This window comes from Rhinatrema bivittatum, chromosome 8, assembly GCF_901001135.1.
Source record: "Rhinatrema bivittatum chromosome 8, aRhiBiv1.1, whole genome shotgun sequence".
Taxonomy (NCBI): Eukaryota; Metazoa; Chordata; class Amphibia; order Gymnophiona; family Rhinatrematidae; genus Rhinatrema; species Rhinatrema bivittatum.
In genome coordinates this window covers 79,681,415-79,917,907 of record NC_042622.1, presented here as the reverse complement: position 1 = coordinate 79,917,907, position 236,493 = coordinate 79,681,415, and the positions used below count along the sequence as shown (strand labels likewise).

The window sequence follows — 236,493 nt, the reverse complement described above, 5'->3', positions numbered from 1 at the left end:
GTTGTGAACACCACTATGAGGAGTGTCTCGGGGTGGAGAGAGACAGTAGTGTCTAGTACTGGCTGGTGCAGGCAGGAATGAGAAAACCCTATGGTAATACTGAAGGTGGAATAGACAGATGGAGTATAACAAAGGCTGGCAATATCTGATACTAGATGCATGGAAGTATGGGTGAGCTTAGTACTGGATCAGCATGAAGGTATGTATGAGAGTGACTGCAAGTAAAAGTGAACAGGAACTGGAACTGGGTGCTGGTAAGGCTGAATACTGAAAGCATGCAGGTAAGGGTGAAACTGACTGGAGGTATATGTGATTAGACTGAGGGAACCTAAGGAGACAAGACAGACAGACAACCCAGGACAACCCTACACTGGACATGAAACACATAAGCCTGAAGACAACAAGGCAAGAAGGGGACCCGAAGGTCTAACACAAGGCCAGACAAGGCAGAGACCCTAAGGCCACACATACACACAGCGAGGAATGGCAGAAGGCCCGAAGGCCACACACACACACCGCAAAGCAGAAGGCCCGTAGGCCACACGCACACAGTAATGCTGAGGGCCCGAAGGCCACACACACACGGCAGGACTGAGGGCCCGAAGGCCACACACACACACGGCAGGACTGAGGGCCCGAAGGCCACACACAAACGGCAGGACTGAGGGCCCGAAGGCCACACACGCACGGCAGGACTGAGGGCCCGAAGGCCACACACGCACGGCAGAACTGAGGGCCCGAAGGCCACACACACACGGCAGGCCTGACGGCCCGAAGGCCACACACACACAGCTGGACTGAGGGCCCGAAGGCCACACACACACGGCAGGACTGAGGGCCCGAAGGCCAACATACACGGCGGGGCTGAGGGCCCGAAAGCCACACACACACAGTGCAAGGCAGAGGACTCGTAGGCCACACAGAGAAAGCAAAGGGCCTGTAGGCCACAGACAGCAGGCAGAAAGCCCGTAGGCCACACACAGCAGGTAGAGGGCCCGTAGGCCACACACAGCAGGCAGAAGGCCCGAAGGCCAAACACAGAGTAAGCAAGGAAAGGCAAGGCAACGCAGGGTAGAAGGCCCGAAGGCCAAACACAGAGTAAGCAAGGAAAGGCAAGGCAAGGCAACGCAGGGTAGAAGGCCCGAAGGCCATACACAGAGTAGGCAAGGCAACGCAGGGTAGAAGGCTTGAAGGCCACATGCAACAAAGCAAGGAAGGCTAGAGCAGGGAGCCCAGGCGAGCTCGATGCTGAAGCACTGATGGAACTGCTAGACAGGGTTATAAAGGAAAGTCTGGGGTATAGAGTAGACAGGAAGGAAGGAGTGGGCCAGCCAGAAGAACATGCTCGTGGGGGACCTCTGGTGGTGAGGCGGCTGTATAGCAGCCATAGCCGTAGCAGTACCCCCCCTTCAAGGCCTCCCCCTCCTCCTGGGTCCCAACTTAGCAGGGGGTACTGAATAATGAAGGCAGACCCCTCCTGAGGTGATGCGGTAAGTTCAACTCCTTCTTGGGGTGATGAGGCAGACACCAACCCCAGCTGGGGCAGCAAAATAGTCCATAACCCCTCCTGATGCAAGGCGGCCGGCTTGGATCCCTCCGGGGATGGGAGCAGGACTGGTTTGGACCCCTCCGGGGACGGCAGCAGGACCGGTACGGACCCCTCCGGGGGCGGCAGCAGGACCGGTACGGACCCCTCCGGGAGCGGCAGCTGGACCGGCTCGGGCCCCTCCGGGGCAGGCTCAAGCCCCTCTTGAGGCACACTGGTAACTATAAGCCCCTCCTGGGGCACAGTGGTGAGTCCAAACCCTTCCTGGGGTGGTAGAGCAGGTTCCAGCCCCTCCGGGGGCAGCAGCAGCTGGACCGGTACGGACCCCTCCGGGGGGGGCAGCTGGACCGGCTCGGGCCCCTCCGGGGGCGGCTCGGCAGGCTCAAGCCCCTCTTGAGGCACACTGGTAACTATAAGCCCCTCCTGGGGCACAGTGGTGAGTCCAAACCCTTCCTGGGGTGGTAGAGCAGGTTCCAGCCCCTCCGGGGGCAGCAGGGCAGGCTTAAGCCCCTTCTGAGACACGATAGTAAATCCAAACCCCTCCTGGGGCATAGTGGTGAGTCCAAACCCCACCTGGGGTGGTAGAGCAGATTCCAGCCCCTCCGGGGGCAGCAGGGCAGGCTTAAGCCCTTTCTGATGCACAGCGGTGAGTCCAACCCCCAAATCATGGTTCCTTGAATCTGCAGTGGAAACTTGCAGCTTTGTGAAGACACAGGCAGGTTTGGGCTGTCTTGGAAAGGTGCTCGTTAAAGGCTGATCAACAGCTGTGGGAAGCTGAGCCCTGCTAGGGTTAATTAGTTCCATCTGCTTTTGTTCTTGAGATTCTAGAATGGAAGTCCTAGAAGTCTTCTTGACCAGGTGAGTTTTAGGTTTTCCTGAGATATAACTTGCTTTTTGGGGAGAAGTCTTGTGAAAAGTTGTGCTGAAATTTTCTGTTTGCAAACTGCCCAGGGTGAAAACATTCTTAGTTGGGCCAGAAGCAGGGCAGAGTGTAATAACGCTGGCTGAATCTTTTTGAGGAATAGATGGCCCTTTAGCTGTGCAGCAGGGGCAGGGTTTGCCTGGAGGCAAAAGACAAGGGAGACAGAGACACTTCCACCAGCCTGGTCTGGGAGCATTACAGTTTAGACATTCATGATAGAAGGAAACATTCTTTTTATGACAATTGCTGCATGCCCAATGTTCCAGGTCAGAAAACTGACAAGCTAAACAGGTCTGGTACGTGGGGTAATTCAGGGTTTGACAAAAGATACAGGTAACAAACCGTGGAGACTCACCCTCAGAATATAGAGTCCTCTCTGTCTCTCCAAAAGTGAATGGCTTCAGCATACTGTTACGACTGGGCACAGGTCTCATGTTGTGAACACCACTATGAGGAGTGTCTCGGGGTGGAGAGAGACAGTAGTGTCTAGTACTGGCTGGTGCAGGCAGGAATGAGAAAACCCTATGGTAATACTGAAGGTGGAATAGACAGATGGAGTATAACACAGGCTGGCAATATCTGATACTGTACGGTTACAATACTAGATGCATGGAAGTATGGGTGAGCTTAGTACTGGATCAGCATGAAGGTATGAATGAGAGTGACTGCAAGTAAAAGTGAACAGGAACTGGAACTGGGTGCTGGTAAGGCTGAATACTGAAAGCATGCAGGTAAGGGTGAAACTGACTGGAGGTGTATGTGATTAGACTTAGGGAACCTAAGGAGACAAGACAGACAGACAACCCAGGACAACCCTACACTGGACATGAAACACATAAGCCTGAAGACAACCAGGCAAGAAGGGGACCCGAAGGTCTAACACAAGGCCAGACAAGGCAGAGACCCTAAGGCCACACATACACACAGCGAGGAATGGCAGAAGGCCCGAAGGCCACACACACACACCGCAAAGCAGAAGGCCCGTAGGCCACACGCACACAGTAATGCTGAGGGCCCGAAGGCCACATACACATGGCAGGCCTGAGGGCCCGAAGGCCACACACGCACGGCAGGCCTGAGGGCCTGAAGGCCACACACGCACGGCTGGACTGAGGGCACGGCTGGACTGAGGGCCCGAAGGCCACACACGCACGGCAGGACTGAGGGCCCGAAGGCCAACATACATGGCGGGGCTGAGGGCCCGAAAGCCACACACACACAGTGCAAGGCAGAGGACTCGTAGGCCACACACAGAAAGCAAAGGGCCTGTAGGCCACAGACAGCAGGCAAAAAGCCCGTAGGCCACACACAGCAGGCAGAGGGCCCGTAGGCCACACACAGCAGGCAGAAGGCCCGTAGGCCACACACAGAGTAAGCAAGGCAAGGCAACGCAGGGTAGAAGGCCCGAAGGCCATACACAGAGTAGGCAAGGCAACGCAGGGTAGAAGGCTCGAAGGCCACACGCAACAAAGCAAGGAAGGCTAGAGCAGGCAGCCCAGGCGAGCTCGATGCTGAAGCACCGATGGAACTGCTAGACAGGGTTATAAAGGAAAGTCTGGGGTATAGAGTAGACAGGAAGGAAGGAGTGGGCCAGCCAGAAGAACATGCTCGTGGGGGACCTCTGGTGGTGAGGCGGCTGTATAGCAGCCATAGCCGTAACAGTTGGTACCTATTCAAACCAAGTCACACTACCTCAACACCTTTCCAAGGTGAGTAACTGGACTGAACTTTTCAACCTTTTTACTTAGGTATACACTGCTCCTAGCTTATTTCTAGCTTCTGGCTATTTTTTTTTTTTTTTAGTTTTTTTGTTGTTTTTTTTAAATACAAACACTCAGTTCTGCTTACTAGCTGCCTTACAGACTTTTAAAAATAAACACACCACCTACTGCTTATTAGCTGCCTTATTGACTGACTATTTAAAAATACAAACAGTCTAATTTGTTTGTTCACTGTCTTACTGACTATTAAAAGCACAAACTCACAAACACACTAAATAATATTCCCAAATAGTTAACTTTGCCCCAAAACTTATAAGAAAGACAATGTCCCAAGCAAAAACTTACTGATTCCTTTCAGCCACCAGCAAGGTGATCATCTCTCAGTGTTCCCAAGTCCTATTGTTCTGTGTAAAGTTCCTTTTTACATAGTTATTGTTCTCTGTAAAGGCATTGCCGAAAAGTTCCAAGTTATTTGTAAACCGATACGATGTGCAAACGGCTGTCGGTATATAAAAAATTTCTAAATAAATAAATAAAATAAAATAAATAAGTCACACTAGCTCAACACCTTTCCAAGGTGAGTAACTGGACTGAACTTTTTAACCTTTTTACTTAGGTATACACTGCTCCTAGCTTATTTCTAGCTTCTGGCTACTTTTTTTTTTTTTTTTTTAAATACAAACACTCAAACTCTGTCGTTCCCTAATGGCGGGCGCTTGTTGATTCTAGGGCTAGGGTGCGGGGCTACCTGAGTACTTGAGCATCTGTCTTGGGATAACTGACTTAAATGGGACTTTCTATCAGTTTGAGGCTGCTGTTCTACTATGGAGCTCCGCATTACCCATGTCTCTTTCTTGCTTGCTGTTTATTGGCATGTTTATTGCTTACCATGTGTCTCACAGTTTTACATTTGCTACCTCTATGGGGAAGGGGGGGGGGGACTTCACAGGGGGATATATGATTGAAATGGCTGTTAGTTATGCAGTGCATTCACATTCTTTGCTCAATTATGGTTGCATTTTATTACATACTGGATGCATTTCTGTTTTGTTCTTTGCCAATAAAAGTTATAAATGGAAAAAAAAAATAAATACAAACACTCAGTTCTGCTTACTAGCTGCCTTACAGACTTTTAAAAATAAACACACTACCTACTGCTTACTAGCTGCCTTATTGACTGACTATTTAAAACTTGTTTATTCACTGCCTTACTGACTATTAAAAGCACAAACACATAAACACATTAAATAATATTCCCAAATAGTTAACTTTGCCCCAATACTTATAAGAAAGACAATGTCCCAGAGCAGAGGGAGCCCTTCTCTCCTTTGATGATGTCAGGAGGTTCCGCAGCAGGTCTCCCAGCGAGGAGATAGTGTGGATGAGATTAGACTGAGAGTTAAGATTACTCACTAGGTGTTAGCTGTTGGTATGCGATTCCACCAAGTATGTTGTAGCAGGTACAGGCCCCGAGGCAGGGAGAGCAGGCCCTCGAGGAGTGAGTACCTGTTCCCTGTAAGGCACCTGAAATAAAGCAGAGGGCCCCTGAGGAGCGGGTACCCAGGTTAGCATATACCCTGAAGGGCAGAGAGAGAGAGCTTCCTGCGGCAGCATGGAAGCAGCAGAGCAGCATAGACAGGAACGGATTCGAGTCGTTGCTAACTCAGGGAGCTAGCAAATGAGTAAAGGTAATATACCCGGATGGCGTAAAGTCAGCATGAGGGAACGCCATCGAGGTTCGTGCCAAGGGTGGTACAAAGACATGGATTGCGCGCAAGTGCGCACCCTAGTAGATACCTGGGAGGAGCAATGACGGGAGGCTGCACCATAGCCGTTCTGGAGATGCCAGAGAGGTCGGCTTGACAACGCTGTGGTAGCCATCTTTCCCAGGTAAGCGGGAGGAGCCGTGAATAAGGTGAGTCAAATGGGGCAAAGCTGTTGAGGACCAACGGACGCAACTCTTATCTGCAACAATGCTCCGTAAGTGGCAGGAACTGCGTGTGGTGACAGGCCTCCTCAGGCAGCACTATGTGTGATACAGATGGATTTACCCTTTTGGACTGCTTTTCTCTATTAAGGGCACATCCTACTGCATAACAAGTCTAACAGAAGCAATGGCAGCATTATTGGAAGTAGGCTATTCGGACCCAAACCTGGGGAAAGGTCCTTTAAACTCATCTTAACAGAAACATGAAGCCCCCAGATGGCAATGGGTAGAAAGAGGAGGCAGACAGTTAAGAAGGAATTCGGAGAGCTCCACCGATTCCAAAGATAATACCTGAGACTAAAATGACGTCTGCTGGAAGTCTTTATTAACTTCAGAAATTTCTGACAGGATATTTCCTTTTCTTATATTTGTATTACAGTTATTCCTAGTTATGACTGGGATATTGTAAGCCCCATGTTTGCGTTAGCTGATATGTTTAACAAATATGTGAGACAAAATTGTTCGCACTGACTCGCCGGGAGGGGGAGACCCGTGGGCCTTGATGGCTCGTCCTCCTAAGGGTGTTAAGGGACAGCCTTGTAGTGAAGGCTGCAACAAACGGGATGGGGAGGGATTATAGGGGGGATTGGGGATTCTGGGGAGCAGGGGAAAAGGGAAGCAGTTGTTGCTGTGGATAGGGGGTGTTCTAATAATATTTATTTATTTATTTATTTATTTAACAACTTTTCTATACCGACATTAAAATACACATCATATCGGTTTACATTGTAACAAAAGGTAGAAAATACAAATAACAGGGGGTGGGGTGGGGGGAAAAACTAAGAACGTGGGGTCAGAGGGGAGACCCCAAACTAAGATAGGGAAGGGGAGAAGGCGATAGGAACAGTAACATGTTAATTAAATGCAAAGGAGCAAAAGATATACTATAAATAATATACATAATATACAAATGGAGCCAGGATATAACACTAGTATGAGTGTTAATAACACTAGTATGAGTGCAGGTACCCCGGAGGGTTTACGTATTAGGAGTCAACTGGAAATAGTCTATACGAACAATATATGGGCTTTTCTATATGCTGGGGATGATGATTTAAGCTATACAGGATCCTCACTGGTATTGGGAAATGGCTGAATTTAAGGTACTATCATTGAATGTTAAAGGGGTTAACTACCACTGAAAATGAAGGTTACTTTTTACAGAACTACAGCAGATGCAGATAACTATTGCTCTAGTGCAAGAAACACATTTAAAAAGTAGGCATGAATACTTCCTACGGACCGCTTTGTATCCTGTTCAATTTTGGGCAGCATGTACTAAAGGTTTGAAATATACGGGTGTGGGTAGCCTTATCCATAAGGATTATTTTTTGACCTGGTCAATTGCATGAAAGATCCAACTGTGATGTATATAGTCCTAGTGATAAAATATATGATTGTAAATTTGTATGCGCGCAATGTACAACAAGCATATTTTTTTAAGAGTCTGGACGCATAGCTTATAATGGGGGGTGATTTTAACTTAACTCTCAATCCATCTCTGGATAATTCTTCAGGGGCAGGGATAGCTTTGGGGGAAAATCTTAAGTGCCTAAAGGCGTACCTGGAGATCTCGATACCCTAAATCTAGAAATTATAGTTTCTATTCTTGATCTCACTATTCATACCCGGCCCCCGAAGATGACATCATCACACCGGGCTATTTAAGGCTGGCTCAGTTCCCTGCTCCTTGCCTTGGCAACAGGTCCAGCTCGTGAGAGTGAGTTGTTTCTGCATTCCAGTGTTCCGGATCTTGAATTCTTGCCTGTTCCTGATCCTGAGTTCCTGATCCAGTGGTTCCGCTTATCCCTGTTCCTGGTACCCTGCTCCTCGGATTGCCTTCTTGGTCTTGACTTTGGCTTGGTATCCTGATTCTGCTCGTCTGCTTCCCATCCTGACCTTTGACTTGCTTCCTGGTTCCTGTGTGTCTGCCGCCTGCCCTGATCTCCGTCCTGGTTCATTGTACTGCCTGTTCACTGCCTGCCCCGACTTCTGGACTGTCCATTTTTTCCCTTGATCTCCGCCAGCCTCGACCCGGACTCCCTGATGCTGCTTCTTCTCCTGGACCCCGCATCGCCAGGAGACCCTCGCCTAAGTCCTGCCGGCCCCGGGACCCAAGGGCTCAACCTGAGGGGAACGAAGACTGGTATAGGTGAAACTCCAGCTGGGTCTTCGGCAGCCCCACCTCCCGGTGACGAGATCCACTGGAGGCCTTCCCCCAGTGGTGGGTCCAATCCTTGTCCCGGCTCAAGGGTCCACATCGCTAACAGTTTGCCAAGGCTATGGACCCGGCGGACCTGTCCGGCCTCCAGGCCATTCTGGGCCTGGCTCAACGCCACCAACAACAGCAGCAGTGCCTGGATGTGTTAGCGGCCACAGTCGAGCATCTGGCCAATCGATTGGACACCGCGCCCATGCTGGTGATCCCATCAACGCCACCTGCAGCCGCACCAGTTCCTTCCGCCTCTTTGCACCTCCCGGCTCCTCCCTGCTACTCCGGGGACCTAAAGCAGTGCCGTGGATTCCTCAACTACTGCTTTATGCGCTTCTCCCTCCAACCGGTGCAGTTCCCTTCTGATCAGGTTAAGACGACCTTCATCCTATCTCTACTTGATGGTAAAGCCTTGGCATGGGCCTTCCCCCTTTGGGAGCATGGCGACTCCTTGGGGTCCTCCCACATTTTGTCCAAACCTTTAAACAAGTCTTTGATGAACCGGCTCAACAATCAATGGCCGCCTCAGAACTCCTCTACCTCTGCCAGGGGTCTCGCCCCTTGGTGGATTACGCAGTAGAGTTTTGTACCTTGGCGTCGGAACTAGGCTGGCGGGAGGACAGTCTCCGAAGTATTTTTCTAGAGGGTGTGGCCTCTAGAATTAAAGACGAGCTAGCCACTCAGTCGGTCCTCAATGGCTTCGCCCCGTTTGCCTCACCCTATTCACGGCTCCTCCCGCTTACCTGGGAAAGATGGCTACCGCAGCGTCATCAAGCCGACCTCTCTGGCGTCCCCAGAACAGCTATGGTGCAGCCTCCTGCCATTGCTCCTCCCAGGTACCTACTAGGGTGCGCGCACGCAACCCACATCTTTGTAACACCCTTGGCGCGAACCTCGAGGGCGTTCCCTCATGCTGTCGTCACACCATCCAGGTATATTACTTTTATTCATTTGCTAGCTCCCCAAGTTAGCAAGGATTCGAATCCATTCCTGTCTACGCTACTCTGCCGCTTCCGTGCTGCTGCAGGAAGCTCTCTCTCTGCCCTTCGGGGTAATCACCAACCTGGGTACCCGCTCCTCGGGGGCCCTCTTCTTTATTTCAGGTGCCTTACAAGGAACAGGTACTCGCTCCTCGAGGGCCTGCTCTCCCTGCCTCGGTGCCTGTACATTCTACAACATACCTGGTAGAATCGCATACCGACAGCTACATCTAGTGAGTACTCTAATTCTCAGTCTATCTCATCCACAGTATCTCCTCGCTGGGAGACCTGCTGCGGAACCTCCTAATGTCATCAAGGAGAGAAGGGCTCCCTCTGCCGAGGTCCCTGAGAATACAACCACAGACTGCCTCACTAATGCCACCTCTGGTGGAGATCTTCAAGCTTTACAATAAGAACTATCCTGTGTTTTGTGTGTACGAGTCTAGCCCAGTGCTGTGGCTCCTCACGGGGCTCCTCCCCGTGAGTGTGGTCATCTCCACAGCACCCAAGGATCCACAAAACACACGTTATCATAACAGATTGCTAATTCCATGGATCCGGCTCAGCTCACTGCGTTACAGGCCATTCCAGGTCTGGCTCAGCGGATCTCCGAACAGCAGACTGTGCTGAAAGGACTGACCACTGCATTTAATCTACTGCACACACAGATGAACTTGCCCTCCACCTCAGGTAAAGAAGCTAAACCGTCTGAAGTGACGGTCAAGACTACCATGCCTCTAGCAGCTCCCACCTGCTTCTCGGGAGAAGTATGGACATGCCGAGACTTCTTTAACCAGTGCTGCATGCACTTTGCATTACAACCTGGACAATTTCCCACAGCCTATGCCAAGACTACCTACATCCTGTCATATCTAGATGGACGAGCATTGTCTTGGGCCTCTTCTCTGTGGGAGCGTGAGGATCCAAACCTTCATGACCTTGAAGGATTTCTCGAACTGTTTAAGTCAGTTTTCGATGATCCTGTCTGGTATACCATTGCAGGATCTTCTTTGGTTCACCTGAAGCAAGGGAACAAACCGCTTGCTGACTTCGCTATCAAATTCAAGTCACTGGCGTCTGAATTATCCTGGGATCCGAGATGCCTGAAGACCTTCTTCTTTGAAGGACTGAACCCTCATCTGAAAGACAAACTCGCCACTCGTGAGATGCCTGAACTAATGAAATTGGCAACAAGGATCGATCGCCGACTTTGCGATAAGGTTCAAGAGACCAAGACTCCCAGAAAACCCTTCCTGAGCGAAGCTCGAGTTAAGTCCTCACCCAGGCCTGCTCCTCTGGTCCCAGCAGCTGGCAAAGAAGAACCTATGCAGTTAGGCCGCAGCCATCTGACTTCAAAAGAGAGAAGAACACGGAAGAAATTGGAGCTGTGTATGTACTATGGACAAGACGGTCATGCTGTCCAAAAGGTGTTGGATTGGATTCTTGGGTACTGCGGTGATGGCCACTCCCAGGGGGAGGAGCCTCATGAGGAACCGCAGTACTAGGCTAGACTCTATACACACAGACACAGAGAAGTTGTATTTATTGTACAGCTCGATGGTACTGCCCAGGGAGTGGGCAGCAGTGAAGGTAACCCAAAGAAGTAGTCCAGGGGTCCTCAGCAGAGGAGACCAGTCTCACACTCGAGTAGATGATAGGTAGTGCAGCGTAGCAGGGACAGGTCCCAGATGTAGACACAGAGCGCTGAAGCTGAAGGTGAGACTTACTGAAAGGGTTAGTACTCACTGAAGCAGACAGCTGTATATTTGAAGGTCTTGGCAGGCAGAAGTTGTTCAGTGGCAGGCACCAGATTAGAGAGAGCAGGCCCTCGAGGAGCGAGTACCCGCTATCCCAAGATAGGTACCTGAAATAGAGCAGAAGGGCCCCCAAGGAGCGGGTACCCATGTTAGTGAAGAAATACCCCAAAGGACAGAGAGAGCTTCCTGCGGCAGCTGGGAAGTGGCAGAGCAGCTTAGACCGGAGGCAATCCAATCCTTTCTAACTCAGTTTGTTAGCAAACGAAGGGCAGGCTAAATACCAGGATGTGATGACGTCACTTGGAGGGGACGCCCCCGAGGTTCCCGCCATGATGTGGATAAAGATGTGGGTGGCGTGCGCGCGCGCACCCTAGGAAGCCTCTGGAAAATCATGGCGAACATGTCACCATTGCCGATCCAGGGACACTGGAGAGAGTGGCATGAAGACGCAGTAGCAGCCATCTTCCAAAGGCTTGAGGAGAGAGAAGGAAGAAAGGTGAGGCACAGAGATCGAAGCTGTCTGAGACCGACGGACGCAACAGAGACCCTCCTTGTTACGATCCTGCCCGCGAGGAGCGTGGGCAGGCTCTTACCTTCTCACAGCCAGTCGGGCTGCTGACGCTGCTGCTTCTCTTTCTCCCTGGATCAGCTGGGGCTGTCCCCGCAGCTGTTGCCATGCGGCCGGCTCCTCTGCTCCTGTTTCTGCCTTCCCCCGGCGTGCTGCTGCGGTCCCGGGACCTTTCGGCCGGCGGGGAGGCCGTCCTTGCCGGTGCCTGCTTCGGCCCGGGTCCTTGCCTGGCGGGGGGGCCGTCCCTGCCGGTGCCTGCGGCCTGCTGCGGCTCTCTACTCTGCCTGCAGTTTTACCTCTCCTCCTGGGGCTGTCTTCACGGCATGGAGCCGTTCCTGCAGTCAGCCCTTCTCCTGCTTCCTGCTTCAGTCTTTGCAGCTCTCTGTTCTCCCTGCCGGTGCCTGCAGCCAGCCTTACCTCTCTCTGCTTCTTCCTGCTTCAGTCCTTGCGGCTGGGAGCTGCTCCAGTCCAGGGCTGCTCCGCGGCTTCCTTGGGCCCTCCACGTGGCTGAGGACGCCACCAGCTTCCAGCTCTTCTCTCCAGCCTCCTAGGGCGCGAGCACGCGCCTCTCTGCTCTTCTTCAAGGGCCAGCCAGGTGTGGCCCCCTGGTGACCCCTCCCTGGGCGTTGTCCACCTCAGCTCTACTAAAGGGCTCAGCGTTCAGTCTGTCTTTGCCTTCGCAAGGAGTTGGTCACTCCTGAGATCCTTCGCTCCAGGAAGTCGTCCGTGTTCCAGCACTTCTGCAAGGTCCTATGTTTCTTGTTCTCTGTCGGAGCTCCTCGTCCAGTCCTGATGTCTGCCTGCCGTTCCAGTCCCAAGGTCTGTCTCTCGATCCAGTACTTGTGTTCCAGTCCTGATGTTCCTGCTGTTCCAGATGTCCATGTTCCAGCCCTGAGGTGTGTCTCCTGTTCCAGTATCTGTGTTCCAGTCCTGATGTTCCTGCTGTTCCAGATGTCCTTGTGCCAGCCCTGAGGTCTGTCTTAATCCTTGTTCCTGATCCTGATGCTTTAACCTGCCTTGAGCTGCCAGGAGTGCAGCGTATCCTTGCCTTGAGCTGCCAGGAGTGCAGCAAACCTGCTTCCTCTTTCCTGTGTTCTCCCGCTCTCAGCGTGGTCCGCGACCAGCCTTCCAGGGCTGAGTAGGGCGCGCATGAGGCAGGGTGGTCCGCGACTCAGTCCCGCAGGTGGTCTGAGTAGGGCGCCCTGAGGGACAGTGCCCATGTCTTCCTTCAGCTCTCGTTCCTGAGTCCACCTCCGTGCATCCAGTACCTCGTCCTGAGTCCACGTCTGTTCCTGAGTCCACCTCTGTGCATCCAGTACCTCGTCCTGAGTCCACGTCTGTGCCTGAGTCCACGTCTATGCATCCTGCACCTCGTTCCTGAGTCCACGTCTGTGCCTAAGTCCACGTCTATGCATCCTGCACCTCGTTCCTGAGTCCACGTCTAAGCCTGAGTCCACGTCATTCCTGAGTCTCGTCTGAATCCATGTTCCAGTCTTCGCTGCCCTGGCCTCCATCTGGCCTGCCGTTTCGTGCCGTACCCTGCGGCAGGTCCGAAAGGGCTGGGAACGGTCGGAGGACTGTTCACAAGACCAACATTGCGTTGTTGGGTCTTCCGAAGCATGCAGGTCCGGAAGAGGGCCTGTCTTCCAGTCTTCACTCCAGCTTGCCTCCGTCCAGCCCATGCTCGGGCATGCCACGCCTCCCGCGGCACCTCTCCAGACCCCTCTGGCGTCGAGCCGCAGCCCAAGGGCACACTCATCTCCCAGGAGTGGGATCGCTCTCCTAGCGCTCCCCAACACTCCTAGCAACGCAAATTCCCTTGTGGAAACCTTTCCCTGGCTGTGGTGCACTTATGGCACAATTGCAGAAGATTGCCTGATTGTACAGACCTCATTTTGCAAGCAGAACACAGCACAAGTCTTTTCCCGTACTGACTACCTGGTGCCATCTTTCCACACGGTCTTTCCTGAGCAATGCTAAAATGCCAGCAGTACTCCTGGACAGAGTATCTTTTGCTCAGATGCACTAAAATCACTAGCACAGCTAAGCTCACTTCCCAGCAGAGCTTTGATAGGTCGCAGCCATGCAGTCAGGCCTCTTTCTTTTTTTTTTAATTGCTCAACCAGCAAGCACAACAAACTTAAAGAGACAGGGGCCCAAAGCAGAAATTCTTCTGACTTACCCGATATCTGGGGAAGTGCAGGGAAAGGAAAGCAAAAATGAGGAAGGAAGAAGGGAAGCAGACACAAAGAATCACAAATGATACCTTACCCTTCTGGATACTTTCGTAGTTCTCTTCAGAGGGACAGGGCTCCTGTCTTCACCTCTTGAATTTCCTCCTGCAATCTGACCTCTACTACTCAATTTAGCTCAACTGGGCAAGATGGCATCCTGATGGGAGTCATTAACAGCCCTGCTCTGCCTGTTTCTTTTTTTTGTTTGTTTCTTTTCTTGCAATGCTGCCAAAGAGAAAGGACAAGGTGAGGGTTTTCCCCTCCATTCCTACTCACTTTGCTGAGCAGGAGCTTATTTCATCATTTATGACTCTTGCTTCTGAAATTCTTGAGGGGGGTGAACGCTGCTGTGACTGTCAATGGAGGAGCGTCATGGTCACCTGGGGACGAGGTTTCCTTCAGCCTTCCCCGATCCCCGGCTGCCACCTGCGAGGAGAGATTCTGCTCTAAACGCACTCCTGGTGTCCCTGATTGATGACCTCAGGTTTCAGTCACCAGAGAAGGGCACTCACCGAGCGGAGAAGCAAAGTTGTTGAATATCTCAACTTGGGATGGTGGTAAAGGAGCCACTCCAAATCAAACAACTCCCCCGGTTTATTCTGGGGCTTCTGGTGGGTCAGCTGAAGGTGGTTTCCTGACATCTTCCCCCTGTGGAGACTCTCAACTCAGGGGGAATTATTCATCTCTCCTATTAAGCTGGCGATAGTGACCCTGTCGGAAATGATAGCTAGGCTTTCACAGGCTGTAAAGGTTTCTTTTTTTTTTTCAATTTATATTTTATTGGATTTACAAAAGAGGAGTCAACAGATGTAATACAAGAACATTAACAATGAGCCTATACAGTATAGAATAGTAACAAAGATATCATTGTGAATCAGGAAAAATATAGCTTGTAGCTCCTCTAGTTCCTTCCCTTCTCCCCTCCCCAGACTATCCATGAGTCTATCCAGGATCTGATCAAAATATAACAGCAGATTTGCGGTGAAATGCACAACCAGTAATAAAGGAACTGTTGAATGTCTATAGTGTCTATTAAGTTGTTGAATAGAGAGGTCCCGACCAAATGGGTGCAGATGATTTACTTTGTTGTGGAAAGAGTCTGCAGTCCGGATTGTCCTGCTTCCCAATGTAAATATGGTGACCACGTCTCTCGAAACTTTGAAGAAGAGTCACGTACGTCCGCCGTTATGGCAGGCATTTTACAGAAATAATGTACCTTCTGTTGTACCATTGCTAGAGATGGTGTTGTAGCTTGTTTCCAGAACCTGGCAATAATAAGCCTTGTAGTAATAAAGACTTGTTGACAAAAAGCTTTGTGTGATTTCTCCAAAGGAATATGGGAATGGTGAAGCAACATGAAGCCAGGGTCCAGCAAGCTGTGTAAGCCTAAAATTCACTCCATCCATTGCGCCACCTGCTGCCAAAGTGGCTTAATTTTATCACAAAGCCACCACTTGTGCAGAAATGTTCCTGAGTGGCCACACGCTCTCCAGCATTTATCACTCACATGAGTGTATCTGAGATGTAGAGTGTGTGGTGTGAGATACCACCTGGTAATAAGCTTGTAACAGTTCTCCTGTATGGTAGCCGACACAGAACAGCTACGGGCAGCAGTGTATATTAGTGTCCAATCATCAAGACTGATAGCCTGGCAGGGGGCGTGACCAAGATGGCGGCATAAGCAGGACGCTGTAAGATCGTCGTGAAAATTTCTTTAAACATTTCAGATTCAAGCAGTTATGCCTGCTAAGAGGAAGGGCAAAGTGAGGGTATATCCCTCCGACACTTTGCCCTTTCAGACGCAATTAGAAATCACGAAATTTATGTCCCTACCTGGGAAAAATCCGGCATCCGAGGATTCTGATGTGGCAAATGGACTGGGAGAACCACTTGACCCGGCAGAGGAGGTATCGCTGAGTCCCGAGCTAAGGTGGCCACCGGCGCAGAGAGAGAACGGGGAAAGTTTCGTGGAGGGACCAGGAAGTGACCTCACTTCCGTGCCCAAATGCGAAGCAGAAGGAGGAACAGCAGGGGAGACGCCGCAAAATTCTGAATACCCTGAGGGTCAACAACCCGGGAGTACTGCTGCGGTATTGGTGGAGAGTGGAGAGGAGGCAGCGAGCGTGAGCCGTTCAGCTCAAGGAAACATCGAGGAGCCGGGTGCTCAAACCGCAGCAAGTACAAACAGGGATACTGGGAGTACTCAGTTTGTGGGCCCCCCTCCCCGACCATCTGTCGTGACCCTTGACAATCTGTGGGATATGATGGCTGGGTTATCATCTGAAGTGAGGACTTTAAATTTGAAATTAGATCAGACCACCTTCAAACAACAACAGGAGTTGGATGAGACTCAACGGAAAATAGGAAATATATTGGACAGAGTTTCTGATCTGGAAAAAAAAGATAAGAAGACTCAGGAATTTAAAGCGGTGGTTGCTAAAGACAGAGAGATGCTTGCTCGACGTCTAGAACAGCTAGAAAATAATGCAAAAAATATGAATATACGAATATTGAATTTTCCCAGAGTCATAGGGGAAATCCCCTTTGTGACTCTTAAAAGATTTCTTCAGGAAGGCCTGAGATTTACAGATGAGGAAATGCTTGGAATTAACACATGTTATTTTTTGCCTAGATCTAGGAATTTGAATAGAGAGCCAAATGAGCAGTTGCAATCTAATTTGACTAATTTCCTTGAAAATTCAGATATGGTAGTGCTTGATAAGGGTACGCTCTTGGTTTCTTTACTATCTTCCTATGATGTTAATAAAATTATGAAAACTTATTTTAGAAATCTTTCCTGATTTGGCTTTAGTTACTCAGGTGAGACGGAAGAATTTTCTTTCATTTCGACAAGAAGTGATTGATTTGGGTTTCACGTTTTTGTTACGTTTTCCATGTAAATGTCTGGTAAAAAAGAGAGATGAATGTTATATATTCTTTTCTCCAGATCAATTGAAGATATTTATAGATTCAAAGAAACCCAGCACATCTACCCCAGTATTGTAATAAATTATAGAAAACCAGGTATTGCTATGCCAGCCATCTAGTTTTTCTTTTGTTTTTGAATCATATTTACCTAAATAATAACTCCTAACAATCTGCCTCTCATTTTGAATAATTGATAGTAAAAGATAAGGTAAATGTTTATGGATATAAGTTTATTATTACTTATCTTTATCTAAAGAATATGCTAAGATTATTTAGATTTCTAAATAACTGGAAGTTTTCATGTAAGACCTGATATTTCTGCCACAAACGTTTTGTTTGATTTGTAAAATTGAAAAGCTGATAAAGAAATAAAGCCATTTCAATACATGATTAAATGGCTGATTTTCAGTGCCCAGTAACAAGTCATACAGTTTAGAAATCATCCCTTTCTTTCTGTCAGCATCCTCACAGAGAAGTTCTAAAAGTGTTTTGCCCAGCGCTAGGGAGTTAGAGATGGAGGGTGTCCTCAAAAGATGAATAATCTGGCAACTTGCTAGAAAGTCCTGTTGTGGTAGCTGATACATAAGCTGTAGGTCTGGCCAGGGCATAAGGGAACCCCCTCTGAGTAAGTGTTCCACCCAGCATATACCTTTCTGATGCCAACTGCGGAAAGATCTATTGCTCTGACCCGCTGGAAAGTGAGTGTTATGATAAAGATTTGTGGAGTGATAATAAGCTCTAGCTCCCATGAGCTGCACTTTCCATTTGGCCCAAATTTTCAGGGTGGTTTCTAAGGCCAGGGTCTGTTTCCCTAGTGAGGGCCAGGTGTCTCGCGGTTGCCAAAAGATCACTGTCAAAGGAATCCTTCCCAATATATATTCCTCAAATTGCACCCATTGCTTCACATAGTTTCCAATGTATATCAGGAATGGCAGTTATTTGAGCGGCTGCGTAGTAGTGCTCCAAATTAGGCACACCCAGTCCCCCCCCTGTTCTTAGGTTGATGAAGGACCCTTCAGGCAATCCGTGGTGGTCGTCTCTGCCATATAAAGTCAAATAAAATTTTTTGCCAGGAACGTAATATGGTGTTGCTTATATATATGGGTAAGGTGTTGAATAAATATAAAAAACGGGATAAAACATTCATTTTTACTATGGCCACTCAGCCTAGCCAGGAGAAATTCTCCCAATCCCATTTTTGTATGTCATGTTTCACTGTTTCTACAAGAGGAGTATAATTAAGGTGAAAGAACTGCCGAACATCTGGTCCGATATGTACACCAAGGTATTTAAAGGATTTATGTGCTATTTTAAATGGATAAAGCTGTTGAACGGCCTGAATTATTGACGGATCCGCGGATATGTTCAACAACTCAGTTTTATCAAGGTTAATTTTAAAACCTGATACGCTGCTAAAAGCTCGTATTTCTTCCATAACTCCTTGTAAGGAGCTAAGGGGGTTTGTGAGGGTCAGAAGAATATCGTCTGCGAATAGGGACAGTTTAAGACTTAAAGAGCCAAAGTGATTCCCTCTATTTGATCTGATGTATGAATTCTGGCAGTAAATGGCTCCAGAAAAAGAACAAATAGGAGAGGGGACAGAGGACAATCCTGTCGCATCCCTCCGTCCCCATAACCTCCGTTAACTTTAATTCTGGCGACCGGATTGTGGTATAGGCACCTTATCCAACCTAAAAATCTAGACCCAAATTGCATCTTTTCTAATGTGGCGAATAAAAATTCCCAATGAACAAGGTCAAAGGCCTTTTCGGCATCCACAGGTAGGAGAACCAAAGGTATACTTTCATTTTTAGCCCACCAAAGAATGTCAGTTAATTTTCTCACATTGTCTGCCGCCATTCGCTGTGGTATGAAGTCAGCCTGATCTTTATGGACAAGTTGTGGTAGGATGGCATTTAATCTATTAGCTAAAACTTTAGCAAAAAGCTTGAGATCGATATTTAAGAGGGAAATAGGGCGGTATGATCCACACTGAGTTGGATCCTTCCCTGGCTTCGCAATAACAGTAATTCCCGCAACATTAGAGTGAATAGGCAAATGAGCGTTCTCCTTTAAGCTATTAAAAAATTCCACCAATGGCTCTACCAGCTGTGCTTGACAGTGTTTATAATAACCCCCCGGAAACCCGTCAAGCCCAGGGGATTTTCCAGCTTTTAGGTCTTTTATTGCGGTCTGGACTTCCACCGCTGTTATTGGCGTGTCCAAGAATTGTTGTTGGAGGGATGTTAAAGCTGGCAGTGATATTGGCAAAAGGTAATGCTTTATAGCCTCCTGAGAGACCAATATGTCCTTGCTATATAGCGTGGTGTAGAATTGTGTGAAACATTGCCGAATATCCTGACTAGACGTGTGTATATTCCCCTGCTTATCCTTGATTTTGGCAATATTGTTAAGCATCATTCGTTGCTTCAATTTTCTGGCTAAGATCAGGCCCGCTTTGTTATTACCCTCAAAGTATTGTTGTTTAGTTCTATCCAAAGCATTTGCAATTTGTGTCGAGTCTAATATGTTCTGAGCGGGCAGCCCACAACGCTTGTAATATAGAACCCAGCATAGACCTAGAATGTTCGTGTGTTAGAGAATTGATGACATGGAGCAATTCAGTTCGCCTTTTTTCCCGTTGCTTTCTCAGTGCAGCTGAGAGCGCAATGAGACAGCCCCGTATCACCAGCTTAGAACACTCCCAGATTGAACTGGCCGCTGACACAGACCCGTTGTTTAATGTGAAGTAATTTTGTAAAGCGGCTTGGACGAGACTAAGGTTGTCTACGTTTTTCAGGAGGTCTTCCCTGAGGCACCAAAAGTGGATACCTGAATCATGGTCAGAGATATTTATCGTAGCCCAGACCGGCGAGTGGTCAGACCACGTAATAATGCCAATACCTACGTCCTCAACTAAGTTTTGTAGACTTTTATCAAGGAGAAGAAAATCAGTCCTCGAGTAGGTATCGTGGGGATTAGAGTAAAAGGTGTACGTCCTATCAGTGGGATGATGCTGCCTCCAGATATCCACCATACTCCATTTGCTCATAAGGTGAGATAGCTCGGAGGTAGCTTTCCATCCCCCTGCTTTGCGGTAGTTAGAGGTGTCTATCCTAGGGTTCCTCACTAGATTATGATCCCCTCCCCATATGATGTCTCCTTCTGCAAAGTTAGTTAACACCTCATTCACTGATTGCAGAAAAAGATTCTGACCCGAGTTTGGGGCATATAGATTAACTATAGTAATAGGTTTCTTATCAATTTGGATTTTTAAGAGCTGGAAACGGCCCATAGGGTCTGCGAAATGAGATTTAAATGCAAATGTCACCCGTTGAGCTATTAAGATACCAACCCCAGCATACTTAGAATTTTTTGTGCTAGCTGCCAGAAATACAGTAGGGAAACTTCTGAACTGTAAAAGATGCTCGTGGCGTTTACGCACATGAGTTTCTTGTATTAGTGCAATATCTACGTGTTGATGCATTAAGTCTCTATTGAGGGACTGCCTTTTTGCATAAGAGTTAAGGCCTTTCACATTAAGGGACCAAATTTTTAAAGCCATATCTCTTCCCAGTGAGTCCAAAGTAAATGCCTCCCCTTATGTCTGGAAAAATGACAGTCCCCGCATAGGATACTCATAAATCTCGTCTGTTCCCTGGTAAAATGCTCATGGATAGAAATTCCCCCCTCCCCCTCATTCCCCAGATCATATGTATCCCCAACATGGATACCTCCCATCGTAGGGGTCTTAGTCTCCAAACGGGAGAGCTACCTTTTCCATGGCAATTCAATATTCATACCATTGAAAGTTCTCAGTCCCAAATCCAAAAGCTGAGTCCTATAAAGTCGTCGACACTGATGCTGCAGCTATTAGTGATGGTTAAGGATATTCAGTAACCAGAACCGCTGGGTGTCCCGTCTTTAGCGATCAGGTGGAAGTTGAGCAGCTCGGGGTGTTCCCTTTTGGTGCTCCAGACAGCGATTGTTACCCGCTCGCTGCCATCACGGTGTGTCGAAAGCTCTGCTTGTTTTCATCTGATGGCTTGGGGCGGTTTCAGGTAGCGGCAAATTAGCTTTACGAAAAGCTTCCCTTGCTTCCGCCATGTCTTTAACACAGTGTGTGATTCCGTTAACCGTGAACATCATGCTGAAGGGAAAGTTCCACCTGTAGCGTATGTTGTTTTCTATTAATACTGTCGTTGCAGGCCGCAACTCAAAACGCTTTCGCAGTGTAGTTGCTGCAAGATCATTAAAGATATAGATCTTATTGTCGTCCCACAGCCACTCTCTCTTTTTTTCTGGAAGCAGTGTAGATGGGAGATTTTTCTTGAAAAGTTTGTAGACAGGTCAGGATATCCCGAGGCCTCTCAGATGTGCGCGGTCCTTGCACCCTGTGTGCTCTTTCGATGTGAAAGGCTGCTGGGCTTAGCTTGTTATCTGTGTCCACCCTCTCGGGATCTGCCAAAAGAAAATTGAAGATTTTGGTGACCACTTCCGTGCAGTCTTCATATGCAGGTAGTTCTGGGACCCCCCGTATGCGAATATTGTTGCGCCAGGATCTATTTTCAAGATCCTCCACTTTTTCAGATAATAATTGCATGTCTCCTGGGTCTGCATCGTGTTGTCGGCCATTTTGTTAATCACCACTTCGTGTTCAACTCTAATATCTAGGTCATCCACGCAGTGACCTACTGCTGCTAACTCCTTTCGGACCTCTGTGATGGATTGCAGGAGCTCCTGTTTATGCTGTTTAAGGTCCTTCTGTAAGTCGATGAACCACTCCCGCAGTTCAGCGCGGGTAGTAAGGTCCGAGAGTGATGCGGGTGCCACGTGATCTAAATCCGGGTCTGAGGCTTCGGTTGCGGCCTGCTCCATCACCAGGGCTTCGGGGCCCTCGTGTATTTTAGTATATGAGAATTGCGCTAGATCCGGATTTTTTCTTTTAGAAGCCATCACGGCACTTTAGCTTACAAATTGCATGTCTGTGCAGTGTCTCTGCTGACTGGATGAGTATGATTCGGGCTGATTATAAGCAGTGCCATGGGGAGCTCTCACAGTAGGCAGCCATTCTCTTTGGTGATGTCAGCATGCCCCAGGCTGTAAAGGTTTCTAATGCTAAAATTGACTATTTAACAAATCAGCTAGACCCGTTAGTGAAATCTCATGATGAAATTCTCAGGTTTACATTCTTCTGTTGATAAGATAGAATCTTAGATACAAGAGATTCATAACTTTTCTGCCATTTCTATAAAGGAGAAAAAACACTTTGTCCAGGAGAATCGAACTTTTGGAAAATTGGAACAGACACCTGAACCTGAGATTGCTTTCCCCATAACTTTAGGAAGATTTGTCAGAGTTGCTTACCTGTAACAGGTATTTTCCCAGGACAGCAGGATGGTAGTCCTCACATGTGGATGATTAGCAAGCTACAGGCTGACTCATGTTTTGTCAGGTCAATGGCACACAACTCATGCAACAGGCACAAGTGAGGTGCCATTGATTAAGATGAGGCAGCCTGAATCACAGCAGGCGGTTGTGGAAGGAGTTGGGTATTATACTGGAAATAGGTTTTTCAAGACAGATTGTCCAAAGGCAGAGTCTTGTCGTCCTTCCTTATCTAAGCAGTAGTGAGCTGCAAATGTGTGAAGAGAACTCCAAGTCGCAGCTTTGCAGATGTCAGCAATAAGTACTGAACGGTAGTGTGCTATTGATGTTGACATAGCCCTTACTGAGTGCACTTTTACTCGTCCTTGGAGAGGAAGGCCTGCTTTCTCATAGCAGAATTCGATACAGTCTGCTAGCCAGTTGGAAACAGTTTGTTTGCCCACTGCAACTCCCAGTTTGTTTTTGTCAAAAGAAACAAAGAGTTGGGTGGATTTCCTATGGACTGCAGTGCGGTCTAGGTAAAATGCAAGTGCACATTTACAGTCCAAGATGTGTAAAACTCTCTCGCCCTGGTGAGAGTGAGGCCTTGGGAAAAAGGTGGGCAAGAAAAGAGAGCTAGGCCTAAAGTTTGGGTAAACGGGGAAATCATGATGGGGATAAGGGATTTGTAGGTGGGAGGTCGTGAGATCAAAGAGTGTTTTGCTGTGAGAAAGGTTCTGTGCTGGAGTATTGGAATTGGGAGGCCCATGTACATTGTGGTCTGCTGGATGAAGAATGGAGGAGTGATTGCTGGATGAGGATTGGAAGAGTGGCTGCTGGATGAAGATTGGATGAGAGGCTGCTGGATGAGGATCTGGAGGTGCAGATCTGGAGGTGCAGGATTTATATTGACATTCTGTCCTTTCCTATAAATTCCAGACTTCACTCTCATAGCCATATAGAATTAGTTGAATGAGGCTATCAAATAATTTTATAGTGTGAAACTGGCCAGCTTTTTAAAATTATGTATAAGACCCTTTGGACTTTTTTATTAACACCAAATATTCAAAAGCTGTGTCCATCCCATCAAGCTCATATATCTCATTAAAGAGGTAAATTGAATAACACAAAAACTTTGTTTTATTATTGTTACTCATAAATTATAACAATAACATTAATCTTGGAATATTATATATTTTTAATATAAATGAAAGGTTTTCACAAGATAGGTTGTGTCGTGAAAAATTTTATTATGTATATATTTAAGGAAACATACATAAATTGTCAAAATACATTTCGTTCGTTTAACCTTTAACCTCTGGTTTGCTAGTAGACTGAATTACTGTGTCACGAAATTATGTTTGTCTAAAAAGTGTGTCACCAACATGAAAAGTTTGCAAAGCTCTGCTATAGACCCGTATCGCTGATTAACATAGACATCAAGCTATTGGCTAAAATTCTAGCTAACAGACTTAACTGTTTTATAGCTCAACTAGTCCACCCTGATCAGGCGGGTTTCATGCCTGGCCGCATGGCAGCCGACAATGTCCATAAAATTGTAGACACCATGTGGTTCGTTAAAAAACAAGGTATCCCAGCACTTGCTCTGTCAGTGGACTCTGAGAAATCGTTCGACATGGTGCACTGGCCCTATCTGTTTAGGACACTGGAAAGCATGGGATTTAGGGAACATTTTTTGCAATGGGTAGGCCAGTTGTATCACTCTCCAAAGGCATGCATCAAGGTCAATGGAGGTTACTCCCCCGCGTTCACTGTCGAGAGGGCCACATGTCAGGGCTGTCCACTATCCCCGCTTTTATTTGCTTTATTCCTGGAGCCCTTCGCCATTCGAGAGCGACAGAATGCAGACATTCAGGGTTTAACTGTGGGTCGCCTGCATATAAAGTGATCACTATTTGCTGACGACATTCTAATTCTGCTCACTAAATCCCTCACGTCCCTACAGGCTATCTCAAGGGAGATGGAGGACTTCAGCGGGGTGTCTGGGTTCCACATTAACTGGGACACGTCTGAGATATTAAATATTAGCATCAGTCCCCTGGGTGAGGAAAGATTACGAGGTGCATTCCGGTTCAAGGGGGCGAGCAATAAACTGAAATATTTAGGGGTGTATCTCAGCATACGCCAAGATATGTTTTCTCTTAACTACGACACGCTTTGGCAGACGATCTCCAAGGATCTCAAGGAATGGAGTCGCTATCAAATTTCCTGGTGGGGGCGCATGGCAGCTATGAAGATGACAGTATTACCCACATTTTTGTATCTTTTTCAAACTCTGCAAATCAAGGTACCTTCTAAACAGGTAGCGATTTGGCAGAAAAAAATTATGAACTATATATGGTGGTGGGGGGGGGGGGGGGGGGGGGGGGGGGGGTTTAAGCGCCCACGAGTAGCCAGAAAGGTGCTATATCAAGCTAGAGATCAGGGGGGACTCAGCGTTCCTTAACTTGAACGATACTACTTAGCGGCCCAACTTAGTCAGATAATAGACTGGCACTGACGACTATTACCGAAAATATGGGTGCTATTGGGAAAAATACCAATCACATGCTTTACTTGGCAACCTAAGAAAACGTGGATTGTAGACCCTAATTCGGTGCTACCTCCCTCTATAAACCTTGTTTTAGACGTATGGTTACAGGCGGGGGGGGGGGGGGGCATCTTTGAGGAGAAAGGGAAAACTATCCTAGCACTTATCTCTACACCAATAAATTGTTTAGACCTGTGTTTGACAACCAGGCTTTTCAGGTATGGCATGCTAAGGGGATCTAGACCTGGGGTCATTTGTGGGGCCCGGGTAAAATGAAGACATTTCAGGGTCTGCAAGCGGAATTTGAGTTACCCGACAAGGCTATCTTCCCATATAATCAAATACAACATTTTGCAGTCAAGGCCATGTTAGGTGGGCATCTCATGAAAGGGGAGACGGACTTTGAAAAACTGTGTTCAAGGGCTGATCGGGCCACGGGCTACTTACATCTTAGCGTGGGAATGGGATCTTGATCAAGCAAAAAACCCCCAGAGAGTGGAAACTAATATGCATATTAATAGGCAAAAGCTTCATAGCTGCCACCTTACTGGAAAATGCCTTTAAATTGCTCTATCACTGGTACTTGTATCCCACTTAACTTCTTGAAATGGGGGAGCAAGGGGTCATCTCACTCCTAAGCAGGCCTTATTAGGACTGCCGAAGCAGGGGGTATTGACATGTACCAATGTGTTGATAGGCTACATATGTACTGCCACGAGATGTGAAATTGCAAAAAAACTGGACAGCTAAAATTCCACCGAGTCTTAAAGAAATACAACAAAGGGTAGACTCAATATATTTATTGACACAGATATCGGCACATAAACACGATACATTTCTCCGGTTCAGGGAGATCTGGCAGGTATATGAAATTTGGAATGCACAGGGCCCCGGTGCAGGTATTCACTAGGGGAATGCCAAATAGGCACTTACATTCAAACTCAGGGCACAGTCTTGTCAGAAGCAAGGCAAACCTCAACACAAAATATAGCTGGCTGGAAGATTCTCCACTGCATCTCCTTTGTGAAAGTTAGAATAGCAGGGGAGAGGTGAGCCCGGCCCCGAAGCAGCTGGAGGTGAGGCTGCTAGCCCCGATGACGATTCTGACTCCGCCCCCTTTGTGACATCATAGGGGGAGGCACTGAGGCTCATAAAATCGGCCTAGTTGCAGCGCAAGGTCGCCGATGATGATCCTCCAGACAACCCTTAGTCACTTGGACGTAGAAGATTAAAGTCCTACATCCATTCAAACGAAGAACTCTGGCACTTACTGAATAAAGCATCTTTTGCATTAATCCAAATTCCTTTTGGACTATGCTTCTTTAATTATTTTTTTGGCCTTTATCTTCCTTCCAGCTCTTAAGCTTCCCAAGTTTTTACTCCTTGTTAAATGTAACTTTATCTTATTCTCTTTTCTTGTTAATTACTTTTATTTATTGCTTCTGTTATACCCTTGTTTTATGTAAACCGATCCGATATGGTTTATTTACTATGAAGGTCGGTATAAAAAAGTGTTAAATAAATAAATAAATAAGCCGCGCACTCCAAAGGATTCAAAACTTTTATCTTTTTTCACAATTTTGAGTGACAAGTGGGGTCTGTTTTAGTAAATTTTGATCTCAATGCCTCATTCTGTTTGTAAAAGAAGGGCAAAGGAGAGGGAGGAACCCGCTTCTATTTATTTATTTATTTATAACTTTTATATACCGACATTCCTGTATAGCATACAAATCATACCGGTTTACAATGAAATTAACATTGCATAGGAGCGTTACATGGAACGAGAGGGAATACAAATAACTGGGATACAGGGACTTCAAAATTGCCCATTGAGATACTAACCTGGGAGACAACATAACTCAATAAATACTTAATAAAATTGACAAATTTCAGAACCAGAGGACAAAAGTCAGTTCAAGAGGAAAAAGGGTGGAGTAAAACTTCCAGTTAACAGTGGATCTAAAAAGAAGTGCGAATCAGAAAGCGATCTTAGACAGAAGTCAAGATCAGAAGTCCAGCTCTGAACATAGAAATCTCGTGGGAATTACCCTTATAAAGGAGAGCTCGATTAAATTTAGACACTAGGTAGGAACAGTTAAACCCGAAATAGAGGGAAGCAAAATAGTCATGATAAAATGAGTAAATCAGGCAGACGGGAACATGAGCAGATGTCCTCATTCGGGAAATGCTAGTCTGAAAAGCCAGGTTTTGAGTTTTTTTTTTTGAATGACAGACGACACGGTTCTTGTCAGAGGTCCGGGGGGAGTGCGTTCTATTGTTGGGGACCTGCTGTGGATAAGGCTCATTTCCTTAAGTTTGAATTTGCTGGAGGGGCGTACAAAGTGCCTTGATACTCTCTTCTGATCGGTCTGGCGGAAGTATGAGGATGCAGTTGGATGGTAAGATCAAGAGGGGAAAGATTGTGCAAGGCTTTGTGCATTATAGTAAGGACTTTATAAAGGATTCTGAATTTGATAGGAAGCCAATGGAGGTTATGGAGGATGGGAGTGATGTGATCTCTTTTTTTGTGTTAGAATCCTAGCCGCAGAGTTCTGTAGCATCTGTAGGGGTTTGATGGTGTTGGCAGGAAGGCCAAGAAGAAGAGAGTTACAGTAGTTGATTTTTGAGAGGATGATGGATTGGAGTACCATGCGGAAGTCATGAAAGTGTAGGAGGGGTTTCAGCTTTTTTAGGACTTGCAGTTTGAAAAAGCATTCCTTAGTGGTGTTGTTTACAAATTTTTTAAGGTTTAGTTGGTTGTCCAAGAGGACGCCCAGATCTCTCACATGGGTCGAGTGATTAAGGTTGGCGAAATGAGAAGAGATTGGTGCATTAAGAAGAAGGTTGTTATCCTCCTGGGAGATAATGAGGATCTCGGTTTTGTTGGTGTTGAGGGCAAGATTGAGGCTGGAGAGTAGAATGTTGATTGACTGGAGACAGCTGTTCTAGAAGCTTAGGGTTTTATGTAGAGATTCAGTGATTGGGATGAGAATTTGTACATCGTCCGCATAGAGATAATGTGTAATCTTTAGCTTAGTGAGTAGGTGGCAGAGAGGGAGAAGGTAAATGTTGAAAAGGGTTGGCAAGAGGGAAGAACCTTGGGGGACTCCCAGGTTGGAGCTGACCGGATGAGATTCTTTGTTGTTGATTTTGACCTTGAAAGACCTGTTACAAAGGAAGGATTTAAACCAGCTGAGTGCCGTTCCAGAGATGCCTATGTCTGCAAGACTGTCCAAGAGGATTGCATGGTTGACCGTGTCGAAGGCTGCAGATAGATCTAGGAGAGCAAGTAGATGGGGTTGTCTTTTATCCATGTTCAGGATGAGAGTGTCTATGAGAGAGATTAGGAGGGATTCTGTGTTTAGTGATTTGTGGAATCCAAACTGAGATGGGGCTAGAATCTTGTGTTCCTCCAAGTATTCCGAGAGTTGTTTATGGACTATTTTTTCCATAAGCTTAGCAATAAGAGGCAAGTTGGCTATAAGGCGGAAATTCGCTGGGTCCGCTGTCGACAAATTGGGTTTTTTTAATAGAGGTTTTAAGATGGCGAGCTTTAGAGTGTCTGGAACTAGTCCTTGTATTAGGGAGCAATTAATGATCTCAGCGATAGGCTTAGCAATGGCGTTCGGGATGGAGATGAGTAGGTTCGGGGGAATGGTGTCCGAAGGGTGGGAAGAGGGTTTAAGTTTCTTGAGGATGTTTTCTATCTCGAGTGATGACGTGGGCTCGAAAGCTTCGAAAGTTGTGTTTCGTTGAGATGAAGTTGTGAGGGGGGGGGGTGGGGACAGGGGGTTAATTAGTTTGATAATTTTATTCTCAAAGTAGTTAGCAAGTTCTGTGGCTTTGCTAAGTGCTTGGTCATCCAGAATAGTCGTTGGGGTAGGTTTGGTGAGAGCTGAGACGTATGAGAACAGAGCTTTAGAGTCAAAGATGAAATGATGAATTCTTTTAGCGAAAAAATCTTTCTTTGTTCTGAGAATAGAATTCCTATAGGCATTGAGGGTGAATTTATAAACCGCCAGAATCGTAGAGGAGGGGTTTTTACGCCATCTATGTTCTTTGCTTCTAAGGTCTTATTTGAGGGACTTCAGTTCCCTGGATCTCTAATAAAAGGTCCCATGGACACTCATGTTCAGCGCACTTTGAGATCGGATGTGGTGCAGGTGGAAGATGCCCTTAGAGATAATATCGTGGGCTCTCCACCAGACCTTTCTCTATCTTTATCTCCGATCTTTAGGGAACCACCAATTAATCCGGCTATATCCAGGATCCAGGTGGAAGTGGGGGCCAACCATACTGCGGAAGGCGCAGGGAATGGTTCAACCATAGCGGGACCACTTCCTCCAGAAGGGAATGGGTATATCAACTGGATGAATCCCCTTGAGGGACAAACTGTTTCTCTTGAAATGGTGCAAAGAAGGGTTCAACCCAGGTTAGCAAAGGATGAAGATCTTGCCCACCTGTCTAAATTATCTGTACCACTTTTAGTAAAACCTAATGTAGTAACCCTTAGACGTGATAATTGATGCAATTGTTAGTTTGCAAAATGCAATGGTTGCTCAAGTAAACCCAATAGTTGAGAAGGTGAATTTAATACAAGATAAAGTGGTTAATTTGGAGAGGAATATTGAAAAAGAACAAAATGAATTTGATAGTATTAAAAAAGATTTAGAAAATTGGAAAACAGTTCAAGATTTAGCAGTAAAAGAAAATCAATTGTTGCAAGTAAAGATAGAAAATTTAGAAAATGCTAATAGGAAGAGAAATTTGCGATTCATAAATTTTCCAAAGCTACCTCTTGTATCCCCTAAGGAAATGTTTAAAAGATATATGCTGGAAATTTTTAAAATTCCAGAAACATCAATTCCACCTTTGGTTAAGGTTTATTATATTCCAGCTTTTAAAAAACAGGAAAAGGTAGAAGGACAGGAAGAGGCACAAATAGCTGAGGCAGATGTATTGGTGTCTAATTTAAACATCTCCAAGATATTAGAGACCTCAGACAGGGGTAGATTTTCAAAGGGATACGCGCGTACCCCCCGAAAACCTACCCCAAACCCCCCCCTGCACGCGCCGAGCCTATTTTGCATAGGCTCGGCGGTGCGCACGCAAGCCCCGGGGCTTGCATGGAGGGGCGTATCGGGGGGCATGCCGGGAGTGACGTGGCATTTTGGGGGCATGGTTCCGGCCCGGGGGCGTGACAGCAGCCCCTGGACCGGAACATGGAGCGCGGCAGCTGGCCCGGTGCGCGCAAAGTTACGCCTGCTTCGAGCAGGCGTAACGTTCGTGATAGAGGTAGGAGGGAGGTTTAGATAGGGCCGGGGGGGGGGGGGGGGGGTTAGGTAGGGGAAGGTGGGGGGGAGGGCAAAGGAAAGTTCCCTCCGAGGCCACTCCGATTTTGGAGCGGCCTCGGAGGGAACAGAGGCAGGCTGCCGATTTTGGGCAGCCTTGCGTGCGCCGACCCCTGATTTTAGCAGCTACGTGCGTATCTATTGAAATCCCGCGAACAAAATTACGCGTGTGCGCAGATTTATAAAATCTGCCCCACAGTGAATTAGTTCAGGGGGCCACTTTGTTAACCACATTTGCTTTTGAATCTGACAGAGATTGGGTATTTAGATTATTTTTCAAACATAGCAAGGAAAAATTTCTAACTAATTAACTCAGAAAAGAAGGAGACAGTTTTTATTGCTGAAAGCTAAGGTGCTCCAAAGAGGAGCTACCTTCTTTCTAAAACACTCTTGTAAGTGTCTTATCAGTTATTTTTCAAACATAGCAAGGAAAAATTTCTAACTAATTAACTCAGAAAAGAAGGAGACAGTTTTTATTGCTGAAAGCTAAGGTGCTCCAAAGAGGAGCTACCTTCTTTCTAAAACACTCTTGTAAGTGTCTTATCAGTTATTTTTCAAACATAGCAAGGAAAAATTTCTAACTAATTAACTCAGAAAAGAAGGAGACAGTTTTTATTGCTGAAAGCTAAGGTGCTCCAAATAGGAGCTACCTTCTTTCTAAAACACCCTTGTAGGTGTCTTATCAGTTACAAGGGTAATTCTTTTGGGGGTTTTTTTCCTCTCTTCAATTGATTGAATTCTTAAAGGATAAAGTAATAGCAAATTGAATTAAGGAATGAACTCTACTGAGATCTTAAAATAATGAATATCCCAATTAAATTTAATAATGGTGCATTTGGAATTGTGATAACATTCAGTTATTTTAAGTATTTAACTATTATAAGAAATGTTATGAGTATTGGATCCTTTATTGTGGACTATAACGTAAGAAGAGAATTTAATACTGAATTCAGATTTCTTAATTATTGGATCTTTGTATGTAAACTTACTGTTGTCAATCAAGATGTAATTCTTGTGAAAATGTTTTAAAATGGTATAAAAAAAAAAGAATAGCAGGGGATGGGGGAGGGGGGAGGGGAGGGTGGGGGCGGTATCATATGTGGCAGTTACTTTATAAAGGATGAGTGTACTTATGGATGATGGAACGGATTGGATCGCTGTCGGTGGGAATTTGTACAGTGTGATCCTTTACCATTTACCTGTTACGATGTGTAATGTAATAATTGCTCCCTGTACATGTTCGCTTTACTGTTTCTATGATTGCCCACTTATGTAATTGTTGTTACACTCAATAAAAAGTTCTAAATTAAAAAAAAAAAAAGAATGGTAAGATTTATGTGTGGAAGGCTTTCGTGAAGCTACGAGAACATGAGAGACTTGAGTTGAAATATTGAGTGGTTGTAGGATCAAGCTTTCAACATCCAAGCTATTAAGGCAAGGGTTTGTAGGTTTTGGGTGCCGTAATTTGCCATGATTCTGTGTTATGAGATGGGGATCCGTGCCCAGACGAATGAGTTTCTGGGCCGAGAGATCAAGGAGTATGGGAAACCATACTTGTCGAGGCCAGAATGGGGCTATGAGGATCATTGACCCTCTATCCTGTTGTAGCTTTATGAGAGTTTTGGCTATGAGCGGTATCGGAGGATATGCATAAAGGAGGCCTTTGTTCCAGGGGCGAGCAAAGGCGTCCCTGGTGAACATCTGTCGACGGCTGTGGAAGGAGCAGAACCTTAAGAACATAAAAACATAAGAAATTGCCATGCTGGATCAGACCAAGGGTACATCAAGCCCAGCATTCTGTTTCCAACAGAGGCCAAACCAGGCCACAAGAACCTGGGAACTACCCAAACACCAAGAAGATCCCATGCTACTGATGCAATTAATTCTCCAACATCTATTGGTTCAAGGGAAACCTTGTTTGGTGGTATATTTTGTACGGTGGCTCTGTTCAAGGATAACCAATTTTTAGTTATCCTTCTCATTTGTCCCGTAGATTACTCTTTATTGTTCATGCTTCAATATACTTTAATATTTATTATTTTTTTCTTTTTATTTTCTCCTTGTAAAATCCCTTCTCCCTAACTGCTTGTCCAACCCACTTGTTTATTCTTATTGTAAGATACTTATCAAGGCCGCTGCCTCCGTTTCTTCTTGTGGGTTCGGATCTGCCTGCCCGACAATGGCCATGTTTCGGCACCGTGCGCCTGCTTCAGGGGCTGCGGGGAGGAAATCTACTGTGTCCAGACAGGGTTCACAGTATCGACATCTTTAAACACATACAAAGAAATTAAAATGCATCATTCTCGTAACCTACTCTAAGCATGACCTATTGTCTACCACCCCAGAGTTATTGACACTTACTTTTTGTGCTATGAGTGTAACCGTGGACGACGCCTTCCATCTGCATCTCGGGCATCTCTACCTATTCTGCTTACTTTTGTACTCACCGCGAGCTAACACCCCTGTCTCTCCCAAGCCAAGGCTGCCACCGGTGTTCTTAATTTATTTTAATTGCCTGTGCTCTCCACCCTACTTCTCGTTACTCTGTTGCCAAATTTGAGTCCAACTATCAAGCCCTCTTTTTAATGATTTTTGGTTCCTGATCTTTCATGGTAATTTTTATTTTAATTCGTTCATTTCGGAATTTATTTTGGCATTCACGCCGTACTCGCTCTCGCCAAGATCGGACCTAAAGGAGGCCCGTGCTTCCATTCACTCATAATGATTATGAGTGAATGGAACATATAGAGAGTGGATATAAGAAGGCTTTGAAACAAAAGAGATCGGATTTATTGATCAAGAAAGATAAAACACCGATAGATCGTATGGTGTATCCTCTCACATAATATCATTGCCATTCTGAAGAAATTCTGGCCCATCATACAAGTGCTAGCTACATTTAAAGATAAAGAACTCATGATAGCTAACCAATGTGATAGGAATTTAAGAGATATGTTAGCACCGTCAGCTTTACCATCCAGCTCCGCCCGGGCTTGCAGGCCCCCTGGCCACCGCCCATGTGGATCATGTTCCGTCTGTATAGTTAATTTGAAGACAGATCATTTATTGATACCCAAACAGAGAACTTTTAAACTTACTTCTTTCACAAATTGTAAGAGCAAAGGGGTAATATACATAGTTATTTGTCTGTGCAACAAGTTTTATATAGGGAAAACAATTAGAGAATTCAACAAAAGGATAATAGAGCACAAAAGTGCAATTACACGTCGGGTTCCGTCTAAGCCATTAGTTGAGCATTCTATAGAATATAAACACAAATTCATTGATTATAAATTTTGTGTTCTTCATAAACCTGTGTTAAACTGGAGAGGAGGCAATCTAGATCAGTTGTTATTACAACTAGAACAGAAGTACATATATGAATTTGACACTTTGATTCCTAATGGTTTAAATGCGGAAATTGATTACTCTGTGTTTCTATAAGGGATTTCTTGGTATTTATGAAGTATTTAACATATTCTCAAGCCTTGTTTATGAATTTTTATATTTTTTCTTCTTCATGGTTTTATGTTATTTGTTCTTATCATTTTAGTGATTTATTATTTTTTACATATTTATATGATTTAACGTAATTTATGCAGTTTTACAATATTGGTATTTCATATTTTGGGTTCTTAATATTTTTTATTGTAGTTTTTTGCATCCACAACAATTTTCATTCTATTTTTAATTGTGGGGTTTTCTAAATTTGCTAAGGTCTATTCCAAAATTGTCCAACATTCAATTAAAAATTTTTTTTCATATCAATTTAAGTTTGCTACATCACTTTATTCATATTTCACATATTATTTGATTTTATGTATACCTTATGCATGAATGGTACCTTCAAATCTGATTAATTAGTGTTACAATATAACTCAATTTCTCTGTGGTTTCACTTTCATTCACAAATACAACAACACAAGAGTTTACACACTTGACATTTTAAGTGTAAAATTTTTTTTAATGATACAATTGTAATATACATATCATTCTCTACAATTTTGACTTAGCAAGTAAGGGAAATCACGTATTTTGCCGTAACACCCATTTCATACGCGCTGTCACATTATAGACACGCCCCAAGATGATTGACAGTTGACTTCCGTGTTTCCTTTTTACAAATATACATAAAATCCAACAGTTTCATCTTTCATTAGGTTTTTTACGATATTTTTTTTATGAAAACCATTCTTTTTGCATCTTTTCACAATATTTTTGGATATAGTCGGCAATTTGATTGACAGCTCAGTTTTGGAGCGAAAATAGTCTTTAAAGGCATCCAACTGACAGTAGTTCTAATGTTTGGCATTACAAGTGGAGACCCGTGTCCTACAGTGCAGTATAAGGTAAATGAAGTTTTTTGGCTTGTTTATGTGTTATAATTAGACATAGCATGAATTTTGATATTTTTTCACAGTGAGTTAATATTCTTTTTTCTATATGTTAGTCAGATCTTTGAATTATAGCGTATGAATTGACACCCTTTTTTTTGTGAGACAAATATTTCCCGCTTTTCATCAATTGCTATGGAAGCGCATCCTTTTTTAATTATAAGCTGTTCACGCTTAGACGGGTCCCGGCGTTATAACAACGACGACGGGTTATTTAAAAGTACATTGTATGCGATGTTTATAACTTTTTTTGGTACTTGTATTTATATGTTTGAATGTAATAAGTTTTAAATTTAGACGAGTCTCCCCACATTTTCAATGCTTTACAAGTTGCGATAGTAATCAGATTGTTTTTAATTTTTCACTTATATTTCTATTTTTAATTTTTTTGCTCGATGGATCAATTCGATTATTAAAGTTTAGATAAAAATGAACTTAGTTGCAACAGAAATTGTGATAAACAAAAATGTTTTTTGATCCGATGCAAAGAAAACAATTTGAATTAATGTGGCGGCTATATTTTACAGTCTGCCGTGTTTTGGAGATCTATTTAGTTGTCATGTAGATATTCATATTGCATTCTTTTGTTCAAATAATTTTTTTTTACATAAATCGTTTTAGTGAAATATGCAAACAAACACTATTCACAGAGGGGCGAATTTTAAATGCCCTGCGCGCGTAAATCCGGCCGAGCCCCTATTTTGCATAGGCCGCCGGCACGCACAGAGCCCCGGGACGCGCGCAAGTCCCGGGGCGGGGAGGGGGTGTGGTGCCGGCCCGGGAGCGTGGTCGAGGCCTCCGGACCACGCTCCCGTGTCAGGTGTAAATCTGCCAACAAAGATAAGGGGGGGCGGTTTAGATAGGGCCGGGGGAGTGGGTTAGGTAGGGGAAGGGAGGGGAAGGTGGGGGGAGGGTGAAGGAAAGTTCCCTCCGAGGCCGCTCCGAAATCGGAGCAGCCTCGGAGGGAACAGGCAGCGCGCGCTGGGCTCGGCGCATGCAGGTTGCATAAATGTGCACCCCCTTGTGCGCGCCGACCCCGGATTTTATAAGATATGCGAGATCGCGCAAATTTTTAAAATCTACCCCAATGGTCGCAGGCACTTAGTCGTTTCCCGCTACCGTGTTCACAATACAGAACATAATCAAATATAGGTATAGCATTCGACATTTACCTCTTGTCCAATATACAATAGAAGATTTTAGTAAAAAATCAGGATCTTACATTACTTTTAAAACATGTCACAGGTAGCGATGTTGGTCAACAATTCTTTTATTGTTCATTTTTTACATTCATTCACTCATAAGTTAAATTTATTATATAGTTTTTTGCACATTTTAAACATTTGTGAAACAATTAATGTTATGATTTACACTTAGATTAGTTAAAAAGATATCGATCTTTATCAATACAGCGATCACACTAGGGTTTTCAACATCTAGTGGGATTGAATGCTTTTATGCGGATTACACATCACTTTTTTGTCACATTTCTTTTTAACTATATGATAGTAATAGATATGCATATAATTTTAACACGTTCACTTGATTAGTAATATTCTTTAATAACTTTTTAAAAATCGTTTGTTATAAAGGATTCACTATGATTAATTTTTCATATGTGAAATAAATAAACATTCACATAAAACACTTTCCACTTACTTTTACACAACATATCCACTTCATGTAAAAACTACATAAATGATTATGCTTTCAACACATGATCATTGCCTGGCTGTGCAATCATTCAGCATAGTTAATGCAAATTTCAGGTTACAGAATTTTTTAAGGTATACTCATAACAATTGTTTATTTTATTTTATTTTTTTGTTTATTCGGTTCATTAAGATTCAACTTAATAAATTTAAACAGTTTGGTCTTTATAATAAACAACTTTCATTCAGTTCTATTTATGATTTTTTTTATCATATTTATTTACATTTAATGTTGTTCTACACATAGTTTTAACCATTCAGTAATTCATTTATTTAGGTTTATGATAATAGTATTAGTGATATTGGTTGTATCACTTGACCAGTGTATTTGTCGAATTTATAAGCTTAGATACCTCATAATGATTAGATTTAGAATGAATACAACTCAACAGTTCTATATATAGGTTTCATTATCATATATTATATATACTAGATCAACATTGAGCTTATTTGAATATTGTTAATTCCATTTTAATTTCTTCATTTTACATTGTCATAGATTGAATATTGTTGCGGATTATACAGATGCAAATACAATCCACAAATATATACTTTGCTTGAACTAAATTGGAAACTCATGACTGTTCATACAAGGTAATACAGTCCCTCAGTATTTGGATGATTATATTAATACACTATACCAATATTGTTTTATTTGATTAGTACATGTGTATTAACCGTTAAGATCTTATAAGATTTACTGTACTTTTTTCTATATGTCACCATTTCTATAATATTCTTAAAGTTTTTATATACATATTTTAGATTTGTTTATCTATTAATTAATTTATTTATTGTTGTATGATTGGATTCTCTTTAACATTGTTTTATATTATTCATTTTTTAGCCCCTGAGGCAGCCGTCCTAAGCGGCGAAATTCGGCCAGAGTCGGGCTATCTTTTATGTCTCCACTTCAATAAAGGAATTGAAAAAGACTACAGGCATCTATCTCTTTGTATTTCCTAACGGCTTTCATAGATTGCCTTCCTTTGTGCTTTTTGGGTCCTGGTTCCAAGGAGACAGCTCTGAGGAGTGGATGATAGTAGTACTCACTGATGGTGGCTGTAGCGAATTCTTCCAAGAAGAAGAGGAGATAGATGCAGGCAGCGGGTCAGGGAACATAGGCCCTCGAGGAGCGGGTACCCCGTTAGCAGAAAGAGTCCAATAGAAGTTGGAGAGGCAGAGTAGCTGGGTACGGAGAGCGAATCCCATCCGTAAGAATCCCCTTGCTAACTCAACGGCTAGCAATAAACTGTAGGCTTAAATATCCGGGCAGCGTGACGTCATTACAGGGGGACGCCCCTGAGGAACGCGCCAACGAGGAAATAAGAACATGGCGGGAGGCAGCGCCCAAGCCGGTCCGGGGACGCCGGAGAGGACGGCAGCCAGGCGTCCATGAAGCCAGGCATTCGTGAAGAGCAGGAGGAGCCGCAAAAAAAGGAAAGGTAGGCAGAGTGAAGCCATCGGGAAGTGACGGTTGCAACACTGATTGATGTACTTGTGGTTTTTGGAACCCCGGTGTGTGTTGTACAAGGTATGGCGCATCAGTTCTTCTATTAACAGGTGGAACTGTACAGGGATGTTCCCAAAGACGGTGCTGTAGATCTAAGAGCACTTCATGGACCAGTATAGCCATGACTTCTTTGGGGGAATCGACAAATTGGAGGACGTCCAGTGTTTTATGTCTGGTGTCCTCTTCTGTGACCAGGTCAAATGGTATTGTCTCAGACATTTCTTTTATAAAATTTGTGAGATAGTCTCCCCCCAGTAGACCTTTCTTCTTTCCTCCTGTGGAGAAGGCTCTGATATGAGATCATTTGTATCCGTATCCACATCTTCCCATGGATTATACTGGGGTTCTAAATGGGACCCAGGTGGAGGAAGATTATCCTGTATAACAGGACATTTTGGCATCGATGAAATGTTCGATGCCTTTAAAGGAGGATACTTTGGCATCGATGGAGGTAAGTTGGGCATCGATGGTGATTCGGACAGCATCGGCTGGAATAGACGTCCGGTGTCCCCTGATGGACCGGGAAGAGGCATCGAAGGCATCGACGGAAGTCTTGGCCGGTGGGGTTTTGGAGTTCCCAAGGGACCAGGTAAAGGGTCCGATGCCGACGGAATCGGTAGGACTAGAATCCATATCCTCGTCTTCCGATGAACCCGGAATGGGTATTGTCGGTGGAGTCATCAGAGGTTCCATCGGTGTCACTGGCATAGGTTGTGTTGGGAAGACGCCAATCAAGGCATCGACCCTGTTTAACAGTGGTGCAAACACAGATGGTTCCGGTGTTGGTGTCGGTACGGGGACGGGCATTGCTGGAGGTTGTAGATTTCAGAATGCCTCTGACTGCCTGTCTGGCTAGGACATTTAGCTCTTCCCTGGAGACTGGGATAGGATCCACTGTCACAGGAGAAGGCACGATGGGCACTGGCTCATCCACATGAATATGTGGTGGCTCAGTCTCCAACACCGATCCCGGTGGGGAGCGCCTTGGGGCCTCGGGTACAGAGGGGCACAGAGATTCGTGTACCCGAGCCCGCTTTGCTGTCGGATCGATGACCATCGATGCCGATATGGTATCGGTTCCTCCACTTGGCATGGAGTCGGTCCAATGACGGTGACGTCTTTTTCCCCGATGCTCGGTCCGGTCTTTACCTGGCGCCGAGGAAGAAGCCACTGATATCCCAGACAGAGTTTGTGATGGACGGTCAATTTTTCTTCTTTTCCCAGTGACATTTCTCGATGAAAGAGGGTATTAGCATCGTTGATGACTGTATAGATGTTGATGGAGTAACTTTTTTGAAGAAATTCTCCATCTTATCGAGACAGGCACGGACATAGTGACTGGGACCGAGGCAAAGTACGCATATTTCATGCGGATCCATAATAGACATTATTCAGGGGCAGTTTGGACACTTTTTAAACCCCGTGGTCATGATTAAAAATAAGGCCAGGAACGGTCAGTGGCCTGCGGGTACTGATGGTGAAGTGGCAGGAACCGGCTGAAAAATCCCCCAGAAACATAGAAACATAGAAATGACGGCAGAAGAAGACCAAACGGCCCATCCAGTCTGCCCAGCAAGCTTCACACACTTTTTTCTCTCATACTTATCTGTTTCTCTTAGCTCTTGGTTCTATTTCCCTTCCACCCCCACCATTAATGTAGAAAGCAGTGATGGAGCTGCATCCAAGTGAAATATCTAGCTTGATTAGTTAGGGGTAGTAGGGGTAGTAACCGCCGCAATAAGCAAGCTACACCCATGCTTGTTTTACTCAGACTATGTTATACAGCCCTTATTGGTTGTATTTCTTCTCCCCTGCCGTTGAAGCAGGGAGCTATGCTGGATATGCTTGAAGTATCAGTTTATTCTTCTCCCATGCTGTTGAAGCAGAGAGCCATGCTGGATATGCATCGAAAGTGAAGTATCAGGCACATTTGGTTTGGGGTAGTAACCGCCGTAACAAGCCAGCTACTCCCCGCTTTGTGAGTGTGAACCCTTTTTTCTTCTCCCCTGCCGTTGAAGCAGAGAACTATGCTGTATATGCATAGAAATTGAAGTAACAGGCTTATTTGGTTTGGGGTAGTAACCGCCGTAACAAGCCAGCTACTCCCCCCTTTGTGAGTGCAGATCCTTTATTCCACATTTCCTCTTGCTGTTGAAGCTAGAACGATGTTGGAGTCACAGTAAGCATGTATACGTTTATTGAATAAGGGTATTGTCTCCAGGCAGTAGCCATCATTCTGGCGAGTCACCCACTCTTCATTGGCAGCCTCTTGACTTTATGGATCCACAGTGTTTATCCCACGCCCCTTTGAAGTCCTTCACAGTTCTGGTCTTCACCACATCCTCCGGAAGGGCATTCCAGGCATCCACTACCCTCTCCGTGAAGAAATACAGTACTCACCGAACGTTGTTTGAAGGGAGACCCGTGTAGGGAATTTTTTGAAGTGAAAAACTTCGAATTTCCATGAGGAAATATTTGTGAGAGAACTCACAGAGCTCCTTAAACACGAGGCTAACAGCAACGCAGAAAAAGAGAAACTGAAGGGAGACCCCTGTGGCTGCAGGGATCATGGCATGCTGGGTCTGCTTTGTGGGCTCAGGGTGCCAGTCAAAATTTTCTAGAAACTTTGACAGAAAGTTTTCCATGATAGGGCTCCTTCCAGTGACATCACCCATATGTGAGGACTACCATCCTGCTTGTCCTGGGAGAATCTCCTCTCTTTACCTTTAAGAGATACTTATGTGAAGTTCTTCTTATCACTGAAGACCAGATTCCCACAATCAATAAAGTCTATTTTCTTCCGATATCGGCTGGTGAAGGATACTATAGTTGTTTCATCCGGAGCTTCCCTGGACATGGAGAATTTAACTAACTTTCTGGAGAAGTCTGGTTATGAAATTTTTGATTGTTCCTCTTGTTCTTGAGCATATTAGCAGAAATAGGTCTATATATTTTACACATATTAATTCTCCCTTTCATGATCAAAACATGTTTCCAGATGTTTCTAAGGTTACCCAGTAAGGAAGCACCCAGTCCACCCCCCCTTGGAGAGATATCTTTTCATCCACCAGAGCAACTTCTGCTTCACTTATGGTGGAAGAGACAGCCATATCAGACTCCTGAGATTGAGGACTTCACCATTTATTTATGTATTTATTTATTTAACATTTCTTTTATACCGATATCCGTTCGCACATCGTATCGGTTCACAGTGAACAAAAAACCATTGGGCAGTGCCCGTACATATAACAGATAACATAATATAATATGATGAACTAAGCAACATATAAATAATTTTTGGGAGGAGCCCTTACATACAACAGGCATCAATGGGTAGATGCTATGGAATATAACTATAACTATATACATGATAGTGCAAAGTACAAAATCAGCAGACATAAAGGCGTTCATACCAAGATATCAGTATAACATTCATAGGGGGGTTTTATGTAATAGGGGGTGAGATGGAGTAGGCTTGCTGAAAGAGCCAGGTTTTAAGTTTCTTTTTGAAAGTGGGGGTATAGGTCTCTATGCGAATATCATGGGGCAGTGAGTTCCATATGGTGGGGCCGGCAAGAGAAAAGGCTCTGTTAATAGTGGAGGAGAGTTTAAAAGATTTAATAGATTGGGCATGGAGTGTTCCTTGGAGGGCTGGGCGTGTAGGTCTCTTGGAGGTACGAGGTAAGGGGGGGGGGGGGGGGTTAAGCCAGTTGAGGGTGGAATTTACTAGACTCTTATGTATGATCGAGAGTGTTTTATAAAGAATTCATGACTGTATAGGGAGCCAGTGTAGTTCAATAAGTGTGGGGGTGATGTGATCTCTTTTCTTTGTGTTTGACAATATCCGAGCGGCGGCATTTTGTAGGAGTTGAAGTGGCTTAGTGTGTGTTGCAGGAATGCCAAGAGCGAGCGCATTACAATAGTCAATCTTCGATAAAATAATAGCTTGGAGGACTGTACGGAAATCATTGAAGTGTAGTAGGGGTCTGAGTTTCTTTATTGTTTGGAGTTTAAAATAGCAGTCTTTTATGATGGATTCCATGACAGCAACGTCCTTTAAAATGGACGCATGTGTGTCCATAGAACAACCTCCAACATTCCCACCATAGATATCAATGTGCGTACAAAAGCCCATACTATCGGAGTCTGTTACTCTCGGAGCTTGTATTTTCCCCCAAAGCTTCTGGCTATGTTGTTCCAGAAGAAACAACTTGCCTTTTGCAGCATTGAACCGGATTCCAAATATACCAGAACCTAGGCAGACTGTAAGCTGCTCTTGGCTAGATTCACTACCCAATCTAGCTCCTGCAGCAGCTGGACCACCATGCGAAACACAATAAGTCTCCAACTGATCAACCAATTGTTGAAATAGGGACCAAGAAGCCTTCCTTAAGTGCAGCTGCTACCATGACCATTACCTTGGTAAAGGTTCTGGGTGCTGTAGCCAATCTGAATGGAAGGCCTGAAACTGATAATGATGGCCTAGCACTGTAAAAACTAAAACTGCTGTTACTTCCAGACTGGGATATGTAAACAGGCCTCTGTCAAAATAAGCAAAGTTAGAAACTCCCTCTTCTACACCACCATGATTACAGTTTCCATCCTGAAGTGGGTCATTTGTAAAAAAACTGGTGGATTCCCTTCAGATCCAAAATGGGGCAAAAGGAACCCTCCTTTTTGAGAACCACTAAATAAATGGAATACTGACCTGTACCTTCCTGCTCCTTTGGAACCAGAACTACAGCTTTTAATGCAATCAGTTGCTGCAATGTGACTTGCACAGCAGTTCTTTTCTCTATTGAGTTGCATGGGGAAACTATAGAAGTGTTTGCAAGCAGATAGATAACACTGATCTGGAGGAGGGGGATCGTTCTATTTTATTTTGAACAAAAGGCTCGATAACAGGAAAAGGTGCATAATCTCAAACTTCATACTCCCGTACATAAAGAGCATCAAAGCTGGCCCTTCACACTCATGGAAACTGCCCCCAATCCCACAAACAGTAGACCCTTAAAACTATGGGCCATGGATCACAGGTATTCCCAATGCCTAATGTAACAGTATAAACTGCACAGAGCAGCAATTACAACCCTCAATAGAAGGCCTGTGAGCAAACTGCTCTGATACAATAATTATTTCTGTTGGAAAGCATGAGAATAGCCTGCTTGAAGCAGCAGTTCCTACCCTTAAGAAAACACAGGGGAGTAGCCACCACAGAGCAGCAATTACTAGTCAATAGAAGGCCTAGGGGTAATCTGCATGGAGTGGCAGCTACTACCCTAATCGAAGGCATGGGATAATTTGCATGGTATAGAAGGCATGGGAAGCCTAAATAAGCTGCTGGGCAGCATAAAAACTCTGAAACAGAACTGAGTTTAAGGCCATGCAGGAGCTGGATACCACAAAAGGGGAACAAATATCTGGGCTCAGGGTCCAAACGGAACTGCTCTGATACAGAGCAGGAGAGTTTTGTTTTGTTTTTTCACCGTCTGCTAAATATGGCCACTGTTCCCACTCTGAAATTGCTGGCGGGAACAGAAGTGTGGCTGAATCCCCATGAGGATCTGCCTTCCCAGCAAATGCAGGTAGATTCCCTGATTAAGTGCCTCAGCAATGACTTTCAAAATGCTATGGCTGCTTTCTACCATGAATGATCAGGGCTGAACTGGCCTTCCACCGAGAGGCTGGAGCTACATTGTACAGTCACCTCTCCTTCCTCTAGTAAGACAGCACAGATTCACCTGCTGCAACCATACTGTCGCGACCATGGAGGAAATGAGAGCTGCTCCTTCAGCTCACTCGCTGACATGCACTCCCCACTGCTCTGAACAGCCACAGCAACTCATTTCTACCATTCAAACTTTGACATTCCCCTGCTGCTGTGCTCAGGCTTCTGCCTGCATTTACAGTAAAAGCTAGCATGCCACCAGAACTCGCTGCTGTTCACTAATAGCCTCAGGCACCAAATGCACACTCCCTCCAAGTAGTTCACCACCACAGCTCACCATCCCACCTAAACCTCTTAGGTGGACTCTAGGCACACTTGGAAGGATGCCAGCAGAAAGGGGCAGGGGAAGGTCAACAATAAGTCTTATCCTAAATCCCAGGTGGAAGCTCCCAGTCCTGGAACTCCCCACAGAATAAAGTGAAACCTGTCACATCAGGAACTGCTGCCATCCAATCACTTCCATGGAACAGAAGAAAAGGGAACTCTGACCCAGGATCCTGCTCAACTGAGAAGATATTCACCTCAGAAGCCACCCCTTAACTAAACTGGTCTATATAGACCTTACTCCATCGCATGAAATACTGTCATTGGAGAAGCTGCCTTTTGAATCTAATCACATAGGATATACTCCCCCTAAGGGCAGCATAGGAACCACTGTAATGTGATAGATGGAGGTAGAAATTAATAGGCCTGGTGCTATTGGTTGGTGGACGTACTGGCTGTAGTTGGACTGGTCTGGCTAAAGAGTAATGGCTCCATAGATAGTCAAAAGAAGAAATGCTAGTGCAGTGGCTTTTATTTATTTTAAATAGGCAATACCTTTTATCAGACCAACCAAAAATATGTAATACACGAGTTTGACGTCTTACAAACACAAAAGATCTATTTCGAGTGATATGGAACAGGAATTCCCACAAGAGGTTAGCAGAAGTCACTCAATAGAGTGGATTTAGGAGTAAAGGAAACAATAGATCTTAGTAACTAGAACCATTAGAAATCTGATTTATATTATGTAAATGTTATCTTTACATTTGTAAAATTGAAAAAAAGAATTAAAAAAAAAGAAAACTAGTTAAGAGGCTGTTAATGCAACACCTTATCAGAGCACATGATGTTGAGTATCCTTTATAATGTCAAGCATCCAATTTATTTGTTCAAGCTATGACAATAAAGGATATATAAACTACTTGTGTCACCACACACTCCAAACTAATTGATTAGTAAGCCTTTTTATTTTTTTGGCAAAGAATTTAGTTTTTAACCACAAAAAGATCAAAGAGTAATTACAAAAAAAATTGGGGAGAAAGCCAGACCATGACTTACTAATCACTCTTTAATCTTTCTTTGTGGTTAAAAACTAAATACTTCAGTAAGCCATTTTTTTTTTTTTAGCAATTGATTAGTTTGGAGTTTGTGGCAACAGGAGTAGTTTTGACTGATTTGCTACTTTCCCTATAATTCTACTACATTTCACATAGTGGAAAATTGGTTCTTACCTGCTAATTTTCCTTCCTGTAGTACTACAAATCAGTCCAGACTCCTGGGTTTTGCCTCCCTGACACAAGATGGAGACAGTTTCACTGACCCTGTACATAACCCAGTGTGGCACCTGTACCCAAGCCAAGCTAACAGCAACCACCATAAATTTCTAAGCAAGCTTCTAAGCAAACCCGCGCCCTTCTAACGAGCAGGAAGAAGATGAAGTAGCCTAAAAAGACAATGGAAAACTTGTTTCCCAAATTTAACATAAGCAATCAGCACTGAAAATCTCCACTGCTCCGCATTATATATAAAGCAACAGTACGGGTGGACTCTCACCCCCCCCCCCCCAAGTAAATGCGTGAGCCTCTAGCTAGATTAGTGGTACTAGAGGAACAAAAATTGGCAGGTAAGAACCAATTTTATTTTCCCTGTATGTACCCAGATCACTAGACTCCTGGGATGTTCCGCTCCGTGAAGGTGGAACACCAATCACTGTTGGTGGTTGGTGTTCCACCTTCACGGAGCGGAAGGATAGAGGGCTGTCATCTCCAAAAAACACAAAACAAAACAGGGGTGGGTAAGAGTATGGGGCAGAGGTGTGGCCTGCTTATTGCAGCGGTTGCTACCCCTAATTGAGCTGGATGTTCACTTGGATGCAGATCCGGCGCTGCTCTCTACATTGGTGGTGGGGTGGAGGGGAATTAGGGCTGGAGGGTACTGGAAGCCAATAGTAACAGGTGGGAGAGAGTAAAAGATAAAAAAAAAAGAAAATTATTCCTCACCTGCTAATTTTCGTTCCTGTAGTACCAAGGATCAGTCCAGACAGTGGGTTATGTCCCCTGTCCAGCAGATGGAGTCAGAACAAAAACTCTAGGGGGCGGTCCTATATGACCTCATCCCCTGAGCCTCAATCCTCAGTAACTAGACTTACAAAGCCAAGAAGAGAACTGAGTATACACAATAAAACTGCAAATTCATAACTTTGATTAAATTTTAAGGTAACCCAAAAACGGAACTTGCAAACCAAAAACTGTTCAAGCAAGAACCCTGGAGCCCCAAGGTAGCTTGAAATAGACAGACAAGTAGAGGCAACGAGCAGAGGCCTATCCCAACAACCACCCCCAAAGACAGGGAGGATGTCTGGACTGATCCTTGGTACTACAGGAACGAAAATTAGCAGGTGAGGAATAATTTTCTTTTCCCTGTACGTACCAGGATCAGTCCAGACAGTGGGATGTACCAAAGCTTCCCTACACTGGGTGGGCCGATGAAAGCCCTGCTCGTAGAACACTATCCCTGAAGGACCCAAAAACAGGGGCCCGAACATCCAAACGATAGTGTCTAGAGAAAGTATGAAGAGACTTCCAGGTGGCCGCCCGGCAAATCTCCTGTGTCGAAACAGCAGAGTTTTCCGCCCATGAAGCGGCCTGCGCCCGAAGGGAGTGTGCCTTAACCCCCATCGGTGGTTGGCGTCCAACCCCAAGATACGCTGAGGAGATTGCAGTTTTCAGCCATCTGGCAATGGTGGCCTTGGACGCCATGTGACCCTTCCTGGAGCCCGACCAAAGAACGAAGAGATGATCGGAGAGGCGGAACTCATTGGTGACCGTCAAATACTGCAGACGACATCTCCTGACGTCCAGAACTTGGAGGTGTTTGGGCTCCGTCACCGTGAAAGAGGGAAGTTCCACCGATTGATTTAGATGAAAAGAAGATACCACCTTCGGTAGAAAGGAGGGTACCGTTCGCAAGGAAACTCCGCCTTCAGAGAATCGTAGAAAGGGTTCTCGGCAGGAAAGCACCTGAAGTTCTGAGATACGGCAGGCTGAGCTAATTGCCACCAGAAAAATTGACTTAAGTGTGAGATCTTTAAGGGTGGCCGCCCGTAAGGGCTCGAAAGGTGCCCCGCCCAGAGCACGGAGAACCAAGTTAAGACTCCACGACGGACAAGGCGGTCTAGACGGAGGCTTCAGCTGCCTCACACCTTTGAGAAATCGGAGAATATCCAGGTGCGAAGATAGGAGTGGATCCTTACCGTTGTATAGCAAAGCCTCCAACGCAGACACCTGAAGCCTAATGGAGTTGTAGGCTAAACCCATCTACAGACCAGTCTTGTAGGAAGTCCAAGATCTGAACCACAGAGGCTCTTCCCGGGACAATAGAGCGGGTGATACACCAATCTTCAAAAACCTTCCAGACCCTCACATACGTCACGGAGGTAGACGTCTTTCTGGCCCGTAGCAAGGTGGAAATCACCGATTCCGGATATCCCCGACGCCTCAGCTTGCGCCTCTCAAAAGCCAGGCCGCAAGACAAAAGCAATCTGCCTCCTCGAAAAATATGGGGCCCTGTCTGAGAAGTCGAGGTAGGTGACCGAGTCGTAATGGCCCTTCGCATGCTAGATGCAGAAGATCCGCGAACCAGGGGCGCCGCGGCCACTCCGGATCTACCAGAACCACCGGCCCTGGGTGAGACTCTATACGCCTGAGCACCTTCCCCACCAGGGGCCATGGAGGGATGACATATAGGAGGACCTGCCTGGGCCACGAAAAAACCAGGGCATCGACTCCTTCCGCGCCGTGCTCTCGTCTGCGACTGAAGAAGCGAGGAGCTTTTGCGTTTGCCGCTGTGGCCATGAGATCCACGTGAGGTTTCCCCCACCGGCGCTCTATCAGCCCCATCGCGTCCAAGGATAGCTCCCACTCTCCGGGATCCAGACGCTGGCGACTTAGGAAGTCCGCTTGGACGTTGTCCACGCCTGCTATGTGAGAAGCCGCTAGTCGAAGCAAGTGGCGCTCCGCCCACTCCATCAGCTGTTCCGCTTCCCACGCGACCAGCCGACTCCTTGTTCCTCCCTGCCGGTTGATGTACGATTCCGTAGTTGCATTGTCCGACAGTATTCTGACAGCTTTCCGGACTAGCGGCAGAAACCCCTGCAGGGCAAGCCTGACCGCTCTGGTCTCCAGGCGATTGATGGGCCACTGCCTCTGATCCCGCGTCCACGTACCCTGGATGGAGCTCGCTTGACAGACCGATCCCCATCCGATGAAACTGGCATCCGTGGTGACTATCCAGTCCGGTGTCTCTAGGGACACTCCTTTGGCTAGGTTCTGGGGATCTAACCACCAACCGAGACTGAGCCGGGTCGCCGGTGGAACCGGGAGAACCGCATGGTAATCCCGTGAGACTGGCTTCCAACGGGACAGCAATGCCTTCTGCAAGGGGCGGAGATGAGCAAAGGCCCACGGGACTAGGTCGATCGTGGATGCCATGGTCCCCAGTACTTGCAGGTAGTCCCAGGCGGTCGGGTCCGATAAAGAGACATGAAACGCCGCACCTGCGTTCTCAAAGCTTGTGCCCACTCCAGCTGTAGGAACACTTTTCCTTCCCTCGTATCAAAGTGGGCGCCCAGATAGTCCAACGACTGGGAGGGCGTGAGATGACTCTTGTCGTAGTTGACATCCATCCTAGTGACTGTAGCAGAGAAACGACCCGGTTCACGGCTTGAAGCCCCTGACTTCGAGACTTCGCCCGTATGAGCCAATCGTCCAAGTACGGGTGAACCATGATCCCTTCCAGGCGGGGGCCTGCCGCTGACTGAAAACAGCATCATCTGTTTGGTCTCCTGTGCCTTCCCCCTGCGGCGGGCTGAGCTCCCCAGCGGGGAGGCAGCTCGAGCACCTGCCCTCAACCGAAAGGCGGCTTCCTTGACAGCCACAGTCCGCGCAGCTCTGCGCTCGCGGCATGAGGAGAAAATTTACCCCCTCCCGGAGAGGCAGGAAATGGACAGCATGGCAGACAGAGGGAAAACCCTGGCGATTCGCGTCCTCGACGCTCGAGTCGCCTTCCCTCCCTCCGACCCGAAAGAACCCTGGCGGATGACCTTCCAGCAGTTGGCGGCCCCGGGGAATGCGCTTCGCGGGGCCGCGGGTCGATGCCGGCTCGACGCACACGGAGGGAGGGGGTCAGAGGAACAAAGTCAGGAGCCCTGACAAGACCTCGAAAAAGGCAGCGTAGCCCTCCAGTGCCGAAAACGGCAAGAGGGTGAAGTAAATAAATAACCTGTACGTAAATACAAAAACTTACCCACTATAGGAGAAAAGAGAGGAAAAGAAATACTCAGAATACAGCTAGCCGGCAAGTTCCTCTAAACTCCCCTGTTTCAGACCCTAGAGTGTGAAACCTGAGCTCCTAAAGCAGGCTAACAAATTATCTTCAATTTTTTTTTTTTTTTTAATTCTTGATCCCTCAAGTAACAGGAAAGGCCTAAAACCTAAAATCCTGCACTGGGGACTAGCTAGTCCCCTGCTCAATCTGCTGGAGTCAGAAAATACTGAGGATTGAGGCTCAGGGGATGAGGTCATATAGGACCGCCCCCTAGAGTTTTTGTTCTGACTCAATCTGCTGGACAGGGGACATAACCCACTGTCTGGACTGATCCTGGTACATACAGGGAATAAAAAGATAAAGTGCGTAGCTTGCTGGGCAGACTGGATGGGCCGATCGGTCTTCTTCTGCCGTCATTTCTATGTTTCTATCACCATCTTAACTCGGGTGGGACATGGAGAGTTCCACTCGTAGTACACTCACTAAAGCACATGGAAGCTAGAGCCCCATCCAAGTGATAATGTCTACCAAGAGGGCATAGACTTCCCAATAGCTGCCTGGCAAATTTCATGCAGAGAAACCTGCTGTGACTCAGCCCAGGAAGTCACCTGAGAATGCCTCAAGGGCGCCAGAATACCCCGTGGCAGTCGGCACCCTTTAGAAATGCAAGTTGACTATCGCTTCCTTCAGACCCTGCACAGTTGTAGCCTTAGATGACTTATTTTCCTTCTTCATGCCACAGTACAAAGAGGTGATGTGATCTATAGAAATCATAAGTGAACTTAAGATACCTCAATAATGCAAGCCTCCAATCTAAGCGCCCAAGCTCCCCTGCGTGAGGCATAAAGGAATCCAAATCCATAAAAACTGGAAGCTCTACTAAGATGGAATGCCGAGACTGCCTCAGGCAAAAAAGGTACCATGCATAAAGAAATCCCTAAGTCACACATCTGTAGGAATGGATCTTGACACGAGAGCACTTGGAGCTCTGAAATTCTCCTGGCTGAACAAATAGCCACCAAGAAACCCACTTTAAGAGTCAAGTCCTTAACCGTAGCTCTCTTTAGTGGTTCAAACCAAGACACACACAATTCTCTAAGGACTAGATTCAGATTTTACCACACCTGAGGACGCAAGTTTTTAGCTCCCTGAAGGACCACGCCGTGGGAAGTGCTAGACAACGGAGACGTTGTACCTGGGAACTGAGCCTGAGTGCCCAGTCCTGCCACAGGAAGACCTTGCCCAGCCGGGTATCTAAATGTGCTCCCAAGAAATCCAGCGACTGCGATGGCACACACCCTCCTTTTGCAATGCAGCTACCCCCACCACCATCACCTTGCTGAAGTTACATAGAGCTGTCACCAGCTGAAGGGCTTGAAACCAAAAATGTTCCCTTAGGGCCATGAACCTCAGGAATCTCTGGCCTGATGGGTATGTGCAGATGGCACAAGGTACCTCTTGTGCGATGGCACAATGTAGCTCTTGGGAAAGTTCACCACCCAGCCAAGAGAGCTGAGGAGGCTCAACACCCTGTCAACTGACCGGCAGCAGAGATCCTGGGACTTCGCCCAAATGAGCCAGTCATCCAGGTAGGGATGGTCCAAGATTCCCTCCTTCCGTAAAGCCAGCGCTACCACCATCACCTTGGTGAAGGTCTGGGGAGCAGTCGCCAGACCAAAAGGCAGAGCCTAAAACTGGAAATGCTGACCCAGGATCTTGAACCGGAGGAATCGCTGATGATCCCGGTGGATGGGGATATGGAGATAAGCTTCCGTGAGATCCAACGACACCAGAAATTCCCCGAACGACCGCTATGACAGACCACAGGGTTTCCATTTGGAAGTGTAGAACCCCGAGAGCCTTGTTGACTGTTTTGAGGTCCAGGATCGGACGAAAGGCATTGTCCTTTTTGGGAACCATGAAGTAAACAGAATAATGGCCTAACCCATGTTTCGCTGGCGGGACTGGCAGAATGGCCACGAGGTCGAGAATTCTGTTGAGGGTCTGACGCACAATTTGCTGCTTCAACGGGCCGCAAGGAGAGAAGAGGAACCTGTCTCTTAGGGGCCGAGAAAATTCTAAAACATAACTGTTTTAGAATATCCAGAACACATTCATCCGAAGTGATTTTGACCCACTTCTCGTAAAAGAGGGAGAGGTGTCCCCTTACTATGGGAATCTGGGAGTGGCGATCCTTCATTGGGTGGATTTGGAAGCGGGGCTTGGAGACGGGCCATCCCTGGAGGATCTGTGCCCCCGAAAGGAATGGGACCAAGCTTGGGATCTTGATGACTGAGGCATCTGAGATACCGGTTTTGACTGACAAAAACACTACTGTCCGCGAAGTCGGTTCCTTGAAGTGTTGAACGACCAGGTCCTCGGCCGGTCCTCAGGGAGCTTATGCACCTTGTTCTCCCCCAGGGATTTCATGATCTGCTCCAAATCCTCACCAAATAACTTGTCTTTAAATGGGAGAGAACCCAACCAAGACTTGGAAGAAGAGTCTGCCGACCAATTCCGAAGCCAGAGGTGCCTAGCCAAGACCACAGACACCATGGAACGGGGCAGAACTCGCAAGAGATCATACAGCGCATCTGCCCCATAGGCTACCACTGCCTCCAGACGTTCCGCTTGTTGAGCTTCTTCCGGTGGTAGCTCCTGAGCACCGACCAGCTGTTGGACCTCTCTCAAGCCTGCCCTCTGCAGGAGGGAGCTACATAAGCATCACAAAAAACTGTCCCTGGCTCTCTTCCTTAATGGAAGAGGAAGATGAAAAAGTCTTCCAATAACGGATTCCAGAAGGGCCTCCTGCAGCAGCTGCATATGTGCAAACACCCAATACATTAATTCCAATGTTGATACCACAGAATCCAGAGCTGTAAATAGTCTCAGACTCTGGCCACCAAAAGCTCTAGCAGAAGCCTAATCCGAATCTGCAATTTCAGTATTCTCTCCATGAGGAACACTCTCTCTGCCAGTGTGTCTGACTGAGTTCCCAGATACTTATGTTTGTAGGACTAAATGCCTCATTGCTAGGTTTACCACTCATCCTAGAAACTTGTCGACAGAGGTCATTTGATTTCACATGAATAAGCCAGTTAGCCAGATACACTCACACACCCTCCTTTTGCAATGCAGCTACCCCCACCACCTTGCTGAAGTTACATAGAGCTGTCACCAGCTGAAGGGCTTGAAACCAAAAATGTTCCCTTAGGGCCATGAACCTCAGGAATCTCTGGCCTGGAAATGAGGAACCTTGAGAGCTACATATATCACCTTTAAATCCAATACCTCAGAAACACCATAAGCCGAGAGGATGTCCCAACATGGGCAAAAGCTGCAGTAGTCAAATCAGTTTGAGCATCTAAACAGCACTGAGAGAGCGAGGACTGAATTACTATCAGATGGCAAGCTGCACAGATAAAGGAAAATTGGTTCTTACCTGCTAATTTTTGTTCCTGTAGTACCAAGGATCAGTCCAGACCACTGGGTTGTGTCTTCCTTCCAGCAGGGGGAGTCAGAAAAAAAACTGAAAAGGCACCCCTCTTAACCTGGTGTGCCACCTGCGATCCCTCAGTATATACGATATCAAAGCAGAATAATCAATAAAGGAGAACAAATCCCCAAACATAACCAGTGGCTACAACAATACGCGCAGTAAAAACAAACAAACCATACCACCCCATTAACTTATCAAGAAGATTCCTTCCGATGTCTGTAAAGAACTGTCGAGGTAAGAAGGAAGAAAACATACAGAAAAATGGGACTCCAAAAAACCCAAGGGCGGGCATCTGGATTGATCCTTGGTACTACAGGAATGAAAATTAGCAGGTAAGAACCAATTTTCCTTTCCCTGTACGTAACAGGATCAGTCCAGACAGCTGGGATGTACCAGAGCTGCCCTAATTGGGATGGGATCTGGAGAGTCCGGCACGAAGAACATTGCTGCCAAAACAGTTGACCTCCGGATCCCGGACATCCACACGATAATGTTTCGCAAAAGTATGTAATGATTTCTAAGTGGCTGCTCTACAAATCTTCTGCGGCGAGACAGACTGGCTCTCCACCCAAGAGGTTGCTTGAGATCTGGTAGAGTGCGCTTTCAAGCCTTCTGGTATGGCATGCCCAGCGCAAAGATAAGTGGAGGAAATGGCCTCCTTCAACCACCTAGCCACCGTAGCTTTGGATGCCTTGTGTCCCCGTCTAGGACCGCTCAAATAAGACTAATGATCCGATAATCGAAAAGCATTGGTCACCTCTAGATAGCGAAGGAGAACCCGGCACACATCCAACTTATGCAGATCCTTATCTGCAGAAGTCTGATCCAAATTCGGGACGGCCGGTCACTCTACCATCTGATTGACATGAAAAGCCGATACCACCTTGGGCAAGGAGGGAACGGAATGCAGCGAAACTCCGGAATCCGAAATACAAAGATACGGATCCCGACACGACAAAGCTTGAAGCTCTAAAATTCACCTTGTGGAGGTAATGGCTACCAAAAAAAGACAGTCTTGAGTGTCAAATCCTTCAATGTAGCCTGCCAGAGGGGCTCAAAAGGATGACCACATAAGCTCTTGAGAACTAAATTCAAGCTCCAGGCAGGACAAATTTGTCATACTGGCAGGCGCAAATGCTTGGCCCCCTTTAAAAAATGGGACACATCTGGATGAGCTGCCAGTGAAAACCCAATCTTGCCCTGCAGGCAACCCAGTGCCGCGACCTGCACCCGGAGAGAACTGCACACTAGCCCCTTCAGTCCCTCCTGCAGGAAGGATAGGATGTGTGCTACCGAAGCCAGATGCGTGGGGATGTTCAATCCTTGGCACCAAGAGTCGAAAATTCTCCAAACACGAATATAGGCCAATGACTTGGACGATTTCCGTGCTTGCAAGAGGGTAGAAATAACCGAATCTGTATATACCCTCTTCCTCAATTGCCTCCTCTCATAAGCCAGGCCGCTAGACAAAAGCGATCCACTTGATCGAAAAATACTGGACCTTGTCGAAGTATATTCAGAAGGTGGACGAGACGCACCGGACCGATTGTCAACGAGATCAGATCCGCAAACCATGGCCTTCGGGGCCACAAGAATGACAGACCCCATGTGGTTCTCTATCCGATGCACGATCTTGCCCACTAGTGGCCAAGGCGGAAACACATACAGCAGTATGCCACGAGGCCACGGAAGAACGAGAGCATCCACTCCTTCAGACCCGTGGTCTCTCCAAAGACTGAAAAATCGGGGCGCCTTTGCATGTGTCTGAGTTGCCATCAGGTCGAGGTGTGGGACCCCCCCAACGACAAGTGAGCAGCCGGAAATCTGCGGACAACTCCCACTCGCCGGGATCCAGATGCTGGCGGCTGAGAAAGCAGGGGTGGACAATGTGCAGGCAGACTATGTGCGAGGCCACCAGCCGGACAAGATGACGCTCTGCCCACATCATGAGCCTTTCAGCCTCCCAAGCCACTGACCGGCTCCTGGTTCCCCCCTGGCGGTTGATGTAGGCTACCGTCGTCGCGTTGTCTGACAAGACTCGCACCACATGCTGAGCTACCTGAGGGAGAAAAAACACGTACAGTCCTAGTTTCCAATCGGTTGCTTGACCACGTCGCCTGATAACTTGTCCAACAATCCTGAGCGGATTGTGACTGACAAACTGCTCCCCAACCAGTGAGGCTGGCATCCGCCATGACTATTACCCACTGCAACTCCTTCAGGTCCATACCCTGTAACAAGTGGGCCGTTGAAACTGGACCTGGCTGGTTCCATCAGTGGCAAAGGCAGGCGGAACTCCTCCAATTTCGGATCCCACCGAGAAAGCAATGCGCGTTGTAATGGTCTCATATGCGCCCACTTCCAGAGTAGACACCATGGAACCAAGTACCTGCAAATAATCCCATACTATGGGCAGGGGTAAGGACATGAGCCAACGGATTTGCGCCACTAACTTGAGCCTCTTCTCCCGAGTGAGGAAGACCTTGCCTACCAAGGTATCAATGCATGCTCCCAGGAAGTTGAGAACCTGAGATGGTACCAAGTGGCTCTTGGCAAAGTTGACTACCCAACCCAGGGACTGGAGCAGGAGTAGAACCTTGCTCACTGCTACCCGACAGAGGCTCTCCGATTTGGCCCGGATGAGCCAATCGTCCAGGTGTGTGTGAACCAAGATCCCCTCCCGCCGTAGGGCTACCATTACTTTGGTGAAGACCCAAGGCGCTGTCGCTAACCTGAACGGAAGAGCTTGGAACTGATAATGTTCCCCCAGGACCATGAACCGGAGAAGCCGCTGATGGCGCTCATGTATCCCGATGTGAAGATACGCCTCAGTCAGGTCCAAAGAGGCCAAATATTCTCGAGTGGATGGCCGCAATGACCGAATGTAGAGTTTCCATACGAAATCGGGGAACCCGAAGTGCTCGGTTGACTGCCTTGAGATCCAATATCGGCCGGAAGGACCCCTCCTTCGGGACTACGAAATAGATGGAGTACCTGCCGACCCTGCGCTCCTCTGGAGGGACCGGAACAATGGCCCCCAGGGATTTCAAGCGACTCAGGGTTTGCTTGACTACCTCTTGCTTGGCCCGAGAGCCGGTGGGAGAAATCAGAAAAAGATCCCTTAACGGGCGGGCAAAATCCAACTCGTAACTGTGTGCGATGATATTCAGGACCCACTGGACCGATGTGATCCTGACCCACTCCGAGAAACAGGGAGACTACCTCCCACTGCTGAAACCGGGGAGTCTGTACACCTTCATTGGGACTGCTTAACTCCAGTGGCTCCTTGAGAGCCTCCCTCCCGAAATGGCCTCCAACCACGAAAGGAAGTAGGCCACGACTGAGCTCTCAGTCGGTTGTCGGGCAGGAAAAGCGGGCGGCCGTGACTGCCGAAATCTGCACTGTCCTCGGAAACGGTAATGCGTTGCCCCAAAGGGCCTGGAAGACTTAGGCTTGTCTTCTGGCAATTATACACCTTATTCTCCCGAAACGACTTAAGTACCTCAAGTTCCTCCCCAAACAAACAATTTTGGAAGTAACGTCCGCGGACCAGTTCCGGAGCCAGAGAAGCCGCCTAGCCGAAACTGCCGTGGCCATGTTGCGCGAGGATGCCCGCAACAGATCATATAATGCATCCGCTGTGCAAGCCACTGTGGACTCCATTCTTTTCGCCTGATCTACTTCCTCTGGCAGTAACACCTGTGATGTGAGCATTTGCTGGACCCACCCGAGGGTCACTCTCTGCATGAGGCTACTGCAGACCGCCGCCGTAACACAGAGGGGGGGGGTTTCCAAACAGCGTGGTAGGAAAGAAAAAGAAAGGTCTTAAAATACCCTGCCGACTCGCAGCAGGATATGCTGCAGCACCCGAGGAAAACTCGTCTCGGGGCGCCGAGGGGAGGGACTGGCCCACCGGTTATTCCCCCTCCAGAGAGAGCTGGCTCTCCGGGAAAAGAAAATTATTACTTACCTGCTAATTTTCGTTCCTGTAGTACCATGGATCAGTCCAGACAGTGGGTTATGTCCCCAATCCAGCAGATGGAGTCAGTCAAAGCTTCGAGGGGGCGTCACCATGAGTACTACTACCCCCTCTGCAGGAGTTCAGTATCGAGTATATCAAAGCCCGAGTAAACAAAGGACCCCCAATTTGGATCAAGTTTAAAGTAACGGCAACAACAGCCGCAGAACGTAAACAACAAAACCCGTGCCCGTCCCACCAACGGGTGGGAGGTCGGGAGGTCAGCGTGCCAACCCCAAACGTAACTGTGACAAACAGGGAAAACTGAGAAATCGTGAGAGACAGAAAGCACCATCGTCCCATAGAGGAAAACAGTCGAGCAGGAATTAGAACCCAAATGCGGTGGGCGTCTGGACTGATCCATGGTACTACAGGAACGAAAATTAGCAGGTAAGTAATAATTTTCTTTTCCCTGTACGTACCTGGATCAGTCCAGACAGTGGGATGTACCCAAGCTTCCCTAAACCGGGTGGGGTCCTGCGAGACCTGCTCGTAGCACCTGCTCCCCAAAGTGTCCGAAGACCGAAGAAGCGAGGTGTAGACGATAGTGTCTCGAGAACGTGTGTAACGATTTCCAGGTGGCCGCTCTACAAATTTCTTGAGAGGAGACCGAGCGAGTCTCCGCCCAAGAGGCCGCCTGAGCTCGTGTCGAATGCGCCACAATACCGGGTGGGGGAGTCCGTCCCACCCCAATGTAGGAAGCGGCAATGCCGGCCTTCAGCCATCTGGCAATGGTCGTCTTCGAGGCCTGAGACCCCTTCTTAGGACCGGACCAAAGTACGAAGAGATGGTCAGAAGTCCGGAAATCATTCGTAGCCTCCAGATAGAGACGCAGAGTGCGCTTGACATCCAAGAGTCGGAGAGACTTCGGCTCAGAAGAAGAGAAGGACGGCAGTTCCACCGTCTGATTCACATGGAACGCGGACACCACCTTCGGAAGAAAGGAGGGAACAGTGCGAATCGAAACCCCGGAGTCCGAGAAACGGAGATAGGGCTCTCTGCACGACAGGGCCTGCAGTTCCGAGATGCGACGAGCAGAGCAGATAGCCACCAGAAACACCGTCTTAAGCGTGAGATCCTTAAGCGTCGCATTCCGCAGTGGTTCAAACGGAGGTCCCGACATGGCCCGTAGCACGAGGTTGAGACTCCAGGAGGGACAAGGAGTCCGCAACGGCGGTCGCAAGTGCTTGACACCCTTGAGAAAACGATGGATGTCCGGGTGTTGCATCAGAGAACCCCCGTCCCGCAGGAGCGAACCAAGGGCGGCCACCTGGACCCGGAGTGAGTTGTAGGCAAGCCCTTTGTCCACCCCCGCTTGCAGAAACTGAAGGATCTGGGGAACCGAAGCCTCCGTGGGACGCGTGTTCAATCCGGCACACCACAGCTCGAACACTTTCCAGACTCGCACGTAGGCCACCGACGTCGAAGCCTTTCGAGAACGCAGCAGCGTTGACACTACCGCCTCCTGGTAGCCCCAACGCCGAAGGCGGTGCCTCTCAAAAGCCAGACCGCAAGACAGAAGAGTTCTGCCTGGTCGAAAAATACCGGGCCTTGGTGAAGGAGGCGGGGGAGATGTCCCAGACGGATGGGTCCGATCACCAGTTGGAGCAGGTCTGCAAACCAAGGTCGTCTTGGCCACTCCGGAGCGACGAAGATCACAGGTCCCTGGTGGGCCTCCACGCGGCGGAGTAGTCTGCCGACCAGTGGCCACGGCGGGAACGCGTATAGCAGCAGGTTGGTCGGCCACGGGAGCACGAGAGCGTCTACGCCCTCCGCCCCTCGCTCTCTCCGGCGGCTGAAGAACCGGGGCGCCTTGGTGTTCCGTGCGGACGCCATGAGATCCAGGTGGGGGGCTCCCCACCGCCGGACGAGCAGCTGCATTGCCTCGTCGGAGAGGGACCATTCCCCGGGATCCAGAAGTTGACGGCTGAGGAAATCCGCCTGTACGTTGTCCACTCCCGCGATGTGCGAGGCGGCCAGGCGGGCCAGATGCTGCTCCGCCCACTGCATCAGCATCTCTGCCTCGAGCGCGACCTGCGGACTGCGGGTGCCGCCCTGTCGGTTGATATAGGCCACCGTCGTCGCGTTGTCCGATAAGATCCTGACCTCCCGGTTCCGAAGGAGCGGCAGGAAGTGCTGGAGCGCTAGTCTGACCGCTCTGGTCTCCAGGCGATTGATGGACCACTTTGATTCCTCCGCGGACCACGTCCCCTGCGTGGCGCTGCGATCGCAGACCGCTCCCCAGCCTACTAGACTGGGTCGTGGTTACCACCGACGCCAATTTGGCAGATCGAGAGACATGCCGCGGGCCAAGTTCTCCGGATCCATCCACCAGGTTAGACTGTTCCTGGCAAACGGCGGCAGGGGGAGGAGCACCTGATAGTCCTGCGAAAGCGGTTTCCACCGGGATAGAAGCGATCTCTGTAGAGGCCTGAGGTGCGCAAATGCCCAAGGGACCATGTCGATGGTGGAACCCATCACCCCCAGGAGCTGCAGATAGTCCCAGGAGGTAGGGACCGATAACGCAGAGAACCGTTGTATGTGTTCCCGCAGGGCCTGCGCCTTGTCCTGACGCAGGAAAGCCGAGACGGGTGTCGATGGTCGCCCCCAGGAAATCCAAGCGCTGCGAGGGTACCAGGGAGCTCTTGGAGAAGTTCACCACCCATCCCAGGGACTGCAGAAACTATGACCCTGGCCACAGCCTCCTGTCCATGGCGAAAAGACTTCGCTCGGATGAGCCAATCGTCCAGGTAAGGATGAACTAGTATCCCCTCCTTCCGCAAGGCAGCCGCTACCACCACCATGATTTTGGTGAAAGTGCGCGGCGCCGTCGCCAGCCCGAACGGGAGAGCCACAAACTGAAAATGTTGATCCAGGATCTTGAACCGTAGGAGACAATGATGCTCCCGGCGAATGGGGATGTGGAGGTAGGCCTCCGTCAGGTCCAAGGAGGCCAAGAATTCCCCCCGATGCACCGCCGCGATCACTGACCGCAGCGTTTCCATGCGGAACCGAACTACCCGGAGTGATTTGTTGACTTCCTTCAAGTCCAGGATGGGGCGGTAGGAGCCGTCCTTCTTTGGAACCACGAAGTAGATGGAATAATGGCCCGAGCCCACCTCTCCGCAGGGCACGGGCGCAATGGCGCCTATCTCCCAAAGCCTGTCCAGGGTCAACTGCACCGCCCTTCGCTTGTCGTCCGAGCCGCAAGGGGAGAACACGAACCGTCCCTTTGGAGCGCGGACAAACTCCAACGCGTAACCTTGTCCGATGGTATCCAAGACCCACTGGTCCGAGGTGATCCGCGCCCACTCCTGGTAGAAGAACGCCAGCCGCCCCCCGATCCTGGGAATGGCGGAGTGGGCGAGCCGAACATCATTGCGAGGACTTGGGAGAGGGCTGTCCACCTGAGGGAGCGGGACATGCGGGGCGGCGCCCGCGAAAGGAGCGAGACCAGGGTTGAGACCTGGGGGCCGAGGACCTGGCCGCCGCCGGTCTGTAGTTCCGGTAGCGCCGTTGCGCCCTGGCTCTGGTCCGAGAGGACGAAAACGCCCTGGTGGAGCGATATCTGTCTTCCGGCAGGCGATGAACCGCGTTTTCCCCCAGCGACTTGATGATTTGATCCAGATCCTCCCCGAACAGAAACTTGCCCCTGAAAGGCAGGGAGCCCAGACTCGACTTGGAGGACGTGTCCGCCGCCCAGTTGCGGAGCCATAGGAGACGGCGTGCCGCTACCACAGAGGCCATGGTGCGGGCGAGGATTCGAAACAGGTCATAGGAAGCGTCGGCTCCATACGCCACCGCAGCTTCCAGCCTATCCGCCTGGTCGGCCTCCCCGGCCGGTAGGACCTGGGAGGTGAGCAGCTGTTGCACCCAGAGGAGGCTGGCCCGCTGTGCCAGCGAACTACACATCACCGCCCGCAACCCTACCGCGGAGACCTCGAAGACCCGCTTGAGGAAGACTTCCAACTTGCGATCTTGGGTGTCCCTTAAGGCCGCTCCCCCCGTCACAGGGATGGTCGTCCTCTTCGTGACCGCTGTCACCGCGGAGTCCACTTTAGGTACCTTGATGAGATCTAGAAAATCTTCCGGCAGCGGATACAGTTTCTCCATGGCCCGGCTGCCCTTAAGAGCAGCTTCCGGGGCATCCCATTCCCTGGTGAGGAGCTGAATGAAAGACTCATGAATGGGAAAAGCCCGAGCTCTCTGCCTCAGGGATGCCAGGACCGGATCCCCCTTCTTTGAGGAAGTGACCACAGCGGGTGCTACGGGAGCGGGCGGCTCCGGCGGTGGATCGAGGTCCAACTCCTTGATAATTTGAGGGAGCAGGTCATCCAGCTCTTCCCGCTGGAACAGACGCAGCGTGCGCGGATCATCCCCCTCGGAAGTGGAGTCCCCTTGACCCGGGTCCGCTGGGTCCGATCCAGGGGAAGCTGGCCCTGTGCCCGCTGCCCCCGAGCCTACCGGGAGCCGGGCGCGGGGCCCCCACACCCGCCGGAGCAGGGGGGGCCGCGGTATCTTGATTGGAGGAGGTCCCGTGGGAGCATCGAGTCCCTGCAGATATGCAGTGTGCATCAACAGGATGAATTCCGGGGAAAACCCCGGTCTACCCGAGGGGGTCTCCGAGGGGGGGGCCCCCGGGGACCCCTGCCCCTGCGGGCCTGTCTCCGAGTCCGATTCAGGAAGCAAGAGTGGAGGAGAGCCCTCAGCATCCCCTGCCCCCAGCGCTGCCTGTTCCCCTTCAGCGCGCATAGTATGTAAAATGGCCGCCGTTCCCGCCAGGAATGGGGGAGGGGCCGGCCCACGCCGCCCGGGCAAGCCTGCCAGCCGAGGGAAATCATCAAGAGGCCGCGAGGTGCCTTCCCCCCCGGGGAGGGCACCTCGCACAGATGCCCTCCCTCGAAATCCGGGACCCGGGCTCGCCGCAGGCCGAGCAGCGCGCTGGCCGCGGCATCGGAGCCGTCAGGAAGAAGGGAGCCGGCAGGCAAACAGAAAACCACCCGGCACAGCCTCAGGAGGGGGGCCGCGGGAGGGGCCGCCGCTGCGGGGGGGCCCGGACGGCCTGCACAACCCGCCGAAAGCAAGGCGGCACCGCGGGGGGGGCCTTCCTGGCCGCGCGACCCGCCGGCGACGATCTCCCTGCCTGCCTCTGCAGCCCACGAGGAGCCGCGAAAATGGCCACGGGCGAGGGAGGGAGCGCGGAGAGGCCGGTCCTGCTGGCCTCCGCGAGCCCCGATGAAGAAAAGCTGCAAGGCAAAAGCACAAAGACCAAAGACGCTGCACTTACCCCGCTGCAAGGAGAGAAGATGGAGAGAGCAAACAGCTAACAAACACAGAGGGAAGCCACGCCTCCCAATTAGAACCCTCTACCTTTCTTATTTTTTTTTTTTTTTTTTTTTTTTTTAAAACAAACTTGATCCAAAAAACAGTCAGAGAGAAAACAGATTCAGAAGCATACAAGAAGTACAAGAAATGCCTAAGGTAATCGGGAGCAACCCGGAGTTACTACTCGCATCTGCTGGAGTCAGAAGATACTGAACTCCTGCAGAGGGGGTAGTAGTACTCATGGTGACGCCCCCTCGAAGCTTTGACTGACTCCATCTGCTGGATTGGGGACATAACCCACTGTCTGGACTGATCCAGGTACGTTCAGGGAACAAGGCTTTTAGAGCTGCCAGCCCTCGCCTTACTTCTACCGCTGCTGAATGAAAAGGCTGGGAAAATAAAAACCGCACCGAGCTTTTTTTTTTTTACACAAAAAAAACTTGCTGTAGCCAAAGGTGTTAACTAAAGCTTCCAGAGCCTTAGAACTCTGTAAAAAAAAAAAAAAAAAGATTAACTAAATTTAAAGAAATTGAGAGATCAGGACCACAGGTTCTGTCAACCCCTCTGCTGAGAGTCAGAGAAAATACTGAGGGATCACAGGTGGAACACCAGGTTAAGAGGGGTGCCTTTCCAGTTTTTTTCTCTGACTCCCCCTGCTGGAAGGGAGACAACCCAGCGGTCTGGACTGATCCTGGTATGTACAGGGAACAAGGCTTAGACCTGTTTGTCCCTGGCACCTACTTCTGAACTGCAGCTCTCAGCGACCTCCTGTGCACAAACCAATGCCACCTGGGTGTACACGCACAACCCTCCAGGACACGCACAAATACACACTCAAGACTAGGTTGCAGTTGTACATGCACACAAGTTTAAGTCACAATCTTATGCGCACAAGTACCTGCGCAAATATGCACTCAAGTCTAGGTCGGAGACATGCATGCTCAAATCTAGGCTGCTGCCTTATGTGCCCAGGTCCCAGCACATGCAACCACCAGATGAGAATTCATGCACACACCTAAGCACACAAGAACCGCTGCAGTGGTCTACCACACGGCTAAGAAAAGCCTGCCTGCACCTTCAGCATATTTAGGCCTGGATCCATTCAACACCCAGCACTAAAAATCACCCTGCAGAGCTTCTCAACAGTTCAGGCCAACTTGACTGGCTGAGAACCCATGAAGACTGGAAGAGCCAGCATCTCGCTAAACATGTTTTGCATATAAGCAAATTAAAACTGGCAGAAGACCTCTATCAGAACCAGAGACTACTCCTCAGTGCAAGTGCCTCTATGCAGGACAGGGAACCAAAGCTCAGTGGTCATTTTAAATTCCCTAAATTTGCATGTTGATGGGGAAAGCCTCAGCGCTAGACCCCACTCATGAGGCTTGGTCTGCTGGTGTGGTCATGCTTGACGCAGACCCCCGCCCCCCCCCCCCCCAAATGTTTGCTGCATTCATGCGTCATTCCTCCCTGCATCACCAGCAAGCAGGGAACAGGCCCTCAGCACCACGGAGCCAACACTTTGTCTCCACTGCAGGCAGAGAAGCTGCTGAAAACCCCATCACTGAGTTCCCTGAGCTGCTGAGGTTCCTCCCCCCCCCCCCCCACCAAGACCTTGTTGCTGCACAGATTCCTCTATCTAGTTCCTTTTTTTTTCCCACTGAGAACAAATAAAGATACATAGAAACCAATATTCTCTTTTGGTGCAGAGGTTCATATTCCAGCTGCACAGCAAATCAGAAAAGAGCCAGACCACTGGCTGTATCAGTCTCCTTTTGACAAACTTTAGCAAACCAGCCTCAGACAAACTGTATAAAAGGGATACTTCCCTGCAGTACTGGGCTTGCAGTGCAGAACTGCCAGCAGGTTCCACCACTGTCTTGTGGGACATGAGGGATCTGGATCACCAGATGTCCACCCCAAGGACCAAGCTATTAGAAGGACCCCCAACTACCTGCTCGGTTGCCTCAAACCAGGGCCATCAGGACCTCACAACCCCCTGGGACTGATCTGGGTACATACAGGGAAAATATATATATATTCAACACTGCCAACAATGAAATATTAGCAAATCTAACCCAATTCTTTAGCCACCACTAAATTAATTAACCCCCATGAATGCCACAGGTTTACAACTATAAACAAACATTCACATTTTGGCTGACAGCAAATCACAGAACAGCTGTATCAATAGGCCCAAAGGTAGCCCACACTTGCAATTAAAAAACCCCCCTCAAATATATGGGTTTTGCAAGGTTATTTTCCTCAGTTTGTTCAAGGAGAATGGAAAGCCTTTAACTAGTCCACAAAACTGTGAGAAGTGAGCAACTGCTACAAGCTCTTGGTTTTGAACCATGTACTTAGCAACCTATTTATTCAACCGTCAACATTTAAAGTCTGATGCATTAAGGCTTTTCCAAGTCTGTGCCTATGGAAAAAGACCTCAATGGATCAAGCCTTTAGGTGTTTGAGTCAGTTTACTATTGAATCGAACACACTAGTTGTGACTTTCATAAACTGCCAAGGAAAGGAAATCTTACAAGATAATCCATGTGCAAAAAGAGGTGCACAGAAATTAAGGCAGTTCTTCACAAGAAACCTGCCTAGTTGTAAGAGAAATTCTCATTGCGATAACTATACTCAAACTGTGAAAGGAGAAATTACTTCTTGCCTGATAGTTTCCTGAGTCCAGCAAGACACATGGGCAAAGAATTCCCATGCTTGAGAGGTCTTACTCTTTAGCCCTGATGGATGTGCAAAGATGTTAATCTGCTAAATGTACATGCCGTATCCTGACAGGCCTATACCCACAGAACCAAATACTTGTCCATGTGCTGGAGACTGAATCCTGGCAGGCTGGTGCACATATATCAGCAAGCATGTCCATCTGCTGGACAGAGAATGCTAGCAGGCTGATGTACAGACATCAGTGCATCCGTTGATCTGTCTCCATCTGCTGGTTGGTATACATAACCCAGCTGTATGGAATGGCCTCTGCCTGACGAGGCCATAAATCTTTGCCCATGTGTCTGGACTGGTTTGGCTGAAAAGAAGGGAGCCTTTAATACATGCTCACTGTACAGGATGGATTATTCTATTGTTTCTGCATGGAGGGGGACCCCTCTATACCTCTGCACAGCATTAAGATACTATCTCAGCTCACCGTAGTGACAGCTTCTGACTGAAGAGTTATATTTTATTCAGTACCAACAGCACAGGTAGGTTCAACATCTGGCTAGAAATTAACACTCCACTTTTACCAAGCTGGTCTCAAGGTAGATTACTATCAAATTTATTAATAAAATTCCTGCTACATTTGCTTAAGTTTAAAACAAACATAGGGAAATACAAGGGGGAGAGGAAGACGGATTATGTTCTCTAAAGACTCTGCATATCCTAAATCCCCACCACTAAAAGTGGTACATAGCCTAGGGAACTGGCTGTGCCTAACCAGAATGCCACCCTCAACATTACACTAGGCAACCAAGGCAATTATGTCAAAGTTGATGTTATTCCATCCTCAAGCTGCTCTGCCTTTTGCCCCCTTTTTTTGTATGTCTATGATCATTTTATGAATTTTTATCCTGTTACCTGCTTTGAACTAGTGAGTGTGAGAAATTTCTTAAAGCTGCATAAAGCATATCGGGTTATGCTAACTACAGATAATACAATGGACTGGCACCGTAACACAGGTATACCAAATTACATGATAATGAAAAACACTTAGTCCCTTCGTGTACACATTGAGTTTTATTGTAACAAAGCAACTTGTACACTTTTAACGTTTAAAACTGAGCATCTCTTCCAGTGAAACAAAAAAAAAATAAACATCAAAAAAATGACATTAGAGAATGTCTGTTCCAATCAGATCCTAGAGGTTCTGCTGCTGCTCCACTGACTGGTAGGACCTAAAGCCATCAGGAGTTCACGGTACAGTTTTCTCTTTTTTAAATTTTTTTTTATTTTAAAAGTGTCATCTTAAACTGCATGGATGTCTTGTAAAACATCACAATTAAACAACATGCCAAAGGAGAGCAAAGCCATGTTGTCAAAATGCCCACTTACCACCCCTCCCCCATCCCAATCATCTCAAAACCCACCCTGACTTTCTATAACCCCAGGTTGTATTTTTTTGTACTTTTTTTTTTTTTAAACAAGAGAAAATTAGACAGATACATGTTGGTAAATGCTAACTGTCCATATTCACAGGGAGACACAGTGATCTCAGAGCCCAATATACAGAGGGGAAAAAAGGGAAAGCTAGAGTTCTATGCACTACTACACAGGGGCCTAAGCACTTGCCAGCCTCCAGCAAAGTGAAGGAAGCAAAGGATTTCTTCCCCAACCCCCACAGAACACAAGGTGATTTCATAAAGTTTATAGTGTTCGGGCTAAGACAGAGGGATTGAGTGAGACCTGAACAGAAACAGGTAGAGAGATTTCCATTTTGTTAAGGATTTTCCCCCTTACCCACAGAAAATAAATTTGAACCATGATGTAACGAGAAAGAAAATAAAAAAAGACCAAGAGAACAAGGCGACTGAGCACAGGGGGGGTGTGGAAAAAAATAAAATAAGCCAGCAACTTGTTCCCTGGGATTGGAGAATGAATTAAAAAAAGTTAAAAAGGGGGTGGAATCCATCAGTGATCAATTAATCGTCATCTCCTTCATCCTCCTGCAGAGAAAGATGAAAACAAGTAACAGATAAAGGTGGTATATGCACTCCTACCCACTATCAAGCAGTGTCTTTTCAATCAACAAAATTGCTGCAAAAGGCTGACAACTTACTAATTCAGTGATAGCACAAGTTGAGTAAAATGTCTCTAGAGATTTTGTTTTAGATTTAGCTTATGCCTTTTCATTAGTAGCTCAAGTTGAGATATTCAGGTTCAGTAGGAATTTTTTTCACCCCAGAGGGCATACAATCCAAGTTTGTACCAGAGGCAATGCAGGGTGAAATGACTTGCCTGAGGTCACAAGGAGTGTTAGCAGGATTTGAACTCTTGGTTTCCTTTTACAGCCCACTGCTCTAAATTATTAGGCTACTCCTCCTTTGAGGAAAAGAAAGAAAATCCACACATGCTAAGAAACCACACCTGCTGGTGGTATGTTCCATAAGAACATACCAACTCCCCTAACATTGGGCCTCCTTTACAGGCTAAACACTGCATAAAGCTAAGCTCAGAACTGCTCTCCCCATCCCCCTCCAACAGGAATGTATGAGACCAAGGTTTCTTACCTCTCCTTCTCCCTCCTCCTCCTCTTCATCTTCCTCCTCCCCTTCTCCCTCATCTTCATCACCTTCCTCATCAATATCCTCCAATCCTTCTTCCTCTTCATCATCATCATCCTCCTCTTCTCCTTCCCCTTCTTCATCCTCCATATCCGGAACCTGGAAACAAATAAATGGTAATATCTGTACAGACAATACAATCTATTAAGTCATTCTCTTTAGTATTTTATTGGCTGATGAGCACAAAACTGACAAGAGAAAAAACCTCTGGTGAAAGGACAGTGCAAGTAAAGGTTCAATCACATCACTCCCTATTTCACATCAGCCACTGCTTTCCCAGCATGAAAAGCAAGCTTTCAAAATAAAGAGTCACCCCTTCAAACAGCAAATATGTTACAGCAACCTTAAGAGTTCAAATGCTCATGGTGGTCAAAAAATTTCCCATTGTGTCTACGGGACAAAGTACTTTACATATGGTACAAAATTTTCAAAATGCATATTTAGTAATGCCCACCTGTATGAAGTATTTTACTTTTAAGCCTGTGATAATATACAACGGAAATGCTTAAATTATCGTAATGCGCCTTAATTTTGAAGGAAAGGTGGGTGATTAAAATGTAAATTTTTCTTATTTGTAACATTTAAAGGTTGCTTCCTTACCTTCTAGGAGGGGCTAATACTTAGCTTCGTGATAGCAAAGATTCTAAACCACACTGGATCTAGATCAAATATAAATGTGCGGCTAAACAAATGACTAGTCAATATGTATTGACCAGTCATTGTTTAGACGCACAAAGGATTCTAAACCAGATATGACTATGTATAATCATGATTACAGCTAGTTATATGATTTAATTATCACTTTAGTAAATTTGATATAAAATTGATTTTACTATTTACCACCAGGATATATGAAGTAATATACAATGACCGATAGGTACAGCTGGTTTAAATGACAAAGATAATAAAAAAAAAGCTTCTTGGAAAAAGTAGTGCAGTAGTATGCAGCACTCACCAAGTAGTACTGCAGTGGATTTGGCCAGATGTCATCCTTAATGACCTCTCCCAGCTCATCAGCCCCTGCATCAGAGTGGTCAGTGAACCAGGTGAAGAAGCTTTCAGGTTCTTCATGCTGCCTCTTTCTGCTGGCCTTGTTCTGTGTCTGGCTGGAGCGCTTTGTCAAGTCCTAGGAGCCAAACGAAAATTACACATCTAGGTCTACAAATTTCCTCTGAAGGGATGACAAAATCCTCTCAAAGACGACATTCTCTTGTACAAATTTACAGGCCAATACAGTAGCCTGCTCTTGGACGCGTGTTTTCCCTTACCCCTTATTCAGTAAGGAGAGGAAAACGCACGTCCAACCCATGGCACCTAATAGCGCCCATATGCGCGGGGGATACAGTAAGTAAAATGTGCAGCCAAGCCGCACATTTTACTCTAAGAAATTAGCACCTACCCAAAGGCAGGTGCTAGTTTCTGCAGGCACCGGGAAAGTGCACAGAAAAGCGGTAAAAACTGCGTTTTGTGCACCCTCCGACTTAATATCATAGCGATATTAAGTCAGAGGTTCCGAAGGGTGTAAAAAGTTAAAAAAAAAAAAAATGTAAATTATGGGGCAGCTGTCTGGCTGAAAACCGGACACTCAATTTTGCCGGCGTCCGGTTTCAGAGCCTGTTGCTGTCAGCAGGCTCGAGAACAGACGCCGGCAAAATTGAGTGTCGGCTGTCAAACCCGCTGACAGCTGTCGCTCCTTTTGCCCGTTTCTACCGCACCAGCTCATTTAAATACTGCATCACACGCACCGGCAAGTGGCCAGTGCGTGCGCCGGGAGAGCAGGCGTTCGTACTGAATCGGCCCATTAGTAGTTTGCTCTTCAGAGTTGTTTATATTTCCACAGAAAGACAAGTTCAGGATTTCCATACACTGAAGAATGCTAAGCAAAGTCTTAATCGGGCACAGATCAGAATAATGGCTAATGCACCTGCAGTAGCTGTCTGACCATGAAGATCACAGCCTGACAGCACATTCCTGCTGCCACGAGGTAAGCAGAAAAACTCTAGCTTGAAGATGCACTAAATTATGCACGCAAGTCAAAACCTGCATGTTTAAACAATCCAAGTTGCAAATTAGAAAAATATAAAGTTACAAATATAAAAAGCTGCTTTATGTTGAAAAAATGTAGATATAAGCAAACTGAATACCCCTTGTATGCTATTTAAAAAAGTGACAAACACCAAAAAGACCTACCGATGTTCAAAGTTAAATATATAATAAATGTTTACTGTTTTTTGCAAAAAATTCAATGAAACAGATGTGGCAATCTTGCCTGTACAGTAATGGGGAGTAATAAAGATAGCAGTGGGATTGAGATGTGATAAGGGATTGTTTGTAATGACAAACAGACTTGAAAAATCTCTCAATGTTCTGATATTTTTACCAAAAATTTAATAAAAATACATTTAAAAATGCATTTAACAAAAACATTCCCTTCATACAATTCCTGATATTTATGGGCATGGATTTATGCAATTTTTAAAATTCACATACTAAGATAGTATTGACAGCTATCTTGTCACAATCCTGAGCTGTTTTCTACAGAATCAAGTATGCAATTTCTTACCAATTTTAACCACTAATATTAACATAAAAGGTGTTAAGAAAATAAGCAAAAATCTTGTAACAGCATTTTTTTTTTTTTACAGCATATAAAATGACAGCACTGCTCCCAAGCTGTTAACACGGCAAAACTGGCATGTACCTTTCCAGCTTTCCATTTGATCTCTGTTGACTTTGAAGATGGGTCTCCACTCTCATTGAGGTGAAACTCTTTGGAGAGAACTTTGTTGTCAAAGTATGGATTCTCATCAAAATACTGAAATACATCACATGATACATATAAATATCACAATATGCATAAAAAGTGATTAAACATTATGTAGATATGCAGCTCATATAGCCTATGCACAAATGTTGTTCAATAATATTGTCTTTAACAGGTGGTAAAAGTTCTACAATGTGTTGGATGTTACTTACAAAATCTATTCTGTAGCCTGACTTGATGTCTTCAAACTCTGTCACTTCGACCCTAGTCAAATAATGAAGTGCTTCTTCATCTTCTTCCCCCAGCAGTGCAGATACTAGGGCACATACATTACACAGATTACACAATAGCCTAGCAAGAAGGATTCATCAAGTAGGCAAAAATCAATTTCTTGTTCCTTGCTAGTTGAAGGAACATATCTACCCCACAGAGGGCAAGTTAATACTGGTTGACCTGGTAAACTTTTTGTTCTCAATATTATGAGAATTTGGAAAAGTTTTCAAAACTCTTTACTACAGAGGAAATTACTCAAGTTACATTCATGTTAAATTTGTTTTAATGATCTTCAGACATTTTAAATTGACTTAGTAGGGCACCATCCTTTAAGGATTGATACTTTATCCTTAGTACCAAGCAGAAGGTCACTTGTATTGATAATTCAGAATTGAAGCTTTAAACCTTTGAAACTATTGCATTAGAGCAGCAGCCTCTGCACCAATGACCAGCTACTGAATGAAGACATGACAAAAAAAAAATAGTTGGACAAGCTCTTAAAGGAAAAGTCCATAAACAGTTATTAACCATGTAGACTTCAGAAAATCACTTATTGAGGGTAGTGAAAGATCAAATATCTGGGATCTTCTGGGTACTGACCACTGTTGGGGACAGGATGCTAGGCTCGAGGAACCCTGGCCTGACCTAGGATGGCACCTCTTATGTTAACCCAAAAATGCATTCCATAATAAACCTAAATTTCCCCCTGCCATATACACCTCAAAAAAGCACTCCTAAAATTCCTATTATATTAGTTCACCAAACCAGTTTGATACCTGATTTTGCTCTCATTCAAGATCAATTCAAACCTCATGCTCCCCTCTGATCTAAGATCCTGCAAGCTTCTCCTCTCCCTGATACACCAGACTAATGTTGAGAGCTCGCTCGAGACTCCTTGGAGAAGAGAATGTTCTTTGCTATCCAGACTGGCAGCTCTGGCATGGTCCCAATACTGAAGCAGTAAGGAATCAAACATAGCCCTTTCAAAGGATGCATACAGAATGGCATGCAGTCTTCCAAAATAGTTTCCATATCATCCTCATTGGAAAAATACTGACAACTAATCAAATGGTTAAAAAATGTAATAGTACATATTTTTGGCATTTCATACCTTGTGGGTGATTGACAAATGTTGTAACCCAGAAGTTTGGGATTTTGGCGATCAATTCTGACCTCTTCTGGAAGAATGGTTGGCGGAGCTTGTTGTATTTCTGTTCTACTTTCAAAATTTCCTCACTTGCTTGTTCATTCAGTCTGACAAAAAATGGTGAGAAGAAAAATAAATCAGGGCTGGGCTGAAAAAGATACATTACAGGGAATATTTCTAACAAGAGAATCTCATTAGCATCTCAGAACAAAGCCACACATGACTTTGGAAAAAGGAAAGTCTAACCACTATATGGCTTCCTAGAGAGTAAATAGACTGTCAAACTATAGTTTTCTTCTTAAAGTGAAAATACATGGATTCTTCTCAAAACTAGAGAAAGGTACTAACTAGAATCTTCAAAAAATTATATTTCTATCCTACATTGCCTCTCCTCTTTTGGAGTGCAGAAATCCAAGGGAGTAGTAAATGAGGGATTTTAGTGTATTTAGCTCACACCTTTTCACCTTAGCTCAAAGCGAGATACATTCAGGTAGAAAAGATTTTCCCTGTCCCTAAAGATCTCACAATCTAAGTTTGTATCTGCAGCAATAGAGGGTGACGTGACTTGCCCAAGGAGCGATAGTGGGATTTGAACCTTGGCTTCCCTAGTTCTCAGCCTGATGCTCTAACCACCAGACTATTCTTCCAAGAAACATAGATGAGGTAGGGGCACAACACAAATGTGTAAACAAGAGATCTCCTAAAGTGAAATCAGTTATGAATCGTCCACTGATTAAAAATGGCAGAATGTCAAATTAAATTTCAAGGCTGAGAAACAGTGTGTCACGGGCCATGCTACAGTGCATAGGAAGAGAACCATTATATAAGGTGATGCCTCTATAGAAGCACTGTGAAACGTCATCTATCAAGGGAAAATGAAAGGCCGAACTCCCCACCCCTTCCCCCCCCCCCCCGGGGACTAGGAACCCTCAGCAGGCTTGCTCCTCTGAGCATATCAGAGGGCCTGGCCCAATGATTGTCAATGCCTGGAAAAGAAATTCTGCTGTACCACCAGTTCCTATCATCTGCTGGAAATACAGAGTTGTTCCTGCGCTGCACCACTTTTAAGTAATGGCAATACTGACACCAAGGAAAACTGTTCTCTACTTTCACCTGTCTTATTTGACCCTTTGTTTTAGAGATTTGATTTTATATTTTGTGTTCATAGTTTGTTAGTTATAATCCGACACATTGTGAAATATTGTGTATTTTTGTAATATGCCCTGAATATAAGGGCAGAATAGGAATATTTTAAAATAAATGAACAAACAGGTAGGGGCATATAACCCACTTGGCTTGGCTGGACTGGTGTAGCAGAATGAAAATGGAAATACCATTATATAATGTGATGCCTTTGTACTGGTAAGATTTCATTTGGAGTAATGACCAGTTCTATAGCACCAAAAGGGTATGCAGCATCTCCAGAGAAAGGCTACAAAAAGCTCTATAAAACATGAGTTACTTTTTGTTCTGTTCATACTTGTATGCAATTTTTTTCTGAGCAAATCAAAACTATTTCCTTTCCGCTGGAAAATTTGCTTCTGTGGTTTACATATTCATAACTGATTATCTGAAGCTACCTTTTTAGAGCCTTCGAGACAGGGTTGAAATATTTAAACTTAGGACAAAAATTTTGCTCCTACACTTTGGAATAACCTAACCTCTGAAGTGCGCTTAGAAACCAACTACCTTAAGTATAGGAAGAAAGTTAAAATATGGCTATGCCAAGTAGCATGTTACCAGGGACCTGGTTTGTGATGCAAATACTGAGGAAAATTGTGGTTGAGGAAGACTAGTCTTACAGAGGGAAGACACTGTACACAGTTTTAAGGAGTGAGGTTACATTTAATTCATAGATGGGTGTCAGCTTTGTGTTTATGATGGATTGTACTATAAACTGCTTAAGGTGGGAAGGCAGGATATCCAGTTAAATAAAATAGCCTAGGTAAATTTTGTGTTGCTATTTTGCCTTTGTAGTTTGTCCTTTTCTATATTTGTGTCTATTTGGTCTAGTCGTCCCCCCCCCCTTTTTTTTTTTGCTTTTGAAGTTTTGTAACAGTGTGCCAAACTTTAGGTGCCCAGTTGACTTAGCTCCTGGGATTTTTCTAGCCCAGCTCAGTAATAAAAAATTTTCACAGAAGGGTAGCAGACAAATAGAACCACCTCAGTGGAGGTAGGGGCAAAAAACAATAACCAAGTTCAGGCAACCACGTGAAACACTGAAAATCTTTAATTGCTTAATAGTTAGGAGAAAGCTATCAAGTAGAATCTATGGCATTATATGAGAAACGAATCTAATCAGCCTTAAGGGGCCTTACTGAACTTAGCCATCAGATTCTGTTTCTATTTGTTTATCCAAGAATATTTTCTATGACTCACAATATAAGTAATATTTATGATATACATTAACACCCTCCAAATAAAAGTCTTCCTAGTCCATTTCTCAGGTAACCAGATAGACCTCTTGGTTCATCCAGTACCTTAACTTGAGACTCGAGCTCCAAATCATGCTTGGATGCTTGATTCTGTCATTCAGTTGCTATCACCTCCACTGGTATTTTAATTTATATAAAGTTATGCATACACATCAATACAATGATTACAGGGGATTCTAAATACCAAGAACATTTCTTCAGAAGAAAAACAAGCCTTCATCATTTTAAATACAAACTATTGTACAAAAAAAACCCCAAACAAAACTTAATCCTGCTGCTTAAATTGTTTAATTTCCAGGCAGATCTAAAATACTTAAGGACTTGCTTATTAGAGCAGCAACTGCATTTATAGTAAATTCACATACATCCAAAAAGATGCATTTTTAATTTCTATTTCACCACTAGCACACATTGGGCTTATAAGTGAGGGTCATTCATTCCTGTCAAGGTATGCACAAAGTCAACCCATTTACAGACAATATCCCATGAGCTGCAAAATTAACAGTTATAGAAAAACAAGCAAAACCACATTAAACTGTAAAACATTATAAATACACCTAGGGCTAAAATATGAGGGCATGAACCACCATCTACTGAAAAACTAACATACAACAGGGAACTCACCTGTCTATCTCATTCTGAACTTCATCAATATGCTCAATTGCTTCCTGTTGCTCTTTTTCTGCAAGTATAAAAGCAAGTCAAATTCCAGGAAAACAAGGTAAATTGTCTCATTTAGGCATTTTAATAATAGTGAGTTTATTTTCTCTGTAAATCTTATTGCAAAGGCTTTTTGAAACATGAGGTGTAACATGCTTCTTACCCAGTTTGAAGTTGCACTAAGGGGCAGAGAACACGGATTTACATGAAGTAGTGCACACAGCTATGTCCCGCACAACATACTATAGATTTAATAGTATTACCTATTATGCCCCTCCCCCCCAAGACACATGCAGCCAGATGTTTTGGCTTAGCTGTGTTTCTTTCATTTATGGGCAGAAGATAAAAGTAGTTCTGATGCTGGGACCTGTATGCAAGGTTTACGTGTAAATATGCTTTTTGGTCTAAAAATATATGCACGTAAAAATGCTTTCCTCATTTAAAACATGAGTATTTACATTGTATATGCTTAAACCATGTATTAAGTATTTTCTTCACACATTTGGTTTTGTTCATTTGACTTCCAATACTTTGGCACATTAACTTCTTGCTTCCGAGTTTAATATTTTTAGCGTGTGCTTTAAAGAAGTGCGAGTTTAATCTCAGCAGTTTTAACAGTCAGCTAGGAGAGTCGGCTATGAGAAAACCTCAGGAACCTATGAAAGATGTTGCAGGCCCTGTGCTGTCTTCCTAAGCAAAGCCGGCGGAGCAAGAGACCGGGGCAGGCCTCAGGCCGGAAACTCTCCGTTAGGACTGCGCCGCGTTATAGTGGTACACGCGGCGCCTCCAGCTCCATCAATGCAATAAAGTAACTCTAGGACCCGCGTCGCGGGGACCCAGCACGTGCCTAGCCGTCAGGAGCCCAGAGACTGCCGAGCGCGGCCCATTAAAATGGCAGAAAAGATGGCAGCGGCCCTAGAACATAGCGCCAAGGCTAGACCCCCCCCCCATCCCACACCATGCGGCCCAGGCAGGAAACATCATGGCGGAGCACAATGAGTAGGGCGAACCCGGAGCCCAGGCGGGCGGCTATGGACCCCAGAGACGCCAACGAGGCCTCGGCGCGCCGGCCTACTTCTCTTCCTCCGCCTTCTCTCCTCCCTCCCTCCCGCGCGGAAAATGGCGGCGCTGCGTGTGGAGGCCACTACCGTCGCCTGCTCCTTACCTGAGGTTTCGTCTGCTCCATCGTGGTTAGAGTTCAGCTCCTTTTTACTCACTTTGGCCGCCGGAGCCGACATGTTGGGGGCTGCGGTGGGTTGGTTGTGGCTCTCCCGGGAAGTTTCTGGAACGGCGGGGCGCGGGCTCTCCGGCTTCCCCCCTTTTATTGTTGGAGTGTCGGGCGGCGCGTTTAGGCAAAGCCCAAGGAAGGGGGGGCCGCACAAGACTCCGGCAGAGGCGGAAAGAGGACGGGCAGGAGATTCCGCAGAAGCCGAGCCCGGGCCTCGCGCTCCCGAATAATAAAAGAAAAAGCCGCGAGGAACGAACGGCGCTCGCGCTCTCACACACTCACGCTCCTCCGAGCACAAGCACTACCTCCTCAGGGAAGGCTGCGCGCAGGCGCACCAGCAGCACCTCGGCACGCAGAACACGCCCACACGACACTACGTTCCCAATACGCTTACTCGCGCCTTCTTCCTATTGGCTGAGCCTGCTAAGGTTTGGAAAAAAACGAAGGGCGGGCACCAGTGAAAGTAAGAGAAGAAAGAAAAAAAAAGAAAAAAAAAACAGGCACGGGGACGTCAAGTCCAATAGTACGTCAGCGCGTAACCACGGACCAGTTTGCCGGGGGTGGCAGGGACAGGGTAACGACGATTCTAACGGGGTGGGGGTGGTGGGCGGAGCTAAAGCTTGTTTTTCAGTTCGCGCGCTGCGGTTACCCGGGTTGTCTCGCGCCATTTCAAGGGGATCATATGCCCCCCCCCCCCCCAACAGCCTCCTTCGTTTGAGTTGGGCACGCACATGCTTCAGAGGGAAGAGCACGAGGGTTGGGACAGGTGTTGGGGGAAGGGGAAAGATTATGAAGTCCAGCCAGCAGACAGAGCGTTGGCGAGAAAGCAGAGGTCCTGGGACAAGTGGCGTGAGGGAGAGCTCGAGATTTGGGGGAAGGAGGATAGAGCATAAAACTTGGAAGCGGGAAGAGGGGCAGAAAGTATAAGCCCTAAGGACACCGGGGTGGTGGGCATACACGGAGAACTTTGGATTTCCTCCAAGGGGAGCTTATATCAATTGCCGGGTCTCCGGGTAAACATTACAAAGTTGGGGGCCTTTCCACTCACACACCCTTCTGGAAATCTATAGAAAACGAGAAAGGGGTCAGCACAGCACACACTGCAGGAAGCATGTGGGAAGAGAAGCTGTAAAACAAAAGTGTAGTTTACAACTGTGATTCCAGGAATTGGGACTCAACCCAGCTGAGGGTAGAGTGAGGCGCACAAATCAGAGATTTGTGACTTATTTGAGGAGTAGTAGAGTACTGGGGTCAGGGAAGGAAGAATGGGAAAAATGCTGGGGTTTATTCCTGAAGAGGGGAGAGACAGAATGTGAATTAATGGTGATGGAAGAGAGAAAGCTGATGAACATTGTTCTTCCCCTCCCTCAACTAATCAGCAATCACAGGGTCACCACGACTCAAGAGTTTCCAGGTATGAGGGGGGTGGCGAGAGCATGAAGCCCAGGAATGATAGATGCAGAAAGAGTAGAAAAGTAGCTTGCTTAGAACTAGGGAAATTGGGGTTTAAATCCTGCTTCTCCCGGTGATGTTCCTTATGAGTTTGGGCAAATCACTCTCCATTTCCTCAAATACAAACTACTTTGTAAACCCTCTGGGAGTGGGAAAGGCCATTAAGTACATCTTAAAATCCAAATCCAGAACTTGAATTTGAATAACCAAAGAAGCACTAGGCTGGAGCATAGATGGAGGGGGAATGAAAATGAGGCCTGGCGACAAAAGAGGGGAGAGAACATGGAGCTGGATCGGTTTCCTGCTCTTAATTTTCCAGAATTTCATTCTTTTTGTTGCATGGCATCAAGCTGAATCAGGGTGGAGAATTGCTTTATGGAGACTTACATGTTTTTGGATTTTAATTAATTGCCTTGCCTAATTTGAACTCCGTTTAAGTTACATTCAGCTACAGTAGGCATTCCCTGTCCCCAAAGGGCTCACGATCTAAATTGGTATCAAGTCATTGGAGGTTGGGGTGACTTGCCCAAGGTGAGAAGGAGTATCAGTGGGAGAAATATAATTTGAAACCTGGTTTCTCTGGTTCTCTGCTTGCTTCTTTAACCATTGGGCTTCCACCCTATGGTTTCCTACAAGAGTTTAAAAAATCTGAAACATGCAACAAACATATAATAGCTGATTCAACATCAACATTTTAAAGATGAATTTAAATATATACAGTACCTGAATGTAATTCACTTTCAAGTGATTTGAAAAGTGGAATATACATCAAATAAATAATAGCTTTTTGGCCTGAAAACCATTGCATACCAAGTATTTACAGATGCTATTTCATGTTACTAGCTGCAGTGATTAACCTCAACATAGTATGTAGTACACAGACCAAAAGACCCATTTAGTCTGCCCAGCAGCAATGTTATGTGCATTTACCCAAAATAATTCAAATTTCCACATCGAAACCAACCCCCAATCTCATTGTGACCCTTTTAGAGTTGCAACTGTCTGTGCAGGTTTCCTCATGCCATCCAGGAAGCACAATGCTGCTTGCTTGTAAATGTCATTCAGTAAAGGCTGCATAGTTCCCTCATTACCATTCTGTTGCCACACGGATTCTCTGTTTATGCCATGCTGAAAGGGAGACTTCTCCAGGATAGTAATAAACGGCAAACCATGCAAAGTTTAGTGAGGCAGAGCCCTTTGGAAATGTGCATTGATAACTTCGTGGGACATGCAGACCAGATTCGAAAACCTGCGCTTGACCAAAACATTCATTCGAAACTAAAAGTGCTGTCAGTCATTCCGGTTCGCTGAACTGCATTTACTTTGTGGCCCTTCAGAGTAGCACAGATTATCATCGTTAATCTGTGTAAACGTTCAACTTTTAGCGATGACTAACTGATAACTGCTTGTGAATGCTTTGCCTTGCTACTCTTTTTTTTCTCACGTCGCAGTCAGTACTGCTGGGGATGTAGCATGCCACTAGGGACCGCCAAAGAGCGAGGCCGCGACACCTCACTGCAGCTGGTCCGTCCTGTTAGTTTTGCTCTGCTTTCGCTGACGGTAGCCATTTTGAATTTTTAACCTGTTTTGTTTTCAGCAGTTTATCTCACCCGTGGAGTCCCTGGGAGCTATGGGGGCACGGGTTATCTGCTCCGTGTCAGATAGATCGGACCTGAACTGGCACCAGTGGTTTGCAGTGCAGCTTGGTGAGGGGGTGTATCGTGAAGGAAGAGAGTCCCTTTCCCCCTTCCTTAAAAAAATCTGGCATCATGGAAGTGGTGTGCACCTCCAGCAATTGCTAGGTACCTTGTGCCTGGTAGTCATGTATCTCAGATCAGATACCACAACCTTTATCTTGACTAGTGACCAGCTGGCTCCTATTTTTTACAGGATGGTCTAATCCGGTCCTGGTTTTACTCCTTTGCTTGCCTGTATTTGTAGTTTTTGTTTCACTGTTGATGTTACTAAGATAAGCATCACTCGGGCGATGTTATTCTAGGCCAAGATCTTTGTTGATCACCCACAAGATGTGGGGGCCTAATTTGTGGTGTAGCTTAGGCAGCTTCTTACCACGTCTAAGTGTACACATCAAAAGCCATTTAGAAGGCTAACTAAAATGTTATCCTTCTAAATGGCCACCTGGCTATATTGAGAGCAGAATGCGACTAAATGCTAGCCCAATAACGAGTTATGCAGCTAGAATTTAGCTACATAAATTGGGGGCGGGGCTAGGTGTTTCTAGGCAGAACAGTTAGCATAAATTATGCAGCTAACTCTGGTTGGGCTTTAGGGCTGTCCTTTAAGATAGCCGGTATATTCAGCGCCGCAGCTGCGCTGCTGAATTATCTCTGCTAGTTAGTCGGATATAACTAGCCGAGCTGCACAGCTATGTTTAGAGATATTTGAGTTCAGTTTTATTTTTCTTTGGAATTTATCAGTGGTTATTACTACAAGAACAAAAACATATTTTACCTGGAAGAAATTAGAGGGTTTTTTTTTTAATTTTTCTCTTTTTTTTGGGGGGGGGGGGGGGGTAAATAAACAGTGATAAATTCCCAGGAAAAATAAAATAGCTAAAAACCACAGTTCCTCGCAATGTTTCGATTCTGGGTTGACATACCAAAGGAAATTAGGACTATAAATCCATGCAGGCAGTAGAGTAAAACAGGGCTGTAAGAACTAACTCAAATGGTCATCCTTTTAAACTTTTAGTTTAAATCTGTTTTTTATTAAACACATTGCAAGAAAATATAACTAACTCCTTGGGCTGGCATGCTCTTCCCAGCTCATGTGGAATACAACATTTATTAATTACAATCAAACAGCATCGTGCTTTAGATCCTCCCTCTCTCCAATCCCCAAAGCCACGTTTCCCTTATTTATTTATTTATTTATTTATTTATTTAAGGTCTCTTTTATACCGACATCCGTTGACACATCGCATCGGTTTACAAAAAACAAAAACATTTGGGCAGAGCCCTTACATATAACAGCGGAACAAGGTTAACTTTTGGGCGGGGCCCTTACATATAACCAATAGAGTACATTAAACAGGGGGGTGAAAACTAGCTATAAATATAACTCAATATGAGTAAACCAACTATATACACAGATAGGAGAGTTCAAAGTACAAAAAACAGCAGGCAAATTCTTAGTCTTAAATCGGAGGCATTCATAGTCATAGCTCGAAGAGTATATATTATAGAGGAATTCACTAATGGGGGAAATTCTAAGTGGTAGGGGGGGATATGGAGTAGGCTTGCTGGAAAAGCCAGGTTTTCAGTTTTTTTTTTGAATTTGGGTGTATGTGTCTCTAGGCGTATATCATGGGGTAGGGAGTTCCATAAGGTGGGGCCGGCGAGGGAGAAAGCTCTGCTAATAGAAGAGGATAGTTTGAAAGTTTTGATGGGTTGGGCACGAAGGGTTCCTTGAAGGGCTGTGCGGGTGGGTCTGTTGGAGGTGCGGGGGAGGAGGGGGGGGTTGATCCAGTTGAGGTTGGAGTTTACCAGACTTTTATGAATGATGGAGAGTGCTTTATAAAGAATTCGTGATTTTATTGGGAGCCAATGTAGTTCTATGAGTGTGGGGGCAATATGGTCTCTTTTTCTTGTGTTTGACAGAATCCTAGCGGCGGCGTTTTGCAAAAGTTGCAAAGGCTTGGTATGTATTGCAGGGATGCCAAGGAAGAGAGCGTTACAATAGTCTATTTTAGACAAAATGATAGACTGGAGAACTGTGCGGAAGTCGGAGAAATGAAGCAGGGGTCTGAGTTTTTTTATCGTTTGGAGCTTAAAGTAGCATTCCTTTAGGATGGATTTAATGAATGGTTTAAAGGTGAGATGATTGTCAATAAGGACACCTAGGTTGCGAGTGTGCGGGGGGAAAGTGGTAGATGAGTATGCAAAAGGAATGTCTGGGAGAGGATGCCTGTTAGATATGATTAATAGTTCAGTTTTGTTGGGATTTAGAGCTAGCTGCATGTCATTGAGAAGTTGGTTGATAGAGGAGAGACAGGATTCCCAGTTCTGTAGCGCAGTTTGTAGAGAGTCAGAGAATGGGAAAATGAGTTGCACATCGTCAGCATATATGAAATGCTTGATGTGAAGGTTAGTGAGAAGCGTGGTAAGGGGAAGCATGTATATATTAAAGAGGGTAGAAGAGAGAGAGGATCCTTGGGGCACACCTTGAGGGAGACTGATGGGGTCAGATTCATTGTTGTCCACTAAAACAGTAAAGAAGCGATTTTGGAGGTACGATTGAATCCAGGTGAGGGCATTGCCAGTAATCCCGATACTCTTCAAGATATTGAGGAGGACATCGTGATTGACTGTATCAAATGCAGCAGAAATGTCAAGCATTGCAATCAGGTACGAGGATCCTGAGTCGATTCCTCTGATGAGGGTATCATGTAGGGAGAGCAGTAGGGTTTCAGTACTTAAATGCTTCCTGAAACCGTGTTGGGTGGATGGGAGAATATTGTTCTGTTCTAGGTGATCAGATAGGCGTGAATTAACTAGTTTTTCCAGGACTTTAGCTAGGAGGGGTAGATTGGAGACGGGTCTGTAATTATGAAGACTATATAAATTTCCATATATCCAGTTGAATTTAACATTCTGTTCAACAAACTGTTGAGCAATGTTGTTTACAATCAAGCTTCTAGCAGAGTGTTAAGTGTACTTGATACATTTACAGGGTATCTTGGGCATCACTATTAGCCCTTCAGGCTGGAGTGCTTAGGGATTTTGTAGGCTGCATTCATGGGCATTGCCAAGGAGCTCCATTCTTTCTGAAATTTGCACCTTTTTTTTTTTTAAAAGAGGTCATTCACTTCTTGCCTTCCCTCTCAGCAAGACAAGTGATGGGTAGTGCAATCTACAGACTTGTCAACTGGGTGGCTTCCTGGAAGGCTCTAAAAACATCATATCAGAGGTACCATCTTTGCTCTTCACACCCCCACAGCTAAGGATTCTCTGTTCTCATCTCAGATTTTACCCCTCACTGTCCCACAGCTAAGGATCCTCTGTGCCTGTCTCAAGCTTTATCCCACAGCAATGGATGTTCTGTGTCTGTCCCAGGCTTTAACTTTTACTCCTCCACAGCTAAGGATTCTCTTTGCTTATTCCAGGATTTACTCCTCACACCCAGGGTTCTTCTGTGCTTATCCCAAGCTTTATTTACCTCTCACTACCCCACAGCTCAGTATCCTTTGTCCTTATCCCAGGCTTTATTCCTCACTCCTACACAACTGAAGATTCTCTGTGTCTTCTCCAGAGTTTATCCCTCAACTAAGGATCCTCTGTGCTTGTCCCCAGCCTTTATGCCACAGCTCTGAATCCTCTGTCCTTAGCCCAGGCTTTACCTCTCTCTCCCACAGCTACAAATCTGTGCTTATTCAAGGCTTTACCCCTTAGTCCCCCAAAGCTAAGGATTCTCTGCTTTTTCCAAGCTTTACCCCTCACTCCCCTACAGCTAAGACATGGATTTTTATGTTTGCATTGTCTATTGTATGATATTCAATGTTATTTATTATGGATTGCATGTGTTATATATTTCTTTTTGTCAACCACTTTGATTTTGTATAGAAAAGCGGTATATCAAATTCTACTAAACTAAATGCACTTAGGGATCCTTTGTGCTTATCCCAGGCTTTACCCTTCACTCCTGCATAACTAAAGATTCTCTATGCTTGCAACTTGTTTTCTTGAATTCCAGTACTGTTTTTGCCTTACCACTTTCATTAAGAGGTTGTTCCATACAACTACCACCCTTTCTGTGAAAAAAAATAGTGGCCCACATAAGGATCAAAGTTGTGACCGACAGAAAGCAAGTGTTAGCATAGTAGTATTTACACCAAAAACCATCCACATTTGCTTGCAAAAGTACCAGAGCCTGCCTTAAATAGTACCGGACCGATGATATCATCAGGAAGGGCCGGTAGCCCTTTCCTGTTGCAGGCCCTTTAAATAAACTAGGGAGGCACGCGTCTAGGGGGCCAAGATGCAAGGAGCAGACAGTGGCGGTGTCTCTGCTGCATTTCGAAGAGCACCAGCAGCAAGCAGAGCCATGAAATGGAGAGCTGCGTCGGGGGCATTTCTCCTTCCCCCCGTATACTCCTACTCCGATAACTGATGTCCCCAGTAGCATCTGTATATTTCCAACACCACGCTTAAGCCTTGGAACCAAGACTTTTTGTAACATTATCGGGTTGTCTCCCGCCAATTTTCGTACGCCGCCCATATCTTTGTAAACTTAGAAAGTTAATTGTGTTTGCATGCAGTAATTTTGCCCAAAGTGTAAATGGTAGATACCATGCGTTGTACCTCCAGCAACTGCGGAGTATTGGGAGATTTCCAATGTCGTGCCAAAACACAACGTGCAGCTACAAAAATGTAACATTCCATTCGGAAGGCTTGTAAAGGCTCAGTGCCAGTGGTAAGATTCAACAGCACTTGTCTCGCAGTATAGCCTCCATCGTTATGATTGATGGAAGCCAAAATTGTTGGACGTACGAGCATGACCACCACATATGATAATAACTTCCGTCTTGTTGACACCCTTTCCAGCAGTTCCTAGAGAGGGTTGGATATAGTTTGTTCAGAGCGAGAGGACTATGGTGCCAACGGTATAAAAGTTTGTAGCAATTTTCGATTAGGTGCGCTGCAATCAGGCCTTTTCCAGTCTGTTTATATACTTCCATCCATGCATCGCCGTCCAAAGATACACCAAGATCAGTCTCCCAGGCCTTAATAAAATGCGGTTTGGTTTTAGTATCCGAGTTGAAAAAACCGTACACCTTCGAAATAGCTTTCATGATCTTGTTAGCCCCTCTGCATAAGCTTTCAAAGAAGGTGACACCGGCCTTCAGGCTAGTATGCAACTGAGTAATGTGTAGAAAATGGCTGAGCTGCAAGTAATGAAACCTTTCAGAGGCGGGCAACTCAAATTGAGCACACAAGTCCTCAAAAGCCACCATCCCATGTACAGACCACACTTGATCTATAATTACAATGCCTTTCCCTTTCCATTTAAGAAATGCTGTTTGTGGCCTACCCGGAGGAAAGGTTGTATTATGGAAAAGGTAGGTTTGTGTGGAGTATATCCTCTTGCCCACAATAGTGTGCCGCCATTGTTCCCAGGCCCTTAGCGTAGTAGCCAAAGGGGCAGATATCAAATGCAGTGGTGGCCATGTGTTCCTTGGTTGCCAGATTAGCGCTTGTAGGGGAACCACGCCAAGCATAGCCTGTTCCATATGTATCCACCGTTTAACAACAGGTGTTTTGTGCCAATCCAAAATAGCTCGTAGATGAGCCGTGGCATGGTACCACTGCAAGTGGGGCACTCCCAACCCTCCCCGTTCTTTTGGAAGATATAATATTTTCCTAGCTACACGGGGACGTTTACCCCCCCCAGATAAACCTCATAAAACGATGTTGCCACTTGTTTAAATCTACCGAAACATATATGGGCAGTGTTTGAAATAAATATAGAAGGCGGGGTAACACATTCATTTTGATCACTGCAATTTTCCCCAGCCATGAAATGTGGTATCTGTCCCACTCTTCCAGTTCTTTATATATTTTAGTCAGCAGAGGAACATAATTTAAGTGGAACAGGTCAACAATGCCTCCCAAGTATACTCCCAAGTATTTAATTTTCCCTGTCTTCCATTTGAAGCGATGCGCTGCTTGGAGTGTCACTACCTGAACTTTAGGGATCGAAACATTCAGGATCTCCGATTTATCCCAGTTAATTTTGAATCCGGACACTGCACTAAAACTGGACATCTCTTTCTCGATTCCCCTCAAGGACTCTGCAGGCTCAGAGACAGTAAATAAGATGTCATCTGCGAAAAGGGCTAGCTTTGTTGAAAAGTCTCGAACTGTTACCCCCTTAATGATTGGGTTATTCCGAATGTGAATGGTTAGGGGCTCCAGAAACAAGGCAAACAGCAGCGGAGACAATGGGCATCCTTGCCTGGTGCCTCTCTGTACCGAGAAATTATCTGAATAGCCACCATTAATTTTTAAGCATGCCTGCGGGGAGTCATAGAGTTTTGCTATCCAGTTTATGTATAGCGGTCCAAACTGCATCTTTTTTAGCAATTTAAAAAGGTAGGGCCAGTGAACAAGATCGAACGCCTTTTCGGCATCAATCATAAGTAATAAAGCTGGTGTATTTGTTTGTTGCGCCCACCAGATGAAATCAACTGCTTTCCTAACGTTATCTGAGGCCATCCGACCTGGTATAAAACCGGACTGGTCCGAAAACACTAGATCGCCAACCACTCTATCAGCCAGTATCTTGGCTAATATCTTGAGATCTAAGTAAGTAAGTACAGAATTACTGTAAGTAAGTACAGAATTACTTCTTATTTCTTTAATCGATTCCATTAAACGTAGTCTTGATAGTGGACAACAGTTCATTTTGGTTTCATTGGATATAACGTCTGCTTTTGATTCGATTGACCATCAAATCTTATTACTCCGCCTTCGTGAGTGTGGAATTGATGGGTCAGTTTTGGCATGGTTTGAGAGTTATTTGTCCAATCGTTCTCAAATCATCAAATTTAACAACTCATTTTCTGAGTTACAACAGGTAAAGACTGGGGTTCCACAGGGTTCCGCCCTTTCGGCGATGCTGTTTAATGTCTATCTTGCCCCTATTGCTAAACTTTTGGCCATCATTACTGATGGCTATAAAATTTATGCTGATGACATCCAATTCTATATCAAAGTCCAGAAGTCTTGGTCTGAAACAGTTGAGTTGCTTTCCTACTGTATGAATTCCATCGCTCTTTGGTTAAAACATAATAAGCTTCTTCTGAACACAAGCAAAACTTCCATGCTATTGATCCATCGTCTTCATTCTCAACCTATTTCTGACACTATTTCTTTTGAGAATTTCTCTTTTTCTCTCTCTAAACCGATTAAGAGTTTGGGTTTTTTGATAGATCCAATTTTGTCATTTAAAGCACAGATCAGTTCTGTAATTAAAGTAGGCTTCTTTAAGTTGAGACTTTTAGCCGGATTACGACATTTACTGTATGAATCTGATTTTCTCATGGTTGTACGGGCCATTATTTTTCCATATATCGACTATTGTAATAGTATTTATATTGGTCTGCCGCTCCTCGCAGCTTCACCAAGATCATGGTGGTCGTGGCGGCAACCCTACGGAAGGAGGGCATTCTTGTTCATCCCCATCTGGACGACTGGCTCATTCGCGCGAAGTCCTTCAGCCACGGACAATCATCGGTAGCCAGGGTCATTCAGGTTCTTCATTCCCTGGGTTGGGTAGTGAACTTCTCCAAGAGCTCCCTCGTTCCTTCGCAGCGCTTGGAGTTCTTGGGGGCGAGCTTCGACACGAGTCAGGGCAAGGTCTTCTTACGCCCGGACAAGGCCCAATCCTTGCGGGAACACATATGGCGGTTCTCTGCGTTGCCAGAACCCACCTCCTGGGACTATCTGCAGCTCCTGGGCGTGATGGCTTCCACCATCGACCTCGTGCCCTGGGCGTTCGCTCACCTGCGACCTTTACAGGCGGCACTTCTTTCTCGTTGGAAACCAGTCTCACAAGATTATCAGATGATACTTCCCCTTCCGCAGACTGCCAGGGACAGTCTGGGTTGGTGGTTGGACCCGTCGAATCTGGCTCGCGGCGTCTCCCTCGAGATGCCCAATTGGGTGGTGGTGGTGACCACGGATGCCAGCCTCGTCGGCTGGGGAGCCATCTGCGGTCGAAGCGCCACGCAAGGGACGTGGTCAACGGTGGAAGCGACATGGCCAATCAACCGTCTGGAAACCAGAGCGGCCTGTCTAGCGCTACGACATTTCCTCCCGCTTCTGCGGAACCGGGAGGTCAGGATCCTCTCGGACAACGCCATCACCGTGGCCTACATCAATTGGCAGGGAGGTACGCGGAGCCGACACGTCTCGATCGAGTCGGCGCTTTTGATGAAGTGGGCAGAGCGGCATCTCGTCCATCTCGCGGCCTCGCACATTGCCGGAGTAGACAACGTTCAAGGGGATTTTTTGAGTCGTCAACAACTGGATCCCGGAGAGTGGTCCCTCTCAACCGAGGCGATGCAGCTGCTCGTCCGTCGGTGGGGGGCCCCCCACTTGGACCTGATGGCGACCGCCCTCAACGCCAAGGCTCCCCACTTCTTCAGTCACAGAAGAGAGCGAGGCGCGGAGGGAGTGTATGCTCTGGCCCTTCCGTGGCCTCCGCATCTCCTGCTCTACGCCTTTCCACCGTGGCCCCTGGTGGACAGAATTCTTCGCAGAATAGAAAGCCATCAGGGTACCGTGATCTTCGTTGCCCCGGAGTGGCCCCGACGACCCTGGTTTGCGGACCTGCTACAGCTGGTGATAGACGGGCCAATAAGACTAGGACATCTTCCCCGTCTCCTTCATCAGGGCCCGGTATTTTTCGAGCAGGCAGAACTCTTCTGTCTTGCGGCTTGGCTTTTGAGCGGCGTCGCCTCCGGCGCCGGGGCTACCCGGAAGCGGTGGTTTCGACGCTGCTGCGGGCACGGAAGACTTCGACATCGGTGGCCTACGTTCGAGTTTGGAAGATCTTCAAGATGTGATGCACCAGCCAGGGCATGAGGCCCACGCGGGCTTCGGTGTCCTAGATCCTACAGTTTCTCCAGGATGGAGTGGATAAAGGGCTCGCCTATAATTCGTTGCGAGTGCAGGTGGCTGCCCTGGGCTCGCTATTGGAGTATGGCGGCTCTCTCCTACTTCAGCCGGACGTTGCACGTTTCCTCAAGGGTTCAATCATATGCGACCTCCATTACGGGATCCTTGTCCCTCCTGGAGTCTTAATCTCGTTCTTCGCGCCTTGTCAGGACCGCCCTTCGAACTGCTACGCAACGCTTCCATTAAGGATCTCACTCTTAAGGCTGTCTTTCTCGTGGCCATCTGTTCTGCTCGGCGCATCTCGGAACTTCAAGCTTTGTCGTGCAGAGAGCCTTACCTTCGGTTCACGGATTCGGGAGTTTCTCTCCGCACCGTCCCCTTCTTTCTCCCGAAGGTGGTGTCGTCTTTCCACTTGAACCAGACAGTGGAACTTCCGTCCTTCGCCCCCTCCGAGCCGAAGACCCTCCAGCTCTTGGATGTCAAGCACACGTTGCTTCACTATTTGGAGGCTACTAATGACTTCAGGATTTCTGACCATCTGTTCGTACTTTGGTCCGGTCCCAGGAAGGGTTCCCAGGCTTCGAAGACGACGATTGCTAGGTGGTTAAAGGACGGTATTGCCGCGTCTTACATTGGAGTGGGGCGGCCTCCTCCTCGCGGCATCATAGCGCATTCTACGTGCTCGCAGGCAGCCTCCTGGGCGGAGGCCCGCTCTGTTTCCTCCCAGGAGATTTGTCGTGCAGCAACCTGGAAATCACTGCACACGTTCTCGAGGCACTATCGCCTGCATCTCGCCTCTCCAGATTCTGGACATTTTGGTGAGCAGGTTCTCCGAGCAGGCCTCGCAGGACCCCACCCGATTTAGTGAGGCTTGGTACATCCCACTGTCTGGACTGATCCTGGTTCGTACAGGGAAATGAAAATTATTCCTTACCTGCTAATTTTCATTCCTGTAGTACCATGGATCAGTCCAGACGCCCACCGCTTTTGGGTTCTTAGTCCTGCTCCTCTCTGCTCTGTCTTTGCTGCTCAGTTGTCTTGCTGTATAGCAGTCTTCTGTGTGTCGCAGTTTCTCTTGCCTCTACCTTCACAACTCCCTACAAGTTGTTTGGTTACCATCAGTTACCTGTTGGTGTTTCAGTTTTTGTTGAATGCATAATTACATAAACTTGATCCAGAGTGTTCTTGTTCTAGTCAGGCTTTGATATACTCGATACTGAGCTCCTGCAGAGGGGGTACTGGTATATATGGTTACGCCACTTCGAAGTCTGTTCTGACTCCATCTGCTGGACGGGGGACATAACCCACCGTCTGGACTGATCCATGGTACTACAGGAACGAAAATTAGCAGGTAAGGAATAATTTTCATTTTTCTTACTAGTCGACTGCAACATTGGGATCCATACAAAACATAGGAGCGGTGATATCTGGCTCAAATAAGCCCTCAATAAAAAGTGTTACGTTTGGCAGTCCACTGGCTACTTCCATGGGCCTCCACACTCACCTCATCACTGGGGGCACCCTGCTGACTCCCGACACACTATCCATACCTCAAGTAGTGGCCTGCCGCACTCTGACGGAGCAAGACGCTGCTGGCCTCAACTGATGCACTCCTCATTAGGCGCATGCGTGCCGGACCTCTGCCTACTTAAATGGCCAGTGGCGGGAAAAGCCCTGCAGCACCAGATGATGTCACTGCCAAAGTCCTATAAAGGGCTAACTCGCTCTTGCCTTCAACGCCTCAGCAACAGTTCTACCTACTGCTCAGTAGAGAGTGTTGCTACTAGCATCCAGTTCTTCAGTTCCAACTTCCTTGTGTTCAGTTCATCAGCTTCTTCCTCACTGCCCGTCTTCTTTTGTCCTCATCTATCTGTCCTGGCTATCCTTCCCTCCTTTCCTCTCGGATGGATTCCCTGGTTTGACTTCTGCTGATCCCAGATACACCTGACCGCTACCTGCCTCTGACCACTGCCCTTTCACAATATGCCTGACTGCTGCCTGCTTCTGACCTTTGCCCAGACATCACTCGCCTGCCTTCAATCCAAGCAATCCTAGGACCTGCTCTTCTGCCATCAGTAGAGACCCCACCTAAGTCCTGCTGGCCCCAGCACCCAAAGGCTCAACCTGCAGGGAATGAGGGCTGATATAGGCAAAGCTATTGCTGGGTTTCTGCTACGTCTGGGTCTGCCTGCTGACAGTTGGAGCCTGCAGGGCTCCTCCCTACAGGTGGCACCAATCCTGCCTTGGTCCAAGGGTCTAAGAATTCACCAGGTTGCTGACGCCATGGATCTGGTGAATCTGATTTCAATGCAGGCCATTATGGGTCTGACCCACATACTGCATGATCAGCAAAGAACTCTGGAATTTATGGCCACCTCCATGGATCATTTATCCAACTACCTGGACGCCTCGAACACCGCTCTGATGCTGCACCCACCTACATTGGCACCACCATCTCTCGCAGGCTCCAGCCGCCTGATATTCCAATTACCAGCTCCATGCCAGTACACCGGGGACCCAAGCGATATCAGGGGATTTTTAAATTGGTGGCGGATGCACTTTCAACTACAAGCTCCACTCTTTCCAGACGACCAGACAAAGATGATGTACATTCCTTCTCTGCTGGATGGAAAAGGCTTGGCTTGGGCCTTTCCCCTCTGGGAACAAGGGAATCTCCTATTGCTCAATTTGCAACAGTTCACAGAGCAATTTCGAACTGTTTTTGAGGAACCTGGCCATGCAGCAGCTATGGCATCTGACATCCTCCAGCTCCGTCAAGGCTCCAGAACTCTGGCCGAGTGCCCAATAGACTTCCAGACACTGGCATTTGAACTAAATTGGTGGGAGGACAGTTTAGTCGCTATATTTCTTGAAGGTAGCATCAAAAATCAAGGATGAGTTCACTACCCAAGAGCTCCCTACCTCCTTAGAAGAGCTCATTGCCCTAACTGGCAAAATTGACCACCGTCTACAACAGAGGGCCTGAGAGATCCGTCCACCACAAAGGAACATCACATTAGTACCCCAGTTTCAATGCCCACTCTCGCCTCGTGCTCCATTGACCTCTTCTCTTCCCGAGGAGCCCATGCAATTGGGCTGTAATCGTTTAGCCCCAGAAGAGAGACTATGTTGCAGACAGCAGGGTCTTTGCTTATATTGCACTGGCTGGGGTCATCATTTGGCCCAATGCCCATTGAGGTCAGGAAACCTCAATGTCTAGGGTCCTGTGGGGAGATAGTACTGTTCCAGCTCCCCAATTATTACTTCCCATGATCCTGGAGTTTGGTTCCACATGTTTCTCCATGTAGGCTTTTGTGGATTCTGGCTCTGGAGGAAACTTTATCTTGAACAAACTCATTAAACAACTCCTAATTCCCACAGTCCAGATGGCCTCTCACTTGATAAATCTCTTCCATCTACAGAGATCCTGTTCCAGGATTGAGATCCTCCTGACCACAGTGCCCGTAAATTTACGCACAGGTCTCCTGCATCTGGAAAGACTCAGCCTGCATGTGATCTCCAGGACCATCCAACCCATTATCTTGGGATTACCGTGGCTCCAGCAGTATCAACCACACTTCTGGGGTACCCTACATCTTGTCCGATGGGGCCGTGAGTGTACGGATTCCTGTCTGGAGCTTGTAGAACCTCCTTGTCCTATGACAGTGGCTACAGTACTTCCCGGGCTTCCCCTGCAGTACGCGGACCACAAAGATGTCTTTTCAAAGAAAAAGACTGAGATTTTTCCACCTTATTGCATGTACAATTGTGGCATTGAGCTTCTCCCAGGGGCCAGGCCCACACACAAATACCCTCTGTCACTTCCCAAGGCTCAAGCCTTGTCCGACTACATCCAGGAAAAACTGGAACATGGATTTATCCATTCTTCTTCTTCCCCAGCGGGAGCTGAGTTCTTCATCACAAATAAAGACAGTTCCTTTAGGCCATGCATAGACTACCGTGGTCTGAATACCATCACAAAGAAGGACCGTTATCCATTACCTCTAATAATTGAACTTTTTGACAGTACACAAGGTACCAAATTATTCACAAAGCTGGACCTCAGGAGTGCATATAACCTTACATAAGAACATAAGAAATTGCCATGTTGGGTCAGACCAAGGGCCCATCAAGCCCAGCATCCTGTTTCCAACAGAGGCCAAACCAGGCCACAAGAACCTGGCAATTACCCAAACACCAAGAAGATCCTGTGCTACTGATGCAATTAATAGCAGTGGCTATTCCCTAAGTAAACTTGATTAATAGCAGTTATTGGACTTCTCCTCAAAGAACTTATCCAAACCTTTTTTGAACCCAGCTACACTAACTGCACTAACCACATCTTCTGGCAAAAAATTCCAGAGCTTAATTGTGCGTTGAGTGAAGAATAATTTTCACTGATTATTCTTAAATGTGCTACTTGCTAACTTCATGGAATGCCCCCTAGTCCTTCTATTATCCTAAAGTATAAATAACCGATTCACTTCTACTCGTTCAAGACTTCTCATGATTTTAAAGACCTCTATCATATCCCCCCTCAGCCATCTCTTCTCCAAGCTGAACAGTCCTAACCTCTTCAGCCTTTCCTCAAAGGGGAGCTGTTCCATCCCCTTATTTTGGTTGCCCTTCTCTGTACCTTCTCCATCGCAACTATATCTTTTTTGAGATGCGACGACCAGAACTATACAGTATTCAAGGTTCACCATGGAGCAATACAGAGGCATGATGACATTTTCCATTTTATTAACCATTCCCTTCCTAATAATTCCTAATATTATGTTTGCTTTTTTGACTGCTGCAGCACACTGAGCCAGTTTTAAAGTATTATCCACTATGATGCCTAGATCTTTTTCCTGGGTGGTAGCTCCTAATATGGAACCTAACATCGTGTAACTACAGCAAGGGTTATTTTTTCCCTGTATGCAACACCTTGCACTTGTCCACATTAAATTTCATCTGCCATTTAGATGCCCAATCTTCCAGTCTTGCAAGGTCCTCTTGTAATGTATCATAATCCACTTGTGATTTAACTAGTCAATAATTTTGTATCATCCGCAAATTTGATAACCTCACTCGTCGTATTCCTTTCCAGATCATTTATATATATATATATATTGAAAAGCACCAGTCCAAGTACAGATCCCTGAGACTCCACTGTTTACCCTTTTCCACTGAGGCGCAATTTTATTTGTGTGTCTTGGTTGTATGAAATAAGAGGCAACAAACCAAATTCAACTAAACATCTTGGCGTTCCCAAGTGGGATCTGCCATTTTGTAAAATTGCCCCTCAAGCCCCTGAGGAAGGAAATCTTCCGAAACTTGGGTCGTGTCGGGCATATAAAAGTCTAATAGTAAATGGGCAACAGATCCTCAGATAAGTGTTCTTGGTTTTTTCAATAATAGTTTAATATAACATTTTTCTAAAGAAAAGGCAAATTGAAAATAGAAAAATGAGGACCTATGATTATATGGTTTATGGATGCAATATCACGTATTTGGTATCTCACATCCAAAGTTTCACACTAAATGTTTGTTGAGTTTAACCACAATAAGTGAAACGTTAAGAATTGGCAATCCTTCATTTATGAGGTCCTTTCCAGTTCATTAATTTAAGTGTTGGTGTTCCTCGTATGTATGGCTATTTTGTCAAATTGTTAACTTATACCATACAGAAGTCAGTTTTTTGGACACATATTAACCCAGGCAACATCAACTACAACATCTGGGGCTCATTCACCTGTTCTTCTGCCAATGTAATATATGTCATCACCTGCAAGCAATGTCCTTCTGCTGTCTAAATAGGACAAACAAGTCAATCCCTAAGGAAAAGAAAAAAAGGACATAAACCTGACATTAGAAATGGTAACATTTAGAAACCAGAAGGTGAACATTTAACCTTCCAGAACATTCTCTATCTGACCTTAAAGGGCACAGTCCAGTGTGAAACTGCTGAATTAGAACTCAAGAAACATAATACCATCACCTTAGGTCTGAACAAAGACAATGGCTTCATGGCACACTACAAACATCTATGAACTTAACTGTTCTCAGATCATTGTTTTTTCACACTTACCTCAGTTGTCAATAGTCTGGACTATTATCACTTTGTTTCCACATCCTGCCTGCCTATTCAATGCCTTTCCTTTCTTCTGTATCTCCCCCCCATCCACATATAATTTACCCATCTCTGTACTTCACTTCATGCAGCTAATGAAGAATCCTGGAAAGCTCATGTCTCAATAAATTGGTTAGCCTATATGGTGCCACCCGCCTCATGTCATTTTATCTGGCTAAGGGCCAGATTCATTAAGGCTTTTCTCCAATTTTGTGTCTATGAGAAAAACCCTTAGTAAACCAGGTACTAAGTTAGCCAGATAAGAAGCTTTGCCCATCGTATCCAGCTAAGTAGTGGCTGCTGATTGTGGTTAAATATTTAGTTGCCACCACTTAGCCAGATATGTCCAACATATCTGGCTAAGTGGTGCTGAATATTGGGCCTCACTGCATTTCTTGTCTAACATCCTGTTACTGTGATCAACATGATGCAGCCTACGCAGGGCAGTGGAAATTGCATGCTGCTCCACAATGGCCAGAGTCGGCATCTTTGTGATGGGCACAAAGATCATACGCACTTGCGTATTACTTTCAGCATTACAGTTCCTTTTCATGTTATTCACTATAGAAATGAAATGTTTGTCTCCCACATACTTCTAACACATGGGAAAATGAAAAGAGACTGTGAAATCGATGAAAGGTTTTCACCCTTTTAAAATATGGCAGGTCAAGCCAGTATATATTTTAGAACAGTAAGCTTTCATTGCCTCAAAAAAGAAAGTTTGGGAGAAAATGTGAATAAACATCAGAGAGAAAATGCCTTAGTTGTGAAGTTTCAGGTAGTTGTGCCTAAACAGCTTTGATTTTAAATGGGGTTTCTAGTCCAAAAGAAAGGTCCCGAGCCCAAAACTATATCAATCTTCAAAAGACCAAATAAAAGTTAATATAAATGGTACTTTTAATAATTATTTTATTTCTTTCAGTATGTTTTAAAGCATACAAACTTGTAATGTATTTACAGTATAGAAAAATATCCAAACAAAGACATGGAAATATAAAACTGCATCAAACACAAATCAAAAAGAAACGGAACTTTGTAATACAAAATTACCCCCCAATAAGGATTTTTTAAACAGTCCACATAAATTAAAGGCAATTAATTCAAAGGATATTTTTTCATTGTTATTTATTTTCTAGTAGTAAAAGCCCATCCAAGGACAGGAAAATACTGTGAAATATAGGAAGTGTGTAATTCAGATGTGTGGTAGTAGAGTGTGCAGGTTGAGTTCCGGTGTATTCTGTGGTAGAGGCAGAGCTGGAGAGTACAGGGAGTGAGAGGGTTGGAGTTCAATTTCCATACTCGTGATGCAGGTGCAGGGCAACTTTCCTCTTTATTATAGTTAGATTTATAAGTTTTATCATAATTAAGTACCGTATTTTCCAGTATAGGTCTCACCCCTGCATAAACATCAATTTGGATGAAAAAGTCAGTAGATAAGTCACATCGATGGATAAGATGCACCTGTTCCTGCATGCGACTGCCAAATGGATAGTGGATGCGATTGTGAATCATGACTATGGTGCACTGGCAGTATGCTTGGGCAGGTCATCCGGGGGGTGGAGGGTGGGGGTTCAACGTCGCTTGTACTTTTAAACTTGTGGCTCGTGCCACCAGCAGCAGGAGGCTACCTTTGCTCCGGGCCACATACAAACTCCCCCGGGGCACGTCCTGAGCATCGTGGGGAGAGAGAAGCATATAAGTCACCTTGCCGAAATTTGGCACCGGCAGTGCGCATGGTCAGTGGCGTTCGGGAGTCGGCATGGAGGTGCTTATACTCAGACTGTTTGGCAGATAGGATGGGCTACAGAGAGAGAGAGTTGCACTGCCGAAATTCCAGGAAAAAACCATGACTTATACACTGGAAAATACAGTATATACTTGTTGAAGAAACAGAAATTCTAATTATGATGCTCATAAAACAAATAAAGAAAACATCATACAAATCGAATTATCTAAAAGTCCACAATAAGATCTAATCTCAATTTATAGGAAATCTTTAACAGCCAGGGGAAACCCCACAAAGCCTTTTCTATCCGCTAAAAGATGCCAGATAGAAGTGACTACAGGCAAAGACAAGCCTCAAGTTAGCCAATTAGGTCCTTCTGGTGCAGTTCTTGGACAGGATGGACTGACCCATGTAGAACTGTATATGTTGACACCCAGGACTCACTCTGGAGAAAGCCTTGGAAGTGCCAGATGCCTTTCATCAGGCTCAGCTCATGCTGGAAGTAGTTCAGAGACTGGAGAGACAATCTGCACAGGCTTCCTATCGTGGTAGAGAGAGCAAGGGACCCCAATAACAATTCTCAGAGCAGGATAACTCTGCCTCCATATTTAAAGCACAGTTATCGGGCTACTCAATTTGTTTCAATTGTGGGGATATTTGGTTAGTGACTGCCGATACCAAGAATGTGAGGCAATGGCTGTCAACCTGGTGACTTAGCCAGCATCAAAGGCTAATACGTGCATGAATAAGGGTGGAACTTCAAAGCAGAGATGACTGAAAAGTCAGAAGAAAATGGGAATTGTAGAGGACCTACCCTTCTGAATAGCAATGAAGCTTTTTCTTTTTGCTCACTTTGTGCCAAGAATGGACACGAGGAAGAGGCCTGTCTCTATGACAAAGACGAAAATGAAGAACCCTTGGTAAGGAGTAAACTTTAAATGGAACCAGTGTCGCAACCATGCTCCTTCTGTAAGACAGACGACCATACTGATGAGGATTGCCTATAGCTGGAGAATGTAGAATGGGAGCACAAGTTATCACCCCAAGGAAGGGGGTGGCAAACACTTTGTAGGGACTGTTGAAGTCAAAGTGGAACCAATTCAACAGGCATTCTCCCAAGTTTGAAAAAACATTCTTTAAGTATGGAGTTAACGTATTTCTTCATGCTTAATTGTTGATCAAGGAGAACTCCAAGGTCCCTTACGAATGGTTGAGCTGTGGTAATGTTAAGATTGGGGTCATTAGACGGGGGGAGGGGGAGAGTGGGGAGAAATAAGAAGAAGTTCAGTTTTGTTAGTATTGAGTGCAAGGTGGAGATTGGTGAGTAGGGAGTTGATAGCTGCGAGACAGTTTTCCCAGTGCTTTAGAGCATCGGAGATAGAGTTGTGAATAGGTATGATGATCTGGACATCATCAGCATAAAGCCAGAACTTTAGTTTGAGTTCAGAGAGAAGCTGGCAAAGTGGGGTGAGGTAGATGTTGAAAAGGGTGGATGAAAGTGATGAACCTTTTGGGACTCCTTGTTGTAGAGGATGGGGGGAGGATATGGCGTTACCGATTTTAACAGAGAACTTTCTGTTCGAGAGGTAGGATTTGAACAAAGCAAGGGCTAGGCCTGAGATGCCAATGCTTTCTAGGTGGGCAAGGAGGTGATTATGACAGATGGTGTCGAAAGCCGCAGAGATATCAAAGAGGGCGAGGAGGTAACTTTGACCTTGGCCCATACCTCTAAGGAAGTGGTCAGATAGGGTGAGAAGTAGCGATTTGGTGTTGAAATGTTTCCGAAAGCCGAATTGTGAGACGTGGAGGATCGAGTGATTTTCAAGATAGTCCATGAGTTGTGTATTAACAACTCTTTCCATTAGCTTGGCATTAAATGGGAGGTTAGAGATGGGGCGGAAATTGGAGGGGTCTTTCGGATCTAGGGAGGGCTTCTTTAGAAGAGGTTTGACTACCGCATGTTTGAGTGTGTCTGGGACAGTCCCATGGGAGAGTGAACAATTGATGATGTCTGCTATAGCTGGGCTATGGAGTTAGGCACGGCCAGTAGGGCTTTGGGGGGATGGTGTCATTGGGATGGGAGGCAGGTTTGAGTTTTTTTGAGGATGGTTTCGACTTCTTTGGAGGAAGTATAGTCGAAGGCAGCCATTGCTGGCTGGGAGGGTGCAGGATGAGTGGAGGGAGAGGAGGGGGGAGGGTTGGGGGAGAAGGGGAATCTAGAAAGGAGGTTTGTGATTTTGCTCTGGAAATAGGTAGCAAGTTCTTCGCATTTGGAAGCTGCATCAGAGTCAGGTATAGTGGGAGGGATAGATTTAGTGAGACTTGAGACATAAGAGAAGAGCGCTTTGGGGTTGAATCTGTAATCATGGATTTTCATAGCGTAGAAATCTCGTTTGTGTTTTAGAGTTGTGAGTCTGTAGCAGATCTCAATAGGAATGCCGCTGAAGCGGGATTAGAGTACTTACCATCCGACGTGGATCGCCAAAGGACGAGCCGGTGAAGATTAATGGTTCCGTGGATTTCAGGAGTCATCGAGGGGTAGCCTGTCAGACATAACGTCCGTCTCAACTCTGAAACCTGGTATGGTAGCACAGGTATAGAGGAGACAGGCTGAGCATGGCTGGCGCTACCACAGTAATTTGTGGAGGGCCACAATCCTGCAACGATGTTGATGGGGTACGCTTCAGGTACAGGGGAGCCATTGACTCATGAACCCAGCCCTCGTTGCAGCGGCTCAATGTGTCATGACGCCAGTCCAGAATTCTTCGGAATTCGTTCCAGTGTTTCTGGAGCACCAAGGACTGCCAGCACTGTACGGAACAGTGGCGATGGCAGTGGTGATGTTGCTCGGCCCGGGCATTCTCCAGCACAGAGGATAGCACCGATGTGCTGGATGATGTCAGTGGCGGACGGTCACCGTGCCGGTGACAATGAGTGCCACGGTGCTTGGCCCGATCTTTCCCCAGCACCAAGGTGGATGCCCTCGGTGTCTTGGATGGCGAATGTTGACGGACTGTCAGCATGCCTGCACTGCTCCTGGCACTATGTAGTGTCGTAGGCTAATACGGGGCTTTAAGAAGAACCCAAAGCATGGAGCACTGTGTTTAGGTGAGGGCATTACGTGGAGGTACTATGTCGGTATTGACAGTGGCCGAAGCGGCCTCGAGGGCATCATCAAATATATATATATGAAAAACATCAATGATCCGGGCAGAGCAAGGATAACAGTGATGAAAGCACTGATGGCATTGGCGTAGGTATCTATGGAAACGATGTGGCATTGACGCCATCGACCAGGGCATCGACGGAATAGACGATGGAATCGAACCGGGCATCGATGGCATCGATGGAAGTGTCCTGGGCATCAATGGAAGTGCCCTGGGCGATGATGGCATCGACCCAGGTATCGATGACACTAACGACACAAGGGTGTGCATCGATGGCATCCATCCGAGCAATGATGGCATCGATGAAACCCAGGGAAAAATCAGTGCCATGGTTAAAAAACATGAATGGCACTGATAGAATCGATGCAGGGAACGATGGCATCAATGTACCACAGGGGAGAGGTACCGATGGCATTGAAGAATGTAGGATGGTTTGGAAGCGGGTACCAATGGTAGCGATGGGGGCATCGACTGCGCAAGGGTACCAAGGAAATCGAAGGACCTGGATTCGACAGAAGCCCTGGCGGCAACGGAAACCATGGAAGTCCCTGTCCCACTAGCGCTAATAACCAGGCAGAGTGTCAGAAAGGGATACTCGCAGGCTATGTGTGGTTAACTATGAAAACATAGGGAGAGGAAAGGCCGCAGTTGGTTGGCAGGCCAGGGAGGTGACAGGAACCAACCGAAAAACAGGGCAGAGTACTCACCGAGTGTCGAATAAATGTACGCGAAGGGAGACCCGTGCAGGGAAAAAGTGTTTGTGAAGTAAAAGTTTAAGTGTTTCTGTGTGGAAAAAAAGTATTAGAATTTCTCACAGAGCTCCTAACCACTATGCTTACTGCAGAGCGGAAAAAAGAAGACTGAGGGAGACACCTGTGGTCACAGGGAAGATTGCAGGCTGAGCATGCGCAGTGCACTCAGTGTGCCAGCGTCAGTCAAAGCTTTATTTATTTATTTTATTTATTTATTATTTTTATATACCGACATTCATCTCAATTGAGATATCACACCGGTTTACATTCAGGTACTGTAGGTATTTCCCTATCCCCAGAGGGCTTACAATCTAAGTTTTTGTACCTGAGGCAATGTAGGGTAAAGTGACTTGCCCAAGGTCACAAGGAGTGACTGCGGGACTTGAACCTTGGTCTCCTGGTTCATAGTCCACTGCTCTAACCGTTAGGCTATTCCTCCTCTTTATAGAAACTTTGACAGAAAAGTTTTCCCTACAGGGCTCCATCCTGTGATGTCACCCATATGTGAGGACTACCATCCTGCTTGTCCTGTGAGAAAGGGGTAAACAGAATAAAACCCCAGAATAAAATAAATGACTGGCTCTATATATCTGGCCCAATCCAGCTTAAACCTGATTCAGCAGAGAATCCTGGTCCTGGGCAGAGGTCTTTGGGAAAGGAGCTCAGGAGGGGGAAAAGGAGGCCCAATGGACAGAAGGAAACCTAAGGAAAGAGAACACAGCTTAACTGTAAATTGTGTGACTGCACTTGTTTTGTTGAACTGTGAAGATTAGCAGCACTGTTTTGTTTGTTTTGGTCATAAAAAAGTTAGAGAGATTTACCAGAGTCCAGCCTGAAGTCTGTTCTCAGGTTACTCCTAAACGGCTCATGTTGCTACAGGCCCTTTATGATACATTCTACCTTTTATGACTGGTCAGATACTTCAAAGCGGATTACATTCAGGTACTGTAAGTATTTCCCTGTCCTCAGACGGCTTATCATCTAAGGCCTATATTAAAAAAAAAACTGGGCACCTAATTTAGGTACCTATTTTCAGCCGAATTTAGGTGCCTAAGTTTTCAGCTGAAAACTCACATAAATTTAGTCCTGTTATCCATTTGCCTAGATTTAATGTCCTAAATTAGGTGCCTAATTCTGAAAATCAATGCTAAGCTCCTGTTTTCCTGCCCTGTCCCACAGACATCCATTTTATAGGCTCCTAAACCTAGGGGCCTAACTCATCCATAGTTAATTTTCAAAAAGGCCACTGCAGGTGTCTAACTGAAAATGTTAGGAGCCTAAACTCTTTGAAAATGACTCCTAAGTTTGAACCTGAGTCAATACAGGGTGAAGTGATATGCTCAAGGTCACAGGAAACAGCGGGATTTGAACCGTCTTTCCTGATTCTCAGCTTGCTACTCTAATCACTAATCTACTTATCCACAGACTTTTCACCAGTTTTCAAAGGAAAAGTATGCAGTACTCTATTTTTAAAGATTATCCCATGAAAGCTACCCACACATTTACACCTGCTAATATGTGCACATAAGGGCCAATTTTAAAAAGGCCACGTGCGCAAAAAACGGGGGTTACTTGCGTGGCTGGGCCTTCTGCATGCCGTGCGCATTTTAGAACAGGCCCAGCCATGCATAATACCCCTGTTATGTGCCGAAGTGCCGGGCCCAAAGAAAGGGGCAGGCCGGGGGGAGTGGTCTGGGGGGGGGGGAGGGGCCGAGACAGCACCATGCGACGCTGTCCCGGGGAAGCGTGCACTTGGCAGTTGGCCAGTGCATGGAGATTACTTCTCTTCCAGAGGAGAAGTAAGTAATCAAAAAAAAAAAAAAAAAAGTAAGTAGCTAGAAAGGTGTTAGGGGTCGGGGAGAAGGGAAAGGGGAGGAAGGTTAGGTAGGGGTACAGGGAAGCTCCCTTAATTGAAGCGGTCTGGGAGGGAATTGGGGAAGCCCTACTCCTGTCACCGTGCGTGGGCTTTTAATATTCCCCCCCTGTGCGCGGAGGCCATCTGCCGCGCATGTGTGCGCGGATATCATATTTTATAACACGTGCGCGCCAACACGCATGTTATAAAATAGCCGTGTCCATGTGCGCACACCAGGAACTACGAGCTGGTCTTAAAATCAACCCCATAACATTTTTGGAAAAAATTAAGTGCATACTTTCCATATAGAGGTAAACGTATGTGCATATGTCCTGCATGCATATAAGTTGCTTCAGAATAAGCAAAGGTATTCCCAGGTGAGGGGGGGGGGGGGCAGGAAACAAAGAACAAGATGATAGATAAGAGCGTGTGGCCAATCCATTCTGCCCATCCACATTTCCTCCTTGGCTTTACAATCTTTCTCTCCCTCAGTATTTGACCAGGAAAGCACATTTTATCACAATCCCCTGTCTCTTTCTCTCCTATCCCTCCACCCTCTCTCTTTACTCTTTCCATCCTCTGCCCATCACCAATATCACCATCAGATCCCCTCTGTCTTTATTCCATGATGCTCAACACCTTCCCTCTTTTTCCCCCCAACCACTCTCTTCACCTCTTATCTCCCACCTATCACACAGTGCTAAGGGCAGTGGGATGTCTTTTTGATTGGGAGGGGGAATCCAAGCCACCTAAGCTGTGCCCCATCCAGTCTTTCTTTCTCACTCCCTGTCCCCATTCCCTCTCCTCCCACTTTGTCCCACTCTCTTCCACTGTCCCATCTCCTCCTTGCTTTCTCAGTTTCTCTCCCCTACTCTGCCCCCAGGATATATTTTTTCCCTGCTAGGTTGATGAGTGACAGGAAGAGAATGGTTGTGCCTTAACTGAATCCTTCTCCTCTGTCTCCTTTCCTGACTTCTGTTTTGAACCATTTGGCTGTGTAGAGTCCCGTTCAAAGCAGCAGTCAGGCCCAGATTTGCAAAGGTGAAGCATGCAGCTGACCTATGGCTGCTTTCTTAAGAACACAAGAAATTGCCATGCTGGGTCAGACCAAGGGTCCATCAAGCCCAGCATCCTGTTTCCAACAGAGGCCAAAATCAGGCCACAAGAACCTGGCAATTACCCAAACACTAAGAAGAACCCATGCTACTGATGCAATTAATAGCAGTGGCTATTCCCTAAGTATAATTGATTAATAGCCATTAATGGACTTCTCCAAGAACTTATCCAAACCTTTTTTGAACCCAGCTACACTAACTGCACTAACCACCTCCTCTGGCAACAAATTCCAGAGTTTTATTGTGCGTTGAGTGAAAAAGAATTTTCTCCAATTAATCTTAAATGTGTTACTTGCTAACTTCATGGAATGCCCCCTAGTCCTTCTATTATTCGAAAGTGTAAATAACCGAGTCACATCTACTCGTTCAAGACCTCTCATGATCTTAAAGACCTCTATCATATCCCCCCTCAGCCGTCTCTTCTCCAAGCTGAACAGCCCTAACCTCTTCAGCCTTTCCTCATAGGGGAGCTGTTCCATCCCCTTTATCATTTTGGTTGCCCTTCTCTGAACCTTCTCCATCGCAACTATATCTTTTTTGAGATGCGGCGACCAGAATTGTACACAGTATTCAAGGTGCGGTCTCACCATGGAGCGATACAGAGGCATTATGACATTTTCCGTTCTATTAACCATTCCCTTCCTAATAATTCCTAACATTCTATTTGCTTTTTTGACTGCTGCAGCACACTGAGCCAACAATTTTAAAGTTTTATCCACTATGATGCCTAGATCTTTTTCCTGGGTGGTAGCTCCTAATATGGAACCTAGCATCGTGTAACTACAGCAAGGGTTATTTTTCCCTATATGCAACACCTTGCACTTGTCCACATTAAATTTCATCTGCCATTTGGATGCCCAATCTTCCAGTCTTGCAAGGCACATGGGGACTTCGTTTTCTCTGCGAACAGCACGCTGGAGCCTTCATTTTCGCAGCGAGCAGAGCGCGTCCCGACGTGCTGGGGCCTTTATCTTTGCGTGCTCTGTTCACGGCATGCTGGGGTCTCCCCTGCCATTTTCTGTGCAGAAAATGTCAATTCTGCACAGAATTCCCCCAGACATAATAAATGCTAATCCCACTCATAAGAACTCCTCTATTCTGCACAGAGGATGAGCAATTAAAAATAAAAAAAAATGTCCTCTGCCCTAAACTGACTACTCATAGACAAGGCTTGTTTAAATAGGTGAACTAGTAAAGATAACGGTATTTTCATCCACTATTCACTGCCCATACCCCACTCTCTGTTCCTGGTCCTCTACTATCCCCAATCTGTACCCCTACCCCCCGGCATCTATATTCCCCATCTAATACCTTCTGTTTCCCCCCCCCCCCCGTCTCATGATACTCAAAATCCACCTTCCCCCCCCCCAATATCTCCTCTCTTGCCAGTACTACTTTGTTTCTCTTCTCAGGAATGACTATGTGAAAAAAAAAAAGGAAAAGCTCTTCCTAGTCCTTCTATCTGTCTCTGGGGCCGACTTTTCAGCGCTAGCTTTTTTAACGCACCCATGGCGCCCGCAAGGAAATTAGGGGGTTATAAAGACTGACGCCAGTAAACTCAGCCTCGCTTTTCATAACCTGCCTGTCTGCCAGTAATAAAAACGGCCGCCGAGTTTCCCGGTCTCTCCCTTTCCGCTGGGAACTGTGGGTTAGAAAGCTTCAGGAGGTTCACAGCAGGGGGAGTTCAGAACAGGGGCTCCTAAGATGGAACCAAGTGACTGTGGAACCATTACGGATGTTAAGGCAATAGAATAGCTCCCCTTCCTCCATGTGCCTCCCCTGTGAGGCAGCAGGCACGTCTTTTCTGTTGGACGGGAAAATTTTGTTGTGCAGCTTCGGCTACTTTTGGGCCGGGTTCTAACATTCCTCTTGTTGGTAGTGCCTTTTTTTCTTCGTTGCAGCCCGCCAAGTAATCGCAGAGTAGGCAGTAGCCAATCAGAGGCTACAGGACCAAAACAACGCAGGAGTTTGCTGCTGCTGCTGCTGCTGCTGCTGCAGGATACGGGACGTGGAAAGGTCCTAAATTTCTGTTTACTTCCGGAAACAACAAAGAACTATACTACCCTCAAAAAGAGACACATGCCAGCTGCAGGATCAGGATCAGGCGGTATCACGCTGGCGTCGTCGGTGACGTCAAGGCCTCGCGATCTGCCTTATCGCGAGCTGTTTGTTTCCAAGGGAACGGCAGCAATAGTCTTGTGGAGAGAAGATGCTTTTCGTGGACGAGGTGCTGCCGGGAGCGGGCGTGGAATCCCTGTGGAGAAAATCTCGGGAGTCGTGCAGTGAGTCGGTAAGTGAGGGGGCCACAGCATATATATATTTTCTTTCTGCTTGTGAAAGTTTGGCTCTGTGCCTGCATGAGGGAGCGAGGAGAGGAGAGGGGCCACTGCGGCATGTAATAACCTCCTAAGAGGTGAGAACAAGATTAGTTCTGTATGAGGGCGCTTGGCGTTCGTTGGACTTTCTCGGGCATTTGCAGCTTTATGCCCACATTCCTCACGGCGGGACTGCGCCTTATTCCTAAATAATGTTGTATTTTTATTCTAAAGGTTTGGAAAGAAAGGAGCAAGTTACCTGAGGATTCAAATTCTGCCTTATGACAATATGAAACTATACCTTGAACCATTGATGCATGTCCCTACATACACTAATTAACTTGGGACATTACTTACTCAACGTTGACACTCTTTATTTTGATGATGTATTAATGTTTTTACTGTTTTACCTACTTTGTGTGTTAATTGTAATCCGCTGAGATTGGTGAATCAACGAAATATAAATTGTTTAAACTGATTATTATTAATTTCTCTGCCCACTTCATGTATTTGTTGGGGTAACATTCTAACTTCTTTCTGCGGAAGTGGACAAGGAGCTAGCGCAGCAACTTGAGAAGATGAGTTACATGGTCATAGCGACATTGAAGATAAGCCATGCAGCTGAATTTTTAAATAGATTGAAGTGGAGCAAGTTGTAATAGTCTCAGTGGGAGGTGATTAAAAGAGTGGATGAGTGTTTTGGTAGCATGCTGAGAAAGGAAGGGATGGACTTTAACAATGTTATAGAGGAAGAACCGATGCACTTTTAGCAGTGTTTTGAATATGCATAAAAAAGGGGAGAGAGGCATCAAAATGACTCTAAAGGATATTAGCTGAGAGAACTGGAAGGATAAGAGTACCATCCACAGAGACATAAGAGGGGAAGCAAGTTTTTGGGAGGAACACAAGAAGTTCCATCTTGGCCACATTAAGTTTAAGTGGAGGTGAGACATCCAACCTATGTCAGATGAGCAGGCTGAATTTTGGGACTGGATTTGTGATGAAATTTCTGGTGTAGAAGTAGATCTAGGAGGATACAAGTAGTACTGAAAGCAATGGGAAGTGATCAGATCACAGAGGGAAGAACTGGGAAGAGAGAATAGGGCCTTGAGGCACACTGACCGATAGTGGAATAGTGGTGGAGGAAGAACTACCAGAGAATACAATAAAATTATGATGGAAGAGATAAGAAGACAGCCAGGATAGCGTAGAGTCTTAAAATGCAATTGAGTGCAGCATTTCAAGGAGTAGATATTGAGGAGGATGAGAATCGATTAAAAGTCCTTGACCTTGGCTGCAGAAAGGTTACTGGAGACTTTGACAAAGGCAGTTTTTGCAGAATGTAGAGGATGAAAGCCAGACTGCAGCAGATCTAGAATGGCTTGAGACAGAAGAATGTCACAACAGCAAAGATGCATGGCACATTCAATCAGTTTGGATGCAGTAGGGAGGAAGGAGATGGGACGATAGCAGAGCAGGTAGAGTCCAGTGCATTTTTTTTTTTTTTTTTAGGAATGATGCAATCACAGCATATTTGAAGGAAGAAGGGATAGTTGCAATGGCAAATGATTGCTTGAGCTAGACTTGACTTGAGCTAGAACTGTAATCCTCAACTTCTTTTCCCTTAAATTTTCCAGTCTTGAGGAACAATACATAAAAAGCCAGCTTTGAAAGGTGCATTTAGTGTTTTTCTTATTTTCAGAAAAGTTGCCAGACTGCCCCAGTTTTAACTGCAGAGGCTGCCCTCCAGGTATGCTGCATCACGCATGCTGGCATGCAGACAGACCAGAACAGAAGTCGAGCCTTGGATATCCAACAAGCAGCACATCTTCATCACCCAGGCTTGGAAAAATTCCTGAATGGAGTGGAAGGACTTGTCATAAGGGAGTTAAATAAAAACTGGAAGAGCCATGCTTTCGAGGGCTTTGATGTCAATTGGTCAGAGCAGAATCGAACGGTAAATCATTAGAATTATCAACAAGAATGCAACTCTGCTGAGTGGCATATGCTCCACAGAATACAGTTGTTACATTAATGTACCTGTGAGCTTTTTTATTTTATTCACCCTGAGATTAACAAGTGAGTAGGGCACTGGTACTGTTGCCGCCTGCAAGGAATCTTCACTGTTTTATTAACAGTGGCCCACGAAAAGAAGCTGAAGCTTCTTTGTTGTGGCTGAATCTTCAGATATTCTTTTTTCCCATAGTTATGGTGAGCATGTAGCATAGGAGTGCTGATTAAGCTTGCAAGTGCTTAAAGCTTTTCCCATAAGCTGTTAGCTCAGAGTCTTCTTTCTTTCAGGTATCCTGTGTGCACAGACTGCACTACCCAGAAGCATTGGAGCAGAAACTGCAGGTCACCAGTGTCTCCTGGAATTCAACTGGTTCTGTTGTTGCCTGTTCCTATGGCAGGTGAAAGTCTTTATTTCTTAAGGATCTGTTAAAAGTGGACTGTGAGGTGCCTCAAAAATAAACCAACTTCCTTTTCATCCAGTCAGGCCAACCCATACAAATGGGTTATGTACGCCAACTAACAGATGGAGACAGAGATCAAGAAGCTCGCTGATGTCACTCTTCATTTACCGTTGGCTGACACCAGCCTGCCAGTATTTTCTGAGGTCTATTTTCAGACACATTCTGGATAGCAAAGTTAGCCAGATAAACTTATCTAGCTAAATTTGGAGGAATATTCAACAGTGCAACCACACTATTGAATATATTTACTTAATTAATTTAACTTAACTATAGACAGGTAACTTTAGGGCAGCTCTTTGACTTGACAACTTAGCTGGCTAAGTCATCCAGCTAACTCTGAATATTAGCTGGCTAACTCGACTCCTCCCAGTTACACCCCTGGACCGCCCTAACTTATCTGGCTAAATTCTAGCTTACTAACCTATCAGCCAGCTAGAATTTAGCCAGATAAATGGCTTACCTGGCTATATTCAGCCTTTAGGTGGATAACTATTACGTTATCCGTCTAAATGGCTTTTGACTATGGATCTCTCTGTCTTTAGCAAATGGTAACTATAACAGGGGTAATGTACCAGTCCTTAACTTAATAATACCTAACATCAAATAAGGACATAAATATTTGTTGTATAAGACATAATCTATTCCTTGGTTATAATTATTTAATAAGTCAAAAAACTTTCTTAGAACATCATGTAATTAATTATCAGACAATATTAACATATAATTTAAACATCATTCCATCAAGGGCATATATAGTAAGAATAATGTATAGGGTTCTTATGTTCTTATATACTAAATCAGTTTTTTATATTTTCTTTTAATTTTTATTCAATTTTTAACATTGTGTGGATACCCCAAAACTTCCAAATTTTTCCATAAATATATATAACACACTATCCCATAAAATACATGCTATCCATTCACTCACACCATTCACACTACTACTTAAAATTAACCACCATATTGCACTATTCCCATAAACATATTAAACATAAAACAGATACAGTACATGAATTACAGATAAATGAGCCTTCATACAATGTTGGTACACATATCCAGCATGATTATCTCTCTTTAATACATTTCTTGAATTCTTCAACAATTGTTAACGCTCCCACCGTATTCAATATATGTTGTATAATCAGTCCCCGACAAGGACCTTGTTTCGCAATTAAGCTTCCTCAGGGGTTAATCTTGACACAATTTTCTCTTACGATCCCTTTCACATGGGAGCTCTAATTCTCCGTTGTGCTGAACTTTCCACTAACTCATCGGTACCCACACACCCTATGATACAAATGCATGAAAAATAAAAATAAAAACAAATAAGTACTTTAAATATGTTAAATACCTAAACACCAAAATTTTACCCGTATCATATATTTGTCATATTTCTTTAAACAAAATTAATCCATGCCACCAAACTATCTTGAAAATATCCAAAACCACATACTCACAATCTGTAATGGATTCTAGAAATAACAAGGATTATATAATTCCACAATAATCCTCAACGGGAAATATCACAAGATGTTCAAATTTCCTCCGTGAAACGGGTTGCACCAACCTCACATATTCTTTTCTCCTAAACATCAGAGAAATGTATGTAACCCGAAAACCAATATGATATTCATGCTTGTCTGGAAGTCTGGAAGGTGTTCGAGCTGTGGTGTACCAGCCAGGCCACGAGACCCGCAAAGGCTTCTGTACCTCAGATCCTTCAGTTTCTACAAGCGGGGGTGGACAAAGGGCTCGCCTATAATTCATTACGGGTTCAGGTGGCCGCCCTTGGTTCGCTGTTGAGCGATGGGGGCTCTCTTCTACAGCATCCTGACATTGCTCGTTTCCTCAAGGGTGTCAAGCATATACGTCCTCCGCTACGGGACCCTTGTCCCTCCTGGAGTCTTAACCTTGTGCTTCGCTCCCTGGCGGGACCACCGTTCGAGCCACTGCGCAGTGCAACGTTAAAGGATCTCACCCTCAAGACTGTATTTCTTGTTGCCATCTGTTCCGCTCGACGCATTTCGGAGCTGCAGGCTCTGTCGTGTAGAGAGCCTTATCTCCGTTTCTCCGACTCGGGAGTCTCGCTTCGCACCGTTCCCTCCTTCCTCCCGAAGGTGGTTTCTGCATTCCATGTGAACCAGACGGTGGAATTGCCGTCCTTCTCTTCCTCAGAGCCGAAGTCTCTCCGACTCTTGGATGTCAAGCGCACTCTGCGCCTCTATCTGGAGGCTACCAATGAGTTCCGGACCTCTGACCATCTCTTCGTACTTTGGGCCGGTCCTAAGAAGGGGTCTCAGGCTTTGAAGACGACCATTGCCAGATGGCTGAAGGCCGGCATTGCTGCTTCCTACATTGGGGCGGGACGGACTCCTCCACCTGGCATCGTAGCGCATTCTACACGTTCTCAGGCGGCCTCCTGGGTGGAGGCTCGCTCGGTCTCCTCTCAAGAAATCTGTAGAGCAGCTACCTGGAAATCGTTACACATGTTCTTGAGGCACTATCGCCTGCACCTCGCCTCTTCCGTCTCTGGACACTTTGGCGAGCAGGTTCTTCGAGCAGGCCTCGCAGGACCCCACCCGATTTAGGGAAGCTTGGGTACATCCCACTGTCTGGACTGATCCAGGTACGTACGGGGAAAAGAAAATTATTACTTACCTGCTAATTTTCGTTCCTGTAGAACCATGGATCAGTCCAGATGCCCACCGCGTTTGGATTCTCGTCCTGCTCCACTCTTCTCTACGGTACTGTAGTGTTATATGTCTTTCACGACTTTTCAGTTTTCACTGTTTTTCACAGGTCCCTACAAGTTGGCAGGCTGTTTCCGCAGCTCCCTACAAGTTCGTAGGGCGTTTGCAGTTAGTTACTAAAGTTACAAGGCCTATTGTTGCCGGTTCATATAAACTTGATCCAATAAGGGGGTTTTGTTTTCTACTCGGGCTTTGATATACTCGATACTGAACTCCTGCAGAGGGGGTAGTAGTATATATGGTGACGCCCCCTCGAAGCTTGTGCTGACTCCATCTGCTGGATTGGGGACATCTGCTGGATTGGGGACATAACCCAATCAGGAACGAAAATTAGCAGGTAAGTAATAATTTTCTTTTATTGGTAAGTGTGGGGTGTGCTTTTTCCCTATGTTTTGCCACTATTCTATTTCTTGTTTTGCATCTTTGTTCTTCTGGAAGCTTAAAAAAAACAACCCACAAAAAGAAAGTTGTTTTTAGCATTAAAGTTTTCTACAGTTAGGTTTTACAGAATTTACTGGCCTACTGATGTCAGCACAGAAGTATCTGAAGGGTGATGACAGAGAGTTTCTTTTTCACTGCCTCCATCTGCTGGTTGGCCTGCATAACCCATTTGCATGGACTGGCTTGACTTATAGAGGAAAGGAAATTATAAGGTAAGTAGTCATTTCACCTTCTCTCTTACTAATTAACCGTAAATTAAAACAGCATAGAAAAATTTCTGTTTACTTTCAGGATGATTACAATCTAAGACTACAGCTACCACCATGAAAGCATTAGTACTTTTTACTTTTCCCTAAAACATTAAACTTACATAAAGTGCAAAGCTTCATTGAGGAGTCTTTTATGTTCAGGTTTTTGTAAGCTCCAGACTTCCAGTGCCTGTGTTGCTCTTCCCCAAGACTCTTATGAAATCCCTGTGCCTATATTTATTTTTTTATTTATATTCCACTTTTCATTACTTCAAAGCAGATTACATTCAGGCACTGTGGTCTATGCCTATTAAACGAGCTCATGGAATATCTTTTCCTGGTTGTTGCCCTGAATATTTGCCATCCACTCATGCATCCATTATGATTGGGTTATACACACTTACCAGCAGATGGAGACTGAGATCAGGCTCGCTGATGTCACTCCTCATATGCATCTGTGCTGACACCAGCCTGCCAGTATTCTCTATCTTTAGCAGATGGTGGATGGCCTTTTTTTTTTTTTTCAGATTTGACAATGGAGACTGGAGCATAGAGAAGTCTTTTGTCTGCACCTGGAACTTGGATCGAAGAGGGTTAAATCCACAGTGTCCAGATGTGGTGCTGGATGTTCCCAGCTCGGTTATGTGTCTGGCATTTCACCCATCCCAACCTTCACTGCTCGCTGGTATCCTACTTTTGTTATCTCTTATTCTCTTAACTGTTAATATTTGCCTTCATTAATTTATTTGTTACAGAGCAGACTAATACAGTAGGTGCACAGCACTCTAATTCAGTCCTACAACGATCAAAAGTGAAGTATATTTAAAGCTTTCATAATGCCCAAATTGTCAGGCTCATGGTTATAGTGCAGCAAACTCTATTTAGTCAAATCCATTAATGCATCAATAAGCCAGGCATAGCAATCAAAATAACAGAAAGTAGGACACTTCCTTAAATCCAGTGTTTAGAGGGGCTCTGCATGGAGAAGGTCTTGGAGTATGATTAGTGTGGCAAGTGCCCCTCTATTGGCAACCTCCTGCCTGCCAACTGGGTTCTCGCCTTTGGGAAAATACTCTGTCCCCCAAGAGCTATTCCCTGGTGGTGTCAAGGAATGGTGTGCCCTCCCCCCCCCCCCCCAAAAAAAAGGACCAAGGAGGTCACAAGTTCCCAGAAATGACACTTCCCAGACCAAACACTAAGAAACACGATTGCGATCACCCAGTGATTCATTTCTGTGTTTCACTGATGAGGCATAAGGCTAACAAACTAATAGGCCGATTCAGTAAAAACGCGGGAGAGCGGACGAACTTCCGCTCTCCTGGCGTGCGCACCGGCCACTCGCTGGTGCGTGCGATACAGTATGCAAATGAGGTGGTGTGGTAGAATCGGGCAAAAGGAGGCGCTAGGGACACTAGCGCGTCCATAGTGCCTCCTTTTAGCCCGGAGCGGCGGCTATCAGCGGGTTTGACAGCCGATGCTCAATTTTGCTAGCGTCGGTTTTCGAGCCCACTGACAGCCACGGGCTCAGAAACCGGATGCCGGCAAAATTGAGCGTCCGGTTTTTGGCCAGACAGCCGCGGGCCGAATTCAAAATTTTTTTTTTTTAACTTATTTTACTCTTTGGGACCTCCGACTTAATATCGCCATGATATTAAGTCGGAGGGTGCACAGAAAAGCAATTTTTACTGCTTTTCTGTGCGCTTTCCCGGTGCCGGAAGAAATTAGCGCCTACCTTTGGGTCGGTACTAATTTCTGAAAGTAAAATGTGCGGCTTGGCTGCACATTTTACTTTCTTTATTCCGCGCGCATACCTAATAGGGCCCTCAACATGCATTTGCATGTTGAGGGCCCTATTAGGTGCTGCGGGTTGGACGCGCATTTTCCTCCCCTTACTGAATAAGGGTAAGGGAAAACGCGCGTCCAAGAGCAGGCTAACCGTGCGCTCCGTCGGAGCGCACTGTACTGTATCGGCCTGTAAGAAACTTAGGAAAAGGAGGTACCATGCACATAAAAAGATTCAACTTACAAACAGGCAGGGAAAAGAAGGATAATTTGTATAATTAACATTTAATTAATATTTTGTAATTAGCTAGTGCCAAGAGAAGTTTGGTAGGTCTCTCTCCAGAGGATGCTGTGTGGAGCTGGGACAGGATCTTGGCTACAGATTGCTTTGTTGTACTCCCCAGCCAAGACTAGAGAGTTCTAGAAAATTCCCATTCCCTGTACGTACCCGGATCAGTCCAGACCGTGGGTTGAGCCTCCTGTCCAGCAGATGGAGTCAGACCAAAACTGAAAGGGTATCCTATATCAGGACAGAGCCTACCCTGCAGCCCTTCAGTATTTGTCTGTCTCCAGCAGATGGATCAGCTCACCCTGCAGTCTCCTGATTTGGGCTAGTCAGCCCAATTTCCTTCTCTTTCTTTCGGATCAAGCAAGTACTTATTTCCTTAGGGAATCTTGTAGGATTTTCAATAAAATCCTAAAACCCCATACTAAAAGATCTGCACTGGCTCCCCATCTCTTTCCGCACCCAATACAAAGCACTTACCATCCTACACAACACACTTCACAAAAATAATTCCCCCTGGCTCGAAGAAATGTCACGCTTCAGATCCTCTAACTGCCCTACCAGAGTCTCCCTTGCAGGTACCCTTCACACCCCATCAATCAAAACTGCACGCCTCACTACCACCAGAGAAAGGGCTTTCTCCATTGCTGGCCCCACCCTCTGGAATTCCTTCCCTGCTGATCTCCGTTTAGAACCTTCCCTAAACCGATTCAAAAAAGGAATCAAGACATGGCTGTTCAAACTGGCCTACCCTGACACTAATCAAACCCAAACAGTGATCTCCACTGAACCACCCTAGCTCCTTTATCATCCCACCCCCCTAGCACTTTCACCCCTGTATTACCCTCCTATTCAGCCCATGCAAATTGCCTTTGCCTGTACATAAGTTTATACTGTGTTGCCTTCATATTCTATAATGTGTGACATGCTTGTGATCTTTGTTACACGGTTTTCGATGTTGATTTAGTAATTTTGGTTTTCCATCTCCCTCTTCTTCACTCTTTCCCCGCCCATCCCCTAGTTCTCGTTCTTGCCTCCCCCCACCCTCCCCTTATAGCCAGCCCTCTATCTTCGTTCATTTGTAATTTCCTCCTTCACAGTTACTTGTAAACCGACATGATGTGTCCAACGAATGCCGGTATATAAAAGCTCATAAATAAATAAAACAAAGAATGGAAAAAGGGGGGCGCGCTGACGTCACCGGCGAGTATGGCCGCTTAGAGAGAGAGCTCCCGGCTTTTCAATTTTGCAAACGCCAAAACCCACATAATTTTCGCTTGCCCGCCCTTCTGGACCGCAGCACCTGGCAGCCCACGATATCAGGATGGCGACCGCGAAGTCGGGCTGCGATTTGACTCGCTTCGTATACGCGAAACCGGGGTCGGACGACAGGGGATCTGAGGTGCAAATGATTGCGGGCCCAGCAGTGGCAGAAGAGGCAGACCACCCGGCGCCAGCAGCAATCTCGGACCTGCCCTCCCGGGACGAGATGAGGGACTGGTTCATCAGCCTGCGGGCTGACATGAAACAGCATAAGGTAGATTTACTGCAGCATATGGAGGAGCTCCGGGACGACCTCGCGGCACTTGGGCGTCGCGTGGACGAGGTGGAGATCAGAGTGGAGGGCCATGATGATGCGGTCCACAAAATGGCCGACTAGCTTCGTTCCAGCCTGAAAGAACAGGCCTTACTGGCAGACAAGGTGGAGGACCTCGAAAATCGGTCCCGCCGGAATAACTTGCGCATACGAGGAGTGCCTGAAGAAGAGTGCTATGCTGACAGTGAGGCGGTAGTGGTAAAAATTTTTCAGTCTCTTCTGCATGAGGGGGAAACAGAGGGGACACAGGCGGAGGACGGAGGCCCCAGCTTCCATATCGAGCGGGCGCACCGAACCTTGGGCCCTAGACGGTCTGAAAAACCCCGGGACATACTGGTATGCCTGCAGACCTTTAAGGAGAAGGAGCGGATATATGCCCACACCCGTAAACAACGAGACTGGGATTGGGAGGGCCAAAAGATAAGCATTTTCAATGATCTCGCGGCTTCTACGTTGCGGCGGCGATTTGAATTTCGGCCCATCACCAGCATGCTGCGGGACCGCAACATTCGATATAGATGGACCTTTCCTTTTGGCCTCCAGTTTGAATCTCAGGGGAGGACTTTTCGAGTTCGGACTCTAGAGGAGGCGTCGGAGGCTTTCACTCAGATCAAGCTTCCTATACCAGCGGCTACCGCAGCTTCAGCGCCACAGTTGTCCAGCTTGCCCAAGACACCGCGCTGGCAACGGGTTGGCAACAAGCGTCGCCTGGAACGCCAGGGGCGGACGACGCCAGGGGGGCGACTGGTGCCCTCATCGGGTCCCACAGGATGACGGACTGGCAAGCTTCTCATCTGTCTTATAGGGTGTAAGAGTCCTGAATATTGTGCTTTGTTTAATGTTCAGATGCTGTTTTCTTTTACTCTGTGCTGTTGGGGTTTTGGCTGAGTTCCAGAGGGGCTTCATTATTATTCTCTGGCCGGGGGGTGGCTCATCTCGCGGGTTACTAAGACCCCCGGTGTAGGAGTTATCCCAATGAGGGATATATCGGGAATTGGAGGGAAGGGTGTGGGGGGGTTTACATCCATGTGCTCAGGGGGCAGTGTTGGGGAATTTTTCTGTGCGGGGGAGGTCCGGAATGAAGTTTGGGGAATGTTTCAGCAGTGTGGTATACATCGCTCTTTCAGTGATACCTTATGGCTTTGAAGATTTGGTCCTTGAATGTGAAGGGCCTTAATACCCCCCTGAAAAGGCAACATCTCTTTCGAGACTTAAAACGACAGCATGTTGATGTAGCCCTTATCCAGGAGACCCACACTAGGAAACACCATGAACATTTGTTGCGCTTTGCCGGATATCCACACGGTTACTTTGCCTCTAGTTCTTCTACTTCTAAATATGCAGGGGTGGGTATCCTCGTGGCACATTCTGTCATCTTTGATTACCAGTCCCACGTGGTGGATCCAGAGGGTCGCTATGTTCTCTTGAAACTCCGGCTGGCTGGGCGATTGTACACTATAGTGTGCGTTTATGCTCCCAATGTGGACCAGCATCTCTTTTTTACAAAACTGGAAGAGGTGCTCTCCACCTATGCGGAGGGGCTACTGATATGGGGTGGGGATCATAATGTAGTGCGAAATCCCAGGGTCGACTCCTCCCATCCCAGAAAGGCGGGGAGCTGGAAAGCCACTTCCTCCTTGAAGACTTTAATGCAGGGGTGGTGCCTTATCGATATCTGGAGGCAAAGAAATCCCACGTCTCGCACTTACACCTTTTATTCAAACCCCCATGACACTTATTCTCGCCTGGATTTTTTGCTGGTGGATAAGGGGATTCAAAACCAGGTGCTGACCACCGGGATAGGGGATATTACGTGGTCCGATCATGCCCCTGTGTGGATCACCATTAGCCTGCTGGATCGAGAGTCGGGGTGTAGATTCTGGCGTCTTTGAGACGAGCTACTCCGGGACACAGCACATAGTGACCGATTGTTATTCCACCTACAGGACTACTTGACTTTGAATAGGGGGACGGTACGGGATGCGGGGGTCTTCTGGGAGGGATCTAAGGCGGTCATGAGAGGTCATTTGATTGCACTCTCTTCCGCGCTAAAAGCACAAAGGGAGGCCAAGCGCGTAGCACTATTGGCTGACATTGCACAACTGACACGGGAACATTCTCAACGTCGGGCTCGGGATACGCTGGCCCGCCTTCGGCTTAAGCGCACTGAACTGCATTTACTGGATGCCGAACAGATAACGCATGCAATGCTCCGGGCTAAGCAACGTTATTACGAAGGTAATAATAAAGCGGGACGGTTTTTGGCGCGATTGCTTAAGCAGCGCACTTATTTGACCCTCATAGCTAAGATCCGAGATAAACGGGGCCCTATGCTTACAGCAACTAAAGATATACGACACTGTTTCACGCAGTATTATACCCAACTGTATGCAGCGGACCCTAGCATTACTTCAGCCCAGGTGGACCACTACCTGGCGCCCCTGTCACTCCCCTCTTTGACTAAGTCCCAGCAGGTTTATTTGGATTCCCCCATCCAGGAGATAGAGATACAGGAAGCCATCAGGGATCTGAAAGCCGGAAAATCGCCAGGATTGGATGGCTTTTCCGGGGGTTACTATAAGAAGTTTAGTTCTCATTTAGTGGGTCCCTTGACTGCCTATTTTAACGGATTACGGGATGGTGACTCCCTTCCACTTCATACCAATGTGGCGGGCATAACGGTCCTTCCGAAGCCCGGCCGGGATCCAACGCAATGTGGTTCGTACCGACCTATTTCATTGCTAAATGTAGACGTCAAGCTCTTGGCTAAGGTCTTGGCTGCCCGGCTAAATACTATTCTCCCCTGTCTAGTACATAGCGATCAGGTAGGCTTCATACCCCATAGGTCGGCTGCTGATAACGTGCGTAAGGTGATAGATGCAATCTGGTGGGCCAAGACGGCAAAAGTCCCTATGGTGTTGATGGCCATCGATGCCGAGAAGGCGTTCGACTTGGTCCATTGAGATTTTCTGTTTGCAGTCTTGGAGAAAATGGCCTTTGGCCCGGGATTCCTACGTTGGATTCAATGCCTTTATCAGGCACCGGGAGCCCGAATTAAAATCAATGGGCAGTATGGGGAGCTTTTCAGGGTCAACAGGGGGACACGCCAGGGGTGTCCTCTATCACCCTTGCTGTTCGCACTGTATTTAGAGCCACTGGCGACCAGGGTTCGCAACTCCGGTGCCATTTCAGGAGTTCCCATGACGCCCACACCCATGAAAATTTCCCTTTTTGCAGACGATATACTCCTCACCCTTACCCGACCCTTGACTTCTATTGCTGAAGTAGCGGAGGAATTGCAGGAGTTTGGTGCGGTGTCGGGCCTCAAGGTCAACATGGACAAAACGGAATTACTCAATATAAACACTGATTCGGCGATAATGAGTGAGCTGCAGCGCCTTTACCCCTTTAGGGTCTCCCATACGGTATTAAAATATTTAGGTGTTCACCTTGGAGCGAATTTCCATGACCTCTTTCGTCTAAATTATACACCACTGCTGAAACGGATAGGGCAGGACCTCCATCTATGGGACAGGGGACAATATTCATGGTTGGGGCGGGTGGCGATAGTAAAAATGAATGTTATTCCTAGGTTTTTGTATTTTTTCCACACCATCCCCATCTACATCACTTCAGCGATCCTCCGCTCCTGGCAGAAAATACTTTTTGACTTTATCTGGCGCCGGCGCCCCCCCAGGGTGTCGCGGCGCCTATTGTTTCAGCCTCGCGAGCGAGGGGGCCTTGGGATCCCGAATCTTACTTGGTTGTACGCTGCTGCACAATTAAAGGCAATACCTGATGCTCACAGCCGCCGATCTCCAAAGCAATGGACCTTTTTTGAGGAGCAGGTACTTGGGGGCATGCCATTGTCTGATCTCGTTTGGCAGCCGCGGAGTACTTGGTTACCGACGGGAATGCAGACGGGACCCCTGGCGACCATGTTACGTCTTTGGGAACGCTGGAAGACGAAACTGGCGGGAGATCGCTATTATTTTCATACAACTGGACTTTATAATCACCTGCAATTTCCAGCCGGTCGCCAACATGGGGTGTTTAGCGCCTGGCGGCGGAAGGGAATCACTCGCATTGAACATTTGCTTAGGGGCGAGACCTTGATGACTTGGCCTGAGTTGCAGGCTATTTACCACTTGCCTTCCACCGACTTTCTGGCGGGCAGCCAAATACTCCATTTTCTACGGTCATCCAGAATGAAAGCCTCCATACAGAGGGGCAAATCTCAGTTTGAACATCTTTGTGCTGCAGTTGACAAAACTAAAGGGATGATATCCAAACTTTACGCCCTCCTGGCCGGGACTGACGAGAACCCCTTTCCTCACACGAGTCTGGGAGCATGACCTGGGTCTAACGTTCACTAAAAAGGATTGGCTTAACATATACAACCAGGCCCGTCGGTGCTCTGTATCGGCTCTCTACCAGGAAAATTGCTATAAAATGATAACACGCTGGTATCTCACCCCTCATCTCTTGCACCGGCGGTACCCTCATTTGGATGCTCAGTGTTGGAGGAATTGCGGCCACCCAGGGACTTTCTTTCACATCTGGTGGCAATGTCCGAAAGTAACGGACTTATGGATTGCAGTAGCGGATTGGCTGGAGGGCATATTGGGAGTTTCTGGAGTATACCGGGCTAGTTTTATGCTCCTTCACCATCCGCCCCCAACTTTACGGAAGAACCACATACTACTATGCCATCAGGTTTTTATTGCAACCAGATTGACCATAGCACAGGCCTGGAAACAAATAGAAGCGCCTGCGCTGGCGATGGTGCAGCATAAAGTTCATCTCTCTTGTAAGCTGGCGGCGATCACGGCGGATCTGCATGCGACCGGCCCCAAGTTCCAGGCTGTTTGGTCCCCTTACCTACGTTGGGAATGACGACAAACAGTGTCTTAAGTCAGATGGCCGTCCGGGCTTCCTACGGGATACTTGCTTGCCATTTCTTGTTTTCTTGTTTTCTCGATGGTACCACGTTTCATTGTATTGACATTGCTTTCGGATCTTGCCCCATGTTACATTTCGAGCACATGGATGTGGGGAGGGGGGGGGGGAGTGTTGTTTGGGGGGGGGGGTAAGTGGCACTGAATTTCTATTTGGTATGTTATGCGGTTGTGCTTGTTGTGCTGCCTATCTTGTATTCCTTTTGATAAGCTAATAAAATTATTAGTAAAAAAAAAAAAAAAAAGAATGGAAAAAAAGACCTTTTCAGTTTAATTGATTTGCAGGAGATGGTCCCGTCTCCTGGCTCTTGCCGGACTTAGGGGGGCTTCGCCCCTTGTGCGGGGCATATCCTAAGTCCGTGTTTGCTTCCTGGTGTGGGGACCGAGGCTGGTGGTCCAGTCTTTCATCTCCCCCCGGGCTGCCTAGGGAGCTTAGTGCTCCATTGCTTTCTTTTGCTATCAGTTTGGATCTTTAAAAAAAAAAAAGAATGATAATTAAATAATAAGTAAATAAACTTCGACTTTTTCCCTGCTAGAGTCTACCGGCAGCCAGCTACAGAGGAGCGTGCAGGCTTCACTCCCCTGCCTCCGCTCCTGCCGGCAGAGCTGTCAGTCAGCTATTTTTAGCTTTTAGCTGCTTTTTTTCTTCAGCTCGTGGCTTCTCTTCGCTGAGGATGCCGCGGCCAAACGCCTGCCTAGCCTGTGGGGAGCCCTCGTTGCACCTATCGCGTGAGGGGCTCTGCTCTGACTGCCTGCCTGCTGGGTGAGGAAGGCCCCTCCTTGGCAGGGCAAGCAAATTTACTCCGGGGACGGAATCCCCAGCGCATGGCCAGGCCGTTCCCAGGTCGGCAGACCGCGGGAACAGTGGCCATCTTGGGGATTTCGGCAGCTCCCGATTTGGAGCTGTTTGGGGCTGGGGAACAAAATTTAAGGGAGTTCCCCCCCCCCTTCCCCCCCGGGAAATCCAGGTCCCGTTTTTCTTCTGATTTTGTCCTCCTCCTGCATAAATCATATTTGGCCAGCTTGCAGGAAGAGGAGGAGGACCCTACCCCAGCCCCCCCGCCGAAAATCCCGCACCCGGCGCAGTTGTCCGCTCTCCCTGTCCCAGAGCCCCAGGGGTCTGTTAGGGTGCGGGTGGTCCTGGGCGTGGCCCCTATTCCTGACACCCCGGTGGCCCCAATTCTTCCAGACCCGGATCTCACGGCGGATTTGGCGAGCGAGCTCCCACTCCTGGAGGGGGATGATCCCAGAGTCCTCCGCATGTTTCAAAGGGAGGAGTTGGAGCCCCTCATCCCTTTTGTCCTTCAGGAGCTGGGGCTGGAGGGGCCCCCTGCGAACACGCTTACGGCCTCCTTCACCAAGGATATGGACCCGGTCCTGGCAGGACTCAGGGCTCCAGCAAGCGCTTTTCCCTTTCATCCTATGCATAAGTTGTTGCTCCTGCGGGAATGGGAGGCTCCCGAAGCGGGACTCCGGGTGGGGCAAGCTATGGACAAGCTCTATCCCCTCCCGGAGGAATGCTTGGACATGCTGAAAATTCCCACCGTGGACTCTTCCGTTTCGGCGGTCACCAAACACACTACTATCCCTGTGGTGGGATCAACGGCTTTGAAGAACGGACAGGATCGTAAGCTCGTAGCCCATCTGAAGCGTATCTTTTGAGGTCTTGGCCTTGGGAGTCCGGGCAACTATCTGCAGCAGTCTCATGCAGTGGGCAGGTCTTAGGTGGGTTCAACAATTACTCAGTATCCAGGACCTCCCGTCTGCAGAGGTGGAGCAGGCAGGGCGTTTGGAAGGTGTCATAGCATATGGGGCTGATGAGCTCTATGACCTCCTCCGCGTCCAGGCGAAGGCGATGGTCTCGGCAGTCTCCGCTAGACGACTCCTCTGGCTGCGCAATTGGTCCGCTGACCCATCCTCCAAGGCACGGCTGGGCACGTTGCCCTTCAAAGGTAAGTTGCTTTTTGGAGAGGACTTTGAGCAGCTTATTAATTCCTTGGGGGAAAACAAGGTTCATAAGCTCCCGGAGGACCGTCCGAAACAAGCTCGATCCTTTACGCCCTCCCGTCCTCGCTTCCGGGGTCAGCGGAGATATACACCCTGCGGACGAGGTGGCTCCTCTAGAGGTTATTCTTCCCGGTCTCAATCTTGGTCTCTGCTCTTTTGTGGGCGTCGCTCCTTCCGCAAGGGACAGTCTCAGCGCGCCACCCCAAAGCCCGCCACACAATGAAGTTCGGTTGACCCATTCCTCGGTTCCCTTTCTGGGCGGTCGTCTCTCCCTGTTTTTCGAGGAATGGGTCAAAATCACGTTGGACCAGTGGGTCCTTGACATTGTCAGTGACGGTTACGCCTTAGAATTTGTTCGCGATCTACCGGACCTCTTTGTATTCTCCCCATGCGCTTGTCTCAAGCGGGAGGAGGTGGAGCAAACCCTTGCCAGGCTTCTGAGTCTGGATGCAGTTGTCCCGGTTCCGAAGGAGGAACTCTGCGCAGGCCAGTATTCTATTTACTTCGTGGTCCCCAAGAAGGATGGGGCTTTTCGGCTGATCTTAGACCTCAAGAGGGTCAACCGGGCCCTCAAGATCCCACATTTTTGCATGGAAACCTTGAGAGCAGTCATAGCGGCTGTTCACCCCGGCGAGTTCCTCGCTTTTCTCGATTTGACAGAGGCCTACTTCCACATTCCGATTCACCGCGATTACCAGAAGTATCTTCGCTTGCACATCCTCAACCGGGACTTTCAGTTTCAGGGGCTGCCTTTTGGCCTCGCTACCGCGCCATGAACCTTTACCAAGGTCATGGTGGTGGTGACGGCGGCCCTCCGCTGCGAAGGAGTCCTAGTCCACCCCTATCTGGACAACTGGCTCGTAAGGGCCAAGTCGGAGACTCTTTGCAGACAGGCGGTGGATCGGGTTCTAGCTCTCCTTGCATCTCTCGGTTGGATAGTGAATATTCCCAAAAGCAATCTTCAGCCTTCCCAAGTGTTAGAGTTCCTGGGAGCCCACTTCGACACTCGGATAGGCAAGGTGTTCCTACCTCGGGCGAGGGCTCTCAAGTTGATCGACCAGGTTCGGAATCTGCTCTCGCTGCCTCTTCCGACGGCCTGGGACTACCTTCAGGTCTTGGGCTCGATGGCTTCCACCATCAACCTCGTCCCCTGGGCATTTGCTCATATGCGACCGTTACAGAGAGCTTTGCTATCCCCTTGGCAGCCGATGTCGGAACAGTTTCACGTAGTTCTCCCACTTTTGGCCTCTACCATCGCAGCCTTGCAGTGGTGGCTTTCACTTCCTCACCTGCTCCTGGGAATGCCTCTTCAATCCCCACAGTGGACGATAGTAACTACGGACACCAGTCTCTCGGGCTGGGGCGCAGTCTGCCAGTCCCACTCCACCCAGGGGATCTGGTCTCCGGTTCAGTCTCATTGGCACATCAATCGGTTGGAGGCCTGGGCGGGGCGTCTGGCTCTGCAGGAGTTCCTGCCCCTGATACGTGGCAAAGCGGTGAGGGTTCTTTCCGACAACTCCACCACCATGGCTTATATCAACTGTCGGGGAGGCACTCGCAGACGCCTTGTGGCCCTGGAAGCCAGCCGTCTCTTCGACTGGGCAGAATGGCATCTGGAGTGCCTGGTGGCCTCCCACATAGCGGGCAAGGAGAATGTACAGGCCGATTTCCTCAGTCGTCAGTCTCTCGATCCGGGGGAGTGGGAACTCTCAGAAGCAGCCATGGCTCTGATCGTCAACAGGTGGGGTCCCCCTCACCTGGACCTCATGGCGACCTTGCGCAATGCAAAGGCCAACCGGTTCTTCAGCTGCTGGAGAGAGCACGGCTCGGAGGGAGTAGATGCTCTAGCTCTTCCCTGGCCCGCGGATGTTCTTCTGTACGTGTTCCCTCCGTGGCTTCTGGTCGGAAAAGTTCTCCGAAGAATAGAACTCCACCGAGGGCCAGTGATCCTGGTAGCTCCCGAGTGGCCTCGTAGATCATGGTTCGCGGATCTCGTCAACCTGGCGACGGACGGACCTCTCCAGCTAGGCCATCTTCCTCGTCTGCTTCGGCAGGGGCCCATATTTTTCGACCAGGCCGATTGCTTTTGTCTAGCGGCCTGGCTTTTGAACGGAGACGCCTGAGGCGAAAGGGCTATAAGGAGGAGGTAATCTCCACTTTGCTGCGAGCTCGGAAACAGTCGACTTCCCTGGCTTACGTGCGCATTTGGAAGGATTTTGAGACTGTATGTGTGGAGTCGGGCGTCTCTGCACGCTCCGCTCTCGTTGGTTCTTTCTTTTCTACAGAAGGGTCTCTCCAAGGGCCTTTCCTTCAGTTCCCTGCGCGTGCAAGTTTCCGTTCTCAGCTCTCTCCTTGGACAGGTCGAGGGTCATCCCTTGGCGGGCCACCCAGACGTGGTTCATTTCTTGAAGGGAGTCAAGCATCTGAGACCACCCGCTCGTTCTACTTGCCCCTCATGGAGTCTTCATCTCGTCCTCCAGGCTCTCTGTGTGGCCCCTTTCGAGCCTCTCTGTCGGTCTACGGTAAAGGACCTCATGCTCAAGACAGTTTTTCTAGTCTCTATTTCTTCTGCTCGACGTGTTTCCGAGATTCAAACATTGTCCTGTCGGGAACCTTTATTGCGTTTTTCTGATTCAGGAGTTTGTCTCAAGATGGTGCCTTCCTTTCTGCCAAAGGTTGTCTCCACTTTCCATGTCAACCAGTCGGTGGAGCTTCCAGCATTCTCCCCAGAGGAGTTTGCGGGTACCACCGGAGGCGATCTTTGCAGACTTGATGTCTAACGAGTTCTACTCCGGTATCTCCAGGTCACCAATGACTTTCGGGTCTCGGCCCATCTTTTTGTCCTCTGGAGTGGTCCTAATCGGGGCAAACCGGCTTCTAAGACTACTATCGCGTGGTGGTTGAAGGAGGCGATTTCCTCTGCCTATATTTGTCAAGGTCGGGGGGTTCCTGAGGGCCTAAAGGCTCATTCGTTGCGTTCTCAAGCTACTTCCTGGGTGGAGAGCCAATCTGTTTCTCCTGCAAGAAATTTGCAGGGCGCCTGCTTTTGGGTCCTTTGGGCGGCAAGTGCTATGAGCGGGACTGTCTCGGTCCCACCCGGTTTAGGGAAGCTTTGGTACATCCCACGGTCTGGACTGATCCGGGTACGTACAGGGAAAAGAAAATTAGTTCTTACCTGTTAATTTTCGACATCCTTCCCTGTTTTTTCTTTTCTTAGTGTCCACTCAATGCTTGTTATTGCAGATTCTCAGAAGTCAATATTTCATTTTCTATTGAAAACCGGACGATTACACCGGAAGTCTTGTTGTTGTGAACCAAGTATACGCAAGAGCGCTTAGTTCTACCATGTTCTCTACACTGTTATTGAGTTGCTCAATTGAGCTTTTTGGTTACTTGCTTGATCCTGTTTACGTTTGTTGTTTTTCTGCTTTGACAATTGTTATACTGAAGGGCTGCAGGGTAGGCTCTGTCCTGATATAGGATACCCTTTCAGTTTTGGTCTGTCTCCATCTGCTAGACAGGAGGCTCAACCCATGGTCTGGACTGATCCGTGGTACTACAGGAACGAAAATTAACAGGTAAGAACTAATTTTCCTGTCAGCTCTCTCCATTTTGTTTCTGAGGAGCCACTGGTAGGTCAGGGCATTGGCTCCCTAACCAATAACACTTCACAATATTAGCCACTGGTAGGACATCAAAATATTGCAACTTTCTGCAGGAAATTGAAGGACTGGCCTCATTTTGGATTCATGCAGACAGGTTAACTGTTCAGTACTAGCTAACAAATGAAAGTCTCCAGCTGGAAGGGATTGTAAGACATTGACTTCAGTCAGGATAGCACTGATAAGGAAGCATAGAAGAATGTAAGAGAAGGTTAGTTTTCAGTGGGGTGGCATAACAGGGAATTGCGATGATACAAAACCCCTATTTTGCCACAGTGGGCTTCATACAGTGTGTGTGTTTGCAGGTGGACTATACAGCGGAGAGGTGTTAATGTGGGATACTAGTAGAACAGACGACACTCTGATTTCACGAACGGGAATGACAGGTGACTCCCACACAGATGCCATTTATCAGGTAAAAAAGTGCACAAAATACAGGGACCTTTTGAGCCAGAATTTAGTTTTTAAATTATTTAAAGTTTATTGACTTAACAGCAAACAGTCGTTCCCTGTACTTACCCGAATCAGTCCAGACAGTTGGGTTTTGCCTCCCATCCAGCAAATGGGAGACAGAGAAATTTTGACTAACTGTGCCACTTAACCCGAAGTGCCACCTGCAGTCTGCCAGTATTTCCCTGTCTCCAGCAGATGGTGGAGGTGCAAAATCCTACAGTCTGAGATTTAAAAAAAAAAAAAAAAAAAAAAAAGGAAAGATAGCTTCTTCTTCTTCAGTTAGCCTCCCAGGGGTTAGCAAGGTCCTGGTGGGACCATCCTCCCTGGTATTCGAGGCAGGAGAGCTGTTGGTCGGGGATCCTTTTGCAGCCCCCAGAGCTTTGCCACCATTCAGGGTGACACCAGGAGTCCCGGTTCACTCACCCTGTGAGGATTCACGTGAGCGTTAATTGTTTAAAGTTGTTTAAACTTGTTGGGGGGGGGGGAGGTAAAGTTTTGCACGTTTGTGCGCTGCTTTCTCGGCATGGCTCTGCTTTCCCCGTGTGGTGGTGGCTCTCCAAATACAACCCCCCCGGCGGGCAATTTTTACTTTTGGGGCTGCGATCACTTTCCTGACTGCCGCGTGGGACAGCGTGCAGGGCCTGCGGGGATGTGCGCTCGCTGCTTCCCTGGAGGGAAGGGATCATAGAGCGCAGCGAAGAGGGGAGAGCTTTAGGAAGCCACGCGAGCCTGGGAGGCTGGCTGCTTTGCGGCAGCTCCCGGAGGATCCCTTCCCATTGAGCGCGGGAACGAATGCCATTTTGACCTCATTCAGGACTGCCGTGGGGTGGGGTGGGGGGGGGGGAGGGGGATTTCCTGCCTTCATTATCGCCGCAGGATGGGGCCTATGGCAGGGGCCAGGCAGCCCGTGCGGGCTCTGATCAAGGCTTCGGAGAGCCTGAGGAGCTCTTTGATTCTTCCTCTTCCTTTGCCTCAGACTTCATGCGGTTCATGCAGAAGGTCTTCCAAGCTGGCAAGTCAGCCAAGCTGCATCGGGGCAAACCTGCAAAAAAGGCAGGGGCTCCTGCCAAGCTTGGGGTCCTGAAGCAGCAGTGGATGAGGTCTCCTCTGCTCGCGCCGATGGTGGACACTTCGGAGGGTTCGAGACTGAATGATCCGCAGGACCCCCCAGGGTTGGATCCTGGGCTGAGTCCTCAGGATCTGGACCATGATTCCTCGCAGGCGTCTGCAGCCGAGGGAGATGATCCCAAGGTGATCCGTCTGTTCCGCAGGGAGGAGCTAAGCCCGCTGATTCCAGCAGTCTTGGTGGAACTCTGTATTGAAAATCCTCTCGAGAGCACGGAGCTGAGCGCAGTGGATCCAGTTATGGTGGGGTTCCGAGGTCCCACCAGGGCGTTTTCCCTTCCATCAGTCCTTGACTGCCTTGCTTTTCCGGGAGTGGGATACACCAGGCTGAAGGTCATGCGGGCCATACACAAATTGTACCCGCTTCCGGAGGAAGTGCTGGACCTCCTGAGGGATACCTAAGGTGGATGCCGCTGTGTCAATGGTCACTAAGAAAACAACCATTCCAGTCACTGGTGCGACAGCGCTCAAGGATCTTCAGGATAGGAAGTTGTAAAGTCACCTTAAAAAGATTTTTGAAGTGTCAGCGCTGGGTGTCAGAGCTGCGATGTGTAGCTGTTTTATGCTGAGAGCAGGCCTCTGCTGGGTTCGGCAACTGCAGATGTCACCCGTGGAGGCCGGTCAGGCCGAGAGGCTGGAAGCTGTCATGGCCTATAGCTTGGATGCTCTTTATGACCACCTATGTATGTCTTCCAGGACCATGGTAGCAGCAGTGTCAGCTCGCAGACTCCTCTGGTTGAGGAAATGGGCATCGGAAATTTGCTCCAAGATGTAGCTTAGTTCGTTGACTTTTAAGGGAAGGCTGCTTTTTGGAAAGGACTTGGAGGAGATGATTAAGTCCCTCTGAGAGAACAAGGTGCATAAACTGCCAGTGGACAAACCAAAGGCTCGAAATGCCTTTCCCTCTCGCCCTCGTTTTCGTGGGAATCGGCGATTCAGGTCCTCCAGGTCTGCTGCACGACAAGGTGCCGGTAGGCAGCAGCCGTAGAACCAGTCCTTTTGTGGTCTCCGACCTGGACAAGATGGCTCTTCCCAGGGGCAGGGCGGAGTTAAGTCGCAATGAGGCGAGGCCGGCTCACTCCTTTGTGCCTGCAATAGGGGGCAGGTTGGCTCTGTTCTACAAGGTGTGGGTCAAGATCACGTTGGATCAGTGGCTCTTAAGTGTCATAGAAAAAGGCTACGCTTTAGAATTTGCTCGACCTCTCAGAGATAGTTTCCTGGTTTCCCCATGTTCTTGAGCAGAAGAGACTTGCAATCCAGAACACTGTCCTTTTGCCTCCGAGAGATGGGAGCTATTGTGCCTGTGCCTCTAGCAGAGCGAAGGCGGGGTTGTTGCTCCATCTATTTCGTGATACCAAAAAAGGAAGATACCTTCCGTCCCATTCTAGATTTGAAGAGGGTGAACAGGTCTCTGAGAATTCCCCGTTCCATATGGAGACTATGTGGTCTGCCATTGCGTCAGTCCACAGTGGGGAGTATCTTGCCTCTTTGGACCTGGCGGAGGCATATCTGCACATAGGGATACGGAGAGATCACCAGAGATTTTTAAGATTCATGGTTCTGGGGGATCATTACCAGTTTTGCGCTCTACTTTCTGGATTGGCAACGACTCCCAGGACCTTTACCATGGTCATGGTAGAGGCAGCTCTCCACAAGGAGGGGGTCCTGGTCCACCCCTACTTGGATGACTGGCTGATTCGAGCGAAATCAGAGTCCTCATGTCAAGCAGCAGTGGATCGAGTTCTCCAGCACTTGGCGGCTTTGGGATGGATTGTCAATCTGGCCAAGAGTCACTTGATTCCGTCCCAGAGGTTGGAGTTCCTGGGGTCACAGTTCAACATGTGCATGGGAAAAGTGTTTCTCACCAAGGAAAGGATTATCAAGTTGCAAGCTCAGGTTCAGTTGCTGTTGGGCAAATCGTTGCCCCGAGTATGGGACTACTTGCAGGTGCTCGGATCTATGGCGTCCACCTTGGACTTGGTACCATGGGCGTTTGCTCGTATGAGGCCTCTACAGTCCGCCTTACTATCCCGTTGGGATCCAATGTCTGAGCTTTTTCATCTGCCTCTCCCCCTCTCGGACTTGGCGAGATCCAGTCTGTGGTGGTGGCTTCAGCCGGACACGTTGCGAAGGGGAGTGGGACCTGGATGCTGCGTCTTGGACACTTGTTACCACGGATGCCAGCATCTCTGGTTGGGGAGCGGTAACATGGAATAGACTTAATTTTTGGGTACTTGCCAGGTTCTTATGGCCTGGATTGGCCATTGTTGGAAACAGGATGCTGGGCTTGATGGACCCTTGGTCTGACCCAGTATGGCATTTTCTTATGTTCTTATGTTCTTATCTATGCAAGGCCAGTGGTCTTCTAAGGAAACCTCATGGTCGATCAACCAGTTGGAAACCAGAGCAGTGCGGCTGGCTCTCCAAGCCCTCAGAGCAGTAAGGGTGTTGTCTGACAATGCAACCATGGTGGCATACATCAATCGGCAAGGCGGAACGAAGAGCCGTGCAGTAGCCCAGGAGGCCCAGGAGTTGGTCGCCTGGGCCGAGCTCAATCTTGAGAGAGTGGCAGCATCCCACATTGCAGGCGTCAACAATTCGAAAGCGGATTTTCTGAGCCATCATCACTTTGATCCGGGGGAGTGGGAGCTGTTGGATGAAGCATTCGGTTCTTCAGCAAGCAGAGGGAGACTGGCGCGGAAGGGGTGGTCGCCCTGGTCCTGCCCTGGCTGGTGCATGTTGTCCTGTATGTCTTCCCGCTGTGGTCAGTAATAGGCAAGGTCATGCACTGCATCGAGCTCCACCTGGGCGAGGTGGTTCTCGTGGCTGCGACGTCCATGGTTCGCAGATCTGATCAACCTGGCGGTGGACGTGCCCCTGAGGTTCAGGCATCTGCCGAATCTTCTGCATCAAGGCCCGTTTATTTCGATCAGGCAGATCGCTTTTGTCTAGTGGCTTGGCTTTTGAGAGGGAGCATTTGAGGAATAAGGGTTATTCTGATGCAGTGATTGCTACCCTGCTCCAGTTTAGAAAGACCTCCATGTCTTTGGCGTACGTCAGAGTATGGAGGTTTTTCGAGTCATGGTGCCTTGAGCGCAGAGTGGATCCTCTTCAGGGCTCCATGGGGGATGTATTGTCCTTTTTACAGGATGGCCTCGTTAAGGGGTTATCTTTTAATTCCCTGAGGGTTCAGGTGGCGGCCCTAGGTTGTTTTTGTGGCAAAGTACAGGGAGTTGCTTTGTTGGCCCATCCGGATGTATCCGTTTTCTCCGGGAAGCGAAACAACATCTGAGACCTCCAATTCAGAATCCCTGCCCTTCCTGGAGTTTGAATGTTGTCCTGAAAGCTGTGTGTTCCTCCCTGTTTGAGCCTTTGAAGCGGGCGAAGTTGAAAGATCTTACTTTGAAGGTGATGTTTCTGGTGGCGATATCGTCGGACAGGTGGGTGTTGGAGCTTCAGGCCTTATCCTGCAGGGAACCCTTTTTGCAGATTTCGGACACGGAAGTGTCCTTGAGAACAGTCCCCTCTTTCTTGCCTAAGATGGTATCAGCCTTTCATGTAAATCAGTCGGTGGAATTGCCTTCCGTTCCGGACTCTGTCCCTTCCGCTCCTCAATCCAGAGAGTTGCGGAAGTTGGATGTGAGGAAGGCTCTCTTGCATTACTTGGAAGTGACGAATAGTTTCCGCTTGTCTGATCATCTTTTTGTTTTATGGAGTGGTCTCAGAAGGGGGCAGAAAGTTTCTAGGACTACTATTGCACAGTGATTGAAGGAGGCCATTAACTCAGCATACATTACTCAGGGTCGTCCAGGGCTGGCAGGTCTTCGGGCGCATTCTACCTGTTCGCTAGCGGCCTCCTGGGCCAAATGTCAGCAAGTATCGCCGCAAGAAATATGTAGGGTGGCTACTTGGAAGTCTTTGCACACCTTGCCAGGCATTACTGTTTGGATGTCCGGATTCCGGAGTCTGGCAGTTTCGGTAAAAGTGTACTCCAAGTGTGACTCTTACAGTCCCACGCACAGTAGGGAAGCTTTGGTACATTTCAGCTGTCTGGACTGATCCAGGTACGTACAGGGAAAGGAAAATTGGTTCTTACCTGCTATTTTTCGTTCCTGTAGTACCACGGATCAGTCCAGATGCCCGCCTGGTTTCAGAAGGGGGTATTGGAGAGACTGCTTGGATGCCTGTTTTCTCAGCAGAACCTGCTTAATCACTTGTGGTGTTCCTATGAAGAATGACTCAGGTTCTCGATAATCTTGCACAGGGATTGCTGCAGGCACTGTTCGTTGTTCTTGTAAGATAATTCAATTGGTTCGTCAAGGTTTTATTTGTATCTGGCTTGGGTACAGTTCCATAATGGCAGACTGCAGGTGGTACCTCGGGTTAAGTGGCAGAGTCAGTCAAAATTTCTCTGTCTCCATTTGCTGGATGGGAGGCAGGTAAGAACTAATTTTCCTTTTATAACAGCGAAGCATCAATACAATAAAATAATTGTCAGTAGGTACAATTTTTGCAATTAGATCTCCCTTTCCTCCTCCTTCCCAGAGAATTGCAAAAAGATCATACAAAACAGCAATCTACATGGAGTCGAACGGGAAGGGCTGTGTTATTGGATTGTCTGTTGTATTATTGTTAATATCTTCCTATTGTACTACTAAAGGCCCTGGGGCCTAGTTTGCTGAGTGACAGTTATACTTTGGAAAACATTAAATTAAAAAAAAAAGAACAAAAAAAACCCCTAGCAATCTTCAGATGGGTTCACTCATAAATAATTATGTACAAAGATCAAAAAGTTCAGAAATGATTCATAGTTATGGTTGTCAAATCTCATTGAATTTCTCTATAATATCCTGTTCCCTGTACGTACCAGGATCAGTCCAGGACACCTGGGTTGTGACTCCGCACCAGTAGATGGAGACAGACTAAAACTTGTGGGCGGAGCCATATATGCCCCTGTGCCAGTCACAGCCCCTCAGTCTTACTCTGTCTCCAGTAGAGGGTGCAGGTGCGGTCACAGCTCCTTCCTGCCCTGGTTTTGGTACTCCGTCAGGGTCGGTTCTTTTTTCTTGGGTTTTAGGCCAGTTTCGCTAGGGTGCTTTAATTTTGAATTTTGAATTTTTCTGTTTACCAAATTGTCACTGACGTTCCGTCCGCCCTGCCTCCCAAGGGGGTTGTGAGGTCCTGAGGGGACTACCCCCCCTGGTTGAGGCCGCTGCTAGGGTCGAGGACCCGGCTTTCTTAGTAGCAGCGTCAGGGGTGACACCGGGGAGCCCGGTTCACTCCCCCTGTTGGATTAGGGCTCCAGGACTGTGGACAGCGACAGGTTTGTTTGTTGTAAAAAAAAAAAAAAAAAAGGGGTTTGTTTTATTTGTGCCGGCTCTCTCTCTCTCTCTCTCTCGTAGCGTCGCCGCTCTCCGGTGGGGGCGCCGCTGGTGGGGGGGGGGCCGGCCGCTGCATTTTATTGGAGGTGTCTCTTCCCTACGGCGGTCCTTGGTCCCCGTTTCGCGCCTTTTCTTTCGCCGGCTTGACTTGTGGCTCGGTTGCCGGGCCGGCGGTTCGGCGCGCGCGCTGCTTCCCAGACGGTGAGGGATCGTCTGTGGCGCCTCGGGGGGGGGGGGCTCGTTCGTAACCCGCGCGATTTTGGCCGCGGCTGGCGCCTGAGAAGCGGGGGGCCCCCTTCGGCGGCCGCGAAATGGCACGGGACACGGCGGGCGCCTGAGCGGCGGGTGGCCCCTCCTTCGGCGGTTGGCTCGGCGGGTCATTCGCCTGGTGCTGTGGAACTGGGACGGCTAGACCGGCATTTGTTGCTGCTGCAGTTGGCAGCGGTCCCGATCGCGACACGCAGGGACCCTGAGGCGGTAAGGGTAGCCATTTTGCCGCTGCAGTCGGCAGCGGTCCCAATCGCGGCTCGGGCAGCCATTTTGCCGCCACGGTCTACAGCGGTCCCAATCGCGGCAGCAGCGTCCCGATCGCGGCAGGGGCAGTCGTTTTGCCGCCCCGGTCGGCAGCGGTCCCGATAGCGGCGGGAACCTTCGGGGGGGGGGGGGCAGAAATCGTCGCCTCCACTTCTCCTCAACGGTTCCCTCTGCGTCCCTCAGTTCCCGCGGGTCCCTCGGGAAAGGGGGCAGGAGTCGTTGGGCATGCGCGGGGCCTTTGGGGCCCATAGGGCGCGCAAACGTTCAGCGGTTTAACGGCTGGGGGTCTCGTAGCGCCGTTTTCTAGGCCTCAGGAACGGCAATCGGTGGGCCCCGGCCGGAGGGCCGCGAGTTAAAAGGTTTTGAGGACCATTCCACCTCGGGACGATTGGGAGTCCTCTGTCTCGTCCTCGGCTCAGGAGGGCTCGGAGAACTCGTCCCCGCCCCCGAGGGGGGCAGAGAGTGACAGGCACCCTTCGCCCAGAGCCAGGCATTAGCACCGGACGTCCGAAGGGGCAGTTACCAGTTCCCAGGGTTGTCCAGCTGTTCTCCTCCCCGTCATTCTGAAAAAGTTAGGGATCTCGCGCCTCCGGGGGAGGCTAGAGGAGGCTCCGTGGATTCAGGGTGGGTCAGGTCTGCGTGGCCCTCTACCACCTTCCCGGTCCCGCTCTTGACTATGGACCTGCGGCATTGGGACAGGGACATCCTGGACTTGGGGCTGAAGGTTCCCCCGGCAATGGACAAGTTTCACCCTCTGCACGAGGAGGCCTTGGAGGTGTTGCGGGTCCCTAAGGTGGACTCTTCCACGTCAGCAGTCCCGAAGCGCACTCCCATCCCGATGCGGGATACCGCGGACTTATGGGATCTCTAGGATTGACATTTGGAGGTGCAATTGAAGAAGGCCTTCGGGGCTTCCGCCCGGGGCTTGGGCCGCAGTCTGGAGTGATTTTGCACTTCGGGCTGGCTTGGGATGAGCTCATCAGCTTCTGGCCACTGAGGGGAGCCCTGGCGATCACAGGGGCCAAGGCTTCGCAGCGAAATGTGGTCGGTCCATCTCTTGCCGCAGCCTCAACACGCCGTTCCTAACGTCAGGGCGCTGTTGTTGTCATTTTTCGAGGACTGGGCCGGCATAACGTCAGACCAGTCGGTCCTCAACGTGATAGGACATGGCTACGCGTTAGATTGTGCTCGTACTTCAGCGGACAAGTTCCTTATCTCGCCCTGCAAGGCCCCGAGAAGACTGCTGCTGTGCTCGACACCATTCGACGCTTAGACGGCTTGGGAGGTTTTTTCCCCAGTCCCGGTCAGCCAACACGGCAAGGGCCGTTACTCCATCTACTTCATCGTCCCGAAGAAAGACGGCACGTCCACACTGATTCTGGATCTCAAAGGGATAAGTCGATGCCTTCGCATTCCTCACTTCAAAATGGATTCGTTCAGTCATCGCTGCGGTAAGGCCCGGCGAGTTCCTGGCCTCCAAGTTCCTGGCCTTCCTGGATCTCACGGAGGCATATCTTCACATCGGCATTCATCCGTCATTCCAACGCGTCCTCAGGTTCTGCATACTAGGGCGGCAGTACCAGTTCCGAGCGCTCCCCTTCGGGCTCGCGACGGCCCCACGTACATGCACGAAGCTGATGGTAGTGGTGGCGGCGTAGCTGCGCCGAGAAGGTCTCTTGGTCCATCCTTACCTGGACGATTGGTTGATTTGGGCGACGTCCGAGGCTCGGGTCGGATGGCGGTAGCCAGGGTCCTCCACCTTCTGCAGTCCCTAGGATGGGTGATCAACTGCAGCAAGAGTCATCTGACACCCGCACAGACCTTGGAATATCTGGGAGCTCTTTTCGACACAAAGCTGGGCAAGGTGTTCCTGTCGCACGAACGGGTGTGCAAACTGCAAGCTCAAGTACGAAGCCTATTGTCTCTCCGCCAACCGCGGGTCTGCGATTACTTTATGGTCCTAGGGCCTATGGCTTCAACGCTGGCGCTGATTCCCTGGGCATTCGCTCATCTGCGACCATTACAGTCCTACTTTCTATCCCGCTGGAAGCCGGTCTCGGAGGAATTCCATCTACCGCTTCCGATCACGGAACACGCGAGGTCCAGCCTGCTCTGGTGGCTGGATCCCAAGCATCTGTCGTCTGGGGTCTCTTTTCGGGTGCCCAACTGGACAGTGGTGACCACGGATGCCAGCCTTTCCGGTTGGGGAGCGGTCTGCGTGGGGAGCGCAGTCCAAGGCCTATGGTCCGTGTCGCCAGCCCAGGGGTCTGGCCATCGCCTAGAGACCGGAGCGGTCCGTCTGGCCCTGCCTGCAAGCCTTCCTGCCGTTGCTGCGGGGGAAGGCAGTTCGAGTGTTGTCGGACACTGCGACCACTGTGGCATACATCAACCGCCAGGGCGGGACAAGGAGCCCCCAGGTGGCGGAGGAAGCTCAGTGCTTGATGGCCTGGTCGGAGCTACATCTCAGCAACATAGCAGCGTCTCACATTGCGGGAGTTGACAACGTGCAGGCGGATTTTTCTCGGCCGTCATCGCCTGGATTCCGGAGAGTGGGAGTTGTGGCCGAAGCATTTCTGCTCATTTGCAAAACGTGGGGGGGGGTGCCCCACATGGATCTCATGGCCACGTGGCACGACGCGAAGGCCCCGCGCTTTTACAGTCGACTTCAAGGACGGGGGGCAGAAGGCGTCGATGCGTTGGTGCTTCCCTGGCCGACGGATGTGCTGCTCTACGTGTTTCCCCCGTGGCCGATGTTCGGCAAGATTCTACGGCGCATAGAATTGCACCCAGCCAAGGTGATCTTGGTGGCACCGGAGTGGCCGCGCCGGCCGTGGTTCGCAGACCTCGCCCAGCTGGCGGTATCGGCGCCCTTTCGGCTCCAAGGAATGGCGGGCCTGCTCCATCAGGGCCCCGTCTGTTTGGAGGATACGGATCACTTCTATCTCGCAGCATGGCTTTTGCGAGGAGTCGGCTGAAGTGGAAAGGTTACTCAGATGCGGTGGTAGCCATGCTGCTGCGTTCCAGGAAGCAGTCAACGTCTCTGGCGTATGTCCGTGTCTGGGTGGTCTTTGAGGAATGGTGCGTGCAGCGTGGGGTGGACCCCACTTCGGCTTCCGTCTCCGACATTCTGGCGTTCCTCCAGGCAGGTTTGGCCAAGGGTCTGGCGTGCAGTTCACTACGGGTCCAAGTGGCGGCGCTTGGTTGTTTGCGAGGTAAGGTCCGTGGTACGTCCCTGGCACTTCATCCGGACATTTCTCGTTTCCTTCGGGGTGCTAAGCACCTTCGTCCTCCATTGCGTCTCCCTTGTCCGGCTTGGAACCTCAATTGGGTTCTCTCCGCTCTCTGCACGGCGCCGTTTGAGCCCTTGAAACGCGCAACTCTTAAGGATCTCACTTTAAAAACGGCGTTCTTGGTGGCGATTGCCTCGGCACGGCGTGTTTCCGAGTTACAGGCCCTGTCCTGTAGAGAACCTTTCTTGCGTATTTCGGATTCCGGAGTTTCTTTGCGGACGGTTCCCTCCTTTCTTCCGAAAGTTGTGTCGTCTTTTCACGTGAATCAATCGGTGGAGTTGCCAGCTTTTGTGGGAAGGGAGTCCTCCGTTCCAGAAGAAAGGGAATTACGGAAGCTTGACGTGCGGAGATCCCTCCTTCGCTATCTGGAGGTTACTAATTCTTTTCGGGTCACAGATCATCTGTTTGTCCTGTTCTCTGGTCCAAAGACAGGGGTAGCAGCGTCACGCACAACGATCGCCCGTTGGCTCAAGGAGGCCATTGGTTCGGCTTACTTGATGCGGGGAAAACCACTTCCCGTGGGCCTGAAGGCTCACTCGACTCGTTCTCGACTCGTTCTCAAGCGGCGTCCTGGGCGGAAGCTTCGCAGGTGTCGCCTCAGGAAATTTGCAGGGCGGCTACCTGGCAGACGTTGCATACCTTTATCAGGCATTACCGGTTGGATGTCCGGGCTACCGGTTCCGGGGGTTTTGGAGAGAGGGTACTCCGAGCGGGACTCTCTGCTTCCCACCCTCGGTAGGTTTGCTCTGGTACATCCCAGGTGTCCTGGACTGATCCTGGTACGTGTACAGGGAAAGGAAAATTAGTTTCTTACCTGATAATTTTCGTTCCTGTAGTACCAAGGATCAGTCCAGGATCCCGCCCGCAGTGCTGCGCTGAAGTAATGGAGAGTCCGCTCTTTGTTCTGAATTATTCTGTTCCGCTTGTTTAGCTCTCTCGGTTGGAGAGTCCGTTTCCAGGAGGGGTGTTTTTCTTTCCCCGGTTTTTAAGCGGTTTATAGCGTGTTTAGTTCTCTGGTTGTGTTCTACTTTGACATTCCGTATGACTGAGGGGCTGTGACTGGCACAGGGGCATATATGGCTCCGCCCACAAGTTTTAGTCTGTCTCCATCTACTGGTGCGGAGTCACAACCCAGGTGTCCTGGACTGATCCTTGGTACTACAGGAACGAAAATTATCAGGTAAGAAACTAATTTTCCTTTATGTGCTGTGAGCTGGCTCATATAAAAGATATTTTTCATCGTTAAGCTGGCTGAGTTATTCGTGCTGTCTGGATGATGTCATCCGGGCGTCAAGGGGCGGAGCTATCTCCAGATTTGACTGGTTACCTGCATGGCTCTTCCCCCGCATAACCTGTGAGTCTCCTCAGTTTGTTTTTTTTTCCTACACTCCCTCTCTATTCCCCTCTCCTCCCCGACCCCTTAGAAGGCCCTACCTTTTTTTCTTCCTTATTTTAGAACTTGCGCCAGCTGGCTGCCAGAGCGCGATCCCCCGAAACATAGGCAAATGGCCTTGGCCCAGCTCTTGTGCACGAAAAGAGGGTTACGTGCGCAGCCGGGCCCCTTTTAAAATGTGCACGGTGTGCACAAGGCCCAGCCACACACATAACTCCTGTTTTTTATGCGCGCTGGCCATTTAAAATTGGGCCGTAGGTGAGAAAAGTATGGAGTGTATACTACCTAGGAAGGAATCTCCTTCGCCAGGGATGCTGTCAGAGGGTTTCCTTCAACTTTCAGATCTAGAGGAAAGGGGAATGTCGCCAGTGTGTTCTTCTGCCTCTCCCACATCATCCCAGTCGGGACAAACAGTCTACTTGGGTCTCTCTTCCTGGGCTCATAAACATAATCGTTCTCCTATTCTGCAGGAACTGCTAGAGAAGAAACCCAAACTCCCGGTTCAGGAGCCTTTTTTAGCCCGGCCTAGGGTTCTGGACACAGACATCCTATCAATGGCGATACCCCCACCAAGAAAGTACAGTGGGAAATCCTACTCCCATCGAAGCCTGTTGGCTGATGACATTGGCCATGTAAAGGGAAGATGTCCTTTGGCCCAGACTACATCAACTTCACAAGCAATGGACTAGATTAAGTGCTTATTAAAGTCTTTTTTTTTTTTTTCTCTAATCTACCTACTAAAGATCATTCGAGGCCTCATCAGTCAGCAAGCCCATCGGAAGGAGACCGCTCCCCACTGATGGAGTGCTCTCCATCTTAAGATAACAGGAAGGATGTTTTCATGGCACATCCTATTCCATGGTTCTCCCTGCAGCCAATCGACTGGCCTCAGGAGTCGCTATTGCCTTCACCAGGGAATTCCACAAGTATTCTTTCAGACCCACCAGAGGAACCTCCAGAATCTTCTTCACCACTCAAGGATCTCACATATTCTAAATTTATGGAACAGGTGGCTGCACTTATAAAAGTAGAAATATGAAAGATTTCTGATCCTAGAGTGGAAGAACTAGGTATTTTGAAGATTTTGGATGTGCCAGTGGAGCCAACAGCTTTACCGTTGCATTCACTATTGGATTCTGTGATGGCTAGAGCGTGGAAGTCGCAGCACTCTGGCATGGCTGTCTCCAGAAAGTTGTATCTGAAGTTCAGAATGTGAAAATTGTCCCACTGTGATGTAGTTCATATTCCACATGCCTATGTAGAGGTAGAGTTAGTGATGGAAAAATCTAAAAAAAAAATCAAGGCTCCATTCTAACATGCCGCTGGGCAAGGATAACAAGATCCTAGATGATTTTGGATGCAAGGTGTTTCAAGGTTCCGTGCTGAACGCATGAATCCAACAGCACCAATTCTGTATTATGCAATACCTGTATGAGTTCTTTCAGAGCTTGAAACCCTTCTTAAGAGAGGACCACAGGTGAACATCTCACACCTCATCCCTTGGCTGATTTGGAAGAAGGTCTGCGACATCTACTAAGGAACGTGTATGAAGCCTTCGACACTTCTGCATGGGCTTCCTCAGCAAAAATGTGACTCTCTTAAAAAGTTCAAAGGTCTTCTCAAGATCCATTTGTTTAAATCTGCCTATTTTTGAGTTTTATGATTTGAAACAGTATTTTAATTTGCATTCTTTTATGCTTTTTAATGTAATTTTATGTTTTCTTTTTATTGTCAATTATTTTATGCGTGTTTCATTGCTAACGGCCTAGACCATTCTGTATTAGGCGGTCTATAAATGTAAATGCAATTAGAGAAGATGACCACGAAAAGCTTGTCGATTTGCCTTGCAAGGGTGACAGTCTCTTTGGTGACAAGCTGAGAGAAATGGTTTCTCATATAAAAGAACAGAATGTGGCTGTGCTATTGCTCACTTCACCTGGGGAATAGCAGAGTACCACTAGAAAATATTTTTCTCCATATTAGAAGGCATTCTATTACAGGAGACCTTACCAGCAATATCAGTCATACAGTGGTCCATCCTGTCAGCTGCCAAGGCCACAGAGCCAACAACATCAACAAAGTAGTCAGGGCAAAGACCACAGCAAGCGCAGCCCCAAAAACTCCCAAAAACCACAACGAGGTTTATGAGCCACATCCAGCCACAGCATCCATCGCATGTCGGGGGCAGACAGACATATTTTTCCCAAGCCTGGTCAGTGATTACATCTGATCAATGGGTTCTGAGCATCATTTCTCAAGGGTACAAACTAGATTTCAGATGCCTCATCAAGTAACACCAACATGGGACCCTCTTCCCAGATTCCCCTGTTGCAGCAGGAAGCGCAGCAATTCATGCACTGCCACAGTCTCAGCTCAACAAGGGCTACTACTTTCTATACTTTCTCATAACAAAAAGGACAGGGGGTTTTCACTCGATCTTGAATCTTCATTCTCTCAACAGGTTGCTCAACAAGTACAAATTCAAAATGACTTCCTGGACTTGAAAGATGCTTATCCTCACATACCCATCCACAGATCCTAGTGGTGCTACCTGTGCTTCCAGGTAGGCTCTCTTCATTACTAGTACAAGGTTCTCCCATTTAGTCCCACTTCTTGCGATAACTGTGGCTCATTTGCAGAAAAAGGGAATCAGAATTTTCCCATATCAAGGACCATTGGCTGATTGTCTCCCTAACTTCAGAAACCCTGTGGAAGCATCTAGGCATGACAATTCGAGGCCTCGAGAACCTGGGCTTTCTCATAAATTACAAAAAGTAACATCTTAGCCCTTGTCAAATTCTTCAATTCATTGGCGCAAGGATCCGTACACTCTTTTGCAGAGCATTCCTGCCCGATGCCAGAGCTCAGGTGCTGTGTTCACTGTGCCTACAGCTTCAACAGCATACTCAGGTGACGATATGTCAAGTTCTCGTTCTGCTGGGTCACATGGCGGCAGCAATACATTTAATACCTTGCACTTGACTGCACATGAGGCGTTTATAATGGGGGTTAAAGTTGCAATGAAACCAGCTCAGGCAACTCATGTCGAAGAGTCTGTATCACAGTCTCCATGAAAAAAGAGACATAGCTTGGTGGCTGACTCCATCAATCGTGACAGGAGGGGCCCCTTTCAGAAATCTGACTCATCAATTCATATTCACGACTGACACCTCAACATGAGGTTGGGGAGCCCATCTGCTTCGTTTCAAAACACAAGGCTTATGGACCCCAAGAGAAAGTGATTTCCAGATCAACCTCTTGGCGTTAAGAGCAGTAAAGAATACATTTCAAACTTTTGCATCAATACTTGAAGGAAAATGCGTGATGATACATACAGACAATCAAGTAGCCATGTTTTATATAAACAAGGAAGAAGGGTCTGATACCAGGACTCTGTGCAAGGAGACGGTACAGATTTGGGATGGGCAGAGAAGCATGCAATCACCCTGCAAACCTCCTACCTCCCAGGAGTGGCAACTATGGAAACCGACAGATTCAGCAGTATTTTTCATCTGCACGAATTGTTGCTGTAGTGGACAATCTCTTCAGCCACTGGGGACTTCTTTAGATAGATCTATTCGCATCAGAGCGCAACGCAAAGCTGGACACTTTCTGCTCCATTCTTCCTAGCAGTTGAAGGATATCCCAGGATGCATTCCTGATTCCTTGGTCAACTGGCCTTTTCTAGACGTATTTGCATTTTCCTCTAATATCTTGAACGGTACAGAAATGTTTCAGTGATGAAGAGAACATGATTCTTATTGCTCCAGCATGGCCAAGACAACCTTGGTATGCCTATCTAGTACAACTTTCTAGACATCAAGCAATACCCCTGGGGGACAATGGATATCTATTAAGTCAGGAGGAAGGGACTCTGATCCCTCTGATGTATTCCTCCCACCAATTGATGGCATGGTGGTTGAACGGACGGTCCTAGAACATTTCCAGTTGTAGGCTCTCATTCAAGATATTCTGGTGTTGCAAGTAAGCCTTCAACTAGGAAAAATTATGCCTTCAAAGGAAAAGATACTCAGAATGGTGTGGCACCAAAAACATTGACCTATTCACTTGCACACTAAGATACTTACTAGAGTATATTCATGCGCTCTCCATCTCGGGGTTGTCAACAACATCCATTCGAGTTCATTTAAGCACGATAGCAGCATATCATTCGGCAAGGGAGGGGATTCCCATATCTACTCATCCACTAGTATCCTGCTATATGAAAGGCCTTCTTTGGATTTTGTCAGTAAAAAAGCCTCCTGTTCCATGGGACATAAATGTAGTCTTGGAAAGACTTATGGGTCCTCCATTTGAGCCTCTGGAGTCAGTGTCTTTAAAACACCTAATGTGGAAAGTGGTTTTCCTCATTGCAGCGACCTTGGTGAGACAAGTGAATGAACTTCAGGTACTAGTAAACTATTCCCCGTACTTGCAATTCCACCATGACAAGGTCTTACTGTGTATGCATCTGTCTTTCCTACTGAAGGTAGTTTTTGCTTTCCATTTGAATAAGACATTTCTCTGCCCATTTTTTCCAAAACCATATGGGAATAACAGAGAAAGGGCACTTCACACATTAGACTGCAAAAGAGACCATTAGATGTACTTCTCAACTATTCATCTCTTTCAATCCAAATTTGCTGGGAAAGACGGTAGTAAAAAGGACGTTGTCGAATTGGATAACTCAGTGTATATTGTTCTGCTGTGCCTCACATTCAGACAAGCTAGAAAATTCCATCAAAGCACATAAAATCAGATCAACAGCTGCTTCAATAGCACACATATACAATGTTCCCATTCAGGATGTTTGTAAAGTTGCAACTTGGTAATTAATTCATACATTCACATCCTACTACTGTCTAGACAGCAATCAGCAGCTGACAGCACGGTGGGATCAGCAGTCTTGCGTCATGTCACAAGGACTTGTGTGCTGTCCACAAAGAGGATAGGGTTGCAAAAAAACCCAAAAAACAGAAACACAGACCAGAAAATAAAAATAAGATCAAATTAACTGTGTTTTTTTGCACAAAAACAACCTTTAGCTTGGGACTCCTAGACAGCATGGCTAACTTAGCCTGCTTATAGACAGTAAAAAAAAAAAAAAAAAAAGTTTGCATACCGTAAATGGTATTTTCCGTAGATAGCAGAATGATTTAGCCATGCTGTCTGGGTGGACATCATCTGGATGTCACAGGGGCGGAGCTATTTCTCCAAGCTTGCAGAGCTTCTGTTGTGCACCTACATAGCTCTTCCTATGCATAATGTGCAAATCTCCTCAGTTGATGATTAGCTAATTCTCATATATATTTAGTTGACTGTCTAGGGAGGAGGGTGGGTTTGCATGGCTAAATCATCTGTTTACGGTAAGCACTCTTGCTTTTATGTAGTCTCTTTCTAACCAACTCAAAAGGAGGACTTTCTGACTTTTTTCCAGTAAGCTGCCACACTTAACCTGGCAGCAATAGCAATTTGAAGAATTAAGATTTGGAAACTATCTTAGGTCCTTGAGAATCACACAATCATTTTGTGAATCAACTGAATTACCATATCCCAATAATTTTGTATCTTAGGGCACTTCCATCATATATGATACATTGAGCCCTTATTTCCACAACATCGCCAACAATCATGCTTTTTGTCTACATATATTTTATGGAGCTTTTTTTTTTGTGTTAAATACTACTGGTATAATACCTTACAAGTATATCCATTTGCAACTAATAGGGAGGGAATAGATCTTTGTCCTGCTGACTTAAAGTATAGATCCCAGGTTGTCCCTTCAAAAGACATCCCTAAATCTTTCTCCCAGGCAAATAAATGTTGTGCACATGCGGTCACAACTATCAGTAAATTCATATTATCTGCTATTGAGTAATTTCGGAGCTGAGGCTGAGATAACAGTAGAAAGGACTCATAGGGCTTTGGGCCCACAGATTGCTGGGAGACCACGAGACGACGTGGTTTACTTTCACAGCTTTGACACCAAGGATATAATATTTTTCCAGGCCAGGAAAAAATTATCGTGAGAATGGCAAGGAAACACCATATCAGCAATTGCTGATTTTGCTCAGACTACTTTGCGTAGAAGGCAAGAACCACAGGAAGTTACCAAGGTTTTGCAGAAGGAAAATATCCAGTATTGCTGGTTATTCCCATTTTGTATAGCATTTTCCATAAATGGAGTTACCAGTCAGGCGAGATTGTGTGCTGAGGCAGAGGCTGCTCGGAAGGCAGCAGGCCTAGTGGTTCCAATGAGGGTACAATCTTTGAAGCAAACGATTCCAGGAACCAGAGATGCACTGACAGATGGGATAAATGAAGGGTTATAGCATTTCCTCTAGAGATGAATGGAGCTGCGAAGGGAGTATTTCAGCCTGAATATAGTAAGGGGGACAGGGTGGGGAGTAGGAGAGGAACGGGAAAAGACGATATGGTTGATAAAAATGAGGGAGGTTGGGATTGGTTGGCATAGATGAAGGAGGGATTGTATGAAGAGGATTGGAAATTTGAAGAATTTCGCTGAGTGGGGTTACACAAGGATGTTGACATGAGTAATGGTTAAATTACATGTGAATTTAGGATGGTAATTGGTTAATGATGATACAGTTTAAAGTTATTTCTTTGAATATAAAGGATGTCCATTCTCTTCAGAAATGTAAACTTTTATTTCAAGAAATATCTTGCTTTAAAGCTTCTTTTGTGTTACTCCAGGAGACCCATTTGAAAAAGTGATTTGAGAGCCTGATGAAATCACTGCATTATTCTCAGATGTTCTTTGCTTCCTCTACTAAGCAAGAGAAATACACAGGGTGGGCATATTGTTCTCCAAATGTTTTCATTATGAGGTTAAATCTGTTTATAGAAACTTAGGAGGATGATACATCATAGTACACTTTACAGTGGGCAAAGATAGTTACACTATAGTTAATATTTATGTGCCTAATAGAGATCAAGGAGTTTCTTTTTTTAATCATTATCAGCTACAGTATTGACTAAGGTGGAGGGGAGATTTCAATTATTCTGAAAATTCTAAGTTAGATAGGTAGAATTTCTTTACCAGAGGAACTAAGTTAGTGCATACCAAATTTAGGGATTTTACTGAACAATGGAATTTGCTAGACATGTGAAGAACATGGCATCTAACAGTCAGGGATTATTCCTTTTTTTCCAAACCTCATTCCTGTTCATACACAGATCAGAACAGAAAAATGAGCGGCATACAATGTACTGGACAATAATATAGCAACCAAACAATTATTTATTTTACATTTGCAACCAAATAAAGGTATTCAATTTACTTCATAGTTCCCAAAAAGGAAGGGATGTTTTGGCTCATTATTGACCTGCAGAAAGTCAATGCAGATCTATGGATTCTGCGCTTTTTGTATGGAAAAGTTGTGAATAGTGATAGCTGCTGTTTGCCAGGAGAGCTTCTGGCCTCCCTGGATTTAATGGAAGCCTATTTACACATTCCCATTCGCACAGAACATCAGAGGTTCCTTCGTTTCATGGTGCTGGAGCAGCATTTTCAGTTTTGGACCCTTCCTTTCGGGGTAGCGATGTCTCCATGAACCTTCACAAAAGTTATGGTAGTGGTAGCGGCCACGTTTTAGAAGGAAGATGTTCTGGACAACTGGCTTATCCAGGTAAAGATGGAGGTGGAGTGTGGTCAGTCAGTTCAGAGGGTACTGGGCTGGGTTGTGAACTTGGCAAAGAGTCATCTCGTTCTGAACCAGTCTTTGGAGTGTTTAGGGGCGAGATTCGACACTCGACTGGGCAAGGTGTTTCTTACCTCAGAGAGGATTCTGAAGTTACAGTCTCAAGTGACCTGGCTGTTGCATATACCAGTACCCAGTGCATGGGATTACCTGCAGGTTCTGAGTTCTATGGTGTCTACTCTAGATTTAGTATTGTGGGCCTTTGCTCACATGGTTCTTACATGGCCAACAGGGATTCTGCTGTACATGTTTCCTCCATGGCCTCTGGTAGGGCGAGTCTTGCAGCACATAGAACGACATCCGGGCAGGGTGGTGTTGGTTGCATCGGAGTAGCCATGGCATCCATGATTTACAGATCTGGTTCATCTCGTCGTGGACGGGCACATCAGGTTGGCTTAGACAAGGACCTAACTTCTCAGATTGGGTGGATCACTTTTGTCTCGCGGCTTGGCTTTTGAGAGGAGATATTTAAGATCTAGAGGGTATTCGGAGGCTGTTATCACTAAGTTGCTTCAGGCTCAGAGACCCTCCACATTGCTTGCTTATGTCAGGATGTGGAGAGTGTTTGAGGCCTGGTGTGTGGAAAGGAACTTAGATGTGTTGTGGGTGGATGTTTGCACATCCTAGCCTTTTTGTAGCAGGGCTTGTCTAAGGGCCTTGCTTTTAATTTGCTTCATGTACAGGTGGCAGCCTTGGGATACTTTTAAGGATAAGTTCAAGGGAGGCCATTGTCGGCTCACCTGGATATCATGCGTTTTCTCAAAGGAGTCAAGCATCTGCGAACTCCGGTTCAGAGGATGTGTCCTTTGTGGAACTTGAACTTGGTGTTGCTAGGGCTTTGTGGTCCTTTGTTTGAACCATTGCAGAAGGCATCTTTGAAGGACCTATTAATGATTGTTCCTGGTAATGATTTGCTGAGCCAGAAGGATTTTGGAGGTGCAGGCTTTGTCCTTTAGAGAACCATTTCTGCGACTTTCTCTGCGGACCCTACCCTCATTTTTAACAAAGGTTGTTTCATCTTTCCATCTTAACCAGATGGTAAAGCTTCCTGATTTCCCGAGTTTGGCTGGGGAAGAATGGTTAGTGAAGGAACTTCACTGCCTGGATGTTTGGCGAATGGTGTTGCGATATCTTAAGGTTACGAATGCCTTCCAGTGGTCGGATTATCTTTTCATCTTGTTCAGTGGCGCAAAGAAAGGAACCAAGACATCTAAGACCTCTATCACTTGTTTAAAGGAGACTATTTTTTCGGCCTATTTCTGTAAAGGTCGATCCACTCCAATGGGGTTGCGAGCTCATTCAACTAGAGCGCAGGCAACTTTCTGGGCGGAGTGTTAATTGGTGTTGCCACAGGAGATTTGTAGAGTGTCCAATTGGTTGTCTTTACACACTTTCATCAAACATTATTGCCTAGATGTGTGAGCGCCAGAGGAGACCTTTGGTGAGAGTGTTCTGAGAGTGAGTCTTTCGGGATCCCACCCAGTGTATGGGAGCTTGGGAACATCCCACTTGTCTGGAATGATCTAGGGTATGAACAGGAAAGGAAAATTGGTTCTTATCTGCTAATTTTCATTCTTGTAGTACTACAGATCAGTGCAGAGACCCATCCCCTCGATTCCGAAAGACTGTATTATTGTGGTTAGTTCTTTTTAGCAGAAATTAGAATTGTATATAGTTGGGTTCTGGGACCTAGACGAAGTTAACTTTCTGTGTCCTTGGATGTGAGGACTCTAGTTCAGGGGACTCCAACCTATCTTTATTTGCTCACCCTAGGATGGAAGATTGTTATTTGAGATTATTGATGGCTATACATTGGCTTGGGTACAGGTCAGTACTGAGGAACTGCAGGTGACACTTTCAGTTAAATAAAAATGCCTGAAAAGCTTTTTAGTTCTCTGCCTTCATCTGCTGGAATTGGATGCAAACCCCACTTGTCTGGACTGATCTGTGGTACCACATGAACGAAAATTAGCAGGTAAGAACCAATTTTCCTCTACTCATGCCGACAACAGGAGTCGTTTTTAGACAATTCTATGAGGAATGTATATAATTTGAATGTGTCATTGGGGAAAGGGCAATTGAAAAATATTTATCAGAAATGGATTTACCAGTAACTATAGACCAGTGAGCCTGACTTCAGTGCCGGGAAAAATAGTGGAAACTATTCTCAAGAACAAAATTGTAAAGCATATAGAAAGGCATGATTTAATGGAACCTAGTCAACATGGATTTACCCAAGGGAAGTCTTGCCTAACAAATCTGCTTCATTTTTTTGAAGGGGTTAATAAACATGTGGATAAAGGTGAACCGGTAGATGTAGTGTATTTGGATTTTCAGAAGGCGTTTGACAAAGTCCCTCATGAGAGGCTTCTACGAAAACTTAAAAAGTCATGGGATAGGAGGCGATATCCTTTCGTGGATTACAAGCTGGTTAAAAGACAGGAAACAGAGAGTAGGATTAAATGGTCAATTTTCTCAGTGGAAAAGGGTAAACAGTGGAGTGCCTCAGGGATCTTTACTTGGACCGGTGCTTTTCAATATATACATAAATGATCTGGAAAGGAATACGACGAGTGAGGTTATCAAATTTGCAGATGATACAAAATTATTCAGAGTAGTTAAATCACAAGCAGACTGTGATACATTGCAGGAGGACCTTGCAAGACTTGAAGATTGGGCATCCAAATGGCAGATGAAATTTAATGTGGACAAGTGCAAAGTGTTGCATATAGGGAAAAATGACCGTTGCTGTAGTTACACGATGTTAGGTTCCATATTAGGAGCTACCACCCAGGAAAAAGATCTAGGCATCATAGTGGATAATACTTTAAAATCGTCAGCTCAGTGTGCTGCAGCAGTCAAAAAAGCAAATAGAATGTTAGGAATTATTAGGAAGGGAATGGTTAATAGAACGGAAAATGTCATAATGCCTCTATATCGCTCCATGGTGAGATCACACCTTGAATACTGTGTACAATTCTGGTTCCCGCATCTCAAAAAAGATATAGTTGCGATGGAGAAGGTACAGAGAAGGGCAACCAAAATGATAAAGCGGATGGAACAGCTTCCCTATGAGGAAAGGCTGAAGAGGTTAGGGCTGTTCAGCTTGGAGAAGAGACGGCTGAGGGGGGATATGATAGAGGTCTTTAAGATCATGAGAGGTCTTGAACGAGTAGATGTGACTCGGTTATTTTCACTTTCGAATAATAGGAGGACTAGGGGGCATTCCATGAAGTTAGCAAGGAGCACATTTAAGACTAATCGGAGAAAATTCTTTTTCACTCAATGCACAATAAAGCTCTGGAATTTGTTGCCAGAGGATGCGGTTAGTGCAGTTAGTGTAGCTGGGTTCAAAAAAGGTTTGGATAAGTTCTTGGAGGAGAAGTTCATTAATGGCTATTAATCAATTTTACTTAGGGAATAGCCACTGCAATTAATTGCATCAGTAGCATGGGATCTTCTTAGTGTTTGGGTAATTGCCAGGTTCTTGTGGCCTGGTTTTGGCCTCTGTTGGAAACAGGATGCTGGGCTTGATGGACCCTTGGTCTGACCCAGCATGGCAATTTCTTATGTTCTTAAGTTGGTTGGATAGAGAGACTGAAACTGAAGTATTGCAAGTGATTAAAAAAAAAAAATCTCAAACAGGGGAAGTCTCTGGGACTAGATGGCTTTACAGCCCGTTTTATAAATGTTTTACATCTAGTTTAGTGTCTCCACTAACCAGCATGTTTAGTTGTTTAAGAGTGGAGGGTCATCTTTCTCGGGATGCTAACTCTGCGGGGATTACAGTACTAGCAAAGGGGAGTAGAGATCTGGAGTTATGTAGATCATATAGTCCTATCTTGCTTATCAACATTGATTTAAAAATTCTTGCCAAAAGTGTTAATAGATTAAAAAGCATGATTAATTCCCTGGTTCATACAGATCAGGTGGGTTTTATACCAGGCAGAATGACTTCTGACAATGTTCAGAAGCTATTTGATCTGATGTGGTAGGTTCAGAAGAATGATATCCCAACTGTACTTCTCTCTACATATGCCAAAAAAGCCTGTGACATGGTGTATTGGCCATTTTGCTTTCGGACCTTGGGAAAAATGTAGTTTTATTGTCAATTCTTGAATTGGATTAGCAGCTTTTGATACATTAGATAATGCTATTCTGATTCAGACTCCTTGAAATCGGTTTAACTGGAATGACTTTGCAATGGTTTCGTTCATATTTTCCAGATTGGGCATTTATGATAAAGATTTGAAATTAAAGATCTGAGAAATTATCACTTGATTTAGGGGTTCCACAGGGTTCCTCTCTGTTGGCTGCTTTGTTTAATTTATACATGTTACCTTTATGTAAATTGTTATCTAGATTAGGGATTATTTACTATATTTATGCAGATGATGTACAAATTTTAATTCCAGTGAATGATTCTGTGGAGAAGACATTAAAATTACTAGAGATTTACATGTCTTCAATTCAACAATTGTTATCCCATTTGAAACTAGTATTGAATAACCAAAAGACCAAAATAGTTTTATTAAATAATAAACTAGTTCAGAATACCCCTTTTGTCTACAAAGCCGGAGTAATTGACATTAACTTAACTTGCTTTGCATGGGATCTTGGGATCATTGTCGATAGTATTCTTAATATGAAGAAACATTTAAGTGTTTTGATTAGGGATGGCTTTAATAAATTGCACGTTCTTAAAAAATTAAATCCTCTTCTAAACATTAATGATTTTCGGACAGTGCTTCAAAGTTGGATTATTGCAATGCCCTCCTCTTAGGACTTCCCACCAGTACATTGAGACTTTTTCAATTACTGCAGAATGCAACTGCAAGAATTTTAATTGGAGGAAGGAAAAATGATCATATTACCCCAACCTTACTTGACCTGCACTGGTTCCCAGTTAAATTCAGGATAGACTATAAAAGTGCTCCATAAGACGCACTTTTTCACCCCCAAAAGTGGGGGGAAAATGTCTGTGCGTCTTATGGAGCGAATATAAAAGAAAAAAAAAACCAACCCATCCCAACCCTTTAAAATTAATTAACTACAACCCCCCACCCTCCTGACCCTCCTAAGACATGCCAAAAGTCCCTGGTGGTCCAGCGGGAGTGATATCCTGCACTCTGGCTGTCGGCTGCCAGTATTCAAAATGGCGCCGATAGCCTTTGCCCTTACTAAGTCACAGGGGCTACCGGTGCCATTGGTCGGCCCCTGTCACATGGTAGGAGCAATGGACGGCCCTGTGACTTAGTAAGGGCAAAGGCTATTGGCGCCATTTTGAATACTGGCAGCTGACGGCCCGAGTGCAGGAGATCACTCCTGCACCCCTGCTGGACTACCAGGGACTTTTGGCAAGTCTTGGGGGGGGGTCAGGAGGGTGGGTGGTTGAGGTTAACTTTAAAGGGTTGGGATGGGGTTTTTTGTTTTGGTTTTTTTCCCAACAAAGAGAAAGATAAACGTTTTCTGATCCGGGGAGTGGACAGAAATGGCCCTCCCCAGACCCGAAAATGAAATGGGGACCAAATAAAATGTTATGCCCTCCCCTAATTTGCTCCATAAGATGCACAGACGCCCAGGAACAGAGCCGGTTTAGCACACCATTATTATTATTATTTTTTAAATTTTCCTGCTCTGAATCCTAGGTGCGCCTTATGGTCAGGTGCGTCTTATGGAGCAAAAAATACAGTAGATAGTATGCTGATTGTATGTTTTTAATTGAATGTGATGTTTAATTTTCTGATTTTATTTGTTTACTGTTTTATTGTTTTTATAGATATATTTTAATTTTATTGTATTACCTGTACTAAATTATATGACTGTCTTGATGAACTAGTCATCTTATATTTCAATTTATTTTATTTTTTGCATATTTATATTGTGAACAGTTATGATTGTAATCAGACTATAAAAAAATATAAACAAATAAATAAGTTATATAACATCCCACAGCTTGTAAAAAGTGAATGGGGGTTATTCTGGGAAATTTAAGGTGAAGAGAGATGCACGTCAGGGCTGTCAATAGTTTACTTTGCTGTTTGCATTATTTTTAGGACCCTTTGCAACTAGAGTTCACAAAGACAACAATATCTCAGGGGTGCAGGTGGGAAGTCAACTATAAGATGTCTGTGTTTGCAGACGTTATTATTTTCATGATTACTGACCCAGTTAATACCCTAAGAGGGGTTACAACAGAGATAACTAGATTTAGTAGGGTATCAGGATTCAAAATTAATGTGGATTCAGAAATATTGGATATATCATTATCTGTGGCACAAGTTGCTATGATAACTAGCAATTTTACCTTTAAATGGGCAAAATCCAAGATAAAATATCTTGAGGTATTTATTGGGAAGGCCAATGCTACTCCTTTTCATTTGAACTTATCCACCTTTGCTAGCTGCTATTGAGAGAGATTTGGCTAAATATGATAAATATGAACTATCATGGTTTGGGAAAATTGCAGCCATTAAAATGAAATTGTTACCTAGGCTTTGCTATCTGTTTCATACATTACCAATTTATATAACTAGCAAAATGCTTAAATGGTGGCAGAAAAGTATTTTAGACTTCATATGGAGACATAGCCCCCCCCCCCCTCCCCAGTATCCAGAGCAATTACCTACTTATCAAAGATTAGGGGGGTTTGGGGGGTCCCAAATCTTGCTTGATAGTTTGCAGCATCCCAGTTGAAGGCATATCATAGATTGGAATCACAACGAGAAAGAAAGCAGTAGACAACTTTAGAACAGTTTGGGCATTGACATGACATCCTAGGCAAACTTGGAAAGATATGCAAGAAATGTTTCCTTATATGTTGAATACCATATGGATCTGGAGACAGTGGGGATATTTGATTGTAGGTAATATTTTTACAGCACAGTGTTGTTTCATAATCATGGTTTCACACCGGGTTTAGAACTGGGAACATCTGGAAAAGGGGAGAGCATAGTCATCCAAAGGTTGGAATAGGTCTGGGAGGGTGAAATGATTGTCTTTTGAGCGTTTTGCTGAATTATGTGCTTATGTGCTGCGCTACAAATATTTTAATCTACAAATTTGACATTGTCTGAGACAGGTGAGTAGTGTTAAAGATGGGCAAAACTGTCTTTGAATGCCTTTATGCTCAAGCAGATACAACCCCCCCCCCCAACCTGTATTTTTAAAATCCGTGAGATACTTTATCAGGAATTGAGTGTCAAACCAAAACACCTTAAAGGATGATCTGGAGCTGAACCTGACAAAATCTGAATGGGATCTGGCATTTTTAAATGTCAGTAAAGGGTCAGTATCAGCAGTTTTTGTTTTTTTTTAATTAACACTTTATTTGAATTATTAACATTTACATCAGTAATATCATAAGCAAAAACAAGGGTAAATAGGAAGAGAAAAAAAAGAAAAAAATTCATACAATACCAATAGGATATTTATATCTACCATTGCACCTTGGTTAAAGACACAGGTAATCAATCATTCCTTGAAGAAAAATAAAAGCTAATATGAGAGACATCAATTCTTTCATCACCAAAACCTCAAAAGTTATCAAATCAAATTATATTCTGGATTCTTTATCAAGAAGAAAAGTCTCAAGATGAGAGGGATCATAAAAAATAAATTTGTCTTTACAATATGTTATGCAGCACTTACATGGGAATTTAAGGAAGAATAACGCTCCTAAGGATAAAACCCTGGGTAGATTTTAAACAAGGGGGTGCACAATTGTGCACCTTGCGCGTGCCGAACTGCACTGCCTTCTTCTGTTCCCTCCCAGGCCGCTCTGAAATCAGAGCGGCCTCAGTGGGAACTTCCCTTCCCCTAACTCTCCCGCCTCCCAGCTCTAAGCTAAACCCCCCCCCCCTAAAAAAATTATCTTACTTAGTTACACATGCCTTGGGCGCGCGCAAGTTGTACACGCCGGCTGCTGGCCAGCCTGCGATCCCGGGCACAGCGGCAAATGGCCACTGTGCCTGGAGGCTCCGGCCCCGCCCACGTCCTGACCCACCCCGCCCCTTTTTTCACTCCCCGGGACTTACACTTGTCCCGGGGCTTTACGCGCGCCACCGTGCCTTTTGAAAATAGGCCCGCGTGCTTAACCCCCCCCCCTACGCACGTAGGGCTTTGAAAATCTGCCCCGTAGCTTTTAATATCAAAAATTGCTTTCTCCTCAGTTGGGTACTTTTAGCCACATCAGGAAATATCTGAATTTTTTTTCCACAAAAAAGGATATCCTTATTTTTTAAATATTTTTGTAGGACTAAGTTCTTATCTTATTCACTACAAAAAGTTACTAAAAAAGTAGCCCTAGTAGGAATATCCATCTATTGATGCCTCAAAAAAGGTTAAGTTTGGACTATTTCCTTGTATCACATCTAGTTCTTGTTCCTGACCCATAGAGCTAATTCTAGACATAGTTTCTAAGATATATTATATTCCTAACATATCTTTATTTGAGGAAATTTGCAGCACTTCTTCTAAATATTTTCTAAATAATTCTATTGCAGATAACAACCTAGTAACAGGAAAATTTAGGAAACGAAGATTCTTAGATCTCATCTCATTTTCCAGTTGTTTCTGCACTACCAAACTATCTTTAACAAAGGAGGTGCTCGCTGTCTGTAATGAGGCAATCTGAGAAGTTACCGAAGAGGAATTTGTTTCTAAATTATATAAACGAGCTCCATAGTCCTGAAGAGTGTTCTTAGTTTCAGTATTAAAAGTCCCAAATGGAGCCATAGATTGAGCTAGAAGTTTCTCCATGTTAGTGACTGCCCTCCATACATCAACAAAAGTCACATTCTTAAGATCAGGAATCTCTACATTAGAGCAATCCAACATAGCTGCACCTAATATTAGAGGAATTCCAGGCTCTCCAACAGTTACTGATGCATCGCCCATTTGCTTCTTATCTTGAGAAATATCTACTACTGGAGATAACAAATTTGAATCATTCGGCATATTATCAACTATAGACCCCTGATTATGAGGCGATGTGTAGGCCAGGACTCTTAATAGACCCTGAAGAAAAGGAAATATCTGGAGTAGGATTCTGGGTGGCATAATTCACCCTACATATAAGATGCGTGTCCATAGGTCCCCTTATAGAAGAAGTAGAAGCTGAGGTAAATATTTCCTTTTCCTGCCCATGTATCTTCAGGTTGGAGCTAATCCATAAGCCCCTTTGGCAGCGCGTCGGCGGCTGCACACCGCAGCCTCCTGGGATTTAACCGGTCTAAAGATGACCTCACCCAGGGCGTGGCTCCGGACTATCCGTCTGGACGGCAGCCACAGCTGAATGGGGTTCTTAGCAGTCCCTCTGGCCAATTCCTCCAGCGGGAGGTCAGTCTCTCCAGCGCACTCCCCCAGTATCAGCAGTTTTATTAGAGAATGGGTATAAGGTTTTACTAAGGTGATATTTGACCTCCGAGAGAATTAATAAATTCTTTCCAGTCTGTTCAGATAGGATTGGGAAGGCATGTGAAGAGAAGGGAACTTTCTTTGATATTTAGTGGAGCTGTGCCATGATCACTTGCTTCTGGGAAGAGCTGTTTGACTTGATTAGAGTAATTTTAGGGATGGGAATAGATTGCACCCCACAAAGAGCATTACTTAATATATTTGTGGGTGTGAGAGAGGCACCAAACCAATGGTTGGCACAATAGTTTTGTCTAGCAGTCAGATGAGAAATTGCTAGATGTTGGAAGAAACTTACCCCACTGTCTCTTAATATTCAGGACCGTATGGACTGTTAAGCGCTAAATCACGCTTAAAGTGCTTCTCCATGGACACAAGGATACCATACCAAATTTGTTGAAACAAATATTAATTTTTATTGTCTATCAATAAGCAATACAGGTACCTTTGGGAGGTACAGATGGCCAGATTTCTGCTTATGCAAAGCACTAGCCTCTGTCTCTCTCTTTGTATGTTAGTGAGTGTTGCTTTTTATAGGTAAAACATACAATAATCCCTAAGTTGCATGAACCTATGGGAGTATCACGTACTCCCGATCTTCTGTTAGTCCTTTGTCCTGTCAGTTTTTCACCCTCGGGGAGATTTCCAAGACTGTTTTCACCGGTGCCACTGCAGTTGAAACATTAGCCTGTGAGATTCTGACCTTTTCCTTCTACTTTTTTGTGACCCCATAACCCTCCATCTTAAGTTTTTGACAGCTCCAGCTGCGGTCCAGATGTCTCCTGAAGTTTCTCCAAATTAGGGTCAATAGAGCATTTAAGGTTCCCATGGCCAAAACTGTAAGCAGGCCAAGGCAGCAGAGGATTCTGGGTCAGTCATAGTCTCCATGTTGGTCTCAGACTCAGGCACACATATCAGGACAAATTTTGTTTTAATAAGTTGAATGCAGTTAGATGTAACAGATTATCTAAATTTGAACCTACGTGGCATCTGATTGCTATCTGTGTCTTGAACGCTCGGTGATAATTGAGGGCATGGGGAGAGTCAACATACTGTCCTGTATATCCTATTTGTTATATATACTTCACATTCCCTGTACGTACCAGGATCAGTCCAGGACACCTGGGTTGTGACTCCGCACCAGTAGATGGAGACAGATTAAAACTTGTGGGCGGAGCCATATATAAGCCCCTGTGCCAGTCACAGCCCCTCAGTCTTACTCTGTCTCCAGTAGATGGTGCAGGTCCAGTCACAGCCTTGCCTGACCTGATTCTGGTTGTTTGTCAGCTTTGATTTTTCATTTAGTTTTTGGTTAGGTTTGATTTTTTTAACTAAATTGGGTTTTCTTTTTAATTCTTTCCCGGTTGCCCTGCCTCCCAGGGGAGTTGAGAGGTCCTGAGGGGACTACCCTCCCCCGGTTGAGGCCGCTGCCAGGGTTGAGGACCCGGCTGAACTAGTGGCAGCGTCAGGGGTGACACCAGGGAGCCTGGTTCACTCACCCCTGCAGGAATAAGGGCTTTTCAGAACCAGGGACAGCGATTTTTTTTATTTAAAAAAAAAAAAAAAAAGTTTTACTTTTGTTTTTGCGGCTCTCTGTTGCCTGGCGTCGCCGCTCCGTTTTAGTCGGTGGGGGGGGCGTCGTTGGCAGGGGGGAGGTCGCCGAATTGCGCCGTTTACTTATTTTGAATTTTTTTCTGCTTGTGGTAATTTTTTCGCTGCAGCTCCGTTTTTTTTCTTCCCGCGTTTCTCGCCGGCATGCCGCGTGCTGCACAGTGCAGGGCCTGCGGCTCTGCGCGCGCGCGTCTCTCAAAGGACAGCCTTTGTTCGGCCCGCGTCCCGGGTGATGAGGGACCTTCGGTAGCGCCGCGGGGGGCTCGTTCCCGGGTCGCGTGTTCGCCGTCGCGCGGTGGTAGCTCCGCTGACAGGCCTCAGGATCTTTTCCCGGTCAGTGCGGGAGTGGCGGCCATTTTGGCCACCGGACGGGAAATTTCGCGGGAAACGGTGGGGGCCTCTTCCTTTCCTCCCGCGCTTTCCCCGCAGCGTGTCACGGCGGGGGAGGTTCCCTCGGAGGGGCTTCGGACCCGGGGGGCTTCCGAGGGTGATTCTTCGGATTCTGGTGAATTTTCTGAGGATTTTGCGCTGTTACTGCGCAAAGTCCTCAGATACAAGCGCAGCAGGCGCAGCCGGGGGAATGGCTCGCGTGCGGCCGACCACGGGTCCCCTCTACGGAAAAAGAAAGCCAGGAAGGGCGCGGAGATCGCCCACGCTGCGTCCCGGGGGAAGCGGCCTCCCAGGGGGGTGCCGCAAGAATCGGATCCCGAGGATTCCCCTGGGGATGATACGGAGTCCTCCGAGGAGCCCCTGACGGGGGCCGGGAAGGCAGCAGTGGATGGTACTGCACAGCCCATTGCAGAGAAACCTGCTCAGGCTGCAGAAGGGGACGACCCCAAGGTGATGCGGCTATTCCGCAGAGAGGAACTGGCACCTCTCATCCCGGCCATTCTCCAAGAATTGGGAATTGAAGCTCCTCCGGTGGTGGTCCGCCAGGAGGCGAATATGGATCCTGTTCTGCTCGGCCTCACAGGACCGGCGGTCGCCTTCCCTTTTCATTTCTCGTCCACGGATATCCTTTTCAAGGAATGGGATACTCCGGAGTTAGGTTTGAAAGTCAGCAAGGCCATGGATAAACTCTATCCTTTACCGGAGGACGTGCTGGAGCTCCTCCGACTCCCAAAGGTGGATTCGGCGGTGTCCGCTGTCACGAAGAGGTCTACCATCCCTGTCACGGGAGCGACGGCCCTCCGGGATATTCAAGACCGAAAGTTGGAGGTACAGCTCAAAAAGATTTTTGAGGTTTCCGCCCTGGGAGTGCGGGCCGCCATTTGCACGAACTTTGCTATGCGAGCTAGTCTGCGCTGGGCCCAGGTACTGCAGGTGAATGCGGGTCTCTCTCCGGAGGAGGCTTCCCAAGCAGACAGGTTGGAAGCAGCTATCGCATATGGGGCCGATGCGCTCCATGATCTTTTACGCACTTCAGCTAGGTCCATGGTGGCAGCGGTGTCGGCACGCCGTCTCCTTTGGCTGCGCAACTGGGCGGCGGATGGTTTGTCCAAGGCTCACCTCGGAGCATTGCCCTTCAAAGGGAAATTGCTGTTTGGAAAGGAGTTAGATGACTTGATGGTTTCCCTGGGTGAGAACCGAGCGTTTAGGCTGCCAGAGGATAGGACCCGGTCGCGCTCTTCGTTTTCCAGCAGAGCCCGTTTCCGGGGTCCCCGGAAGTCTAGGCCGCAAAGATCCACCGGACCCTCGTATAGGCCGGCTTCTTCTCGAAACACTCACTGGCAGCAGTCCTTTCGGGGCAAACGCTTTGGCAGGCAAGGAGGGGCCCCGTCGGGTGCGGGTTCCAAGCCTTCGCAATGAAGTTCGGCCGGCCCATCCCTCGTCGCGCCCTCAGCACGCTGTTCCAAACGTGGGGGCGCGTCTATCCTTATTTCTCGAGGAATGGGCCAACATGACGTCGGATCAGTGGGTCCTCGACGTGATAAGACACGGCTACGAGTTAGATTTTGCTCGCATCCCAGCGGACAAGTTTCTGGTCTCGCCTTGCAAGGATCCCAAGAAGAAGGCAGCGGTGCTAGACACCATCCGAAGACTAGAAAGCTTGGGGGCCATCTCTCCAGTACCGGCCGATCAGTACGGCAAAGGCTGGTACTCCATTTACTTCATAGTTCCCAAGAAGGACGGCACTTTCCGCCCCATACTGGATCTGAAAGGAGTCAACAGATGCCTTCGGGTCCCTCACTTCAAGATGGAAACCATTCGTTCGGTGATCGCGTCAGTGCGGCCAGGCGAATTCCTTGCGTCACTAGATCTCACAGAAGCATACCTTCATGTGGGCATTCAACCAGCGTTCCAGCGGTTCCTGTGGTTTTGCATTCTGGGAAGACACTTCCAGTTCCGGGCTCTTCCGTTCGGCCTGGCGACAGCGCCTCGGACGTTCACGAAAGTGATGGTGGTAGTGGCGGCGCACTTACGTCGGGAAGGCCTCCTGGTTCACCCTTACCTCGACGATTGGCTGATTCGGGCGAAGTCAGAGAGCCTGTGTCGGCAAGCGGTAGCTAGGGTGCTACAATTCTTGCAGTCTCTGGGCTGGGTGGTCAACTACAACAAGAGTCATCTGGAACCCACTCAGTCCTTGGAGTACCTTGGAGCCGTTTTCGACACAAAACGGGGCAGAGTGATTCTCTCTCAGGATCGGATATGCAAACTACAGTCTCAGGTGCAACATCTTTTGTCTCAGCACCGTCCGCGAGTCTGCGATTACCTAACAGTTCTCGGATCTATGGCCTCCACGCTGGCGTTAGTCCCTTGGGCGTTTGCTCACCTGCGGCCACTGCAGTCTTCATTGTTGTCCCGCTGGAAACCGATTTCAGAGGAATATTATCTTCCACTGCCTCTCGAGAGTCAAGTGCGCTCCAGCCTGGGCTGGTGGCTGGATCCCAAACATCTCTCCTGTGGAGTATCTCTTCTGCTTCCCAACTGGACAGTGGTGACCACGGATGCCAGTCTTTCCGGTTGGGGTGCAGTTTGCCAAGGGAAATCGGTTCAGGGTCTGTGGTCAGAAGATCAGACCCGGTGGTCTATCAACCGCCTAGAGTTCAGGGCGGTCCGTCTGGCATTGCAAGCTTTTCTACCCCTTGTACGAGGAAAGGCGATCCGAGTATTGTCGGACAACGCTACCACCGTGGCTTACATCAATCGCCAGGGCGGAACGAAAAGCCCTCAAGTAGCGGAGGAAGCGCGTTCCTTGATGGCCTGGGCAGAGCGGCATCTCAGCGATCTCGCTGCATCTCACATAGCAGGAGCCGACAATGTCCAGGCGGACTTCCTCAGCCGACACCACCTGGATCCCGGAGAGTGGGAGCTAGCGGAAGAAGCGTTTCTTCTCATTTGCAGGACTTGGGGAACGCCCCACATGGACCTGATGGCCACATGGAACAACTCAAAGGCTCCAAGATTTTTCAGTCGACGCCGAGAAAGAGGAGCAGAAGGGGTCGATGCGTTAGCACTTCCCTGGCCGGCGGAGGTGCTACTGTATGTGTTCCCACCGTGGCCCATGATCGGCAAGATACTGCGGCGCATAGAATTGCCCCCGTCCGACGTGATCATGGTGGCGCCGGAGTGGCCGCGCCGTCCGTGGTTTGCGGACCTGGTCCAGTTGTCGGTGGTGGCACCCCTTCGTCTACAGGGGTTTCCGGGGCTCCTTCGTCAGGGCCCCGTCTGTTTGGAGGATGCGGATCACTTCTGTCTCGCGGCATGGCTTTTGAGAGGTATCGGTTGAAACAAAAAGGTTACTCGGACGCGGTAGTTGCCACGCTGCTGAGATCCAGGAGGCAGTCTACGTCTCTGGCTTATGTTCGAGTCTGGGTAGTCTTTGAGGAATGGTGCGTGGAGCGGGGTCTTAATCCCACTTCCGCTGCTATTCCTGATACTTTGGCTTTTCTCCAGGCTGGGCTGGCCAGGGGCTTAGCGTGCAGTTCCCTACGGGTCCAAGTTGCGGCGCTTGGTTGTTTGCGTGGTAAGATTCGGGGTGTCTCCCTGGCTCTCCACCCGGATATCTCCCGTTTCCTTCGGGGGGCGAAACACCTCCGTCCTCCTTTGCGGCTCCCTTGTCCTTCTTGGAACCTCAACTGGGTGCTCTCGTCCTTATGCTCAGCTCCTTTTGAGCCTCTGAAGCGTTCTACGATCAAAGATCTCACGTTAAAGACTGTATTCCTGGTAGCCATTGCGTCGGCTCGCCGGGTTTCTGAGTTGCAAGCTCTATCCTGCAGAGAGCCCTTCTTGCGCTTTTCCGATTCAGGGGTTTCCTTGCGGACCGTTCCTTCTTTCTTGCCTAAGGTCGTATCACCTTTTCATTTGAATCAATCGGTTGAACTTCCCGCTTTCACGGTTGGGGAATCTTCCGACCCGAAGTTGAGGGATTTGAGAAAACTAGATGTGCGGAGGTCTCTTCTTCGCTATCTAGAGGTCACAAATTCTTTACGATTATCGGATCATCTGTTTGTGTTGACGTCGGGTCCGAAGAAAGGTTCTGCGGCGTCCCGCACGACGATCGCCCGTTGGCTCAAGGAGGCCATTGGTTCCGCGTACATTATGCGCGGTAAAACACCGCCAGTGGGTCTTCGAGCTCATTCAACGAGATCTCATGCTGCGTCTTGGGCGGAATCTTCTCAGGTGTCTCCTCAAGAGATTTGCAGGGCGGCTACCTGGAAATCGTTGCATACCTTCATTAAACATTACCGTTTGGATGTTCAAGCTACTGATGCTGGGGGATTTGGGAGAGAGGGTACTCCGAGCGGGACTCTCTGCTTCCCACCCTCGATAACTTAGCTCTGGTACATCCCAGGTGTCCTGGACTGATCCTGGTACGTACAGGGAAAGGAAAATTAGTTTCTTACCTGATAATTTTCGTTCCTGTAGTACCAAGGATCAGTCCAGGATCCCGCCCGCAGTGTGGCGCTATAGTAATGGAGAGTCCGCTCATTGTTGTTTTTTAATACGCTGACCCCTTGTTTTGTTTGCTCTCCCGGTTGGAGAGTCTGTTTTTCCTGTAGGGGTGTTGGAATTATTTTCGTTTACTTAGTAAGTTTCTATGGTTAGCTATGTTGGCTTTTGGATTTTCTACTTTGACATTACGTATGACTGAGGGGCTGTGACTGGCACAGGGGCTTATATATGGCTCCGCCCACAAGTTTTAATCTGTCTCCATCTACTGGTGCGGAGTCACAACCCAGGTGTCCTGGACTGATCCTTGGTACTACAGGAACGAAAATTATCAGGTAAGAAACTAATTTTCCTTTATGCTACTCAATATATGCTTGCTGTCAACACTGATGATATGTTTTTTCATTATTGTTTTACAATTTAGTTTGAGGACTATTGTTCTTATGGATATTTCTCTGTGGAACCATTTATTTTTGATGTATGCTATCTTCTTTCCTTTTCCCATACACAAGAGGGGAAGGGGTGGTGTAGGGGAAGGTACTAGTTCTATAATACAAAATATGGAAGGAGCCAATACATGTTATCTTGTTTGTCCATGCTGTCATGCTGCATCTCTTTCATAGGGATGAATTGACTTCCCTGATTTCTGAAGTGTTGGTGTGGCTGTGGGGAAATTGGGTCTTCCTCTATGTCCAGTCAGGACAGGCTATTACGACTGGGTTATGCACACCTACCAGCAGATGGAGGCAGAGATCAATAGGCTCGCTGATGTCACTCCTTATATGCATCTATGCTGACCCCAGCCTGCCAGTATTCTCTGGTGGCAAGCATTTCCATGCTGTGGATTATGGCCTAGTTAGGCTGGGTGAACAGGAATGCAGATTTTTGATTCCTATTTGCTCTGCTCTCTGATCTCCAGGTTTTGTCTTGTCAGGTTCTTTTTCTAGTAATTTTGGTGGATTTGGTGAGTTTTTGATCAGTGCTGTTATTCCTTCCAAAGTTAAACTCTGCGTTATATATTAATCTGACTATCACTTTACCGGCCTTTGCCCATGAGAAGTGTGGTTTTGAGTTTTGAGCGCTAAGGTGCTTGGACATGCAGAGAATCATTTTTCAATACTTGGAAGTTACCAATGTCTTCCGTAGGTCGGACAGACTGTTTGTACTCTTTTGAGATTTGCATAAGAGTGAGGTGATCTCCAAGACCACTTTGGCTCATTGGATAAAGGAGACTATTGAATTGGTGTATGTTCTCAATGGCAAGAAGCCTTCTGAATTGCTGTGGGTACAATTGACCAGGGCGCATTTGGCGCCCTGGGCGGAGATGCAGGCACTTGCTTCAGCCGATATTTGCAGGGCGGCCACTTGGTCCACTCTGCAAACATTTGCAAAGCATTAGTGTCTGGATGTAATGGTGTGAGAGGACTCAGCATAGGGGGCAGGGGTCCTGTGGGCAGCCGTTACTTCCTCCTGCCCAGGTAGATGATGCTTTGGTACTTTTCACTTGTCATGACCTGGACTGGTGTAGCAGAACGATATGGAAGGAGAAATGTTCTTACCTGTTAATTTCCTTTCCATGAGTTTTGCTACACCAGTCCAGGATCTTCCCAGGAAGTGAGACTGTCTAAGTTTTTTTGTGTTTACAGATGTGTTAGCTGATTGAGTAGTTGGGATTTCCTTGGGTGTCTCCCTGGGTTTATTGGTATGTTTTTCGTTTGCTTCCTTCTTCAATAGGGAATCTTCTTCTTAGATGTGATGATGGCATTGTGGAGTTCTTGAACTATATGAAATCTTATCTGATGTTTTGACAGAAGATTTCTGGATTCCTGCTGTGGAGCACCACTTCTTAGTGGCTATGATGTCACAGAGGAAAAAAGTTTTGTCTGCTGGTGGGGGGAAATAACCCACTCGTCATGATGTGGACTAGTGTAGCAGAACTAGTGGAAAGTAAATTAATAGGTAAGACAATGTCTCCTTAAACAGAAAAATTATTTAGGGGAACATGCAGACATGGAGATCTCATAAGCCTTCTTTCCTTTGAAAAGCCCCTTGCTGAAAGGAATAGTCACTCTACAGATAGCCATTCCCACATTAATTCCCATGATGATTTTATACAATTTCTCTATTTGCTGATGATTTAATGTTCACTCTTTCCAGACCAGAGGTTTCTCTCCCGGATATGACTGGTTGTCTGGTGACAAAGTGAATGTGGATAAATCTGAAATCCTGAATGTCTCTCTGGAGAAAAAGATGATAGTTCGCTTGTCATCATTATATCCCTTTTAAGTGGATCAGTGTTAGAATAAAATACTTGGGGGTATATATTGGTATGGAGCATGCCTAGTTGTTCTGCTTGAATTTCCCAGCTCTTTTTCAGACTATTTCCCATGCCCTTGATGTATGGGAGAGCATAATTTGTAGGACAGCAGCCATAAAGATGAATATTCTACCTTGCTTCTGTTACCTTTTTCAAACACTTCCTATTTTGATTTCTGATAGTCCTGAAACTGGCAGAAAAAAATCTTCAGTTTCATTTGGAAACGTAGACTACCTAGGGTATGGAGATCTATTTTGTAGTATCCGAAAGTGAGGGGAGAACTTAAAGTTCTTTAATGGTACTATTTAGCTTCTCAACTCCTGGCTGTTGTCGATTTGGCACTGGTAAAAAGAGATCAAGCAGTGGGTGCAAATTGAAAAACACTGTGTGAGATGTATTCTTCTTGGCACCTTGGTGTGGTTGCCTAAATGATCATGGCCTTCTGTATTACTCAATTTCCCTTGTATTCTGACCACTCTTAGATTTTGGTTAAGGCAGAGGGAGAGCTTGGTTGGTAAAAATGTTTTTTTGTTTTTTTTTAATCGTTCCACTATTTCCTTTAATAAGGATTTTAAACCGGGCGGCTCTTCCTGTGTGTTTGTGTGTTTTTAGGACTTGGGCATTTCCAGGCTGGAGCATGTTTGGGAAGGACAGACTATTACACCTTTTGAAAAGCTCCGTAGGAAGTTTAATCTTACTTTGAGGGATCTTTTCTCTTATGCCCAAATTCAGCACTTTAAAGCAAAAGACTCTCTTTGAGGCCCTGTATGATAAAGCAGATTAAGTTAAAGGCCTAATTTCTAAAATTTATTACATGTTGAATGTGGAATTGTTTACTAAGCCTAATCACATTTTGGCATGGGAAAGAGAACTTAATGGGGCACTGGAGGAATCACAATCTCTGTTTTCTTATTGTAAGGAAAAGTTCAGTCTCTTTGTCTCTTGTTGAAAATGGGTATAAATTGCTCTTCTGCTAGTATTTTACTCCTGAGCATCTTCATATAATCTAACTAGATAAACGACGCTTGACCGACGTGCCGCAAATGCGCAGTAGAGAGCAGCTCTACTGCGCATGTGCGGGCGAGCACGTCGGTCTTAGGCAGCGTCAGGAAAAAAAAACATGGCGGCGGCGGCAGCGGCAGCGGGCGGCGGCGGTAGTGGCAGCGGCCAGTAGGGAGGGAGGAGAGAGAGGGCGGGACGGACTGAGTGGGAGGGAGGGAGTGGGAGGGACGGAGAGAGACTGAGTGGGAGGGAGGGACTGAGTGGGAGGGAGAGGGAGGGAGGAGTGGGTGAGTGTGTGGGAGGGAGGTAGGGGGTGGGGAAGAGTGAGGGGAGAGGGAGAATGAGGGAGAGGTGAGAGTCAGGGATGTAAGTGGAAGGGGGAGAGGGAGAATGAGGGAGAGGTGAGAGACAGGGATGTGAGTAAGTAGAAGGGGGAGAGGTGAGAGACAGGGATGTGAGTAAGTGGAAGGGTAAGAAGTTGTGGAGCAGAGAAGGGCTGTGGGGGAGGGGATGGGATTGAGAGAGGGTGGGGAGTGACTGAGGGAAGGGGAGAGAGGTGGGAGTGACTGAGGGAAGGGGAGGGAGGTGAGAGTGAGGGGAAGAAGGCAGTGGGAGACAGAGGGTGAGTAAGACTGAGTGGAGGAAAGGGGAGGAGTGAACGAGGGGAAGGGGGAGAGAGGGAGAAAAAGTGTAGAAGGGTGCTGTGTTAGAAAATGGACTGAAAACAAAATGTAATGTAGCCCTAACGGGCTTAACGGCTTGTAAAATATAAATAAATGTTGGTGTAATTGTGGGGGAAGTGGTACATTTTATTATACCTGGTGGGAATGCCTGTTTGTATGTATTAGTCTATGATTATGGGATTTATAACTGAAAATACTGGTATTTCTTTTCTAAAGGATCCTAAGATCTTTTTTTTTTTGGCCTTCCTGTTCCTAACGCTAAGGCCAGGAACAGACTTTGATCCACAAATCTTAATTGCTGTGCATTGTGTGATAACTTTTTTGGAAGAATGCAACCATTCTTTCTTTGGGAACTGTGCCTCAGAGATTTGTGACAGGTTTTGCTATATGAGGAAGCTTACTGCCTGCAACCCTTTTGTAGTCTGGTTGAACACCTGATGTTCTTGATGTGATCTGGAATTGTGGGATGTTAGTTGGAGAGGGGTGAGGGTGGAATGTGGTGGGGTATAGCATTATGGGGGAAAATGTGTTCTTATTGATAGTGCTAATGTTACGTTCCTCTTCATATCCCAGATCAGTCTAGACGTCTCGGTTTTGCAATCAAGCCAGCAGATGGAGACAGAGAAGAAAAGCTTTACTGAGACTGCTGCTTAATCTAGTGTGCCATCTGCAGTCTCTCAGTATTTCTCTATCTCCAGCAGATGGTAAAGGTATATTAAAAAAGTATATATATAAAAAAAAAAAAAGAAAAAAGATAGAAGGAAGAAGTTTTGGAGTCCTTCCAAGAGGTTGTTAGGTACCTCGTGGGGCCACCCCCCCTAGTTTATTTAAATAGGTTTATATACCGCTTTTACAAGTGTCGGTCAAAACAGTTTACAACTGTCAACATACATAGATAAAAATAATGTAAAAACATAAACTATAATGTTAAATTAAAATACAAATAAAAAGTATGAAAAGTCAATAGTCTACTGTTTTTGATAATAGGTTACTATAGTGAACATGCCATGCGAGCAATAGGGAGGAAGCCAAAGGCTTGTGAAAACAAATATGTTTTTAGATTTTTTTTTAAATTCATTGTGCGATGGAATCTGCATTAGATGGCTTGGGATCAAGTTCCAGAGCGAGGGGCCTGCAACTGAAAAAACATATCTTTGTGTAGTAATGAGTCTCTAGTCAAGCGAACTGATGGTATTTCAAGAAGATTTTTGTGTAGTGAGCATAATTGCCTATTTGGTTGATAGATGCGGAGAAGCAAAGAAAACTAGGTGGAAGAATATTTGTAAATCAGGTTATGTATAATGGATAAAACTTTGTATTGTATTCTTTGTTTAACTGGGAGCCAATGTAATGAGTGTAGAATCAGGATTATGTGCTCTTTTCTTGATGACCCAGTTAAAATGCATGCAGCCAAGTTTTGGATTAGTTGTAACGGGCAAAGTGCATTGACAGGAGGACCGAGATAGAGGACATTACAGTAATCTAAACCTGTAAGGATAAGAGATTTGTAAAATGGTGCGGATTTCATTAGCAGATAGTAAAGGGAGGAAGCGTTTTAACAAGTGAAGTTTGAAGAAGGAGTTTCTAATAGTAGTTGAGATGTGGTGAGACATAGACATGAGTCTAAGATTACGCCAAGGTTTTGGGCTTTTGATACAATTGGAATATGTAAGTCATCAAGGAGTAGATGAGATGGGGCTACAAGCAGAGTGTGATAGGGTTGAGAGGTGAAGGATTTCTGTTTTTGATGTATTTAGTTTGACTATTATGGGATAGCTATAAATTGATGGTTTTGATATATAGACATACAGTAGAAAGAGTGGAGGGCCATATGTAGAATAAGGGCACAAAAAACTGAATGTTGTCAGCTTAGATTTTAAATTGGATACTAAGTCTATTTAGAAGTAGACCAAGAGTATTAGATATTAAATAGAATAGCCGAATGTGGTGAACCTTGGGGAACACCAGATTGTGGAGTACCATGTAGATGAATGAGGACTGATATTGATCTGATGTGGACAGTTCGGGCGAGCAGGGGGTTGGTGACCCTTGGCTAAGGCTTGTACCAGAACACTGTGGAGGTTTCAAACAACAGATGGTCCATTTCCCTCCTGCCCCTGGAGAGTCTTGTGAATCCAGCAGTCAGCTCTTCCGCTTTCAGGGAAGTATTCTTTATCTTCTTTGTTTTCACGTAGATAAGCAGCTGAATTAGCCATGCTGTCTGGGTACGTCCTCCGTGCCACTAGGTGGCGGAGCTCTCAAAGTCTAGATAAATCTTTTAGCGAGGTACTCCCTCCCTCCTGTATTGTGACAGGATCACCTCAGGCTCCTCAGTCAAATTTTTTCCACGCAACAGAGTGTGCGGAGCTCTCTTCTCCTTCTCACAATTTACTTAGAAAACATATAATTAACACTTCAAAACATAAGAAACAGAAATAGAGGAAAGGAAAAAATAAAATAAATGAAATCTACTTCAGAAGACCTGCCCTCACGAGACTGGTCTAACATCTCGGGGCATCCCCTCCCTCCCTCTCAGCTGATTCAAAGCCTGCACTTCAACCTCCTCGGTACGCTTCCCAGTCCGGGCCAGTACCGAGTGGAGCCAGAGGAAGGGGCGCTACATCGATTGTAAGTGAACTCATGGACAGAAAAGGACTTGACTCCACGCAGGCGCGCCAAGGCATAACTTCGGGGGGCCCCGATTGGGCTGTTACCCCCTTTTCTAATTCCAGCTCCTCGGTAGCCTCCCGGTTCAGTGGGTCCGGCTCCGAGTTGAGTCCTTGGGATTCTGATGAACAGAGCAGAAAGTGCTCCACAGAGCTGAAGGAGTGTCTGTATCGGCGCAGGCGCTGGGCACGCCGAACATCGGCGCAGGTGCCGTGCACACCGACCAATGATGCAGGCGCCGGGCGAGCCGACCTTCGGCGCAAGTGCCGGGTCATTGACGTGCACGCACCGGTGCGTCAACACAGTGCATCTGCCGGTGCATCCACGCAAGACATCCGCCGGAGCTAGAACTTCTACTGGTTCTTCGAGGCACCCAGTCTCTTGGCAGGTATGACTCGGGGAGTTGTCCAGCGTTACACCGGCATGTTTTATTTTACAAATCACAAGGTGTTGACAGCGCGCCGACTATTGGCGCGGACGTTGCATGTGCCATCGGTAGTGTGGACATGGGCGCCGAGGGCGCCAGGACATCGTTATGGAAGCCAGGCACTTCGGGTCACCGATGCGGGCGCCAAGTAAAATAAAAAAAAAAAAGATCAGTGCAGATGGTAGCACAGTCTCCATCGAACATGAACGCTTCCAAGACTTGAGGGACACTCTCAGAATCACCAGCACATCCACATGAATAAGTGACATGCCCACGAGCAAGCCAACACGCTACCATGACTGCTGGCTACCAATTCAATTGGGGCGCACTGACGCATGGTTGTGCAGCGTCAACAGATCAGTCCTGCATTGCAGCGTTAAGCCGCATGTAATAGTGTGGTCAAGTACTTCACTGCCAAGGTGGCTGCATCTCGCATGATGCATCTGCCCCGCCAGACATCATGGCTTTTTGCCCTTCGGCGCCGTGAATCCTTTCTCTTCTCTCGGCGCTTCAAAGTGGATTACATTCAGGTACAGTGTATATTTCCCTATTCCCTGAGGTTTACAATCTAAGTTTGTACCTACGGCAATGGAAGGTAAAGTGTCTTGCCCAAGTCACAAGGAGTGACTGTGAGATTTGAACCCTGGTCTCATGGTTCGTAGCCCTCTGCTCTAACTTCCAGGCTACTCCTCCACTCCACCTGGCCAATAACGACCCTCCATGAGGGCACGCATTGCCTTCGAGGACTCATAATGCACCAGAAGGCTCCAATTCCCTCCGCTGTCGGCCCATACAGAGATCTTCTTCAGGTTCTCCTATTGGGAGTGCTACTTTCTTTGCGACTGCTGCTCACTCCCTACTGCACTACTTGGTGAGAAATCTCTCCTTCGGCGGATCCGTTCTTCTGACTCGCACCGAGTGTTGCAAACAAAAAAAAAAAAAAGGGGGGGTCTCACCTTCTTCTAGCCCCCTGCCTTGGGGACATTGAATGTCTTAGTTTTGCTAAACGGGCACTCAATATCCGCTACTATTACGTCACTGGAGAAGGTAATATTTTTGTGAATTGTAGTCTTCCACACAGGACTCCAGTCTCTAAAACTCTAAAATTTATCTCCCAGAACATGGGATACTTCACGATACCTTCTTTATTTATATGCAGATAAGCTGGTTTCAATGATCTCCACAGCTAAAAAAAAAAAAATAATAATAATAATTGTGCATCCTGCCATTTCTTGCCAGGGACAAGCACAGTATTCTGTCGAATGCTGACCATCCTGGTCTTCCTGCATTCTTATGGGTACCGCACCGACAGACACGATTGAGTCTTTTACTTAAGTTATCCTCGCCGACTACACAATGCAATAACAAGTTACGTGCAAGGAACATCCTTCTTTCATCAATGTGCATGGAAACTAAAACTCATGTCTGTGCCGTAGCTGGTCCATCAAACTGGAAGTCGAATGAATTTCATCTATATCATTCTACTGACCAGGTTACATTTCCTGTCCCACTGGTGTTGACTTCAACTTTCAGTTTCACAGGAAAAGCGGCGGCATTCTCCAATTTCTGCCAGCTTCCATAAGCCATCGGGGGATTTCTTAGATTCCCTATTTCCCACTACCTTTAGTGGGAAGCAGTCTCTTCTACTTGTTCTGTCCTAACACACAGATCAACCCGTAGTTACTCTTCAGATTCTATACGGACCGATTTCTTCCATTTTTCATCTTCGCCGCACTTGTGCTGCCTTTCCCCGCTCTAACCTTCATCAACACTGCTTCGCTTGACATGCAGGACTATAGCCTCCGTCAAACCGGAATAGGAATTCTCATAAAGAGTCCCTACTGATTAAAGAATCCTCACCAGAGATTCACCCTTGTGATCATTTCTTTGACTTGATCCTCACCATCTAGACAAATCTTGAACGTCCTAGGTCACGTGACAATATCCATCTATGTGGTCCTGCATGCATACCTGTATATGCGTCATCTGCAGTGGAAACTAAGGATCTAATGGATTCAATTTCTCCATCCATTGTTTGCCTGTTACCCTCACCAACAGCATGAAAAAACTACCTTCAGTGGTGACTACTCCCGTCAACTTAAGAACAGGCTCGTTCCTAAATTCCTTATGACATCAGCTAATACTCACCACGGACGCGTTCCCCAAGGGCTGGGGAGCTCAACTAGACCAATTATCGACACAGGATCTATGGACCACATACGACCGTTCGCAACACATGAACCTATGAGAACTCAAAGCCAGTGAGAAGCGCCCTTTGAGCCTTCGGAGACTCCCTAAGTGGGAAAATAGTAATGATTCATTTAAAAACAACCAAATCACGATGTTCTACATAAACAAAGACAAAGGGTCAGGTTCTTGAAACCTCTACAAGGAAGCACTCCAGATACTGGAGTGGGCTCATCAACAATCAATTTCTCTTATTTATTTATTTTTTGTTTTTTATATACCGATCTTCTTACATTATATGCAAATCAAATTGGTTTACAGAGAACAGTTGAAAACTTGCTTGGAGGCAATTACATATAACGAAGAACTTTTTAAATAACAGTTAAATAGAAGAAAAAAATATATGGCAAAAAGCAACTTATCTTCAAGCAACTTATCTGCCCAGAATCCAAAATTCCAGTGCAGACAAGCTCAGCAGAATATTTCATCCCCACGAATGTGAATTATACCAGACGGTGGCTCAACATATATTCTCAATTGAGAGCCATCCTTCCCTCGACCTGTTTGCAACAGGAGACTACAGAAAACTGAAAACCTTCTCGGTTTCCCAAGCCCACAGAGTCGCTCCACACGTTTTTCTAGTCAATGGGTCTCACAACCTATGGTATGCGCTCCCTCCGATACCGCCCATCTCTCGTACAATCCAGAGATGCATCGCAGACCAAGCAAATCTGATCTCGATCTCGCCAGTGTGGCGACGCAACGATGGCGCAGCTACTTACTGCACCTATCAATCTGCGACTCAATTCAGCGGGGCAGCAGCCCTCAACTATTCACCCAGGACAAGGGATATCTCACATCTTCTTCACTCCTCCCTACGCCTCATGGCATGGGGATTGGTCGAGTCACATAACACCTAAACACTCTCCTGATCTTCAGCACATGTTACTGTCCTCGGGACAACTGTCAACCAGACTCAATTACAACAAAAAGTGGTCACGCTATGCTTCTTGGTGTTCAACAACGGGTATTGACCCGTTAACTGCCCATCTAAACGGCTTCTCTCCTACCTTCATCTATTCTGCAGTGAGGGCCTTGCTGTTTCCTCACTCAGTGTTCCTTTATGCGCTTTAGCAGATTACCACATTCATCTCAATGGAGAGCCCATTTCATGTCAAACTACTCTCCAGATTCCTGAAAGTAATATTGCGCCCACGTCCACCTTTACATAAACCACCAGTGCCGTGGGACGTTTCTATTTATTTATTTTATTTATTTGTAGAGTTTTATATACCGTTATTCGGTAGAGCCATCATAATGGTTTACAAAATATGCAATTAATTATCATACAATCAATGGAGTTAACATATTAGTAGGGAACAGTAGAGTTTTGTGAACAATAAAAACCATTTTTTTTAGTAGTTGAAAAACAGAGTTGTGATGAGAACATTTTCAAAGAACTTAACGCATCTATGATCATTGAATACCTAATACTTCCACCCCTTTGAACCATTAAACACTAGTCACCTTCGATATTTTTCATGGGAAGTACTTCCATGGAAAGGTGATTTCAACTTTCCACATCAACTAAACCATCACTTTACCCACTTTCCATTCAAATCCTCATGCGAATGGGAATGAGAGAAAACTCCATACTTTGGACTGTACACATGCACTAGACTACTACAAACAGCGCACTCATTCACCTGACAGGCCTTCACAGTTCTTTCTATAGTTCAACCCAATTACTCAGGGACTTCCAGTAACAAAATGCACTCTATCTACATCGATATCGAACTGTATTTAGTTTGCTATCACCAACGATAGCAAATTTTACCTATGAATCTAAAGACACACCGGGTGCGTGCAATTTCACCCCGATGGCCCATCTACCTGTGGTTCCCATTATAGACCTCGCTAAAGTGACAGCATAATCATCGCTGCGCACTTTCAAATCCCATTACTGTTTCGATAAACAAACTGCGGGTGCTTTAATAGGACGGCCTATCCTACAGAAGAGCACTTGTTCCTCATATATAGCCTTCATAGGAACTGTCCGCCTCAATCTCCAGTATTGAGCAAATATACCAAATTACACACATTAACAGCTCAGTACGTCAGCTGGGGACTCCCAGACAGCATGGCTAATTCAGCTGCTTATCTACGTGAAAAGAGCAAGTTTGCTTACCGTAAACGGTGTTTTCCATAGATAGCAGATGAATTAGCCATGCTGACCCGCCCGCCTCCCCGGACAGTTCTAGCATACCTTCCTTGCTTTTGATACTGACTGAGGATCCTGAGGTGATCCTGTCACGATACAGGAGGGAGGGAGTACTCTGCTAAAAGATTTACCTAGACTTTGAGAGCTCCGCCACCTAGTGGCATGGAGGACATACCCAGACAGCATGGCTAATTCATCTGCTATCTGTGGAAAACACCATTTATGGTAAGCAAACTTGCTCTTTGGGGCAGTAAAGTGATTTTTGAAAAATAAATGTCGAACAGCTGTGACTGCAGGGGATCTGGGCTCCAGCTGCCTCTCTTAGTGAGCAGGGATTGCTCGGCAGGCAAGGCGGCTTCAGGTGACAGCAACTAGAGCACCATGTGGTAATGTCGCTGGCAAAGGGGTGTGTTAAAAACTGCTGGGCTTGTGGAGAGCCATATGCACGACTCTCTAGAGATTACTTATGCTGCGTCTCCGGGGAAGAGGGCAGTTCCAGCAAGGCTGGCTGGGGGTCGGCAGCAAAGTCATTAGGAGTATCGGAGGCACAGGGATGGTGGCCATCTTGGCAGCAGTGAAAGTAGTGACTTGGGCGGCAGGGATTCCCGTCCCTTGTCTCCAGCCATCGAAAGTCCTGCAGAGGTGCAGGAAGCTTCTGAAGAGAGGGAATTTCTCCTGGAGGAGGATTCTGAGGATTCCCTTCCTTTCTCTTCAGAATTCATGCTGCTCATGCATCAGGCATGCCTGGCCAATAGGGCAGCAGGGGAGATGTGGCCTTGTTCTTAGAGTTGGCCACAGAGTTGCCTGCAGCCTGCAAAGAGGCCTAAGGTGGCTGAGAAAAAGGCATCTAGGCAGATCTGGAAGGGGGATTGATTTGGCTGGGCAGCCGCTCAGTCTCACAGAGAGGAGAAGAATTCAGAGGCTTTGGAAGAACTGGTAGTAGATTCCCCGGGAGCAGAGTCCATTCTGGAGTTGTTTGATCTGGAAGAAGTGCGGTCTGCCTATTTTGCAAAGATGAAATGTGGACTTTGATTCTGCATGTGCTTAAGGAGCTGGGCATCAAGGTACCACAAGAAGAGTCTGACCAGGAAGGGATGGATCCTGGCATGATTGGCTTGAGAGGTCTGGCAAAGGCCTTTTCTTTCCACAAGCTGGTGGTTAGAGAGTGGGATACTCCGGAGACCGGCCTGAAAGTCGGAACAGCAATGGCAAAATTGTATTTGTTACCAGAGGAGACACTCAAGCTTTTGATGCTTGGCATTGAACAAGAATTCTACCTTTTCAGTGACAGGGTCTGCTGCACTGAAAGATGTGCAGGACTGAAAGCTGGAAGTTCACTTCAAGAGGTTTTTGAGTTTTCTGCTTTGGGTATCCAAGCTGTGGGATGCAGCAGTTTTATGCAGATAGCTTGTTTTTGTGCGGAGTTCAGCAGTTGTAGACAAAGGAGATGTTGTCATAGTCCTTCATGCGGATGCCTCGTATGACTTTATTAGGACTTCCTCCAGAGTTATGATATCAGCAGTTGTGGCCAGGTGGCTGCTCTGGTTAACAAACCAGTCTGCAGCTGCTTGGTCAAAGTCTCAGCTAGGGACCCTCCCGTTCAAGGTCATATTTGGGGAGGGTTTAGTGCAGCTGGTGAAGTATCTGAGAGAGTCCAAGGAACATAAATTGCCAAAGGACAAGTCAAAGGGGGAAAAGAAATCTTTACCCACCTGTTCGCATTTTAGAGACTATAGATGATAATGGCAGAACAGAGGCCTTTCAGCAGAACAGAGGCATGGCTTGGGCAGGACTCAGTCCTTTTGAGGTGGGCAAAACCAACCTAAGATACCCCTGGTCAAGGAACCAGGAGAGCTACATCTTCACAACGAAACAGACCAGTGGGTCTTGGGGGTGGTAAAAGGCGGCTACACGTTAGAATTTGAGCACCCAGTGTGGGAAGCCTTCATCATCTCCCCTTGCGCCAAACAGGTAGCAGTTCACAACACTGTGTACTGCGTGCAACAGCTAAGCGTGATGGTGCTGATTCCTCTAGAAGAATGGGGAAAAGGTCGGTATTCCATTTATTTTGTGGTCCCAAAAAAGGAAGGGTCATTCAGATCGATTTTGGATTTAAATGTCTATGTGACCTTTAAGGTACCATGGTTTCGTGTGGAGATGCTGCATTTGGTCATAGTGGCAGTTCGCAAGGGAGAGTTCCTGGCATCACTAGACCTCATTACGGCATACCTACATATCCCAGTCAGATAGGAGCATCAGAAGTTCCTGCGGTTTAGGATTCTGGGAGACCATTTTCACTTTTGGGCCCTTCTTTTAGTTTGGCGACAGCCCCGCATACATTCACTAGAGTGGTGGCAGTAGCCCTTCAGAAGGAAGGAGTACTGGTACACCCATATCTGGTCGACTGGCTCATTTTGGGCAAAGTCAGCGGACTTATGTCAGCTGGTGGTACAGTGGGTCCTAGAGAGGTTGAAGACTCTGGGCTGGGTGGTGAGTCTAGCAAAGAGCCATCTAATGTCATCCCAATCATTGGGGTACATAGGGGATTGATTTGACACCCGGATTGGCAAGGTGTTTCTCATGGAGGATAGAACGGTGAAGCTGCAGAGTCAGGTTCGCTGTCTGTTGCGACTCAAGGTGCCAGAGTTTGGGATTGTTTACAGGTCCGGGAGTCTGGCATCTACACTAGATCTAAATCCATGGGCGTTTGTGAATGAGGCTCCTTCAATTAACACTATCCTCCCATTGGATGCCTTTATTGGAGGAGTTCAAATTACTCTACCCCTTAGGGGGGAGTTCACATCCAGTCTTTTGTGATGGCTTGGTCGGGTCAGTTTGGAACGGGGGGATGGACTTGGAAATCCTGGATTGGGTGATAGGGACCGCTGACACCAGCCTCTCCAGTTGGGGAGCAGTGTGTCAAGGCCAGACCACAAAGGGTCAATGGGCAAAGGAGGGAGGTATCATGGTCTATCAATTAGTTAGAGACGAGAGCAGCTTGCTTAGTCTTGTTTTCCTTTCTATTATGGTTACAAGGTTGGGCAGTGCAAGTTCTATTGAACAATGCAATGATGGTGGCTTATATCAGCTGACAGGGAGAAACCATAAGAACATAAGATATGCCATACTGGGTCAGACCAAGGGTCCATCAAGCCAGAAGAAGGATCCAACAGAAGAAAATAGGATAATGCATAAACGTTGGCAAGTTAAATGTAAGACATTGATAAGACAGGCTAAGAGAGAATTTGAAAAGAAGTTGGCCGTAGAGGCAAAAACTCACAGTAAAAACTTTTTAAAATATATCCGAAGCAGAAAGCCTGTGAGGGAGTCAGTTGGACTGTTAGATGATCGAAGGGTTAAAGGGGCACTTAGAAGAAGATAAGGCCATCGCGGAAAGATGAAATGATTTCTTTGCTTCGGTGTTTACTGAAGAGGATGTTGGGGAGGTACCATACTGGAGAAGGTTTTCATGGGTAATGATTCAGATGGACTGAATCAAATCACTGTGAACCTAGAAGATGTGGTAGACCTGATTGACAAACTGAAGAGTAGTAATCACCTGGACCAGATGGTATACACCCCAGAGTTCTGAAGGAAATAAAAAATGAAATTTCAGACATATTAGTAAAAATTTGTAACCTATCATTAAAATCATCCATTGTACCTGAAGACTGGAGGATAGCTAATGTAACCCCAATATTTAAAAAGGGCTCTAGGGGTGATCCGGGAAATTACAGACCGGTTAGCCTGACTTCAGTGCCAGGAAAATTAGTGGAAAGTGTTCTAAACATGAAAATCTCAGAACATATAGAAAGACATGGTTTAATGGAACAAAGTCAGCATGGCTTTACCCAAGGCAAGTCTTGCCTCACAAATCTGCTTCACTTTTTTGAAGGAGTTAATAAACATGAGGATAAAGGTGAACCAGTAGATGTAGTATACTTGGATTTTCAGAAGGCATTTGACAAAGTTCCTCATGAGAGGCTTCTAGGAAAAATAAAAGGTTATGGGATAGGTGGCGATGTCCTTTCATGGATTGCAAACTGGCTAAAAGACAGGAAACAGAGAGTAGGATTAAATGGACAATTTTCTCAGTGGAAGGGAGTGGGCAGTGGAGTGCCTCAGGGATCTGTATTGGGACCCTTACTTTTCAATATATTTATAAATGATCTGGAAAGAAATATGACGAGTGAGATAATCAGATTTGCAGATGATACAAAATTGTTCAGAGTAGTTAAATCACAAGCAGATTATGATAAATTGCAGGAAGACCTTATGAGACTGGAAAATTGGGCATCCAAATGGCAGATGAAATTTAATGTGGATAAGTGCAAGGTGATGCATATAGGGAAAAATAACCCACAATGTTAGGTTCCATATTAGGTGCTACAACCCAAGAAAGAGGTTTAGGCATCATAGTGGATAGCACATTGAAATAGTCGGTTCAGTGTGCTGCGGCAGTCAAAAAAGCAAACAGAATGTTGGGAATTATTAGAAAGGGAATGGTGAATAAAATGGAAAATGTCATAATGCCTCTGTATCGCTCCATGGTGAGACAGCACCTTGAATACTGTGTACAATTCTGGTCGCCAAATCTCAAAAAAAATATAATTGCGATGGTGAAGGTACAGAGAAGGGCTACCAAAATAAGGGGAATGGAACAGCTCCCCTATGAGGAAAGACTAAAGAGGTTAGGACTTTTCAGCTTGGAGAAGAGACGGCTAAGGGGGGATATGATAGAGGTGTTTAAAATCATGAGAGTTCTAGATTGGGTAGATGTGAATCTGTTATTTACTCTTTCGGATAATAGAAAGAGTAGGGGGCACTCCATGAAATTAGCATATGGCACATTTAAAACTAATCGGAGAAAGTTCTTTTTTACTCAACGCACAATTAAACTCTGGAATTTGCCAGAGGATGTGGTTAGTGCAGTTAGTATAACTGTGTTTAAAAAAGGATTGGATAAGTTCTTGGAGGAGAAGTCCATTACCTGCTATTAATTAAGTTGACTTAGAAAATAGCCACTGCTATTACTAGCAACGGTAACATGGAATAGACTTAGTTTTTGGGTACTTGACAGGTTCTTATGTAATGGATTGGCCACTGTTGGAAACAAGATGCTTGATGGACCCTTGGTCTGACCCAGTATGGCATGTTCTTATGTTCCAACAGTGACCAATCCAAGTCACAAGTGCCTGGCAAGTACCCAAACATTAGATAGATCACAAGCTACTATTGCTTATTAATTACCGTCATTGCAGTTTATAGATTTATCCTCTAGGAACTTATCCAAACGTTTTTAAACCCAGTTACACTAACCTCTGTAACCACATCCTCTGGCAATGAATTCCAGAGTTTAACTATGTGCTGAGTGAAAAAGAATTTTCTTCGATTTTGTTTTAAATGAGCTACTTGCTAACTTCATGGAGTGCCCCCTGGTCCTTCCATTATCTGAGAGAGTAAATAACAGATTTACATTAACTTGTTCAAGTCCTTTCATGATTCTGTAGACTTCTATCATATCCCGCCTCAGTCATCACTTCTCCAAACTGAACAGCCCTAACTTCTTTAGCTTTTCCTCATAGGGCAGCCATTCCATGCCCCTTATTTTGGTTGCCCTTCTCTGCACTTTCTCCAGTGCAGCTATATCCTTGGGGTTACCAGAACTGCACACATTATTCAAGGTGCAGTCTCACCATGGAGCGATACAGAGGCATTATGACATCCTTTGTTTATTTTCCATTCCCTTCTTAATAATTCCTAATATTCTGTTTGCTTTTTTGATCGCCACAGCACACTGGGCTGACGATTTCAATGTATTATCCACTATAACGCCTAGATCACTTTCCTGTGTGGTAATTCCTAAGATTGAACCTAACATTGTGTAACTACAGCAAGGGCTGTTTTTCCCTATATGCATCACTTTGCACTTGTCTACATTAAATTTCAGCTGCCGTTTGGAAACCCGTCTTCCAGTCTCGCAAGGTCCTCCTGCAATTAATCACAATCTGCTTGAGATTTAACTGCTCTACATAATTTTGTGTCATCCACAAATTTGATCACCTCACTCTCATTGTACCCCTTTCCATATTATTTATAAATATTAAAAAGCGCCGGTCCAAGTATAGATCCCTGAGGCACTCCACTGTTTACCTTTTCCATTATGAAAACTGACCATTTATTCCTACTCTGTTTCCTGTCTTTTAACCAAATTGTAGTCCACAAAAGGACATCACCTCCTATCCCATGACTTTTTAGTTTTCTTAGAAACCTCTCATGTGGGACTTTGTCGAACGCCTTCTGAAACATCCAAATACACCACATCTGTTGGTTCACCTTTGTTCACATGTTTATTCTCCCCTTCAAAAAAATGTAGGAGATTTGTGAGGCAAGACTTCCCTTGGGTAAATCCATGCTGGCTGTGTCCTATCAAACCATGTCTATCTAAATGTTTTGTGATTTTATTCTTTATAACAGTTTCCATGATTTTTCCTGGCCCTGAAGTCAGGCTCACCGGTCTATAGTTTCCCAGATCACTCCTGGATCCCTTTTTAAATATCGGGGGTACATTGGCCATCTTCCATTCTTCAGGTACATTGGATGATTTTAATTATAGGTTACAAATGTTTACTAATAGGCCTTAAATTGCATTTTTTAGTTCTTTCAGAATCCTGGAGTGTATACCATCCGGTTCAGGTGATTTACTACTCTTAAGTTTGTCAATTCCAGGTTCACCATGATTCAATTCAGTTGATCTGAATCATCACCCATGAAAACCTTCTCTGGAACAGGCATCTCTCCAATATCCTCTTCAGTAAACACTGAAGCAACGAAATCGTTTAATCTTTCCACAATGGCCTTGTCTTCTCTAAGTGCACCTTTAACCCCTTGATCATCCAAGGGTCCAACCAACTCCCTTGTAGGCTTTCTGCTTTGGCCATTTTTTAAAAAGGTTTTTATTGTGATTTTTTGCCTTTATGACCAACTTCTTTTCAATTTCTCTTAGCCTGTCTTATCAACGTCTTACATTTAACTTGTCAGTGCTTATGCTTTCTCCTATTTTTTTACTTCCAAATTTTGAATGAAGATCTTTAGTCAAAAGTAGCCTCTTTCACCTCACCTTTTAACCATGCCGGTAATCGTTTTGTCTTCCTTCCACCTTTTTTAATGTGTGGAATACATCTGGTCTATGCTTCTAGGATGGTATTTTTTTAACAATGTCCACACCTGCTGAACACCTTTTACCTTTGTAGCTGCACCTTTCAGTTATTTTTTCTATTTTTCTCATTCTATCAAAGTTTCCCTTTTGAAAGTTTAGCGCTAGAGCCATGGATTTACATACTATTCCCCTTCCAGTCATTAATTCAGATTTGATCATATTATGATCACTACTGCCAAGCGGCCCCACCACCGTTACCTCTCTCACTAAATCCTGTGCTCCACTGAGAATTAGATCTAAAATTGCTCCCTCTCTTGTCGGTTCCGGAGCCAATTGCTCCATAAAGCTGTCATTTATTCCATCCAGGAACTTTCTCTCTTTAGCATGCCCTGATGTTTCACTTACCCAATCAATACTGGGGTAATTGAAATCTCCCATTATTACTGCATTACCAGTTTGGTTAGCTTCCCTAATTTCTCTTAGCATTTCACTGTCCATCTCACCATTTTGGCCAGGTGGACGGTAGTAAACTATCGCTATTGTCTTCCCCAACACACAAGGGATTTCTACTGATAAAGATTCGATTGTACATTTAGTCTCATGCAGGATCTTTATCCTGTTGGAGTCTGTGCCATCTCGGACATAAAGCGCCACCCCGTCACCAAGATACTCCTCTCTGTCATTGCGATATAATTTGTACCCCGGTATAGCACTATCCCATTGGTTATCCTCTTTCCACCATGTCTCTGAGATATCAATTAAGTCTATGTAATCATTTCCTGCTATACACTTTAATTCTCCCATCTTACTTCTTAGACTTCTGGCATTAGCATAGAAACATTTCAGAGTAGGGTTTTGTTTTTTTTTTTAATTGATAGTTTTTTGAGTTTTAAATGTTCAACAATATCCAACATTTTTGGAATCCAGAAATAATAAACCATTTAACATTTCAATGATATTTAAGGTTCCATACATTAAACATCAAAACTATTATTCCTCCCCCCCCGTCCACATCTTCAGTTCTTGGCTAGACTCAGCAATCAAACCCTATGAAGTGAAGAGTTATATATTCGTTTGTGGAACACAAGTACAGCATTTACATCATAATAAAAAAGAAATCAACATAAGAGTAGAAGATGATGAGGAGGTATAATAAAGATGAGTATGTAGGAGTATTTGTGATGCTACATCTTTATCGGTCTACTTCTTCGGCATCCAGTCAGTATTGAAGGAGACCAACCATTACGTATTCAATCCCTTAGACAACCAATCCTCTAGCAGGTGCCAAATTGACAAATACCTCTGATGCAACTGATTTGCGTTAGCCATCCCTTTATATACCACCCAGAGCTTGTGTAATCGTACCCGAAGGCCCCCCTTCGAGGGCAACAAAGTAGGTTTTTTGTTTGTATTTATATTCTGCTTTTCAGTTGAAAGGGATAAATTGGAATCTTTTAGCTCAGGTGAGTTTTTAATTATAGGCACTTAGACTACTTTTCTTATTATTGGAACCTCTCTGTTTTGATGTCCTATCTCTAATGCTTAATTAGTATCCTTTGAAGATATCTCCCTCCAAACAATACACTGCTGAGCAACTGTCTGCTTTCCCCTTTGTTCTAATTTAAAAGCTGCTCTATCTCCTTTTTAAAGGTTAGCACCAGTAGCCTGGTTCCACCCTGGTTAAGGTGGAGCCCATCCCTTTGGAAAAGACTCCCCCCTTCCCCAAAAGGTTCCCCAGTTCCTTACAAAACTGAATCCCTCCTCCTTGCACCATCATCTCATCCACACATTGAGACTCCGGAGCTCTGCCTGCCTCTGGGGACCTGCATGTTGTACAGGGAGCATTTCAGAGAATGCTACCCTGGAGATTCTGGATTTCAGCTTTCTACCTAAGAGCCTAAATTTGGCTTCTGAACCTCCCTCCCACTTTTTCCTATCTCATTGGTGCCCACATGTACCACGACTGCTGGTCCTCCCCAGCACTGTCTAAAATCCTATCTAGGTGATGCGTGAGGCCCGCCACCTTCGCACCAGGTAGGCATATTACCAAGCGATCCTCACACCCACCAGCCAGCCAGCTGTCTGCATTCCTAACAATCGAATCACCAAATATGACGGCTGACCTAACCCTTCCCTCCTTGTCAGAAGCCCTGGGAGACACATCCTTGGTGCGAGAGGATAATGCATCACCTGGAGAACAGGTCCTTATTACAGGATCATTTCCTGCTGCACCAGGTTGATGCTGTCTGATATCATGAGACCTTCCTCCTCCAAGGTAGCTTCAGGGATACCAAACTGGAGTTGGGACTTGGCTACTATGTCCCTGAAGGTCTCATCTATATACCTCTCTGTCTGCCTCAGCTCCTCCAGGTTTGCCACTCTGGCCTCCAGAGATCGTACTCGTTCCCTGAGAGACAGGAGCTCTTTGCATCAGATGCACACTTACAACTTCTCACCCACAGGTAAAAAAATCATACATGTGACACTCGATGCAAAAGACTTGGAGGCCGCCCCCTCTTGCTCCTAGACTGCTGCCTTAATCTTAAATTTGTTCAGTTCCTAGTTAAGTTTTAGGTTGCTATAGGTATAGGATTGCGTACGATTATGGTCTTTGAAACTCTTGATACGGTGTGGGGAATTTCTGAGTTTAAGTTAAAAAGCTGATTTAAAATTTTTTTTTTTAAGTATGAAAGTGACACATGCCTATAAAATAAAGGATGAGCTAGGGGTGGTGGGAGGGTTGGGAAATAGAAACAGACAAACTTCTGTTTTTTGCCTGACTTTTTATCTATTTAAAATAAAACACACAAACTTCTGTTGCCTGACTTTCTGACTACCTATTTTAAACAAAACACATGAACACACTAAATAATATACCTCAATAGTTTACTTCTCCCCAGTACTTTGAAGTTTCAAAAATTTCTCCAAGCAGTACTTACTGATTCTTTCCAGCCACCAGAAAGGTAATCCTCTCCTCTCAGTGCTCCCATTGGATTGTGGGTTACTGAGTTCTTCCCTTGCAATATATCTTATGCTTCTAAGATAAATTAGTACAAAACAATACCTTTGGAGATTTACACTACAGTTAGTTGTCCTGAGTGACTCCCTGCTGACTTGATTAACAAATGTTAGTACCTAATCAAATCAATCACACTCCTTTAACACCTTTCCAAGGTGAGAAACTGAACTTTTTTCAACCTTTTTACTTAGGCATACACTGCTCCTAGCTTCTGGCTATCTTTTATAATACAAACACACAGACTTCTGTTTGTTGTCTGACTTTCTGAGTACCTATTTAAAATAACACACACAAAGGTTGGATGGTTTCTCAGGAGGCTTAGTTGTTGTTTCACTGGGTGGAGAACACCTGGTAGTTCTGGTAGCATCTCACATAGCCAGGGGGACAACATGCAGGCAGATTTTCACAGCAGGTAAAAGTTGGACCCCAGAGAATGGGAGCTGTCGGAGGAAGCAATGCTTCTTGTTCGGGCCAGGTGGGATTTGATGGTGTCAAGACAAAATGCCAAGGTGGCGACCTTTTATAGTCGCAGGCAAGAACACCGAACAGAAGAAATAGACGCTCTGGTGCTACCTTGGCCACCAGGGAATCTTCTTAACATCTTTCCTCCATGGCAAGGTACTATGGTGCATAGAGAGACTCTAGTGAAATGATTCTTATGGCTCTGGAATGGCCATGTCGACCGTGGCTTGTGGACCTAGTAAATTTTGGTGGTGGATGGGCCGTTAAGGTTCGGTCATCTTCTGAGATAGTTATGCTAGGTCCCCTATTTGCTTATGAGGTGAATTCCTTCTGTCTTGCGGCTTTATTTTTGAGAGGAAACACTTGAGATAAACAAGGTATTCTAAAGATGTTATTGCCACATTACTACAGACTGGGCAGCCGTCCACATCCTTGGCTTATGTTAGGTGTGGAGGATTTTGAGGCTTGTTGTGTTGAACAGGGTGTGCGAACCACTCAGGCTTCAATTTCCCATACTTTGACCTTTTTGCAAAATGGTCTAGTGAGGGGTCTGGCCTGTAATTCCCTTAGGGTACTGGTGGTGGTTTTTGGCTGTCTTCTGGGTAAGGTGCAGGAATGTTCCTGGCTGCTTCAAGCTGTGATTCATTTTCTTCAAGGGGTAAAACACTTGTGGCCATAAGTGCGGAAGTTGTGCACTCGTGGAATCTTCGTTCGGATGAGGGTGTTTTATGAGGCTCCATTCAAGCCATTGCGGAGCAGGACTCTAAAGGATTTAACTCTGAAAGGGATTTTTGGTGGTGATTTGGTCGGCCAGAAGACTTTCAGAGCTTGAGGTGTTGTCTTGTAGAGATCCCTTTCTTCAGTTTACAGAGAGAATGGTGTTTCCTTGCAAACGGTGCCTTCATTTCTGCCAAAGGTTGTTTTTGTCTTTTATCTTATTAAAAACAGTGGAACTTCCCGCCTTTCCGAATTTGAATTTGTCTGTGTCGCACACGAAGGAGCTTAGTGTGTTGGATATGCGGCGGAGTTGCTATGGTATCTCTAGGTGATTAATAGTTTCTGGAGATTGGATCATAATTTTGTGTTTTGGAATCAGCCAAGAAAGGGGGGTGCAAGGCATCCAAGGTTACTATTGCGAGATAGCTGAAGAACATGAATAGCTTGGCATATATTTGTAAAGGCTGTCCGATGTCAGAGGGTCTAAGAGCTCACTCGATTCGAGTGTAGGCATTCTCATGGCTTGCGTGTCAGCTGTCTTTTTCACAATAAATATGTCAGGCGGCAACTTGGAAGTTGTTACCCACTTTCTCCAGGCATTCCCAGTTGGATGTTCGGATTTGGTGGATTTTGGAGAAAGTGTATTGCGAGCGGGGCTATCATATTCCTGCCCAGTAAAGGAAAGCTTGGGTAGATCCCATGAGTCTGGACTGATCTGGAGTATGAACAGCAAAGGAGAATTGGTTCTTACCTGCTAATTTTTGTTCCTGGAATACCACAGATCAGTCCAGAACCCCGCTCATTCAAGTAAAGCCTGCTCGTCATGGCAGTTTGATTGGTTACATGATGTTCTGCTTAATGTTGTAGGAATGAGTTTTCCATTGAGGGGGCTTGAGGGTCTCAGTTATTGTTATAGGTATTCTCATCTTGGCTTGGATGCTGTTATGACCCTGCTTGCGGAGCCCATGCTGCGAGCAGGCCTCTCCATTCACCTGCCCGCCACTGCTGACACTGTCCCTCACGCGGCCCAGAGGCCGCTGACCAAGTTCCTTTCTGCGCGGCCTGGAGGCCGTTGCTGTCGCCGGTCCTTCCTGGCAGACGGAGCCCGTCTAATGTCTTCTGCTCTCGCAGCAGGGATCCGCTGTTGCCGAGCTTTCTCCTGGAGCGGCAAGGGAAGCTGCTGCTGCTCCGACGCCATCTTGCGGCCTGGAGGCTGCTCCCGACGCCTCCCTGCTCTTCTTTCCGTGCGGAGGCAGCTGCTGTCTGTGGTCCTACTCCACCTCCTGCTCTCAGGCCCTCTAGGCGCATCCCTCTTCACTCTAAAGGGCCAGCGGTGGGAAAAACCCGTGGCCCCACTGGAAGCCAGTCTCTCTTCAACTTCCTGCTTCAGCCCTATAAAAGGGCTCACTTCCAGTTCCTCAGGGTCTTCGGATCAGATGTCATGGTTGTCCATGTTCTTCCTTGCTGATCCAGGTCCTCCGTGGTCTTCACTTGTCTAGATGGCTCTTTGTTCCATGTTCCTGGTCTCCTCGTCCTGATGTTCCTGGTCTCGTCCTTTGTCAGAGCTCCTTCGTCGCCTGTTCCATGTCCTGATGTTCCTGGTTCCATTCCTGAGTCCTGATGTTCCAGATGTTCCGTGTTCCTGATGTCTTGGTCCTGATGCCTTCGTCTTCGCCTCTGCAACCAGTTCCCAGTTTCCTACGTCCACCTTTCCTGGCGTGCCACCGTCGTGGTTGCTGACTAGCCCATGGGGGCTGTGTAGGGCACTTCACTATACAAGGCCTTCTTCTCGTCTGCAGTGCAGTCTCCAGAAGACCCTTGCTTTTAATGTTCCAAGTTCAGAGCCTTGAATCCTGAGTCTTAAATCCTGTCCCGGTCTTTGGAATTCCTTGCCTGCTTCCATTCATACCCAAGACTCTGCTAGAACCTGCTCTACTTCAGCGTGGTCCGCGACCAGCCACAGGCGGCTGTGTAGGGCGCGCCCCGGTGTAGGCCTCTACTGAATCTTCGACATGTTCCAGTCTCAAGTTCCACTACTTTGCCTGGAGTCTGCTTTGTGCTCAGCGTGGTCCGTGACCAGTTCATGGGGGGCTATGTAGGGCGCTTCGTGGTACAAGACCTTCTTCTCATCTGCAGTGCAGTCTCCGGAAGACCCTTGTTTTTAATGTTCCGAGTCTTGAATCCTGTCCCGGTCTTCGGAGTTCCTTGCCTGCTTCTGTCCATGCCCAAGACTCTGCCAGAACCTGCTCCCCTTCAGCATGGTCCGTGACCAGCCACAGGCGGCTGTGTAGGGCGTGCCCCGGAGCAGGCCTCTACTGAATCTTCGACATGTTCCAGTCTCAAGTTTCACTACTTTGCCTGGACTCTGCTTTGTGCTCAGTGTGGTCTGCGAACAGCCATGGGCAGCTGTGTAGGGCGTGCTGCGATGCAGTTTTCACCTAGTACTTTCGCCTGAGTCCTGAAACCTTGCCTGAGATCTTCTGAGTAACCTCAGTCCTTGTCTGAATCCTTCCAAGTTCCAAGTCCTCGTCTTGTTCTTGGCCTCACGCACTCGTCGTTCCCAAGTGGTGGGTCTGAAAGGGCTTTCGAGTGGCCAGAGGGCTACTCCTGAGACTAGCATTGCGTTGCTGGGTCTCCTTGGTGCATATAGGTCCAGCGGAGGGCTGATCCTGCTTGGTGCCTGTTCCGAGTTCCTTGCTTTAGTTCCAGTCCTGCTTTGTTCCTGCTCTGCCCATGCTTGCATGCACTCACCTCCCACAATGTGGCTCCTCTCTGAGTCGTGCCACCGTTCAGGGACTCACTCTCTCCCATGAGCTAGCGGCTGCACCCGTTTCAGGACCTGTAGGTCGCAGTTGTAACAGGTACAATCATTCTGAGGGACTGTAGGTGGCACACTAGGTTAGGTAGCGGTGTCAGTAAAGCTTTTCTTCTCTGTCTCCATCTGCTGGTAGGGAGACAAAACCCAGGAGTCTGGACTGATCTGTGGTATTCCAGGAATGAAAATTAGCAGGTAAGAACCAATTTTCCTGTATTGTTTTCTGGTCATTGTGCTTGGCAAATTTTGATATCTTGAAGTTTCTCAATAAAATTTGAATTAAAAAAAAAAAAAGAACAGAAGTTGGAGGTGCTGTCATTCAAGAAGTCTGCATTGGAAGAGAGATTTGGGGAAACTCGATTTGTTGGATCTTCATAGTGCTGCTCATATATTTGAAAATGACTAATGCTTTCAGGAGATCGGATCATCTTTGCGCTCTTTAATGGTCAGAGAAAAAGAGAGAAAAGCCTTTATTGCCAGATGGCTTAAAGAGGTGATTGCTTTTTAATTGATAGGGATAAGTTAGAATTTTTTTAGCTCAGGTGAGTTTTTAGTTACAGGCACTTGGACTACTTTTCTTATTATTGGGATCTCACTATCGGGATGCCCTAATTCTTTTTTTTTTTGTAATTTGTATTTTATTATAAACTAAGGATTGTACAAAAGTTAGAGTATCACTCCACAATTCAAAAGATAACATTACTGTTGTGCTCCGCGGCCGTGGCGCCCCACGACCGCATTCCCCCTACCTGAGTCTTAGGCCATGAAAGGCCCGGGGGAGGGCTCCGACTCGGGCCCGTGCTGCCCGCTGCAGGGGAAGCCTCCTGCTTCCCTCAGCGGCGTCTCTCCTTCTCCATCGGGGAAATTCAAGATGGCCGCCGTCAACTCATTTGCATTTAAAGGGACCTGGTCCCTTTAACTAGACTCACCTGCTTCCAATGATCCAGAGCAGAGGAAGTATATAGGGAGGCTTCCTCTGCTCATTCCTTGACTTGGCAACGTCTCTTGCGAGTGTTGTTTGAGTCTGCTTGCCTCGGTGAGTTCCTGCTTCTTGCTCCTGTTACGTGTTGGTGTTCCTGACTTCGGATTGGCTTACGGTGATTCTCTGGTTCCTGACTTCGGATTGGCAAGCGGCGATTCTCTGGTGCACGACCTTGGACTGGTGAGCGACGATCCTCTGGCACTCGACCTAGGACTCCTCCAGGACTCCGTCTCCAAGGGCCCACCTAAGTCCCAGCGGCCCGGGTCCCTACGGGCTCCTCCTGGGGGGACCACGGGCTTCCAGGGCAAAGCTCCAGTTGGCCTTTGCACCATTGCTCTGACCTCCCTAGGTCCACCTAAGCCCCAGCGGTCGGGTCCCTACGGGCTCCTCCTGGGGGGACCGCAGACCACCAGTGGTGAAGACTCAGCGCCTCATCTCGTCTCTTCATCGCCTCTGTGTTCGCCTCAGCCTCCAGTGCCAAGGGTCAGCCGGTCCCGCCTCCTGTTCTGCCTCGCCACCCGACAAGAGACCCTACGGATCCTCCAAAAGGTATACCATCCTCTTGTCGGCCAAGGGTCCACAAGCCTGAGCATAACAATTATACATATTGGTTACAGACATTGCACAATTCGGGTAGTACATATATGTGTCAAATTACCATTGTATATTCATGCGGTACAAGGATGGTGCAGAGAGCACCTAGGTGATAACACAACATCCCTCTGTAGTAATGGCAGATAACTGAGTGTTTGAAATTCCACTAGGCCGCAGTATGGCTATGAAGAATTGTATACAATTGCATAAAAATGTTTGTCATCAACTTGGTGTAATTTAACATATTTGCAAATAAAACTTTACAAAACTGTGCCAGTGCCTCTCATTCATTTCCCAATTTTTACCCCATCCCCCCCTACCCTCCCCCCCCCCCAATGCAGCTCGGCCTATATTCCTTTCTGATCCTGGTCACAAGGTGCATATGTGAAACATGTATGGATTCAATTAATAGAGAACTGGAAAGCCATAAAATTGAAGGGTGTGATGCAAATCCTAGAGGAGATCTCTGGGTATGATATCTGCCACTATCTGAGTAGTGCTTCAAAGCAACACTCCTGCACTTTCCCCTTGATGTATGGATCCCAGACTTTCTGGAATTTAGGGAGCTGATCATGCCTTGTCGCCATGAGGTGGCTCATAAGGTACACCTTAGCTAATCTACTCAAAACATCACGTAGCGTTGGTGTCTCAGCTTTCTTCCACCAGAACGCGATTTCACATCTGGTCGCTAGGGCGACTTGTGTGACCAGGGCGCGCTCCCAGGGATTACCCTCCTCCGCATCAGCCTGTAATAGGCAGAGCTGGGGAGTTAGGTTAGTCTGGAATTTTAATGTGTTTTGAATGTAGTCCTGTACTTTCGCCCACGTCTGTGCCACTTTAGGGCACTCCCACCACATGTGGAAGAAGGTGCCCACCAGTCCACACCTCCTCTAGCAATTAGCATTAGGACGCAAGGACATTTTGTGCAATCTTTCCGGTGTTAAGTACCATCGGTAGAGGAGTTTATAACCATTTTCTTTCAGCGTTGCTGAGACTGAGCACTTAGATATGCGAAGATAGCAAGTTTCCCAAGCCCTCCCTGTCATAATTCCTGCTAAGTCCGAGTCCCAGTGCACTTGATGTGTGGGTTTACTGCCCTTGCCCTCATTTAACAAAGCATATATCCTAGATACATGCCTTGTGACGATATTGATGAGCGATATCGGCCTATAAGAACCGCACAAAGTGTGGTCTCTCCCTGGTTTAGCCAAAATGGTAATGCCCACAGTATTAGCTTGTGGAGAGATTCGGCCTGTGTCTCGGAGGTCGTTGAACATATTTATAAGGGGTGTGACAAGTACCCGTCTAGTCCAGGGGACTTCCCCAGTGTAAGCTCCTTGATAGCCTGAAGGACTTCCATTTGCATCACCTCCCTATCTAAACGCTGTGTATCTGCCTCCGCTAGTACCGGGAGATTAACACTCTCCAAATACTGAGAAATCTCTTGGGGTGTTATTGTTTTGTCAGAGTCATAGAGTTCTTGATAGAATGCATTAAACCTTTCCCGTATCTCCCCTTGGGAGTGGAGGGATTGCCCATCTGAATTTCGAATTTTCATAATGCGTGTGGCTGCTTCCTTTTCTTTTAGCTTCAGTGCCAATTGTTTACTAGCCTTATTGCTATATTCAAAATGTTGCTGCCGAAAAAGATCTAATTGGTGAGCTATCCTGCCCAATTCCAGATCATGAACAGCCCTGCGTGCTTCTCTTAACTGTTGAGCAACGTGGGGCTCCATGGCCTGTTTGTGGCACATCTCTAAGCAAGCAATGGATTCTAGACGCTGTAACCACTTCCGAGCAGTCTCTCTTTTAACATACACTGCCCTTGAGATAAATAGGCCCCGTAGAACCACTTTCAGACTCTCCCAGAGCGTGACTGGTGCTACCTCCCCATCGTCATTCGTATCCAGGTAGTCCTTGATAGCTTTGTTGATTGTTTCAACAAAATCCTGATCATCAAGTAAATGGTCATTAAGGCGCCAGAACAGAGTTCCCTGATCCACCCCATGCTGGCGCAAGGTCACCCAAATCAGGGCGTGGTCAGACCATGTGATATTGCCAATATCAGTATCTGCGATATCGCCCACCAGTGCTTTATCAATGAGGAAATAATCAATCCTTGAGTAGGATTGGTGTGGATGAGAGAAGAAGGTATAATTCCGGGCCGTGGGGTTTAATAACCTCCAAACATCAGTAAGACCCCTGACCTCAATCAAGTGCTTAAGTGCTTGTCTCCCTTTGCGACCCCCTCCATGACCAGAGCCAGTATTATCTATATAAGGATTTCTAGTGAGATTAAAATCACCACCTACAATTAAATGGCCCTCTGCCCAGTCAGCTAGTATCTTGGAAATCTTCACATAAAAGTCTGCCTGATCACTTGTGGGTGCGTAAACATTGACCAGCGTGTATAGGGTGTTGTGTAGCTTCACCTTCAGCATGATGTATCGTCCCTCCACATCCCATACTACTGTACCCACATCTGGTGTAACTTGTTTGGAAAACATGATGCCAGCCCCACAATATTTACCCCCCTTTGGCGCCGCTGCATGATAGAAAAGAGGAAAATCCCTGGATGCCATCAGCTTTTCATACCTTTTGGTCATGTGTGTTTCCTGGCAGAATACAATATCAGCATGCGTTTCATATCTTGAATAAAGGATTTCCTTTTCATGGGTGAATTCAGCCCTTTGGTATTCACTGAGATCAGTTTTAGACTACCCATCTATGTAATTTTTAGTTTGATAGCAGCTCTTCCACCTTCCTTATTTGATAACACTGAAACGCACCCCATATCAATATCCAAACTTAGGGTCCACGTTTCACCCCACTCCACCGTGAGCATTTGCGACCTACTGAGATTATAATGTCGAGCTGTTCCCGCTACCCTTCCCCCTCCCCTCCCTCTCCCAGTGTGCCCACTATCTACGTGGGCCTCGGCTTTGGAGAGTGATGACATCACCGAGCAAGCCCCTTCTCGCCTCCCGTCCGACCACAAGAAGAAATCAAATTCAAAAACAGCGGTGTTCTTAACAACTTATAACAAGCTATGCAACTTAAACTGATCGAGTTAGATAAATTAACTTAAGCGAGAACCCCAACTGGTTTATGGCCACATTGTGGCCTGGACCCTCCTGTTATGATATATTACTACCTCAAAGTCCCTTCGCTTCATCCTGGGCCTTTTGATGCGTTGGAATCCTCAGAGTTTCTGCGCAGCCTTTTCCCACCCTTAGACACTCTTTGCCACTTGGGAAGCTCGCTCAGGGTGGTTGCTTCTAATGTTCCTGCTTTCGCTGGTCTCCATTCTCCGGTCATGAAGCCCGCTGCTCGAAGTATATCCTCAGCCTCTGATACCTTCTGAACTTTAGAGGTGATGCCATTAATGGAGAAACTCAGTCCAAAATGGTATAGCCAACGATAGCGAAAACTCTGGTCACGCAGTACTTGCACTACTGCCCGGAACTCTCTCCATTTTTGGATTGTGGAAAATGCTAAATCTTGAAAAATTTCAGTCTTTTGCCCATGCCACTGCAGAGAGCCATGTTTCCTGGCCGCACTCATCACCTTTTCTTTCACAGTGAAATTATGGAAGCAGGCGATGATATCCCTGGCTTGATTATTCCTGGGGGTCCCTAGGGATCTGTGCGCTCTGTCCGCTCTGTCCAATGCAATAGGCATCTCCTCGGCTGGGGCTTGCTCTTCACTAAGCAAATTCATGCAGATGTCCTGCACTACCTTTTATGCAGTCAGTATGCTCAGCAGTTTCTGGAATGCCCCTAAACCGGAGATTGGACCTCTGCAGCCTGTTCTCCATATCTTCCACTTGTCGTGCTAGTGTCTTGTGAGTCTTTAAGTTTCTGTTCTTCACTGAGAGAATGGTGGAGCGTTTGTTGGTTCTCCAGGCCCTCCTCCACGGTTTCCACGCGGTGGGTGAGCTCAGAAACCTCCGATTTAAGGCCGGACATGAATGCCTCCATCTCTTTTTTATATTGTGCCATGTCTGCTCTTAGGGCCCCAAACCACGCGGAGAATTCAGCTCGGGAGGGTACATCGCCATCCCCTTTCTCTATAGCCCCCGGGGTTGCCTCCTCCTCCATTTTGGGGGGCGCACCAGGCCCGTCCGCCATTTTGTCCACGGAGTCCGGTTCTAACTCTGCCGCTACTGCGGCGAAGGAAAAGCGTTTAAGGTCCATTTTTTTCTTAGTAGCGGCCATAGCAACACTTACGGGTGCTGTTCCTCGTTTTATGAGGGGAACTGGAGTTTCAGGACGCCAATGTTAGCAGATACTCAGAGCAGGAGGCGAGCTGCCCGAGTTCAGCCGTCCGTCCTGCGCGGTGATGTCATCCGCTCTCGGGGTGCCCTAATTCTAAAGCATCATTAGTATCTTTTGAAGATACCTCTGTCTGAACCATGCTCTATTAAGCGACTGTCGGCTTTCCCCTTTGTTAGTTTAAAAGCTGCTCTATCTCTATCTCAAACAGTCTAACATCAGTGATTCAGCCAGAGTGACTCACTGCTCTCTTGATTAACAAATGTTGGTAACTAATCAAACCAAATCACACTACCTTAACACCTTTCCAAGGTGAGTGCTGAACTTTTCAACCTTTTGAGAAGTATGCCTGAACAGCAAACCAACATGGAGAAGGAAATCCCCAGAGGCCTCTGCGTGTCTTTGGCCTGCCTGGGCTGAATGGAGTGAGTGACTTACAGAATGTCCCTGAATATCTATAGAAGCATGCAAGCTGGCACCAGACAGGTGATGTCTATTCATAGAGTCACAAAGAAGAAACCACAGGGGAGCTTCAGGCAATATTCTCAGGAGTTTGTAATCCACACAGTTACAGACGTGTTGATTGTCTTGTCCAGTAAAAGTTTAACAGAACAAAGAGAGCCATGGGAAATGGGCTACACATACTGGGAAGCCAATCAGGGATAGTTAGGGATGATCTAATCATGCATTTGACATCACAACTTATGTAAATGACCCTTTGGGCAGTCATGCAAGTCTCTAGAACCTTCTATCCTTTTCCTGTATTTGAATGTTATCTATAAAACAAGGGTCACTTCCTGTATCCAGAGAGATGCTGGTCAGTTTGTAAGACTAAGGGCACCCAGTACCCAGCATCTCCCGAGAACACTTATATTGATTAATAAAAATTCATTATACTTTTACTGAGTCTAAGTGTTCTTGTGTCCCTGGCCATAAGCACAGAGTAAGATTTACATTTTTGGCACCTGAACAGGGACCTGAACCCTGGACCCTCAGATACATTTTACTTAGGTATACACTGCTCCTAGCTTATTTCTAGCTTCTGGCTACTTTTTTTTTTTTTTTTTTAATATACAAACACTAACTTCTGCTTATTAACTGCCTTACAGATTATGATTATTAAAAATAAACACACTAACTACTGCGTAATAGCTTCCTTACTGACTGACTATTTAAACATACAAACAGTCTAACTTCAGTTTATTTCCTGCCTTACTGACTTTTAAAAGCACAAACACACTAAATAATATTCCAAAATAGTTAACTTCGTCCCAATACTTTTAAAAAAGAAAATTTCCCAAGCAAAAACTTACCGATTCCTTTCAGCCACCAGCAAGGTGATTGTGGGAGCACTGAGAGGCATATGCTGAAATAAGTAACTTGAGAAGGACGCTCATTTTAAGAATGTATATGCATATCTGACCAGTCCTTTAAATCTCTTAATTTATTGAACCACTGATAAAAAATTAGTAGTGTATAAGTCCCTGAAATTCCTAACCACTTTAACCCCTAGGTACATAAAACCATTATGAGCAAGCCTGAAGCTTCTCAACTCAGCAGGGATTGGCATTGAAGGGCCAACAGAAAAAATCTCAGATTTAGACAAAGATCTTATAATCAGAGACTACTGTAGTTATCTAAAATTCACAGCACGTGCCCTGCAGAACTCTCTGTTCGATGAAAAAAAAAAGCAAGACATCATCAGCGTACAGTGAGATCTCGTGCTCAACCTCAGTGAACTTAAACCTGTGAATCAAAGCTGAGCTGCGAATCATTACTGCCAGTGGCTCAACAACTAAATGAAATGAGAGGGGATAGGGGCAGCCCTGTCTGATTCCACAGCCAATATTAAAGAAAGATGAAACAGTCATTCATCACAACTTTCGTTCTGGAAAAGGCATATAAAACACTGCTGAAAAATATTTGGGAAATCAAACTTATATAACACCGCAAAGAGAAAAGGCCTTTTCCACATCAAGGATAAGACCAAATCTGGAACAAAGATTCTTTTTATTAAATTAATAAGATTGAACAACTTTCTAGTATTATGAGTGAAAGTTTGACCTTTAACAAAGCCAGTCTGATCCCAGTGAAGCAGAGTAGGCAAAATAGTTTCCAGTCTAACAGAGGATTCTTTGAATCTGTTATTCTTATTCATCATTTCCCCTTCTAGTCCTAATGGAATGCTGCAGGGAATTTCTTGGAGGATTCTTTCCTGTTGTGTTGTATTAAAGTTTGTTGAATGTCTTTAGGATGGTTTTTCTACTCCACTACTTTGTCATGAGCATACTGGCAAGTGACACTGCTGTCCTTCTACTAATCAGAGTGATGATGTCACTAGAAATGTTTTGTGTTCATCTCCATCTGCTGGCAGAGTGGTATAAGTGGATTCAAGGAAAGGAAATTATCAGGTAAGTCTAAATTTCTCCTTTACTAATTCAGAACTAAAAACTGTTAGCTAATTCAAGTCTAATAGGTTCTCCTTCATGTATCTCCAAATGAGTTAGTATGCATACCATGACAGTAAGGAAGACATGGTATGCTGGTTGCGATCTGTTTGTGTGAAGCAGCATAGAAAGCAGAGTATTGTCCTGCCTAGCTGTTTGAGATCACCACCTTCCCTACTGTATGTAGTCAGTGAGGCTCCTCTCCCTTTCTAGTCTAGTGGTGGTTTCTGGGAGTTTGAGACTGGAAATGGAGCTCCTTCCTCACTCATCTACCAGTTTTGAAGGCTTCAGTTCATGGAGTTTCTCCTTGTACTTGGGATTCTTACCTGGGGAGATGGGATTGCATCATGTACTCTGAAATACAGCTTTTTTTTTTTAGTTCAGGATTTTTTTTATCTTCATTTTATACATTTACAAATCTGTATTTTGTGTAGTGTTTACACATTGCTTTATAAATACATGGATTATTATACATGTACCCACCTTTGTACATTTTTTAAACATTTCTTTCTGCCACATTTTTAAACAAGCTTCACTGAAGCAAAGGTTATATGTGTGTATATATCACAGTTGAGACTGGTCAAATCCAGTTCTTAAACAATGTTAATTAATTTGGTGGTTGTGGGCATCATTTGAAGTAAGTCTAGCTGAACCTAGACCAGCTCTGCAATCTCAGTTGACAGCTGTCTCTTTTTTGGAACAGGTCATCTGGCTGGCTGATCCCAATCGCAGTCACCGCTTCCAGCTTCTCAGTGTCTCCACGGATGGGAAAATTCTTGTGTGGCAACTGGAAGGGGAAGGATATCTCACACTAGTCAATGGCTTTGCTCTGATTGCACAGCAAATACCTCGGAACACAAAAGTGAACAAGGTCTGCACCAGGGAAACCCTGAGAAAAGTAATTGGTGTGACAGGCTACCCTAGGGATCAAGAGCTGGGAGGATGAAGGGCCTTTAATCAGAGCTGGAACAGGAGGTTTTAGGAAAAGTTTTATCACCTTGAGGTCCATGTTCAGTGAGTTTGTTGGCTAAGTTTAGCACCTAGCCAACAAATGCTGGGATTTAAAAATTCTGTTAATCTGATTGCTGCTGACCTAGCCAGAGAACTTGTTATCCGGCTACGTTAGGGGCAGTCTGAGGGCGTTCCAGGATGGGGTGCCATTATCCAGCTAATATATCCAGATAACTAAAATTTTCAGAATTAGCCAGATAACTTTAGGGCAACTGAAGAGCAGTCCTAAAGTTAGCTGGATAAACTTATCTAGCTAACTTTAAGATAGCTGGGTATGCTCAGCTGCATGCCCATGCCACTGAAAATCCTGGCTAAATTAGCTGGATAAGTTTATCTGGCTAACTTTCCTAGCTGGCCAGTGGCTGAATATGGAACACTTTATTCTCAGTCAGTAATATACAAGCATTTCCTTCTTGAGAGAGGTGAGGTGGTTGGGAGAAGAGGTTTATCTATATGTGCAGTGAGCTGTGATGCTGTAATTGTAGGTGAAGGAGTTGATTAACAAGGTGAATGAAGCTGATTGCACCTTCTCCTTAAAATTGTTGTTTTGATTTTGTCTCTCCAGCACAGCAAAGGAGATGCTGCTTTGGGTGTAACCTCACTCTCCACATCCAAGTTTGATCCAAGCTTATTTATTGTTGGGATGGAAGGTGGACATTTGCTGAAATGCTCAGCAGCAGTCGAGAAGGCTGCTGTCAGTAAAGATTCCTGTTCAATTGTTCTAAAGGCACCAGCACAATTCACCTATTTCCCACATGGAGGGCCTGTGCACTCTGTTGACTGCTCCCCTTTCCACAGGTGAGTAATATGGAATGTCTAAGTCTTTTGCCTCTATTGTAATGACCTTACATTTGACTCTTTATTCACTTCACTCTTGATTTCTGTGTGTTTTTGTAGTCTCTTCCTCTTACTCATGCTGTAGCATGATACTGGATGTGTTATAGTCCCTTTGGTTAAGGCTCTGCTCATAGAAATGTAGAATATGACAGCAGGTAAAAACCATGTCTAGTTACCCATTTTCTCTTTCTGGTGCAGATCTCAGCTTTATCTTAACCTCCTCCCACCTGGAAAGCTGCTTGATTTAGATTTTTTAGCCAATCTTTTCAAATAGAGGGAAATTTCTTAGCCTCCAGTCAGATGAATCCAGAACAAATGTGTTATGCACCACTACTAGCAGATGGAGATGGAGCAAACTGATATCTCAGTATATACACCTCTGCAGTGACATCAGCCTGCCAGTATTTTCTATCTCCAGCAGATGGTGGACGTGCATCTCCCTACTGGGGATTGCTTCAATTTGGAAAACAAGTGTAAAGCCTCTTTTCCCTGTACGTACCCGGATCAGTCCAGACTGTGGGTTGAGCCTCCTTTCCAGCAGGTGGAGACAGACTAAAACTGAAAGGATATCCTATATGAGGACAGAGCCTATCCTGTAACCCTTCAGTATTTGTCTGTCTGCAGCAGGTCTCCCATCGCTCTCCTGTTCTAGGCTAGTCAGCCTTCTTTTTCTTCTTTTCTTCTGGGATCAAGCAAGTACTTATTCCTTAGGGATTTTATGTTTTTTTTCTTCCTGTTAAAATAAAATTAAAAGGTTAGTCAGGAAGTTGTAGAATTTTTCTTCAGGAGACGGCTCCGTCTCCTGGCTCTTGCCGGACTCAGGGGGAGCTTTGCCCCTTGTGCAGTGCATAGCCTGTGTCCGTTACAGCTTGCAGGTGTGGGGACCAAGTCTGGTAGTCCAGTTCTCGTCTCCCCCCCCTCCCCCGGCTGCCGAAGGGTCTTCAATTTACGCTGCTGTGCTCAGTCTATTTAAAAAAAAAAAAAAAATACCAGAGGCACAGAAACAGATGTAAGTTTAAAAGTATTTCCAGTACTTTTATTACTTACCTACAGCAGCAGACCAATATTCTGTGTCTTTGTTTCCCACCTGGGCTTGAACCGGCAGTCAGACAGGCAGGAGTCAGCAGGGTTCCCCCCCCTGCTTCACTCAGGGCCTCCCGGCTGTCACTCAAATTTTTCTCTGCAGTTTTTTTCTCTTCAATGCGGCTCTCTCTTTGCCGCGGCAGGCAGCCTGCCTCTTCTCTGCCAGCCCCCTTCGCGTTTTTTGTGAGGGGGCCTCTTCTCTGCCTCCCTGCCGGGTGGGGAAGGTCCCTCCTCGGCAGGGCAGGCAAATTTAGCCCGGGGATCAACTCCCCAGATTTTGGCCAGGCCGTTCCGGGGTCGGGAAAGCCCGGGAACGGTGGCCATTTTGGATTTTTTATCGGCTCCGTTTTTGGAGCTCCCTGGGGCTGGGGGGCCAATTTTTTTGCAGCTACCCTCCCGATTTGAGCCCCATGGCCCCCCAGGATGGGTTTTTTGACACCCTCTCGCCTCCCCCTCCCGGGACTCCCAGGGCTTGGTTTCTATCTGAATTTGCCCTCCTCCTGCGTAGATTTTATTTAGCGAGCCTGCAGGAGGAGGTGGAAGGTTCCCCCCCTGGCAAAAATGTTCCCGCTCCGTGCCGTTGACTGTTAGACTGGCTACGGAGCCCCCGGGGTCCCTTGGGGCGCAGGTGGTCCCGGGGTAAACCCCCCCCCCAAACTCCCGGTGGATCCGGTACCCCCAGATCCTGCCGCCATTCCGGATGCGGAGGATACCCTTCCACCCCTGGAGGGGGACGACCCCAGGGTCTTACGGACACCCTTATGGCCTCTTTGCCCAAGGCTATGGACCCGGTCCTGGCGGGAATCAGGGATCTAGCAAGCGCCTTCCCCTTTCATCCCACGCACAAGTTGTTGCGCCTGCGGAAATGAAACGCTCCCGAGCCGGGACTCCAGGTGGGCCATGCCCTGGACAAGCTCCCCCTCCCGGAGGTATGCTTAGATTTAAAAACAAAAAAAACAATAATCCCTCCGTGGACTTCTTATGCGGTCACGATACAGGAGGGTTTCCCAGCTTTAAAAGCCACCCACGAGCACCGGACTGACTTTCCAGCCCAGCCCCGGAACAACCCCTGCCGCTGGATGTCTCGGCGCGAGAAGGAGGAGCCCACGAGCCATAAAAGCGGCTCGAGAGCGGCGCGCCGTTGAGGACTGGACTGACTTTCCAGCCCAGCCCCAGAACAACCCCTGCTGCCGGAAGTCTTGGCGCGAGAAGGAGGAGCCCACGAGCCATAAAAGCGGCTCGGGAGCGGCGCACCACCGCCACCGGCGAGCCGCCTAAGGGGCGCGCGCGGCTTGGTCCAGCTTAGTCCGGATTGGACGGACTGACGGGAAATTCTGGTTCCGGTCCTACTTACTGAGATCTACGTGAGTAAAATTGCATAAACTTGGAACTTTCGTTCTCAAACTGTTCCTGATTTTCAAGTAAATAGTTTCCTTCTATAATGCCTGCAAAAAGGAAATGGAAGGTAAGGGTCTTCCCTTCAGAGACTCTGCCCCCATCAATGCAGCTAGAGATCAATCGTTTCATGACACAGCTAAGAATTGAGGGCACCAGTGAATCTGTTGGGAGCTCCCCGGAAGGAGAAAGGGTAGCTCCCCTAGACGAGGCTTCCCTTAGTCCCGACCAACGTCCGCCTCCAACTCAACGTGGAGTTGACGGAGACACAGCCGTGTCGCCCACTGAAGATGAAGGGCGAGTAGCGGTGAATGAAGGAGCAGTCTCAGTCTTGGAAGTGGGAAGTGGTGGAGTAGAGGAGAGTGGAATACAAGAGGGAATCCCCCTAGAAGAGGGGGGAGTAGTAGCCCCTGTAAGTTTACATCAAGACTCTCCTCTATATGGTTACCTAGAAGAACATCAGCCCACGTTATTAAGATCTGAGACGGTCACATTGCAAGCTATTTGGGATTTGGTGAGCAATTTGAATGTGACTGTGAATAGATTAGAAGGGAAAATTGACTCGGTTTCCTCAAATCTTCAGGGTCAGTTTCAATCTTTGCAGCAACAAACAATGGAAGTTACAAATAGAGTTCAAGAAACTGAGGAAAAAATTAAATCTATTCAATCCCTGAACACTGCTATGATTAAAGACCAAATAATGTGTTCTAAAAGATTAGAAATGTTAGAAAATAATGTGCGACATCTGAATGTTAGGTTTCTTAACTTTCCTAAAATTGCAGGAGAAATCCCATTTGTTTCGGTAAAGAGATTTTTACTTGAGGTACTTGGTTTTACTGAAAATAATTTGTTATCCATTAATACATGTTTCTTGGTTAAAAAAAAGACCCTCTCAAGTAGCTGTTTCTATTCCTGCAAATGTCACTAATTTCTTAGAAAACTCAACTACGGATGTATTAGATAGAGATACCTTAGTAGTATCCTTTATTACAACATCAGATATCAGTAAACTTATGAAGAGTTATTTCCAGAAGTATCCTGTATCCTATTACGGTCAAAATGTAAAAATTTTTCCAGATTTAGCCCCTGTTACTTGTAATAAGAGATGAGAATTCTTAGCTGTAAGGCAAAGAGTTATCTCGTTGGGATATTCCTTTTTCCTTAGATACCCTTGCCAATGTATCCTAAAAAGAGGAAATGAGTCTTTTAGTTTTACTTTGGTAGATCAATTGCGTAATTTCATAGAAACACGAGAACCAGCAACCTCATCACCAATAGCTCTAAATGTGTAAGGTATAAGGATAAAAAAAAAAATAAGAATAGCAGTGTCAAGTGCTTTGATTGTGCTTAAAGAATAATTTCTATTGAATCTCCATGGTCCAAACGTAATCTCAGTGTATTTTGTTATTCTTTTAGGTAATTACGTTACAAATATAACTTGATTTGTTTTTGCTTTAGGTGATGCATCTCAATCAGAATCCTATTTTTTGTTTTCTTTAATTTTGTTTATCTATATTTGAAATGTATGTTTACATTTTCAATGCAATATATTGAATGTAATTAAGCTCGTATGTAAAATGGAAAATGATAGATAAAAAAAAAAAAAAAGCAGCCCACGTCCGCATGCTCGAGGCTCATGTGAAGCGCATTTTTGATGTCCTGGCGCTGGGGGTGCGTGTGACTATTTGCAGCAGTCTCATGCTGCAGGCAGGTCTCAGTTGGGTTCAACAATTACTCTGCACCCGGGACCTCCCGTGGGCAGAGGCTGCGCATACGACCTTCTCCGCGTCCATGCAAAGGCGATGGCCTCGGCGATGTCCGCCACACAGCTCCTCTGGCTGCGCCATTGGTCGGCCGATCCGTCCTCCACAGCCCGGTTGGGCAAGTTGCTGTTCAAAGGTAAGCTGCTCTTTGGCAAGGACCTTGAGAAACTATGGATTCCTTAGGGGAAAGTAAGGTCCATAAGCTTCCGGAGGACTGTCCGAAGCCATCCCATTCCTTTACACCCTCTAGTCCACGTTTTCGGAGCCGGAGATGGTTTACCCCTCGCGGGCAGGGTGACTCCTCAGGGTTTTTTTTTCCTTCTTAATCGCAGTCTTGGTCGCAGCCTTCTCGTGGGCCAGCCCACGCACTCCATCCTTACGCCTGCCACACAATGAAGTTCACTTGTCTCATTCCTCGGTCCCCTTCCTAGGCAGTCACCTTTCCTTATTTTTTCGTGGAACGGGTCATAATCATGTCGGACCAGTAGGTCCTCGACGTTCTCAGAGACGGGTGCATCTTCACTTTGCTTGAGTTTTTCGGGATCTTTTTCTATTTTCCCCGTGCGGTCGGTCCCAGCGGCAAGTGGTGGGGCAAATCCCCGCCAGGCTCCTGTGTCTGGGTGCGGTGGTCCCGGCTCCAGACAGCGAACTTGGCGCAGGCCACTATTTTATTTACTTCATTGTTCCCTAACAGGACGGGTCTTCGTCTGATCTTAGGCTTCAGAAGAGTCAACCGGGTTTTCAAGATCCCGCTTTTCTGCATGAAAACTCTGCGAGCGGTGCTTGGGCCATTTCGCCCCGGAGAGTTCCTCGCCTCACTCGATTTGACAGGGGCGTATTTTCATATTCCGATTCATCGCGGCTACCATAGTCTCTTTGCGTTCAGGGAGCTTACCTTTGGTCTCGCGACGGCATCTCACGCCTTCACCAAAGTCACGGTGGTGGTGGCGGCAGCTCTCCACCGGGAAGGGATCCTTGTTCACCTCAACCTGGACGTCTGGCTCATTAGGGCCAAGATGGAGGCTCTTTGCCGGCAGGTGGTGGATCACGTGTTAGCTCTTCTTGTGTCTCTCGGGTGCATACTGAATTTCTCCAAGAGCTACCTTCAGCCCTCCCAGGAGTTAGGGTTCCTGTGAGCCCACTTCGACACTCGGGTGGGCAAGGTCTTCTTGTCTCGCGCGCGGACTCTCAAATTGATCGGCCGGTTTCAGAGTCAGATCTTACTGTCTTCTCCGACGGCTTGTGACTACCTACAGGTCTCGGGCTTCTACCATCGCCCTAGTCCCTTGGGCTTTTGCTCCCATGCGACCATTCCAGGAAGCTTTGCTGTCCTGTTGGCAGCCAGTGGCGGAACAGTTTCACCCAGTCCTCCCGTCTTTGGGCTCTACCATCGCCGACTTGCAGTGGTGGCTTTCCCTTCCTCATTTGCTTCAGGGAATGCTTCTCCAAGTCCCTCAGTGGACTATAGTAACCACGGACGCCAGTTTCTCAGGCTGGGGTGCGGTCTGCCTCTCCCAGTATGCCCAGGGGATCTGACCGGCAGCTCAGTCTCGCTGGCACATCATTCGGTTGGTGGCTCGGGCGGTGTTCCTAGCTCTTCTGAAGTTTCTCCCCCTCTTCCGCGGCAAGGCGATACGGGTCTCGTCCGACAACTCCTCCACTGTAGCTTACATCAATCGCCAAGGAGGCGCCCGCAGTCCACTGATGGCCCTGGAAACCAGCCGTCTCTTCGCCTGGGCCGAATGACATCTACAGTGCCCGGCGGCCTCGGGGAATGTTCAGGCCGATTTTCTCAGTCATCAGTCGCTCGATCCCGGGGAGTGGGAACTCTCTGAAGCAGCCATGAATCTCATCGTCGACAGGTGGTTCCCCCCCCCCCCCACCTGGGACTCATGGCGACCCTTCGCAATGCCAAGGCAAATTGATTCTTCCGCCGCTGGAGGGAACACGGCTCGGAGGGCGTAGATGCTCTGGCTCTCCCTTGGCCGGCGGATGTCCTTCTGTACGTGTTCCCCCCGTGGCCCCTGGTTGGGAAAGTTCTCAGAAGAATAGAACTCCACCGGGGTCCCGTGGTTCTGATAGCACCAGAGTGGCTGCGCAGGCTGTGGTTCGTGGATTTTTTCTCAACCTAGTGCTGGACAGACCTCTGCGGCTACGCCATCTTCCTCTGTTCCTTCATCAAGGACCTGTATTTTTCAACCAGGCCGATCGCTCCTGTCTAGCGGCCTGGTTTTTGAAAGGTGACGACTACGGCGCAAGGGCTGTTAGTAGGAGGTCATCTCCACCTTGCTGCGGGCCCGGAAACAGACGACTCCCTGGCGTACGCGCGTATCTGGAACGTGTTTGATTCTGTTTGTGCGGAGTCGGGTATCTCAGCGCTCTCCGCCCCGATCTCGTTGGTCCTCTCTTCTCCAAGAAGGTCTTCTCCCCTCTCGGCTCTCTCCTGGGTCGGGTGGAATCTCATCACTGAGCGGGCCACCCGGATGTGATTGGTGCTTGAAGTGCGTCAAGCATCTCCGTCCACCTTCTTGGCCGCTTGCCCGTTGTGGAATTTTAATCTGGTCTTTTGGGCCCTCTGTGCGGCTCTGTTCAAACCTCTCCGTCGCGCTACCTTACGACTGTCTTTCTGGTCTCTATCTCTTCTGCTCGTCGGAACTCGGAGGTCCACGCGCTGTCCTGTCAGGAATCTTTTTTGCAATTTTCCGATTCTGGGGTAACCCTCGTGACGGGCCCTCCCTTCTTAGTGAAGGTTCTTCTAACCTCCATGACAACCTGTGGGCAGAGCTCCCTGCGTTTTCCCCTGCGACTGGGGACGATCTTCGTAAACTTAATACTATACGAGTTCTCCTTCGCTATCTCCAGGTTACCCATGGCTTTCGGGTCTCGGTCCATCTTTTGTCCTGTGCCGTGGGCCCAATCGGGGTAAGCCGACTTCTAAGGCCACTATAGCGCGGTGGTTGAAGGAAGTTATCTCCTCGGCCTCTCTTTGTCGAGGTCGAGCGGTTCCCGAGGGCCTAACGGCTCATTCACTGCATTCTCAAGCTACTTCCTGGGCGGACAGTCAATCGGTCTCTCCACAGCAGATTTGCAGTGCTGCCACTTGGACATCCTTTTGCTCGACACTACCGTCTGGATGTGCAAGCTCCACTTCTTGGTTCTTTTGGCCTACAAGTGCTTCGAGCGGGACTGTCTCGGTCCCACCCGGTTTAGGGAAGCTTTGGTACATCCCACAGTCTGGACTGATCTGGGTACGTACAGGGAAAGGAAAATTAGTTCTTACCTGTTAATTTTCGTTCCTGTAGTACCATGGATCAGTCCAGACGCCCTTCCCTGTTTGTCTTTCTTCTGTCCTCTCGAAGCTTGTTTCTCTTGCAGATTCGTAGATTTCCACACATCTTTTTTTGTGCAAGAATACTGAGCAAATACACCGGAAGCCTTGGTTGCTCAAACACCAAGTATATGCGAGAGCGGTTAGTCATACCATATCTATTACATTGTTCTACATCTGCTCCATTGAGCTTTCTGGTTACTTGCTTGATCCTATTCTGGTTTTGTTGTTTTCTCTTTTGACAATGGTTATACTGAAGGGTTACAGGATAGGCTCTGTCCTCATATAGGATATCCTTTCAGTTTTAGTCTGTCTCCACCTGCTGGAAAGGAGGCTCAACCCACAGTCTGGACTGATCCGTGGTACTACAGGAACGAAAATTAACAGGTAAGAACTAATTTTCCTGGTTTTTCCCTGTGATGGAGGCCATTCAAGAATTGATTGATCTTGAGTGGGGTGCACCAGAGGATAATTTCAAAGGAGGTCAGATTTTGGAAGGCCTGTATCCTATGGATCCAGTGTTAAGAGAGCATTTACATTTTCTGAAGGTAGATGCAGTCTCCAAACAGACCACTATTCCTGTGGGAGGAGGAGTGGCCTTGAAGGATGTTCATGATAGAAGGATTGAGACTATCCTTAAGCAAGCATTTGAAGCAGTGGCAATGACGTTGCAGATTGCTTCATGTTGTTCCCTGGTGGTTCGCTTTTGTTTTCTTCTTTCCCAAGAGGTTGATGACTCTGGGGTAAACTCCAGGGCAGTTATGAAACCTGCTGCTGCCTTCTTGGCAGATGCGGGCTGTGATTTGGTCCTCACTTCAGCCAGAAGGGTGGCTTCAGTAATAGCGGCCAGGCGTCAGTTATGGCTGAGCAATTAGTCAGCCGATGCGACCTCCAAGGCTAACCTCACCAAATTGCCCTTTAAAGGTTCACTCTTGTTTGGGAGCGACTTGGAGAAACTGGCCAGTAAGTGGGGTGAATCACTAGTTCCTCATTTGCTGGAGGATAAGAAGCAGATGCCGTGCTCCTTAACATGCGAGATCTTGCTAGAGGATCCAAGTGTTTTCGATCCTTCGGTAGATCTCAGACCTCTCGTCCCAGACAACCCAGAAGGGGTGTGGACTAGGGTAGTGGAACCTCCCGAGCCTCCCAATGAAGGTTTGCTGACCCACCCCCGGGAACAGGAGATAGGGGGACGCCTCTCTCTCTTCTATCAGAAGTGGGTCGAAATCACATCGGATCAATGGGTCCTGGCAGTGATACGAGAAGGATATGCAATGGAGTTTCGCAGTGTTCCTCGGGACATGTTCCTGGAGTCTCCCTGCTAATTCCCATAGAAAAAGCAGGCAGTAGAGGATATATTGGCAAGGCTCCTCAGTCTGAGGGCTGCGGTTCCAGTGCCCATGTTACAAAAAATACGGGGTGATATTACATTTATTTCGTTGTGCCCAAGAAGGAGGACTCCTTTCGTCCCATCCTGGATCTCAACCGTCATCTCGAGTGCAGCATTTTCGCATGGTAACTTTGCACTCTGTTATAATGGCCGTGCAGTCAAGGGAATTTCTGACCTCTCTGGACCGCTCCGAGGTGTATCTTCACATTCCCATCCGATTAGAACATCAACGTTTCCTGAAGTTCGCAGTTCTGGGATGCCATTATCAATTTTGAGTGCTGCCACTGCTCCTAGCACCTTTTCCAAGGTAATGGTAGTAGTTGTGGAAGAGTTGAGAAAGGTTGGGATCCTGATACACCCGTTTTTGGATGACTGGCTGATTCGGGCTAAGTCACTGGAAGAGAGCCGCCTGGTGACCTGCAAGGTGATCTCCCTGATGTAGGAGCTCGGCTGGGTGGTGAATCTGGCCAACTGCAAACTTCAGCTTGCTTAGTCATTGAGATACCTCGGGGTTCAGTTCAACATGAAGCAGGGCAAGGTTTTCCTGCCAGAAACTTGTATTCAGAAGTTGATGGCGAAGCTACGTCTGTTGATGAACACTTTGCACCCGACCGTATGGTCCTACCTGCAAGTGCTTGCTTTAATGGCAGCAGCCCTGGAAGTGGTACCATGGGCGAAGACGCATATGCGTCCTTCCAGCACACCCTGTTGTCTCTCTGCAATCTGCAGTCTCAAGACTATTCGATTCAGCTCCACCTCCCGATGAAGGTTTCTCTAAAAGCGAATCATCTAAGGAAGGGAGTTTCCCTAGCACCACTGGACTGGCTAGTACTGACAACAGATGTGAGTTTCCATGGTTGGGGAGCTCACTGTCAGGAGCTGACAGTGCAAGGGCGCTGGAGTGGAGAAGTCTCTCTAGAACATCGATTGGCTGGAAGCCAGGGCGGTCTGGTTGGCATGTTTGCGGTTCGGCGACAGGCTACAGGGTCGATTGGTTCGGATAATGTCGCACAATACGATGACTGTGGTTTGCATCAGTCAGCAGGGAGGAACCAAGAGCCAACAAATGTCGCAAGAAATAGATTAGCTTATGGAATGGGCCGAAGTGCATCTCCAAATGATCTCAGTCTCGCACATAGCAGGAAAAGACAATGTAAAAGCAGACTCTCTCAGCGGGGAAAGTCTGGATCCAGGAGAATGGGTGTTGTCAGATGAGGCGTTTCAGCTAATTCTGGATTGCTGGGGTCTCCCATTTCTGGACCGGTTGGCGACTTCTCGCAATGTGAAAGTTCCGTGATTCTTCAGTCCCAGGAGAGATCCGAAGTCACTGGGGATCGATGCCCAGGTGCAGGAGTAGCCGGAAGATAGGTTACTATATGTCTTTCCTCCATGGCCCAAGTTGGGCAGATTGGTTTGAAGGATTGAGCGCCACAGAGGGATGGTGCTCTTGGTCGCTCCAGAATGGCCCAGGAGACTGCGGTATGCGCATCTCCAGAGGTTCCTGGTGGACTTGTCTCTTTGGCTTCCGTGCATAGGAATCTGTTGCAGCAGGGACCTGTTCTATATGAAGATCCGATTTGATTTTGTCTTATAGTATGGCCCTTGAAAGGGCTTGCTTGCTTAAGCATGGATACTCTACAGCAGTGATTTCCACCTTGCTGAGAGCTAGAAAGTTCTCCACTTCATTTGCCTACATGCGGGTTTGGTGAGTATTTGAGGCCTTTTGTGAGGATTGAGGTACTCTTCGTTGTTCAGTCAAGATCCCACTCATTTTGGAATATCTGCAGGATGGCTTGAATAAAGGCTTGGCCCTCAATTCTTTAAAGGTACAAGTAGTGGCTCAGGTGTCAGGTGAATGGTGGTTCCCTGTTGACTCATCCTGATGTGGCCTGTTTCCTGAAAGGAGTGAAACATTTTCGTCCTCCTTTGCGGTTTCTGGTGCCCTTATGGAATCTTAATTTGGTATTGGATTTCTAAGCGGGCCCTAAGTTTAGACCGATGCGTAACCTGACCTTGAAATTACTGACCTTGAAAACAATTTTCTTGTAGCAATTTGTTCTGCGCATAGGGTTTCCAAACTGTAGACCTTGTCTTGCCAGGAGCCATTCCTCTGTGTGACTCCAGGGGCGGTACAGCTGTGTACTTTTCCTTCTTTTTTACCAAACGTGGTAACTGACTTTCACTTGAATCAGTCCATCTCCCTGCCGTCTCTATACAGAGAGAGATGTAGAGGAGTATTGTCTGTTGCGACCCTTGGATGTCAAGACACATTTTGTTAGGTATCTGGAGATTACTAAGCCTTTACGAAGACAGATCGCCTGTTTGTCCTTCACAGTGGTATTAGGCAGGGACAGCCAGCCTTGCGGGCTACAATAGCTCGCTGGATTAAGGAGGTAGTCACGGCTGCAAACATTGATGCTAGGAAGCAGATATCTAAGTCAGGTCAAGGTGCATTCCACTAGGGCTCAGGCAGTGTCATGGACGGAGGTTAGATTGTTGTCTCCTGTCGACATTTGCCGAGCTGCAACATGCTCCTCGTTACACATTTTTTCCAGGAAATATCATCTCGATATGCAAGCCCAGGAGGACGCAGTCTTTGCATGTCAGGTTTTGACTGGCAGCGGGAGCCTCTCACCCTATTCGGGAGTAGCTTGGGTACAATCCACTTGTTCTGGATTCATCTGACTGGTCGCTAAGAAATGAGAAATTACTACTTATCTGATAATTTCCTTTTCTTTAGGACAGTCAGATGAATCCAGCTTCCCTCCCTTGGCTGCCGAATGATTGTATTATGTTCCTCCTGCGTAGCTACGTTTTACAGGTATCACTGGTAAGTGTTTGTCCTGTCCCTAGACTAGTGTTAATACATTCTTGTCTGAGCTCAGAGTTGCCTGTTGGCTGAGTATTGAAATGGCTATCTGTTTTTAATCAAGTTTTGCTAGTCTATCCACATTTGCTTTTGAAGAGAATACCAGCATGCTTATGTCACTGCAGGGGTGTATATACTGTGATGTTAGTTTGTTCTGTCTCCATCTGCTGGTAGAAGAGCATAATCCACTTGTTCTTGATTCATCTGACTGTCCTAAAGAAAAGAAAATTATCAGGAAAGTAGTAGTTTGTCATTTTCAAAGCCATTTCCACAGGCGAAACCATATAAGCACAGCATTTTACCTGTGGAAGTGGCTTCTTTAAATATTGACTTTTATTTTCAATAGTGTGGAGATGTTTCTGAGGCATAGTTAGTTAGGTTGGTGGAGAAAACAGTTTACATAGCTTGGTCAAACAGTATGCACAGAGAATGGAGGTGCAAATCTCTATGGTTACTTTTTCCTTAGGCCATTTTCAAAGTGAAAGTATGCGCATACTTTTTCTTTTGAAAATTGGTCCAAAGTATTTTTACCCAAACTGGGTAAAAGGTTTGGGCATGCTTCGCAGCTTTGCAAGTAGTATGACAATTGCCTCTTAATGCTTAAGACTGCTTACAGCACTTTTTTAGACTTCAACATCTACCAGTCTTTCTTTGAAGAGCATTCCATGGTTACTCCTTGGTGTACATCCCTTTTAAATATCATACCATGATCCCCTTGTTCTAGAACTACCTGTCCAATAAAAAATGTTTCTCTGAGGACAAGCAGGATGGTAGTCCTTACACATTGGTGACATCATCTGATGGAGCCTGGAATGGAAAATGTATGTCAAAGTTTCTAGAATTTTGACTGAGCCTCTCTGAGCATGCTCAAGCATGCATTATTCCATGCATCCATGTGGAATCCCCTTCAGTCTTACTTTTTACATGGAGCCAGTGGTCGTGGCTTATTAGTCCTTCATTTTTTTCTCTCTAACTATTTTTCTCAAATTGAGCGTTTTTTGCTAAAAGTACTAGTGGGATTGGGCTTTGTCGACCTGAGGTATCTTGATTCTCCTTGGTATCGTCTCTAGGTAGGTTTTTCAGTATTTTCGCTCCTTGGATTGTTCGGAAGACGAAGCATCGGATGGCCTTCCCTCTGATCCTTCTCCTCCCGCTGGCAGAAGGAAGTCTCCTCCAGAAGAGCTCTCCTTTGCAGGCTTTGTAAGGTTGATGACTAAGGCCATCCCATTTAATTTGTAGACTAAGGAGGATACCAGGCACAAGATGCTGGATATCCTTCATTATGTGGAGTCTCCTAAGAAGATTGTGGCAGTTCTAGTACACAAGATTCTTATGGAGTTACTGCTGAGGATGTGGGAGAGCCCCTCCTCTCGGTGGTTCCCATCAATAAGAAGGCGGACGGGTGTTAAGACACGCGGGCTGGGGACGGGGAAGGGGGAAGGGGAGGGGGGAGGGACTGAAGGGAGGCTTATACAGCATGTGATATGTACAGCTACTGTTCTTTTGTTTATTTCCTTTGCTATTGGATGAGATTAAGATACAGGGAAGGGCTATACTGTATTTCTTTGGGGAACTTTTCTGGATGGCGGGCCTAGGCTGGGGGGCCCATCATCTGTCCTTTACAGCGTACAATGCTCATATAATATTTCTCCTGGAGCCGGTAGGAATTACATAAAACTTGCTAGCTTAAATGTCAATGGCTTAGGCAACCCAATCAAGAGAACTAAGGTTTTACAGTTCCTAAAGCATTCCAAAGTTCAGATAGCTTCTATACAAGAAACACATCTGACAGAGGTGGAATCTAGAAAGCTTAGGAGAGATTGGGTTGGCCAGTGTTTCTATTCTGCAGCTTCTGGGAAAAAGGCGGGAGTAGCGATCTTAATACACAAGAACCTATCCTTCCAGTTGACCAAGGAGTTATCGGATTCAGAGGGTAGATACACTTTCATAACAGGGAAACTTAATGGTAAGGAAATCTCTATTGGTAATATATATGGGCCCAATGCACCTTCTCCTAAATTTTTTGCCACTATTACCAATCTCTTCCTCACATATGGCACAGGAAGGCAATTACTAGTGGGGGATTTTAATAGCGTACATGACCCGTCTGTAGACAAATTCCCGGGTAGAACCCATCCTTTACCTCACAATAAGCCAACTTTCATTGGACAGTTATGCCGGGATTTAAATTTTATGGATTACTGGCGCGTTCTCCATATCGAGGAAAAAGACTACACTCATGTCTCTAAAGCTCATGGCACACTTTCTAGGATAGATTATATATTGGGAGATACCATGCTTTTCCCTCTCATTTCAGCCACAGGGATTGACACCCCGGGAGTCTCTGATCATGCATTGATTTGGGCCAATGTCATTTGGGAGGACAATATACCTTAAAGTAATTGTTGGAAATTTCCTACTTATATCAAAGAGGATAAAGGCTTTCGAGAATACCTTAAAACTAAATGGATTCAATACCAGGAAAATAATAGCCAACATAGTGATACTCTTGATTTGTTCTGGCAAACGGGAAAAGCAGTGATGAGAGGAGAAATCATTTCCTTTTTGAGGCGCAGGAATAAACTTTTGAACGCAAATATTTTGCGATTAGATTCCCAACTGAAACAGGACAAACAGGCCATGATTCAAGACCCCTCGCAAGTTAATTGGGCGTGATATCACCAAACTTTAGGGACATTACAAACGCAATTGCAGCAGAGGGCACTGAAGTCCTTCCAATTCAAGGAGTACTCATTTTTTCGTTATGAGAACAAGGTGGGGAAAATGATGTCAAATTTGATTAGGGCTAGGCATAGTAAATCCTATATTGAAAAAATAAAAACCAGTCGTGGCACGTGGGTACAAAACAGAGAGGAGATTTGTGAAGTCTTTCGCCAGTTCTACTCTCAATTATACACTGAAGATAGGTTGGGTAATTCTTTAGAGGAAAACGATTTTTTTGAGCAGTTGCATATCCCTACACTCACCGATGTCCAAAGGGACAGACTTAATATCCCTATCACTAAACAAGAACTACTCTTAGCTATAAAAAAGAGTAAATCTGGGAAAGCCCCAGGGCTCGATGGGTTTACCTATGATTTTTATAAAATTTTGGGAGAAGGGGAAGTAGATACGTTGCAGTCTCTTTCAACAAGCATTACTGGACCATAAATTTCATCCTGACTTTAACAAAGCCTACATTACTGTACTTCCAAAGCCAGGCAAAGACCCGAGCCTTCCTGCATCTTACAGGCCTATCTCTCTGTTAAATTGTGACAAAGTTATTAGCTAATGTATTGGCGGCAAGGTTAAGCCTGATCTTGCTAGATTTGATTTCTAAATCTCAGGTAGGCTTTGTTAAGGGTCGTTCTTCGAGCTCTCATATAGTCAAATTACTCACTGCTATAATCTACTGTCAGCTTAACCATATCCCTTCCATAGCTGTGAGTTTTGACTTGGAAAAAGCTTTCGACAGGGTTTCCTGGGATTACCTATTTTCAGTTTTGAAACGTTTCGGGCTGCAGGGTAATATTTTGGCTTATATCTCGCTGCTCTATATCAATCCATCCTCTCATATTTTAGCTAATGGTTTGCTCTCTCAGCCGTTTACACCGCAACGAGGAGTGCGACAGGGTTGTCCCCTCTCGCCATTATTATGCATTATGGCCATTGACCCGTTACTCCGTTACATTGCAAGAGACCCCCAGATCACTGGCCTATCCATTGGTGGGCAGTCCTTTAAAACGGCGGCATTTGCTGACGATATATTAATTTTTCTTACTTGTCCACAAATAGCACTGCCTAGGGTTCTTGCTCTCCAACTTCGCTATGGCCGTTTCTCCGGCCTAAAAATAAATACGGACAAGTCAGAAGCTTTAGATATTGCTGGTAATTTACAACAAACCTGGGGCTCACCCTTTCCACTTAAATGGGCACATGGCTTTATAAAATATCTGGGTGTTCAGGTATCAAACTTACTTCCAGCCATTTATAGGGCAAACGTAGGGCCGGCTCTTGATAAGATGCAGAGGCGATTATTAAAATGGCAAAATTTGCCACTGTCGTTGGTGGGCAGGATCCAATTACTAAAGATGGTGGAATTACCTAAATGGTTATACATACTTCAGATGCTCCCGAGATGGCTAACTAATAACGACTTGAGAGCCATTAATAAAGCTCTCCGGAACTTTATTTGGAAGGGGCGTAAAGCACGATTAGCCTTGAGTCACCTGACCTGCGCAAAAGATGAGGATGGATTGGCGTGTCCAGATTTTCAACAATATAATCTACTCTGCATGTTACGACACATTAGAGACTGGCTTTTGGATACTGAATACTTTTCTCCTACGGCCTTTCTTCAAGCTAGCCTCCAAGGCTTTTCACCAGCGACATTGATCTAGTTAGACAATGCAATCTTGCTGGCAGACTGTAAACAATTTTTCTTAGTGCAGATGGGCAGACAAGCTTGGGCTCACTTATGTAAGCGACTAGGTATTTTCAAGACCTGCACAGCTTTCATGCCCATCTGTTTCAATCCCCACTTTCATCCTGGACGGGATCACATCGTTTTCCAGCAGTGGGCTTCCAAAGGACTGAAGCATATCATACAAGTTATCCATCCCAGTACAAATTATATGCATAGTTTTCAGGAACTCCAGACACTTTTTGATCCCCCATCAAGGGATTTTTTCGCCTTCCTCCAACTTAGGCACTATGTTCAGACCACTGGCTTGCATACGATGTCGACTATTCATAGGTCACAATTAGAAGGATTGTTGGGTCTTAAAGTTAAGATGAAAATGTTCTGTACAATATTTTCCAAAGTTCTGAAACAACTGATGGGCACCTCTGCTTTCGGAGTAATTAGTGAAAAATGGAATGGAATTGCGGAATTACAGATAACTCCTGACATAGTTAAAAAGTATCTCAGTAACATTAGAGGTATAACAGAAACTGTCACTTTGAGAGAGTTGCAATTTAAATTTATTTGGCAGTTATATAATCACACATAACCTTGCATATAGAATTGGCCTTAGCGAATCCTCTCAGTGTCTGAAATGCGGTGAGGGTATTAGTGACCTTATACATAGTTTTTGGTCCTGCGCTAAACTTAAAGACTTTTGGACTCAAATACAGTTATTCTGCTCCAAAGTGTGGGGGCGTGATATCCCTCTATCTCTGCAATTATGGTTGATAGGTAGCGACTTAACGCCTGACATTCATCTTAACACATACATAACCTTATTTGTGAACAAAGCGGGGCTTTTGGCTAAACAAACCATTCTGACTTATTGGGTATCAATGGAAGCCCCCCAATTCAAACACTGGCTGAACAAAATGATTAAGTTAGCAACTTTTGAACAAATGACTGCCAATACACAACCCCATAAACAGAAGGAGGAATTCTCTAAGCTTTGGGGACCCTTCTTCAGTCAACAGCAACTTGATAACTTAACACATATGGCACAGGATGCTTGAAAAGGTACCCGACTAGTAGCAGGGCTTATGAGGCGGGACTATGATAGATAGTGTCTACTCCCGTCCCATAGTCACATAACCAACTTTGGTGGCTTTATCATGGGGACTCTACCAATGGAGGTTCCACCTTGTCGCTCAATTACATGTTTAATCATTTTTCTGGATATTCAATTAATGGTTTTTGTCTGTCTCTTTAATGTATAGTTCTTCTGAAAATAACACAATTCTGTTCCTATGCTGTACACTGGGAGGGGGGGGGGGGGGGGGGGTATAAGGGAGGGTTGATTCTGGAATATTGAAGCAACAACAGTTCAGCATTACCAGTTCACATAATTGAGTTTGTAAAGATATAGTGCTGATACTGGAAACTGTAGCATAATTCATTAATGCCACTCATTGTCCTACTATGTTCCTTAGTTAGAGGTTGCATGGTTACTGATGGGCTCGATCTGGAATTGCTGTTACTGTACCCACTACGGACATACGCACCTGTCTATGATTGTCTGTTTATTTTGTCACAAAGCTCCTGTTGGATTTTTTTTCTGTTACAACCATGTATACCGGAGTTTGGGTTTATTTCCTATGTGAAAATTAATAAAAAGATTTAAACTTCAAAGAAGGCGGACGCAGTGTATCTTGTCCAGAAGGTTCCCGGATTCGACAAGTGCCAACTATTACACCAATTGGTAGTGATCAAATCCACTCTCAAAAAGGCCAAGTGCACGTGGTTCCACTCCTCAGTGCCCCCTGGGAGAATCAAGAGGACCATGGATACTCTTGGGAGGAAGGTTTTTTAGGGAGCTGTGTTTACTGCCTGCATAGTGGCTTACCAGCTTTTCATGGGCGAGTACATGCAGGACATCCTGAAGCAGGCGCAAGAAGTGGCTGAGTTCCTTCCTCAGCAGCAGCACAACGCCCTCCAGTCACTGGTGAATAACACAAGGTCTGTTCGATCTACGTTTTCGAAGTGGCATAGAGGGTCTCTGCCTCAGGGATTGGAGCCCACAGACTCGCCTGGCTGTGGTCCTATGATCTCCGTCCAGAGGTGCAGGAATGACTTGCTGATGTGCTGTACACAGGAGAGAATCTCTTTAGAGATCATGTGAAGGATGCAATAGCACATATACATTATCACTATGCAATGCTCCAGCAACTCTCCGCAAGCACTCATGACCCGGCCTCCTCATCTAGGAGGACTCAGAGATCAGGTCTGAGGAAGTCTTTCTTCTGCCCAAGGAAACATTATCCTCTGCTGTCTCAGTCATTGGGTTTAAATGATGCCATTGAATGGCATGCATTTTTCTAAATGAGAACTAATTGAAGGGGTGGAGAAATGAATTGTTTGAAGGATAGTATATAAAGTTTCAGGTATTCAACATCGTTACTTCATTTCCGGCGTAGAATGTTACGTCAGGTCACACGTAAGTATGGCGAAGGTGAATTGATTGTGGTTAGGAGTGTTATAAAGTAAATGGTAAGTTTGTATTTAAAGGATATGTTATAAAGAATGTTTTATTGTTGGTTTTTAATAGATACAATGAGGCACACGCAAGGTTCCATAATGAATTAAGGCTTATGAATTATCGGAGGAATACTATTGGAGGCTTGGAACCAGTGTTGATGCTTGGTTGTAACGTTTTTCATTATTGAGCTGTGTGAGTAAATTGGGATATGGGGTAAAAGTTTGGGATAGTTTTCTGGGGTAAGGTTTATATAACGTCTTGGCTATTTTATTGTAGTGATCAAAAGTTGATTCTGGAAGAGGTGTCCGTTTGGAAATAACCCTGACTTATATTGAAGGTAGAATAAACATTGTGTGGAGCTTTCTATTTTCTGAGAGGTAAGCTGTGGGTTAATATAATGGTCATTGGTTGATTCATCAACTTTTTGAAGAAAATGATAAAGTTTTTGTATGTTGTTTTTGGTTGTTTAGTAAGGATATAAATATAAGAGGTCTCAAGACAGAAATATTGGGAGAAAATCAACTGGCTTTTTTGAGACCAAGTCCCTGAGGAAGCCTGATTGGAAGGCGAAACAAGGAGATCCTTTGTTGGACAGGACATGGACAGGACATGGAAAGGATATACAAAATAAGTCAAGCAATATAAAATAAATTTTTGTCTTAAAATTATAATAACGATGTGTATTGGTTAATTGTAATTTAGAATTGTTTGTGTCACACAGAATTTTTATGTTGGTGTGTGAATGGTGGTTGAATGTGTAAGTTTAGATTTTAAAATGTTTAGATAGGTGAATACCTTGTGTTTTCTAAATAAATAATAAATTATATTATGTATGTTGTCTCTCTGTGAAGTAATATAGCTTATAGGATATCAGAGAGTTGTGTTAGGATTTCCCTCTGTTTAATTACCGTGTCAGTCCTGATTGCAGCAGGCTCCTCGTAGCCGCCTCAGGCAACAGAGGGTCCCCTAAGCCCCAGACGGCATCTCAGTCAACTCCAGGGATAGGGTTTTGATTGGACCAGAGAGAGCATAGCCAACATCCTGGTACTCGTGTTGGAGGACCTACTGGTTGGGGACAAGCAGTAGTTCTATGCGAACCAGTGGCCCAGTGTTACCTCTGATATATGGGTCCTCAATTGTACGGAGGAGTTACAGAATAAACCTATTGGATGTCCCACCAAATTACCCTCCAAGTCCATCTTGGGGACTTGTAGTTTGTCATGATTTACTTCTCCCTGAGCTCACATCCCTATTAGTGGCCAGGGCAGTTGATCCCGTTCCACCAGGGTAAAGAGAGTGGGGATTCTACTCTAAGTACCTCCTGATTCCAAAGAAAACTGGGGACTCCGTCCTATCCTAGACCCAAGGGCCTTGAACAGATTTCTAAAAAAATGAAAAGTTCAAGATGATTTCCCTGGGCAACGTGATTCGATTTATTTTTTTTTTTTCAAAAAGGGGACTGGTTGTGCTCCCTCAATCTAAAAGACACCTATATTCATATCAAGATCTTCCCCAGTCACCAGGAGTATCTCAGATTTGTGGTGGGAAACCAACACTTCCAGTATCATGTTCTGCCATTTGGGCTAGCGTCCACCCCACGTGTTTTCACAAAATGCTTAGCCATGGTGCATCTTCACTGACAAGGAGTGCACATGTTTCCTTATCTGGACAATTGGCTGATCAAAAGCACCTCTCGGGCAGGGGCTGAGAAAGTCCATGTGCTTGACCATCCAAGTGCTGGAGTCACTAAGGTTAGTCATCAACTACCCCATCTCAGCCCATCACCTCAATTGGAGTTCATCAGAGCTCTGCTAGACACAGCTCAGGCCAAAGCCTTCCATCCATGGCAGGGGGCTATCACTCTAGCCATCACGGCAGAGATCCAAGCAAGCCAGCAGTTGTCAGTGTGGCACACGTTGAGGCTCTTGGGCTACATGGCCGCAACCATGCATGTTACTCTCATGGTATGCCTGCACATGAGAAGATCCCAATGGACCCTCAGTCCCAGTGGTTTCAGACTACTCAGGATATTCGGGACTGTATCAAAGTCACTCTGGACTTCCTTGTACTGGTGGTGAGAAATTTTCAGTTTGGTGCAGGGGGTCTCCTTTTCATATTCCTCCAATATAAATTGTTCTGACAATGGATGCGTCTACCCTGGGATGGGGAGTGGCATGTTCCTTCAATTTTTGAAGGAAGTTTTTTTTGGCTAAAATACCCTTTCACTTCACCTGTTAACCAAGCTGGCAGTCGTTTGTCCTTCCTTCCACCTTTATTAATGTGTAGAATACATCTGGACTGTGCTTCTAAGATTATTTTTAAACAATGTCCATGCCTGTTGTACATTCTTAACCTTTGTAGGTGCATCTTTCAGTTTTTTTCTATCTGTCTTCCTCATTTTATCAAATATATTTTCCATTTTATTCTCGATGGACAAGCAGCACAAGTAGCCGCACAAGATGAGTTTCATCCAGCTCTCTCCATTCTCTCTCCGCTCAAAAGCTTTTTTAGACTCTTCTGAGCATGCGTGGTAGTTTCTACCTTGCAACCCTTGCGCAGTATTTTATTTTCTGCTCGTCTTTATGGCTGGAAAATTCAGTGGGGTTTTTTTTGTGCTGAAAAAATAGAAGAAAAATTTAATCAGACTTCTTCAGAAAGAAAAGGAAAAGCCCGTTTTATATCCTGTGATAAATGTAAAAAAAAAAAAAAAAGGATGTCTGCAGCAGACCTACATGATCTGTGCCTTTTAAATGTCTTGGTCTGGAACATGATGTTCAAAACGTGCCCCTTGTGGCAAAATGTCACCACGAGCTCCTTGAGAGATAACATTTTGTTGGAAGAACATGACCATTTTTTCTTTGCAAGCTATGCCTCAGAGACTTGCAACAGGTTTTTACTATATGAGGAAACTTACTGCCTGCAAGCATACCATGGCCAAGGGATCTGGTAACCAGTGCTATCGACTGACGATGGAGCAAGTCAGAAATTATGACATTTGGTGTAAGAAGTAGGATCCTTGGAAGAACTATGCAGCAAAGGAAACTGGCTACAAGGAACACATGGACCCTTAGCAATCTAAAAACTCAACTAAGAATAAGGTAAGGGTAACCTATTCTACCAGGTATCTAATACTAGGGGGTAACCAGTGGTGGGAGTCTTAGCAGTACTAAGTGGAAATATTAACACTGAGGTAAGGATACCACTGGAGACCGGGTAGACAGTGCATATACCAAGGGGAAGGGGAGAAAGTGGATTTGTGATGTTGCTGCATTTGGGGTTATTTCTCTCTCTTTGTGTTTCTGGAGCTCCAGGATGGCGTTGGAAGGCATGTTAAAGTGTATGGTGAAACAAATCCTGAAACAGCAAGAGACCATTCATTAGATGATCCAACAGTTGTTGATGCAGCAGACCAAACAGCAACAACCACTAATATCCCCCACTTCTAACATCAAATGTCATAATTTCCGACTTGCTTTCTCTTCTGTTGATAATATCAGTTACTAGATCCCGTGGCCTTCGATCTCTATTTAGCTGGTAGTTATATTGTTAGTCCCCAAACTTACCCCATTCCTTTCCCAGAGTGTAACAGCTCTGTATTCAGTTCCTTTCACCTGGACTGGTGAGCTGGTTTAAAATGCACTTCCCAGCCATTCTGACAGTTTTCAGTCTTTATAAAGGAAAATTGGTTATTACTTGATAATTTTCGTTCTTGTAATACCACAGATCAGTTCAGAGCAGTGGGTTTTGCATCCCTACCAGCAGATGGAGTCAGAGAACAAAACTTTGAGGCACTGCTACATAACTGAGCGTGCCACCTGCAGTCCCTCAGTATTGACCTCTAACCAAGCCAAGATTAATCTAAGCACCCCTCGAATGGGCGAAAGGGATGAAAGGGTTGGAAACCCCTAAAAACTGTAAACTTTGCGCTTCCACAACGAAACAACATGAGAACTAGAGCACTGCGGATCCTCTCCAACAATGATAATCCTTATAGTAAAGATTTTGCTTACTAACTTCTTCACTTTCTCTTTTTTTTTTTTTTTTTTTAAAGTGGCAGGAAAATTCAGTCTTTCGGAGTCAACTGGGTGGGCCTCTGGACTGATCTGTGGTATTACAGGAACGAAAATTAGCAGGTAAGAACCAATTTTCTTTTCCTGAACATATCCAGATCAGTCCAGACCAGTGGGAAGTACCCAAGCACCCCTAAAATGGGAGGGAACCTGAAAGACCCACAAGGACTCACCAAAGGACGCCTCGTCCTGCGCCCTCACATTTAATTGATAATTTCTGGTGAAAGTATGAATCAAAGACCACACCGCAGCCCTACAAATCTTCTGCGGTGACAGAAGCTGACAGTCCAGGACGTGGCCTGCCCCCTTGTGGAGTGCGCTTTCAAACCCACAAGGATCTGCCGACCTTTACAAATGCACGCTGAGCAAATCACCTCCCTGAGCCAATGAGAGATGGTAGCCTTAGACGCCTTGTCCCCTTTCTTCACTCCAACGCATAAGACAAAAAGATGATTGAAGCGACGAAACGCATTCGTAACTTCTAAATAGCATAAGAGAATCCGCCACACATCCAAAAGATGCAACTCTCTATCTTGAGAGGAATCCCTCGACCACTCCAGAAACCACTGCAGCTCCAACATCTGACATGAAAGGAAGACACCACTTTTGTCACACAGGAAGGCACTGTTTGCAAAGACACCCTGTCGCTGTAAATCCGCAAAAATGGGTCTCTACAAGACAGAGTCTGGAGCTCCGAAATCCTCCTAGCAGAGCAAATGGCCACCAAAAACACCACCTTCAGCATCAAATCCTTCAGGGTCGCTCTTCTCAAAGGCTCAAATGAGGCTCCGCACAGGACACGGAGAACCAGGTTTTAGACTCCAATCCAGACAAGTCTTTCGAAGCGGGGACACACATGCTTTACCCCTTTGAGGAACCTGATTACATCCAGATGAGCAGCAAGTGTCCAACCATGAAACTTGCCTTTGAGCACCCCCAAAGCTGCCACCTGCACGAGAAGTGAGTTGTACGCTAAACCTTTGGACAGCCCCTGCTGCAGGAACTTTAAAATATGCAAGACCTCGTGGGAATGCCCCATTATCTTACCATTCTGGAAATGGATTCGGCAGACGCTTATACAGATGCTACATGTGCCCATGTCCCATGAACCGGCATTTTTTCTGCTGTCCGATTTTCCAGAGAAGTGGCCGAGGAGGGTGAGACAATTGGTGCATCACGTGTTAAGTGCGGCGCGTCAGGAACTGGCGGCCCATTGGAAGCAGGACAGGCAGCCGGCTGTGGAGTCAGTTACCCACCGGCTATGGCTTATGCACTCGTGGCTATATCTAAGGGCCACACAGCAGGATGCCGTGGCAAAGCATGTCCTCATCTGGGAGCCCTTTCTCCATTGGTATAATGCACTTTGAGCATCGGGAGAACATTGGGGTTGTAAAGGGCCAATTGGGGGCGGAGATCCGGAGAGGCTAGGCTCTATGGACATGGTGACATTAAGGGAGCTCCCTGGGGCTATGAAGGAGGCAGCCAATCTCAAGGCTCCCATCCTCGGAGTAAATATTAGCTGGTATGGGGGGGAGGGGGGGGAGGTGGGGGAAAACCAGAAAAGAATGGCAAGACATTGGTTGTAAAAGCTTTATTGTATATTTCAGTGGTTTGTATTTGAAGTGACTATGGCTATGTTATTGATCTTGTTGCCAATAAAATTTAAAAAGAAAAAAAAAAAAAAATATGCAAGACCTCCACTGCCAGGGGGTCCAGCCAATGCTGAAGACAACCACACTTCAAAAACTTTCCAGACATGGATGTAGCTGGTTTCCTAGCCTGAAGAAGTGTGGAAATAACCTGCTCAAAGTAACCCTTTAAACGCAGCCTCCATCTTTCAAAAGTCAGGCTGCAAGACAGAATCGATCCTCCTGATCCGAGAATATGGGCCCTTGACGCAGCAACCCTGGAAGATGAGCTAGCCTGAGAGGACCTTCTACCGCGAGCTGCACCAGATCTGCGAACCACGGTTGCAGTGGCCACTCTGGCGTCACCAGCACCGCACTCCCGGAATGCGTTTTATGTGCCTGAGGACCTGACCAATGAGGTCAGGTCCTCAGGCACATAAAACAGGGGAAACATGTATAGAAGGATTCCTGTCGGCCAAGGGCACACCAAAACATTGAGGCCCACAGAACCGACCTCTTTTTTTTCTTCAACTGAAAAATCTCTCCGTCTTTGAGTTGATTCACGTCACAATCAAATCCAATTGGGGAATGCCCCACCTAGCACAGATGTAATTCCACGCTGCGGGGGACACATCCCACTTCCCTGGATCAAGCTGTTGCCTGCTGAGAAAATCCGCCTGCACTTTGTCTACTCCTGCAACATGCGATGCTGCTAGACCTTCAAGATGCCGATCCACCCAAGAAACAAAACCCTGAGCTTCCAGCACCACGGCATGACTCTTTGTATCACCTTGCTGATTGACGTACGCCACCGCTGTCGCATTTCTGAGAACATCCGAATCATCCGCCCCCTGTCCAGGGGCAGGAATACCTCCAGGGCTCGATGGACTGCCCTCGTCTCAAGGCGATTGATGGACCAGGGTCTTTCACCTGGTAGCCAAAGACCTTGTGCCGACCAGCCCAAGCAAATTGAGCCCCAACCGGAGAGACTTGTGTCTGTGGAAACCACCACCTAGTCCGGGGGTTCCTGGGCCATCCCCTTCTCTAAACTGAGATGAGACAGCCACCACGAGAGACTGGACCTAGATTCTCAAAGCAGAGGCAAGAGAAGATGGTACTCCAACGACAAAGGACTCCACCTTGACAACAGCACGCGTTGCAGAGGCCTCATGTGTGCAAAAGCCCAGGGAACCAAGTCCAATGTGGAAGCCATGGACCCCAGGACTTGCAAATAGTTTCACACTGTCGGCACCGCCAGCCAAAGGAGACGCTTCACCTGGGATTGCAATTTCACCACCCAGTCCGCTGCCAGGAAGACTCTGCCCTGCCGGAGTGTTGAAAAGGGCTCCCAGGGAAACCAAGGATGTCAGTTCCAAATGACTCTTCTGCACATTTATGACCCAATCGAGCATGGTGATCATTACACTCTGGAGAGACCTCTCGCATTCATCCTTGGAATTCGCTCGAATCAGCCAAGCGTCCAGGTACGGATGTACCAAAATTCCTTCCTTGCGAAGGGCCGCTGCCACCACTACCATCATTTTTGTGAACATGCGTGGCACCGTTGCCAGAACAAAAGGGAGGGCCCGGAACTGAAAATGCTGGCCCAACACCATGAAACGAAGAAACTTCTGATGATCCGAATGGGAATGTGCAGGTACGCCTCCATGAGATCTAGGGAAGCCAAGCACTCTCCCTTGCACACTACAGTGCACAACGTCTCCATGCAAAAGCATGGGACTCAAAGGGACTGGTTTACCTTCTGCAAGTCGATATTAGGACGAAAGGACCCCTCTTTTATGGGAACCACAAAGTAAACCGAATACCTTCCCTGTCCCTGCTCTGCCAATGGGACAGGAACTATGGCTTTTAGGTGGAGTAACCTCTGCAGAGTCCATCATATGGCCTCCAATTTGCTGTGGGAGACCAAGTGAGACTCCACAAAGGCCTCCCTTACCGGGCACAAAAATTCTAGAGCGTAACCCTCTCTTATTACCTCCAGAACCCACCGGTCTGAGGTAATCCTTTCCCATTCCTTGCAAAAGCTGGACAATCTGCCTCCTACAACTTCTATGTAGGAGTGGGGAACCCTGGCTTTATTGTGCTGACTTTCTGCCTCCAGAGCCCTGACCTGTCCCATCTCTGGCTGACCTGTGGGCTCCACAAAAGAACTGCTGATGTCCAATGCCCTGCTTCGCCATGGAGCCAGAAGAGGACTTGCAGGACCGGAACATGTGAGAATTCCGAAAATGAGGCCGAGCTGGAAACACCACCTTACTGGGTTTCCTGTCCTCCGGCAACCTGTTCCCCTTCGACTCCCCCAGCACCTTTATCAACTGATCCAAGTCCTCCCCAAACAAAAGGTTCCCCTTGAAAGGGAGGTTACAGAGCTGGACCTTGGACGACAAATCTGCTGACCAATTGCGCAGCCACAGAAGCCTACGGGCCGCCACCGACAAAACCATACTACGAGCGGACATATGCACCAAATCATACAATGCATCTGCCCATAGGCGATCCCAGCTTCCAGGCAGGCTAACTGCAAGGAACCGCCGTCTCCTGAAGCTGTATGCTCTGGAGCCTTCTGAACCCAACACAGGCAGGCCCTCTGCATCAAACTGGCGCAGACAGCTGCTCGTAGACTCAATGCAGAGACCTCAAACATCCGTTTGAGCTGCACCTCCAGCTTGCAGTCTTGCACATCCCTTCAGGGCAGCAACCCTGCCACTGGAATTGTCATCTTTTTGGTAACAGCCAAAACAGCTGTGTCCATTTTCAGAACCTTCAGCAGGTCAAGGGCTTCTTTCATCAAAGGATAAAGCTTAGCCATTGCTCTGCCCATCTTCAGACCATCATCTCGGATGTCCCACTCCTGGTTCACCAACTTCCGGATCTTCTTTGGCAAACGAAAAGCACTTGTGGGCCCTCTCAGCCCATCCAGGACCAGATTAACCCCTTTATTAGCCGACTCCTGAGTGACCTTCATGCCTAATTCCTGCAGAGCCTGAGGAATCAGAGGCTGCTGCTCTTCCCACCTGAACAAATGCATCCCCTTCAGGTACCAGAAACTCATCTGGATCAGGGTCATCCTTGGAGCCATCCACTGCATCGGAGGTTGAAGCCGCATCCGGGTCCATCCTGTAGTGATTGAGAAGGTCCTCCTGCGACTCATCCGAATCCTCACCATCCCTGGGAGAGCCGTCGGCACCTGCCCAATGTAACCGCAGGTGCCGTAGGATATCACCAGCCCCCTGTGAGGCCATCTTGGGCTTCTTATCCATGGGGCACCGCGGCCGCTCCACAGCCAGTTTTCTCCTGGAGCTTCTCCTTGCTAGGTAGGCTTTGTGTAAAAGGAGAATAAATTCTGGGGAAAAATACCCCGAACCATCTTCCCCCAAACCTGAGGGACTGTCCATTGAATCCTCCTCCCCATTAGAGGCTCCCTGCCCCACCGGGGAAAGGGGAGGCAGGCAATCGCTTTCTCGCATCGCAACCTCCTCCTTAGTGGCATCAGGAATAGGCCCGGCCAAATGGAAGCCTTGCTTCCCTCCACAGCCCCCCACCTAGGAACCCTCCTGCCCTGATCTGCATTCCGGGCAGAGGGACTGGGCATCCCGCCACGCCACAGATGAGCCACAAGCGCGGCACGTGGCCGTCTTCTGCTTTGGCACCATTAAGGCTCTCCATGTACCATGCGGTGCACTACCCGCTAGGCCGCATTCGCAACGTTGGCGAAATGCGGCACACAAAACTCAGTCCTCGGGACTGCAGCCACGCCACAAACCAGCCCCTGCCGGCATGCTCCCCCGATCATGATCACCACACTAGCCGGCCTCACTGGCCCACTGAAACAGCGAGGACAAAGAACTGTCGCACCGTCGTTCCTCCCCCCCCCCCCATTTTATTTTATTTTTATTAACAAATAGACTGCAGGTTTGCACCTCTACCATCTGCTGGAGTCAGAGAAATACCGAGGAACTGAAGGTGGCACTCTCAGTAATGTAGCAGTGCCTCAAAGTTTTGTTCTCTGACTCCATCTGCTGGTAGGGATGCAAAACCCACTAGTCTGGAATGATCTGGGTATGTTCAGGAACACAAACTTAATCAAACATCAACTTCTGCTTTAATAAAGCCACTCTTTCTTTAACAATATGCAGTATCTATGCCCCTGCTTTCTCCACAGCTTATGACCAACTCAGGTTCTATGGGCCTGGTTCTGAAGGGACCAGGCCCTTCTGCTACCTCCCACCGAAACCTCCTGCTGAGGGTTAGACTTTCTCCTTTCCTCTCTGGCTGCAGCTTTATCCTTCTACACAGTGGGCCGGATTTTAAAAGGGTTACGCGCTTAAGTTAAGCACGTAACCCTTAAAAAAAAAAACCCCTGCGCGCGCCGAGCCTATTTTGCATAGGTTCGGCGGCATGCGCAAGCCCCGGGACACGCGTAAGTCCCGGGGCTTTGCTAGGGGGTGTGTCGGGGGGGGGGGGGGGGGGGCGACGCAACGCTCGGGGCATTCCGGGGGGTGTGGTGCCAGCCCAGGGGCTTTCCGGGGGGCGTGACCAAGGCCTCCGGACCAGCCCCCAGGTCAGGTGATGGCGCAGCAGCGTGCCATCGGTGCAGGTGTAACTTGTGCGATAAAGGTAGGGGGGGTTAGGGAGGGGAAGGTGCGGGGGGGGGGTGGAAGGGAACGGGCAGCACACGCAGGGCTCAGTGCGCAAAGTTGCACAAATGTGCACCCCCTTGCGCGCGCCGACCCCGGATTTTATAAGATACGCGCGTATCTTATAAAATCCGGCGTACTTTTGTTCGCGCGTGCGCTGTTTTTTAAAATGTACCCCAGTATTTCCACAAAGATTCTAACCTGCAAAGCTCCTTGGAGTATCCTCTTCCCAGGGAGGTTTCCACCACTGGTTGCCTCAGTCTGTTGGCTCAGGTTGCTCACCTCTATTTCCATCTCTTCTGCTGGTTCTAGTAGAGTACCTTCCTTTTCCTGTTCTTCCTCTCCTTCTGGAAAATTCTCAGCCTGCTCCCAACCCACCTGAGCATCTTCCTTCCCTTGATGATTTAAGGTCCATGCGGTTCCTCCCTCTTTAAAGCTCCTGTGTCTTTTGGGAATTTAAGTTTCCTTCTTGTTCTTACTCTCTCTTCTTTCCAGCCCTCTTTCCCAGGTTTTCCTTACAGACTGCCTCCATAGTCAGGGATATGGAATATCCAACAATCCAGCCGTCTATCAGTTTTTTTTTTCTCCCTAATGCCTGGAGTAATACTGGAAGGTCAAATCTATTCATTTGAGGTAATTTTCAAAGGATTTTTTTTTTTTTTTTGCAGGTAAATTTGAAAATTGCCCTTTTCTTTCCCTATGATTTGCTGCCTTTTCAGTTTTATTCCCTAGGTCATTGTTTCCCAACCTTCTCCTGAGGCATACCTAACCATTTGGACTTTCAGGAAACCATGAATATTCATGAGATAGGTTTGCATAATCTGAATCCTAAATGTATGCAAATCTATCTCATATATTTATTATGGCAATCCTGAAAATCTAAGTTGATAGATGTGTTTCCCGTCGATAGCAGGGTTGAATTAGCCATGCTGTCATGGGATCTGTCAATCAGACCCGGGAGGCGGAGCTTGTCAAAGCAGAGAACAGAGCTTTGCTCTCTGCGGCTGCGCGTGTGTTCCCGCGCAGGAAAATAACGGAATCTCCTCAGTCTGTTTTTTCCGCGAGCGGGATCGCACGCGGAGCTGATCTCTCCTCAGTTTTAAAAACAGAATTAAAATGTCAAAACCGGGTTTTAAACCCTGTCGTGGTAAAATAATGTCGGTCACGGACGGACACGACCGATGTTACAAATGTCTCGGACCACATCACAATCGAGAGGATTGTGAGTTTTGCTCTAGGATGTCACCTAGAGCATTAAAACAAAGGGCCTATAGGCTTCAGGAACATTTTGCCTCACGAGAGCCGGAGGCTCACTCATCGCCTGGCCCGTTAACTTCATCGGCTCCTTCAAAAAAGAAAACTTTCTCGTCTGATCCTAAATCCTCCACTCTAGGAGGTAAGGGTAAACCAAAAAGACGAAGGCCAATGGATTCTCAGAAATCCTCAGAGCCAATATAGAGCCGCAACATACCTCATTGGAGAAGGAAACCTCGGCGCCGACTTCTGCGCCCCCGGCACCGTCTGCGCATACTCTACTATCAGCGCCGAAGACAGAGTCTGTGCACAACCTAGTGCTTCCTGCGCGCATGGCGCAGAAGAAACCACTGCGCGGAACAGATACGCGCACGGCGCCGGGGAAACCTGCGCGTACGGCGCAGACTGCAGAAACACTTATGCGCATGGCGCCGAACACATTGGCGCCGATAACCCCTGTGCGCTCGGGATCAAGAAAATATGTGCATACAACTACAACCGCGCACAGATCTATTTCCGCACACAGATCTACAAGCGCGCATAAGTCTATAGCCGCTTATACGTGCATACCTGCGCATAACTCTACATCTGCGCGTAAACATATATCCGCGCATAAATCTAAATCAGCGCATAGATCAAAATCTGCGCGTATAAACCATAATTATTCACCTCAAAAATTAAGGACAGAGTTGAAGCGAAAACGATACTCTTCACACAGCCCTTCTTCGGAGGCTGAAGCCACAGATACTGATTCATCATCTGATGACTATCATAAGCACTCAAGTCACTCCCATTTTAAAAAATTAACAAAAAGAAGTGCTACATGGGAGATAAGTCCTTCGACTTCTAAATCATCTCGTAAAGTTCCATCTCCTACCTGCTCAAAAAGAGAAGTGGTACAAATTTCTTCCTCTAACACTTCTTCAGATTCGGAAGACTTAAGAAATACTTCAGTCAATAAAATACAAAGGGACAGGCAAGTTCCAACAACTTCACCTCAAACAAGTATCCCACAACAACAAGACAATCGTATGGTAATGCCCTCTCATACAAGAGAAGCATTTTTTCAAAATCCTGCTAACGATTGTCTCAATCGTTAGCAGGATTTTACGAGACGCTGCAATCATCATTCAAAATGACTAACATTGAAGATGATAATGCTACGAAACAAAGCACAGTCTCATGAAGAGCAGTCGGCAGAACCACCGACATCTCCCATGATAAACCAACCAGCCTCGCCAACTCATATACATGATACATCTTTTGATTCTCCTTCAATACAAACATCCCCATCATCATCGGTGGGATGTCTGTCGGATTCGCAGGACCAACTAGAGGAGCCGTATTCCCCTCCTGAAGACCTTACATACCCAAAATTCCTAGAAAAAATGGGTACCATTCTACATCTAGAGGTCCAAAAAGAAACAGACCCTAGAGCAGAAACCCTTGGTCTGCTAAAGATTTTTGATACTCAAGTGGAACCAACATCTCTTCCACCACAAGAGATCCTGCATTCAGTCTTACAAAAATCCTGGGAAGCGCCTTATACAATTGCAGCCGTTTCCAGGAAAACAGACATAAAATTTCCTATGAAGAAAGCATCACTATACACTCTACCACAATTACCTCACGCATCAATTGTAGTAGAGTCGGCGATGCAAAGGTTCAAGAAAACAAAGCTGCATTCCACTTTCCCACCGGGAAAAGACAACAAATATTTAGATGAGTTTGGCAGGAAAATATTCCATAACTCGATGTTAACTGCACGAATTATGCAACATCAGTTCTACATGGTACAATATCTATATGAATGCATGCAAGCTATGAAAGGTATACATTCCTCGGTGGCGGAACAGATACCTCAGCCTCTTTGTGATATGGAAGAGTGTTCTCGACACCTCTTGAGGTCAATCTACGAAGCACATGAAACATCATCCAGGGCATCTGCAACAGCCATTGCAGCCCGAAGACTAGCATGGTTACGTTCAAGTTCGATACGTGACGACTTGCACGAGAATCTAACAAACCTCCCATGTACAGGAGATAACCTGTTCAGAGAAAGATTTCAGGACGCAGTAAGTAAATTAAAAGAAGAAGCTCTAGCAGTACAATCTCTAACATCGAATCCTATTTACTCAACTACACGTCGTTATATGGGATTCACTCGTAGGCAACCATATGCCAGAAGACCCTATAGATCTTATCAATCTTTTCGTACCCAGCCATACCCTTCCTACCAGCGTCCTGCTCCACAAAACAGTACATCAAATCAACGAATAGGTAAACCACGTAACCAGAGACAGCAGGCACAACAGCCGACTACTGCAGCAAAAGTGACTTCGTCTTTTTAGTTATTCAGCCGCCACCACAACATCAAGCTCCTCCAGGCAGAATTCGTGCTTGCCTGAAAGCCTGGGAAAGAATAACATCAGATCAATGGGTTCTGGAGATAGTACGTCAAGGTTACCAACTCCAGTTTGTCACAAAACCCATCTTGCCTCATCTTTCCACACTCAAGACTCACAGTTCCCATCCACAACTGGGGGAGGAAATTGCTTTACTTCGCAAACAACAAGCAATTAGACAAATCCACCCATACCCCAAATTAGCAGCATGTTATTCCCCGTACTTCCTTATACCAAAGAAGTCGGGGGGGCCTTCGCCCCATGCTAGACCTACCGTGTTTCCCTGAAAATAAGCCATCCCCCAAAAATAAGACCTAGTAGAGATTTTGCCGAATTCTTAAATATAAGACCTCCCCTGAAAGTAAGGCATCCCTTGTAAACAGGGGCGGATTGACCTATCGGGGGATCGGGCTTCCCCCGGTGGGCCGGTCAATCCTGTGACGTCATTTTTATTTTTTTTTTTTAAATAAAGTTTCCAAAGTATTAGGGGCAGACGCGAGCAGTGGTATCCCGAGGGGAGCCAATGCCCCCGGGCACAAGGAGGCTCATGCGGCCGCTGAGCCTCCTTGCCTGAAGAAAAAGATCACGTTCAAATGCGCTGATGCTCTTTCTCCTTCCTGCCTATGCGGTCCCGGAAGTAAACGTTGCCGGAGCCGCATGGGCAGGAAGAAGAAAGAGCATCAGCGCGTGCAGAAGAGCCGCCGCGGGCTGCTGTGAATCCCAAGTCGCAGTGGCCCAAGAAGAGGAAGAGGCCCGGTAGCGAGGAAGAGGCCTGAGAAGTTCAGGGCCGCTGCAGAGCCCATCCTGCGGCGACCCGCGAAGAGGAGGCCTGCAGTGGTATCCCGAGGGGAGCCGATACGCCCGGGCGCAAGGAGGCTCATGCGGCCGCATGAGCCTCCTTGCGGCCCAAGAAGAGGAAGAGGCCCGGTAGCAGGGCCGAGGAAGAGGCCCGAGAAGTTCAGGGCCGCTGCAGAGCCCATCCTGCGGCGACCCGCGAAGAGGAGGCCCAGAGGTGAGAGAGAGGCTGAGGGTCTGTAGAGGGTGTGTGTTTGCGTGTATGAGATGAGTTGAGAGATTGTGTGTGGGAGTGAGGATCTGAATGTTTGCAGAGGCAGCATGTGAGAGCCTCTGTGTGTGTGAGAGAGACAGCGTGTGACGGTGAGAGCCTATGCTTGAGCAAGACAGCATGTGGGAGTGAGAGAGAGCCTGTGTGTGTGAGCGTCAGTCAGCATGTGCCAGTGAGAGACTGTGTGTATGAATGATTGTATGAGAGACAGCATGTGACAGTGAGAGTCTGTGTGTGTGTGAGAGAGAGAAATGCATGTGAGAATGAGAACCTGACTGTGTTTGAGGGAAGAAGACGGAGAGAAAAGAAATACGGAAGAAAAAAGGACAATATAAAAGGAATTGGCAAAAAAATAAGAAAGGGAAGGTGGAAAAAAAAAAAGCCTGTGACCAACCGATTAGAAAACTAACATCAGCCAGCAAAGGTAAAAAAAAAATAAATTACTTTTTAGTGATTGGCACATGTAATCTTTGGGAATGTGCAAGAATAGCACTTTCTCTATGCGGATCTCACAATGTATGAGATCAGCATGGAGAAAGTGGAAGCCCACGGGGCCTGCACAGAGGAGGCAGCAGAATGGGCTTCAGTGTCAGTAGCAGCAATCGGCGCCTCCCCAATAGCCATGTGGCAGCAGTGACAGTGGCATCAAGATTACTGACATCTGGGGATGGTGGCAGTACCAGTCGGGGGACCCCTTCCAAGCAGTGTGCAGAGGTTCAAAAGCAGCAGAGTCAGCCCAAGCTGACTACCATGAATGCTGCACACTCCTACCTCTCTGACAGCACACTGGTGAGGCATGGCTGACGCAGGGGCAGCCAGCAGCTCAACGGTATTAGACATCCCCTGAAAATAAGGCCTAGTGCATCTTTGGTAGCAAAAATTAATTTAAGACACTGTCTTATTTTCGGGGAAACAGGGTAAGGGAGTTGAACAAATTTCTCACCAAGGAGAAATTCAGAAGGGTATCGAAGTCAATTCTTCCTCTCATTCAAACCAACGATTGGATGTGCTCCATCGACCTGAAGGATGCTTACACACACATTCCAATCCATCCATCCTCGTGGCGTTACCTATGCTTTCGCTACAGGCATCAACACTACCAGTACAAAGTTCTTCCCTTTGGACTATCGGCTACACCAAGAGTTTTCACCAAATGAATGATAGTGGTGGTGGCTCATCTCAGGAAACAAGGTATAACCATCTTTCCATATCTGGACGATTGGCTCATAATCGCCTCAACTCCAAACATCTTACTGGATCACCTCCATCGGGTGATACATTGTTTGCAAGAACTAGGGTTGGTGATACATTTTCAAAAATCACACCTACAACCAACACAACAGTTGCAGTTCATAGGTGCATACCTAGACACTACGTGCAACAGAGCATACCTCCCAGACGACAGAATATCACATTTCCGTCAACTTCTACACACCTTGAAACATACTCACAAGCCATCAGCAAGACAAGTCCTAGTAATTCTGGGCCACATGGCAGCGGCGAATTTCATGGTTCCCAACACCAGGCTACACATGAGACGCCTACAGTGGGGTTTAAAGCGCCAATGGAAACAGCATTCACAACCATTGATGCAGAAGGTATTCACTGACCACAGAAATGAAAAAAGATATAGCATGGTGGCTCCTAGACTCTACCCTGTCCAAAGGAGCATTGTTCAGCCCCCCATCTCACAATGCAGTCCTAACCACAGATGCGTCTCGCAAGGGATGGGGTGCACACCTCGAGACTTACGAAACCCAAGGGTTATGGACACTCTCAGAACAGAATCTACAAATAAATCTATTGGAACTCAGAGCGATTCGCAATGCATTGCGAGTCTTTCAAGACCACCTGAAGGGACGCAGGGTCATGATCTACTCAGTCAACCAAGTAGCGATGTTTTACATCAACAAACAAGGAGGGTCCGGTTCATGGTCCCTCTGCAAGGAGACCCTGACAATCTTTGAGCACGCTCACAAGGATTGCATACATCTGCAAGCAACTTACCTACTGGGAGTTGCAAACACGAGAGCGGACAGGCTAAGCCGCATCTTTCATCCCCACGAATGGACACTCAATACAGAAATAGCCCAAGACATATTTCTGCAGTGGGGGACACCTTCGATAGATCTCTTTGCAACAGAGATCAATGCTCAGGTTTCCAAATTCTGCTCGATAAAACCAAGCCAATTCAGGATCGCTCAAGATGCCTTCCTCATTCCGTGGACGACAGGCCTTTTATATGCCTTTCCTCCCATACCTCTCATAACAAGAACAATTCAGAAGTGTATAGCGGACAAAGCTCAACTGATACTCATAGCCCCGGCCTGGCCGAGGCAGCCATGGTACAGTTTCCTGCTTCGACTATCCATCAAGGATCCAATTCCATTACCGAATCGACAAGATCTTCTCTGCCAAGATCAAGGGACACTTCTACATCCGCTACACTCATCTCTACACTTGACAACTTGGAGATTGAGAGGCTCCTTCTGACAGAACAGGGAGTTTCCACTTCAGCACAATTCATTTTGTTACAATCGAGGAAACTCTCAACCAGGAAAAATTATAGCTATAAATGGAAACGCTACTCTGCCTGGTGCACTTCCAACGGTGTACCACCATTGGACTGCTCCCCGGAATTGCTCATTGATTATCTTCATACACTATATGTCGCTGGTCTAGCAACATCATCCATCAGAGTTCACCTCAGCGCCATAGGCGCCTATCATAGACCAATCAATGACATTCCTATATCCAGTCACCCATTACTGACTCGTTTCATAAAGGGTTTAACACACATTCATCCTCCGGTATCCAAACCTCCAGTTCCATGGAACCTCAACATAGTTCTGGAACAGTTCATGCTTTATCCTTTTGAACCCATGGATTCGGCATACATTAAATACCTCACCTGGAAGGTGGTATTTCTGGTTGCAGTCACATCAGCACGAAGAGTTAGTGAGTTACAAGCTTTGGTCCATTATCCTCCATACTTGCAATTTCATCACCAGAAGGTAGTTACAAACTCACCCGTCCTTTCTACAGAAAGTAGTTACCCCATTCCATCTCAATCAGACAAAGGAATTACCAACTTTTTTCCCTAAACCTCATTCGAACGATAGGGAAAAACTACTGCACACACTGGATTGTAAAAGAGCTTTAACACACTATAAAGAAAGAACAAACTCGGACTCCCGTGTTTCTCAACTCTTTGTCTCCTTTGACCCAAAGGCACCTGGACTACCAGTGGCTAAACGCACCATCTCCAGTTGGATAGCACAGTGCATCAAATTCTGCTATGACAAACAGAGTTTACATTTACAGTCTACTCCTAAAGCTCACCAAGTTAGAGCAGTAGCAACCTCCTTAGCATACTTAAGTAATGTGCAACCCATAGACATTTGCAAGGCGGCAACATGGTCATCACTGCATACCTTCACATCTCATTACTGCCATGACCATGACCAACAAACAGCCACTGATGCGAAGATAGGGCAAGCAATACTGCAATCTCTATCCTCCTGTCCACGGTGACTGCCACACTGTCAAAGATCACGTCCAAACACTTATATAACTACTGACGTGATCGGGAGCTTGGGACTCCCATGACAGCATGGCTAATTCAGCCCTGCTATCGACGGGAAAAAGCAAGTTTGCTTACCGTAAACGATGTTTCCGTAGATAGCAGGATGAATTAGCCATGCTGACCCACCCTCCTCCCTGGCAGTCACCAAGTCTTCGACTACACTACAGCTTAATCACAGACTGAGGAGATTCCGTTACTTTCCTGCGCGGGAACACACGCGCAGCCACAGAGAGCAAAGCTCTGTTCTCTGCTTTGACAAGCTCCGCCTCCCGGGCCTGATTGACAGATCCCATGACAGCATGGCTAATTCATCCTGCTATCTACCGAAACATCGTTTACGGTAAGCAAACTTGCTTTTTCCAGGAGAGGGCTGAGAAACACTGCCCTAGGTTACTACAAGCCTCTGCTTGCTGGTCTTCTGTACTTCTATATTTATCCTCTCCAACTTGTACAGAAATAGTGGTTTTATTTTAAGTGTTGGGAGACCTCTAATATGTGCTGTGCTATGTGCTTATTTTTTGCACATATAGCTTTACTCCTGATTTAACAAGGAGCTTAGTGCGCAAGTTGTGTGTGCATGAATTAGTGCTCCTCCATGCAAATCAAGGTATTAGCTATTACTCCCCAGGATAGAGGCTTATCTCGTGTTTTTTTAATGCTAGAGACTTTTTTCCTTCTCAGACGTGGTTTAAAGTTTCTGGAGCTAGTGTAAATCTATGGGGTTGAACTTGGACTTTGTGGGTCGAGGGTTCTATATTTGGGATTTATGTGCATTAAACATGCTTTGAGCACAGCTCATGTTTTATGCACAATCCACTTTTTCTACATACAACAGTGTGCAAATTTTAGTATGCTTTATATTTTAAAATTCCCATTAGCGTACCGCATTATGAGTTTACTCATGCACTCAAAAACAGAGTTTAACATGCATTTTCTTAAGTTTTACTCACATCTTATTTCATCAGGGCCTGCATTATATTGCTTTTATGTCTTTCCTTTGTTACCTATCCTCAGGATCCAAACTTGGATGCTTTGAATCAGCTAAGTTGGAAAAACTGATTCTCTGCAAAGTCGATCAGACAAGAAAATTGCCTGCTCTCCATATTTCCTGTATCTACAACAAATGCAATCTTGTGCTATTTAGATTTGCATTATGTAGTTGCCTAGTGCTGGGGGGGGTGGGACGATGACTGTAGCTTGCTTCTAATGCTTGTGTCAGACCCATGTGTTCTCCTTGCAGGAATCTGTTTTTGAGTGCGGGCACAGATGGACATATTCACTTATACTCTATGCTGCAGGCTAAGCCCCTTCTCTCACTACAGTTATCCCACAAATATCTCTTCAGTGTACGGTGGTCTCCTGTTCGACCCTTGCTGTTTGCAGCAGCCTCTGGAGAAGGTAGGTACTTTATCCAAAGGGAGTAAGGTATGAGGGTGGACTGGGGATCTATCACCAAGAAAGGATTTTTCTATACATTATCCTGTAGTTACATCCAGAGTAGTGGGCCCTGTAAGATGTCTACTCTTTATTATTATTATTATTATTATTATTATTTATAGTTTTTTATATACCGCCGCTCATAGATTCTTCTGTCACAATCTTTAATTAGTCAAATTTCAGGCCAGGTTTCCAGCCCAAATGATCTACCTCCAGTTCTGTTTACATATGGATCTTCTTTTTTGTTTTGTTTTTTTTAAAAGGTGAAGTTTTGCTGTTTGACCTTGAGAAGAATTCCTCACAACCTGCTGTTTCCATTCAGCAAAACCCAGAACAAAGACCTGTGTATTGTCTTGAATTTAACAAAAAGCAAACACACCTCCTGGCAGCTGGGGATGCCGGTGGCATAGTGAAGATCTGGCAGCTGAGTTCTGAATTTACAGAACAAGGACCCCGAGAGATGAGGCAATTGGAGCAGCTTGCCAGTGAGGTGACAGACTGAAGCAAAAAAAAAAAATAGTTAGTAGTAGTTCTGGCTCTTCTTTTTAGTAAATCTCATATGCTTAAGAACACAGTTTTTATATAAAATGGTTCTCTCTCAATTAGAAACTTAGTTTTATTTTATGTAATCAAAGGCATATATAAAGAATATCTGAAATTGCGCTAGAGCAAGTATATGTACACAGGAGCCAGCAGCCTGCTATCCTACATCATAATTGTGGATTTATGCATTTTAGTTTATCTGTTCCTTGTGAGCAGTATCTTCTCCCTGTATATATATGCATAAACACAGGACACATACTATGTATATCTAATGATACCTCTGTTCCTTGTGGCGAGTATTATATTTCAAACTATTCCCAGGAGGCAAGCAATACCGTTCAGGAATGCTGCTGTGTTTTAAAAAGGAAAATTGGTTCTTACCTGCTAATTTTCATTC

The 236,493-nt window shown here is 46.6% G+C and overlaps 2 protein-coding genes across 3 annotated transcripts; one reads left to right on the top strand and one right to left on the bottom strand.

The window, feature by feature from the left end:
* Positions 1-65,634: 65,634 nt before the first annotated feature.
* On the bottom strand, positions 65,635-76,076 carry SET (SET nuclear proto-oncogene). The gene is made up of 8 exons (XM_029612955.1): positions 75,641-76,076; positions 74,440-74,497; positions 71,345-71,487; positions 70,173-70,276; positions 69,898-70,011; positions 68,152-68,322; positions 67,143-67,295; positions 65,635-66,578 (listed from the first exon to the last, which is right to left on the bottom strand). The coding sequence occupies exons 1-8, from the start codon at positions 75,711-75,713 to the stop codon at positions 66,555-66,557; spliced, it is 840 nt and encodes a 279-aa protein (XP_029468815.1). The 5' UTR covers positions 75,714-76,076; the 3' UTR covers positions 65,635-66,554.
* Positions 76,077-104,181: 28,105 nt separating this feature from the next.
* Positions 104,182-236,136, top strand: WDR34 (WD repeat domain 34). 2 transcript variants are annotated; one of them, XM_029613167.1, is made up of 9 exons: positions 104,185-104,815; positions 106,543-106,797; positions 107,142-107,251; positions 111,281-111,438; positions 125,351-125,460; positions 195,536-195,703; positions 196,409-196,641; positions 235,357-235,514; positions 235,817-236,136. In XM_029613167.1, the coding sequence occupies exons 1-9, from the start codon at positions 104,735-104,737 to the stop codon at positions 236,053-236,055; spliced, it is 1,512 nt and encodes a 503-aa protein (XP_029469027.1). In that variant the 5' UTR covers positions 104,185-104,734; the 3' UTR covers positions 236,056-236,136. The 2 variants fall into 2 exon arrangements, with proteins under 2 accessions (XP_029469028.1, XP_029469027.1); XM_029613168.1 differs by lacking the exons at positions 235,357-235,514; positions 235,817-236,136 and adding an exon at positions 215,519-215,641 and having other exon boundaries at positions 104,182-104,815.
* Positions 236,137-236,493: the final 357 nt, after the last annotated feature.

Coding starts and splice junctions, on each gene's coding strand:
- SET (XM_029612955.1), bottom strand. CDS start 75,713: ATGTCGGCTCCGGCGGCCAAAGTGAGTAAAAAGGAGCTGAACTCTAAC. Junction 74,498..75,640: donor TGGAGCAGACGAAACCTCAG/GTAAGGAGCAGG, acceptor TTATACTTGCAG/AAAAAGAGCAACAGGAAGCA. Junction 70,012..70,172: donor CAGGCTACAGAATAGATTTT/GTAAGTAACATC, acceptor GATGTATTTCAG/TATTTTGATGAGAATCCATA.
- WDR34 (XM_029613167.1), top strand. CDS start 104,735: ATGCTTTTCGTGGACGAGGTGCTGCCGGGAGCGGGCGTGGAATCCCTG. Junction 104,816..106,542: donor GGGAGTCGTGCAGTGAGTCG/GTAAGTGAGGGG, acceptor TCTTATTTTCAG/AAAAGTTGCCAGACTGCCCC. Junction 107,252..111,280: donor GTTGCCTGTTCCTATGGCAG/GTGAAAGTCTTT, acceptor TTTTTTTTTCAG/ATTTGACAATGGAGACTGGA.